Genomic DNA, 274,978 nt, shown 5'->3' with positions numbered 1-274,978 from the left:
GTCCACGGGATGAGGCCCACCCCAGGGAGCCACACCAGCCAGGGCACTGGTCACGGCTCTGGACCTCTCTTGCCTCAGGGGCCACACCTGCAGGTCGCGGAGAGGTGTACCTGTACCACGAGGAAGGAATCCTCGCATCGCAAGGAAGGAATGCATGGACGGCACTTAACATGGGGCATGCGTCACTGGCACTGGCTCAGGACTGTCCCCACCGCCACGGAGGTGGGGTGGGAGCCCCGGGAGTCCACGCGTGGGTCCGCACCTGCCTGGCCGTCACCGGCTCTCAGCACCTGACGCGGAACCTGGCACACGACCCCCTCAACTCCATCGTCCATGTGGCGCCTGTGCCCTGAGCCAGGAGCCAGAGCACAGTCTGTCCTGCTCCAAGGTCAGGGAGGCGAGGACTGCACTCGGAGTCCCGGGCGGGCAGAGTGACATTTCAGGCCCAGCGGTGGGCCCGAGGGAGGGCGACCGTGGCCGTGCCTGGGGGAAGCTGCCCTCCTGGAGGCCGGGTGAGCTCCCAGGGCCCACAGGCCCCGGGGCTCCGGGCCCATTGTCACCTGCCCATCACTCGCTCCCTGAGCTCGTCCTGTACCCCCGTGAAGGCCGCTTTGTAAGGGGTGCCCAGCTCAGCATTCCACGGTCACCTCCCGGGGTTACACGGTGGGGACCAGCGCTGGGACCAGAAGGGAAGAAGGACAAGCAGATATGAGGACATTGCGTGGAAGGTCCCTCGGAATGGGGGGACCACTGATGGCGGCGGCGGGGTGGGCGCAGGACAGTTCTTGGAGTGGGGCCCGGGGACAGGGTTGTCAAACTCAGCAAATGAAAATACAGGATTCCCACAATCCTGTATTGCTGTTCCAAATGGTTCCCCACTGTCCCAGGCTGGCGTTTGCCGGGGGGCCCGACCAGAGCCAGGCAGACCCGCCTGGCGAGACCACAGGAAGGCACCGGTGAGCGGCTCCCCGCCTGCAGCCCCGGCTCCCCGCCGAGGCCACGCAGGCCCAGGAGCTCCCCAGTGGGACCCGCGTGGACCTCTCACTCAGCACGTTTAACGCCAGGGCAGAGGGAGTTCAGCGTCCTGGGAGCAGCCGCGAGGGCCCAGGTGCACGCTCTGCGTGACACCGAGCTGGAGCATCCCCGCCCCCTCTGCCCTGCGACAGGCTGGCCCTGGTTCACTCGGCCACTCTCTCCAGGTGTCCAGGCTCCCTGACTCTCGGGCGTTTTTAAAGTCAGCGTTTCTGCAGCAGCCTCTCTCCATCACTGTCCCCAAGTCTGCGGTGGATCGATGACAACTTGAAGGGAAATTATGAAAATAATTCATTTACAGGAGCAGCAAAGACAGTAAAATACTTAGGAATATGCTCGACCAAGGGGGCGAAGGCCGTGCCCTGAACACCACGAGATGCTGCCGAAGGGCGCAGGAGACCCTGAGGAGCGGGCACGCGCTGTGTCCCCGCGCCGGAGGGCCCAGTGTCGCTGAGGCGTCAGGGCTGCCCAGGCGCCCTGCAGCGCGGTGCGGCCCTGGCGGAAGGCCATCCAGTTTCTGACAGACACGGAGATGCACCTCCTGAAATTCAGGGGGGTCTCAGGGACCCAGAATGGCCCCAACGACCTTGACGCAGAGCAAAGCTGGAGACGCAGGCTTCCTGGTTTGCAAGCTCGCTGCAAAGCTGCACGAGGAAGACAGCGTGGTGCCGGCCAAGGACAGGCCCGTGGACCGGGGGACAGGACAGCAAGCGGAGCCAGCCTCGAGCACCCCGAGGGCGCTCCCTGTGCACCTCGATGACCCCTCTACTGCGGGAGGGCAGACCTTCGACGGGACGTCCACACGCAGGGGAGAGAAGCTGGGCTCCTGCCTGGCACCGAATGCAAACGTGAGCTCAAAGCGGATCAAACATTAAGAGCCGAAATGGCAAAATCCTTCGTAGAAAACATGGAGGGAAGCATCACAACTTCAAGTTCGGCAATGAATTCTTGGCCATGACACCAAAACAAAGGCAGTAAAAGAAAAATCAGCCCTGGCTGGTGGGGCTCCGTCGACTGAGCGCCAGCCTGCGAACCACAGGGTCGCTGGTTCGATTCCCAGTCAGGGCGCAGGCCTGGGTTGCAGGCCAGTTCTCCAGTGGGGGGCGCGTGAGAGGCAACCACACACGGATGTTTCTCTACCTCTCTTCCTCCCTCCCTTCCCCTCTCTCTAAAAATAAATAAATAAAATCTGGGGGAAAAAAAGAGAAAAAAACAGATAAATTCGACTACAACAAAATTAAAAATGTTTCTGTACCAACAGAGTAAAACTGCAACCTGTAGAATGGGAGAAAATATTTGCAAATCCTGTACCTGATAATGGATTAACATTCAGAATATATGCATCACTTTTATAACTCAGTAACAAAAAAATAAATAAAGACTAGGCAAAGGACTTGAGTAGACATTTCTCCAAACAGGACATGCAAATGTCTTATAACCACATGAAAAGACGCAACACTAACCATTAGGGAAATGCAAGTCAAAACCACAAGGTATGACCTCACACCTATTAGGACGGCTCTCACGCCAGACACACACACACACACACACACACACACACCACCACCACCACCTCCACAGAAAGCAAGTGCTGCTGAGAAGGTGGGGATGTTGGAAGCCCAGTTCATCGTTGCTGGTGGGGACATAAAAATGGTGCAGCCGCTGGGGAAACGGTACGGCAGTTTCTCAATAAATTAAACATAGAATTCCCATTCGACCCAGCAATTTTACTTTTGGGTAAACAGAATCGAAAGCAGGGTCTCGAAGAGATCCTTGCCCCGCCACGTTCACAGCAGTGGAGGGGCGGAAGCAGCCCAGCGTCCAGCGACAGGTGGGCGGGTCAACCGAACGTGTGTGTGTGGGGTCCACGCACACAGCGGGGCAGCATTCAGCCCTAGGAGGGAAGGGGGCCCTGGCACCGGCTGCAGCGCGGACAGACCCGGAGGACGCTGCCCTGCGGGGGAGGCAGACAAGGACGTATATCTATGGCCCCACTCACACGTGGTCCCTGGAGGAGTCAAAGCCACAGAGAGAGGGAGTCCACGGTGGGGCCGGGGACGGGGCAGGGGTGGGAGCGGGTGTTTCGAGGGGACAGAGGGTCCTTGTGGGAGGATGGACTGTCCCGGAGAGGGTGGTGGCGGCGGCTGCACAACAGCGTGAATGTCCCTAACGCCACTGAGCCGCGCCCCAAGACGCAGGGGAGACGGTCGCTGTTATGCTGTTACATGTCATGTATGTTTTATCACTATAAAAAATAATTGAAAAAGTAACAGACGAATCTTACAAACATAACATCGCACAAAAAAGCTAGTTACAAAATAGGCTATGATGCCATTTTTATAAATTTTAAAAACAAATAAAATGGAAGTGTGGCGGTTAGAATGTAAATGAGATGGTGAAATGTAAAGAAAAGCGAGAAGATGCTTCCAGTGATTTAGGGTAAAGGTTATGTCTGGGGGTGCGTGGGAGGGAGGTGAAGGGCCCCCGGGCTGGAGACTCCAGGCCAGCCTCGACCTGACCGCCAGCCCGGGCGCGGCCCAGCCCGGGTGCGGCCCTGGCAGCAACCGCCGCCCCGTGTGTCAGCCCCGCTCTGGCACCCGTGAGCCCCCGGGAGGCTGGAAGGCACTGTAGCAAATTAAGCCTGTCGACATACAATTCACAGCACGTGTCTGCCACTGGCGGAGGCCACCTGGGCCCCGGGCTCAGGATGAAGACGTCAGTGTCCATACCTGCCACCTGGGGCAGAAGCAGCAGGCATGTGGCTGCTGGTCCCAGGCCAGAGGCCTTGGGGCCTGGCTCTTGGGGAAGGAGGTGCCACAGCCTTTGTTCCTGAAAGTCGGCATCTCAGGAGCCGCTTAGTGAACGTGCCACGATGCTGCGGCGGCCCCCTGGGGCGGTGGGCGGTGGTCATTGCTGGGATGTCGCTGAGGAAGGCCCCCCCTAGGGCAGAGCACTCACCATGGGGCCCCCCACGAGGGGGACGCCCGTGGACAGACTCAGGGACTGGGTGTCGGTGCTACGCCGCGCCTCTTCTGGGAAGAGGCAAGACAACCGCGCGCTCCTAGGGGGTGGGGGGGCCGTGGTGCCCGAGCGGCCGGGGCTGCTGTTCCAGGGCGCGGGCCCGGCCGGGGGGCCTGCCCAGGAAGGGACACCCAACGGGCCAGCTGAGCCCCAGGGCACCTCGGGGGAGCGGGGAGTGGGGAGCGCTCAGCCAGGACCACGTCGCTGCCTCCATCGTCCTGCGTCTCTGTGTCTCCGCGATCCCGCGAGCACGTCCGTCATTGGAGTCAGGGCAGGGCCCACCCTAGGCCAGCACGACCTCATCTTCCCTTCACTACCTCTGCAAAGCCCTTATTCCAAATAAGGTCACACCGGGAGGCTCGGAGTAGACAGGAATTCTGGGGGACAGTGTTCAGTCTGCGCCATCGGAAACGGTGAGCACGCCCCGCGGAGGCCGCAGGAAGGGTCAGCGCTCGCCTGCCAGAGCCTGCGTTCTGGAGCGGGGCGTCCAGCAAGGGCCTCCTCCCACAACCGGCACGCAGCCCCTTGCTCGGCCCTGCACCCGCTCTTGCTCCTGCAGCTGCAGGTGCGTGGGGAGTGACCGAGAGGGGCGTACCCGCCCACCTCCCACCTCCGCCAGGATCTCAGGGAAGCGCGAGGGTCCTGGAGGCACCAGTGGGTCTTGCAAGAGCAGGCCCCAAGAATGCCTTTCCCATTGACACACACCACCCAAGGCCCCGGACTGAGTTCACACTCTCCACAAGGAAGCGTCCTGAAACCTGGACGCCGAGGCCCCTGGTCCCACCTCGAAGAGATGAGCCACTGCCCGGATTCCACGGCAAGCGGCCCACCCCCAGCGCCTCTACTTCTTGGTCCCAGGCATCCTGGGGGGGGCACCTTGCCCAGGGGACTCGCACTGGCTGACGCGGCGACAGCACAGACCGCACCAGGCAGAAGTCAAGGGTCCGGGTACGTGCCATCCTTGTCTTCCTGCCCCACTGGACAGGCCAGGTTTGGGGTGGCAGGGTCTCAGGACTGAGACCACCACGGGTTGGGGGGGGCAAGACTGCCGCCCCCCCAACCCTGTCACAGTGCGCGTGCGCAGCTGGAAAATGAGGTGCTTTCTCAAGGGCAGCGGGCAGCTGGCAGCTGTCGCCGCCGAAGCCCGCAGCTCGGATGGGTTTATTCCTGGTACTCACTTTTTTTCCCCACTGAATTGCACATAATAACATCCCCTGGAATTTATTCCCTAATCATGCATCGCTCACACATATATAGAAACAGCGTGTGTATCTGTGCGGGTCCCGCGAACTCAGCGCTCCGAATCGTGTATCTGGGGGCAACTTCGGGCCTTCTTCATACACGGCCCCTCGTCTGTGAACAGCTCCGGCTCACGCTTCCCCTGCAAATCTGCCTCTCACCCCCTGTGCGCCCCTTCCTGGAAGGGCCAGTGGCACCCTCAATGGCAGAGGGGACGGTGGGCACCTTGGTCTGGACCTAGAAGGGAAGCTGCGACCCTTCTCCACAAGGCGACCGTCGCTCTGGGCGCCCGGCAGCCCCCCGCCAGGTGGGGAGCGCGCCCCTTCACTTCTGCGCGGTGTGAGTTTCCATCGTGAGCAAGACCAAGACGTCGAATTGTACCGGAGGCCTCGCCTGCAGCGACAGGGACGACGGTGGGACCCTCCCTCCACGCGCAGTGTGATAAAGCGCCTCGACGGGTCCCCAGCGGCGGGGCCTGCCTTGCGTTCCTGGGTTAAACCCGCCTGGTTGTAACGTGTCATCCTTCCCCGATGGCTGGCTTTGTTTCACCCTGTTTCTCTGGGCTTCTGGGCCCGATACTCACGGGGGAGTGGGCCTTGTAGGGTGTCTTTCCTGTGACTGTCCCTCTCAGGGGGCCACTGAGATGGGCGCAGACGGTAGGTTGAAGGCAAGGGCGTGACAGGAGACGTGGACACGAGCCCCGCAGTCAGGGCGCGGGGCGGGGTGCGGGCGGCTGCCGTGGGAGTGGGAGCTGGTGCCCCACGTGGCACCCGCGAGGAGTCTGACGGCAGGAGGGTGGGTCACCACCACGTCCCCGGTGAGAGCCTGAGGACGCGCCACCTGGCCCGGGGGGTTTCCGTGCTGCACGGGGAACTCAGGACGCAGCCACGTCCCCGTCACCGGCAGGGCAGACGGGGCACCTGGTGTGTGGCCAGGAACCTGCTCCTGGCAGGGGACGAGAGGCGACCCCCACAGACTCTGGACCCGTCTGAGGTGCCACCGGTCATCCCTCAGCCGCTCCAGCGGCACCACGCACCTGCTGCTTGGTGGCCCCGGCCCTGCCCACCGGTCCCCAGGACCCCAATTCAAGGGCACTTTGGTAGCCAGCTGAGGCTGTTAGGAGTGGGAGGGGACAGTGGCTGGGGAGCGGGCAGCGGGCACAGGACAAGCCTGTCGCCTGCTCCATCGCACCAACCCCCGCTGCAGGCCCAGGGCTGTGGGTCCGGGATTTCTCTGGCCTCCAGTGACGTGAAAATCCTCAAGGGCGAGGGACACTGTCGTTAAACTTACACCATCCGCCCCGAGTCTAGGATGAACTCCTCATCCCAGACCCACCCCTTGATCACGCCTGCAAAACCCGCTTCCTGCAAAAAGTGGCGTGTCCCCGTCCTCCCCCCAGAACCTCACCTCCAGCTGGGAGGGGGAAGGGCTCTCAGCTGCGGGGTCCAGGGTGCGGCCTCGGTGGTCAGAGGGCGGCCGAGGGAGTGGGGGGGAGCCTCCAACACCGCGTGGTGACTCCAGGAGCAAGGTGAGCAGTGAGGAGGGCAGGAGGACATGGCCGGCGGGACAGAGGGTGGCAGACGGGGCAGCTGGTCAGCTCCGAGCCATGGCTTTCACCAAGGCCCAGCCAAAGACACTGTCCCACCGGTGTCCCAGTTGAGGGGTGGCTGAACCTCAAGAGCGTGTGGCCTGACAGTGCCTGGGGTCCTCCTGGGCCCTGTATCCCCATGTCCTGCGTCTAGGCAACCAGGCCTTCCCGGTGGGGCAGAAGGCAGGGGAGCAGGTCACCCAGAAGCTGGAGGGCAGTGCCGAGGCCCCCACTCCAACTGGACTCCCAAAATAGGCCAGCCACCGCCGCCAGAGGCTGCCTAAACCCACCCCTGAGCACTGAACAGGCAACTGCAGCCTGAGAGCTGCAATTTGGTTCACAAAGGGCCCCAGGAGAGGTAGGGGTGGGAGGAGAGCTGTGCCGCTCCCCAAGGCTCCGTTCAGCTCCTGCCCAGCACAGCTGAGCACCCCGCCCCCACAGCCCACCTGGGGGCTCCGGCTCCAGAAAAGTGGCCACCACTCCCCCCTGCCCCACTGTCAACACCCTGGAAGGATGCCAAGCCCGGGACCCAGGTGGCCCTACAGCTCTGGGGACAGACAGCGCCACTCCCGCCTGGGCCTCAGGGTCCTCTGACATCCTCCCACCCCCTGCAAGCAGAGGCAGCACAGGCGAGTGCTGCCTGCCACGTGAGGTGGGGGCTCGTTTCTCCCCGTCCATGGGGAGCCAGAGAGGTGTCCCATCTGTCTCCTTGGGGCCTCAGGCAGGGCTCTGAGCTGAAGCCATGGCTTCCTGACCTTCCCCAGTGGGTGCTGGGGCGAGGTCAGCAGGCGGGGGGCACGGCACGCCCCCAGGGCGCAGGGCAGGGCTCTGCCAGGGTCTCTTGGGCAGGGACACCAGGGGCTTTGATGTCACGGCCCTATACCCGACCCCACGTGGGCAGGGCCCAGACAGCTCAGTTGACTGCCTGGGTCCCCTCCTGCTTCACGGAGCCTGAGCTCACGGCACAGAGCCCGGGGCCGGGCGGCTTTGCCTGCTGCAGCGCTGGCCGGCAGGGTCACCCACACCGCATGCTGGGCCCGAGTCAGGGGACCTGCGGCGCCCCACCCGCTGAGGGAAGGCACTGGCGTATACCCGACACACGTGAATGAGCCCACAGGAGCACACGTTAGGCGCACACGCACACGGTCTTTCACGGCGCACTCCTCGGATCAGGCTGCAGGAGTGACGGGCCCGGAAGGGCTGGGACAGGGTGGCCCGACCACGGAGCAGCCCGGCCCCTCGGGCTCCAGGGCCCAGAACGCTCGGGACACCGGCAGCCGGGCCTGCGGAGGCCGCGCCACACATGGGGCTGCTGCCCACCGGCCACGGCTCCGCCCAGGCGTCTTCAGGAAGCCCACTGGGTGCGGGGCTCCGCAGGCGGGGGTCTGGGGACGACAGCCACCGCCGGCACCCAGCGAGCCCCCGCGGCTGTCCCCAGGGCGGGGTTCCTGAGGCCGGTCTCGGCGGCACTGCCTCCCGCGCCAGCCGCTGCTCACCTCTGACTGACGCACTGGGGCAACGGGACCTTCGGCTCTGAAGGTGGAGGGCGCGCAGGCGGGGGCGGGCGGCCCAGGAGGGGGGTCCTCAGGGCATCCTCCTCAGGGGGAGAGGCCCCCTGGCCGGGAGCACTGACTGGCCGGCGGTCCCGGAGCCCCCCATCTCCACGTGGGGAAGAGCAGGGCGTGCCCGGACTGGCCTGTGTTGGGAGACTGGAGACGGTCTCACTGTGGCCAGGAGGCAGGGGGACATGGGAACAGAGTGGGTCTGGCCAGACACAGGCTGGGACCATCCTCTCAGGAACCCGTCCCCTCCCCCAACCCTGGGGGTCAGAAGCAGCTGGGACTGAAGCTGTGCCCACCGGGGAGGTGAGGCTTCAAAACTGAAGCCAGGCGGCCTCTGCCCCAGGCCCCCTGGCACACCCTGGGGTAAGAAGGCCCTCTTCTTGGTCACCCAGGCTGGCAAACCAGGGCCACCCTGATGGACCCTCCGGGGACCCCAGACCAGCCTCAAGGGCAGAGGAAGGGGTCCCACGCCCACCTCTCTGGGCAGCGGGCAGGGACACAGAATGCTTGGTCCATGGGCCCCAACCCTGAGCTGCAGGGCCCGGTTATTCTGGGTTCCACGAGGCCAAGGCGGCGGAGAAACAAAAGCCCAGGCAGAGCCTGTGCTCTGAGCGGAAGCGAAGCCACCTGCGCAGCGAATCGCGTTAATCACACCAGCGACGTGTGCCTCCTCCAGAGAGCGGTCCTTCCCTTTAATGTTCCGCTTCACTGAATTAGAGCACAGAGCAGCCCAAACCCAGAGCAAGGCGTCCCCGCCTGCACGTGTTGCTCCCGAGGCCCCGTGCTGGCTGCCTAGTAGGCCAGGAAGTCAGGGAAGATGCTGTCCGCCTCGTCCCGCAGGGCCAGGCTGGCGCAGCCCGCCTCCCAGCCCCACGTCTCCGGGGCGCTGTCTGGGAGCTCCTGGGAGCCGGGCTCAGGGTCCGCCGGGAAGCCCGGCTCCGTCCTGTCCAGCGGGCCGCTCCTGGCCGGGGCCCAAGCAGGGACACTGCTACCTCTGCCCTCCAGGGACCCTGGAAGCAGGCAGGACACATGAGCAGAGCAGGCAGGCCCCTGGGGGCCGGCATGGGGGTCACTGCGCAGAGGAGGCCCAGCCCTGCCCATCTGCCCCTGCCACCCACGCACACTCAGGAGCCCTTGGCTCATCCACAAGACGGGACGACAAGGGGCCGGGGCCAGGGTTGGGCTCACACCTGCTGGCCCTGCTCAGGGCCCGGGAGAACCTGCTGGGCCAGAACCAGGAGGCGTTTCCCCCACCACTAAACCCTACAGGCATTCAACTCAGCACACGCCCGGATGCCCCGGTCGGGACAGTCTAGACGGAGGCCCTGAGGGCGGCACGGACAGGGCACCTGGCCAGCCCGCACGGCACACTCACGCTCAGACACGCCCTCGCCGTGACAACGCCGGCAAGGAGAAAGGAGAGCTCGGAGACAGACACCGGGGCTTGGGTGTCACGCGGCAAGCTGGGCCCGGTCACATCTTCCCACAGCCCCACAATCCCAGCCCCGCGTCCCCAGGGCGGAGGCCCCCGATGACGGGGGAAGGCGGCCCGGCTGAGCGACCCCCACTCACCCGGCCACCAGTCAGGACTGGCGGTCAGCGGGATGGACGGCCCGTCCACGTCACACCCTGGCACAGACCTGGAAGGGCAAAGAGACCCACCCCGAGTGATCCCAGGCAAACCTTGGCCTGGGTCCTCGAGAAAGGGGTGTGGCCCTGAGGGGGGGCCTCAGGTTCCCCGCTCCCCCTCCCGCCCAGAGCGCACAAGGCCCCTGGCTCCGGCCCAGCCTCCCCTGGCTCCCTCCCCACGCCCCAGCTGTCACTCACCAAACACCGACTCCTTTACTATCAGTCAAAACAGGACAATTAGACAGACAAAAGTGTTTTCAAAAACACTCACTAGAAAGCTGAGTCTGGCTGACCTGGGCCTGGGCGGTGTGCACACAGAGGGAGGAAACGTGGGGCAGAAACTTGGGGGGCGGGGAGGGCTGGACGGTGCACAAAAATGACATGCCCCCTGGGGACCCACCTGGTGCCTGGTGGCACAGCCTGGTCAGTGCCCTCGGTCAGGGGCCCAGCCTGGCCCAGGCAGCTCTGAGCCCCTTCGCTCACTGGTGGGGAGGCCGGCTGCCGACTGCAGGGAGGCCAGGCTGGGGGCGGCCTCAGGGCCTTGGAGGGATTTGGGCCTGGAATCTGAGGCGCCAGACCGGAAGGCCCTATGAGAGAGTTGAGGTGTGGGTCAGCCTTTCCGCCCAGTGAGCCCTGCACGGGACACGAAACAGGACGCACACTGAGCTCAGGAGCAGAGGCAGAGGGGTGACCGGGAAAAGCGAATGCCCAGAGGCAAGGTGCCCGACACCTGGGGCCAGGGAGGCTTCCTGGAGGCGGTGTCCCCTTGGCCTCAGGTCAACGAGGGAGCTCAGGCCTGGGGGTCCTCATGCTGCTGCCTGCCACCCCCTCCAGGCACCTGCAACCCCTGATCTGGGGCGCCGCCCACAGACCTGCTCCCTGCTGAGGGACCTCGGCGCCCTCATGCCCTGCATGTGGGTCCTCAAGGTCCCTGGCGGCCCCAGCCTGCCGACAGCCCCACCTGAGCAAGACCCAGACCCTCCTCGGTGGGCTCCCTGGGACGTGGGAAGGCAGTCTGGCCTCCTGTGGCTCTTGGGGACAATGGCACAAGGCAAACACATGCCGGTGGCTTAAACGCCATCACCAGCAGCCCCAGTCCAGAGAGGGACAGACGGCTGGGCAGGGGTCCGGTGTGAGGGGCGTGGGCATCAGAGGAACCCTGTGGGCTTGGCGGGGGCGGCATCAGGGAACAAAGGCCCCCTTGTAGGGGAGAGGACAGCCCTGGGTCCGTCTGTGACTGCCCCCTCGGCCTCGGTGCCACCACGAACAGGCAGAGAGCGCCCCTGGAGCGTGGGGGCTGCTCTCGGGGAGCTGGACACAGCGGCGGCCATGGGGCGAGGAGGGCAGAGCAAACCCCTCTAAGTCCCCCCACTTCCTGGGGCACCTGGGGCCACACGCGTACCCAGCCACGCTTACCAGGGAAGGCCGCCGGCCTGTTCAGCACCTCGGCCCCCACCGTGGGGGCCTTGCCCCGGTCCATGCCTGCGGTCACACAGCTCAGCGGGGCCTGTTGCCTGGGTGGTACAAAGACAAAGGCAGGCTTGAGCAGTTTGCACCAGCAGCCCCCACGGAGCCCGCCCGCGGGGGGCACGGACATGGCCGCGGGTGCTCCCGTCCCAGGGTCCGGTGCGCCTGCGAGGGCCTGACTCGCCAGGGCCAGCTGCAAGGCGTCCTCCTGCCACGTGTGCCACACCGCCTCCGCGGGGGAGCCGAGCGCCTGAAACTGAAATGACACAACGCTCGGACCCGGTCATATCACCGGGGACCCCTCAGGAAAGGGGGCTGTGGTGCATCCCCGGCCGCCCGGCCCGGGGCCCCGGGGGTCCGCCCTGAGAGAGCCTGGTCCTCAGGATTGGGGGCCGGGCGAGTGAAGGCCACGCCCGCCCTGGGCCTCACGGCAGCAGCGGGACTTGGGGCCCCGGTGCCACCGCCACAGGAGGTGCGATGGCTCGGAACCCGCGCCGACGCAGAGGCGCCCGGCAGGACGCAGCCGCACACACTCACAGCCTGCTGCTCCCCACTGGCCGCCGCGGAGCCCGCGAACCGGAGGAACTGCACGGACATCTCCAGGACCGACGCCATGTCCTCCCGCCGGCCCTCGAACTGCGGCAGAAGGGCCCGCAGGCGCTCGCAGCTCACTGAGATCCGCCTCCTGCTTCCCGACAAGTGGCAAACGTCCGTGAGCCTGCCCGGCCTGGGCCAGGAGAAAGGACTGCAGCCGCCAGAGCCCCGTCAGAGCAGCCCCGGGGGCTGCCGCGGCAGAGAGACCACAGGCCCAGGCCACGGTTAGCTCTCCAAGGGGTCTGAGTGCCTCAGAGACCCGGGTCAGGGCACGGCCCCCTGCCACGGCCAGCCCAGGCCTGGACCACCGCTGCTTGGGAGCGTGGCGAGGACGTGGCGCCAGCAGAGTCCGGGCTCCAGGGGACCCAAATGCACCACCTCAAGATCCCCAGGGCTGCAGGTTCAGGGGGCTGCAGTGATGCCTCCCCCGCCCATCCCGTGGGGGCCTTCTTATCTACCTCGGGGTCGGGCCAATCGGCCCCTTACTGAACAGATGCCACAAGCCTGTCCAAGCTGCCTGAAGTTTGGTTGCACCCACACATCTGACCTCCTCTGCCCCCCACCGCCGCCCCACTCTTTCAGAAACCTGTCCGCCCATCCTCCCACCAGCACCCACCTGCGCTCCCTCTCGCTGAGCACATTCCGAGGGAGGCAGGAGGCGGGACCCTCCGCCACTGCTGGGGTCTTGACTGGGCCCGAGTCCCCCATAGGGTCCTTGCCCTGGAACTGGGCGCCAGTCGGGGATGAGCTGCTGCTGAGAAAAGGGAACGGCACCAGGCTCCATGAACCCGGGAGAACATCAAAGCCCAGACTGCGGTAGCAGGTGTCTGGAGGGCGGCTGGGGGCGGGGGCAGGTGCAGGGCAGGGCCCGGGGGGCCCAGGGACATGGTTTGAGCCCCTCCTCCCCCTTCCCACCTTCCCCACCCCGCCCTGGGGTCAGCGGGGGACTCTGCCCCAGGTAGCCATGCTGGGTGGGAGCGCCGGACTGGAACGTTTTGAATTGGGCGGAGCGTGTTGCAGTGGGGTGGGAAACCGCGAGCGCCCCTGGGCAGGCCTTCCACCTCACCGCTTCCGGGACCCCCAACCCCCAATTCCTCACCCGCATCCCCTGGAGATGGGGACTTTCGGAATCCCAGCATTGGGCTGGGGACCTTGCGACGCCATGAGCACTCAGCTGCGGAGGCGGCAACTAAGTCTGGGACCCCGCTGCGCGCGTCCCACGCCTGCGCATCCTGCCCGCCCCGCCCACTCACGTGTGCGCTGCCCGCCCCCACGTGCTTCCCACTCAGCCTGCACCTGGCCAGCTGCCCACGTGGGGCCGCCGCTCACAGCGCTCCACCCTTGGCCGGTGCAGCCCGCGGGAAGCAAAGTGCTTCCCATGGAGAAGTTGCAGGAGAGTGGCGCCTGAGTCCCGCCCGACCCCGAGCCCCCAGCGCTGCCCCGGGGCAGGGGGCCCAGCCTGGGCTGTCCTCCTGCCCCACTTCCCGGGTGGTCAGCCCAGTTCCCGCTCGGGCGTGGTCTCCCCTCCCCTCCCCGCCCATAGGTGCCCTCGGTGACAGGCCGGAGAGGGGTGCTGGCTACTTGGAGGCGTGAGCCCTGCCCTCACGGAATTCCTCGCCCGTCGAGGGATGGGGTGGGAGGGGGCAGGAAGGGGACGTCCTCAGGGTGAAATGGTTACTTTCAGGGCAGAGCTGGGCAGCATGCCAAGCTGGAGCCCACTGGGAGCCCAGGTCGGCCCCTGGCTGGCACATGGGCCTGGTGTCCAGGGACCCAGAGGTGGGCAGGTAGGAGGTCTTTGGGGAAAGGAATTAGTCTTACCTCGGGAGAATAAGTTGACGGTTCCCAGAACCTTGTGGGGCAGGTGGGAATGGGGATCAGGTTGAGAAGATGTGGAGGGGAGTGGGGAGGCTGGTCTAAGGACTGTTTCGTCAACGTCTATGGGACACAAAGGCTAGTTCGGGACGCGGTGCGGAGGCCTACCGCTCTCCGCCCCATCCCGGCCCGGCCCGACGCCGCCGCGATTCCCGGCGCGACCGGCAGGGGGCGCGCCCGGCCAGGCGCCTCAACCCCGACCCCGGAACTCGCTCTCCCCCACCACTTAATCCAGAGAAAAAAGTGTCTTTCGGGGCCAAGCGAGCGAAGAAGTCGTCTGTCGCTCCCGACTCGCTTCTCCCTCGGCTCCGGGTCCGAGCCGCCGCCGGCCCTCATGCCGCTCCCGGACAGCGCGCGCAGCCCGGGGGGTGTCCACAGGGGGGCGCGGGCGGGGGCGCGCGGCGGGGGCCACACCAACCGGACCTTCGTGTTCGATGACGGCCGATGCGCCCCCAGGTACAGTCGGCTGCGATCTTCCCCGCGCGGAGGGACCCGGGTCCGGGCTAGCGCCAACCCCCAGAGCCCTCCCATCCCCAGGACCCTTCATCCCCAAGATCGGCACTTCCAGGGCCAGGACCCACGAGCGCCCTCCCTGACCACCCTGGGGAACGGGCGCCCCTGCGGACCGTCCGGCGCGCTCACATCCCTGACCAGCAGGTGCCCCGGCGGCGTCCGTCTGTCTGCGTCCATAACGGGAAGGTGGCCGGAACGCGGCCATGTTTGCATGCGGGGCTGAGCGTCTCCCGGGTGCGGGCAGGTGCGGCCCAGCGCGACCGACCGGTTCTGCGCCCGCGGGCCTCCCCGCCCCTTCGGGCAGAACCTGGGAGGGGCACCTGGGGTGCTGCAGCGTGGGGATGGCAGAACTGTGCCCTGAGGGCACGGGGCAAGGGAACCCCACATAGAAGTGGGTTTTCGAGGGCCTTTCCCCCCAGGGAGAGCCGTGATTGGGGTGTGCGTGTGCTCTCGGGGAGGGCAGGGCAGGGCAGGGGCCCTGCTCCCCGGCCACTGATTTCATACGCGGCTTCCCTTTCCCGGGTCTCCATTTGCCCGTCGGTGTGAGGAGAGGGTCAACTGACAGGGGGTTCCAGGTGGCCTGGGAAACAGCCAGGTCACCCTTCTCTGTGCCAGGTCCTGGGGTGTCACAGGGATTCTGCTCACCCAGGCGACAGGCCCAGGTGGCACGGCACTCGGCTCGGTCCGGGCGGGGGCTGCCTCTCTCCCTGTCCCGCCAGCCCCAGAGGCTACATCTGCCCCTCACCCCATGCCAGGAGTCAGACCCCAGGTGACCCATAGCCTGCGCCTGCCCTGTGCCACTGTCCCCAGCGAGGCGGAGCCCTGTCCTCTGGGTCCTGCACCGTTGGGCGGTTCTGAAGCCAGAGAGGGTGCACAAGGGGACCTGAAAAGCAGGCAGCCTGGGCCCGAGGCCGGGTGCTGCCCCCAACCGTTCCTTCTGTCACACTCAGCCTCCCGTGTGTAAAGTGAGGGGTGGTGGGCAGGTGGTCTCTGAGGGTCGTTTCTGGTGGGGGGCCAGCCGCAGGCAGGGGAGTTTCCAGCCCCATGTCAAGGGTCAGGGCGGTCCCTCCACAGGACAGCACTGGCCTGGCCCCTGTCGGGGCCCTGGGGGTACGGCCGGGGGGAGGAGCATGTGCCCTGAGCGCTGGCCGTCCCTGGGGTGTCCGTGGGAAGCAGAGCTAATGACCCCTGTGAGGTGGGTGTGGCCTGGACCTCCACTGGCCGCTCCGAGGGGCAGCTGGGCCAACTCACTCAGGCACAGCGCGGGCCCGGGGGCGCTCCTGCGCTCTCTGCCGTCTTTGTAGCCTGCCTGCCCCTCTGCCCATCGCCCTCCTCTGCCAGGTGTCGCCTTTCCTGGTGACCCATCTCCAAGTTCACCTGCCTGGCTTGACTGCCTGGTCCAGGTGAGATGCAAGCTGTGTCCTCAGGGTCTGCGCCTGGTGGGCTCAACCGCCCCCCCCAAACACACACCTCCATCTCCCCCGGCACCACTGGGCACACCCCTCCCCCTGCATGGGAGCTGGCCTGTGTCCCTGATCGCCCCCTGCCAGGCTGCAGGTTCGTCGGGAGGGGATGGCAGGCAGGCTGGGCACGGATCCCCCACCCAGGGCGGGGCAGGCTGGGGGGGATCCCCCACCCCAGGACAGGTCAGGTGGCTCAGGGAACGTAGTTTCAGCTGGAGAAGGAAGACCCTTCTTGGTCAAGCGTGGGTCCAGGTGGGGGTTAGTTCTTCGGGGCAGCCCCAGCAGCAGGCTTCACGGCAGGGTCCACCTTGGGATCCAGCGGTCTGGCGCTGCTCCCTCCCTGGACCTTGGGCGGCCTGTGTCCTCGAAGGTGGTGGATGTGCCGCTGTTCCAGCCAAGGGGGTCCGCCACCTCACTCTGAGTGCCAGCTTGCCCGCCCCGGGGGGCTGTGAGGCCAGGCAGTGGGAATCCTGGGAGTCTTTGCCCCGGTGCCTGGCCCCTGTCTGGACCTCGTGCCTTCCCATTGTCACGTGGGGCTCCAGGCCAGGCCTCCGCCACCCCCACAGTCATTGGGCCCGGCCCTTGTTGCTGTGCTCCTTCCCCAGGTCCAGATGCCTCTGTCCTGGCGGTGACAGCTGTTGCGGGGAGTCCCCGGGAAGGTCTCGGCCGCCCCGGGGCCCGCCACGCTGCCTCCTGCCCAGTGCCTTCCCGTCAGAAAACCCGGCCAGGCCTTTTCCCAAACTCAGTTCCCAGCATCCCTGCCCCCCACCCCTGACCCCTGGAGCCAGCATGGGACCCTCCGGACCCTGACGGCAGAGAGCACACACATCCATCTGGCATCTGGTGTCCTGCCAGGGTACACGCCTGGGAGGTCCTGGCCGGCCCTCCAGGCCCATATTAGGGAGCAGTGCCTGCAGGAGACAGGAAGTGGCCGGGCCGCGTGGGAAAGGTTCACGGGCGCCATGCTTCCTGATCTGGGGACTGGTGGGGACGCAGGGGTCTGCCTCTGGTCGGGGTGCCTGCAGCAGCCACGCAGAAGGGCAGAGGTGAGTGAGAAGGGGCCGTCGCGGCGGGGACCCACCCGGAGCTCTGCCTCCGTCTGGGTGGGTCCGTGGGTGCCGGCTGTCTCCTCGTGTCCAGGTCTGCGCGGCCTCTGAGTGCACTGGCCTGTCCCCTGGCCACGCAGGAGTCTCAGCCTGTCAGTGCGTCAGTGTCCTGGTGACAAAGGCCCCCTCCTGGGAGCGTTTCCCCTGAGGTTTCTCCCCCAGCCTCCCCTCCCCACCCCCAGGATCAGGGAATGGCAGCCGGTGCCCAGGTGCTGCACCCTTGGGGACACAGCACCTCTCTGCTGTCCTCTACGCGAGCCAGGCCTCTGCGCTGGGCAGGTCCGCCAGGGCATGTGCGGACCCTCGTGGGTGGGGAGCGCTGATGGGCAGGGTGTGTGCACGCCCCTTTGTCCGTGGGTCTTGGTCCCTGAACTCACATGGCTGGATGTGCCCGTGCACGCATGCGCACACGTGCCTTCTCGGTGGGAGACCCGGAGTTGGGGGTCTGCCCCGGCCGGGCACTGGGGTGGGGAGCAGCGCACGTGGCCTCTGGGGGAGCCCCAAGGCAGGTGCGGCCTGGGAGCAGCACCCGCAGACCCAGGAGTTGTTAAAGGTGCCCTGGGGACCCTCCAGCTGTGAGTGGGCACCCAGGTTCACACCCCCCCTTCCTCCTACAGGGCTTGGCAGGGAGCCAGGCCTGGCCCGAGAGCTGAGGCTCGTGCTAGACACTGGGGGTCGGAGGCAGGAGCCAGCGGCCTGGAAAGGCCGTTCCCGGGAGGTCTCCTCTGTCACCGGGGCCTCCCCCTGGAGGGGGACTTTTAGGGATTCCTCTCAGCCAACCCGTCCACATGGGGCAGGGAGGCCCTGAGCGCAGGGCAACCCCAGGGCGGCAGCCTCCCCCGGCTTGCCCAGCACGGCCCCCACTGGCCAGCGACGCTGCCATGCACGACGCCAGTGGCACGGCCAGGGCTCCGTGCCCGGGACCTTGGTGGCACCGTGCTCCCAGCCCACCGCCTCTGCCTTGGAAGGGCAGCCATCGCCTCCTGGCCCGCGGAGGCTCCAGGAGCCCTGGGGAAGGAGCTGCAGCTGGGGCCCGCCTAGCACCGTGGCCCTGGGCAGGCCCTCAGGCCTCTCTGGCTGGCAGGTGCTGGCCCCTCCTGGGGTCCCTGCCCCCGCCCACGGGCCCCAGCTGTCAGGCATCCATCACAGGACAGAACTTCAGTACAGCATGAAGTCACCGCTCTCCCCTCGCACTTGGCAGGAAGCCGGGGGCGGAGAGCAGGTTAGGCTTAGCGGTTTCAGGCTTCAGGCGGCATCTAACTGCACAAGAGGAAGTAGGTGTGACCGCATGGATCCGGTTCTCAGGGCCAGGGGCCGAGGGCCGGCAGGACCCGGCAGCCTGAGTGGTTTCGGTTCTTCCCTGCCCTGCCTTGGACCCCGTGACCCTGCGTGATGTGGGGGCAGCGAGGCCTTCGGAGGGCAAATGAGCTCACGACCCAACCAGGTGGCTCCCCATTCCCCTGACTGCCCAGCGGGCACGCCGGCCGCAGCCTGGGGTCTGGGCCAGCTGCAGCAGCTCCAGGCGGGCGCGGGCTGGGGCCCTGGAGGGGCCAGCAGCCTGAGGGGAGCCCTCGCGGGGGCGCCCCTGGCACCGTGGCCTGGACCGCGGGGAGATGGCACCGAGCCCTCCTCCAAACCCTCGTCACCACAGGAGCCCATGGCCTTGGGACGACGTGCCTGTCTGAAGTGGAGCTGGTGGCCCTCGGGTCACAGAAAGCAGCAGCTTTTGCCCTTCAGCAGGGCCACCCCCTTCTGCTCGGGGACAGGACCCCCGCTCGTGGGACAGCTTTCCTTCTCCAGGGGCAGGCCCTGTGCCTGGCCGTGGCAGAGGGAATGCCGCGTCCCCATCTCAGCTCTGCCCTGTCAGGCTCTGGGGGGGCCCCCAAGATACGAGCCCTGGTTCCAGGGTCAGCGCTGCCCCCGCAGCTCGGCCGAGCCTGTCTGGTCACTAGGCACCTCTGGGCAGCACCACGTGTCTGGCCAGGTGGTGGCCACTGGGGCAGCTGCAGCCAGAGGACAGGGTGCCCCCGAGCCCCCCGGGGCTGAGGGCTGGGTCCCGTGACCTGGACGTGAACCTGCTACCTGACACCGAGTGCCCCGGGCGCCCTGCGTCCTTCTCCAGCCGACTCAAGCGGGCAGGCCCAGGGCAGGCCCTTGGGCACGAGGAGGGTCAGGGGCGGCAACAGGGCTCCCACACCCGAGGCCCCGTGACCACACCACCACCGGCCCTTCCTCCCTGTCCTCTGGGCTTGCCGGGAGCACAGAGGAAGCTGCTAGAAGCACCTGTGTCGATGACTCCAGTTTGAATCCGGCTCAGCGACGCGTCCGAGCTTCCCCCTGGGCCTGTTGCATCTCCCAGGTGGCGGCGAGCGCCCGGCCTCCCCCAGAGACGCCCTCCCCCAGCCGGGGTTGTTTTAACTTCTGGGGGACGGAAGCGCCTCACTCTGTCACGGTCAGGGTGACATTCGGCAGCTTTCCACTTGCCTGGGCACCAAGCCCAGTGCTCAACCGCCCCGCTCCGGTGGCACTGCCGTGTCCGCGGGGCCGGGGCAGGGACAGGTGAGCTGTGCGCACGCATGCGCACAGGTCCACACATGCCTGCTGCACACACACCCACACACGGGTACACCCCCCTCAGTTCCTCTGTCAGTTGCAGCTCTCCAGGCTCTTTGGAAAATTTGATCTGAGTGTGAGCCACCGAACGACGCATCTTAGGAGAGGGGCTGAGTCCCTAACTGGGGTGTCCCTTAGTCCCGCCCCGGGCTCTGGGCGGTCAGGCTGAACACCACACAGTCTAGGCGCCAGGCAGGAGCCTCGGGGGGAGGGGCACTTTCCCACGTCATGTGCCTGGCTGAGGAACAGGCCCTCTTCCCCAAGGCCCGCCCAGGGACAGGTGACACTCGGCAGGGAGGGGGCAGGCAGTCCCCTGGCTTTCTCACATCCAATAACACATGACACACCATCCGTCTCCTCGTGTGGTTCTGTGGATGCGACATGGCCTTTAGCCACCCCCCGCCCCGCCACTGCCCGCTGAACTGAGGTCACCAAGCAGAGGGGACGGTCTGCATTGTCTGCCAGGTGGGTGCCCAGAGAAATGTCCCCGCGCTGACCTTCCATCAGAGCGGAGCTGTGTTGGGTGTTGTACGCCCATAGGATCCATGGATGGGGTCGTCCTGCATTTGCAGACGTGCCCATGCAGGCCACGGGACCCAGTGGTACATGGCGCCACTGTCCTGAGTGAACACTGGGCACGGCTGGGGCGGGCGTCCCTGCCTCCTGAGCACAGGGACATGTCCCGAGTGGAGCCCCAGGCCGGGAGCCGCTGTTACACCAAAGCGGTCCCCGCTCCCAGCACTCGGCTCTGCTCCCTGGGGGCCAGCGAGGCCGAGGCCGTTGCGTAAATGGCGGTTTATTCCCTCCTTCCTTCTGCATCGCTCTGCCGCTCGCCTGCCTTTTGCGGCCGTCTGCCGTCCCCTCGCGATGGGCAGGCACAGCGGCCAGGCCCTGACTGGCTGCCGTGCGACACATGCGCGTGTTTATCGCTGCTCCTTCCTCTCGTCCGCATGTCTTTACTGGAATGGGAGTGTCCTGTTCCGACGTGGAAGTGCTTCCAGGTCTGTTCTCCACGCGTCCGACTTAGTGTGAACAAGGGGCCTTCTCGATGCTATCGCCTTTGCCTGCGTTCTCTGCCACTCTGTCCCCAGCTTGGGGCTTCGCTGGTGGCGCTCACGTTGGCTACTGGAAGGCACGCCTGCCCGGGTCAGGCCGGCCACTTCACCTCTCTGTGCCTCTGTTTTCCCGTCAGCAAAATGGCGGTGCTGTCCCCACTGCTGGGACACTGTGAGCCCCCGTGAGTCTGCGCATCAGCCCGCGGGCCCCGCGCCACGTCCTCAGTGCCCCTCTGCACACGCTCTCCTGGGCCCCAGCCCGGGTTCCCACTGCTGTGGCCCCCAGTTCACCCCCACGGCCCAGACCAGCCCCTCCTGTGCTTTCGTTCACACCTGTCTTCACCTTTGGTGCCTGTTTCTTCTTCAGTAGGAACTTTCAAAGCAGGTAGCCAGGCTCTGAGAAAACGGCCTTGGGTGTTGAGGGGCACCAGTTAACCGTCTGCCGCCCCTGCCAACCCAGAACGGCTCATGGCCTCCCCGGATGGTCCGGGGTTGGCGGAGCCCCGGGCTCTGCCCACGCAGCTGCTGTGGGTGGGGTCCTCCAGCGCTGCTGCGGGGCGGCGGCGGCTGCGCCTTTGAGCGAGGCTCGGATTCGGCTATGCTGTTAGATGCTTTCATTTCCTCTCATGGGTTTCTGTGGATCTTCCTGTTTTCTAGGTAAGCCGTCGTGCCGGCTACGTCCGATTAGAGTTCGCCTCTCCCCCTCTCGGCGCTCACCTCTCTTTCCTCCCTTGGGTGGGAATGCCTTCCCCACGTCCCCGAAGCTGCGATGTTTGCCTAGGTTTCGGCGGGTTCCCTGCGCTGTTTCTGTAACGAGCTTACACACATTTCCCTCCGCATCTTACTCGTTGGCGGACTTCTGCCCCGGCTGTGGCCGTCCTCCTCTAACCTTGGGGTAACGAAGTGCACAGTGCTTTTCTAGGTCAAAGCTGTCCCCTTTGGGGAGCACAGGGTTGTGTTGGAATGTACTGGACCCACCGGCTGTGGCTCATGTAGGATTTCTCCGTGGGAGTCACAGGGAGGTCGCCAATGTCCACGCGGTTCTGTCAGTGTCTGGGCAGCGGGGTTACCAGCCTTGAAGGATGAACAGAGTAGCTTCCCCTTCTCCATGGTCTGACCGAGGGGACAGAACGTGACTGTGAAACTGTCAGGGCCCGTGCCCCCTGACCGCAGGAGCTCCCTCGGTCCTGCTGACAGCTTGGCCGCCCAGGGGGTGGGGACAGGGGACAGCAGCAGAAATCCCTGCCCTCAGAGGGGCTCCCCTGGGCGCAGCCGGGAGGGCAGCGGGTGGCGTCTGCGCCCGGCCGTCCCAGGAGGCAGGCACACAGGGGCAGAGCCTCTGTCCTCCAGAGCCTGGCCACGCTGCAGGCTCCCCTGCTCCAAATTAAAAGCTGACAGAAAGAAGCATGCGCGTGCCAGGCACAGCACTGAGCGCCCTGCACTGACTAGCTCATGGCTTGTTCGCCATCACCCGTGAGGGTCGGGGCCTGGGGACCTTCAGAACAGAGGAGGACACGGGCTCAGAGAGGTGAAGTGACTTCCTGGGGCCACCCAGCGTCTGCTCCCTGGGCCTGGCGGGTTTGTGCCCACGGCCCCGAGGGTCCCGAGAGGAGGGGGGCGCCCCGGCCTGACCTGGGAGGGGGCTGCTCTTCCCGCCAAGCTCTGTCGGGCTCCGGGGGCAGCTGCCTGCAGCTCCGGCCCCACGCGGCATCCTGGGGGCAAGTGAGGGCCCAGGAGGCAGGTGCCTTCCCAGCATCCTTTGCTGCAGCCACCACACAGAGGGCGAGACCGCCTCTGGGGTGTCCCTGAGTCACAAGGGAGGAGGGAGTGGGAAGGGGGGTGGGGGTGGACTGGCGGCGACCCCTGTGCCCAGTGCCAGGGTTGTGTTCTCACACTACCCGGACCACCTCAGCTTCTGCAGGGACAGAGCGGCGGAGTGCCTGCCCATCGGGAGGGGACAGCAGACGGCCGCAAAAGGCAGGCGGGCGGCAGAGCGATGCAGAGGGAGGGAGGGAATAAGCTGCCATTTACGCAACGGGCCTCGGCCTCGCTGGCCCCCAGGGTGAAGGCACCAAGGGTGACAACAGCGTGCGGCCCAGCTCACCCGGAAGCTCTCAGTGACACAGGCCTCCGGGCTTAGGCCGGGGCCTCAACCAGACCCCAGTGACCGAGCCGCCCGCGGCCCCTGCATGCCCAGCCCCCGCCCTCAGCCAGCATGGCGACCAGTCAGGCCCCCGCGGGCTCCCGCTCTGCGGGGGGGGGGGGGGGCGGCCAGGAGGGCTGCGGGCGTCTGCGCCCGCCGGAGGCCATTTCGGTGTCAGAGTCACGGGCGCACCGCGGGGGTGAGGGTGGGGGCGCGGCGCTCTGGTTGCTGCCCAGGCTGCATTCCGGGGGGCCGGCCTCCGACCCCCAGACCCCTCCCTCTCCGGGCCCCCCCCCAGCACACGGGGCCCCACGCTCTGAGATCTGCCGCCAGCCCGTCCACGTCAGGGCCCAGAGACCGAGAGAAAACCCGAAGGGCCAAAGTGAGGTGGGGGCGGCTGCCGCACCCGGGGGCCAGGCCTGGGCTCCGCCGTGGAAAAGGGGCGAACCAGGAAAACAGGGCTGTGCGGCTCCCCGCGGCCCCGCGGTGTGTGACTGAGGAAAAACACAAGCCACGCTGAGGCCATTAGGAAAATGTTATTTTTCCAATGCTGCCAGCTCCTCGGGGTTGGGCCTGTGACCTGGGAGAGCAGCTCCGGGCGGGGACGGTCCTGGAGCTGCTCCAGGGGCTGTGGGATGGGGGCACCGTCCCCGGGGGTGGGGGCCTGGGACAGTCCTGGGTCCCAGCCTGAGCAGGGAGGCACCTGCCCACCCATGTGGACCTCCTGCTCCGGGTGAGTAGCCCTCCGGCCTCCGGGCCCAGCCTGCCCTCGCTGCCCCCGCCCAGGCCTGGAGTGTGGTCAGCAGGTCCCTGCGCCTACCAGGAGGCTGAGAGGGCTCCTTGGTCCCCTGCTGCCCCCCACCTTAGGGGAATAGGCCTGATGGGGAAGAGAACCCCGCTCGCCCGGCTGGTTCTGCCTCCCTGGAGGGACTGAGACGGTCCCCCGCGCTGAAGAGTCACAGCTGGCGTGCGTCCCTCCCTGGGGTCCTGCCTCCTCCTCACGGCACCCGCTGGGGCTGTCGGAGGGTCTGAGGGGCGGCCCCGGGGGCGGCCTGGCTGGGCTCACCCGGACAGTCAGCTGATGCCAAAGGACCGGGAGTCCCAGGCGCTGGTTGGGGTCAGGAGCCCTGGGGTCTGCCCGTGTCCCCACCTGGGCTGTGGGGCTGGGTGTCCCCGCAGCATCCCGTTAGCAGGTGCGTAGCCGCCGCTGTGCTGTGACGGGCGCGGTGTGATCCTCTGAACCGGGGGCGGGTCGGGGGCGGGTCCTGGTACAACTGTCCAGAGAGCTTTGGGGGCGGCTGCCCCAGGAGGCTGGAAACTGGGAGCTCGGTGGCCCTGCTGGTCCCTGTCCCCACTTGCTGTATGTGGGTAACTGTAGCCGAAACTCGCTTTGATGTAGGGACGGGAGCAGGAAAAGTGCAGGAGCCCCAGAAGACAAAGGCTGCAGGTCAGAAGGGCCCTCCCGGGACCTGGTCTGGCCCCAGCCCCCAGCCCCCAGCCCCCAGCCCCACCACAGCCAGGTCTCAACTCGGGGGACTGGGGACATTGGCCTGGAGGGCTCTACCCTCCTCCACTGACACCCACTCCCAGGCTCTGATGCGACCTAAGCCGCTTGGCCCCAGGGAGGCCACAGACAAGCGCCTCCAGCTTCCTGGTGGCTCCCAGCAGCCTGACGGTCAGAGAGGAGGTCTTCGGGGCTGAGGCGGGCGTTCCGGACCCGGAGGGAGGCGGAGCAGCAAAGCCTGTTGGGGGGGGAGCAGCACTAGGAGGGCTTGCATGGAGCAGTGGGGGCCCAGGGCTGGTGTGAGCGCCTGCCCCTGAGGGGGTGGTGACAAGCCTCCCCCAGGCCCTGGAAGCACCTCCGAGTGGTGGGCACGGTGGCCAAGGCGGTGCAGGGCTGCTCAGCTTGGCTGGGCGCGCGGGCGGGTGAGGTGGGGGGGCCTGCGGGGTCAGGAGGGCTGGGTCTGCGTGCAGGAAGGGGGGCCGGGTCCTCGGCCAGGCAGGGCGGCTGCTGGGGACGGCGGTGGGGGCGGGGCGGGGGTGCAGCGCAGCCAGGGCAGGGTCTAGCGGGCCGTGCGGGGAGCCGGGCGCAGCAGGCGGCGGGCGCGCCAGGAACTGAGGGAGCGCCGGCGTGTGCCTGCAGGCAGCCCGGCGCTGGGGACGGCCGCCGCGGGGACGGCGTGCCCCTGGACTCCGCCAGCCTCAAGATGAGCGACCTGGACTCGGAGGTGCTGCCTCTGCCGCCGCGGTACCGTTTCCGGGACCTGCTGCTAGGCGACCAGTCCTTCCAGAACGACGACAGGTAGGGCGGTCGGGCGGGGGCTGCGCGGTGGGCGCGGCGCTGTCTGTGGTGCTGAAGCGGCGGGCCCTTAACTTTCCGGCTTCCGGGACCAGAAAAGTTTCAGGTGCCAGCGGGGACCAGGGGGACGGGATGGGGTGCTCCGTGCTGGGGCGCCTCCCCGGGTCTGCTCCCAGCGCCCCTGACCCCGCTCGCAGCTCTGCTCTTCTGGGGGACAAACGAGGGCTGGGGGCATCCCAGTGGCTGAGACTCACAGTCAGGTGGAGGGTTGGGAGCCATGTATTATGGATGAGGCAATTGTGTCCTTCAAGCTGATGCTGTGGTCACTTAACTGACGGTGACAACATTCCCTCGTCTCAAATTCTCCTGGGCAGAAACGAGCAAAATGCACTTAAATCTTTCGGTAAAGGACCCCAGAACGAGCCCTTGGGAATAATTCCTGTGCGGAGGGGGCTGGCAGGAAGCTGGGAGAAATCTTGCTTTTCTCTGCCTTTTCCCCAAATAGCTGTCTCGGGTAAGCACCTTCCTGCTGTCAGCCTCGGGGGAGGCGCTTTGACGCCTGCCGGGGAGGCAGCGCCAAGGACTCCCAGGGCTGGAGCCTGCGGGTTTGGACGGGAACACTTCCCTGGCAGCGTATCGGGGGGGCGGGGGCCCCGCCTCTGCTCCCTGGGCGAACCCGTAGTTCCCCTGACAATGCCGTTGTCGAGCGAGAGCAGAGTGCTCGGGGTTGCAGACTGTCAGGGCGCAAGCTGGACTCTCAGAAGGATCCCGGTGACCGCGCGGCTGGGAAGACGCGTCAGTGGGGAAGGTCAGCCGTGAGGACCGCGCACGCGAGGTGTGCAGACGGAGCAGCCTAGCGGACCTCACATGACACGCAGCCACTTCTGCAAGTAGGGCAGGAGAGCGGGAGGCCAATGTTGTCGCCTCTCGGAATCAAGGAACTCGGGTCCCACGAGGGGCTCCTTTAAGCGAGACGGTGTTTTATCTTGCTGGGCTGAGCACTGCAGCCATAAATAGACCCACCCAGGAGCATGTGACCCAGGGGAGAATCTCGTTTGACTCCCCGTGCGTGCGGGGACTGGCAGACGTGGCTGCGGGCTCTCCTGCCCTCCTGGGGTGCAGGGCAGGGCTGGGGCTTCCCTGAGCCAGGCGGTGTGTTCAGCATCTTCCTACGTCAGCACCAGCCTCTCCGTGCCTGTTCCGCGAGGACTTAGTCCGTTCCTGAAAACAGCAGCCGGGAGATTCTTCCGGTGTCCAGCAGCCGCCTCTCCCCTCCCCCAACCCCTCCGAGCCCGGGGCCTCTGGGTGCCTTGACACAGACCAGCGACCAGGGTTGGTGTCACTGGAATGACACAGCCCTCCGTTTGCAGGAGCGGGTGGCAGAGGCCTTTGCCGTCAGCCATTGGGTGGCATGTCTGCCTGGGGGGAACCATCCCGCCCCTGGCACTGAACCCTCCACGACGCCCTAGACCCTGTGGTCTGTGGTTTTTTATTGTGGTAAAATACATAAAATGTGAAATGCACCACGAGGGACACTGAGTGCGTTCACAGCGTTGTGCACTCTCCAGTTCTAGAGTGTTCCATCACCCGGAAGGAAGCCCCGTACCCACTAGTGTTCCCCCCCCTCCCGCACCCCAGGCTCCCGCAGCTCTGGGGCCTGGCGGTGAGCGTGGGGTCTGGGCGGGGTTTCAGGGCTCCCCTGGGGGCCGTGGGGCCTCGCAGGGCCTGCCCTTCGCTCGCTGCACACGGAGCCCCATTGCCGCGTCCCTTCTCAACCCTTCTCTGCCTGGGGCGGCTCCTGGGGTGCCGGAGGCAGGGCTGGCCCTGCCCTGTCCCGCTGTGAACCCTGTGTTCACAGGCTGCTCCCCCACGTCTCACGGGGCGGGCGGTGCAGGGCACCAGCACGGGGCTCCCGGAGGGCCCTGGGGGCACCTGAGCCCCCGTCCACAGGATGCACATGCGGGGCTCCCGTGGGCTCTGAGCTGATACCGCTGCCCAGGGAAGGGCAGCTGTGGGAGGCTACCCCCTGGGCGCCTGTCCGCGTGCCCCCAGAGCCGCAGGTCTCCTCCCCGCCTCTCATCCTCCGTCCTCCGTGGCAGGGCCCCTCCCCCATCACGGATTTCCAAAGCAGAGGATGGGGGGCAGGTGACCCCTGGCCTGCCAGGACCCCGCTGTGCGTAGGCAGTGGTGGCCAGGACGCCTCCCTGGGATGACGGAGGGGAGCAGCCCCCGGGTCTGGGGTGGCCAGGGGGCCTGAAAGTTTCGCGGCCCACAGACCTGCCTGCGCCCCCAGCAGGTCCCAGCCCCATTCGGGAGGCACTCCGGGGGCTCACACGGCCCTGGGTGTGCCCGGGACAGTCCCGCGGGGGTTGGGGGCCTGGGATGGGGGCCTGGGCCGCAGCGGCCGGGCCTGTGTGGGCTGGGGAAGCCCGCGCAGAGGGGGCATCGGGCAGAGGTGGAGCTGGTCCCCTCCGCCTCCCACACGGGCAGGCCCTGCCCCACCCCCACCCCCCACAGGCTGTTCTTCGTTCGGTTCCGGTGTAGAACACTCCCCTCCTCCACTCTGCACCCCCCTCACAGCCCAGGGCCCGCTCTGCCGCGGGGGATGGGGTGCCACGCCGACCTTGGCTCCCCAGGCAGCGAGCGGGCGGGCAGGGCCGTGGGCTTGCTGTTCTCCAGGGGGATAAAGCCAGAGCTGTGAGTCACCACCGGCTCCAGCCACCACAGCCGCCGCAGCTTCACGCCTGTGGCCTTGGGGAGGGAGGGCTCGGCCCACGTGGCGAAGGAGGCGGGCGGCCTCCCTAGGAGCCAAGCGGGGTGGTGGGCAGGGCCTCCCAGAGCAGCTGAGGGCCTGGGGCAGCCTCCCTGCCGCCGCCCGCGGCCCAGGTCTGGGGGTACCCCGTCCGGACGTCCCGCTGCCCCTTCGCCCGGAGCCAGGGTGCAGCCCGGGGAGGCCCTGGCCCCTCCGGTCAGTGCCGCCCCTCCCATGTGCCTGGAAATCCGGGCACGGGGCACCGTGGTCCTGGGGACACACTGGGGGGCCCGAGGGCCTCCTCCACAGCCCAGGGGCTGCAGACCCCAGCCCGGCTGTGGAACCCTCTGCGGGGCTGGATAACAGCCCCCCGCCAAGGGCGACTATGATGCGGCAGCAACAGAAGGGGCAGGAAAGGGCTTTGGTCCTCGCCCACCCCTAGTCTGTGACGCGGGCGGACGGCGGCCTCAGCCCCACCCCTCGGGCCCAGGAAGGGGCCATGGGTGCAGGGGCGGGCTCTGTGCCGTGAGGTGCTGGACGTGGCAGCTGCCCCAGGGGCTTGTCCCCCACAAGGAACACAATGACCGGAAGGCTGGGGTGGGCGAGCGCCAGGTGGGGAGCAAGGGCCTGCCCACTGGCAGCTCCTGGCCAGCGTTTGGGACCCACCACCTTCGCGCTGCCTGCCGGCCAGCGTGCGGCCCAGCTCTCCCGAAGGTCCCGGGGCTGCAGCCGGGGGCCGTGCCAGGGTCTGCGTCCCCGCTCCCTCCCAGGCCAGGGGGGCGAGCAGGTGGCCGAGTGGGCCATCTGCCGCCTCCAGGGGCCCAGGCTGCGGGCACTGGGGGGCCGGGGCGGGGGGCCTGCTGCGGGGAGGCCAGGGGTCCCGCGGTGCCCGCGGGGCCCCCCGCCTCTGTCCCTGGACCCCTCGGGCAGCCCAGGGTGGACTGCCGTGTGTCCCTGGAGTTGAGCAACACCAGTGTTGTTTCACACAACACGCCGAGAGAGAGGCGGGAGGACAGACCCCTGCCTGGCGCAGCGGGAGCGGCTGTTGAAAACAGTGGCCTACTCCTGACCCCGGTGCCGCCGGCCTGGGCCCTGAGGGGAGGGGGCTCTGCCGGGGGCCGCCCCGCCCCCTCCTCTGCGCAGAAGCCTATCCGGCACCCTGGGTCCCAGCAGCTGGGGACAGAGCCAGGCTCCTCCCATGGGAAGAGGGCCCTGTGGGAGGGGCGGCCTCTCTAGGAACAGCCTGTGCTCGGAGCCGCTCACCTGCAGTTAGTTGTTGATGACGGAGCGAAGCCGAGCTGGGTTGGGGAGCCCTGCCAGCCCCGGGGCAGGCAGGCGGCGGGGGCTCAGCACCGACGCCCCCACCCCATCCCGAGGCACCAGGCCGCCCCCTCCTCCCGGCCCCGCCCGGGGCCCATGCTGACCCCTCAGGGCCTGCCCGGGTTTGCCCTCCCTGTCCTGGCACCACCCACGTCCTGCCCCCTCCTCCCGCCCCGGCCCCGGGCTGGTGAGGCGGGTGTCCCCCTGGGCCGTGGGCCTGTGCGGCCCCTCGCTGTCTCTGCGGCTGCCTCCCAGGGACTCGAGTGCATGGCTCCAAGTCGCAGTCCTGAGTTAATTGAGAAGCAAAACCCAGCCGCCCGGTGAGGGGGCGGCCAGCGCCCTCCAGTGTCACGAAAGTTAGAGGCAGCTTCGGGTTCACGTCTCCACCCCGTGCAGGCGCGACCTGCTGCCCTGAGGGTCCTTTCTGTAAGCGCGTGTCCTGAGCACACCCCCCTCCCGCCCCCCCCCGCCCCATGATGCCAGTGGGGGGCGGCGGGGTTCGGCCACGTCACAGCCCCGCAGGCAGCTTGTCCGCTGCCCAAGACCGGCCCCCAACGTCAGGGCGCCAGCAACACAGATGGGGGTGCTGGTGAGGACCCCGTTCCAGGTTTAAGCTGCTCTCTGGCAGTGTCCTCACAAGGCATGTGTGTTGGGGTGGGGAGGGGGACAGAAAGAGCCCTAGTTTTCTATAAAGACATTAATCCCACCCTGGCTGGTGTGGCTCAGTGGATTGAGCACCGACCTGCGAACCAAAGGGTCGTCAGTTCGATTCCCAGTCAGGCCACAGGCCTGGGCTGCAGGCCAGGCCCCCACTAGGGGGTGTGAGAGGCAACCACCCATGGATGTTTCTCTCCCTCTCTTTCTCCCTCCCTTCCCTTCTCTCTAAAAATAAATAAATCTTTTTTTTAAAAAGTCTTTAAAAAAAAGACATCAGTCCCATCATGGGGCCTACCCTCATGACCTCATTCGACCTAATCACCTCCTCACACTCACGCGGGCTCAGGGCTTCTATGGGTGGGTTTGGGGGGCACGGGCATTTAGTCCACGGAGGCTGGGGGATGCAGCTGACACCTCTGTCGGTTCCCAGCGGACCAGACGGCAGGGAACCTTTCTGGGGACCAAGCTGTGCTCCGGTTTAAGTCCGGGCGCCTGCTGGGAGCGTCCCCTCCTCTCCAGACGGGGCCTGTTGCCTGCCTGAGTGGGGGCAGATCCCCCAGGAAAGGGACCCGTTCAGGGCCACACCGCTAAGTGGGGGACCTTCAGCAGGAAGGGGTCTGTGGTGTTTTGGAGATGGGGCCTTCGTGACGTAATTAGGGTAACGATCCGGAGACGAGACCCTGGGTGGGCGTGAGCCCCGCTTCCAAGGCGGGTGTCCTTGGACGAAGAGGAGGGGACGCACACAGGGAAAGCCAGGGGGCGAGAGCAGAGACCGGAGTATGCGGCCGCGAGCCAGGGCTGCGTGGGGCCCCCAGGAGCTGGGAGAGGCGGGAAGGGCCCTCCCCTGGAGCCTCCAGAGGGAGCGTGGCCCCAGGACCCCTTGGCTTCTGATTTCTGGCCACGGAGCTGAGAGGAAATAAATTCCTGTTGTTGTAAGGCCCCCATTTGTGGCAATCCGTCACCGCAGCCCCGGGGCACCGGCTCCCCCCAGCGGAGGGTGCCGGTGGGGCGGGGAGGCCCCCCGAGGCCGGGGACGCAGCGGCGCAACGCCAGCCGCTGTCCGGTCACTCGGGGAGATTGCAGGGTGGGCTGCGGGGCCACCCCGAGCCTGTGGGTGGGCACCGCCCTTGCCAGGGGGCCCTGGGCCAGGCGGGGCCACCCGCGACTAACATGGCCTGTCCTTCTGCTGGGCTGTTTTCCCGCCAGGTCCTAAATTGACTGAAAAAGTGCTCGAGCCCTGACTGGCGTGGCTTAGTGGGTTGAGAGGTCACCGGTTCAATTCTTGGTCAGGACACAGGCCTGGATTGTGGGTCAGGTCCCCAGCCGGGGGCGTGTGAGAGGCGACCCATAGATGCTTCTCTCACACATCAATGTTTCTCTCCTTTATCTCTAAAAATAAATAAATAAAATCTTTTTTTTTTAAAAAGAAAGAAAATGTGCTCAAATGTGGAAATCCAGAAAAGAGGCTCCCTCCCGCCTCTCCCCGCCCCATGTTCCCCCCTTCCTGGCCACGGCCATGGGCAGCTCCCCAGGCCAGCCTCCCCCGGGCAGCGGGGAGAGAGGAAGAAGGGGCGGGGCCTGCTGCAGCCTTCACGAGGACCTTGACCCCACAGCTGCCCGGGAAGGAGGCCACCCAGCAGGCAAGGGACACCGCTCCAGTGGGGTCATTCCCTGTGAGCCCATGGAAGGGCAGTGAAGGTGCGGGAAGGCCTGCGGGTCAGGAGGGACCAGAGGAGCTGAGGGTGTCAGGACGGGGCGGGGGGCCGGGCCAGGTGCAGGCTGCGCGGGGGAGGCCGAGGGGACAGACGGCCTGAGCGGATGGACGGGGGCCCCCGGCTCCTCTCCGCAGCTCCATGCTGGGTGGGGGCAGCCCCCTAGCCTGGAGGGGCCCTGGCCTGGTCCCCGCATCTCGGCCCCTACCAGGCCCAGGAGCCCCTTCTGGCTGCACCACCCTCCTCCCGGGCCCATGGGGCACTTGAGTGATGGTTCACCCCTCTTTTTTTCTTAATTTTACTTCTCAATTGCAGTTGACAGTAGCATTTCGCATTAGTTTCAGGTGAGCGGCACGGGGGTCAGACCATCACCAATCGCACCCTCTACCGAGGGCCCCGCCTTCTCTCTTCACCCCCCGCAGCGTCCGTGGGCCGTTCAGCAAGTGCCCGCCTCAGGGGCTGCTGACGGGCAGAGGTCCCCTTCGGGGGGCAAGGCGCCTGCCCGCCCATCTGCTGGAGAGGCTCAGACGCCGATTCCTGCCTCTGCCGCCCACACCAGTTCTGCCATTGTTCCGGGGGCCTCTTCCCAGGGCCCAGACAGAGGGGCCACCTGGGAGCAGGGAGACGGACCCCAGGCCTGTGTTCCTTTTCAGAGGGACGGGTGGCCAAGGGCCGTGCCAGGGCCTGGTGGCGGCTGGAACACCCCCCACCGCCCCCCACCCCGTGCCAGCCCCCGCCCCCTCCCCGGACTCTCTGGGCGGGAGGAGGGGCTCCCAGGGGAGCTGTCGGGGTCTGCCCAGGCTGCGGACAGCCGGGCAGGGCCCAGGACGCGTCCCAGGCCTTCTGACCGCGGCCCTCCAAAGATGTCTTCGTCTTAACCTGTGGGGCCTGTGAATGTGGCCTCGCATGGTGGTCAAGTTAAGGATTTTTAAATTTCTTATTTATTTATTTTCAGACAGAGGCTTCCCCTCAGGGGAAGAGAGGGAGAGAAACATTGATCGGTTGCCTTTCACATGCGCCCTGACCAGGCACCAAACCCACTGACAGGGAATCCAACCGGTGACCTTTTCACTTTGCAAGACGATGCCCAACCCACTGGGCCACACGGCCTGGGCCAAGTTAAGGATCTTTTTCAAAAAAACATTTTTCATTTTTTTTAGAGAGGGAAAGGGTATTTTTTAGAGAGAAGGGAAGGGAGGGAGGGAGAAAGAGGAAGGAAAACATCAGTGTGTGTTTGGCCCTTGTGCGCCCCCTGCTGGGGGCCTGGCCTGCAACCCAGGTATGTGCCCTGACTAAGAATCGAACCAACGACCCTCTGGTTCACAGGCCAGCACTCAGTCCACTGAGCCGCACCAGCCAGCGCCCAAGTTAAGGATTCTGACATCAGAGATCATCCTGGTGCCCAAAAGGCCATCCCACATGTCCTTCTAAGAGGGAGGCATGACAGGTTGAAGGGGTCAATTTGTTAAGTATGTTTCACTGCAAGATGAAAAAAAAAAAAAACGGAGAGGGAGACAGCGCAGAGGAGACGCCGTGAGAATGGCGGCGGGGGCTGAGGGATGTGGCGCAGAAGGGACGCTGGAGCCCCGGCCGCCGGAGGAGGCAGGAGGGGCCCTCGCCGGAGCCGACGGGGCCTGGCGCGGCGCCGCGACACCTGGGTCTCTGCCCAGCGAGGCTGATTTCGGACATCTGGCCTCAACACCATGGGAGAATACACTTCTGTTGTCAAAGCTACTCCGTGTGGTCAGTTGTCACGGCAGCCATAGGACGCGCAAACGCCAGGAAATCTCACGACTGCCTCGGGGAGAGTGAACGTCGGGGGAGAAATACGGGACTGGTGGCCAGGCCAGCCGCCCCCCCCGACCTGCCCTGCACTTGGAGGGGGGCAAGAGGAGAGGAGGTGACCCCCTCAGAGCTTAGGGAGCCCCAGGGAGGGAGTGAGGGCCCTGGGTGTGGGGGGCAGGGCTGGGGGTCCCAGGGGAGCAGCACAGACCTGGCCTGGGGGAGACCTGCCCATGGCCCCCAATGGACCGTCTGGCTGGCTCAGGCCAGGCATCGCGCTGTCTGCTGAGTAGGAATCGCCAACTCCTCCGACCAGGACCAGTTCCTGCCCAGTGGGGCCCCAGGGCTACATAGAATGAGACATCACACAGGAAGACGCACTTGCACATGTGGGGGCTGGGCTGCGCCCCTCAGAAGCTCGTATGTTGGACCTCGAACCCTTGCACCTCGAATGTGACCTAATGTGAAAACAGGCTCTTCCCAGGTACGAAGCGAGCGGACACCATTCGGGCGGCCCTCCGCCAGCGTGCCGGGTGTCCTCGTCAGGAGGAGGGGGAAACCGGAGACAGGAGGCGTCCAGTCCAGCTCCATACCGAGGAGAGGCCGGCGCAGCCGGCGCCACCCATGCCCAGACCTCGGGCGCGTAGCCTCCGGCCTGTGAGACACCGCTGGTCTGCTGTTCAAGCCGCAAAACTCACACACGGCGAAAGGGACTTGGGATCCCAATCAGGGTGACCAATCAGTGGACTCTGAGTTCCCCCGGGGAGATGCCTGAGGGGCCCAGTCTCGTCACAGAGCCCTGGCAGAGGAGCCATCGCTCTGGCCGGCATGGGGAGGTGGCACGCCAGCGCTGGCCTTAAGGATGGAGGGGCCCCGTGCCTTTAGGGACTGAGCGGCCAGTGAGGAAGGGCTGACCTCAGCCCTCCTCCCTCGGGGCCACAGGCGAGAGCCCTCCTTGCAATGCCAACCTGGGCCTCGCAAAACCCTGAGCCGAAGACCAAGCCCAGCTGTGTCTGGCCTCTAACTGCAGCGCTGCGGGCAGCGCACGGGCGGCTGAAGCCTCAAGGCTAGAAGGCGTTTGTCATGCGGCAAAGATGGCGCACGCACGGGCTCCTTGTCCTGCAGAAGCGTCCGCCGCCTCCGCGGGCCAGTGTGCCTGGTCCTACAGGCTCCCTTGTCCCGCTGCCCCAATCACCCTTCAAACTGGTTCTGAGGACCCAGAGGACGGAGCCTGAATGATTAGGCAAGAGAACGTTTAAAGTGCCACCAGGCCCCAGGCCCTTTACATCCTGCCTGTCCCTCCATTCGAGATGGCCAGATGGCCCCCCGGGGTCACGATGGCAGACCAGCCTTCCACCGAGCAGTTACGCTCCCCACTTGCTGCCTCAAGGGGACCTGCCACCTGTGAACATCGGTTCCACCCATGGAGCATCCTCACTGAGCCCCACGCTCACGGCGGCTGGGAATGTCCGCCCGTCCTGCCCTTGTCCCCCGCTCCGCGCCTACCCCCCAGCATGACTATGTGAGTATCAGCCCTGTTCTCCAAGGGTGCGTCCCTCCAGTGCGCACCAAAGTGTCACCCCACCGACAGGCAGCACACACCCTGTCCGTTCCCTTTGACCCCCAGTTTTCACAGTGAGGAAGCCGCGGGTGGTGACAGAACGCAAGATGGTTCCTCTTTCCGGGTCTCCTGCGCTGACCCATGGGGCCGCGCGGGCTTACCGTGTCCCCCAAGACCCACACGTCTCGGACGCGACCTCTGGACTTGCAGATGTGCTGGTGAGTCTTCCTTGAGCATGTGGTCCCGGATCATCGGGGCAGGCCCCCCGGAGTCCCCGGGGGTCCTCAGAGAGGGAGGCGGATCGGAGCGAGGCCCCGCCAGCTGTGCGGGGGCCTCCGGAAGCCAGGAGGGCAGGGAGCAGTCTCCCCGGCGCCCCAGAAGGAGCCCCCGCCCGCACTCAGCGTCCAGGACTCTCCTTCAGAACGCGAGATGGTGTCTGTGTGTTTAAGCCACCAAGATCGTGGTCACTCACCTGCTGAGTTCTCTTCACCGTCCCTCTGCTCCTCCATTGTCGCTGATGGGGCCAGCGGGAGCCCTTCCTGCCGGATGCGGGATTCCCTTTCTTCCCAACTGTTTTTTTATAAAAAAGTACACGTAACAGCAACCATCTCCCCCACATCCCAGGGCGCGGCTCAGGGGCGTTGGGGACATTCACACTGGTGTGCAGCCGCCGCCGCCATCCTCCCCGGGACTGTCCATCCTCCCACACGGACGCTCCGTCCCCACGAGACACCTGCTCCCACCCCTGCCCCAGCCCCGGCCCCACCGTGGACTCCCTCTCTCTGTGGCTCTGCCTCCTCCAGGGACCTCGTGTGAGTGGGGCTATAGATACACATCCTCTGTGTCATCTCACTCGGCACAGCGTCCCCCAGGCCCCTCCCTGTGGCAGCCGCTGTCAGGGCCCCCTTCCTTTCCGAGGCGGAATCATACTCCACTGTATCCCCTGTTGTTGTCTGCCGGGCGCTTTGAGAATGTATCCCACACCCAGTTGCTCTCCCCGCCCCCATCTCAACTTCAGGGTGTCACCGTCTACCCACTTCCTCACCCCGGCCCCTCCCCGCCCCCGTCCAGCCCTCCCCTCTCCAGCGGGGGTGGCTGGTGGTTGGCAGTCCCACTCAGTGCAAAGGAGGGCGGCGGAATGCTCACCCACCCTCCCCACGGGCCGCTGGGCGCGGGGATGAGGCAGCACTTACAGGAGGCTTAAGTGCCCAAGGAAAAGGCCATGCGCTTTCTATCCGCCCCACCCCGAGCGCAGCCCTGGAGCTCCAGGTCACCGCGTGGAGTGCTGGGTCACCTCGGGGGCCTGGGCCGGGACCCCTGCAGGACAGTCCTCACGGAGCCCCAAGGCCAGAAACCACAGCCTCCGTCCCCACGGGAGGGCTGGCTCTCCTCCCCGCACAGGGAGCACCTGACTTTCTACGACAAAAGCGGAGATCATTTTCAAAACAAATCGACCCTGAGCCCTGAGCCGTGCAGCAGCCGCCTGAGCCGTCCCCGCCCCCCCACCCCGCCCAGGACGGGGCCGGCGCTGGCAGGGGCCGGCGCTCCTTCCGCGCGCCCCAGCCACCTTGTTTGTGAGATCGCTCCATACAAAACGTGGGCGTCCTGCCCGGTCACCGGGCTCCGGCCCTGGGCCCAGACGCTCTCGGTGCCTGAGGATGGACAGCACTCTCTAAACCCAGCATCGGAAGGGACACCACACTCGTGGCGGACAGGCCGGACCCTGCGCCTTCCCGCGGGCGGCCGGGCCCCGGGCTCCCTGTGCCTCACGGCGTCGTGCGTGGGCACCCCAAGACGGCTGCTGGTAGCTGCCCTTGCTCTCTTTGTGAAGTCTGGTCCCCCAGGAGCTTCTTGCACTTCCTGGGGTGCACGGCAAGCACCCCCCCACCGACCATTTTCCTGGGTGTTCCCCCGGGGCCGCGCAGGGTGCTGCGTCGCCTGTGGTCTTTCTGCAGGGAGGGCAGGGAGTGGCCGGCACCTGCTCGCCCCTTTCCCCAGGGGCAGGCAGGGGCCCGGCCAGTGTGAACACCTCACCCCTCCAGGGCAGCTACGGACATGAGCCCCGGTCAGGGAGGCGCACGGGTCAGTGCTTGCGGAGACCACCAGCGGCTGCCCAAGACCCCGTTCCTTACTCAGCCATGCCTGGGAGGGGCTTGGCGGGCAACGGGTGCCCTGGCGCCGCCGCCTCCCCGCAAACCTTCCGCGGTGCCAGTCCCCACTGGTGGGCGGGTTCGCGAGTTGGGTGAAGAAACGGCCACCTGGAGCCTTGGCTCTGGTGAGCGAGTCAGGAGGGCAGCCGCTGAGGAGCCCCTCCCCCCAGCTGGGCTACAGGGCACGCAAGCCCGGAGCCTGGTCCTCCCGGCACCAATAGCTGTTTCCAGGGTGAGTCCCCTCTGCTCGGGTCTCGTCCATGAAATGGAAGGAGCTGGGCAGCAGGGAGCCGAGGCTTAGTCAGTCTGGAGTCCCCGTGCCGCCCCTTCTTGTCCTGGCCTCCTGGGGAAGCCACTCCTCTCAGGCAGCAGCAGGTGCTCCGTGTCCCCACTGTGCAGAACAGACGGGAACCCGCACGGCGTGCAGGCTGGAGTTCGTGCTCCGGGAGCTGGCGGGGGCTCGTCCCGCAGGGCGCCCTGCGTTCACAGAGCAGGGTTCGCGGCTGGAGCCCATGCTGGCCCCGAGCCTGGGGTGCAGGACGGGCACTGAGAAGTGGCTGTCCCCACGGACACACTGGACGCTTTAAGGGTAGACGATGGGGGGAGGTGGGACCCTGAGTGTCTGTGGGAGGGAGGACCCACGGACAGCAATGTCCTGCCAGGCGGGGGATGGACCCACCCACCTTGGGCAGGCTTCAGGGTCGAGGCTGGACGGTGAGCAGGGCTTGGGGCAGGCCATCCGGGCACCACCCGGGTCCCCAGGACTCACGGGCGGCGTGAGTTGGGCATATGGCCCAACCCCAAGGGCCCTCTCCCCTCTCCAGCAGTCCTGCCTGCGGAGGTGAGTGGCCAAGAGCCATGAGCTGTCACCGCGCCACTCTCTCCCTCCCTCCCCCCAGCGCGGTGACAGTCGTGATTATTGTTACTCCTTCCGTTACAGGGCTGCCCCTGGCAGCCGCGGGGCGCTGAGACCCCCTCCCGCAGGGGCGTCCTTGGCGTGGGGCCTCTGGGGTGGGGCAGGGCAATGAGCCTGGGCCTTCTGGGTCGCCCCCTACGCCCGCCCCGTAGAGGGGGCGCCTCCCCCCAGCTCCCCAGCCCCCCCTCCCCGGGCCATTCCACTGCGGCAGCGGCGCGGGGAGGGCGCGGGGCGGTGCTGCGATGGTAGCTCCCGCCTCCTGCCGCCGCCGCCGTGCGCTCCCGCAGGATGGCGCGGGCCAAGCTGCCGCGCTCGCCGTCCGAAGGCAAGGCGGGCCCCGGGGGCGCCCCCCCGGCCGGCGCCTCAGCCCCCGAGGAGCCGCACGGGCTCAGCCCGCTGCTGCCGGCCCGTGGCGGGGGTTCCGTGGGCAGCGACGTGGGCCAGAGGTAGGGGCGCGGGCCAGAGACCCGAGCGCCGCCGCCGCCGCCGCCGCCGCCGGGAGGGGCTTTGCATCGCTGCCGCTCGCATCCTGCACGCGCTCCGCTGAGCTGCCCGTCGCCTGCAGCCGCGGGAAGGGGCGGGGGCGGCCGGTCCCAGTCTTCCCTGGACCCCCGCTTAAGCGCCACGACCACGCAGTGGGTCCCCAGCCTGCCTTGGGGACCCCGTGGGACGTGCTCCCTCCTGTTCTTAGGGGCTAGCTCAGTGGGCCTGCCGGTAAGACTGGAGGGGAGAAAGGAAGCGGGGACCAGCGCGCTGTTCCGGGTGCCTCAGTGACCCCCGTGGGAGCCCCATCCCACTGGGGACCACACTCACGTTGGTTCCCCAGAAGCCGCTTGGAGGAGGCCGGGCCAGTATCTGTGCCCCCGCTTCGAGGTGGCCCAGGGAGGCCAGCAGGCTGGCGGACGGCTGCCCAGCAGATTGGAGCTGGGCCAGGGCTCAGGCTCCCAGGAGCCGGTGGCAGCCAGGGTGCAGGAAGCCAGTTCCCTGGGGAGAGAGCCCGCCAGGCCAGGCCGGGCCAGGCCGACCCTGCTCCGGCCCCCCTGAGTGTGGGGGGCGGGCAGAACCAGCGCCCCCATTGCACAGATGAGGGCACCGAGGCTCTGTCTGCGGCACTCACGCCAGCCGGCCCCCCTCCCCCGCGTCGGGCCCAGAGCCCTCCCAGATCAGGGCCGCCCTGGTCACGGTCACCGACACCTGTACCTGGCAGAGGTGCCGGCGGGGCCAGGGCAAGGTGGGCACAGCTTCCTGGGCGCCGGCGCCTCGGGGGCAGGGGACACGGGGGGCGGGCAGGGGGCACGGGGGCGGCAGGGCCAACGTCTGGGGAGGGGCCAGGCCGTGTCAGGCCTGGGGCGGGCGGCTGGCAGAGACGGGCCTGGCAGATGGCAGGACCGCGGTGCCTGGGGAGTCTCTCCCCGGCCCCTCCCACCCGCCACAGGCCACCTGGGGGGCCTCCACGCCCTCACACCCTGTTTCCTGCTCCTCAAAGCCCCCTGGGGGAAAGCTGGCGCCCAGCATGTTTCCACTGGCCCAGGAGGCTGCTAAGGCTGGACAGTAAGTGCTTCTAATAGGCTCTGGGGACCAGATCCCTCTCCTCTCCATCTCCTTCCTGGACCCTGTGGGGGGGCTCCAGAGGCTCAAGGGCTCGGCTTCCTGCCATGTCCCGTTCCTGCAGGGACAGCAGGCGCTGCCCAGACTGCATCTCAGCCCACAGTGCAGCTGCAGGCCACCTCCTCCAGGAAGCCCTCCCCCACGCCCTGTCCCGTGCTGACCCTTAGCCCGGGCAGCCTCACTCGCTCAGTCCCCCAGCAGCCCCAGAGGTGCCGGGTCCTGGTCAGCGTCCCCTCGCAGAGCAGGGAGATGGGAGCTGCCTGGGGCCCGGCAGCCTCCCCTCCCCGGTGTCGAGGGCCGGCTGAGGTCAGGCGGCCACGAGCCACAGCAGGGTCCTGAGCGGAGGAGGACTCGCAGGGTTTGTGCTCCAGGAACGCGGGTCCGATGCCTCCAGCGCGCCCCCAGTAGGGAGACAGGCACCCTCTGTCACCAGAGCTGGCGGCTGCAGCTCCTGCAGCTGCCCCTGTCCTGCATGCCTGGCCACCTTCTGGAGTCAGCCAGGGTCACGGCTCACCGGACCCAGTGTCCCCAGAGCAGCCCAGAGTCTCCAGGAGGCAGCGAGCAAAGGGACTGAGCCACAGGGAGGTGCCTGGCCCCGCTGCCGTGCCGTCCCTGCCGCCCTGCACCCCGCCTCCTGGACGCTGAGGGCCAGTGCCGGTCCCTCCTCGCCTCCCAGCCTGGACGCACGGGCTTGGAGCCTGTGGGCCTCTCCTTTATTCTCCCTTCCCGCGGTCCACCTTCTAGTGTGAGGTGGGGGAGGGGCTGGTTAGAAAGCGTGACCTGGGGTGCAGGTAATGAAGACCATTGCTCAAGAGCTTTTGAGCAAAAGAGCCAGGGAGAGGGGCCGGCCAAGTACTGAAAACCTGGGTGGGTCAAGGCTGAGCTGGGCCCCTGCATGTCCCCAACAACCTGGAGCTGGTGGCCTTGAACCCTGCACAGCCTCACACCTGCCGGGGCCCAGCGCCAGGCGCCCTGACTGGGAGGGAAGGGCCAGAGCGGGGGACAGGGGAGGTGGGAGAGGAAGGTCGGTTCCGTGGCCACTCTCCCAGGCTTGGGCTTTGCCCGACTGAGGGGCTCCCTCGTGTACTGTTGAAGAGGACACTTGGGGGTGGCTTCGTTGGGGGGATCGGGGGCACAGAAAGACCTGGAATGCGCCAGGTCCAGGCATCAGGAGTCATGCAGGTGTGGGAGCGCTCGGCGTGGCGGGGTTTGGGGTGCTGAGGGGCAGGGCAGGGGACGAGCTCCAGAGGCAGGGCCCAGGCCCAGTAACAGGGACCCTCGTCCGCGTGTGCATGGGGCCGCGGGCTTCCCCAGGACCCCTGTGTTCAATGTCACGTGTTCGCCGTGACCGTGGGCCTGTCAGTAGTTCGACTGCGACAGACGGAGCCCCAGGCCCGCTCGCCCCGAGCTCCGCACCCTGCGTTCAGGAGCCTGCGCTGGGGCCACCTCCCCAGCCCCACCCCCTCCTTCCTGCAAATCCTCACCTGGATGTGCTCCACCTCCTGAGTCTCCTCCCCCGCCAGCGCCCCTCACCCCCCCGGGCGAGTTCCTGGTCCCACCGCCACAGGCGGGCGGGGGTTCTGCCAGGCGACTGCCACCCCCCAGAGCAGCTGTCGCGCCAGCTCAGAGCCAGGGCAGCGCCCGGGCCAGCGAGGGGGAATGAGCCGGACAGGCACACCGACGCTGCCAGAAGCTCCCCGGGACCCCGGCTCTGGCCCAGGCTCCTGCCCTGCACCGAGCCTCACACCCCACGCTGCCAAGACCTCACCCGCCCGGGCACCAGGATTTCGGGGCCCTGGGGTGGGCGCGCACCTGCGATCCCTCCCGGCAGGCCGGGCCCTCTGCTGTGGGCTCCGCAGGGAGGCAGTGGTCCTCTGTGAACCCTGGTTTCCTCCTCTGGGAAGTGGTTGCTGTGAGGGGGAAGAGAGGGCCCTAAGTCCTCCAGAGGAGCAGGCCCTGCCCAGCCCCGGCCCAGGCTCCCACCAGCCTCTCCCCTCCCACAGGCCACGCCCCGTTGGCCATTCCCCGTGGGGCAGGGGAGGGGGCAGCCAGCAGGCCTGAGGCGGGAGCCCCGGCTCTGTCTGTGCGGGGCAGCGCTGAGTCCTGATTGTCTCATCCGTCCAGGGGGCCCTTTCGGGGACTGCCCCTGGCTGCCGTCAGCTTCCTGGGTGTAGAGTGGCGCTAAGGGTGCCCTTTCCTGGTCGCTGGAGGGTCCCTCGGTGCCTGGGCAGGCTGGGGGAGGGGGGCAGGGACAGTGAGCGTGGCCAGACCTGCCGATGGATTGGTACCTGCCGTACCTGCTCCCTCGGCTGAAGGCGGGCCATCTCAGGTGCGTCCGTGACCCCGTCGGCCTGTCGGCCTGCGGGGAGGCGCATGCGCTGGGCCCCGGAGCCCCTGCTGCTTGTCTCAGGCTGTGTGTGCATGGCCGCGCCTCCACTGCCCGGGCCCTGCCCGGTCCAGGAGTCCGGGCCCTCCATCCGTCCGGCCGTCTTCCATGTTGACGTGTCCACTCGGTGTCTGCCCCCAGGCTTCCTGTGGAAGATTTCAGCCTGGACTCTTCCCTGTCTCAGTAAGTGTCCTGCAGGGGAGGGGCCGCAGCGGGGATAGACAACCTCCCACCAGCCCTCTGGGAGGCGGGCGGCTCGGGCAGCGCCAGCCTGGTGGGGACTCCGCTGCGCACCCTGCAGCCAGCCAGCGCCTCCCTGCAGACGTGGCTGGGTCTGAGGGCGCGGGGCTGAGGCTGGGGACTGAGGTGGGTGGTCCGTCGGGGAGCAGCCCAGGGGTAGGAAATGGGGTTGTCTAGAGGCACGTACCCCAGACCCCCCGACCGTGGAGGGTGCCAACATGGGGCAGGCAGGCAGGTGACTGCTGGGGCCCAGCCCCCGCCCTCCTGGCTGCCTGTGCAGGCCCAGGCCCTCGGGAGTGGGTGGGGTGCCCCTCCTGAGCCCCCGCCGGGTTTTCCTGGTTTCAGGGTCACGCTGAGCCCTGGGTGGGCACCAGGCCAGGGGACCAGAGCCCCTCGGAGCAGCCGGGCCCCGGCATCCGGCGGTCGGCGTGGCCACCAGGCGGGGCCTGATTATTAGCCACGTCAGCGGCAGCAGCGGCCACCACTCGCCTCCCAGCAGCCGGGGACTCGGAGGCTGGGCCACACCCCGGGCCGCGGTCTCCCTGGCCTGGTTGGTCCCTGCGCCGTGGAGCGCAGTGGGTGACGTGGAAGGCGCCTCCCCAGCAGCGGGCCTGAGCCTGTGGCAGGAGGTGGGGGGTGTGCAGCCGCCGAAGGGGCCAGGCTCCGGACCCCGCCGTCCCTGCCTGTCACGGGTAGGGCAGACGTTGCCCGGCCCGCGGACCGGCCGAGGCCCCCCGGCCGAGGGTGCCTCAACAAGGACCCGCTCAGACTGTGTGCGGCGCGTCCCAGGCCAGAGCCATCCTGTGTTCTGAGAGCTTGCTGGCCGCCCTGCCTGGCCCCGGAGCCCTCCCTCTTCAGTCTCCCAGGTGCTGGGAGGGTGACCGCGGTGGGGGCGAGTCTCTGTGGCGGGGTCTGCCCTGGCGCTGAGAGGCTGGTGAGCTCGCCTGTGGCTGTGGGCCAGGGCTAGAGGGGAGCCTCGCTACCCCCCTTTCACCCACCCTGTGAGATGGATCCAGGCCCCCCACGCTGCGGAGGTCCTGGGCGGGGACACAGGGAAAGCAGGAGGTCCCAAGCAGCGGTCTCTGGTGACACCCCCACGCGCCCCCCGCAGGCAAGGCTGCAGGCTTGGGCTGAGTGTGGTGGGACGAACGGCCTTCAGGGCCCCCCCACCGCAGGCCTCCCCCGGTCCTCGGGGCCTCCAGCCGCAGCTCTGCTGACCCACCTGTAGGACTCGGGGCTGCGCGACGGCGGGGGTCGGGGAGGACCGGGCCACGGGTCCGTCCTTGCCCAGCTGGGCTGGTCGCAGGCTCTGCCCGCTCTCAGAATAGCGGGCCTCGGTTGGTGGCTGGGCTGTGGCCGTGCTTCCTCTCGCTTGCTGGCTTCGCGGCCCGGTGAGCGGAGCTCCCAGGCCCCTGCCATGGAGCCCCCGGCGGCAGCGACACACCCAGGGAGGGAGGCAGTCGGACCCCGGCCCCATGTGAGTGCGCGCCGCCGCGCCACGCGTCGGCCATATTGGAACTTACTGCCCGCGCAGGCCCGCTGTGCCGCGGTGCCTGCCGGGAGTCCCGGTGCCAGGCATCCCTGGACAGCCTGCCCCAGCCGCCAGCCAGAGAGCGGCAGGGCCCGTTCTGGCGCGGGGGGGCGCACAAGGGGGCTTCCTCAGGTCCACCCTGGGCACAGGCAGGCGGCGAGCGGTGTGGGCCCCGGGCAGAGCTGACCCCCAGGCCCCTGAACGTTCCGGAAGCCCAGGCCCCACGGGTGAGCTGGCCAGGCTCAGGCCTTGGTGGGCTGGCTCCGTGCCTGTAGGGAGGGGCTGGCCGGAGCCCTGTGAGGGGCCCTGCCCGTGGCAGGGCTCAGGGAGGGGCTCCCAGGTCTGCCCGGCCCCCGGGCCCGTCCCCAGCAGCCTGAGAGCTGCTCACCTCAGAGGACAGAGAGGCCAGGGCTGAGGGCCGTCCAGGGATGGGGCCTGGGCTTGGCCTGTCCAGCGCTCATGACCCGACCCCAGGGGCCATGCCTTCTGAGGTCATGGCCAGGCCTTCCCGTGACACACCTGCTCTCAGTCCCCCTGGGGCCGGCCGTGGGCAGCAGGCAGCTGGCAGCAGGGGCCCTTCCAATGCACCCACCCCGGCCCCGCCCCAGCTCCTGCCAGGTTGATGCATGGGGAGGGAGAGAGTGTGTGAGAGCAGACGCCTGGGAAGGGCCTGCTTGGCTCCGCCCTTGCTCACCCTGTCTGCCCCCCCCCTCCCCCCGCCGCCGCCCCGAGGCCCGTCAGCAAGTAGCTCTGGGCCGCTAGCTGCGTGGTCTCGGGCCCAGCTCCCCAGCCCCAGAGAGCAGCTCCCTGCGAGCCTGGTCTCTGGCTCTACCACGGGGCCTCGAGTCACAGCTGGACCCCGAGGGGGGCGACGTGCAGAGGGCCACACCTCTGCTCCGGCCCGGGGTGGGCGACAGCTGCATGTGTTCTCCAGCTGCGCACGTGGGTTTATGACTTGGGGGCCCTCTTTGGGCCATGGGAGCGGTAGGTGCAGGCTGGCGTCGGGACACGCGGGACAGGGTGGGCCCTGATCGCTGGCCCCATCTGAGCGGACGGGTCCCCCAGCCAAGCGCTCGGGGGTGTCTCATCTAACCTTGCACCCAAAATCGAGCGTTGAGCTGGACCTCACGGTAGGTGGGGAGCCTGAGACACAGAGAGGGACCGTTTCGTTTCTCCATGGTCACGGCACCCTCTGCCCGATACCCCGCCCCACGGGGAAGGGTCGTGCTGGTCACTGCCTGTCCCAGGGGAGGAGGCTGAGGCTCAGGCCGAGCAGCCGGGCAGGCGAGGGACAGGCCGTGTCTGGCCGAGCGGCCAAGGCCAAGCCCGCCGAGCCCAGAGCCCGTCCTCAGCCAGGCCAGTCTGCGCGGCAAAACCTGGGACTCGGGGTCTGGCGGCTCCCGACGAGGATTCCCGTGGCAGCAGGCCTGCCTGGCACGGGCCAGAACTGGGCCACGTTACACCCGTGGCCTGAAACGTGCTCCGGGGTGAGCGGAGAGTCTCATTTACTTTTTGCGGCACCGCCAGAGGAAGCAGGCAGCCACAGCTCATGAAATTTTGAAAGGCAGGGAGCTCTGCGACGGCTGCTGGCCCGTGTCCTCTCCGTCACCCCCTCCCCTTCAGGGGCACCGCCTTCCGCAGGCGGGCGCCGCTGCTGAGGCCTGGGGGCCACCCAGAGGGGGGGCCACCGCCGCTGGGTGAGGGGCCGAGGGTTGGCCAGCACGTATCCTGCGTGGGGGCCCTCGGGGTCCTGCCCCCGCCCGTTCTGGCGGGGACTTTGGTGGCCGGGGGGATGCTGCCGCGGGGACCAGGCGGGTGTGAGGTTACAGTGGGGGCTGAGGACCCTGGGGGCGGGGCTGGGGGTCCTGGCAGAGGCAGGAGGAGCCGACCACCGATGCAGCTTCCAGGTCTTTGCTTCAGTTTCCCAGCTCTGGGCTCCGTTGGGAGTGGAGGAAAACGGGACCAGCCGGGGGTGGGGAGAGGGCGCGGGGGCCAACGGGGCCACGCCTGAGTGGACGGGCACGGGGAGTTGGGGGCGCCCTCTTCTGAGGCTTGGCTGGGCCGGGCAGGGGTGTGCGGGACAATGTGCGGGGCCGTGTGGCCCGTTAGGAGAGCCGGGGGCTCGGCCGTGCGTCTGCCCCGGCCGGCTCGTCACAGCCGTGACTTCAGAGAGGACGTTGGACTGACTCCCCCGAGAGTCCCCTGGGGCCCCTCTGACCCATCTCCTAGCGGTGCCTGCAGAGGAGGGTGGGGCCCAGGGGTTCAGAGGTGAGCTGAGAGGGGGAGCAGGGCTCCAGGGAGGCGGGGCAGTGGGTTTGGACCCTGCTGGCCCGTGGGAGACCGGCCCTGCTGTCCCAGCCCTAGGAGCCCAGAGTGTGGCCAGGTCACTGACCCGCACCAGTGCCTGAGCAGGGGGAAGGGCCCCCCCACTCCGACGACCTCCCGGGCCCTTGTTGGGCCGTGGACCAGCAGAGGACACGGTGTCCCCGGCTCGGCCTCCAGGGTCCCTCCGGGCAGCATGGCTGTGCCTTCAGGGTGCTTGGTCCCTCTGCTCAGGGTGGCAGACGGGCTGGCCGGCTGGTCACACCCCCAGTGTCCCTGAGGGAGGCAGGGCTGCCTCTACCTGACACCGGGTGAGCTGAGGCTCAGGACAGGGCCTCATACCCCACCCCCACCCCAGACTCCAGGGTGGCCCGTGCTTCTGCCCCGTGGGGCATCTGGCCCACAGTGACAGCCCCAGGCCAGCCTTGCGAGGTTCCTCGGGCTGTCCTGCCAATGCAGCCTATGACAGAGGGCACAAGAGGTCATGTGTGGGGGACAGGTGACCCGTGCCAATCTAGAGCAAGGCACCTGCCTAGCACCCCGAGTCGTTGGCCTCTTGGGGGGCATGTCCCGGAGGGCAACAGTGTGAGACCACCATGCCTGCCGGGGCCCCAGCTGGCACACTGCGCAGCAGGGCGTGGCTTATTGCCTGCAGGCCCCACGTCCTCAGGGGACCAGATGGCCCCCCACACCGGGTGTGCCCCCCACATCTAACAGGCTCCTGCTGGGGCCACGGGGGGCTGATCGCAGGTCGCTAGGAGGCTGGCAGGGTCTCAGGGGGCCTGGGGATTAGTCAGGGGCACAGGGTGGCCCGAGGGACTGGAGCCCGTCTCCCCGACTCCCCTGCGGGTGCAGCAAGCCTTCGGGCACCAGACAAAGCGACTGGCCCCTAGCTTCTCGGACATTCTGTAGAGATGATGGGGCATGTTTTGAGCCCTGCACCAAGGGCCACACAGGGCACAGTTAATCCTGGGGGCTGGCTGTGGCCGCCCAGGCGGGGGGTGGGAGTCCTGGCCTCCGGGGAGTCTGGAGGCACCCAGGTGTGCCCGGTGCCTTTGGGAGGCCCAGCAGGGGGCGCGTGGGGGCGTTGGACACTGGGGGCCTCCATCCAAGGCGGAGCTGACCGTGCCGCCGCCCGCCCGCCCGCCCGCCTCCTGTGCTCCCACAGCGGGCTGAGCCCCGGCCGCCCTGCTGGCCCAGAGCCCCCACGCCCCCCGTCCTGCTCCCCAGGGTCCAGGTGGAGTTCTACGTCAACGAGAACACCTTCAAGGAGCGGCTCAAGCTGTTCTTCATCAAAAACCAAAGATCCAGTGAGTGGGGCCTGCGGGGAGGGCGCGGCCCCGGGTGGGTCCAGCTGTGTGTGGGGCTGGGGGGCTGCCTGTGTCGGCGGGCAGTGGGCACGAGGCCATGCAGCACCCCTCAGCTCGGCTCCACGCCACCTGCCACCAGCAGGAGCGGGACTGGAACCTGTGGGGGCTCTGCTGGAGGCTGGCTCGGGCCAGGGCCATCGAGGCTGCCAGCTCAGCCTTCACCCCGTGGCCCCGGCCCTCCTGCCTTCACCCTAGGGGCCCCCTGGCCCCTCGGTGTGGCCCCACCCCTCCCCTGCCGGCTTTGTCCACTGCTTTCCCAGTGGGAGCTGGGCCACTCGGATGCCTCCTGGGGGGCAGGATGGGGCGTGGAGGTCACGCTCCCGAGACCCAGCCACGGTCATGTTCCCGCACTCCCAGGCCGCCTGCCCAAGGGAGGAGCGGCTGGGGAACCCCCTGCTTCTCTGGGGATGGCCCAGCCCAGGGCCTTCAGGGTGCGGGGCAGGGGAGCCACTGGCAGGAGGACCCCAGGCAGCCAGGAGTCACTCTGCCCCTCGCAGGCCTGAGGATCCGGCTCTTCAACTTCTCCCTGAAGCTGCTCACCTGCCTGCTCTACATCGTCCGAGTCCTGCTCGATGACCCGGCGCTGGGCATCGGATGGTGGGTGAACTACGGGGCCGGGTGCCAGCCCCCGCTCGGGCCCGGGGTGCCCTCTGCCCGCCATGACCCCTGTCCCAGTGCCGGCCCCCGGGGAACCACGCCCTGGAACGGCCCTCGTGTCCCCGCTGGCCAGCCAGCTCCGCACGGGGCAAAGGGCACACTTGTCCGTGGACTGTGGCTGCTCCCGGACCTGGAGGCACGGCTCCCGAGCTGGGGCAGCTCCCTGTGCCCCGCGGTGACAGCAGGGCTCGGGTGGCCCTGCCCTCCTGCCGGGTTCCACCCGGGCCTCTCCCTCCGTCTCTCCTCCGCGGCATGGAGCACGCGCCGCGCTGCCTTCTGGGGGCAGGCGGGCGGGGTCAGCTACCTGCGCCTGCAGTAGGAGGCTCCGTGGGCCCCTTCCCGCTGGCCGCCCTGTGTCCCAGCGGCTACGGCTGCTGTTGAGAAACGCGCGTTTCCACTCGGATCCTGGTGGGAGGCAGCCTCTTCCTTGGATGCTGCTGGATCCTGCCCCTGTGTCCCTTGCTCACCGCCTCTGTGGTTCCAGGGGACACTGAGCTGGGTCCGCGCAGGGCCAGGCTGTCGAGTGAAGACTTTGAAGGTCGACTCCCTGTCCCCAGGCATGAGGTTCTGGGATGACCCCCTGCGTTTTCCGTCTTTGCTCTCGCTGGGCGGCGGCTTTAGCTTCACCTTCAGCTCTCCCGTGGGGCTTCTCACGTCCACTGTCGTGTCCCCCGTTGCCGGGACCTCCTCCTGGGCGGGCGCAGTCCCTGCCTGTCCTGCGCTCATGCCGAGAGCTTCTCTCCCACGTCCGGCACCCTCGTTGCCCTCCACGAGGGGCGGGCGCTCATGCTGAGGCTGCGCGGTCAGGGCGCGTGGCCTGGTCATCGCTGTCACCTGGGGGACGCTTCTCTGGCCGGCTCCTCAGGGTGTGCTCTTCCCGCCCCCGCCCTGGAGGATGGGCTCCTGGGGCTGAGCCAGAAAAGAGGCCTCCCCCCCTCTGCTGGGAACGAGGGTCTTCATCCCGGTGGGGAGGGCCGGCCCCACCGAGGTGGTTTTGGAAGGGAAACTGGGGGCTTGAACCGACTCGCACCCCTCTCCTGGGCTCGTCCCACTTCCCCGGCTCCCGGAGGCTCCTCGGCACCGGGCCCCACATCTCCACGGGGATCGGGCTGTTGCCATCACACAGCGCCTGCCACACGGCGGTGGGAGGTGAATGCCTGGCGAGGGGCTGGTGGATGCGGTGGGTGGGTGGACCGAGGGTGGATGGACGGAGGGTGGACGGCTGGTGGGTGAGCGGTTGGTGGGTGGGTGGCAGAATGATGGTTAGGCGGTTGGTGGCCATCCACAGTGGCCGCAGTAAGGCTCAAGGGAAGCGAAAGAAAAGAGAAATTGAGAGAAAGGGTGGGAGCTCCCTGTGGCCGTGGGCTCTGAGAGCGAGGTCGCCTTGGTCAGCGCCGGTGTTGGCTAAGGTCTGGGGCAGAGGCAGCAGCCCGCCGTGCCCCCGCCCCCTGCCCTCGGCCACGCGGACATCGCGCCGTGTGCGGCCCCTCCGCCTCTGGCGGCCCGTCTGCCCCAGGCTGCCGGGCGAGCAGGTGGCACCCCGCTTCTCTCCAGGGCACCTGGCACCTCCCAGAGGGGGTCGTGCTCCTCGTTTTGCCTGCCCGCCCCGTTACAGACCCTTCCAACGCCCTCCCGGGTGGAGAGAGGGTGGCCCCCACCCCGCAAGCCCTCGGCAGCCCCGGGGCAGGCCCCTCGGGTGGTGCTGGGAGGGGCCGAGGCCAGGCCTGCTCTGTCTCCCCAGCTGGGGCTGCCCGAAGCAGAAGTACACCTTCAACGAGTCGTCCTCCGAGATCAACTGGTGAGTCGCGGTCACGGCCCGCTCTCTGGGGGACCCGGGGCTGGGGGTGAGGTGGGAGGGACAGAGGTCTGGGGCGTGTGCCCAGCCTCAGCCCTTGGGTTCCCCATGGACACGTTCACCTGCCTCTGGGCCGGTGGGCGGCGGGCAGCACAGGGCTGTCCCCGCAGGGTGCCCCGAGGCTCCAGGGGCAACGCGAGAGCCGGACTGCCACGCTGAGCCAGCCCAGCCCCTCTGAGAGGCTCGTGGACCGGGGGGTCAGGGGGAGGGCCGGAGAGTCGGGGGACCTACCTGCGGGCGGGGAGAGCGCTGCCCCGCTCGGTCAGTTGGAAGTGTGACCCCGAGTGACTGGGGACACCTGATCCAGAGGAGAGGACGCGTCTCTGGGGCTTGGCCACCTCCCAGGGCACACTTCACCCTGTCACTCTCTGACACCTCCCAAGCCTTTCGGGGCAGCCCTCGTCCCTCCATCCTGACGACCACCGGTGTCTCTGCGAGGACCCCCTCCCATGTCACTTGACCTCACGGTAGCCCTGCAGGGGAACTGAGGTCAGCGCCGCCCCTCAGTGACGGGTGTAGGAGCCCTGTCCCCAGGGCTGGAGAGAGGCCACGCGGCCGCCTGGGGCTCTGAGCCTGCAGCCGTGCCTCCCGCCGCAGCGGGCTCACCTGCCTCTCTCCCCAGGGCGCCGATCCTCTGGGTGGAGAGGAAGATGGCTCTGTGGGCGATCCAGGTGAGTGGGTGGGCACTGCCCCCCGCCCGGCCCCTCCCCGGTCCCCTCTAAGGCCCCTGCCCTCCCCCCTCTAAGGCCCCTGCCCTCCCCCAGGTCATCGTGGCCATAATCAGCTTCCTGGAGACCATGCTGCTCATTTACCTCAGCTACAAAGTGAGTGCCCGCCCGGCGAGGCCCTCTCTCAAGCCCCGCCCCCCGGCACCGCCCAACCTCCAGCTGGTCTCTCTCCCCCTCCCACCCCCGCTGGGCTCCTAGGGCAACATCTGGGAGCAGATCTTCCGAGTGTCCTTCGTGCTGGAGATGATCAACACACTGCCCTTCATCATCACGGTGGGTGAGCCGCCGCCGAGGGGTGGGCGGGTGGGCAGGCTGGCCGAGCGCAGGGCCGCCGCCCCTGACTGTCTCCCCCGCAGATCTTCTGGGCGCCGCTGCGGAACCTGTTCATCCCCGTGTTCCTGAACTGCTGGCTGGCCAAGCACGCACTGGAGAACATGATCGTGAGCCCTGTCGCTGGGGGGGGCCCCCGACCCTCACCCCCGGTTCTGCCACCTCCGGGAAACACAGCACCTGTCACTGTCAGAGACCCACCCTTTCCTGACCCGAAAGGATGAGGGGAAGGTGCCAGGTGGGCAGGTGTGCGCTCACCAGCCCCCCAGGCCCAGGGCCGCCAAAACCAGGGCCACCACAAACTGGGGCCCCGGCAGCCCCTCGGCGGAGCGTCTGAGCGGCCCACCACGCGCGTGGCAGCAGGCAGCGGGGACTGTGCCCCCGCCCTGCCACGCGGGCCCCTCGGCTCTCCCCCAGGCCCCATGGAGGGAGGCGCAGCGCTCCGTGGTGGCCCCTGGCCTGCGGGGGCACTTTCCACCCTGAGCCCCAGCCCCCACTCCCCGCCCCGGGCCCGAGGCGCTGGGGCAGGTCCCAGCCCAGGTCCCAGCCGTGCCCCGCCTGGCCCCACAGAACGACTTCCATCGCGCCATCCTGCGGACGCAGTCGGCCATGTTCAACCAGGTCCTGATCCTCTTCTGCACCCTGCTGTGCCTGCTCTTCACGGGGTGAGGCCGCCATCCGGGGGCCCGCTCCCCAGGCACAGTGGGGCCGCTGTGACCTAGAGGTCAGGAAGGCAGCTTGGGCCGGGGAGGCCCCGCTCTGGCTCCCTAGACGGTGCCTCGGGAGGGGGCTCGGTGGCTGGGGCCTGGCCCTAGCCGGGCGGGGACCCTTGGGCTGGAGGTTCAGCTGAGAGCAAGGCCTGGGAGCGGCCAGAGGACGAGGTGGGGAGCCTGCCCCTCCACCTGCCTGTGCCCCGGCTGGGACTCTGGTCCTGCCCGGTGGTGGCCTCTGCTCCTGTCCCCACAGCAGAGTCGAGGGGTGGGCACCACGGTCCCGGAAGGCCATGTGCTTCCTGCCTCCCCTTCCTCACTCCCTGCTCCCCCAACACACACAGACCTCAGCGGAGCCAGGCGGGGTGTCCACAGCGGGGTCCGGCCCACTCCCTCCCAGCGGCTAGCCCACCGTGCACCCCGGGGGCGGGGGTCCCCGAGCACCGCTGTGTGCTGCCCCCTGGCGTGAGCTGTGGCCCCAGGCCCTGCCACCAGCACCTCCTGGTGTGTGGCCAGGGACTCGGGGTTGAGCAGGGGAAGGACTGTGCCACGTGGGGCCGACCTCCTGAGTGAGGATGAGGCTGGAGAGCTGGGGTGGCCTGCGGGGCGCCCCGGGAGCTCCAGGATGGCCGAGGCCCGGCCGCAGCCCCCAACTGCCCGCACTTGCAGGACCTGCGGCATCCAGCACCTGGAGCGCGCGGGCGAGAACCTGTCCCTCCTGACGTCGTTCTACTTCTGCATCGTCACCTTCTCCACCGTGGGCTATGGGGACGTGACGCCCAAGATCTGGCCGTCCCAGCTGCTGGTGGTCGTCATGATCTGCGTGGCCCTCGTGGTGCTCCCGCTGCAGGTGGGCCGCCCCGCTCCAGCGAGAGGGCGGCGGGCTGGGACCCGCGGGGCCCGGAGCGGGAGGGCCGCCCCTTCCCGGGGACCCGTCGCTGCCGTGAGCAGGGCCCGTGCCGGCTGCCTCCCGTGACTGGGCAGAGCGCAGAGGGCAGAGTGCGAGGGGCCGCCCCGTGTCCCGCGGGCTGGGAGCCGGGAGCCTCGGCCAGTGCAGCAGCAGCTCTCAGGACCACGGGGGGCACTGCCGCCGCCGCCCCCAGATGCTTCCCAGGCACCTGTCACCAAGGCCCATCAGCTGGCAGAGCCGTGGGGGGCAGGGCAGGGACCTCGCCCAGCCCCAGCCTGAGCTTAGGCATGAAAACTGGGCCGTGGAGAGGGGCCAGCGGGTCCACTCCGTGACATGGAGGGCAGGGTCCTCTGCCGACGCGGAGCTTGTCTGGAGCACAGCTGCTTTCCCGGCAGCAAGGCCCGCGTGTGCCAGCCGCGCGGAAGCCGAGGAGCACCCTCGCGGCAGCCTCACCCCCTTCCCTCCCCGGAAGCCCTGTCCCCGCCCTCCCGTCCTCCCCACCGCCCTCCACCCCACGGCCACCCCGCACCGGGCCCCTCCGCCGCGCGCACTTCCCCACACCTGCCGTTTTCCTAGCGTGGCTCCCAGCCCCCGAAGCTCACATCCAGGAGGCGGGGGCCCCGCGGACAGCATCTCCAGAGCTGCAGCCTTGAGCAGCCCGCTTGCTTCTAACCATGGGTCCTGAAAGCGTCCCTTCCATCCCGGAGCCTAGATTCTTGATTTTGTGGCTGAGAATTTTCTAACACACATTCATGTTTCTCCAAAATGGGTCTCGGGTGCTGATGGGAGGCCCAACGGTCCCCTAAATTATACCTCGATGTCCCAGTGCAGCTTTGTCTTCCGCTAATGCCACATGGCTTCTGGGGCCCAGAGCCGGACGGACCGTGTCTCTCGCGGCCCCGTGTGCTGGTTGCGACACCCACCCTGCAGCTGCGTGGCCTGCCTCCTCGGTCCTGCCTGGGCCTCTGCCCGGCTGCCCTCCTCCCCCAGTGTCCGCTCGGCCGGCCGGCCGCCCGCCCACCCCACTCTCCCTCCTGCTGTTCCCGCAGGGACAGGGCCCCCTCTGATGTCACCATCACCCACAGCCGGGCCCCAGGTGCCTCGCCAGGGCCCTTGTGGCCCCGAGCCCCAGCCCCCTGGCCCTCACCTGTTCCTGCCCGCAGTTTGAGGAGCTGGTCTACCTGTGGATGGAGCGGCAGAAGTCGGGAGGCAACTACAGCCGCCACCGGGCCCAGACAGAGAAGCACGTGATCCTGTGTGTCAGCTCCCTCAAGATCGACCTGCTCATGGACTTCCTGAACGAGTTCTACGCCCACCCCCGGCTCCAGGTGCCGCCCTGCCCACAGCCCGCCCCTGCCCGGGCGGCGCCCCCTGCACAGGGTGCGTCTGGGGGCCCCAGACGCGGGCAAGGACGGGCTCACCGCCACCCCACCCCCACCGGCAGGACTATTACGTGGTCATCCTGTGCCCTACCGAGATGGACATCCAGGTCCGGAGGGTTCTGCAGATACCCCTGTGGTCCCAGCGGGTCATCTACCTCCAGGGCTCCGCGCTCAAGGACCAGGACCTCATGCGAGCCAAGTGAGCCCCGCCTCCACTGCCCCGCGGGTCGACCCTGCCGCCCCGCCCCGCCCTGGCCCCCGTGTATGTTGGGGGACAGTCTCCCTCAGGTTCTGGCAGAGGCTCAGAGCAGGAGGGGTGGGACCGCTACCGCGTGCCTGTGGGGGAGACATGGATGTGGGCGGGTTTTTTTAAAGACAAGCTGGCAGGGTGACTTGAGGTAAGAAGTTCCTAAATGGAACTTTCCAGAATGTGCCTGTGCACGTTCTGGGACACTCGGGAGGCCCCCACGGCAGTCGCATCCCAGGAGGCGGGCGCGTCCCGCATGGCGAACTGTGGGTGGTGCTGAGGTGCAGGGCGGGCCCGGGCACCCTCGCCGCCCACCTCTGGCGCTCCGAGCCCCACTGTCTCGCCGGCACCGCTGGGGACAGGGATTGCGCCCTCGGTCCGGAGCGGTGGTGGTGGCCGGGACACAGCCGGCCTGGTGATCCACGGTCCGGCTCTAGGCCCAAGGGGTGGAGAGAGGCAGTGGCTGCCAGGGCGGGGACCAGCCGGGGCCTGGCGGCTGCCAGGGCGATGCAGCGGGGGCGGCCGCGGCGCTGCTCACAGGGCCCCAGACCCGGGGCAGCCCATGCCGGGAAGGACAGGCCGGCGGTTGGGGGCCAGCGTCTCTGCCAACAAGTGTCCCCCTTCCCTTCCGCGCCTGAGCCCCGCCGGGTCAATGGGGACACGGGATGAGCCCCCCACCGCGATGGGTGCCCCAGCAGCAGGCCGTTAGCACGCAGAGGTGGCGGCTCGAGGGGACCCACCCCCCCGGCCTCTGCCCAGAGCCCCCGACAGCCAACGGCCGGCGCTCGGGTCTGTGCTTCGCAGGATGGACAACGGGGAGGCCTGCTTCATCCTCAGCAGCCGCAACGAGGTGGACCGCACGGCGGCGGTGAGTGCTGCCCGCGCCCGCCCGCCCGCCCGCGGCCCGGGCTGCTGTGCCCGGCACTGACCACGCGCCCCGCCCCCAGGACCACCAGACCATCCTGCGAGCCTGGGCCGTGAAGGACTTTGCCCCCAACTGCCCCCTCTACGTGCAGATTCTCAAGCCCGAAAACAAGTTTCACGTCAAGTTCGCAGGTATGTGCGTTTGGGGGCCACGGGTGCGCACGGCGAGGGTGCTCCTGCCAGGCTGGGGGCCGGAGCGCAGGCCAGGGCCACGGAGAGACCAGCCCGGGGGCCGCGGGCACACCACCCCCACCCGGGGTGGGTGGAGGGGGCCCCAGGCAGGTCCAGCTGTTGGAGGCGTGGGTCCTGCCCCTGGGGGCCGGGGGTCAGTGAGGGCAGAAGCCAAGGGCAGGGAGGGCAGGTGCACCTGCTGAGCCGGGCCCCCGGGGGGCAGGGGGGCAGAGGGGGCTGGGGGCGTCCGCCCTGGGGGCAGCGCTGGCCCTCCCGCCCGCAGACCACGTGGTGTGCGAGGAGGAGTGTAAGTTCGCCCTGCTGGCCCTGAACTGCGTCTGCCCGGCCACGTCCACCCTCATCACCCTGCTGGTGCACACGTCCCGCGGCCAGTGAGTGCCCGGCCACCGGCGTCTCGCGGGGGGCGGGGGTGGGGGCGGGGAGCACGGGGAGACCTGGGGCGCAGAGGGGCACATGCCGAGGGCAAAGGCCCCGTCCCGGGAGCTGGATGCTGGGGGGGGGGGATCTGTGTGTGGGCCCAGCTGAGACCCGCGGCCTCCTCAGGAAGCGGGTTTCGGGGACTCTGGGCAGCCAGGCGGGGGCGGCCAGGGGCTGCGGGGAACGGCAGGCAGGGCCCACCTGGAGCGAGGGGCTGCAAGGCCAGCAGAGCTTCAGCTTGGACTCGGCACTGGTTGGTGGGGCTTGGTTTCCGGGGGAAAAGATGCGTCTGGTCCCAAGGACCTGGGCGGCAGGGGCGGGGGCGGGGGACCTGGCAGAACCCTGGGACAGAGCCAGGGGCTGTCTTCTCTTTGGGGAGACCCGGCCGGGGTGTCCCCCACAGGGGCCCTTGGCTAACTGGGACCTGCGTGGCCCTGGGGCAGGGACCAGGCAGGGGGAGGAGGTCCTCCCAGGCCCCGACACCTCTGATTTTGGTGCACCCTCAAAATCAGACCCTGGTGTTTACAGCTTTTTAAAACTGGCCAAGTGACCCCCTCGGGCCATCCCTGAAGCTCAGCCAGACAGGGAGGGGCCGGGTCAGGGCGAGCGGGCCTTGCTGGCCTCCACCCACCCGTCAGCAGCTGACCTGGGCGGCGGGGCAGCCACATGGTGTTGTGCCCACCTGCCCAGGGAAGGCCAGGAGTCCCCGGAGCAGTGGCAACGCATGTACGGGCGCTGCTCGGGCAACGAGGTGTACCACGTGCGCATGGGCGACAGCAAGTTCTTCCGCGAGTACCAGGGCAAGAGCTTCACCTACGCCGCCTTCCACGCGCACAAGAAGTAGGCGCCCTCGGGGACGTGGGCCCGGCCACCCCGACCCGGTCCAGGTCAGGGCAGGGCCTGGGGTTGGACGTCAGAGTCCGCGTAGGCCCGGGTCTGCCCCACCACAAGACTTTCCCTTTCTGACCTTGGGCTATCGGGTCAAGTGTGCCGGGGGGAGTCCCACACCCGGGGCTCTGCCAAGGGTCTCGCCCCAAACGGCCCCCAAACCCTGGCTTCCTAAGAGCCGGCCCCACAGAGCAGAGGTGCCCCTGGCCCGGTCCCTCCCCAGCTTTGGTGTGGGTGGGGCCGGTCGAGCCACGCCCCTCCTCCAGGCACTGTGGGTGGGGCCCGTCGGGTCACGCCCCTCCCCAGGTACGGTGTGGGTGGGGCCCCGTCGAGCCACGCCCCTCCCCCAGGTACGGCGTTTGCCTCATCGGGCTGAAGCGGGAGGACAACAAGAGCATCCTGCTGAACCCGGGGCCGCGGCACACGCTGGCTGCCTCCGACACCTGCTTCTACATCAACATCACGAAGGAGGAGAACTCAGCCTTCACCTTCAAGCAGGAGGAGACGCGGCGGCGGGGCCTCGCGGGGCCGGGGCGGGGCCAGGGCTCCTCCCACCTGCCCGTGCACAGCATCATCGCTTCCGTGGGTGAGGCCCTCGTCCTGAGCCGGGCACCCGCCAGCGCTCCTCGGCTGACCCTGCTCAGGGCCGGGCGGAAGGGCCAGACGACCCTGCCTGGGGCCCAGCGTTCCTGGGGCTCAGGCCTCAGCATGCGCATCTCTCCGGAGGGGCCGCCCAGCTGCCACTTTGTCTGCATCGGTGCCTGCCGGGCGGAGGCCACCCTGCGGCCGCAGCGAACTGAGGGGGAGGCTGAGGCTCAGGTGCCGGACTCCCCTCGGGTGGTGCAGCTGGACGGGACCCCGGGTCTGAGGAGCAGGCTGTGTCCACCCAATGGGAAACCGCTTCCCCGCGGAGAGCCCGGGGGAGGGGTTGCCGGCCAAGCCACTGCTCTGTTCCAGGGACGGTGGCCATGGACCTCCAGAACACGGAGAGCCCGCCGGCCCAGGGCGGCGGGGGCGGCAAGCTGGCGCTGCCCACGGAGAACGGCTCGGGCAGCCGGCGGCCCAGCATCGCGCCGGTCCTGGAGCTGGCTGACAGCTCGGCCCTGCTGCCCTGTGACCTGCTGAGTGACCCGTCCGAGGACGAGATGACGCCCTCGGAGGACGAGGGGCTGTCTGTGGTGGAGTGAGTGTGGCCCGTGGGGGGCGGAGCGGGACGGGAGTCCCGCCCCCTCAGCGCAAGGCGCACAGGAAGAGGCGGGGCCGCCGGGCAGGGCCTCGGGGCTCCCAGGGGTGGCGGCCCAGGCCCTGAATCGGGGCTTCCACACAGCATCGAGGGGGACCTCGTTGGGCAGATGGAATCTTTGGGGGGCCTCTACGCCCAGACACTATGGCCCCCCGGGGTGGCTGTCCTCCGCGTGGTCTGCAGAGGTCACCGATAGGGGCACCTCAGGCACGTGCTTTCCAGCCACTGGACCACCCCGAGCTGTCATCCTGCCCTGGGTTGGGCCCAGGTCTTCTCGCTGTCCTTCCTGCTGTCTGTCCCATCTGTCCTCAGCCACTTGGGCTCAGCCAGGACAGGCGGTGTCCTGGCAGCAGGGCCGTGGCCCGCCGCCGGCCCGAGCGTCCGTCCCGAGTGTCCGTCCCTGACCACAGCCCCTCTCTGCTCCCGGCCTTTGCTGCTGGGGTGGAGTATGTGAGGACAGACCGGCTGGGGTGGGGACCGAGCTGGGGGCATCAGGGAGGGGGCCTGGCGCCGCCGTGTGGTCACTCAGGCTGGGTGGGGTGTGCGCCGTGGAGCGGGCAGTCCAGGATGGGGGGGGCGGCCGGCCGAGCTCAGGCCGCGTGTCCCACTGCAGGTACGTGAAGGGCTACCCCCCCAACTCGCCCTACATCGGCAGCTCCCCCACGCTGTGCCACCTCCTGCCCGTGAAGGCCCCCTTCTGCTGCCTGAGGCTGGACAAGGTAGGCCGCGGCCCGGCTGGGCCCCGGGTGACTGCGCCCTGACGCGACCGCAAGGACGCAGTGGCGAGGACGGCTGTCCCAGGCCCGCACGCTGACTCACAGCCTGGCTCTCGCACCGGCTGCTCCCGGTCCCCCCAGACGCCTTGTTCCACTTTAGAGGCCTGTTTTCCCCAGATGGCCCTCTCGTAACAGGTTGCTCACCGAAGTCGGGACACGGGTGTCTGCCCCACGGCCCTGTTCTCCAGATGGGCTGTTGTCCCGTAGTCCTCATTGTCCTCCCTGGTGACACTGTCCCCACCACACTCTGTGTAGCTGTCCTGTCCCCCTCAGTGCAGAGCCTCTTGTCCTCCCTCAGGTCTCTTGGTCTTGGCGTTTTTCAAAGCGCGGGCGGGTCTGTGAATGTGTCCGCCAAAGCAGACAGCGCGTGCACTCGGCAGGGACGCCCCAGGTGACGTGTGTCCTTCCAGAGGCCTCCTTGGCGAGGCCGGCGAGGCCACGTGGCCCTGGTGGCTCGGCCGGGCCCCTCCGCTGCGGAAAGCCCCTGGTCCTGCCCTGGCAGCCCGTGGGTCGCTGGGGGGATCGGCCCGAGGCGTGGGGCGCGGCGACGCGCTGCTCCTCCGGAACTGCCCCCGGGGGCCACGTCCGGTGCGGGCCCCTAACCCCGCCACCCTCCGCACCCACTTGTGACGGCCTGCTGTGCGGAACCCCCGCCCAGTGGGTGTTGGTGGTCTCCTGACCCACTGCTCGTGCCGCCCAGCACGGACGCCGGTGCTCTGACCTGCCTGGTTTGGCCAGGGGGCCCTTCAGGGGCCGCCCCGCTTGGGGCTGGCTCTCCGTGCCGCCCACCGCACGACACGCTCGCCCCGCCTTGTGCTTGCGCTGCTCCTGCCCTGGGACCGCCCCGACGTGACCGTGGGGTGGGGGGCTGACCGGCGCGGAGCAGCGTGTGCAGGGGAGGACAGGGGCCTGATGGCGCGTGAGGCTCCCCGGGGGTGGGACCGACCACAGTGTCCGGGCTCCATCTCCTGGGGCCTGGGCGCAGTGCCAGCGGGGGTTCTGGCACCTTCCATGCAGGGCTGCAAGCACAACAGCTACGAAGACGCCAAAGCCTACGGCTTCAAGAACAAGCTCATCATCGTCTCGGCCGAGACGGCGGGGAACGGGCTGTACAACTTCATCGTACCGCTGCGGGCTTACTACCGGTCCCGCCGGGAGCTGAACCCCATTGTGCTGCTGCTGGACAACAAGTGAGACGCCGGCCCGGCCGCCGAGTGCCCCGCTCCCCGCCCGCACGGCTCCCTCTGTCCCTTGGCAGCTGTCTGTCCATCCTCCTCCCTCCCAGCTTCTCACGCCCCTGGGGCATGGCAGCCAGGAGCCCAGGGTCCAGCCTCGGCCGTCTGGCCTGGGCCAGTCCCACCCCGCTGGGGCCTTGATTTCCCCTGAGGGAAACAGCCTGCTGGCCTCTAAAGGCCGCCCCCAGGTCTGCTGTGCCCCAGTCCCCGGGGACCCAGTCCCGCTCCCCCGGGGCAGAGCAGGTGTCAGAGCAGGACCTGCTGTGCCCGCAGGCCTGACCCCCACTTCCTGGAGGCCATCTGCTGCTTCCCCATGGTCTACTACATGGAGGGCTCTGTGGACAAGTAAGGCTGGCGGCCAGCCCCCACCCGCTTCGGGGCCGAGGGACCCTGCCCTCGCCCTCCTGTTCCCGGGGCTTGGGGGGCCGGGCCGGGCGCCCCGGGGTGGCTGCCAGGCACCCCCCCCGGCCACGTGGCTCTCCCGCCAGCCTGGACAGCCTGCTGCAGTGCGGCATCATCTACGCGGACAACCTGGTGGTGGTGGACAAGGAGAGCACCATGAGCGCCGAGGAGGACTACATGGCGGACGCCAAGACCATTGTCAACGTGCAGACCATGTTCCGGTGAGGCCGCCCGGCCAGCCGCCGGGCGCTGCTCTGACCCCACCCACCCCTGGGACCCCGGGCCCTGCTGAGCACCCACCCCCCATCTGTGGCCCTGCGACCCCCCTGAGCTCCCGCCCCCCCGCCCCATGACTGCCCCGCAGGCTCTTCCCCAGCCTCAGCATCACCACGGAGCTCACCCACCCTTCCAACATGCGCTTCATGCAGTTCCGCGCCAAGGACAGCTACTCTCTGGCTCTTTCCAAACTGGAGAAGGTGAGCACCCCTCCCCCACCCAGTCTGAGCTGTTGGGTTCGGGGCCTGGAGGGACTGGACCAAGGGGCCGTGGTGAACGGGGACCTGCCCTCCTCCAGCCGGGGGCTGCGGAGACCGGACACAGGGCTCTGACGGGTCTGGCGTGGAGCCCAGGGGCTCGGGGACCAGCCACTGGGGCACAGGTGCCAGCTCCGGAGGTGTCGCCCTGGCATGTTCGCTGCCCTCGCCCCCTCCCCAGGCCCTTGATCTGGCCAGTGGCAGCAGCGCCTGCCACAGCGAGGGGCGGGGCTGCGTGCTGGGGCGAGGGCAGCGTCGGGTGCCTGGGGACACTGGTGGGCACTGTGGGCGGCCCTGGTGGACACTGGGCGGCTCATCCACGGATTCGGTGCTCACGGAGCACCGGGGGGACCATGACAGAGCGTTGCACCACGCGTGGGGCCCTGCGTGACTGCCTGGGTCACGCCCCGGGGCCCACTTCTCACCTGAGCCCCGAATCCTGAGCTCGGGCCGCCACGCAGCCGGTGGGGACAGGTGGCTGGGGCTCAGTTCTGCCGGTGCATGTGCTCACGTGCACGAGTGCGTGGCACACGGCTCCCACGCACACGTGCACGCCGGCCACACATACGCCCCTGCGGCCATGGCGCCGCCTGGCTGAGCGCCCTCTCCCGCAGCGGGAGCGCGAGAACGGCTCCAACCTGGCCTTCATGTTCCGCCTGCCCTTTGCCGCCGGCCGCGTCTTCAGCATCAGCATGTTGGACACGTTGCTGTATCAGGTCAGTGGGTGAAGGCAGGGAGGGCGGGCCCCAGCCAGCGTCCTGTCCCCGGTCTGAGCAGTGTGCCCGCTCTGAGCGCCCCTCCCTGGGTCCCAGAGGGGCTGACCAGCACTGGGCGGCACTGGGCCCCCTCCCTGCCCGGGCTCAGCAGGGTTTCACCTCTAAGTGTCCCCAGCAGCAGCAGCGCCTGCCACAGCAAGGGGCGGGGCCGCGTGTTAGGGCGAGAGCAGCATCTCCCAGAAGACATGCCTAGGTCCCTTCTGACTCAATTGACCAAGTGAATAGGGGAATGAGGCCAGGCAAGGCCCCCCCGGTCTGTCCGCACGCTGCGCCATGCTGGGGGATGGCGGGCGGGGGCCTCTGTGTGGGTGCGTGGGAGGCTGTGGGCGCCTGGCGGGCCTGTCCGGGGGGCGCAGTGCCTGGGGCCTCACTGCGCCTCCCTTCCGCCAGTCCTTCGTGAAGGACTACATGATCTCCATCACCAGGCTGCTGCTGGGGCTGGACACCACGCCGGGCTCCGGCTACCTCTGTGCCGTAAGTGAGCGGCGGGCCGGGCAGGCGGGCCGCTCTCGGGAGGCTGCTAGTCCCCGCCCTGGCTCCGCACGGGGCACCGCCCGCCCGCCGCCAGCTCAGGGCGCCCCGCCTTCCAGATGAAGGTCACCGAGGACGACCTGTGGATCGGCACCTACGGCCGCCTCTTCCAGAAGCTGTGCTCCTCCAGCGCCGAGATCCCCATCGGCATCTACCGCACCCAGAGCCATGTGTTCTCTGCCTCTGAGGTTCGTGGGCGGGGCTCCGAGCAGCGGGGCGGCCCCCCTTCTTGGGGTGCTGCAGGCCACCCCCCTTTGTAGTCTTGGGGTCCGGCCCACGGGGGGCCTCTGGCGGGGCCCCCAGGCCTCCCGGAGCCGCAGTGGGCAGCCTGGCCCGCTGACCCTGCGGGTGCCCCGGGCGGTGCTGGGAGCAGGGCAGATGCGCCCCAGGCACTCAGGCCGCCCCGGCTTCCTTTGCAGCCCCACGACCTTCAAGCCCAGGTGAGCCGCCCCCGCACGCTGAACACCGTGGTGCCTAGGTGTCTGCAGGGTCCTGCCGGAGCCCAGGCCACACCCCCCTCAGGGCCCGGGAGGGGCCCAGGGCCCTGGGCAGCGCTGGCACCGGGAGCGAGTCCTGGGACGTCAGCCGCAGCGCAGCTCAGACGCCTCAGGCTTCAGCCTCCTGTGCCGATGGGGAAACTAGGTCCGGGGTGCGACACCCAGGCTCCCCCCGCCCCGGCCACAGGGGCCTCTGCGGGTCACGCTGGCCCCATCGTAGCGGGTGCCTGCCCTCCCCCGCCGCTCCGGCCCGACCTCCACGTCCCCAGCCCCCTGCTTCTTAAGGTGCTGTCTGAGCTGGGGGTCCCCACGTCACCGCCAGAGCCCCCCAGAGCCACGCACAGGCCCTGCTGCTTCCCAGTCCACCGTGTTCCCCGCCCCTGGCTGCTCCAGCCCCACGAAATGGGGGAAACGATGACCCTCCACGGCAAAATCAGGACATGCGGGGTTCAGATGGGACCCACAGACAGGCGGCCCAGAGAGGAGGGGGCCGCCCCGGCCCCCAGCAGGTCACAGGCAGGCCTGCAGCCGGGCCCCGGGCCGGCCCCTGCAGCTCAGGCAGGAGCTCGGCCTGGCGCCCCCGCCCAGATGGAGAAGGCAGGCAGTCGTGTGCCTGGGCCCAGAGCCCCCCACAGAAGGCTGGGACTGTCTCCCCCCTGCCCCGCCCACCGACAGCTCCCCAGCTGCACCCCGCCCCGGCCCCGTGCCCCCACCCCAGGCCCCTTGGCCCTCCCCCTCACCCCTCCTGCCTTGGCCAGTCCCAGGTTTCGGTGAGCGTGGAGGACTGCGAGGACACGCGGGAAGTGAAGGGAACCTGGGGCCCGCGGACGGGGACTGGCAGCGGTGGCAACAGAGGCGGCAGCACCCACGGCCGGCATTCGGTCAGCAGTGACCCAGCCGAGCACCCTCTGCTGCGGCGTAAGAGCCTGCAGTGGGCCCGGAAGCTGAGCCGCAAGAGCCCCAAGCACGCAGGGAGGGCGGCGGCCGAGTGGATCAGCCAGCAGCGGCTCAGCCTGCACCAGCGCTCCGAGCGGCAGGAGCTGTCCGAGCTGGTCAAGAACCGCATGAAGCACCTGGGGCTGCCCACCGTCGGCTACGGTAAGGACGGACCGCCGCCCCCACAGGCCACGCCTCCGCCCGCCTGTCGGCCTGCCTGCAGGGCCAGCGCCTGGCCCCCGCCGAGACTGGTCGGAGCCCTCTGGTGTGGGCACAGGCAGGACCTCCCACGCTGGTGCCGAACCCCCTAAGGAAGGGCTCACTCTCAACTTTAGGGCCTCAGCTTCCCCATCTGGAGCTGGCTGAGCCTGGGGTGCAGGAGGAGAAGGCTGTGGGGTGGGGAGGGCCAGGCTGGGCTCCCTAAAAGCAGCCACGAGCACAGGTTTTGGTTGGGGACAGAGGGGCCGCCTCAAGCCAGACCTGCTGGTCATTAGGAATGCAAGGGCCGCTGTGTGCTCGTGGAGAACGGGGAAGGGCGGGGAGACCCCAGGGCCCCCGGGCCACCTTCCCTAGCCCTCCCAGCAGCTGGCGCTCAGGGGTAGGGGGTCTCCGGCAGGGTGAGGGGCAACAGCACCAAGACTAAGGGGACCCGGGGGCCCTGCGGCACAGCCAGCCCGCTCCAGCTGCGTCGGGGACGGGCGGCGGCGGCGGCGGCGCCCGGCCCAGGCCGCCCCTTCTCTCTCCGTAGCTTGCTGCGGGGAGAAGTTGGTGAGCTTAACCGAGAGCAGGCCTGGCTGGCCGGGCTGGCCCTCACGGCTCACCCCTTCCTCCCTCTGGATGCCGCCTCTGTCCCCAGGGCCACGGGGCCCCAGCTCCCCGCCGCCGCTGCCGCGTCTACACCCTAGGCCGGGCTGAGGCTCTGGCCTGCGCTGGGCTCTGCTTGCAGCCTCTGCCATCGCTCGGCCTGGCTCTGTTCGCCTCCCCCATGTGCTTCTTGCCGTCTGCCCCCTGGCCCAGAGCCCATGAGCTCCTCCAAGTGGGACCAGCTGGCCCCCGGCTCATCCGCGAGCTGCCCAGGGGTCTCTGGCCGGGCCGTCTACTGGCTGTGCAGCCCTGGGCCGGTGGGGGACTCAGGTCAGGGTTTGGGGGGCAGGTGACCCATGGGGGCCACCCAGCCCTGTCTCCACCACACCCCAGCTACACCGTTTACCTTTGTCCCCTCTGGTGTCCCTGCCCAGGTGGGTGCTGTCACCCCCTTTCCAGGGGGAACGGACGGTGAGGCTCCGAGCGGGTGCCCGGGGTTCACGGCCCCACAGCAAGCGCAGGCAGGTGGGCGTTCCAGCCCCCAGCCCGCGTCCCCCTTGGCCTCGCGGCCCCGCCCGCCGCACCGCAGCCTGCAGAGGAGGAGCCAACGCTCGGTTCAGACCCGCTTCCCAGGCGGCCAGCGCCGGCCGCTGGGGTCCTGTGTCCCGCTGCAGCTGGCTGCCCCGCCCCGCTGAGCTGGCCGCGTGCTGCTTGCTGACCTCTCTCTCTCTCTCTCTGTTTCTGTCTGTCCCTCTTCCGGTGTGTCCTGTAGAGGATGTAGCAAATTTAACAGCCAGTGATGTCATGAATCGGGTAAACCTGGGATATTTGCAAGGTAATTCTGCTCCGGCCACGGGCCACCCGGTGCCCGCCCCGCCCTGGCCAGGCCGGCGGATAGGACACCAGAGAGGGTCCCTGCAGGCAGGGCCTCTGTGCTCCCAGATCCCGCGGCCGGGACCCTGTCCGCCCCTCCTTCGCAGGCGTGCTTGGCGCCGGCCCCGCGGCAGCCCCAGGCCGCCCCGCGCTCCCTCTCCTGCTCGCTGAGGTGAGCCCTGCCTCACGTCTATCTGACCGCGCAGGTGGCCACGCCGGCCTGCAGCCGTGCCCGAGACACCGAGGGCCCGAGCCCCCCACTCCAGGCCTCGCTCGGGAAGCGTCGGGATGGATGGTCCCACGCCAGGGTGCCCCTTGTGATGGGGGCGTGGTGAGGCCTGGGGACGGGTCGGGGACTCCCTGGCTGCCCCGGCCAGGTGGGGACGGCTGACGTCCTGCCCCGAGGCCCTAGCAGAGCCCCAGCCCTAGGCCTCGCTGCCGAGACCCTTCCTTCCCGGGGGGCGCTCCTTGTGGCCCCAGCAGAGCTTAGGCCCTGGGGCAGCCCCCCCACCCAGGGGTGGCTGGGAGCGGACAGGCCTCCTGGGCCTGGGGAGGCATCAGCCCGGGGAGCTGTGGGGCAGCCCCGGCCCAGGAATGGCGCCTCCGTGCCCGGGGGCCGCAGGGGCTGGTGGCGGCGTGCACCCCCCACCGCCCCACGCCGCGTGCTGCGCTTTCCCTTACGCGACCGCACTCCTGGGGGAGCCACAGGCCCGCCCCAGTCGGGGTCTGGCGGCTGCCGCGAGCCGGGGCTCTGTTGCCCCCTTTCTGCTCCCGCTGAGGCTCCCGGTGGGGGCGCCTTGCCCGCAGGGTCACCAGGGCGCAGCGGGTGGTGGTTACTGAGCGCCCCCCAGGTGTGGACGTTCAGGGGCGTCTGGGCCGAAATTGGGCCGCCACAGTGACCCCTGGTTCATAGAGGAAGAAATTGGGGAGGCGCGAGAGGAGAGTGGATCGGGCAGGCGTCCATCCAGGGCCGGCGTCCCCGTGGAGGCCTGGAATGTGGGGTGGGCGTGCGAGGACAAGGGCAGGGTGAGGGGCGCCCCACCTTTGGTCATTTGCCAGGAGGGGCCTCACCAGCCCTCTGACCGCACCCCAGGTGCAGCTGGCCCGTCCCGCTGACCTGCCACATGCACCCCAGCAGTGCAGCCACCACCCCCGCGTGCCGCCACCTGGCGGCCCTGCGCCCGACAGGCACAGCCGGGCCTGGCTCGGTCCAGCCTTCTAGAGTCAGGACGCCGTGGCCCGTCCACCCCAGGCAGGCCCAGGGTGGGAGGCCCAGCAGGGCTGGAGTGAGCGAGACCGGCTCCCCGCTCAGCAGGGGGCCCAGGCCCCACCCCACCCTCCCGTCACCACGCCGACTGGGCGAGCGGTCAGCGTGGCTGGGGTTGAAGGCTGCCGTCCACAGTACAGGGTTCCCAAGAGCCGCCTCCCCTCGCCTGTGCCACCGCCGCTGCTGCCACTGCAGGCACCCATCTGCGGCATGCTGCCCACCCCCCGGGAACGCGTGGGGGGCAGGAGGGGCCGGGAGGGCTTCCCGCACAGCCTCCGGCATGAGCTGTCCACCAGGCAGCCAGCAGCTCCTGCCAAAGGGCCCGGCCGCCCCAGGAGGCCGCCTGTCCCCGCCTGCCCGCCTCCCCGGAAGCCTGCTGCGCTCCACGGGCTGCGTGTGTCCGATCGCTGCGGGGCCGGTTTGGCTGGAGCGCTCCAGCTCAAATGAGCCGCTGCCCCTGGCCTGGCTGGCCCATGGCGGCTGCCCAGCTCCACAGAGAACTCTGTCCCCTTGTCAGCGGCCCCAGCCTGACACTCCTGCCAGGAGGAGCTGGGGCAGAGGCTGCCCAGGGCGGGACCTGTCTGGAGGACTGTCCCTGCGCCGGCCGTCCTGGGTCGGGAGGTGCCCTTCGACACCACCAGATGGGCAGGCGGAGGCCGCACACCTTCACCTGCCCGCCCGAGTGCCCGGGCCGCTGGCGGCACGATGGCCGGGGAGACACCTGTGAGGCGATCGCTGTTTCTCCAGAACACGTTCTCACCCCTGCGGGTCACGTCCCACGGCGACCCAGGGAGCCGCACACCGGGCTGTGCCCTCCACAGGCCCTGCCTGTGCCAAAGGAGTCCCTCTGAGCCGACGGTGACAGCAGCAGGTTTTGGGAAACAGATCATGAGTTCAGAGCGGCAGGTTGAGCCAGCAGAGTCGGGGCGGCCGGCCTGGCCAAGGACGCAGGGCCCTGGGGGTCGGGGTCAGGCGTGTGTGCAGGTGTATGGAGGTGTGCCGTGCGTGTGTGACCAACGTGGTGTGCACAGGTGTCCGCTGGTTTGTGCAGGTGGTAGGCGTGGGCGTCCCTGTGCAGGTGTGCTCAGCGTCCGCAGTTTACGCAGGTGGTATGTGCACGTGGGTGTGTGGCTGACGGCAGGTGTGCACAGGTGTCCCCAGGTTTGTGCAGGTGTGCGGGGTCCACCAGCTTACGCGGGTAGCAGGTGCGCTCAGTGCCTGAGTTCAGGGCCGCCACACGTGTGAGGCATTGGCTGCTCAGGCTAAGCAGGCGCGCTGGCGTGTTGCGGGGAGCCAGTGCCCACGCCTCAGGGCTGACCCCGCCTCTGCAGGCCGGGGCCCCGGTGCCAGGGACGGGGGTCCGTGAGGGAGTGGCCAGGTCAAGGGGCCCAGGAGGGCCGGCCAGAAAGGTGGGGAAGATTCCACTGCTGGGCCAGGGCTCCTGGCCTCCCCAGACCCAGGAGAGTGGAGGTGGGCCAGGGACGCATGGTGACCGCCGGCTGGGGCCTGTTCCTTTGCAGACGAGATGAACGACCATCAGAATACCCTGTCCTATGTTCTCATCAACCCCCCGCCTGACACCAGGCTGGAGCCCGGCGACATCGTGTAAGTACCCCATCCTGAGCGGTGTGGACACCTGCCCTGCACCCCGACGCTGGGCACCCAGCCGCACGTGCCGGCTTCCCCGCGTAGGGCAGCATTGACACCCAAGGTCCCCTGCCCTGCCTGCAGGTATCTCATCCGCTGTGACCCTCTGGCCCACATGGCCAGCAGCGCCCAGAGTCGCAAGAGCAGCTGCAGCAACAAGCTGGCCTCCAGCAACCCGGAGACGCGCGACGAGACGCAGCTCTGAGCCGCCCCATGCGGCCGCCCCGTCGGCGTGCAGCACGATGCATGAGCATGCAGGGACCTGTCCCCCACCCGGCCGCCGCCCGAGGCGGCGCCCAGCTGTGACCGAGAGAGGAGACCACGCGGGGCAACGGGGGACTGCAGGCCGGGAAGCCTTTTTTAACCTGTTTTTACGAATCTACACAAACATACTGCAACTTGGGACCAGGCCGCTTGGTGCGGAGGCGGAAGCCGGGGCAGGGGAGACACAGCTCCCTGGACAGCAGAGCCGCGCCGCGCCGCCCCCACCCAGCCCGCGTTTTCCCAGCCAGCCTGCGGGGCTCGCCCACTGTCCCGTATTCTCCGCTCCGTGGGTCCCAGCTGGTCTTGGGCACAGGACTGTCGGGGTCTGGGCCGCGGCCGGGCTGGGAGGGGCTTCCCGGCCGGTGGGTGCTTCAGCACCGGGCAGCAGGCGAGCTGGGTCGCCCCGCCCAGAAGAAAATAAAAAACACCGGAGGGTCCCGCAGCTTGGCCAGGAGCCCAAGGACACATGAGAAGGGAGGCGGGCCACCAGGAGACCCCCGAGGGGCCCCGGGTACATCGGGACCCCTGCAGCCGTGACTTGGGCCTTCTCCTGTACTTCCCACTGGACTCCCCCTTCCGCAGTGCTCCTGGGCGCTGGGCAGAGAACAGTGCTCTTGCGCGGCCTGTTCGATGCCCGTTTTACACCCGATCTGAAGCACAATCCAGCCGCCGGGCTGCTGGCAGTGTCCTTGGGATCAGAGGCTCCCTCACCGAGGGAGGGGCTCTGGGTGGTGGTTGCCCCGGGGGCCACTGCGGCTCCCTCGGGAAGGACAGGGTTTGCGCGGTCAGCGCGGCACCTCCTATTAAACGGATGCTTTCTGCAAGCTCAGGGCTGTTGTGAAGCGCCCCCACGGCGGTGGCCTCCTCATCCAGCCTGGGGCCCCGCTCCCAGCTGCTGGCTTTCAGGAGCTAGAAACACCTGCTGTGATACCCCTGCCCCCCCCCCCAGAAAGCCCTGTCCCCAGGGAAGGCCGCTGGCCTTGCCCCAGCTGGAGCAGGAAGCAAGGCCCCTGGCTGGGGGAGGGTGGGGGGTGAGCCCCCGGGGTGGGCATGGGGACCCCAGGTCCTGCCTGCAGCAGAGAGCAGCGGCTGCGGGGCGTTGGGCGGCGCGTGCCTCGCCGGCACCAGGCCCTGCAGCCTTGCTCACACAGCACCCCAAGGGGCCCAAGGGGGAGGCCGGCGCGGCTCCTGGGTGCAGGTGGCTGGGGACAGCCGGGTGGTAAAGGAACAATCATGGACGCAGGGCGGGATGGGACCCAGGGACCTGTCCCTCCTTCCTCGGGCAGCCTGGGACTCCCTGCCCTGACAGTGTCCACAAGCCCTCGAGCAGTGGTGCTGGAGACAGGTGTCAGAAAGCGGCTGGGGCTGGGCAGGGGAACCCCAGAGCTCTGCATGGAACGATGGGCTGCAGACGTGGGCACGGGTGGCCTCTGAGGGCCCGGACCAGCCCAGTGGGGTGTCGGTGGCTTCTGGGGTCCCCCGTGGCCCACCACCTGCACAGGGCGCCCGACACCCCTCCTGGCACCCCCGCCCCAGCTCCCTGAGGGACGAGCACACTGGCAGCGGGGAGGGGACCCCGCCTGGTCACCGGACGAGGCCCCATCCGGTGTTGCGGCCCCTCCAATTCCACACTGGGACGACGCTGTCCGGGGGAGTCCCCGGACTCGAGTCTGCAGCTGACAGGGCGGGGCGGTGGGCACGGTTCCTCCTGGCAGGGACAGACAGCCCCCTCGCACTACACGCCACGTAAGGAGACGAGAGGTCCCGCAAAGGGGAAGGAAGTGAACACCAGGCCCGGCCAGTGCCCGGCGTGGCCAAGAAAAGGTGACCCCAAGATTTCGTGGTAGAAGGCCTCAGCACAAAATCAGCGAGAGGCCTTTGTTTTCCTCATTCCCAATCTAACAGACATCTGCCCAAAGCAACAGGCCCCTCACCACGCCGGGCGGCTTCCGCTTGTGTGAAAGGGGTGATGGTGTCGGTGCCCCCAAGGGTCAGAAATAAGGTGCTCATGTCCCCACAAAGTGTTATCAACGTGCATGAGCCTGAACGTAAGTCACAGGCACCTGAAAATCTCAACAAGTACAACAGAGGTGCCAGGAGAGAACAGGATCTGGATCCCATAAAATACCGATTAAAACCAGGGAAGGGGGGCAAAGAGGAAGGGAGGGTGAGGCAGTGAACAGCAGGCAGGAGCAAGGTGCCCGCCAAGCCTCCCAGGCCTGTGCCGACGCCCAGCACTGAGGACACTGGTCGGAAGACAGCCACGAGCAGAGGGAGAACGGGGCCCCCGCCGCGGGGGGCCAACGCGCGGCTCTTCGGGCCCGTGCGTCCGCGGTAAGGCCGCACATTGGGCCCCCCAGAGCCCCCGAGGCAGGCAGCCCTGCTCTTGAACCCCAGCTTCACCCTGGTGCATATACCCACAGTCTCAAAGGGGCCTTTTCCTTTTGGGGCTCAAGTTTGAGGAGTCTCGAAAGCTGCCCATGCCGTGCTGGGTGGGCGTCTCAGGAGTCTCAGCGTTTTCTTATGAAATGGCCAGCGAGCGCTCCTGAGGGCTGGGCGAGTCCGCCAGGCCGAGGGCCGGGGCCGCAGGCTGAGAGGCGCCAGTCCAGGCCCTCGGTCCACCTGCCTGGGGCTCGGGGAGCACCTCCCGACGCCCTGGGCCCGGCCGCCTTCCTTCCCAGGGACGTCCGCGGGAGCTTGGGAGGCGCAGGGACCCCGCAGGGTGGGGCCTCCCGCCTGAGCCTGTCCACCGGGCTGGCCGGGCCGTGCAGCACGTTCCCGCAGGAGCCCGCAGCGCTGCTGGTGCCCCCCGCCTCACTCTGGCCACAGAGCGCCGCGTGGGAAGGACACCGCTGGGTCTGACCGGCAGCCGCAGGCCTGGCCCGGAGCCCAGGCCCCAAGGGTGGCCGCTGCTGTCCGTGAGGCTGCAGGGCGCCCACCTGGAGGCCAGCGGGCCCCGCCCGGTACACACGGCTGGCCCGGAGCGCCTCCCTGTGGGGGCACTGCCCTTCCCGCAGCCCTGCCTCTGTGGAGGGCCAGCCTCGCCCCACAGCGGCGCAGCCCGGCAGGCCCACAGGGCCCGCCCCCTTGTGGCTGGGGTGGTCCCTGTCCCTGGTCGGCGCCTGCAGGGCCCTCCGTCGGGGGTGCTGGTGCCGCCACGGGACAGGAGCAGGGGAGCCCCTGCGAGACCAGAGCAGCTCGCCCGTGGGCTCGGAGCGGGGCTCTGAGGGCCAGGGGACAGGCAGGGGCCACGTGGTTCTATGGGAGGTGTGACCCCCAGCAGCCGCCCCAGCGACCTGACCCTGGACAGCGAGCGGTGCTCAGACCACACCTTCGTCCCCGGGGGCTGGCTGTGGGCACATGGGGCCACCGCACAAGGACGCCTGGGAGTCGGGCTGCATCCCGAGTGAGGGGTCTTGGTCTCCGCATCGATCGCCTGGTGAGGAAACGCCCAGACTGCAGGGCCTGGTTTGTTAGCTTCCGGCTGTCAGGGCTCTTGGCAGGGAAACCTGGCTCCAATGGGCGACAGAAACGGTGAGAGAAGGGGAGGGGAGGACAAGGAGCCTGGGGTTCTCATCAGAGCAAGTTCCACCGAGTCACAGCCGCAGCTCGGCCTCCGCGGGGTCCGCGCCTGTGGCAGGCGGCCCAGAGCCCAGCGAGGGCTGGACCCCTAAGGGGAGGCCTGGCGCGAGAGGCGCAGCCCTGACCCTGGCTTCCCGGGTGACGCCGGCAGCCCGGCCGGGACAGCGATGCCGGCGCAGCCAGTGCTGCCACGCATGACTCCGACACACACGGCCAGGAAGGTGCCTGCAGGGGCCGCTCCCACGCGTTCACCCCGCCCAGGCGCCCGGCCCCTCGCGCATGTGGGTCGGTGTCCACTCTGAAACGCTACCCAAGTCAAGTTGAACGAGGATCTCTCTTCAGGTGACCGCTTTCTTCCCTGCCGCCCCGCCCGCTCACCCCCGCCCCCCCCCCCCCCCCCAAGTACCTGGTTTCGATGAGTCAGCCTGACCTCAGAGCACTTGGGAGTCGTGGCGCTTTCCAATTCTGCCGAGTGAAGCGTGTGCCCTGGGCGCCGAGACCTGAGCGGAGCCAGCCCTGCGGCGGCCTGGCAGTGGGCGCGAGTCCAGGGCGCGCCCGCATGTGCCCGCGTGCGCTCACCCTCACGTCTGCGCACTTGCGCACACATGCACGAGGTGCAGCTTGGGATGCGTGTACACAGTGGGACTCACGCTCTCGGGGCCTTTACCTGCAGCGCCTCCCCTCCTCTGGGGCCCTGGAACACAGCCGTCACTGCGGCGTCCGCCACTGGCCGGCACCCTGTACGGAGTCACCCACCCGGGCTGACGAGCGGCCTGTCCTGTTACAGGCTTGGGGAGGCGACGCAGGGGTCTGCCCATAGAGCCTAAGAAAGTTGCCACGGGACACAGATCTGTGGGTGCTCTGGAGACGTGTCCCAGACTTCTCACAGTGAGAGAGGCCTGGACACCCGGGACGTCGAATGGCAGCTGCTGCGTCCGAACTCGTCGGCAGAGCAGGACACTTGCCGCGTGCCAACGAGCAGCTCTCGGGGGGGTTCCGTGTTCACAGGTCCCATCAAGGGAACCCGGGAGCGGGCGGGAACGCACCGTCCCAGCACCGCGCCGCAAGCCGCCTGCATCTCCCCGGAAAGCTGCGCTGTGGGCCAGGCCTTCCCTCCCCCGGCTGGGGGCCCGCCCCCCTCAGGCTGCCTCGGCAGCGCCCGGGCTCCGCCTTCAGGACAGGCGGCAGGACTGTGTGACGAGAACGTGGCTTCACAGAGGAAGCCATGCTGTCACTTCCTAATTAAAGGGCTGTCCGTTGGCTAAAAACAGCATGAAACGCCTCTAAACCAAGTAGCTGGGGACACTGACCAAGAAATGAGCCATGACCACCTCACACACGCGCTTAATAAAAAGCAAATCAATTACTTTATTACAGTTTAGTGCTTTCTTAAAATAAATATCGTAGGATATCAAACAGACAGTGAGGAACAAAGCACATCCGTGCAGAGCACGTAACAGGGTTCACGGGACGTCTGACACGCGGCCCCTCAGGCCACAGCGCCCCCCCGCGGGCACAGGGCAGAGCCGCTGGCCGACGCCATACGTACACAACCGCGACCAGCCGTCCCCTCAGAGCTGAGGACACCGGGGAACCCATGTCCCTTCCAGGGTCCGTACCGCCTTCCCCCGCCCCCCCCCCACCTAAAACTATGAGACAGTCACACTCGTCTGACGTCCTACCAACCTTCCGTTTTGCTCTGCAGTGCGAGACAGATTCAAGTAACACTCCCAAGAAACTGTGCAAAACCCACAGGAGCGGCTCCAGGCTCTCCCAGCAGTCGGAGCAGCTGGCTGCCAGGCCATGCCGGGCAGGGCCGCGCGCCGCCCGGGGCACATCTGCTCTGGAGAAATGTGAGACCGTGAGGCCTGGGAGAGGGCCCAGGGCCTCCCGCCGACGCGGAGCTCCGAGAAAACCGCCAGTGACCGCGTGACGGTTCTCAGCCGCGGCCAGAGTGACCGGTGCGGACCAAGGCCTGTGCTCCTCCAGGGTGCGCCGCTCCGCCTGACGCAGGAACCAGGACGGACGAGTCATGACAACAGGAACGCTAAGAGAGCCGTCGGCTCAAGTGTATCACCTCTGAAGAGAGCATGCTGAGTGAAAAGTAGTCTACTTTACCCAAATCTGTCTTTATTAAAGTGAACAAACCAGTAGAGCACTACCCAAACGTGGTGAACGACGCCCAGTCTGCTCGGCTCACCCGTCTCCCGGGAGGCACACGCCCGCTCGCAGGCCCGCGCGGCACCCCCACGCCGCCCGAAGAGCCGCCTCTGTGCTGGGAACGCGACCGCAGCAGAGACAGACCTGCGGATTCCAGTGCTTTAGTGAACTGCTATCTTCAGTAAACTTTTTCTGAGCAGCAAGGATCAAGAATTATTTTCAGAAATCTTAGAATTGGATATAAACGTTGGCAGTAGACACAATCAATAAATATCATACAATTTCCCCAGTGAACAAGACCCCCCCGCTACGAGTCCCTTTCCTGAAGACATTCAAGCACCCTGACCGCAGAGCCCGCCTCGGTCCTCCTGCCTCACGAGGTCGCCGCCGCCAGCGTGAGGGGCCGAGCCACGTGCAAAGGGGGTGAGGCGAGAGGCCAGAAAGCAAAGTCAGTCGCTTCTAATTTATACTGAAGAACTTCAAGTAAAAGGAATCCTGCTCCACACACCCCTCGCCAGGGGGCTGGGGACGGGGGGACCCCGCGTGCGTCCCCCCAGCGTCCCGTGTGCAAGGAGTAAGCGGTGGTTTCCTCTGTTGTTCAGAAGTCTCTTCAAAAAATGTCCGTGACTCCGCACACTTCGTACCCAAATGAAGGAAAATAAACATCGACCGCGGGCAGCTCCTCAGCCCATGCGGGGCACCTGTCACTTGCGCGTCTGGGCCTTCTTTGGCACTGCGGGCCGCTTGGGCTGCCACAGGTGGTTATGGATCGTGAGAGCGTCCACGCTGACGGACATGGTCTTGGCTGGAATCAGGTTGAACTGTTTCCGATCTGAGCTGTACTTGTACAGTTTGTCGATCATCTTCTTGGTGATGCTCTTTGGCCCCGTGCCGGTGAGTTTGTAGATTTCTTCAGTGTCGGGGTAGTAGCAGTAAAGTGCCCGGAACTGGCAGCCGGCGTCGCGGAACAGGATGATGTAGTGGTTGGCGTCGCACTTCTCCAGCTCCTGCACCGGGGAGGAGGGAAGAGACGGCAGAGCCTCAGACTGGCTCCAGCTGCCACGCCAGCCCCAGCCGCCCGCCCTGCGGGAAGCTCGTGGAGGGACAGCCCCCATGGCCAGACGCCCGACACGCCGGGCAGCAGCTCGAGGTGGCTTCGAGGAAGAACCGAGTTGGGCAGAGAAACGGGGGTCCGCACCAGGACGGAGCTGGGGGCCTGGCGAGAAGCCTTCTGGTGCAGAGTGGGGACGGGAGGCCGGGGTGGGGGTAACCAGTGGACTTAGCGTGGTGGCTGAGGGCAGAGTGGCTGCAGGTAGAGGAGGTGGGTGTCAGGTGCCACTGAGGCTTTACTTCCACACGGTTTGCAAATTCAGGGAGAACTCTCATGGAAGAGGCTCGACATCGTTAGCCCCCAGGGACACAGCGAGACCCCTCGCCCCACCACAGGACGCTGCAACCAGACGGGGAGTGGCGCTGCGAGGGTGGGCAGACGGGAACCCTCACGCTGCTGAAAACGTCAGACACCCTGAGCACGGGACGCAGCGCTGCTTCTCAAGACTAAAATGGGCGCCCCCGGGACCGCGCACAGCATGTTCAGAGGAGCAGAGTCATCGCAGCCAAGAAGCAGGCGCAGCCCCGGAAGCCGCGGAGGGCACGGGCACACAGGCGCGCTCTGTGCTCGCAGGGGACGGGAGAGGGCCGTGCGGAGCAGCAGCCTTGGACACGTGCCGCGTGGGTGAGGCCCCGGTGGAGATTCCCTTCACATTACGCGTCCACAAGGGGCGGCAGGGGGGTCGTGGGAGACAGCGCCGGGGTAGGCGCTGCGGGAGGGCAACGGGTGCGGGGCTCCGGGGTGCTGGGACTCCCCGGGGTGCCCACCCCCCGTGCTGCGCGTGGACTAGCACCACTGAGCTGCATTCTAACGGGTGGACTTCGAGTGACGTGCTGGTAACCTGGCACGAAAGGACCTGTGCCAGGGTCTGCTGTATGGAGTTCTGACCTTTGAAATGTTTTTGTGTTAATAATCGCTGAAGTGCATTCTCCTCCTGCTTGACAGTACTTGGTAGAACTTTCTACGCGGCACTTCCAAAGTGAGGGCCGGGGTCCCCGAGGCCCGGGCCCTGGTGCACGGCTGGCCGGCCTGTCTTAGCGCTCAGCCTGACGTGGGGGCAGAGGGGACCTGGCGGCCCCACCAGGTGGGGTCAGGAGGGCCTGTGAGGCAGTAAAACGCCAGCCTCCTCGCTGGTTTTATTTTAGAAAATGGCTACTTTTCACACACACACATGTTGTTTTTGTCAGTATACTATAATGGACGTGTTACTTTAAACAAATGAATAATCAAATGTACATTTTTAAAGATTAAGTGGAAAAACAATGCCAAGCTATATATGTCATGGCAATTCTAACTACGTAGAAGTTGTGATCCAACACAAACACCATCAGGTGCACACGGACGGCCCCTCCGGCCGCCCTCCCCCCTGCCTGTCCTTGCCCTCCCCCCGCCCCACGGCCGGGCAGGAGGGGTCCGTCCGTGGCCCTTCGGCCCACAGCTGGGTGCGCTCTCACTCAACACAGAGCGGGAGTCCCCGCCGACAGCGGCCGTGCCACCCTGACGCCGCTCCCGCGCTCCAGCACGCCCAGCTCCCAGGAGCTCCTGCAGCCGCCACGAGCCCCCGGCCCCAGCCTGCGCGGCCCGCCCTCCGCTTCCAGGCCTCTGCTGCAAAAGCCCGTCTTTCTGGTAAGGCCCACCCTGCCCAGCTGGCCGCCCAGCTGGCCCTCCAGCCGCCCCTGGGCCCCAGCCTTCACCAGGTCCTGCGTCACTTTCCAACCTACGGCCCGAGGGCCAAAGGCAGCACCCGTTCTGTAAAGGCCACACCTGTCTGTTCGCACTCTGTCCGTGACCGGTTTTCACGCTGCAACATCAGAGCTGGCTGGACAGCTTTCCTGTGTGGCCTCTGTGGACGCAGCCAGGGACCCCGGCCCATCAGCCCCCAAGCCCAGGCGGCTGACTCGGTCCCAGCAGGACGCCCATGCCCAGTGCAGCGCAGCGGCACTGAAAGGGGAAGAGCCCCGGCTCCTGCGCAGCGGGGCGCCACCGCGCGCCCGAGCCCGTCAGGCCAAGGGCGCGCAGATCTAACCCCGACGCTCTGTTCCAAAAGACGCTCTGCCAGACTCCCCACTTGCTGAGGCTGTAGCACCTCTCCTCAGGGACGCCGGCCTGACCAAGGTCCCACAGGGGTGTAAACAGCATGGCCTCGGGCAAACAGTCAGCACAGAACAAGACCAACCAGCGCTGCCCCAGGCGTCCGCTTCTCCGGGGCCCAGGCTGAGCTGGAGCGGCTGCTGACACCCCTCCCCCTCCTTCAGCCCCTCCTGTCCCCACCCTGAGGCGTGTGGCCGTCCTCAGGAGCACACAGCCATTTCCAGGTCGCTCTGCCCCTCCTCCTCTACCTGCAGCCACTCTGCCCTCAGCCACCACGCTAAGTCCGCCGGTTCCCGCACTGTGAATGCAACGTTGCCCGTTCCCTCCACCCCGGCCTCCCGTGCCTACTCTGCACCAGAAGGCTTCTCGCCAGGCCCCCAGCTCCGTCCTGGGTGCGGCCCCCCGTTTCTCTGCCCAACTCGGCTCTTCCTCAAAGCCACCGCAAGCTGCGGCGTAACTCGGAGATGAGCCGGGGCTCCCACGTGCGTTCAAATGCACACAGCGACGGACCGGCCGCAGGTAAACAGCAAGAATGTCTGCCTTTAGAAGGAACCCCACCTTACAAACGCCCCTCCTCTCACACAAGCTCCTGCTACACACAGGTGCACGTGACACTTGCCTCTAATATGGAGTTCTTGTGAGGCTCGTTCACCTTCCCGGCCAGGCAGCAGTGGGACACGGCGTTATGGATGATGGGCTTGTTGGATTTGCTGCTGGGCTCCTTAAAGAGCTTGGGACCTACGGACACCGGGCCAGAACGTGCAGGATTAACATCCTAAGGCACACGTGCGCCAAAGAAAACCAACAGTTTCCTACGACCAAGCAACGGCCAGGCTGAGGTAGTGATGCCCGTGTGCTCTAAAAACAGAAGACCCCACCTCTAACCCATCTGAAAGAATTCTGAGTGACAAATCGTAAGTTAACTAAGGGAAAGGCTGGCTCGGCAGTAATTGACCCGCTTCCTAATTTCAGCGTCTCTGACCTAAGATGCACAAAAAGAAACCAGACAATAGTTTTTAAAGCCTAAGGTTCCAAAGCCCAGGACGCACAGCTCAGCCACAGGGCTGTGCAGACTGGCAGGAGCGTCGCCTGCCGCACGGCAGCTGAGAGCCAGGCCGCGTCTGCTACAGCGTCGCGGATGCGGATCCACGGCCACACAGGGAGCGCAGGGGCTGTCACCTGTGTACTCGGCCACCGAGGCGAGCGAGGACGCCGCGGACGCCGTCTCCCAGTCTCTGTCCGTGCTCCTGCTGGGGTTGCGGCTCAGCGTGGGCAAGGCCTCCAGCGACTCGACCCTGAGGGAGGGCACAGAGGGTGGACGGGCGGTCACAAGCACACACCCCTCACCACGGCCAGCCACAGGCCTGTGGAATCCACCCTGCACCTGGCCGGCCACCCCTCGGGCAAGAAGGACCATCAGCAGGGAGGGGACACCAGGAGGGATGAGCATGCCCCCCACCCCCAAACACAGCTATAAACTCTGGGCACGGTGCCGAGGCTCGGCCCAGGAGTGCCGGAAGTGGACAGGCTGGAAGGGAGCCCACCGCCGCTGAGAAGGCTGCCTCCGTGCAGCTGTTGGCAGGGGCGCGGGGCCATCTGTCCCACACAGGGACCAGCCCCCAGGAAGGAGGGGGGACACAGCTGGCCTCAGCGACTCTCGGTCTGAGTCCTGGCGGGCCTGAGCGGGGCCCTGCGGGGTGGGCAGCCAGCCGGGACTGCAGCAGTGTGCCCCAGGGGCGTGGCCGAGGCAAGCCGCCCCGCCCCGCCGGCAGCTGGAGCCCAGCCCAGGGAACCAACGGAACGAGAATTTATCCCGGATCGAGTCCCTGAGAGGTATCCTCCACAAAGCCCAGGCGACCAGAGGCCACCAGACCCATGAAGAGGCGAGACACTGTGGCTGTAACCACAGAACACACCATAAAGGACACCTCCTCCCACCACCTCCTCCCACATCACTTGCCAGTCAGAGGGGACTCGCTCACGAAGGGCCAGCGGGAAAGCCGTGCCTCCAATGCCCCCCGTCAACGTGTCAGGCAGCAACTGAGGAGGACACGCCTTCCCCTCTGGGCTGCTCCCGCTCAAACGCACTGCCTGGACCTGCACACGGGGACCCACACTGAGGGGCAGGCACCAAGTAGGTGGTCTGTACGTATCAAAATTGTCAGGGTCAAGACAGACAAAGGAGGCTGCAGAACCGCTGTGGCGCACATGGGTCTGACCGGGACCGTGACTGCAGAAACACGGCTCCCATGGCTCTTGGGGACACTGTCCAACAGCTGGGGACGCATGAATGTGGGCTGTGGAGCAGATGACAGTGATGGCTCGAACATCCCGCGCACAGGGTGCGCATGCCGAGTGTTTAAGGGCCGAGCATGTCTCCAACTCGAGAGTAAGAAGGCAGGCACACTGCGCTGGGCGGGCGGAGAACGACGCAGCCAGCACTGCGGGCTGTGTCCAGCCCGTGAGCCCATGGGCCCACGTCCCGGGGCCCCGTAGCACTGCCCGCACCGTGTCCTTACCGCTGCGCAGGCGTGCCCCCTGAATGAACGCTCTCAGGCTCGGTCGTCGCTGCGGAGGCCAAGGACAGGCTGGAGCCCGACTGGGCCCGGCTCAGGTTATCAGCTGCCAGAGACAAGAAACGCGCTCACGAAACATGGCTTTGTCCCTCGCCATGTTTGTGCAACAGAAAGAACCAGGGACCAGCTGCCACCTGAGTGACACCCCGAGCCATGCAGCCGATCGGCCTCCCCGGATCTGGGAAAGCCGCCTGCATGTCCGCAGGGCAGCACCCCTCTGGGTGAGGGGCCCACGCCGCCACCCGCACCACAGGCCTGCTTACGAGTCAAGGGGCACTTGGTCCCCGAGTCGTTGCGCGGCTCCTCCCGGTGCACGGACTTGGGCCGGGGCTTTCTCGGCTTTGCCTTGGAGTTGCCCAGCCCCTGCTCCTCTAGAATCTGTTGCTGCTTCCTCCGCAGGTACTCCTGCTTGATGAGCTCCCGCCGCGCCTTCTCCTCCTCCTTCCGTATCCGGTCCTCCTCGGCTTTCCGTCTGAGAAGACATTGGAACAGTCCTGGTTGTGGGGGTCCGCCCGGAGACAGCCAGGCACAGCCCCCCGCGGGACCCAGTCCCACTGCACAGCCGCCGCCACGCCTGACAGCATACATCCCATGTAGCCGGACGATGGGACAAATGCATACGGCTCCCGTGGCTGAGGCGGAGATTCCAGGAGGTGACCCCCAGGAGGTGCGTGAGCCCGAGTGGGAAGAAGATGACGTTGTGGCACAGATGCCATGAGGCTGCCCCCCACCCCGCGGAGCCAGGTTACCGGGCCTCGTCCCTCTTGAGCTCCACTTCCGCCTCCAGCTGCTGCTTCCGCACACGGGCCTCCTCGGCCTTGCGCTGCTGCTTCAGGAGGAAGGCTGCCCGCTTCTTGGCGAGCTCATCCTCCGCCTTCTGTTCATCCTGTAGAACAGACGCCGAAACGGTTCAGGGCCCGGCCTCAGCTCAGCCACACGCCGCCGTGCCCAGCGGCAGTCTGTGGCACAGGCTGAGAGCCCCTCAACGCACGCCCCAAAGGCTCGCTTACTCTTTCTAACGGAAGATCAGCCTGTCTTTATGAGGCTAAAATAGAGAAGGGAAAGACACCATCCATTTGAAAAGCATTCGTGAAGCTGTCAGTTCCCGAGGGGCCACACGGAATTTGGTCCGCCTTAAAAGCACACGCGTGCGTCCGCAGTCAGTCCCGCTCCCACGGCCCACCTTACAGCCCAAGCACCGAGCGGAGCGAGCGTCTGCTGCTCAGGCAGGTCGCACGACTCTGGGGTGGCTGCCCTCAGAGCGGCCAGGAGAGGAGGGCATGCTACTGAAACACAAAAGGGGCTCTCAAGACCCTTTTCTCTCCTCTTCCTAAGAACACGAGAAGCCGCGCACAGAGAGCACCACGAATGCTGTGCGTGTCTGCGGCCCTCAGACCCGCCCTGGGCACAGTGGGCCGAGGCCCACCGCCTGCTCCTGTGGGGCCTGTGAGCTAAGCCTACTTTCAGTTCAAAGTGACTGGAAAACTGTCCAAAGAAAATGACTTCTTGACAAAGGAAAGCTGCGTGAGGCCCGTGTCTCGGGCCACCGATCAGGCTCTGCAGACACACGCTCAGCCGGCAGGTGCTGGCTGCGCCACTGGGGGCGGAGCTGAGTCCTGGCGACAGACTGGGGACCGTAAGCTGCGCCTTTGCCCCCTGGCCCCGCACAGGCAGGTCTGCAGGCCCTGCTCTGAACGGAAGTTCTCTGTAACCAAACCCCGCCCCCCGACTGAGACCGAGTGACGACACCTGACCACACTGGACGCGGCGCTGCCAGCAACTTACCTTGAAGAAGAAGCCAACGCCCGGCTTCTGGTCGCCCTCACTGCTGAGACCCACCGCGCTCTCGTGGCTGTCCGTCTGCCCGTCCTCGTCGGGGGCCTTCAGGTCGGACAGGTCCACCTCAATGAGGCTGGCCTTGCTCCTCGGGGGCCCGTCCGTGGGGGTGCCCTCCTTTCCTGAGACAGCTGGGGCGCTGAGCCCCGCCTCCTTCACGCCAATGTCCAGTCCCTCTTTGAGGCTCATTTGTTCCGACAGAATGTTTGCGTCCTTGGACGAGGACAGGACAAACGCCCGCTGGTTGCTTTCATCATGGAGCCGGTAACTGTCGAAGAAGCCCTTCTCGTGAGGGTCACTCCCAGGGTCTGCAACGCCATCCCAGCCCGGTTCAGAGGGCGTCCGAGGCGGGAAAGGCCGTCCGTGCGGGAGGGCCTCCACGTTGGGTGTGGGGGTTTTGCTGCGGGAGCCCTGCTGCCTGTCTTTCGCAACCTTCAGCTCAGCTGGTCTCCCCAACCGGGAATTCCGACCCTGGCCCAGGCGGGGAGGCTTGCGGTGGCCCGTCACTGCAGTTGGAGAGAGCGGCTCCACAAAGTGGATGGACGCCTGGCCCTTCGGGTCCTGGGCGTTGTTTCTGGAACCCGGCGCTGGCGCTGCGGGGGACTTCATGAGCAGCTGCTCCTGCTGCTGGGAGATCTTCAGGATGGCCTGCTGCAGCGTGCTGATGGTCTCGTTGAGCTTCTCGATGGAGAGGTCGCACTCGCCCACGTCCGCCGCGTCCCCGGCATCCTCCAGCAGGGCGGCAGACAGCGCTCTGCCCTTCTCCAGCTCCGGCAGGACGGCGGGGTCCTTCAGCGTGAGCTGCGGAAGGAAAGCCAAGCCCTCTCTGTCCATGTCCTGACCCTCGCCGAGACTGTCCCTGCCCAGGTCCCTGACCAGAAACACGTCCGCCCTAGACACGGCGCTGTCGCAGTCCTCCCCGTTGTGCGGCGAGCACTCCCGGGACCCGTGCTCCGGCTTCAGCGGCTGCGGGGTGGCCTCGGCCTTGCCCTTCTTGACCACGTGCAGGAAGGCCGCCTTCCCCAGCTTCAGGCGCTGCCGGGCGGACAGCGCCTCCATCTTCTTCTTCTGGGCCTCGATGGCCCTCCGCTTCTCCTCCAGCTGCATGTGCAGCTGCACCAGCTCGGAGGCCAGCAGGCTGGCGTGGTCCCGACCCTGCCGGCCGGGGCTCTGCTCTCTCCGCTGCTTCCACGTGGTCAGCGGGGCGGGGCAGCACTCCGAGGCGTCGGGCGTGGTCTTCTGGGAGCTGCTCGTACTGGACTTGGTCTCACAGCTGTTGAGCCGCTGGAGCTTCCTTTCCGCGAAGCTGGTCATCTTCACGCTCCCGCTCGCCATGGAGACGCTGCTGACCTGGGAGACGGTGCTCAGGCAAGGGCTGGAGCGGCCGCTGGCGTCGTCCTTGTCCTCGTGTTCCTTCACCTTCATGTCCTCCTGCAGCTTGGCCGATTCCTCCTCGCCCACGTACTTCGCCAGCAGCGCAGCGCGGTCCTCGCCGATGTAGTCGGGCTCCACCTCCTCCAGGTCCGCGACGTCCGAGTCGGAGTCCTGCCTCAGCACAGTCCAAGGCTCTGGGTCGTGGGCGCGGGGGCTCCTCGCACAGCCGACCGAGAGCCTTCCATCCACGTCCTCGTCGGCTCTGGCCACGTGAAGAAAGAAGCCATCGGCAGACTGTCCCTGAGACATCAGGTCGAAACTACCGCTGGACAGAGACCCGCCACGGGTTTCCCCGGCCTGCGGCCCCGCCTCAGCGCGCAGTTCTGAAGAAGAGATGGGGGTAAAAGTCCTATTCAAGTCACGACTGGCATGACTGCTGGGCGTCCTCCTCCGCCCCGGCGGCGGGTGGCCCTCGCCAGGCCGCCTGGCCGTACAGCTTCTTGGCCGCCCTTCGCCACACTCGTCCTCCTTGGCGACCACCTGCTTCTCCTTGGCGGGCCGGAGCACGGCCGGCATCAATGGCTCCAAGAAGAAACTGTCCGGCTTACTTTCCAAGGTGCCCGCCAGTCTCTGGGGAGACCTGGCTCCTGACACGGGGCCCAGGTCACCGCCGTGGGGAGCCCCGTCCGTTCTAATGATGGCCACGAGCTCTTCGTCCTCGTCCTCAATGTCGACGTTATTCAGGAGGCTCCTCCCATTGGCCCTCAGGGCAGAGGGGTGTGGCTGGTTCTGCGGGGTCAGGGTGATGACGTTGGATGCCAAGCTGTCCTTGCTGATGGAGCGGGCCAAGCTGACGCTGTCACCAGAGCCAGGGTCCGCTTCGCAACTCGCAGCGTGATGGAGAGCAAAGGGCGCTGGCTGAGACACAGGCCTGCAAGGCGAAGGAGAAGCCCATTGGACACACCGCTGTCACCCCAGAGGCGACTCCAGCAGTGAGTGACGGCAACACCAGTTACGAAGAGAGCATGGACCTTAGCTGAGAGCCAGGCAATCCCTCTTCTGGGCAGGAGACCAGAGCTAGTTCCACCTAACGACTCTCAAACATTTCACTCCCGGGACCCCTTTATGCCCTGTGAAACTACTGAGGACCCGAAGAGCTTCTACTTATCACAGTTATCATTATGAATCCATGTTTATCATACTAGAAATTAAAGCGGAAGTGTTTTAGGTTGGTTAAAACTTGAAACACGAAACCCACTGCATGAAAGACTACACTGTCTAAAACCACAGCCAACACGGTGAGCATGAGCTCTCACTTCCGCAAACCTCAGCGCTGCCTGCGGGGTCCTCACACCTGGCCTGGCCCCCTCGGCTGCGACCCCACCTGTCACAGTGCCTCCCTCGAGAGTGGCAGGGGCTGCAAGGAGCGTTCCGGTGCCGGTCAGCCCCGTGGACACCCTGGGGCCCTGGGCCATGGCAGAAGTCTGCTGTTAGTCTACAGAACATTTCACACAGAAATGAATTTAAAATAAGACGGACAGTTCACCTGGTTTTTTTTTCTGGCCAGACGACTGCTGCTCCCCGTGGCTGCCCGTCCACTCGAGTCAAGGAGTTGGACCGATGTCGCTGATCTGCAGGGTGGAGGAAGCAGGCAGTGCAGTCTGCGGTAAGGCACCAACTCTATGCCACTTAAAACTCAGCACAAGAACCATTCCTCACGGGAACGCATCGTAACACCCCAAACTCCTCATGGAAAGCAGAAAATCGCAACAATGCAGCTCAATAGAGTCAGTGGTGCACCACGTGCACCTCCACAGAGATCGGTCCGATCCGTGAAGTAAAATAATCACAACTTTGAGTGAAGATCAACACATCTAAATTCTTGCTTAAGTACAGCAGAGCAATTTTCTGTGTACTTCACGCAGCCCAATGGATTTGATGGTATTTCCACGATAAAGACAGTAAATTCTAAGGGGCGTCCATACAAATGAGACTGACTGCCACGGCCTTCCCCAGCACCACTACGCACGGCAAGGGGTTTAATTCGGGAGCCGCGCTCTGAGTGAGCTGCTGTAAGGAGGGGCGCTGGGGGAGCTCTTACCGGGGGGGTCCTCTCCCTGCACCGTCTTCTGCTGTTTCTGCCTCAGTGGCAGCAAAGGGTGCGACGGGCTGAAGGCAGAAGCCCCTTTCCCCCTAAATTTAGGAGAAAGAACCAGAGAGAAAAAGCACGGGTTTAGCAGTCTTCTAGGTCAAAAGCAAACTGCGAGACCATCATGAGTTCACACTGTCTGTGAGAAATTCACCGATTCTTTGGGAAAAACTAACTACTAAAAAAAAAAAAAAAAAAAAAAAAAAACCAAAAGAACACTGACAACTTCAAACTTGGGATACATAACCCAAAACTGCAACCGGGGGACTTCCCGACTCTGGTCGCAGTCTGACAGAAAGGACCCGCGGGGCATCTCCCAGCAGCCAGGAAAGGGCAGCGGGACGGCAGCGGGACTCCGGAAGCAGAGACTCACAGGTGCTCAGGCTCCTCGGGGTGCAGGCGGTGCCTGTGGCAGCCCTCGGCCGGCAGCGGAGCGGACGGCTGCGGCTCGGCCGGGCTTGCTGCCGCGGGGCTGCCCAGGAAGCTGCGCTTGGTGGCGTTGGAGATAGGAACAGGGGGCCGGCTGCTTTTTTGGTGTGACACTGTTTTTGCTGTGGAAACAGAAGTTTTATAAAAATATATTATTTACAGTTACTTGCATTAGCAAGAAGCATCCAAAACACCCTACAACTTTTACAAGCACCAAAAATAACTCTGCTCTTTTACTTGAAACCAAACTTCTCCAAAAACACTGGTTTCAAGTTCAACAAATGTATTCTGTAGTAATAATGACTGCTACACATATTATATCAAAATTTAAAAATAATACACGTTAGAACACAGAGCAGTGAAACCAGCTGGAACATCTCTCACCACCAGCAAGCAGCCCCTAGCGTGTGACCCGCCACCCAGCGGCCACGTCGGCTCCAGAACTCACCAGGAGCCCCGTCTCCAAGGTTGCTCCCTAAGTGCTGGCCAAAGATGGTGGTGCCAGGGCCAGGCCAGGACCTGGGGGCTGAGCCCTCCCTGGCCAGATGGCAACAAGGCCTCAGCAGCATGGCGGCCAGAGCCCAGACAGCCATGGCACGGGGGGTGGTCCCCGGGGGTGGCCGGCAGAGGGGACGCAGAGGTCGAGTGGACGTGAACGTGGGTGGCTGGCCTGAGCCCACTGGAGGGCGAGGAGACAGCAACGGGAGGCTGTCGCACGGACCCTGACACATGGGACAGGGACTCCTGGGCCCTGAGAACCTGAATTCCCGGGCTCCCCAGAGCTCTGAGCATCTGCACAAGAGGGCGCCCCCGCCCTGCGCCTGGAGGCCTGCCGAGGCCTCTGGCAGCATGGCACACGGCCTTGCAGAACCTGTCCGCCCCCACCCTCCTCCAGCCACCAGGCTCACCAGCACGGGCTGGGGCTGACAGGGAGGGAGACGCCACACAGGGCAAGCAGCAGGGCCAGGAAGCAGCCAGGGCGGGCCCAGGTCGGGCAAGGCGGTTCAGGGGGGCTGCCCAAGACACACGTGCAGCAGCGACCCAGTGAGCAACACGCGCAGACTGACTGCATTAGCAAGTGCACTACAGAAGGCCGAGGCGGCGGGGAACCCCGTGTTCTGCGGCCCGGCAGGCAAGGAGCAGCCACCAATGAGACGCTGCAAGCACGGCAGCTTCGCTCACGCCTCTGCTCCCTTCCACCTGCCCTGCTGCCTGCCTCCCAGCCCAGCCCGCCCACAGTGCCAAAAAATACACCCATCCCTGGGGGTCCGGTCCTCCGGGCGCAGCACGCGGCACGGTGCTCTCCGTAGGTAACCACGCAGCGTCCCCGTGGTTCCCGGCTGCACGCCCAGCACCCGCCCGCGCAGCACTCCGCACGCAGCTCCTGCCCAAGGACTGGCTGCTGGGTGCTGGGTGCGTCAGGGAGTCCAGGCCCTGGGGGAGCAGCGTGGCCCGCGGCAGAGGCGTGTGGCGGGGTGGGGAACGACCTCCCGGGACCTGGGTGTCAGGATGGGGCTGAACTGGGAGGCAGGGCAGGCTGCTGGCTCCCAGCGAGGGGAGGCGCCGAGCTGGGACGGGCGGAGAGACACGCCCTCGGCACAGCCCGAACCTGGCTCCGCTCCGCTGTCCCTCTGTGGTCTTGGGGGGGTGGGGCGCACAAACGACTTTTGTTGGGACTACTGAGGAGATGAGCATCATCCCACAAGCAACCGGGCACACGAGACCCGCTTCATGGAGTGGAGTGCCTGGTCAAGGCCAGCTTCTCTGCTCACTTTCTACGGGGTTTTCTTCTGCTCGCGGCTGTGGGTGAGCTTTCTGCGTATTCTAGGACTCTTGGCAGTGGCCAACCCTCTTCTCCCCTTGAAAAGCTGATGTATTTATTTTTATGGTTTTTATCATCTTCCAATTCAAAAAAGAAAAAAGGTCTTATTTTAATGTGGCTGAATCATCAATTTTTTCCTTTGTAGCTAATGTTTTGATATTTGTAAGGAATCATAAGGACACAAACATGCTCTCCCATATCACCTCCTGGAAGCTTTATACGAGGGGGACCCGGAATTTACTTACAAAAAATTGTGTATTTATTCTCACATGTTTAAACCTCAGTCACCTTCCAACTACTCCCCATTTGACGCACTGCACCCACTGAGACGTTTTTCTCCACTGCTCAAGCCAGTTTTGACCTCCTCAATTCTGATGCCTTTTAGTGCTTCTGCTGTTTTTTCCAACTCTTCCACATGGGCAAAATGTTTCCCTTCAAAGACTTATTTATCCAGGGAAACATAAAGTTGCTCGGGGCAAGACCAGGTGAATGAGGAGAATGGGGCACAGGGGTCATGCTGGTTTTGGTCAAAAGCTGGTGGACACGCAGCGTGGTGTGAGCAGGTGCGCCGGGGTACCACCCATCATGAAATGGGCACACGTGTTGTCTTCAAAAAGATCCCACCGCAGCTGAATGCAGCCTCAGCCTCTCGCAGCGACGCCGGCCTGTGCGCCGACACAGACGGGTTCCTCGAACAGTCACGCAGCGGGGGAGCCTGTACTGCCATGGGCCCGCCCTCCAGAAGGGAATTCTGGGTTTTGGGGGTTGGGAGGGCATCTGACTCCAGTGAACATGGGCGCGTTCTGCCCGCGGGCATGGCACACGAGACGGGGCGGGGGGGGCGGCGGAGGGAGGGGCCGGCAGACGCAGCGCAGCCGTGTCTCCTACCAAGGAAGCACATCAGAACCGGCTGCCCCTCGGCCCGGGCTGTGGGGCGAGGACGGGCCCCAGGCTGCACAGTCTGAGGGCCACACGGGAGGGCACTAGAAGGCAGTGGAGACAGGGCGAAGGCCTGCGCTCCTGAGAAAGCCATGGCGACTGAAAAGCTACCGTTGCACAGCACGTCAGGAAGCGATCGGGGCACCTGCCGAGCGCTGGCCTCTCAGCGGAGATCAGCCCGACGGACCGGCCCGCACTCACCGTCCTTCAGCTCCTGGACATCCCGGGGCTGAACGAAATCTGGCCGGACAGTCTCAAACCACCAGAAGAGCTCGGCTATAAAAACCATCACATTCGGCTGCAAGAAAACAACACAAAACCAAGGTCATGATGAGCAGCTTAATCACACATGGTTTTCAAAGCGTGTGTTTAAGAATTCGTTCTCACCTTCAACACTAAGGGAGCGTACAGCATATCTTCTAAGGTGAGGTAAAAGCATTTGTTAAGGTACTCATTTGAGAATTCGCGCAGGAGCCGAATGTTATATAGGCTGTCAGCCATCGATGTTACCTCCTTCAAGCATATATCTAACAGATAAAAAGAAAAGCACGATTCATTATAAACATACCCTGACACAGAACTGTGCGCACCTAAAAAATCCCAAACTGAGAGCCATTTTCAGTGTGGGCAGCAGTGAGAGGCTACATTAGGAAATTTAAACACCACAGTAAATACTGCAAGTAACACCGACTACAGGAAGGAAATACTAACAAAAAGACCTGAGGAATCTCCAGGATCTGCCTTGAACTGTTCACATCTAAAAAACTAACAGAAATTACCCGGGATTTTAAAGCTGGGCTTCCAAAATGGGCAGCAACCCCCACCGTTCAGGTTCAAAAGGGATGTAATAAAGCTGGTTCATGCTTAGCCATCCAGGCAGGGCCGGGGGCGGGGGACAAAAATGAGATCACCAGGCTTGTCCACGAGATGGTACAGAAATACACCCAATCCCAAAATTCAGGAGACTGGGCGGAGCAGGAGGCCCCCCTCCACAGAGCAGGTAAGCCCCACTCCCCAGGCAACCGCCCTCCCCGACTGCGTGACCCCTCCCAGGTGGGGCCAGAGCTCCCATCCCATGCGCTGGGTCCATGAACGATGTGTCCATCAACGGCCCACTGCTGACTTGGCTGTCTGAAATTCACATTCAGGACAGCACTGTGCCTATCACTTTGCTGCCTGCTTTCCCTAAACTCAGTATTATGTTTCCAAACAGGTCTATATAGATGTGGCCAGACTCCATTCACTGCAACAGCTACACAGTACTGCGCAATTTTCACAAGTACGAAAAATGCCATAAAAACCAATCTCATGTGTGCACTCTCTGCACTCGCACGCCCAAGAAGGGGGGCCCTCCCCACACCAGGCCGACCCCCCCCCGCCTCCGGAGCCTGGCGCTCCCTGCCCCGCACCTCTGCTGGGCGGGTGCGCGGTGCGTGTCCCCAGCGCCTGCTGCGGACTCACTCCCTCTCTCCACGAGAAGCCTGTGCCTTCCGGGCTCCGTGCCGCCTGCCCTACTGACCAGGAGGAAGTCCCCCCAGGCTGTGGTTACAGAAGGACTGTGTGGTGACCCTCCGTCCAGTGCTTTTTCACGGGTGCAGTTTATCACGACTTTGTCCCGTCACGTCCCTTTTCACGGATATGGTTCGTCACCATTTTGCTGATAATGCCCCATATCACCACACTGAATTTCAATACGGTTATATACAGCAATCATTTTCTATTATTTGTGCTGCTTTGTAATTTAGGTAATCCATCCCAACACCAATGTTAGAAACATTCTGAACTGGCCAGTCCCCCTCCCTGTCAGCTGTGGGCCCCCCACAGAGAGCCACGAAACTGCTCCTGAGCCCAAATCACACTGGTTGAGCTGATGTAAAGTTAGACAAAGCGTGGGCTTTGTGTATCAAGTACCCCACGTTCTTATTCTTCAAAATCCACCTGCCTGAAATCTGGAGCCATCTGAGCAACAACAACGCTGTATTCTGGAGCGTGATGTATTATAGCCCACGAGGCCACCCTGACACAAACGTACAGGTCAGTAAGAGAGCCTGTGGAGAGAGGAGATGGCGCCCCCCTGTGGGAGGGTGCAAAGTAACAGATGGAAAAGGAAACTCGATATTGATGGACTCAAAGCATCTCCCCCAAACTGCCAGTTAACTACAAAGCAAAAATAGGGGGATCTCAGAGTGGAGAAACCCATCCCGCGCCGCCTGAGCCAAGCAACCACAGCCGGTGCTGCTGGCACAGGCCGCAGCAACGTCAGGCCCCCAACAGGAAGCGAGGGGAAGACCCGTTGTAGCTCTGCGGCACTCCCACTAAAACCGCGGGCCCTAAACCTCCTTGGGAAGAAGGGCTGCACAAAGCCAAACAAGGGAAGCTCAACACCCCAATGACCTGCCGTCTTCGAAAACATCAGGTCAAGACAGACAGAGAAGGGCTGGGGACCGGCTCCAGGGCAGAGGCGCCCGCAGCGCTGGCCGTGGCCATGGGGAGCGGACTGCGGCACCAGGGTGGCGGGTGGCCGGGGCGGGCCGGGCGAGCGCAGCGCTGCGGGTCTTCTTGGCACCTGCTGCGGCAGGGGTGCCCCTGTTCCCCAGGGTCCTCTCCAGGGTCAGAGGGTGAGAAAGCACAGGCAGGACCAATGGCACGGCCTGGGAAGCCTGCGGGGAGGCCTGCAGGGGCCCCTCCGCTCCTCTGGACACTTAACCTTGTATCGAAATAAAATGCAACAAAGATGAACTCTGTCCCTTTGGCCTTTACTCTATCCTCACTAGTTTTTACTATGTGCACTTTTGAAAAAAAGAAAGTTATCTACTGGACTAACAAGAAATTGATGAACCAACTGGGAAATTATAATCTTTATACTGACTCTTGGCATCTCTACAAGAGTTTACCATCTCCTCCAGGGGGGTCGCCCCTTCTGTTGAACTGGGCTGCAAGCATCTCCAAGAGCTCAGCAGCCATGACATTCCCAGTGAGCTGACCCCACGTGCAGGGCAGGCGGACACTGTAGGCCTGCGAAGACCCCCTGCCGCCCATCCCGCCCCGTCGGGCCCGGCTGAGCTGCTGCCTCCCGCAGGGCCCTGTCTGAGGCAGTCTGCTCCAGGAACCTCTGCGGAGTCAGAGCAAGTCACCCACAGGCCTACAGCGTCCATCACACGGGGGCAGTGACTTCAAACAGACCATCTTGCGCTAGGCCTACTGAGACCATCGTGTAGGAGGCGTTCCATAACCCAGTTCTTGTCTTCTAGGACCTTCCGAGGATTTCCGACCTGTACTGGCAGGGAGTGTGGCCCACCCTCTCCCCCCTTGCTCTGCCCTGAGCCCTGCTCCTGGGGTCAGGGGGCCATCTGCCTACAAAGCTCGGGCCCCTCTCCCAGACAGGCCCATGACACAGGGCGCTGCGGCAGCTTGAGGGCTGACCAAAGACGAGGCCACAGCCAGTCTGCGGGGACGCATCCTTCCCCGGAGCCCACCGTGTAGTCAGGGCCTGTCAGGTTTCCCACCCGTTCTTGGCTCTGTTCACCCAACACTTCGCACGTCCCGCCCACCGGGAGCCGGCTGCTGCTCGGGCTGACCGCCGCCGCTCCCCTGCGCAGGTGCTCCCTGTCCGGCACCCAGAGGGGTCCCGGGCCCCTCCCAGGGGTGCGGGCAGCCCGGGCTCTCCTCTGCCCGGAGGACGGCACAGGAACCCACTCTTCGTTCTGCTCCCCCCAACCTTCCTTGGACTCACGTCCATGTTCTTGGCTAATGCACTGAAATCAACCTAGTTCACGAATTCAAAAAATTCCTTCTTTTCCAGAACATGTACCGAGGCTGAGACTACCAGGGCCCCCTCCCTGCCACTCTGAGCTGCGCCCCACAGGTCTGGCATGGACGCCACTTGCTCATTTATTTACCATCAGCCACCAAGCTGTCCCAGGCATGACTTTTGATGGCTGGCATATATACCAGTGAGCAACAGACAGCGATCCCGCCCTGGTAGGGCCCAGACTAGCAAACTGCACTGTGGTTCCCACAGCGACCCAGGAGACACCGTGTTCGGTCTCTGAGACTGACTATGTCAGAGGGCTGGGGAAAGAGGCTGCATCTCCTGCTCCTGGTGTCTTGTCCCGCAGCGTGGTGGCACACTATCGAGCTCTGCAATCGGCTGAGGTTTCTTCCATGGCCTTAATCGTGTCCATGTTTTGTGAATACGTCCACACTGACCGCCCCCGCCCCCACCCCAAGGCCTTGGGCACTCGACAAGCCCCCAGTCCCTTCCGGGCTGGCAGAGGGGCTTTCCCAGTCCCTCCCAGGGTCCTGGCCACACCCCCCACCCACACACAGCCCCCAGAAGGCCAGACGAGCATGGCAGGCCCACCAGGCCGAGGGCGACCAGGTGTCAATTTGGGGGCTTCACTCAAAGACAAAGACCTTCTCTAGGCACCCAGGACTCCCCCTTTCTCTCAAGTTCAGCTGTATGTTTAAAACTATTTTGTCTATAAAACCATACAATCCAGCACTTTTGTACCTGAAGCCGAAGCAGGACTGACCACCATCAGCTCAACCCCCCGGTGCCAGAGTCTAACACAAGCATGGCACGTGTGCAACCATGTTCTGGACATTCTCTCGGTCTCGCGCTTGCTCCCACAGAGGGCGCTTCGCCGACTGGAGTGGGGGTGCCGTCCCCGCGGCCCTGTGCAGCCCTCCCCCCTGCCCCGTCGGGCTGTGGGTTCCCTGCAGGGACACCTGGCATCATTGACGAGCACAGAGGGTCGTTTCCCAAGGCCTGTGAACAGACCCACGCTTCATGCGTTTCCCACCCCACACCAAGTGCCAGCGGTTTCAGGTCCCAGTGGCAGGGCTGACAAAACCCTGCCACGCTGAGGCCGAAGTGAGGTCACAGCTACTGTGCTCCGGCCCCGCACCGTCGCCATCAGGCACGAATGCACTACCCCCGGCTGGCGCCAGGGGCGAGGCGGCGCGGTGGTCCTGGGCTGCCCCAGGCCAGGCCCGGGCTGCACACTCACCGCCCAGCTTCATGTGCTCCGGACAGTAGTAGTGTACCACGGCCAGGAGCGCGGCGCCGTCGCTGCCGTCGCGCATCAGGTCCTCCAGCAGCGGGAAGCAGGGCGGCTGCCTCGCAGACAGGTGCTCTCGGCGGTAGCGCACCTGCGGTTGACAAAAGGAAGATGGTCTCTACACATGAGGTGCCTCCACTACCGCCTGCGTCGCAGGAGCCTGCTAAACAGAGAGCTCACATAACGCCCGCCAGACAATGCTTGGAACAAGGCAACCGTAGGAAAGGGCTCAGCCTGCCTGGGCGACACACTCTACATCTTTGCCTGGAGCACACATGGCAAGACCGGGAAACTGTGCTCCCAGCCACACTAGGTGACAGGAGACCCTGCCAACGATGGCAGGGCCACCTCCTCCTGACGTGCCACGGCGTCCCCCAGGGAGGCAGCCGGCGTGTCCACACTGCCCAGCGCCGCATGGTGCACACAGATGAGAGGCAACTGTGAGCATCCTCGTGCTTGGAGGCCCAAGTTGCTGTTACTTTTCTCAGGATTACTAGCATCCGCCTCGTTAGGCCATTAAGAAAATACAAAACGGCATTAACATTAAGTCCGAGGACTTTCTGAGACCAGGTGAGACAAAATTTTGCATCCTGTGTCGACAGGGCAGCGACGGAGCGACAACAGACCGGGCACAGCATGCAGGGCGCCATGCAGGACAGGTGCGTCGTGGGGGCCCGGACCTCGCCCTCAGGGAAGCAGGTGCCGTCACCCGGGGACAGGAGGGTGTGCAGACCAGGCCGCCGAGGGGGCCGAGTGGGGCCGGGGGGCGGGCCCCGTCCCACACGTCCGGCTGTCCCCTACTCTCTGCATTAACGTTCACCAAACGGCTTTACGACATGGCATGTCCCGCCCCCACACTTTCCCCCGCAGGGGGAAACACACCGGACAAACGGGCAGGGGAAACCGGCAGCCCGGCCTGGCGGCAGGAGCGCGCAGCTGCGCGGAGGCCAACCAGAGAGGAGGTCTCTCAGCGATCTGGGGTTTCGAGTCGGTATCTCAGTAAGCGCCCAGTGAAGAATCGCCAGCGTTGGCACGGAATGGGAAACACCTGTGACGTTCTTTTGACACGACCAAGGCCTCATTTGTGTCACCAGGTCTGTTCCGCCATGGACTTAAACTTGTCTCTCGGGCCACAGCACAGGCTATGACGCGGGCGGGTCCCGGCTCCAGCATGCAGACGCAAGGGCGTGCGCCAGGCCAGCTCCCACACGGACAGACAGACAGCACACACGTGACCGACCACAGCATGCAACGAAGCAAATGGTTTCCCGACTGAAGATGGATGGAGCGAACTTAAAATCGGGGCAAACGCCTGCGCGGCCAGCTACCTTCAGCCAGGCCTGCCGACCGCCAGGGCTGCGGAAGGGCAAGGTGAGACCTCGGAGCCTGCCACTTGGACCAGACCTTCCCTCGCGTACCCCCGACAGCCTGTCTGCAGGACATGGTGGTCCGACAGTCATGGTGATCGGCTACTAAGAGGACACTGGGAGGGTCACGGCCCCTGGTCACACTGTCCGGTTCCTCTAACCCTCCTCTGAAACCTCCTTCCTACAGGACAGATGAAGTTCTGGCTGATTCCTCACTAATGCCTGTAACTGTCTGAACATTTAACTCTTTAGCTTTCAGGATTCAAAAAGTTAAGACGTGTAAACGCCCACGAGGGGCTTTCTTCTGGTTGTTACTACCCCCCAGAGAGAGCAGCAGCATCAGCAGCACCGCAGCCCGCAGCGCAGCGCCCGGCCCCCCAGCTGGTCTCCAGGGGGCGCCGCTGTGGCACGATCTGAGGCCACGTTGCCCCAGTGTGGAGCTACAGGACGAGGCAGCGGAAGGCATGTGCAGAGGGGCCGCCCGGGCCCCGGGCCCCGCCACACGCGCGCCCCCTTCCCTCCGGCTGGGGCCGCGGGGCCAGGCTCAGCTGCAGAGCCAGCCACCCTTGCGCTTCCCCGCTGTGGGGTGCAGGGGGGCCCCTGCATGGGGGGGGGTGACGGCCGGAGAACGGCCTTCCTCCCGGCGATCACCTTTATCACCAGGTGGTCCCTGGCACTGAGGCAGTCTATGGGCACTGACATGTGACATGCCAGCTTAGGGACAGTCCACCAGCGTGGACAAAACAAAGGGCCGCTCAGAGCTGATCTATCAGTCCTCCTCAGAAACGAGCACAGACCCTGTCTTTAGGTTCACGTCCAGCACAGAGAGTAACTCCGTGACCATGCGCGGAAATGCAGACCGCCACCTGTGACGTTACCCCAGACGCGCAACACAAACTGCGTGCTACGAAATGCGACTCAGAGCTCCAAGCGCCCCAATAGCTATGAAATGAAGCCGTTCAGCCCTGGCCAGGCTACGGCTCACACTGCACCAAGTACAACAACGACACCAGGAGGACATTCAAACAAAAGAAAAGGGTTCAGTGAGGGCGACTGGGAATGGAAGCAGGCGACTGCACAGGATGGCGTCTGATGGCAGCGGTGCGCACGGAGTCCACTTACGGGCACCAGCTTCCAGTACCACTTGGAGGGAGACTGCTCGGGAAGCAGGGAGGAAGAAGGCAGGAGAGGAGTGTCAGCAGGCCGGGCTCGCGTGTGGACGGATGACACACACGTGGGCGCGGCGTGGGCATGAGGAAACCGGTGCCCATGACCTGAAGCGGCACGGCACCTCTGCAGCACCAGCCTCTGCGGGGGAGGGGCTGCGCATCCAGAAGGACAGACGCAGCTGCACTCGCGGGGGCTCAGTGCACCTTCGGCCTCGTCTGAGAACAGGAGGAACAAAAGCGGGCGCGCGTGCTGTGCCCACACATCTACCCAGCCCGGAGGGGCACCGGCAGACCGCAGACACGGCGGGGCCACATCGTACCCGCGCTTAAGGGATGTGGATGCGGTCACATGTGCTTGGCAAAAAGGCCAATGCGAGGGGAAGAAAGGACAGAAATGACCGGAACGCACCAACACCATCTGCGTCATTTCCTCAGGTGCGCCACACAGCCCCGCCCGAACCCCACACAGGGCTTTGGGGCCAGCGCCGGGCTCCCGGCCCTCACAGGCAGCGTACGGGGTGTGCAAGGCGCCGCTGGCAGTCGGCACCCTCCTCACGTGCTGATTGGTAGAAGCGAACTTCCAGAACCCCCATGCCTCCCAGCATCCCCTGCACCCCCGGTTACATACAAGACCCCCCGCCAGGGAGCGAGGCTGCAGGCTGCGTGCCCACTGCCACCAAGGGGCCATGGGGCCAGCCTGCCGGGGAGACCCATTCCTGTCTTGTGAGGAAAGACAGGAGTCACAAACAGGGACAAGGGCATGCCCCTCCTGGGCCGCGCTCACCTAGGGCGGTGCCGAGAAGTCCAAGGCCTTACCTTCTGATGAGCTGGGCTCTCCAGCAACTGCTGTTTCAGCTTCACTTCCTTCTCCGTGATCTCCCTCATTTTAAGATTTACCTGAAGGAGAAGAAAAACACGCTGAGAAGGCGGCTGTTTCCCAGCATGGGTACCCGCATCGCCGCCCAGGCGCGGTGCCCCGGCCCCCGTTCTGACTCCCACTCTGAGAGGCAGGGGCCCAGACGGGAATGCACACGCGGAAGTCTCGGACTCCACGTGGCCTGTGACTGCTGCGCAGGAGACGCACCGGGTCCCTGAGCGCCATGCACGGCTGCCACCTCACATCCACAGCGCGCACATAGCACCGTCCTCTGTCACCACCAACAGAGGCCACTGATAAAGGAGCCTGCTGAGACTCCCCTCCGGAGAGTCTGACGCTGGCTCACACGCTCCCAGCCGGACGGAAGGAACACTAACTCAGCCTGGACCACAAGTTTACTGGACACCCCTTTCACAGTCAGTACAGCTCTGCAGAAATTAAAGCACACTCCCCCAGAGTTAGTAAGTCAAAGATAAAATCAAAACCGCGAGGAGACAGCGCTGCCGCGGAGCAGAGCGCTCCCTGGGGCTGGCGGGGGCGGTGCCCAAGCTGGGGGCTGAGGGAAGGGCACAGGGCCGAGTCTGCCCTCATCAGCGAGAACACAGAGGAGACAGCAGAAAACTGTTCTTAAGAGAAAAACACGAAAGAAAATCAGTACCGGTAAACATCAGAATAAATGAATTAGAAGAGATGGGCAGTCACAAGCAAGTACGTAAAATGCTGCCTGTACAATCTGGAGGGGGGCACACGGCTATTCTCTGCCACAACTTTTCCACCTGGTCACATCTTTTCATCATGAAATGGGAAAAAGACTTCCTGCTCCAACTGGTGGGGACACTGATGCACTTAACTTTCGACATGGGGTCGCGGGGGGCGACAACACTGGTGAGACCTCCGTGGCGCAGGGGCCAGCACGTGACACCCTGCAGGCAGGGGCGAGGAGAGGGCCAGGAAGGAGGCGAGAGGGCAGCAGGGCTCGCCGACCTAGTGTCAGGGTGCACACAAGCGCTCTCACAGCAATAAAAGGACACATAATCCGATTTTTAAATCGGCAAAAGACCTGAATAGATATTTCTCCAAAAACCTACAGATGGCCAGCAAGCGCGTGGAAAGAGACCCCTGTCCTCGGTCACCGGGGATGCACATCGGAGCCCCAGCGAGGCGCCCTCTCACACGCTGCAGGGCGGCGAGAGTCGGGGAGCCAGGGAGCCAGCACAGGCGAGGGCGTGGGAAACGGGGAGCCCCAGCAGTGCGGGTGGGACGGAGAAAGGCATGGTCGCTGTGAAAAACTCTGCCTGGTCCTCGAGGGTTAAACGGAGGCCCCAGGTGACTCAGCAACTCTACCCCGGGAAACACACCCGCACCAGGGGGTGGTCCCCGGACAGGCCAGTGGCTCCACAGCTGCTGGAGGGCGGGGGGCGGGCGCGGGGTGAGACCCCCCCACCCCCAGGCCCAGAGTCATACATGAAAAGCAAGTGACTGGCACAGGCACCCTCCCAGGTGAGAACAGGTCAGGGCGCATGTGAGCGCACGACTCCGTCCCTGGTGCCGGCACAGAGCAGGAATCGTGGAAACAGCACCTGCGACTAAGCTTCATGGAGAACTCAGACCCCGCTGGGCACCGAAGAACAGACGCAGGAGAGAAATCCCACTGCGCACACACCTGGCTGCAGGCACGCCCCGCAAAGAGCCGCAGCCTCACGAAACAGGAGTGGCTTCCAGTGGAGAAAACCCTCGGTAGAGTGAAGCCTTCGGGCGGGGAGGCACCCCAGGCACGGGAACCCACAAGGGGGCCAGGGACGCAGCAGTAAGAAAGGCAGGCCAGTCCCACGGCGGGCGGAGGGGGACCCCCGATGCCACGAATGCAGGCGCCATCTCCCCTGCCCCAGAGCCCACCCCTGGGAGGAGCCCTTGAAGGCAGGGAGTGTGGGACACTCCCCCAGTGCGTGAGAGCGCACACACCTTGCTCGATACCCAAGAATCTGCAGTGGGTGCCAGATCTGACCACAGTGGCCCAAGCGACCGTGCAGCACGGCGGGCACCAGGGGCGGGTTCCAGGAGCCGAGTCAGCACCTCCCCTGACCGCAAGCCAGAAGACAGCGTCCGTCGGAGGCGGGAAGTTCAGAAAGGGCCCTTCCTGAAGTACCAGAACCCTCCAAGAGGAAGCAGCGCCAACGAGCTGGACTGGGGAGGGCCATCTACGCCTCAGCCAAGACACAGGGAGGCACACTCCCTGGAGCACGGCCCTGGCCGGCAGCTCAGGCCGTTCGAGTGCCACCCACACAGCAGGGCTGGGGGCTCGAGCCCCCTCGGGGCTCACACAGGCAGCAACCAGGGAGCGCGCGCATCCGTAAGGGGGACAGCAAGGCGACATGCCCACCCCCTCAAATCAGTAAATTTTAAAAAAGTTAAATATGGTAAATGGGTAATACCCTTGATAGATGACCAAACTGGGGGAAAAAGGACATACCATTCCCCAAAGAAATATGGCCAAAGACAACAAGCAAGCAATTTACCAAAAATAGAGATAACTAGCCAGACGCATGCTCTTTTTAGCCCATCTCCTGACCGCCCGCCCCCGCCCCGCAACCATCACCTTGTTCTCTGTGTCTGTGGGTCTGTTTGTTTTATTTATTCATTTGTTATTTTGTTTTTAGATTCCGCATACCAGTGAAATTGTATGGTACTTATCACCCTCTGACTGACTTATTTCACCGAACATAATACCCAGGTCCATCCATGCTGTTACAAGTGGTAAAATTCCCTTCTTTTTTATGGCCAAGTATTATTCCACTGTGTAAATGTACCACAGCTTTTTTATCCCCTCGTCTACTAATGGACACTTAGGTTGTTTCCAGATCTTGCCTACTGTAAACAACACTGCAATGAACACAGGGGTGCATATATCTTTTCAAATTAGTGTTTGTTTTCTTCAGGTAAACACTCAGAAGTGGAATAGCTGAGTTATGTGGCAGCTCTCTTTTTAATTTTTGTGGAAGCTCCATAGTATATTTACTCTACTTTTTAAACTTCAATTTTACTGGTGAATGAAGAAATAAAAGACACTATTTTTCATGTTTCAAATTGGCAAGTATATTTAAATAATATCCCATATATAGGAGGACATGCAGAAAAGATATCTCCACAAACTAACAGTATGAAAAAAACAGTACAATATTTATGCTCAGAAACTTGGCAAAAACCAATCTAAAGCCTTTAGAAATGAACCTCGGCTGAAACCACCACCACCTGCCAGGGAGGTGTGGGAGGGAAATAAGGGCGCCCACCCAGGAGTGTGCTGGTGGGCGGGGGCGGGGCCCTGCCCACGCCGAGGGAGCGGCCTCACCACAGCCACCCAGGGCAGCCTGACCCTGGGAAGACGGACACTGTGCCTTTAAGGCTGTACTGCGCCCACAGGGACGGAAACCGTGAGACTTGATATCAAACACTACGTTAATAGATGGAATGCCTGTGGGGAATTTATTTTTTGTTCTGTTTGCTCATCCATGTTTTCTCTTCTATAAGAGAATAAAAGTTGTTAAAGGAAAAAAATAGCTTAAAACGTGAACTTCTGGCCACAGCAAGCCCATGCTAGGACGGCAGAGACGTAACATGGCCTGGGTCCCCTGTGGCAGCGTGTGCTGGTCCTGTGCCCCATCGTCCACCAGGCGCCCCAGGTGCTTCACACACGTGCGCGCGTGCACACACAGCCTCAGGCAAGCCCGGGACTGTACAGGGGGGCCTTCACCACGGAGGGAGGGCCTGATGGCACCGCCAACTTCCGAGTCCATAGCAGGACCCAGAGGTCCCTGAGCCCACTGCAAGTCAGTCTGTCCATCCACGTGAGCCCCCAAACCTGCATTCTGGTAGGAGACCACGTCAAGGGCAGGGCAAGCAACTGTCTGAGTGGTTGTCTTGTGTCCTTTACATAGGCCTGGTTGTCACAGGGAGGCAGCACGCACACTTGGCCTGGCAGGGCCACGCCCTCAACTAATTCCGAGGCCACCGATTTTTATCTCACCTCATATAAAGGCCTCACATCGTAAAGAATATGTGTGCAAACTGTATCATGAAATAATTTAAAATTTCCTGCAAAAAATTTTACAAGACACTTTTCAATATTCTGTTTCCTTTGCAAGAAGAAGACTGAATAGCCAAGACTTTGGTAAGGTAATCCTATAAATAAATTACATGCTATTAAAAATAACTATTCTTTACCTACATTGTATAAAAGATTACACTGTAAGCTTATGAATATAAAGGGAAAAAAGGTGTTTCAGAAGATGTTTCTCTCTTAATCAAAATGCTGTCTGAAGTGGAGGACTCCTTTAATGCAAATAGGCACTTAAGATACAAGGAAGGTGTTCCTTCGGACCAGGAACACACCTGCATTTTCGACCAGACACACGTGCTCTGCGCACACCCCTGCCCCCCCCCCCCGCCCCCGGCTCAGGAGGCGCGCCGCTCTGCTCTCTTCTGTTCTGACCACAGCAGGCGTTTCTGGATGCCACGCATCCAGCTCTGCTGGCCCCTGCCCGAGCCTGGGCCTCAGCAGGACACACGAGGACCAGCCACACAGGTGCACTCACCTTGTTGACCCAGAACACCATGGCATCCTCGAGGTCGTACGGCAGCTCTTTCGAGGCACTGAATGTCGAGAAGCGTTTGACGCTGGCCACCACCTTCTCGATGCTGATCATCTCCACGGTGTAGGCCATCATGAGGGCGTCCACCATCGCCATGTGGGCGCTCTGCAAGCGGGGCAGCAGTCAGGGTCGCCGCCTGCCTCCCCACCAGGTTAACGAGTCCTGCTCAGACTCAAAACTCTGCCCGAAGCAGTTCCTCTCTTCTCCGCTTACAGGGACAGGGAGGCCTTATCTGCACGCCGCCCTCCTTGGTTGGGGTCAGCGGGCCCGGTGCCCTGCAGCCTGGAGGCTCCGTCCTCCTGCCTCATCTCCCTGACAACCCCGGCGGGCAGGGGAGTCCTTACTTCAGGGCTGTGGGCAAAGGTACAGAGGGCAGAGAGCCATGTCCAATGCCACGCGACTACCAACAGGTCCCCATGTGCGACCCGGAGCGCCGCACAGCACGCCACACGCCGCATTTGCGCTGCATCCCCCAGAGCCTGGGCAACACCCTCCCAACCCACATCGCGGCAGCCCCAGAGCCCCGAAGGAGTGAAACACAGACCCGGAAGGGCCAGGGAACGGCCTGAACAACAGCCGTGCAGGGGGCACCAAAGGGGCTTAGACTGCGCGTGGTCTGGAACCGAAGCCACATCGGTGGTATAGCTTTAGAGGCAGATGGGGAGGAAATGCTTTGAAGAGAAAAAGGCAACTACTTATGTTGGCACAAAAATACTGACAAATCTACATGCAACAACTGAACAGAATGGGCCCGACAATCACAACCCCTTAGCGTGCGCACGAAGTTCCACCTCCAAATGTCTGAGCGTGTCAGCATCCAGCGCGCTCACCACGAGACAGTCGAGAGCAAGCTGTTCTTCCCCACGTCCCGTCCCAGATCTACACGTGCACTCGGCCACACATGACGCGGGAGGCCACCGCACAACCGCGCACGCAGACCTCGGTCCGCTGCTCGCTGCTATGTGCACCTCGTGCACCTCAAGTTTCGGGAAAACTGCCTCGTCCATGCAGCTCAGCTGCAGAGGGGCAGCTGGTGACGTGGCGGGCTGGTGCACCACACGAGGGCCCACAGCACCAGAGGCCACCACCTGCCCGCGACAGTGCCCATGACACACGGGGTGTGGGGAGGGGCGGTGCGTGGGGCTACTCACCATCTTTATGGGTGCCTGGCTGAGGTCAGGGTCCGTCACGGGGGTGTCATCACTCTCCATCACGTAGATCCCTTTCCGGGACAGGGCCTGGATGACAGACTGGTGTCCCTGCAAGGCGGCCGCCTGGTCCCCTTTCAGGATGAGGCTGCAGACGCGGCAGTACAGCTCGCTGGACAGCAGGAGCTTGATGACAGGCGGCTTGATGTGCTCCTGCTCGTACTGGTCGATGTAGAAGGGGTCCCTGAGGTCCTCAGGGACGTTATCTGAGCCAAGGGAAAGGTGACCATGTGAATGTGACACCCACATTCCAAACGCCCATGAGGACAGAGGAGCCATTAATAATGACGGGCAACTAACAGTGTATAAAGATGCCAGTGGGTCCCTAACCCCCCCCGCCCCCCACTGGCAAACTAGCGTATTCACAGCAGCCCAGGAACACGGACAGCACACGTCACTTAGTGACTTCACCGCTGTGACCTCAAGGAGCAGCAATCCTGACGCAGGACAGCAAGTGCAGGGCCCCGAGGAGCGAGTGGGGCCTCAGGGAAGCCAAGACGCAGGCTGGCCTGGCCACGCCTCGAGGCAGCCCCAGGGAAGGAGGCACGTGTACCCTCCTCTGACAGCAACTCGGAGACGACAGAGAGGCCGCACACCACGGTCTCTGCAGAGGGGAGCGCCAGGCCTGCTGCTGCTGTGGCGACGGCGGGACAGCAGCAACCGGTCCCATCCCTGGACCAGGGGGCACTAAACCCCACAAGAGCCGTGTAGTAACTTCAGCGTCACCGCAATGCTACCAATCAAGACTTTTGACCCTATGTCACAAATGAGGAAATGAGGCACAGAGCAAGTGAAGCATGTGTCTAGGGTCACGAGAGGCAGAAACCAACCGTGAAGCGCAGCGCGATCCACAGCATTCCCGCCGCCGCCTACGCACACACACCAGCCGCCCGTGTGCAGCGGGGGACGTCCACTTTTTGTGTGGTGGGTAACCTCCGTCACAGTGTCCCTCAGCTTGCTCTGCGAGATGCCAATCGCTGTCCCCCAAAGCGGGACACCACAGGCAGGTACATTGGGAAACACCGGCTTCCACGGAGCTAAGCTGCCTCCTCTCCACGAGGACCTTGAATGTGCTGGGTGCCCTGGGGCCTCCCCCGCAGGTGCCTTCTGGAACGTTCCCGTCCCTGGGAGAGTTCAGAAGGCCCAGCACAGCAGTGCCCCACTGCTGTGATTTCAGTTACCGCCCAGTCAAAACGCTCAATGAGAAACCCAGAAACGAACAGTCCCTGAGCTTCCAGCGGCGCGGCGCTCTGGGCGGCACGGCAACCGCGGCGCTGTCCCGCTGCCTCGCCAGGGAGGGGCTGCTCTGCCCGGCACCCCCACCCTGTGCGTGCTACCTGCCCCTTGGTCTCCTGACAGCCATCTCGGTTATCAGACCCACTGGCATGGTGTCTCAGCGCCTGTGTTCCAGTCCCCCGATTTCGCTGCATGATGGCCCCGAAGCACAAGAGCAGCAGTGCTGTGGTTCGGATGGGCCACAGACGCCACGGTGCCCCCTTTGCGTGAGAAAGCGAGTACAGGACAGTGAGACACTGTGAGGAGACTACATCCACAGAACTTTTAGCCCAGTGCAGTTATAGCTGGTCTACGTGCCTATTAATTATTGTTAACCTCTCACTGTGCCTAATTCAACCGGCATAGGTATGGACACAGAGGGGAAAACAGAGGATACACAGGACTCAGAACCATCTGTGGTTTCAGGCCTCCACTGGGGTCGTGGGACACGTGCCCGGCAGATGAGGGGCGACCGCGCCTCCAAGCACAGCAAGGGAGGAGCCCGTGACACCGACACGGACACACGCAGCCCACCGCAGACACGCCCAGGACGCCCGCAGCCCTCCCCCGACACCAAGGCCAGGGAAGGGGGGGCCCCGGTCTTCTCCGCGCCCTCGCTCTCTTCACAGGTGCCACTCTCCCGAGTCCTTTAATGAAGGGCAGCTTCCCCGTTTCCTAGCGCTTCACTTTTTCTTTCTTTTTCCTAACAGCAGCACAAACGTGCGGGCTGCCCCCTCGTGACGCGCGCCACAGCCCTCCTGGGCTGCAGGGCACACCCCTGGCTTAGGGGGCACATGAGGGCCACAGCGGGGCCCACCCAGAAACCGCCTGGACTTCTGAAACAGCGGGGTGTACCAATGACACCGAGGGCGTGGACAAAGCCCAAGGGGGAAGAGCCCTATTTCTTCAGTGCGTGAGTGGCGGGGCTGTGGGAGGGAAGGGAGCAGGCCCCGGGAGCAGGCAGCAGCCTCGGAGGACACCAAGAGGACACAGGGCCTGGGCGGGGGTCCGGGGGGACGAAGCCAGCGACGCCCGCGGTTCTGTTACGTTTGCAGCATTCCACGCCAGACGCTGGGGGAAGGCTGCGCCCAGGGTCAGCCAGGGCTCCCGGCCTCAGGACAGGTCTCCTCCCGCCCCCACCCCACAACGCCTGCCCACCTCCAGCCCCTCTGCTGGCTCTCCCTCATTTCTCCAAGCACTGGAAGGGGCACTTCCTGCCTCACTGCCCAGGTGACCTCAGCTGGTCTTATGGCTTAAAGGACCACCTTTGGGTGGCCATACTCAAATGCACATCCTGACCCCAGCTGCTTCCCTGAGCTCCTGTGCTCCTCTGCCTCCTGGAGGCCTGGTGGCCCTGGAGCCTAACCGGCCTCTCAGTGAACTCCAACGCCTCCCGAGCCTGCCTCTCCTACGCTTCAGATCAAGGTCAGCTGCTCAGACCAAAAGCTTCAGCATCATCCACTCTTCTCTTCCTGCCAACCCGCTGGCAACTCCAGCAGACTTCCCCTTTGAAGTGTATCCAGAAAATGACAGCTTCCTCCCACGCCACAGCCACCTGCCAGCCACTACCTCCCCCCAGTCCAAGACGCCTCCCCAGAGCGGGACTGATGGCCTCCCTCTAGGAGAGCAGAGACCCGCGAGACCAGGAGACAAGGCGCCCTGCACTGCAGGCCACAGCTCTGGAGGAGGGGACACAGGCACGAGTGGAGGGCTGGCCCCAGCGAGGACGGGAGTGCATGATGCAGGTGCGGAAGGACACAGGCCACGAGCGTGGACCGGGGAAGGCTGCGGAGAACAGCCGCCGTGGCTCTGAAGCAGGCTTCTCTTCGACAGTCGACTGCGTCGAAATGTTTCCCCCACGGTGGCCCATTTATCGGAACTTTCAAATATATCAATGTAAGTTGACTCGTATAAACAATTTAAAACTATTATGAGTATAACACATGAATGTGAACCGCACAAATGACTCTCATCAATTTCAGAATTGGGATATGAGGGTTAGCCCTGGCCGATGTGGCTCACTGGTCTGAGTGTTGTCTGCAAACTGAAAGGTTGCAGGCTTGGTTCCTCGTCAGGGGATACATACAAAAGGTAACCAATCAATGTTTTGTTTTCCTCTCACATCGCTGTTTCTCTCCCTCCCTTCCTCTCTCTAAAAAATCAATAAATGTGTCCTCCAGTAAGGACGGGGGGTGGGGGGCAAATGAAGCTCCCACTGAGGACAAGTGCTAGGACTTTCCCCGGTCGTCCTAAACACACGCCCCACACACAGGGCGCCCGGCCGCAGGTCCTGTGACTGAGGCCACGTCCTCCTCGGCCCCTGCGAGGACTTCCTGCGCACGGCTCTGAGGCCTGCCCAAGAGAAGGCCGCTCCGTAAATGCCCTGAACCTCTTCCCAGGGCTTAGTTCTCATCTCCCCCCGCCCCCCCCCCGCCGAGACCGATGAGGCGGTCCGTGAGGGCTTTTCACTGCTCAGCAAGTCTTCTTGAGCACATGCTGAGGGCCAAGCATGCACCAAACGTGGAGGCAGAGGAAGAGACGACTTCTCAGGCAACTGAAAAGCCATCTGTTTCCACACAGCGTGGCGGGGCCGACGAGCCGCTGGCCCAGCACTGCGGGTGGGGAAGGAAGCAGGCCGAGAACATGAGGACGCGGCCCTAGTGGGAGACTCCCCAGAGACAACATGGTTTAGTGTCGCCCGAAGCAACCAACTGGGCGTGGCACTCCCTGGCTGGTCCAGCATGTCCCCAGCTAGACATCGGCTACGTGCCCACACAGCAGGGCCTGAGGACGCAGGCCACCAAGGTAAGCTGAGCTGCTCCGAGGACCCCTAAGGAGGGACGGGCCCAGCCCAGGAGGAGTCAGGGGTGGGAGAAGCTGGAGGACCACGAGATACTACCTGCTGGTGTCCCAGGACACGAGGGTGGAGGACAGGACTGTAAAGCCAGGAGGAGCCCTGACTCCCTGGCTGTGACGGCAGGAAGAAAGTGGGACAGCGAAGAAGCAGGTAAGCGTGTGGCAGTGGCTACAAGCCGAGGGCGCTCCTATTAGACGCCGCCTGGAACGCAGGGGGCGCGGGAGGCTCTGGCGCGCCCTGCAGCAGGGCTGCCTGCGAGGGCAGGGGCTCCAGGACAGCCGGGCGCTGCCTGCGGCACGGCGGTCTGAGGGGCAGTAGCCTGTAGTGACACCAGCCTGTCGTCCTCCAAAACACCAGGAAGCCACGCAAGCAGGCTGGCTGGGGCCGGCTAGAGGTTTCAGTAGGAGTGCGGGGCCCTGCTGGGCAGAGAGGGTTGGGGCGCGAGGTCTCAGCAGGGCAGGGCAGGGGCGGGCTTGGAGCAGGACCGACACACACAGGCCAGGCCCGGACCGCCGCCTCCCACTTGGCCCCTGGGAAGCTCAGCCCAAAGCGTGAAGGCCGGACACCAAGAGGGCCGTCTCCTGGGCTGGGGCAGGAGCAGGAGAGGCGGGGTGGAGGTGGTGGAGCTGACGCAGGGCCTGGGGCTCGGCCACACCGCTGGCTGCTGGGCTCCTCAGCAGTGCTGCCCTGAGATGACAGACGTGACAAGGAAGCACTCTTCCCGCTGCTGCCACTGTGGACCCCGACCTGAGACTTCAACCAGCTCCAACTCAGTCTGAGGGACGAGACTGTGCAGTAGCAATGACACAGCAGGACGGGGCGTCTCAGTCACCTGGGACAGTCCATGCCACCCAGACCAACTGTCCCAATGTCCTGTGGGTGCCCCCTAGTGGAGAATCACCACTACGGAGGCTCCTAAGGTGGCTTCCTGCTGTGAAAATAAGTTTGCTGCACAAAATAATTACACCACAAGGGGCCTTCTAATCCTGGACCCCCAACCCTGTGCTGGGGATACGGGGGCAGAAGACAGAGAAGTCAGCCGGCAGAGCCCACTGCCCTGCCCTCTATACCAGGCTGGCATCAGTGACAAAACCAGGTCCCAGTAGTGCCAGGAGGTGGCACCCATGGGCACTCCTCTCCCCGTGCCGAGGCCGACCCAGGCACAGGAAGCGCACAGGCTGGGTTTCCAGCCAGAAGACCCAGGAGGGAGAGCCCTGGGAACACCTGGGGGGTGGGTGTCATGGAGAAGAGGGGCTGTGTGAGGGGACCTAGGTCTGCGTGCACTGTGCCGGACGACCCGCGTGGCCTGTGGGTGAGACCAACCGGGATCAGCACAGCAGCGACTCTGAGAACAGAGCCCGGGCCCAGGCCTCACAGCAGCGCCCTGCGGACAGACCAGAGGCCCGCGAGGCGCTGAGGACTGATGCGGCCCTGCGCCGCGGCCGCCGACGGGGCCGTCAGGCCGTGCGGTCTCAGCTGACCGAGGCTTCCACAAAAGCGTCAGAACATCCAAAACACAATGCAAACTCGCTCACCAGAGGAAGCCTGCAACTACCAGGGGAAAGGCAACCGGCAAGCCCCAACCCCGTGAGGACCCAAGCATCAGGATTAGCTCACAAAGACGATGGCGGCCTCTACAATCATGATCCGAGAACGAAAAGCAAGTTTTTAATCCTCACCTGAGGACATGTCCACTGATTTAGGACAGAGAGAAAGAGCTGTCTCCCGTATGCACCCAGGGACCAACCCCGCAATCTTTCGTTTACAGGACAACGCTCCAATTGACTGAGCCACATCCGCCAGGGCAGGAAAGGCAAAGATTTTTAAATGAACAAAAAAAACTCCTTGAGCCCTGGCTGGTGTGGCTCAGTGGACTGAGCGCCGGCCTGCGAATCAAAGGATCACTGGTTCGGTTCCCAGTCAGGGGACAGGCCTGGGTTGCAGGCCAGGTCTCCAGTAGGAGGTGCATGAGAGGCAACCACACTTTGACGCTTCTCTCCTCCTCTTTCTCCCTCACTTCTCCTCTCTCTAAAAATAAATAAAATCTTAAAAAAACCCACAAACTCCTTGACTTGAGATGGTGCACACACAATATTCAGATGATACAGAACTGTATACCTGAAACCTATGGTTTTGTTAACCAGTGTCACCCCAATATTCAATACAAGTTTTTAAAAAGATTAAAATGAAAATTTTAAAATAACCAAAAACCTAATCCAAAACCCTGAGATGTGCAGAGGCAAGAGAAGCCCAGGATGGAGGGAAACCTGCACCGGAGCAGAAGAGGGCCTGGTCCTGTGGGGGCGGCCGGCGGGGCGCCTTCGGCCCAGCGCGTCCCTCCGTGGGCCCTCGCCACCGAGGCAGGCTGGCAGCCGCACTGCCCGGCGCAGTCGGGGGTGGCTGTCACGGCGCCACAGAACCGACTTGGGTGGGCAGTGACCCGTCAGCCGTCAACAGCCCCCCATCACAAGGCCCCAGGGACAGCTCAGGGAACGGCTCCCACCAAGGACAGCGCCTGGGGATGGGCTTCCCCAGCGGCAGGACGGCTGGGCGGGAGGCGATGAGCAGGAGTGGCTGAGCACAGACCCTGAGGACAGCTGTCTCCGTCTGAGGACAGGCTGTCCCCGCTCACACCTCAAAGACCCCCAGGAAGGCACTAGCCCCAGCTTCTCTCCCCAGACCAGCACCCCCACACACTGATACCCCAGGGCTTCCAACGCAAGCACCCAGGGGCTTAGCCAGTGTAAACGGCACCGGGTGGGAAGGTTCCTGATCCAACACGCAAATAAACAGAGTAAGCCTTCTTCCAGGGACGGCTGGCCGCACAATTCACGTCAATCCTCCCAACACCACAGCTACAGGGCGGCACCAACGCAACACACCTGTGGACGCCGGGGTGGGGGGGACGACAAGATGGGAAGGGTCAGTCTCCAGGCCACGTTCGGGGAGAAGACCGCAAGCCAGCGAGCCCAGCATCCTGACATCCCTCTCAGCGGAGGTGCGGTCTAGCCTGACCCGGAGCCCCTGGCCATTGAACAGACAGAATGAGGGGAAGCTGCACTTCGGGCACCTCCCAAGTTGTAAGGACAATTCTGGACTCCAGGGCCCGACAAAGGGAGGACGGGATCGTGGGCACCTCTGGCTGGGAACCTCAGAGGCTACACTGTGACAGCAGCTATAAACCTAACGCAGAAAAGCCCTCAAAACCACTACAGTTGGGCTCAGAGCACCCCAGGCCGTGAACTGGATCAAGGGACCACCGACTGCTGGCATCTGGAAACAAATCTCACTTCTTCCTAGAGAAGTGACTCCTCAGGTCTCAGATGATATCTACAACCTTCCAAATGCTTTATACATTCAGCACAAATGAAGAATAAGCCGGTATGCAGAATGACGAGACATCCTTAACAAAAGCCAGCATGAGACAGAAGCGGGCTCACAGGGTGGGGCCAGTCCGGTCCAGCCCAGCCCCCTGCCCCTCAATGACCACAACCAAAACTCCGGACAAAAGACCAAAAGCGGCCACCTGGGGATCTTAAACGTAGCCTCGCACGGGCAGCCTGAGGAGGGGAGGCAGAACTCGGGAGAAGCCGCCACGCTACAGGGAGCCCAGCGGGCCCCCTCCTCTCCCGGCTCGGACCCCAGGGCTGCCCAGCTCGGCACGCAGCAGACGCCCGGCCCTGCAGGCGGGAGGGCGGGGCGCCTGGGCTTCACTGCCCTTGTCACTGCCGCCCGGCCGTGTCCCAAGACCGCAGTGATGGCGGGCGGCCCAAATGTCCAGAGCAACTCGCCCCCTGCCCAAGGGACCAGGCGCCGGGCTCCGGTGGTGCGGGAGTGTGAGGGGCCTGTCTTCCCCCTACCTCTGTCACCGCCGTGCTGACAGTGGCCCCGGGCGTTGCACGGTGACAGAAAGACAGCTGAGACCCAGAGCAGCCCTGTCTTCACGCCAGAGAGCAGGGAAGAGGGCAAGCCACAAAGTGCGGGGGGAGTTCAGGAAAGGGGACCCCCTCCATCCGTATGCGACCCAGCACAATGCTGGGCTCCCCCCAGAGCTCGTGCATGCAGGACAGGCCCAAAGAACCGAACTGACCTGAGAACCGCTGCCCACAGAGGGCGCAACAGACTGCAGCCTGAGCCTAATGGGGCTTACGGCGCCCGAGCCACAAAACAACCCACCCCAGCAATGTCACTGGAAAGATTTTAGGTGGACCCAGAAAACTGTGTCACAATGTCATTCAAAATGTCCAGGACACAATCCATAATTACTTAAGATACAAAGAACCAGGAAAATGCGACCAACTCTCAGGAGAAAGACAATGGACAGAGGCCAACCCTGAGAGGACCCAGACGCCAGACCCATCAAGACCTCACAGCGTCCACCGTGGCCAGGCTCCACGCGGCAACGGTGAGCGCTCTTGGAATGAAGGAAAAGACAGAAGTTCTTGGCAGAGAAGTGAAACTCTTTAAAAAGCAACCAAACTTTCAGAACTAAAAAAACACAGGGCCAACAGAAAGTTAAATCCTGGACTCAGGAGATGAAGGTGACGAAGGCAGGCGTGACCTGCAGCCGGACCGCGGGAATGGGCCGCCGGCAGAGCTGAGCCCGCCGTGCGAGCCCTGAGACGGCACGTGGCTTGGAGTCAGCGTCACTGCGGAGACTGATGCGGACAGAGCATCGAGGGAACAAGGCCGAGTCTCCCCGCAACTGGTGACAGACACCCACTTACAGGCTTAGGAGGCCCCGCAAACCCAAACAGAACCAACGTAAAGGAAGCTGTGCCAACACGCAGGGGTCAAACTGCGAAGGCCAGGGACGAACAACAGGCCCACAGGGCCACGGGCTGGGGTACCAGCCACAGATGCTCAACGGCTCTGCTTAAAACAATGAGAGGAAAGAAGACATGTTCAAAAATTTTGGCACAAAACTAGAAATTATTTTTTAAAAGGGAAGAAAAAAGGACTGGCCGATTAAATGAACCAAGTAGGAATTCTAGAACAGAAAAATACGGTAACAAAATTGAACTGTACACAATGCATTGCAGAAGAGCAGATCAGACACACGGGGGAGAAAATAGGTAGAAAAGGTAAACGACTGTAAGTGTCAGAGAAGTGCGGCTGGAGGCCCAGAAAGAAAAAAGGAGGAAATACGGGGGCAGAAGCAGTGTTTCAACAGGTAACAGACAAGAACTCTCCACACCGATAAAATGCATGAAACGAGCAGGATCAAACAAGGACACTTACGCACCAGAACGTCACAGCAGCACCCCAGGACAGGGGGGACTTGCCCAGCCGCAGAGGGGCCTCTGGCCAGGGCACGACGGCACAGCCCGTCTGCCCCCCGCCCTTTCCACCAGGCACACCTGCGGGCCTCGCATGGAGAAGACCAGCTCAGGAGAGCCCGCGGGGCGAAGAGGAAGCAAGCCGGTCTGCGACCCCAAGGCTGGAGCAGCGGCACAACACCAGGGTGTCTCATGGCCCCCACCTAACGAAGGTGACCCAGACCTGCACCTCCTGACCTCAGACCAGCAACATGAGACAGGCAGGCCCGCTGCTGCCCAGACGGGCAGGTGGCCCTACTGCATTGGGCCCGCCGGGTAGGACCAGCAGGGGATGGAAAGGAAGCCCTCAGTAACAAGCAGCCTGGGACGCCTCCGTCCATGCAGCGCCAGCCGAAGTGCTGTCCTTCCCCTTCAGGCCCAAGACACCGGCCCGGGCACCGTGCGCCAACGCAGTGGGACACCAGCAAGCCCCTCTGCCTCCTGAAGCAATGCCAGCAGGTCAGTGGGAACCCCCAGAGCACCAGGCAGACCCAGGACGTGCCACAAAGGCTCTGAGTATCGGACCGTCACCAGACCCACAGTCCACGAAAGTGAGCCCGGACCACGTCCTGAACCTGCACGGAGAGGCTGCCTGTGACAGCAAGAAGCTCACACAGCACCCAGAGTCTCCCGGCCTTACAGGCAAGACATCAGGGACACTGACGGAAATCACCCGTGTGTGCCCAGTACCCGGAAAAGCTCAGCTTTAGTGAGAAAAAAGATGAGTCAAATGCTGGAACTACCTGATACAGATTTTAAAGCAATTACAAATTATCTTGAAACAAAGAAAAAATGGAAAGCTTCAGCAGAGCAAAGAAGTTATAAAAAGAACTGAATGCAGAACCAAAAAACAGAAATAAATTTTAAAACTCAGTGGATGGGCTCAATCGTAAAGTGGAGCTAACAGGGACAGAATCAGGAGCCTGAGCAAAAATAACGGAATTTACCCAACGCGAACAAAAAGACAACACACTGGAAAAAGAAAAGGAACGCGGCTTCAGGGGGAGAGTAACGGGAGAGGCCTCCCGAGTCGCTGGAGACCCAGGAGAGACGGCGCGATGGGGCTGAAAGCCTGCGAGGGAATGAGGGCTGGACGCTTCGCAGACTCGGCAAGACCCCACCGAGACTAAGAAACTGAGTGAGCCCCACACAGAATAAACACAAGCGGATCCACAGGAAGGCACATCACGACCAGACCTCGGAAAACTGAAGGCGAGGAAAGGACTCTGAAGCGGCCTGGCGCGTGACAGCTGACACACGGGGCCACCTCGACTGACCAGGGGCTCCCCCCCTCGGAGCCTCGGAGGCCGGAGGCGAGGGGCCTCTTCCCCAGGTGCCGCAGGGGAAGGGCTGCCAACCCCGACCCCGCACCTGGTGAGGCTCCCCTTCAGGGGCAGGGAGACCAGGACGGCAGGGAGAACAACGGAAAGAGACGCGCGGGACGGTAAACACAACGGACTGCCCTGCTCCTCTTGCGTGTTCCACAGTGCGTCTGAGGACAGGCCGCTACACCACCTTCCGACACTCAAGACAAAGGTATTTCAGAGTAAGAAGAGAGAAGGGTCGAAATGGAGAAAAGTTTCCACACCTCGCTAGAGGCGGTAAAATAATACCAGCCAAGAGTTGCAAGTCAGATATGCATATTTTAACACTCAGAGCAACCACTATGAAAACTGTAGGAGACACACCCAAAACAACATAAATAAGTCAACGTGGAATCCTTAAAAATAAGTAATCTGTAGTAGGGCAAACAACAACAAAAAAACAGAAAAAAATGCAACAAAGAAAACAAGTAACAAAATGTCCGGCTTAAACCCTAAAACAGCAACAGTTACATGAAACGCAAACCCGCCAGGCCACCAAGGCAGAGACGGCAGGTGGGTAGAAACGCCACACAGCCGCGCTGTTCACAAGCAACTCACGTCCAAGTGCACTGCTTCGGTGGCTGAAAGTGAAGGGGGAGAAAGGGCTACACCAAGCAAACGCTGCTTTCTTTTTTCAAAGCAGGGGTTGCTATACTAATATCTGACAAAATAGAACAAAAATCACTAGAGACCAAGAGGAACATTACATAGTGGTAAATGCCCCAACCCACCAGGCGCGTCCTGGCCCTGAAGGTGCATGCACCAAATGACAGAGCCTCGGGGCAGGAGGCAGAACTGGGCAGAGCTGAAGAGGGACACAGACAAGCCCACAAATACAGTCAGGGACTTCGACAGCCCTACCAGCAGGGACAGCACTGCAGCGACAGAAATGCGAACATCTCAACCAACCAGCTGAGTGTAACGGGCAGGCGCGGAAGGCTCCGCCCACCAACGGAACACACAGTCCTTCAAGTTCCCAGGGAACCGTCACCAAAATAGACCAGTCCCGGGCTACTAACAGGAGAGAAACCACACAGATTAGTTACCTTACCATAATGGGATCATACTAAAAGTATCAAAAAGACAAAAGAGGGAAATGTCAATACTATGAAATTACAAGTCTAAGTAATTCATGAGCCGAGGAGGAAGTAGCAAAGAAAATAAAGGGAAACAAACAGAAGTGAATGAAAATGAAAATACAACATATCAACATGTGGGAGATGCAGCCACGGCAGCACTCCATGGGAAACTTACACACTAAATGCTTAGGCTAGAAAAAGGGAAGGTTTCAAATCAATAATCTTAGTTCCTACCTCACGAAACTAGGAGGAAAAAGAGCAAAATAAACCCAAAGCAGGCAGGAGGGAGGTGTGGCATTAAAGGGAAACAGAGGAGTTCCTCATGGAAATAAAATATTCAGTACCCACGTTCTATCAACACAACGTCAGCACCCTGGTTATGATTCTGTATCACGGCCTTGCGAGAAGTTACTACTGGGGAACCCGGCAAAGGGTGCCCAGGACTCTCCACCCGATTTGTTAAAACTGCACGTTAACATACAGTCATTGCAAAATAAAAGTTCAATATTTATTTATTTTTATTGATTTTAGAGAGACAGGTAGGGAAAGAGAGAGGGGGGAGAGAGAGAAACATCAATTGTTCTACGTATTGATACATCATTGGTTGGTGCTTGTATGTGCCTTGACCAGGGATCAAACCCACAACCTTGGCGTATTGGGACAACGCTCCAACCAAATGAGCTACCTGGCCAGGGCAGAAGTTTAATATATTTTTAAAAATGGGGCCTCAGTCCGGTGGCTCAGTTGGTTGTAACACTGTCCCATATACCAACAGGCTGCAGGTTCAATTTCCAGTCAGGGCACATACCTAGGCTGCGGGTTCCATCCCTAGTCAGGGATCATATGGGAGGCAACCAATCAATGTTTTCCTCTCACATCAATGTTTCTCTCTCTCTGTCTCTCTAAAATCAATAAACATATCCTTGGGTGAGGATTAAAATTCACAATAACAACAACAAATAAAAATCAGCCAATGACCTGAAAAAACATGATATAGAAAAAAAGATTCAAATGGTCAATAAGCATAGCTAAAAAGTGCTCATCATGATTAGTCACCAGGGAAATACATACCAAAAGCACAAGCCACCCAGTCTGAGTGACTAAAATTAAAGACTGACACTGCCACATGCTGGCAAGGACGCAGAGCAACTGGGACTTTCACACTTTGCTGGTGGAAATGAAAAATGACACAGCCACCTTGGCAAACCACCGGGCGACTGCGCACCCTTCTCTCACCCAGCCAGCCCCCACCGGGGTATTTATCTGAGACACACGCCAGACTTTATCCGTACCAGACAAAAACTGGAAGCACTCAAGTACCCACCATCAAGCGAGTAAGCAACGTGTGGGCGCCCGGCAATGAAGACTTCCACTGCTCCTGAGCAAAAGATCGACGCACGAGTGAGTCTCAGAACGCCCCGTGCAGGAGAAGCCAGGCGGAGGTCACCGGCCATCAGACTGCAGGTGGACCCAAGTCTAGGAGGGCCGGCCAGTGACAGGCGCACAGCAGGGACGCTCTGGGCTGAGGTTGGCCGAAGGGCTCGAGAACCCCTTGGTGGAGATGGCAGGACTCCACTGCGGCTGTGGCCCTGCTCACAGGGGCACACACGCCTGTTTAACTCACCACACTGCGCTCTAGTGCACTGCGCGCGCTTCACTGCATGCAACGCAGACCTCAGCCGAAGGTCCAAAACAAAGCTCTTCGCCGGATCTCCGGCTATGAGCGATACCTTCCCCGGGGACTTCTCTGAAAAGCCCAGGTTCGCTCGGGCTCTTCCCTCCTCAGAATCCCCCAGTGGCTCCCCATTCATACAAAACAAAACCCCCAATTTAGCAAGCAGCCAGTCAAGGCATTCCAAGATCTGGCCCATGGCATCTTCTCCAACCTCCAGTCTCTGCCCAACTCTGCCACTTTCTGTTCCACCGCAACGAGACAGACCCCCGGCCCAACCTTAGCGTGAAGGTCCCGAACCTGCACCGCCGCACCCTGTCCTGGCTTCTGGGTGTTCCCGTCCCTCGCTGGGCTCTCACCCACCTCAGCCACGTGGGGCTTTCCAGACCCCCTGAAGGCGGCTTCTCTCCCTCCCTCACCCCGTTACCCATTCTGCCATGGCTCCTGCATCCCAGGTCTGGGTGCACAGCCATGCCCGGCACTAGGAGCCCTCAGAAGCGCGCTGAGGACCCCGCGGTTCCCAGCACCATGAGTGTGAAGCGACGAGGACAATGACAGAGGAACGCTAAAGTGAATAGTTTGCAGGAACAAGAAAACCAGGGTGCAGCGAGAGTGCAGGAAAGTGAGACACAGAACACAAACTCCAAGCGGAGGCTTCCGTGTGTGTAACGAAGCTGTGGGAAAGCGCTAGGGAATGAAGATCAGACACATTCCCGCAGGGGCAAAGCTGACTCTTCCGCTCGCCCTGACTGTCCCGCCCCCATCAATCAGCCCAGTCTCAGGGACTCAGCTGTCCTAGCATCTGCTGGCTCAACCCACCCTTCTCATTCCCACTGCAGACCAGCTAGGCAAGGCCCTGGCCCTTCAAGCCAAACGTTAGCTCTCCAGTGGATTCAGTGTAGTACCGCACCCCCAGTTCATATGCTAAATCCTGACCCCCAAGGTGAAGGGTGAGAAGGGGGGGGGGCCTTTGGGAGGTGATTAGGTCCTGAGAGTGGAGCCCCGTGAATGGGCTTAGTGTCCTTCTGATGAGGCTCCAGAGAGCCCCTGGCCCCTTCCCCCGCCCATCTGGACACAGCGAGGAGACGGCCCCTGTGAACCAGGAACCCGCCCACACCAGACACCAGGTCTGCGCACCAGGACCTGGGACTCGCAGCCTCCAGACGGAGGAGTCAGCGTCTGCTATTCCGAAGCCGCCCAGGGTCACAGCAGCCTGTACGGACACAGATGAGCCCCCAGACATTCCACCTGACCACAGCCTCTACCACGCCGAGCTGCTGGAAGAATCTCGCCCGGCTCTCTCTCTACACCACCCGCTACACGAAAGCCTTCCCAGGCTCACGTGGTGAGGGAAAGCCCCCGCCAGCTTGGAACACTGTAAACAATCTGGCCCGGGCTATTTTCCACACTAATCACCGACTATTCCGGTCCACACATCCTCCGCCCCGGGAAGGCCGATCGTCCCAGCGCCGCTAACGCTTGTGCTCGGCACCCGGCCTGACGCCCTGCCCTCTGCTCTTCGGGGGGGCACGCAAACCTGACCCGTCCCTCTAAGCCTACCCCTCACGAAGCTGCCCACGCACCCTCCCGCAGCAACCGCGGCCCCTGGAGGCCGGCAGCGCGGCCCCACTCGTCCGCCCGGCCCCCGAGGGACGTGAGGCCGCCCATCTCCAGTCCTCCCTCATCGCACTGTCCTTTGTGTATCTCGGGAGCTCGCAGGAATTTTAAGCAACTAAGGAGATGGCATCACGTAACCTCCCTTGTGTTTCCTACAGAGGACAACACAATTATGCCTGTGACAGCTATGTGATTATTACTGGTTGAATGGACGTGATATTGGCACCAGCGTGGCTACCTTCAGATTTGGTGGAAAATGACAGGAATCTGAGTTTTTCAATAGGTCACCTAGGAAGTAAAAAAGAACACTGGTACATAGGCCACGTGACAAGACCACAACAAAATCAACAGCAAGAGAAGCCTCTGAGCTATTAGGATAAAAGGTAATATAAAAACTATTAAGACCTTTTCAGAAAAACATGTGCACAAATTTCACATCCTAAAGCACAAGAGAGGCACTCAAATAGAAAGGATTGGGACAGTCTGAACTTTGAGAAATTTACGTCCTTTGCTTAGTGTTTAACCCGTGGCATCAGGAAAGGAGAGAGAACGTGTGCGCCCCGGTCCACCGCTACACATACACACCCACCCCGTCTGGCCGCCGGGTCAGAAAGAGTAACGTGCCCTATATCCCCAGTCCCAGGGCACCCCCCGCTCCTCTGCACATCAGACCGGTAGGCGAGCGCCGGCCACCCTGCAGATAAGGCCCAAGCAGGGCAGCCGCGACCCCTGCCTCAGGGCCCCCGCCCGTCCTCGGCGGCCCCGCAGAAGGAAAGTCATTCCGGGAGACCGGCCAGCGCCCCAACCCCCACAGGATCGAGTGCCACCGAGCCCCTGCGCCCAGGTTGCTCAGTAAGCACCCAAGTCCCTTGCTGAGAACAAAAGACTATTAAACAACACAATCCAAACTCAAGCCAAAAATCTAAGCTAACAGTGACGTATAAAATGGGACAACATGCTCTGAACGAGGCCCCTCCTGAGACCCCAGGTGGCCGTGCTCCCGTGAGCCCAGGGGCAGACACTCAGCCGGCCCCTTCCAGTTCTGGGGCCTGCACAGGGGTTCCGGGCCTGCGACTTATTTAAACCACATGCCACCGCAAAGCAAAGCAGTGACCTGGAGCTTGCAAGGAAGGGATTTTGCTCCTAATGTCAATTAAGCAAACAGACTCCTAGCTGCCTTGTGGTCTCTGTGAAGGAGCTGCACGCAGCTCTGCAGCTCGATCAGAGATCCCGACAACGGCGCAGAGGCCGGCCGTTGGCCCCGCGGGCTTCCCAGGCCGCCAGGGGGCGAGCACAGGAATGTGCTCGCAGCCACCTGGCTCGCAGTGGGCTCGGGGAGCCCCGAGGCCTCTCTGCCCGGGAGCTGCAGGTGAAGTGAGAGGCTGACCCTGGTGGCCCCTGAGGTCCTGCCCTGTTCGGGGCAGCCCGGCTCCATGGTGAGCGGTGGTGAGTCTCAGCTAGTCTCCAGGGCTCCTCGGGGCGAGCTTGCCACCGCTGCACACAAAGCAAATGCCTGCACATAGCTGAGCACCTTCCAGTGTTTTCCCTGGGTTGTTTTTTCAACACTGTCCTTGCGAGGTAACAAAAGCTATTACTCAAAACCCAAAACCGAGACCTAGATATTTTTAAGTTTACTAAGGCTGTGGACAGAAATCGAAAACCAGGAGCACAGTAGCCTGGTCCAGCGCTCTAGTCTATGAAACACACAGTACTTCAAGTCACTCCTTTCAACTTTTTTACCAACTTATTACAACTTCCACCCAACAGACATCACAAAATACTTCAGCTAAGCAGGTTCTACTCCTTCCCCCACACACTCTTAAATGTGTAAGTTCTGACATGTCCAATATACTGCACCTAAAAAGATAGAACACTGCCCATGAAACGAGAGTTACCCCCAGAAAAGGGGCCGATGCTAAGCACAGCAGCACAAGACAGCGCCGAGTCCCTGGCTGTGGCCCCAGGGCGAGGAGGGTGGGAGCAAACCCCGCAGAACCGCCAGCAACACGGGGCCTGGCCAACGGTGAGCTTTGGCCCGGGGACGTGAGGGTCCCCGAAAGGCAGGCGGAAGAAGGCGGCCCCAGAGCACCTGGCCCTGAGCAGCCACATGCCTCCCATTCCTGCACAACCGGAAAGACTGTTTGGTCGGTCTCACTGAGCTACTTGACAGTCGCCTAACAAGTAAAACACTGAAGTCATTTTCACCACCACACCCCCAAAACTGACCTGCGACTGCAGCATGCAGACTGAAAGGACTGTGTCTGCCTCGCTGGAAACTAAGCTGGAGAGGCACACGGAGACATCCAGGAAGAGAGCAAAGAATGGCCCCGGATCAGAAAAAAAGAGTTTGGGGGAAAAACCTCCTATCCTGCCGAAGTCCCTCCCCACCCTGTCTCCTGCAGGACCAGGCCCCACTCTGGGAAGTGGCAGATCTCCCACGCACGTCAACGTCACAGGTGGGGTCACTTCTGCTGAGGCGAGGCAAGTCGCCTTGGTCATCTGAATGGGGGTCTCCTAAATTTGTAAATTTAAAGAGAGATTCTCAACTAGAAAAAAATGTATATCTGCTCCCCTTCTAGAAGCAAAGTACAGAACGGAAAAACAGTGAACGGAGGCCAGGCCTGCGCAAATCAGGGGCGACGGACCCCGCAGCCGAGGGACCGGCACAGCGGCACCCTGCAACCCCGTCTTCCATCCTCAGCCTCCTTCAGCTCCTGCTCACGCGGTTCTATAAATACCTGCCTTTAATAACGTCAATGCTGAAAAGCCTATTTTAATATCAGCTTCTGAATTACTTATCAGCTGAGTCAACAGGTTTTGCAGAGCCATCAGCACTGAACTAAAACTAGGCAAGCCCAACATTAACATTCGGAAAAGTGCACGCGTACGTCCAGGTCACTGGCAGACCCCATGCTGGACGCCAAAGCCCAGTGACAGGGCAGAAACACAGGCACCGGGCTAAGGAAGCTGGGGCAGATTGGAGAGGGCCTCGTACCATTTGCACAAAGTTCACACCCCAAAGCACAAGAGAGTCATTCAAATTTAAAGGACTGGACAGTCTGAGCTTAAAGAGAAATCTACATTCTCTGGTTAGTGTTTAACCCATGGCATCAGGACAGGAGAGAGAAGGTGTGCACCTTGGTCCACCGTTACAAATACAAGTCAGAATGGGCAACGCATCTTCTATTCCCGGTCCCAGCGTGACCACAGAGCATCATCCCCGGAACCCAGCGCTCCCACAAGCAAAGTCTTCACCCACGGGAGGGGACCTGGCACAGGCGTCCAGCAGCCAGGCCCAGGAACACCCTGGGCGTGGAGCGCAGAATGGGCCCCGGCTGGAAGGGTGGTCCCCATGCAGTGCTGCACAGGGGCGGGAAGGCGGGGAGGTGAGTGAGCGTGGGGCTGGAAGGACGGACCAGCCCACGGGGCAGTGCGGAGACCTCTGAATGCTCGCTACGGAGGCGCATAACACGTCTCCCCACGCGACACTGGATGAATGATAAAGGCAGAGCGAGGCCAACACCAGACACAAGTGGCTGGGAGGAGAGGCTGCACATGCCCCTGCGGAGGTCAAGGTCACGGCTGGACGTCCGGGCCGCTGGGGTTACTCACAGCTGCTAGACGGCACACTTGTCGGCCCTTATTCTATAAAGTTTTATACTCTGCAAAGGTTAATGGAGTCCACTTTTTCCCTCAAGCCACGCAGGTGGCGGTTCACGGGGCTATAAACACCTGCAAACCGAAAGCGGTAGCCTCGGGGGGCCCTCGCATTTGTCACCAGGCCTCCAGTTGCAAGCCGACGCCGCGCGTCCCCAAGCCCGGGGCTGGCGGTCGCACAGGCCACCCAACCCGGCCAGGGTACGCAGGGAACCGCCTGCTCGGCAACTGTCCACCACTGGTCACCCCCGCGCTGCTGAAAGGGGCGCCGCGTCCCCTCCCTCGGCGGCAAGCAGGGCGTCTTCCCCCGGAGAAGGCCGTTTTAGAAAATGCTTCAAATTAAAAGGAAAAGCTGACGAGGGAGGAGCTCGATTCGTGTCCGCACAAAGCGCCTGAAAGGAAGGACCAAGGAAAGCCTGGGGCCCCGCAATCACGGGCATCGCCTGGCCTGCAAACCCTGAGCCGGGCGCAGCGGCGCCAACCACGGGGGAACTGGGGCCCGAGGAACGGCGCCCCCAGCCGGGTCCGAGCTCGCCCGGGCCGGACGGACCCAGGGCAGGTTCTGATGAAGTCCAACCCGGCCGCGGCCCCTTCTCGCTCGGGAGCCGCACGGCCCAGGTGGCGGCAGCGCCGGAAACCGCGGGGCGGCCGGCGTTTTCCGTCTGGACTCGCGCCCCGACCCGCACGACCCGGGAGCGGCAGGGAGGCCCGACGCCGCGACCCGCCGACCCCGCCACCGCGCAGCGACCCACCGAGCGCACCGCGCGCGACCAGCCCCGCACAAAGGCGGCCCCCGCCCGCCGCCCGCGCCGCGCCGCGCCCACCTCGGCCGTACGCCTTGGCGCAGAGCCACTGCAGGTTGGCGGCGATCTTGGCGCGCGCCGGGTCGTAGCGGTCCAGCGGCACGACGTCCGCGGCGCCGTCGGGCGCGGCCTCCATCCTCCGCCGGCCGTCCCCGGCCGCGCGGCCGCCGCGTTCGCCCTCCGCACGCTCCTGGCGCTGCGGCGGCGCCGGCAACAAAGGCGCCGCGCGGGCCGCGTGGGGCCGGGCCGGACTCACGGGCGCGACCGCCCCGCGTGGGGCCCGCAGGCCGGCCCGCCCGCCTCTCCTCAGAGCCGCCGCCGCCTCCGCCGCCGCGGGTGCTGCTGCTGCTGCATGCTGCGGGGCAGAGCCGGGGTCACCCGGGAACCGGCGAGGCGGCGGGCGAGGGGCGCGGGCCGGGCCGTGGGCCGGGTGAGGGGCGCGTGCGCGAAGTCGGGGGCGGCGGCGGCGGCGGCGCCTGCGGCGGCGGAGACCGCTGAAGAGACGGCCAACCGGCGGGAGCGCGCGCACCGCCCAGGTCCCGCGCAGGCGCAGTGGCCGCGGACAACCGCCCCGCCCCAGCCCGCGCTCGCCCCGCCCCCTTCCGCAGGCGCAGTGGGCACCGCCCGAAGCCCCGCCTCCGGCCCGCGCTCGCCCCGCCCGCTTCCGCAGGCGCAGTGGGCGCTACCCGAGACTCCGCCCCTTTCCGCGGGTGTCGGGCGCGGGGTCGCGCGGCGTCGGCGGCGCGGGCGGACAGGCCCGGGGGGTCTCGCAGCAGCCTTTTGTCTGGGCCGCACCTCCTCCTCCCCGGCACTGAGACCAGAGGCCCCAGCCCCTGACCGACGGAGCCGAGCCTGTCGCGGAGGCCCTTGTGCTCCTGGGGGACCACGCGGGCTCAGCACCAGCACAGGACGGCGGCAACCCTCCACCCCAGAGCTTCCCCGGGGTTTCCCCCTCCCGGACTGCGGTGCTGACAGCCTGGAGACTGCCCCTCCCACAGCGGGGCTAAGAGCCCGGGGACCCCGCCCCCGAGCAGCTTCCAGAATCCCTCTCTGCCCCCCCCCCACCCAGCCGCGCTGGCAGCCGGGGGAACACCCCTCCGAGCATCGCGTTCCCCTCCCCTACTGCGCTTAGAGCCTGGGGGATCCCCAGAGCCGACTTGGAGCTCGCTGTACCTGGGAGCGCTCCAAGTGGTCACTAACCAGGACCTCCAGGGCAAGACCAGGGAGGGTGAGCCAAGACAGAGTGCTCACCCTTTGGGCCTCACACGTACCCCCTGGAAGGGGCTGGCTTCTCCCTGCCAAAGTGGGCATCCGAGGGCCTGTGTTCAGCTAGTATTTGTAACACCGTTAAACCCAAGGATGTACGTGGTGCTTACCTGAGGACCTCACAGCGGAACAGAAAGGGCTCCTGGCTTCTGTGCCATCTACGAGGGTCCAGAAATCCTAGGCCTAGAGAAAAGCAGGAAGAAATTGTTTCCCCTGAATAACGTGTCCTGGGAGTGAAGGCCAGGCTGGCACCCAATCTCCAGGGGTTTTTAAGGTGCTACCAACCTCCCTTCACTGAGCTACCCTGGCCCAGAAAGAAGACCCAGGTTACAAGGTGATGTACACTCCGTGGGTCTCGCTCACAGCAGAGAGCAAAATGCAAACCCCCGGCCTCCTGCCCAGGTCCAAGCTGAGGCCCAGCGGGGAGATGACCAATGCTGGCTGCGCAGCGCAGGAGGCAGCAAGCCACCCTGTGGGAGAGGGACACAGGAGTGCTGGGACCTGCAGGGAGTGAGGGCCAGCAGGGCGTATCTGCAGGGCAGCCTTGTGGGCACTGGGTATGGCAGACACAGAACCCTGAGACAGGAGCGTCTGGTATGCAAGAAATGGGGAAGCCACTGAATTAGGAACCCAGGGTGGAGAGGCACTGGTAGGAAGTGGGGGTGGAGGGGGGCCCAGGCACAGGAGGAACTTTGACCTTTTCTGTGAGTAACAGGGGAAGCTGTAGCGGGACCGGGAGATAGGGGAGGAATCCATGGGAACTCTGCACTCAGTTTTTAAAACTACTCTAAAAAACATAACCTATTAAAAGAACAAAGCAAACCTGGGGCCCAGCTATGCCGCCACAGCTTCAAGACCAGCCTCTAGCCTGGCCAGCCTTCCGCAGCTATGTTGCTCGGGGAAGAGCCCTTGGGCTGGAGGAGCCCCAGGCTTGGCCCTGCTGAGCAAGCTTTACCCCCTGTCTGTATGGCTTCCCCAGGGACTCAGTCCTGTCCCCAGTTCTGCTGGCCCAGCCAGCCCATGTGGTTCCCTGGCCATGCTTCCATGTGCTCCTCCCTCCCTGACCAGTGACTGAGGTCCCTGTGGGTCCTGGTCCCGGGCTACACTGTCGGACCTTATGTCTAATGCTCGTGAGTAACCCGTGAGCGGGCGCGGTGGGATGGGGCATCCACCAGTTTCCCGGCACTGCAGAGTGAGCCCCAGACGCAGCAGGAGAACGGGGTGCAGATCTGGCCTGGGGAGGCCTGGCCAGCAAGGGCTCCATCCTCGAAGCTGCCGTGGACCTGTGAATCCCACAGCTAACCCAATTCTGGGAGAAACCTGCGGGCGTTTCCAGTGAAAAATACTGCTGAATCCATGCAGGGGGTTGACCATTCCCAACTCATACCTGGCCAACCACCAACCCTGACATTTGGCCCAAAACATTCCCAGGTGGGCCAGAAAGTGGAGGAGCTCAGCCTTTCAACCTCCCCTTCGTGACCACTGCCCCGGGGAGGAAAATTAATTAATTAAAATTTAATTTCCCTGTTGGGAGAGAAGTTAAACCTGAAGGGAGACTTTTTGGGTAGGTTGGGCTGCAAGGACTTCCAACCACTGTACTTCTTTGCATTTCTTTGGTCTCCCCTCTCCCAGGGAGAAGGGATGTTCACCGCCTGGGAAGCCGCCTAGGGACAATGTCAATCAATCCCTTGGAGAATGCAGGGTTTGAGGACACCTGGGGACTGCAAAGGCTTGGGCAGCCAAGGGCTTCTGTGCACCCCTGGAGTCCTCGCGGGCGGGCCTGCACGAGGGCTGCCCCATGCCCAGCGGGTGCCCAGCACCTCCTCACCCTTCCCGGGAGCGGGGGCCCCTTTCAGAGCCATCCCGGCTGGCACCCTGGTGGAGAGGGTGCCTTTTAAGCCTGCAAACTTCATTTTGTTCCATTTTAAAGGGGCAAATTACACACCTCTTCAGGATTTATAAATGAGTGGTTTTTCCTGTTTCTGGGTGCGTCATGGGAAGGGCCACTGGAGTCACCAGAGGCGGGCGGGCCACCCCTCCTACTCCTTTAATGGAAGGCGGGCGGGGAGGCTTCGAGGTCACTTACGTGTCAGAGTGAGGCACCTGGCAGGAGGAGTTGTGAACACGCCTCTCTGTTCCTGACGGCCTCACACCGGCCGGGGCTGCCTGGGCCTTGGAGACCACGGGAGGCAGGCAGGCAGAGGGCGGCGAGTCCCCAGGGATGCCGGTACTTGTTAAACCACAAACGTCCCCTCCATCAGGTGTCGGAGGTCCCTCCTGAGGCTGAAGGGCATGGCCCTAGGCCTCACCTGGCTTCTGACCTGTCCCGGTCCCGGCCTTCCTTCGCTCGTGGTGCGTTGCCCCCCGGTACGCGCGTGCCTGCGCCGGGCCTTGGGCCTGTGCCTGTGTCCCCCGGCTGCCTCCTTCCTGGGAATCCCCGGGGAACCAGGGCCCACCCGAAACTTCTTCAAAAGCCCCATCTCCAAGTGCAGTCACAGTCTGAGGTCTGGACTTTTGGACTGGAGCATCTTTTTGGAGGGATGCAATTCAACCCTGACGGTTGCCTACACTGTGTGAGCGCTCTCAGCACAGACGACACGGGGCACACACGGTCGCTGTCCAGGGCTCCGATCCCCAACCCACCCGTTCACAGCCGTTGTCCTGGGTGCCAGCTTCTGTGTCCGAACCTTAACTTTAAATCAGGCTTCGGGGAGCCAAGAGCATCACCAGATATGATGGCCTGGAGCCAGACCTCAGGACTGTCCCGCTTGTTGTCCCACCCACCCAGGACTCAGTGCCCACTGGAGGGAGCACCATACACGCCCCCCCCAAAGAGAGGGACCGTGCCTCCTCTCCGCCCGTCCCCAGTGCCCCAGCCTCCTGGATTAGCCCATCCCCCATTACTCAGGCCACCTCGGTCCCTGCTGCTCTCTGCTGTCCCCTTGTCCCCTCAGGCTCCTGGAGTGAGCCCAGGGCTTCCCTGTGGTCGTCCGTGAGCCTCTCTCTGAGAGGAGCACGGGCTCCTCCTGCCAGGCCTCCCGCCTGCCGTCCTCACGCTGTAGGCTTCCTGTCCTGTGCCGTCGCGTGGCCGGCAACGTCGCGTGGGCACTGGAGCGAGTGGACACTACTTTCTGCCAGAGCCCCACGCCAGCCCGGGGTGCCAGCCCTCGTGGTGGGACAGGGAGGGGTGGGTGGGGCGGCGTGTATGTCAGGTCCGTACCCCAAACCCAGTGCTGGGGTCTCCCAGCCCTGTTCTCAAGGCCAGCACTTTCTGGAACACTCAGCTCTAGCCAGATGAGCCCCAAGTATCTCACAGCCAGCTGCCCCGGAACACAAGGGACTTAGGGGCAGAGCTGCTCACTGTGTCCCCTTTTTTGGGACCTCCTGAGTTTTGGAGGCAGAATGCTCTTGAAAAGGATAAATTCTGCAGATGTGCCCAGGGGGCTGGGGACTGCAGCTTCGTTGACTGGGGCAGACGCTCCTAGTTCTTTGGAGCACATTGGACCTACAACAGCCCCTCAGTCCCCACAGGGACGGTGTGCAGGGAGGGCCGCTTGGGGGGGACATTCTGGCGGATGCCAGGCCCCAAACCCCGCATCACCTGCCGCCACTTCAAGAGGATGGCAGATGGCAACGTGGAGGTGACAGGGAGCAGTTCCAGGTCCCAGTGCCAGCTGGCGGCTCCCGAGCTCCTGCTCCAGGCACAGGAAGGGAAGCTGTGCAGCCGCAGCCTGGCGGCGGGGGCTCCCAGGGCCTCTGTGCGTCACGTCTGAAGGGGGCGCTGACCGCGAAGGCCAGAAACTTGCTTCCAGGTGCGTAAAGGTACAGAATTTCTTCAGGCAAAGCCAACAGCCCCGGCTGCTCAGAGGGTGTCGGGTCGTCGGAGACGCGCTGACCCACGCAGCCACGTGCCTGTCCCACGGCGGGGCCGGGCCAGCCCCGAGTCCGCGCCGGGCTTGCTTCTCCACAGAGGCGGAGCAGCTCGGAGCCCCTCGGCCCCGTGCCGGGGCTCTGCTCTCAGTGCAGGCGCAGCGCGGAGCCCCAGGCCCGCCAGGGGCTTTGCCTGGGCAGCGCCGCCTGGCAGGATGGTGCCCCGAGAGGACACACAAAGACACAGGCGGTGACCGCACGCAGAGCCCCTTACCCCACTGCGTCAGGGGCTGCTCTGTCTTCATGGGGCTGAGAAGACGTGAGTCACGGCCTTTAAAAGTTATTCTAGTATTTCCGTCCAGAAGTTCTGAATCTGAATCTCAAGAGCAGCAGGGAAACCTTGATCTGTGAAAAGCAGTGTTTTCTTCCCACACCCCCACCCTCCCTCAGCCGAGGTGCATGAGCATGGGGAGCCCTGAGGCCCCCCACCTGCGCACGGCAGCGGCCCAGCAATCCCGGGCACCGGCCAGGCAGGCGGGGCTGCTTCCAAAGTGAAGCTGAAAAAACACGTCTGGCAGCCCTACCTGGCGTGGCTCAGTGGGCTGAGCACTGGCCTGTGAACCGAAAGGGTGCCAGATCGATTCCCAGTCAGGGCACAGGCCTGGGTTGGGGGCCAGGTCCCCAGTAGGGGGCGCGCGAGAGACGACCACACATCGATGCTTTTCCCCTCACACATCGGTTTCTCTCCCTCTCTTCCTCCCTTCCTCTCTCTCTGAAAATAAAATCTTTAAAAAAAAAGACAAAAACATGACAAACAACCCCTTTAAGCAATAATAACCAGAGGTAGAAATAAAAGGGGGTATAATCAGTTAACTTGCTTTCTCGTTCTAAATTATGGGTGGTTTTTTTAAGCAACCAGAGGCGGGGCAGAGGCAGGGCGGGGCGCAGCATTCTGGCGGTGCTCTGCCACCAGAGACACAGGACGGTGCACGCGCTCCAGTGACTGCTGGTACCTTCCCACCACTGAGGACGCAAGGTTTTGCCCACCCAACGTGGGAGAGGCGGCGGCTAGCACGCCAGGCGAGGGAGGAGCACGCGCACTTGACCGAGGGTGCAAATAAACCACTTTGTCGGCCCTGGAATAATCACACTGCCAGAGGAGTTAGGAAAGGGGGATTTATTTATGGGAGAAAAGTCATCTGTGAACCCTCCACTCGGCCAAGTGCGCTTGACGTTAACACTGTGGACAGGAACTCGCCATCTTCCAACAGCAGGTGACTTTACGAGCAGCGCCTATGGTTCCGTTCAAGCAGCGTTTGAAGAGCCAGAGGGACCACTGGGTAGGGGGCAACCCTCCCCACAGAACCACCTGTTTGTAAACACTGTCACACGCTGGGCCGCGCCGGGCACACGCCGCACGGAAGTGTCTAAGCAGGAAGATGGAAGCAGGACGACCGGGGCCCAGCTCGGGGGCGGGTGCGGGCAGGACCCTTTGCAGCCCTGACCGGTCCCCTCCTCCGCCCAGCGCGTCCTCTCGTTGTCCCCACAACTGGATGGGAAGGAGGAGGGCCCAGAGAGCCGGACCCCCCCCCCCCGGCAGGCCAGCGGGGCAGCGGAGAGCGCAGGCGCGGCCTACGTGCGGTTCATGGTCTGGAAGATTCTGGAGATCTGCAGCATGACGGGCCCCGTCTCTGGGTCGTTCATCCACTGGGTGCTGTTCAGTGGGTTCTCAAGCATGTCTTCAAAAGCTGCGGGGAGAGCAGAGCCAGGCTTAACAAACACTGCACCCTCCACATGCACGCACGCACACAAAGCACAGGCGTGCACGCGCTCACAGCACACTCACGTCCATGTGTGCACACACAACACACACACACAGCACACCCACACGTGCACGGACACGCACCTGTGCAGAAACAACACGCACACACAGGCACACAGACATGTGCACTCACACGTGCTCTTGTGCCTGCACATATGCACACACCACACACGTGTGTGCACTCAGGCACACACCACACACGGGTGTACACTCATTGGCGCATGTGCACACCCATGTGCGCTGGAGGAACTCTCCACAGCCTCTTGGTAAAGAAGCAGGACCAGGCAGCCCAGTCACACCAAGATCCCTGCTAACCACAACACACAACGTCTGATCTGCTCATCACATCAGGAGCTCTGAAGTCAGAGAACAGTGACTTTGGCTCTTCGGGGAGCGGCGTGCCTGTGTGTGTCCCCTGGCACACGGACTCTGGAAAGCAATTTGGCACCAGCTATCAGGAATCATAAAAATAGTCAGGGCCGGTGACTCAGTAATTCCACTTCCAATCCTGCCCTAACAAAGTAATCCGATGCATAAAAACCCTACACATAAGCGTACTATTGCAAATGCGACACTTTCCAATTGAAAAACTCAAAACGTTAAATCTTAAGAACATGATTTTAAAATGAAAATTGTGATTTTTTGAGTTTTACAAAATTGTTTTCCCAGAAACCACAGGTGCATTCCCGCAAAAGCCCCACCAGCCTCCCCGAGCCTGTCGTTCAGCCCGCCCTCTGCCACCCAGAGCAGGCGGCCCTGGTCGCAGGCTCCGCAAAGAGCATGTCCACAAGGAGGCCCTGGCCACTGGGGGTCACCTGGGGCCTGAGAACCTTCACAGCCTGAGCACAATCGGCGGGGTCCTCCTGATCCCAAGCCTCTGAAAACCCGCTGAAAGTATCAGAAAGCAAGCCCAGAAAGACGGCTGGCACCCAGGAGAGCGAAACACGGAACAGGGCCACGCCGGGGACACCACAGGCCGAGAAGGGCCGCTCCAGAAACAGGGCGGGAACAAGCCCTGCCTCCCTGTAGCGAAGCAAAACAATCCCAGGAGGGAAAGCGCTGAAGAGAAGGATGAAAAAGGGGTCCAGCGCAAAAATCCGCACGGGCGGATATTTATCTGAGGAAGAACTTTCTTCTGCGCGTCTTACTTCATGGGTTTCAAAAAACTACCACACAAAAGGAAAGGGTAAATAAAAAGTTTGCAACAACCCACAAGGGATAGGTAGATATTCTTCATGCAAGAAGCGCTATTAACAAAGCTCTAACATTAGTACCACCACGGAAACACAGACGAGACACGCAGAGGCACGTGTGACAGAGAAGTGCAAGTGGCCAGCACAATTGTATCCAACTTGCTGCGACAAGGACAGCAGGACATGCTGTGTGTGCCAGGGGGACAGCGCGCTGCGGGGCGTCATCAGAGCTTAAAGTGCTCCACGCTGTGACCTGGTCACCTGACTTCCAGCCACTTACCCTGGGAAACACGCGCTCTCCCAGAGCAGGGACAAAAAGGCGTGTTGCGGCAGCAGGTCCAAGAGGAACAGAGTAAAAAATCACTTAAATGACAGAAATAGGGAAGCAGCATGTGGTAAACCATCGGTAGCGTATCTATTGAATAAAATACCTCCACCCAATAAAAACTCTCGTTTTCAAGGCGGTAACAAAAGGAGGAAGGCTCCCAACGGGACATGAGAACAGGAGGCGCACCGACATCAGCAGACCCGCCAGTGGGGGCGGAGGGGACATCTCCTTGCCTCTTTATTCTTTCCGGCATTTTCCAAATTTCCTATAAGGGTATTTCACTTCAACTAAAGTGATAATGGTGCCCTGGCTAGTGTGGTTCAGTGGCCTGAGTGTTGGCCTGCAAACCAGAGGGTCGCCGGTTCGATTCCTAGTCAGGGCACAGGCCTGGGTTGCGGGACAGGTCCCTTGTTGGGGGCGCGTGAGAGACAACCAATCAATGTGCCTCTCACACACTGACGTTTCTTTCCTTCTCTTTCTCCCTCCCTTCCCCCCTCTAAGAATAAATAAATAAAACCTTTCAAATAGGTAAAATGATAATGGTTATTTTAAAAAATGCCAGATGCGTCCGAATGCGAGCTGGAGGGCGCTGTGTGGCCACAGGGGCGCCACGTGGGGCCACCGCACAGGCAGGCCGTCCTCCCCGGGCGGTTCCGGGGCGCGGGCGGGGCGGCCGGACCTGCAGGCCGCGCTCCAGGAGGCGGCAGCCCGCACCCTGAAAGCCAACTGTGCTGCCACCGGTGGCCCTGGACCCCACCAGGCACACCCACAGGGGAGCCACCACAGACGGGGAAGGCAGGAGCATGGCCACGCATTCGGGAGCCAGGCCTCGGCATCCAGCTGGAGGGAAAGGGGAGCTTCCCTAACCTCACCACACAGACCTTCAGCAGCTAAAAGGCAGCCCACAGCTCATCGCAGTCTCAGGGCGAGGCGTTCCCAGGCCCCAGGCGGCGGGTCTCCAAACCCGGGGAGCCTGGGGGTGCTGTGGGCAGAAGGGGCCACAGGGCCGGCACAGAGCGCGGAAATGAACGGGGCACGTCCCCGAAGGGCAGGCTGCGCGCACACAGGGGGAAGCCGACCTTGCTGCACACACGCCTCTCCGAACCCGGGCCCGCAGGGTTCCGTGTGAACACTCACGTCACAAACGAGACACAAGCACAGCCAAGTGCGTCACACACAGGACTCCTGCTCACTGAAGGCGTGACGACGTCAGAGGCTGCACACGCACCCATGATGCAAAGAGCTGGGGGAGATCTGTGTCCAGCACACGGGGCGCACGCTGGGCGGAGAAGCAGAGCAACCTGCTAGAGAAAGCGGCCGAGACGGGCCGAGGGCCGGGAGGCTGGCCTCCCACAGGGCTTGGCCTTGCAGTCAGGGAGGTGGCGCAGCACCCACACCCCGGGGCCTGGCACGCAGCGGGCGCCCGCGCCTCTGCCCCGGGGCGCTGCGCTGGGGGGCGGCAGGGTCTCTGAGCACCGCACCCTCTCCCAGAACACATGCCCAAGCGCACCCACGCGGCCCCTGCAGCGTGGCCCAGGCACCTGCCTGAGAGACCCTCGTGTGTGCACCGGGACACGCGAGAATGACCAAAGCAGCACGTGTGCAAGGGAACAGGACGGAGCGGCCGCAGCGTGCTCACGCGGCAAGGACCTGCCGGCGCTCCAGGAGAGCAGTCACAGGAGCCCGCCCAGACATGGCCCTACCCACGCAGAGGCAGGAGTACACGTGTTGCCTGGGGGAGCGTACGGAGGCACAACACTCCCCCGGCAGCAAAGGAATGAGAAACATTCGGGATCTGGGTGCTCAGGAGGGAGGCGGGCCAGTCAGGGCGCCCGGCTGCACTACAGGGCCCTTGCCTTTCTAAATACTGTTTCAAAAAAAAAAAAACGAAAGAGTAAAAAAAGCTGAATGGTAGGTGCATGCTTATTAGTTTTACTATTGTTTTTTACAGTTACAAAAGTTGTATGCCTGTTACGTACTTTTGAATGTATCTTATATCTCATAGGCAAAAGAACGACAAGGAAGTCCCTCCGGGTCGGTAAGGGCACACCCTCTCCGTCGCCTGCCTCACCTGCCGCCTCTGGCTGTTCAGAGCGCGTGGGGCCGTGGACACACAGGAGCGCACGCAGCATGAGCGCAGCCTGATTGCCGACCCCCCCCGCAACAACAGGCAGGGGCCACACGGAGGCGCCAGTGCGCCCAGGGACAGCCCCCAGGCGTGAGACTGTGGTGTCTACAGCTCAGAACACCTGCGTGTCCCGCGCGGGCCCGCCAGGCAGCCTAACGGAGGCGCACGTACCTAGCAGTGTCTTTGGGTTGGTGAGGCCCAGCTGCACGACGGGGTTGTCCAGGATGGCTTGAAAGAGAGGGCTGTCGGGGTCGATGCCCGTGTCCAGCTCCTCGGGGGAGGGCTTGCGGTCCCCCAGCAGCCACTCACACTGCAAGGCAAGAGCGACAGGCGGCCATCAGTTCCTCTGGACCCTCGTGGGCATCAAACACGGTGTGGCTCTCACTGGGAGGGAGCTTAACACAAAGCAGAGCCGCCCAGACTCAGGGTCAGACAGGCCGCCAAGGAGGAAGGCGCCACCCGGTTTTCTTGGTGCTGCAGCCGCACAGCGTGGCTACAGCCTCCCACCGCGGAGCGGGGAGCCAGCAGGGCCCGCCCTGAGTGCAGGGGTCACTCAGGGAAGCACGGACCCGGGCTGTGCCCCAGCGGAGCAGCCCTGGGCGTGAGAGCTCCCGCGACAGCTCATCGGTGAGTCGGGACACAGCTGAAGCACAGCCACACTGTCTTAATCGTGTGACCGCTGGCTCTGGTGTCAGGAAGGGACGTCACCCACCCCCCACTGAGCACACTCCCCAGGCAGTGCCATCAGCAGCCAGTGTGTGTTCACAGGATAAGACTCGATCTCAGAATTCGTCTAACAAAGTAAATGAGTTAGACACTCAGAGGCCATGTTTTCAGAAAGAGCCCAGAGTTTTCTCTGTGTTTAAAAAAGTTCTTACAATTTGAACCATCTACCCATTGTTCCACTTCAAAAGCAAAACAGTGGCCCGACTGAGAGGCGCTTGCACACAGCACAGCCATCCCGCCGGTGAGGAGAGAGACACATCGCTCCCCAGCCTGGCTGGTACTCACGGCGGCGTTCTGCTGGTTGTTGTTCACTCTCAGGGCATCTATCACCTCCTTCTCGTCGAACCCCATTTCCATGAGGGAAATGACAGCCTAAAGGAGAAGCCACAGGCCCCTTAATGCCACGCACTGGGACACGGCAGCCGCCGAGTAGCTGGGGCCTCCGGGAGTCGGCCTGGTTCAGGAGCGCGGCTTGGCAGAGGGGGCTTTAAATCAGCGCCGCAGGGCAGGCTATTGCATGGCAGCCTCCTCAAAGGGCTCCTGAACCCCAGGGCGAGGAAATCCGGGGAGGGGAGGGGCTCCTGCCCTGGGCAAGCCCTCAGACCCACAGCTGAGTCCATGGGGCATCTGGACAGAACCGCCCTCACAACCCACACCCACTGAGCCCAAGGCCGCGCTGCCTGGCAGGGACGTTGTGAGAGGACGGTCACGCAAGCAAACCCAGCCTAGGTACAGGCAAAACGTCACTGCTGTGCGTGAAAAAACGGGATTTTCTTCACAATTTATCTTTTAAAAAAAGGAAACTATGATTAATTTTAAGTATGTCATCAAACAAAATTTAAACTTTCATATGCTAAACGCGTGTTACTTTTAGAGGGAACAATAGCCAAACAACTTCTCTTGGAGAGGAGAGGTACATATTTTCACTTTATTCTTGACTATTACCCTACAATCCTTAAGAGGCTCAACTTGGCCCTGGCCAGTGTGGCTCAGTCGGTTGGAACGACATCCAGTAAACCAAAAAGTCACAGGTTTGGTCCCAGGCGAGGGCCCCCATCGATATCTCTCTCCCTCCCTCCGCTCTCTCTAAAATCAGTGAGTATGTCCTCGGGGGAGGAGAAAAAAAAAAGAGGCTCAATTTTATTTAAAAAATAAAAGTCATGTTTTATCAAGTTTTGAAGGCTTTCTCTTAATTCTCTGAAGCTCAAACCACACGCTTCTGAAACCCCGAATGTCCTCTTCCTTTTCGACTTTCCACCATCATCCTCAGCCTAACACTGAGCTGCAGCGCCCACGCCCGCCCTGCGCGGGATGCGGCCTTCACCGCCAGCCGGCCTGGCCTGGGTGCCAGAGGTTCCAAAGAGAACCAGGAAAGAGCCTACGCAGCTCGCCTGCTCGGTGAGCTCGGGAGCCAGCACCCCCGCTTCCAGCCCCTTCGCTGGCTTTCCCCGCCCCTCCAGGCCCTGGGCTCGGCACTGAATGGCGGGAGAAGAGTCACACAAAACCGCCTGGAACCGACTACTGTCAGTAGAAAGCGTCCCCTCTGCACTGCTGCCTCGGCCCAGGAAGAGATGCCCCAAACTCCCAAGCAGTGACGCCCGTGGACACCGCCCCCTTCTCTCGGGGGCACCGGGACAGGGTTCGGGCACCGAGGGCCGCCAGAGCTCAGGCTGCACCAGCTGCACACTTGCTGCCCCGTCCGCAGCTGGGGCGGGGAGGGGCTCATGGCAAAGCCCTGCCTGCCTGCCCAGCAGTCCGGGAACTCAGGTGACGTGCACCCTGACCAGGCCGCCCAACCGGCACAGGTCAGAGGGCAGGAGAAGGGAGGGTGCACCAGCCTCAGCCCCAGGGCTCCTTCCTAACAGCTGTGCTAAAGGGAAACCCCTTCAGGTGCTCCCACCGCAGGCCCGCGGAGGGACGGCAGGGGGCAGGCGTGGACTCCGTGGGGAGCAGGCCAGGTGAGCAAGTGAGGCTGCCGGGAGGGCACCTGCGTGACAGGTCACGGCAGAGCAAAGCCCAAGCTGGCCAGCAGCAGGCCCAACAAGGACCACGCACGACCTCACGGGACCACCAGAGGGAGACAGGGACACCCCCAGAGAGTGGCTGCTCATCCCAAACAGGTTCCTGCACCAGACACAGCCCCAGGGATCTGGAGGTGCCCTTCCTTCCAGAGCAGACACACTGGACTACAGACAACACACACACTCCTACATGCACAGCTACACTCACAGGGAAGAAATCCCCACATGAAAAATGCAAAGAAGGAACAGCAAACTAGCTGGGTAAGAAGGCGCACGGAGGGGCGGGGGCACATTCTCAGGGCCTGGGGGTTGGGGACTGATGTCCGCACACACAGAGCAAGGACCTTGGGTCCTTGCAAGGTGGGAAGCTGGAACCGCAAACCAGGACCCCGAGAGGAGCCCGGGTCTGTGGAGAGAAGAGGCGCTGGACCCGGCACGTGCCTCTGCAGGGGCAGGGCGCCCAGAGCGGGGCTCCGACCACACCGTGGCCCAACAGCCCTGTGCCGATGACCTCCCCGGGGGAGGCCCCGGTTGCAGGTCCCACTCAACCCGCAGGAGCCAGCGGTGAGTCACCCAAGGAGGGTGCCAAACAAGGAGGCCACGTGGGATTCCCACAGAAACACAACCCACGGGTGAGCCGAGGTGGAGCCCGGCACCCGGCAGGGCCGGAACGCAAGGACCAAAGCTGATGCACCTACAGTACAAGAGGAACGGGCTTCGTGTGAGGACAGTGTCCAGAGCGCACAGGAGCCCCACAGAGGGGCAGAGTGGGGAGCGAGGACTGCAAAGCGTCAGAAACACGGCAACAAGAGCCGGCCGTGTGCAGGCAGGGGTGTCGGAGACTTCAGGTCCCTCTCCTCGCAGGCCCCATGGCTACCTCCCCACCCCCCACAAGGCAATCCCACACTGTGCGGGGCCCTGGCTTCTGGGTGGCGCCCCACAAACCCCCACAGCTCACAGGGGCTTGTGACACAACCAGAAGCGGCTGTGAGCTTTGCAGCAGGTGACAGACGTGTCGACTAACTGTTCAGAGGAATGTGCAGCTACCTGGACTTATGTGAAGAAGGCTTAACCCTGAGCCCTGGGAACCAGAGTCTGCCCCCACGCCGGCCTCCCCCAGCTCTCTGTTCCCCATGGCCGGCCGGCCGGCTCAGGCCACGGTCAGCGGCGTGGCTTGGGTAGCACAGCCTCAAGCGGAGGAACAGCAGGCCTACGTGGCAGGACCCAGGCCCACAGACACATACCCGACTGTCGGCCCGAAAGGCCCTTTTCCTTCGGATCTTCTTGAAGATTTCCGTGAGCTCATCTCTGGCCTCCTCGTCGCCTTCGCTGGTGCCGGCAGCAGCCTCGGCCGAAGCTTCGGCCCCCGCCTCGCCCGGAGAGGGCTGACCTGGGAGAGGTGTGTCGATGGCGGGGTCATCTGCGTGCTCAATCAGCCACTCCATGGCTTGGGGCACCGACATACTGGAAGATAGCGAGAGACCCTCCAGCACTGCCGGGCCTTACCCAGGGCCCTCCGTTCCCGTTACACCCTCAGGAGAAACCACTGCAATTTTAATGACTTCTCTAGCATGAGCTGCTGATCTCGCAACAAGAACCCTCACACAGGTACGTGTGACCCTCTGGCGCTTGCCCCAAACTGCCCCAAGGCTGTGGCCAGAACACTGAGACCCACTTCGTCAGCAAAGGGAACTCGACAGCTGGGGACACACGTGAGTTCAGAAGCAAAGCAGAACAGAGCGTGGCCTGCGGCCCGGTCTTCAGCTGGCAGGTTATCTCAGGTCTGAGTGCGGACACAGGGACAGGCGACTAAAGCTGTGCGCCTGCAGAGGGCCGCTGGAGACAGCACCGCACCACCTCTGCCGGGAACGGCTCCCACCGAGTCCCATTGTGCATGGCCCCAGGGAGGGCGGGAGCGAGCGCGGGAGAGCGCCGACTCCAGCGTCCAGGCCCTGAGCCGCCCAGCCCGGGTGCTGCCGGGACTTGCGCTGGAGGCCTCTTTAACGTAGCTCACATACTGGGAACGGCTCAGTTGGGGGGTGTGGGGCGGAGGGGTGTCACCTGCGGGGGGGACCCACGAGACCGAGCCCCTGCGCGGGCGCTGAGGGCAGGGCGGCCCCGACGTACTGGTTCAGCCGGAGCGCCTTCGCGGCCCTGCTCTCGGGGAAGCCCATCTCCGTGAGCTGCCGCAAGGCCGTCTCGTCCACTCGCTCATCCTCGTCCTCGTCCAGCATCGCTGTGGGAGGCACGTGGCCAGTGAGCAGCCCTGGAGGCCCCCGTGAGGGGCGCCTCCTCGGGCCCCCTGGAGCTCCAGGGCCTCGTCCGAGCACCAGGTGCCTGTGGCGCTTCCACGGAACCTCAGGGAATGGGAGGCACGGGCGTTCACTCGTAGGACAGGTGCGGGGGGCGGGGGGGGGGTGAGCGGCCGTGGCCCATCCCGGGCGCAGAAGCCCTCGGGGCTATGAGGGACATACCCCCGGCTCGCACGTACCGTTGGCCTTGGTGAACAGTTCCACGGCACCGGGGCTCAGTGCCAGCAGTTTCTGGGCCACCTCAATGAGGGACAGCAGGATCTTCCGGAGCTCCGTCTGGAACTGCAGGGGAAGGGAAAGGGCCTCGGCTGACCCCGTGCCCCACAGGCGCGCAGGCACACTGGGGCCCGCGGCCCCCGCTCACCCGCCGCCAGGGAGCCGGCCTGTGCTGCTCTTCACTCAGGAACGTCAGGCCAGCCGCGGAGGAAGAGGGTGGGAGGGACGAGGGCACACCCGGGAGGGCCCTGAGTGGAGCGGGGAAGGGGCTGTGGGCCCAGGGCTGTGCGCGTGGCCTCGCAGCTTGTGACACAGAGAACGCTGGTGATGTCACGCAGCCCCACTGAGGAAGCTAAGAGCTGAGGACGACAGGCTGTCCATGGGCTCCAGGCACGGCCTCTCGCTCTCCCTGGCTGCAGGGGGACCGACCGAGCAGCGCCCGCTGCAGCCAGTCCGGTTTCTCGACCAGAGAAAAGGGGCTGCTGGGGCGGGAATCGGAGGCCCCCGACGAGCCCTGTGCCCTCGACAGGACTGGGGATCAGCTGTCCCCTCGGACCCACTACCAGCCTCAGCCATCGTATGAGAGACACCACATGGGGACAAACACACACAGGCTGGGGAGAGACATGTGCCAGGGTTCGGTGCCCCGGCCAACACAAGACTCTCTGGGAGACTCCGAAAGGGGCTGCTGCTCCGCTGGCGCGGGGCTCCTGGCAGCACTCGGACGAGATGGCGATCAGCAAAGTGGGGGTGGCTACCTGTCCTGCCCAGCACGGGCACCGGGTGCGGGCAAGTCCCCGGGAGCCCTGGGAACGCTCCGGTCCTCATGTACAGCTTTCCAAACAAAGTAACTAAGAGCCCCATTGGATGTCTGTGCAGGGCAGGATGTCTGACGTTTCCCCAAAGCATCTCTCCTTCCAGTCCTGCCTTCCAACGTCTTTTAAAACTTTTTACTTCAAAAAAAATGTAGGTCTCAAGAAAAGTTGCAGAAAGCACACAGAACCCCAGTCTCCCCGTCACCCAGCTTCCCCAGCACTCTTAAGGACTTCGGGGATGCTGGGCAGGGCAATGGCCGCCCCTGCTCAGGGACAGCGCCCCGCCCCGCCCCTGCAGCCGTGACCGGGGCGCCGTGGCCTCCGGCCGCACTCACATCTCTCATGCTGGTCTGGACCACAGCCCGGTCCATGTTGCAGGAGGGCAGGCTGGCGGTGGCTCGGACTATGGCATCTCTGTCTGGGGCTTTCTGTTCCTGTTTTTTCTACACAGAAACGGAGCCAGAGTGAGAAGTGAACACAAGAGCAACAAATGGCAACATCCTGTAAGTGGAACAAGCAGAGCTGCGAGCCGGGCACAGTCCTCTCTCTCAGGGAGCAGGGTGTTGGGGGTGGGGCCGGAGGGCTCTATGCACGCCCCCGGGAACAGACGCCAGGCCCTCCGATGCAACCCCGCCTCCGTAAGTGCACTGTGGCAATGCAGGACTAGGACCAGCGTGGACACCGTCCCTCGTGGCCACAGTGACTGTGCCGCAGGAGCTGTGGCCGGGCTGGGCGAGGCCGACCCCCGTGGAACACAGACACACGGCCATGCTGGGCAGGACAGAAACTCACCCTCATCTCTGGCTCCTCCTGACGACCCCCACCCCCGACTTGTCAGCAAAGAAATAAAGATAGCAGAAACTGACGAGACCAAGAGGGCGGGAGGGGAAACAAACCCAAGTAATAGCACCAATTTTGAGGCTGAGAACCTGTGCAGGGAGCAGCCCCCGGGGAATGCCAGGCAGGGGGGCGTGGGGGCGGGGATGGTGCCCCTGCTCCAGCAGCCTGCTCAGCCAGCAATACCCTGGAGGAAGCCGCGGGAGCAGCACAGGCCAGGGAGCGCAGCACAGGCCAGGGAGCACCGCCGCTCCTCTGCTGCGCTGCCCTGACCCTGGAGGAGACCCGCCCCTGAGCGTCTGGCTTCCACTGGGGCGGAAGGGCACAAGGCTGAGTCCCTGTCCCACGGTGAAGCCACCAGGGGCCCCACCCACCAGGCAGAGGGGAGCCTGTGAGCCCTGCAGGGCTCCTTGCGGGGAGGGACAGCCGAGGAGCAGGGGTGTGAGAAAGGTCTAGGCGGGGGACACGCCAACTAACATGGGTAAAGGGAAGAAGCAGGAACGCAGGGGACACCGGGAAGGGAAGAGCACTCTGCAACCAGGAGACACCGTCCTGCAGGAGAGCAGGAGCAGCTGGGCACTGCAAGGCGACCTGAGACAAGAGCCCATCAGGAACTGCAGAAACCCCACAGCCCAGCGGGAAGGGCGCGGGCAGGCAAAGTCAGAGCTTCTCAGGAGCAGCCCCGACACCCACTGACAGTCATTCCAGAAAGAGAAAACAGTCCAGAAACTTCTGGAACTCAACCACGAGCACCTCCAGCTCCAGCAGCCAGGCAGCCCTGACATTTCAGAACTCCGGCAACTCCCGAGGGGGGTGGCTAGGACCAGGGTCAGAGCCACCCGCCCACCTGCCGCCCGGAACCTGGAAGGCCTGGGCCAAGGCCTGTCACACGGGGTGTGCAGCCGGCGCCCCCCGGGGCCCCGAGGGGCCGGAAGGCAGGGCCTCCGCACTGCCAACCTGCCTGAATGCTGGTGCACCGAGTGGGCCCCCAGGTCGGCCCGCAGCCCTGCCTGCAGGATCCCGGGCTGTGAGCAGATGCCTCACTCGGGGTGGGTCACGTCGCATGGCTCAGCCCACTTAAGGAGAGGTCTCCCTTGGTGGCCCTGACCTAATCAGGCTGGCCCTTCTGTCTACAGGGATTCAACACCGGAGAAATTCTGTTGCTGGCTCTGAAGCTACAGGGGGTACACGGCAAGGCGCACGGCAGCCCCCAGGAGCTGAGAGCAGCCCTGCCTGGCAGCCAGCAGGAAATCGGCACTCACGCCCGGGTTGGCGCGGCTCTTCGGACGGAGCACCGGCCTGCGAACCAAAAGGCCGCCGGTTCAATTCTAGTCAGGGCACATCCTGGGTTGCAGGCCAGGTCCCCAGTAGGGGGGTGTGCGAGAGGCAACCCCACGTGGATGTTTCTCTCCCTCCCTTCCCTCTCTCTAATAATAAATAAATAAAATCTTAAAAGAAATAGAAAGAAAGAAATCAGCACCTCAGCCCCTCAACTGCAGGAACGGAGTTTTGCAAACCGCCTGGAAAAGCCCGAGCAGACCCTCCCCCAGGGCCCCCAGGGAGAACACAGACCTCCACTCCTGAGACCCCACATGACGGCCAGTGAGCTACCCAAACTGCTGCCCTCACGGCCTGGGAGCCGTGTGGTCTAGCCGGCCAGCCTGTGGCCATGTTCGCTGCCAACGGGACACGTGCGCAGACGTGGAGGAGCCAGAGGCTCTGACCCAGGAGCAGTTCAGAGGTGGGGAGCCCGGGATGCCCAGGCCTGGAGGCCACTGGAACAGATGGGCCTGAAGCCGGCAGCGGGGCCGGGGGGGCGGGGGGGTCCTCCTGGGAAGTAAGACCAGGCAGGGCTTAGTAGCTGGGATGCTATTTTCAGAGGGATTTACCAACACTGGTGAAGAGCTTGAGAAAAATCAGTGTAAGCCTATAGAAAGCAAACAAAACAATGAGGCAGTAACAAAAAAAGAAGTTGTATAAAAAGGACACTCTTAGCATGCTTTACTCAGAGCGGAAGACGAGACTCAGTAACGTGACAGAACCGCGAACTCTCCTTCAGCCAGCACCGCGGCCCGGCGCTTGAGCGGGCGGTCCCCAGGCCACCCAGGGGCCAACAGTACGTCACACCGATCGTCCAACAAACAAGTGTTGTTCCGAAGTCGGGGAGAGTTGCTTAGGGAGCAGTAAAGAGAGGTCTGCGATTGCTTGCCTTCAGGGTGCCTGATGCAGGTAGGCTAGGCGGCTACCCATTTTTATCGAAAGATTTATGCTATTACTTGACTTTTTAAATACACTTGCTACTTTCACTTATAACAAATAATTCACAGAAACAAGCACTAGCATCCGACGGCGTTCGCTCCACAGAAGTGCGCCGGGAAGAGGGGCTGCGGGCGGCAGAGCGCAGCAGAGGTCGCGAACGGCTGCCCGAGGGGCCAGGCCCAGGGGCAGGCCGGGCAGGCCGGGCAGGCCCAGGTCTGCCTCCCTGAGATGGGCTGAGCAGCCTGCGCGCGGGCCGGCTGTGGCGGCAGATAAGAAGGGCAGCCCTCACCGCCTGTCCCAGGAGAGACCTGAAGCAGCGCCTGGCACCCTCGGCCCCGTGCCCAGTGGGGCTGGGCCTGCCTCCTCTGGGGGAACGCTCCCCCAAGCACTTCAGGGTGTGAGTAAGAAACTTCACATCTGAAGATAAAAGGAAAAGTTGCACAATTAACGCCACCGCCCTTTTAAAAGGGCGTGCTTGGCCTGGGCGCAGGCCTGAGGATGGAGCGCCCGCTGCGCACACAGCCTCCTATACCCAGCTTTCGGGGCGGCCGTGGCACAGCGCTGACCCCAGTTCTAGGGGGAAGGCGCAGGTGAACGCGGACCCCAGGGACCCCCAACTTGGTCCGAGATGCAGAGCAGACAGGCAGCTGGGCTCCCCAGCGGTTCGCTCCGTGTAAGCTGATACCCCCGCTCTGGCCCTCCTGGGTGAGGGGTGAGGCATGAGGGGTTAGGGGTGAGTGTGCCCCTTGTCGTCCCTGCATGCGTGCTCTGTGGGGTGGCCGTCAGGGACATCCTGAGCTTTCTGTCCACACAGGCCTGGGGGTGCACACAGGCAGTGTGCCCGGTGCACGACACGCGGGCCCTCCCGTGAGGATGCCCCATGCTCCTCTCTGCCCGGTGCTGAGAGCAGAGCCAGGTTTCCCAGGGCCAGTCACATGACCAGCACCGGGACAGGCGCCCGTCACGCTGCTTGTCTGAGACAGAAAACCCCTTGTGCCCGCACCCCGGCCCACGACCAGCCGGCACACAGGACGGTTGTCTCCGAAGGCCTTAACAGGGGCAGGCTTTCACTGATGAAGACCTCCACCTCCGAGCTTTGAAACTCACCTTTTCTTCTGCCGAGACATCAGCCATCTTAGGAAGTGGAGACGGAGCACGCTTTTTTATCAACAATAAGACATCTAGAGAAAAAAGAAGTCCATCAAACTGGTTATTGTTTTATGTCCACAAAAGGGCTGGGTAAGCCAAGGACAGAAAAGCGGGGGCTCCCTGTGGCCTCTTCTAAGCTGGGCATCTATCCAAGCCTGCCTCCCCTTGGTCTTCATGCCTGCACGCCCCTGGCTCACACACAGGCTCCGGGCTTGGCTGGAACCGGGGAGGGGTCCCCCGAGGTGGCCGGCGGCCCAGAAGGCACACATAGCCCCGCCCTGACAGCCGTGCAGGAACTGGGGGGAATCCTGTGAACTGCTCCTGTTCCAACAGGAGCATGGCCGTCTGCAGGGTGGGAGGGATGGCGAGCCACAGCCCAAGGCGGGGCAGCTCCGCCTGGTCCTGACAATTCCAGCGTTTTCAAAACAGATTACTGGGGCATCTAGAATCAAAAGCACCCTCTGGATGAGACAGAGAAAACCAAGGTTTCCTCCCCAAACGCCTGTGGACTGACAACTGCGAGCGACAGGCAGGACATGTGCAGGAGGAGCAGCTTCCCAGGAAGCCTGAGGCAGCTGCCACCACCGTCCCTGCAGCCCTGAACGGAAACTGGAGCAGCTCCGGAGACCTGCGCTCTGCTCTGACAGAAAATCACAAACAAAGGCCATGCTCACTTCTGAGACGGATGCTGCCTGCTCCATTTCAGCGCCCGCCAGTTCTCGCAGCCATCCCGCCTCGCACACTGGCTTAGTGAAGGGAGAAGAGGGCCTGGTTTCTGGCTCAAGTCCAACATGGACACGGACTCACGCCGCGGGCGCCTGCCCCCGGGCCCGCCCCACTCCCACCGCCGCCCAGGAGGCTCTCACCGTGGTCCTGGATGTTCTCTTCCAAGACGGTCTTGGTGTCGCTCAGCACCCTCTCTGACGCAGCATGTATTAATTTGTGATGAGTTACACTTTTGGGGTCTTCCAAGCTCCCATGAGCACACTGTGGGGGGAAAATCAAGTATTTCAAGATAGAAAATAAAAAATCGTAGTATTAGTAACAGAGAACCTGGCATCCCATGCCACACCAGGAATATAGTGGTTTTTCTCACTACCTAAGAAATACAGCACAAAGGAAATCAAAGAGTTCCGACTGATGACAGAAACCAAGTGAAGTGCCACAACCCCAGTCCCCTAGGCCAGCGATCTGCCCACCAGCCCACTGAGGACTCCTGAGACAGAGCTGCAGCTAAACAGACACACCCTGCAGGTAATTAGTGGCAACCAAATCACTTCCCTCTCGCTTGGGAAGATCTAAAGAGTACCTTTAAAATGACAATAGCAGATCCCTTCTGTCCTGAAAATCTGAAGATCTAAGTATGATTTGTGTACTTGTTTTCCTTTCTTGCCCAGAAAGAGAGCGAGAGACAGACAGCAAAGAGAGCGGATGGTCCACCAAGAGCAAGGAACGGGGGCCTGGCCACTAAAACGCCCGCAAAACCCCGAGGAGGCACCTGGAGGCAGCACGGGCCTGGCTCACCCAGCTGCAGCCAGAGACCCCACAGCTACAGGTGCTGCTGGAGGGCCTCTCCTGGGAGATCAGAGGGGAGGGACACACGGTGCATCCCACTGACCAGGGCCCGGAACCCGGGACACGGTGGGGAACGCACACGCTGAATCCTCTCCCACACGTGGGAGGCACCGCAGGCAGCGTGAGGCCAGCGGTGTGCCCCCAAGGCACATGTACCCCTTGTCCTCCCCGCACCCTGGAGCCCCAGCCCCCAGGTCCCTGCTGTCCGTGGCCACAGGCACCATCACCGCCCCTGGGGCACGGACGCCAGAGGTCTCCTCGCCCAGGAGTTCGGCGTGCCAGGAGGAGCGCACGAGCGCGGACAGCCCAGACGCAGGGCTCGGAAGTGCGCTGTGCTGGGCAGTGTGGTCGTGCACGCGCTGCTCGCTCACGCTGCCTGTGCCACCAGAGCCACGCCCACCTGGTCACCGGCGGCCCTTCCCGTGGGCCGAACCCGGGCTGCGCAGAGCAAGGCACACCTGAGCACTTCAGGTGAGACCCACAGCGTGACTGCAGCCCAGCTGGCCCGTCACTCCCCAGTCAGAGGGTGGAGCAGGAGCACCCAGAAGCAGCAGCCAGGCTCTGCCCCCGGGCGCCCTGCGCACCTGCCAGCCGCGGAGGGCCAGAGCACTGTGTGGGCTGGGGGGCGGCTGCGGCCGCACTCAGGGTGCACCTCAGCCCCGGGGTCCCGGGGACCTCCCGTGCTAAGCCAGACAGACCCCATGGGAAGCGTCCTTCCTTGGCTACAGCAGAGGCTCCGAGACCGCAGAACACACAACTGCCTCCCAGAAAAGAAGGAACCCTCAGCACACACCTCACCTCTCAGCCCTGGCGTTTTAAGAGCAACTAGAACGTGCGGTTTTCTGAGGATGAAACAGGGAAAGGGGTCGCTGAGGCTTCAAGGGCCGTCACACACGCCCGCAAAACTATCAAGACGGGCTGGGGACAAGGGTGGTCGGCACACAGTAAGGCACACGTCCACCATCAGGACAGTACAGAGAATGACCCGCCTCTTCCCTAGAATTCGATGGTGGCTCTATTCCCAGAAATACCGGGTGTTCTAACTCCAAAATGTGCAGGCCAGTCGGTTGGACAAGTTCACAACACAGTCTATGAAGCAGATTTTCCAAAACAATCCTCGTGCTGGTTCCTGAAAAAATCCATACTCCGCAGCATGTCACCAGTGTGCCAGAGGCAAACGTACGTGCATGAGTCACCCGCATGGCGCGCTGGGGTTTCACTCGGTCTCTTTGTTCTCGGCAGGAGCATGAGCAAACCAGGGTACAGCTGCCAAGTGCCCCACAGAGCCCATGGCTGGGGCAGGGAGGCTCGGACACCTACGGAACCTGCTTCCTGTCCAGAATAGAGTCAGGGTTTCTCTGACACTTGGTGTAACCTGTCACTTGAAGATACACCTTCATGTGACCTGAGAAATGTCCCCAGCCATACTAGCAGGTGCCACGCCAGGGACTGCAACGCCAGGGAGGGTTACAAGACACAGAAAGACCCCCGCACATCACAAGTGTCATTCTCTTAACGCCCTTAAGCTCCTATTAACCTCACACGAGATGGGTCCCTCCGTCCCTTCCTGCACTCCCAGGCGAGGGAGGCTAGAGGCCACGACCGCGATCCCCACTTGGGTAAAACCAAAGAGGGAGCAGCAACAATGGTGTTGCCTCCTTTCAGAGAAATGGTAACAAACCCTCCCTGATACAGAAACACAGCCGAGGAGCAGGGGGAGGAGGCAAAGGGGACGCCAACTTAGCACGCACCGGGGAACCCTGGGAGGGGGAACATGAGCTCAGGCACACAGCCTCACTGGCGCAGCAGCATGACATTCAGGGACTGGTTTCCAGGGTGACGTTCCAGCGCACAACTTGCCGTCCCCTTTACCATCTAAGGCCTCTGACAGACGGGCACAGGCTGGAACCCTTCCTGGCTCTCAGGCCCCTGACTTACGTACACTCTTTGTGTGTGACTCCCTGGGGTCAGACCTGCCACACCTGAGACTACAGGGCAGAATAAACATCTGAATTTAAAGTAGGGGAAATGCCTGAAAAATCCCACACGATACATCTCAATGCCGGCTGGAATACTCAAGACCAGAAACAAAACAATTAGCACAGCGCTGAGCTGCCAAATTAACCCCGAGTGCAAGCCTCTGTGGGGCCGGCAAACACTTCTCATTTCCTGTCCCTCTTCGTAAAACAACACTGTAACAGTTATGTAAATCCCCACCTCTAATGAGCTGAACCGATTTCCCCCCAGACCGCGCCCCCCCCCCCCTCGCCTGGTGCGGGGCAGGCCGTGTCCCTGCAGTTCTGGACTGCCGATCCATTCCACTTGCTCCCCTCGTCCACCTGCTTGCTCGGGGCTGCCAAGAGCCTGGCCCCGGACGCATGGGTGCAAGCCCACCCTCAGGAGCTTCCTTCCTGGGTGGGGGGCCCCCACGAGCAGTTATCCAGAGGGGGAAGCCACACTGACCGGATCAGAAGAAAACCAAGAAAGTGGCCAAAATGTCCCTGCGCCTCACAGGTGAGCACAGAGCCCCCTTGTCCCAGGTGGTGATCGAACACCGAGGGCCAGACAGTGCTGCCACCCCCATCCAGCGCCCAGCGCCCCCAGGGCCTTGGCTCTTGCCCCCCCAACCCCTGCAGCTACAAACTCGTCCACAGAACCACGCTCACCAAAGTGACTGAGAACTACCTCGTGGGCAGCTACCGTCACTGAAGTTTGTCCTTGGAGAGGACCCTTAGCATTATTTTAACAAAACACCTTGTCAAAAATACAGATATGTGACCTACCATGTAGGACCCACCCCTTAAACTGCTAAGGCCTCTTTTAACCTAAACTCTGACAAGAAAACAAGGCATCAAGCTAAGTATAGGGTTTCCCTAGGCAGCCAGAGCCCCAGGCAGATGTCACCCCACCTTACCAGGTCAAGAAGTTTAAAGCAAAGCCTTCAAGGACTAGCTCCAAAAAATGAGCAATTTAAGGCACTTAATCCACGAGGAGTATTTCTCGCGAATCCACTTTAAGAAGCGGCTCTCCTCGAGGAGATCCCGCTCCTCGGACCCGGGCCCGTATTCGTGTAAAGGCCACAGGAAAGCAGGACACTTTTAAGTGATTCCATGAGGCACAAGCGGCCGTGCCAGGGCCCGGCCCGCAGGCCACCCGGCAGGAAACGGCTCCAAGAGGCCGGCTCTGCAGGGAAGGGCAAGTGACCTCCCCGCTGTGGGTCCCTTCTTTCCGCGGCGCTAATTCACAGCTCTTGGGGGAGCTGCTGAAAGATCCGGAACCTCATCCCACCAGCACGGCAGCACGAATGCTGGCAAACCGGGAGGCCCAGCTCTCCGCGGCGACTTCGCCTCTTCCCGCCTCCGGTTCCCGATCTGCCCCGACCTCCTGGGCTGCAGAAGTTCAGCGGGAGGGCGAAATGTAAAGCGCTTGGCCCGGAGCCCGGGTCTGGGGGTCGGGAAGGGGGGGTGGCTGAGAAAAAGGGCGGGAGACGCTCCCGCAGTCCGCGCGGAGGTGGGGGGCCGGAGGCCCCGAGGGGCGGCGGGCCTTACGTGCTTGAGGCAGCGCTCCTTGAGCTGCTCCACAGACGTGTCCTCGGACGCCTCCTCCAGCCACTCGGCGCCGTCGGACGCGCAGATGTGCAGCCGCAACACCTTGCCCGCGAAGATCTTCTCCTCCTGCACGAACATCCCGCCGCCGCCACCGCCGCCACCGCCGCCCGGGCCTGCGCCCGCCGCCCGCGCCCTGAAGGTCACCGGGCAGGCCGGGCGGGGCGGGGGCGGGGCCAGGCCGACCGCGCGCTCGCTCGCGGGCCGCCGCCCCGCCCCGGCTCCGTCGGCCGGCCGCCTGTCACTCGCAGCCGCCCGAGCTGTCGCCGCGCTCCGCCGCCGAGCCGCCGGGGGCGCGCTGTCGCCTCTGCGCCGGATGTGCGTCGTGGGGCGCGCCCGGGCATGCCGGGAGGTGTGGTTCTCCGAAGGGGGCGCGCCGGAAGTACGTCAGGGCGTGCGCCCGGAGCTTCCAGGGAGATGTAGTTCTCTTTTCACTCCTTTCTTCCCGCACCTGCCTGCCTGTGCTTTGCAGCTCAGGTCCACTAGCCACATGGTGCCGTTGCGTTTGCCAGCCCGTTTTGAGCTGGGCTCCAAGTGTAAAATGCACACCGGATCTCCGAGAGTTAGCAGGAAAAGACAATGTAAAATACTTAAATGTTTTAATGTTGACTACATGTTGACACAATAGTTTGGGTATATCGGGTAAAGTAAAATATATTGAAATTGATTTCACCTGTTTCTTTATACTTTTTGAAGAGGTGGCTTCTAGAAAATTTTAAATTGTGTATGTGGCTGCTATTGTGTTTATTTTGGGGGCACTGACCTTGAGCAGAGTTTCTCCCCAAGTGCAGTCCCCAGACCCGCAGCAGCACCTGGGGGACTTGTTAGCAGTGCGCGGTCTCCCTCGGGTCTTGGGCCTCCACGCGGTTGCAGAGCTTCTGACTACACTCAGGCCGGCCTGCGTGCACCTGAGGAAAGGGAGCTGCCCGGCGACTCAGCACAGGCACTTCCTGCAGGGTGACAAATATCAGTGCTTATTTGGGTCAGGGCCACACCCAGTCCATGTGACCGACCTGCACTCACTCATTTTATTCATTCAAAACAGCCTGTACTGAGCCCTGGCCGATGTGGCTCAGTGGGTTGGATCGTCGTCCTGTAGCAAAGGCTTACCGGTTCGAGTCCAGGCCAGGACACATACCTAGGTTGTGGGTTCAATCCCCGGTCCAGTACTTACGATATCCGATCCAGGCATGTGTGAGAGGAAACCAATTGATGCTTCTCTCTCACATCGATGTTTGTCTTTCCTTTCCTCTCTCTAAAAACAATGAAAAAATGTCCTTGGGCGAGGGAGGAAGAAAACAACTTTACTGAGCGGAGAGAGACGCGACACAGGTCCTGTTCCCAGAGGGGGTCAGCCAATCTAGATGGAGAGCCCGTCCTAGCGTCTGGCGCTTTTGGGCGTTTGCTCTTCACACCAGTTTGTGCACATGTCCTCATATGATCATTCTGACACGTGCAAATTCAGTTTGTCCAGTCTAGTGTTTACTAACTGTCACCAGGATACTGTCCCAGGAGTGGGGCTCTGAGCAGGAGACAGAAGTGCTGATTGTTACACAGTCTCGTGGACAGAGAAGACCTGGGGCACCATGTGGGGTGAGCTAAATAAGAAAAAAATCAAGAATGACATGAGTACTCCCAGCTTGGGTGACAGGGCACACAGCCGCACAGCGGTGTCACCACCTCAAAGAGGATGAGGAGAAGGCAAGGTGGGAGGCGTGTTGAGCTCAACCCTGCACATGCTTATCTGCACATGCAGGGGAACACCCAAGTGGACATTGCTGGGAGGCACTTGGATGCACAGGGCTGAATCCAGGAGAGCCAGCAGGGCCCACCCCAGTCCTGGCTCCCACCCAGCACCTACAGTCTCTGGGAAGAGCCTGAACTGCCCTGGGTGATGGCAGCCAAGGGGACGACCCCTCTTCCTATGATCCTCCCACCCCACCAACTCAGCTCTTGGCTGGGAAGACTGGGAAGGGTCTCCCAGCAAAAGCGACTCCAAGTCTGATCCAGTTCTCATTGCCCTGAGTGTGTTCCACCGCTTTGAGGTCCCAAAACCTCCAACAGCAGCCACCAGTGGTTCCTCAAGGCGGCCACGAGAGGGCAGGGGCGAGCCATGGTCCTGCTCGGACAGCTGGTGACAGGAAAGGGGCCAGCTCCATGCATCCACAGCCCCTGCAGTGTGTGCTGAACTCTGAGGATACAGCAGCTCTGTTGACACCCTGAGGGAAGGGGGAAGGTCATGGAACAGGGCAGTGAAGGGTGCCTAGGAGCCCACCAAGCATCAAGAGGGAGGAAGAGGTGGGTACTGAGGCACTCCAACAACAGGAAGTGGCCCCACCAACGTGGTGGGTGCACTGGGGAACCCAGTTTGGGAAGCATGGCTCTGGCCCTGCCCCCTGCCGTGGGAGACCCCAGGCCCAGAAAGAGGAGAGGCAGCATCTGGTCACACCTTGTGCCCAGCAAAAAACAGCACCAGGCCCACCAGCCTGTTCTCACCGGCCCCCTCATTTGGCCACCTTCCAGCTGTCACCAAATGGAGGACTGTCCTGGGGCGGCCAGACCAAAGTTGCGCAGAGAAGGGGACATCAAGCAACAGGGATTTACTTTCGCCTGGTTCTGGACGCCACACACCTGAGACCCAGGTGTCAGCAAGGCTGAGTCCCTGGGGGGCTGTGACAGAGGATCTGTCCCAGGTCTCTCCTGGCTTCTGGTGTCACCAGACAGCCTCAGTGTCCCTTGGTTTGGAGACACCTTGCTCTGATCACTGCCTTGTCGTCCTTGGCCTTCTCCCTGTGTCTCAATGTCTCAATCTCTCTCTCTCTTTTTTTTTTTAAGATTTTATTTATTTTTAGGGAGTGGGGAGGCAGGGAGAAAGAGAAGGAGAGAAACATTCATGTGTGGTTGCTTCTAGCGCACCCCCTACTGGGGAGCTGGCCCTCAACCCAGGCAGGTGTCCTACGCTGGGAATCCAACCAGCGACCCTTGGATTCACAGACCGGCGATCAATCCACTAAACCACACCAGCCAGGACCCAATCTCCTTCTTAGTGCCTCTCCTCTTAAAGGACACCAGTCATTGGATTGAGGGCCACCCTAATCCAGGACGACCTCATCTTGGAGTCCTTAACTCATTACATCCACAAAGACCTGATTTCCACCTGAAGTCCTTCTGAGGTTCCAGGTGCCCACGAGCTTTGGGGGGATCCTGCTCAGCCCCCAGCTGAGAGGTTTGGGGCATTTCCTAGTGTGGGGTTGGTCCTGCACCTCTGCCAGGCGAGCCTCCCTCCAGCTCCCAACGCACTTTCTGGGTTCCCAAGCAGGAGCTGGTGCAGGTCCTGTGTGCATGGGCTGGGGGAGGGGAACCAAGGCTGCAGGGACCCAGGACATGCGAGTGGCCCGAGGGTTAATCTGTTCTGACATTAAACACACTGTTCAGGCCCAGCAAACAGGAAAGTATTAATAGCCCATTTCCTCAAGTGGCAGGTCCCCTTCCCTAAAATCCCTCTGCTGGCCTAACCAAATGATGATCTCCCTGCCGCTGCCACTTCCCGCCAAACCACAGCTCATGAATATTCCGGTGTCACAATTTACTTTTTCAAAGAACAGTGTATTATTTCATTTCTAAGTTTGCTGTCATGAATAGGGATTTTCCAGGCCCCAAAAGAACAGACTGGCAGCAACTGGTCTGGTCAGCCGGCCAGTTCCTGGGAGCAGTGCCGCCCTGCGGGGGCCAGGTGGGGTTGCCGGGCCCCGCGGCCCGGCCCTCGGGCTGCACTCCAGGCTGCAGGCGGCCGCCCCCCGCCCCGGCCTCCTGCGCCTCTCCCAGGGAGTCCGGTCCCTGCTCCCTCTCCACAGCCAGGATGGGACTGGGGCGTCCAGGGCCCCACAGTGCCCTCTGCTGGTAGCCACAGCGAGGCCCTCGGGCCCACCCGGGCCTGACCACCCTGTCTCTCCTGAGGTTGGGTGCTTCTGAGCATTCAGGTGGTCCTTCCCGACCCCCTCACCGGGACGCACATGCCAGTGCCAGTGAGCGCATGCCCATCGGTGACCATGCAGGGCACACAGAGGGCCTCGGTGACCCGGGTGAACACTGTCCATTCGGGGCCAGAGGAGTTTCACTGGGACTGGATGTCCCTCACCTCCCCTGGACCTCGACGCAGAGGGTCCGAGTGGCTGGGGCCTCCTGAAGCTCACCTTCTGGAAGCGTACGTGCGCTTGGCTGAAGCGGCATTTGTGGAGCTTGAAGCGATGGGTCAGAGGATTGCGTCAGCCCTGTCAGGAGGGTCCTCGCGGGGTAGAGCTGGCTCCGCTGTGAGCCCTGCCCCCCCCCAATGCCCATAGCACACCCAGGGCTTCCCTGTGGTGAAACAGCGAGCGCCCCCAGGAGCCAGGACCACACCACCCCAGCTGAGGTGTGGGCCAAGGGGCCTCCGGCAGAACACGGCTCGGGAACCAGGCCTCCCCTCCTGCCTGGGCTCCCCTCTGCGCCCCGCCTTGGGCCGAACGGGCAGCTGGCGTCCAGGAAGACCCAGTGGCTGCAGGCACAGTCAAGAGGCCCAGAGTATCATAGACTTGTACCTGTATCATTTTATTAACCAGTGTCCCCCCAGTAAATTCAATGAAAAGTTTTTAAAATAAAAGAGGCCCAGAGATGGGCAGGAGCGTTCCCAAGATCATGGGGTGGGGGGTGGGATGGGGGTCAGTGCAGGGAAACAGGACCCAGATCCCTGAGCACCTTTAACAGCATCCCTTACCCGCCTGGGGTGGGAGGGCCCTCGGCCCGAAGCCTCAGGAAGGAGCAGCCGCCCGCTGCAGGGAGAGCCCGAAGGAGCCAGGTGGGCAGCATCCTGGCACGTCTCAGCGAGAGAGCCTCCACCTGCTCCGCCTGGCCCGGCTCTGCGCCCTCCACTGCAGGCTCCCCCACGCACCGAGGTGCGGCCCTGGCCCTCTCCAAGGTGCTGAAACGCCCCGCCCCGCCGCCCCCGCCCCCGCACCTGTCGGCCCCGGGGCAGCGCCGTCCCTCGGACCAGAGGCTGAGGGCCTGTGGCTTCCCATCTCACCATCGCGCCTCTTTGCCGCGCTCATTACCATTCTTGTCTTATTTTTATTTTTATGTTTACATTATGGTACAATACCCACAGCACAGAATCTACCAATATTAACAGGTCTCAGGGCGCGGCTCAGTGGCATTAGGGACATTCACACTGTTGTGCCACCGCCGCCACCATTCTCCCCAGGGCTGTCCATCCTCCCACACGGACACTCTGTCCCCATGAAAACACTCACTCCCACGCCTCCCCCAGCCCCGGCCCCGGTCCCCACCATTGACTTCCCGTCTCTGTGGATCTGCTTCTCCAGGGACCGCGTGTGAGTGGGGCCACACAGGACTGTCCTTCTGTGACTGCCTTATTTCACTCAACACGCTGTTTTCAAGCCTCACTCACATTGCAGCAGCGCCAGGATTTCCGTCCTTTTGAAGGCTGAATAATACTCCCCGGCAAGGAGGGACCCCATTTCGGCCAGCTGTTTCCCTGTCGGTGGGCGCTGGGCTGTTTCCACTTTGACTTTATGACTAACGTTGCTGTGAACGAGCCTGTGTCAGTGTCTCTTGAGGACCTACTTCCAGTTCTTTGGGGAACATACTCCGAAGTGGGACTGCTGGGCCGTGGGGTCATTCTACATTCAATTTTTCGGGGACCACCCCGCCGCCTTCCCCGGCGGCCGCCCCGTTTCCCCCGCCCGCCACCCTCGCCCGAGGGCCCTGGCGGCTCCACAGCCTCGCCGGCCCCTGCTGTTTTCTGTTTGTCCGACAGCATCGCGTCCTTGTCTTCTGTTGCGCCTCGTGGTTTTGTGTTTTGCATTATCCTGAGTGTGTCCAGAGGAGGCTGAGATCCCGCAGGTGTGGGTCGGGTCCTCCCCTCCACGCTCACTGGCCACGCGACCCTGGTCTGTCAGGATGAGGCGACAGGCCCGTCAGGAGAAGCCCGTTGCGGCCATGAGAGGCGAGCAGCTCGTGCGCTGTCATTGTGGCTGATGGAGTGGGGGCGGCGTGTTTGGGGGGCTGGCACGTGGACACTGCTCCCAGGGCGACTGACGGCCCAGAGGCCCTGTCGCCCACCGTCCCCTGGTGACAGCACGTGGGTTCCGGCCCTGCTGCTGGGAGCCCCGAAAGCGCATGCCGACACGGCTACACAGGAGGGAGGCGGCGGCCGCTGCCCGGGAGCGCCTCTGTCCCCGCGCCCCGTCACTCACCCCGCGCGAGGCTGCCATCCGCGGCGATGACCTAATGCTTCCAGTTCTGAGATAATGGCCCTGCGGGCGCACGGAAGAGCTGATGTTTGGGCGCCCGACGCAGGAAGCATTCGACACCGTTTCTGGGAACACGAGACATTTAAGCGACTTCCTTGCTGAATATTTCATGATTTACATTAATGGCTTTCTGGTGTTTTTCATAACAAAACTCTCCACATTATGACGGGTTAAAATGCGGTTATTCCGGCCACCCCCTCCCACCCCCCGAACGCCCGCCTTTCCGGAGCGCCACCCACCCCTCCTGCCGTGGCCCAGCTCCTCTCTTCTCCCCGAGGCCTCAGGACCCACGCACCCGAGATGGAGCTCCCCTCCTCCGGGACAGGCGTCTCTCACTGTTCATCCAGACGGCCCTGTGCGACCAGGGACTCAGACACAGAGGGCAAGGCTGCTACCATGGCTCTGCGACACAGGGAGGGTGGGGGACAGGGGCCTGGGGGCAGGGGCTGGAGGGACCACACAGGCCCCGGTCCCGATGCCCAGCCGGGACTTGACCAAGGTCACATCTTATCCCAGAGTTGCCTGGCAACCCCCACCCCCGCCCCGCAGGAATATATTTTTTCATTAACTAAAGTCCGTACATTACTCAGATTTCCCTAGTTTTTACCTAATGTCCTTCTCTGCCCCAGGATCCAGGACTCCAGAGGACGTTCGGTCGTCACATCTCTTTAGGCTCCTCTGTGACAGTGTCTCAGACTGTCTTTGTTTCCAATGACCTTGATGGCTGAGAGGACGACTGGTCGGAGATTTCGTAGATGGTCCCTCTGCTGGGACCCATCTGGTGTGTCCCTCATGGTCAGACAGGTGGGTTTGGGGGACAAAGGCTGCCGAGGTGAGGGGTCCTTCTCACCCGTCCTATCAGGGTGTGTGCCGTCCCGCTGCGTCACTGCTGGCGTTGACCTTGGCCGCAGGCCGAGGCCTGGTTGTCAGGTTTCTCCCCGGTCGAGGTCGAGGAGGCTGGAAGGGAGTCACGTGCTTCCCCGGCTCTTCAGGGCTGAAAACCACCAAGAATTTTTTGGCTGCACTTGCGTCGACCACCTCAGACCCTGTCAGTTCCCGGACGGTGGCCTACCCTTCAGGGACACATGACCCCCTCCCCAGCACCAGCAGAGGGGGCTGTCCCAGACCCTCAAGGCACCTTGGCTGATGTTGGTCCACACACAGCTGGCGTCAGCGAGCACAGGGGCTGCCTGCGGTCCCTCCCCAGGGCCTCAGGCCCCAGCCCTGCCCCTCGGGGCTCCCGGGACCTGGCACCGCGCTGGGGGCCAGCCGTGTGGCCCCTCCAGGTCTTCCCCTTCTCCTTGCGCTGAGAGTGCAGGCTGGCTCACAGGGGCGCATCAGCCCTGGGGCTGGGCGTTCCACCCCCGTTTCGTGGGCGAGGACAGACAGTCCCTCTCGGTCTCAGGGCCATCAGGTCGTGGGGCAGCCTGTGTGCCCATGCCCCTCAGCCCTCCCGCCCCCCCGAGCGCCCAGTCTCAGGGGCAACCCAAGCAGGCGGGAGAGGGCTCAGGGAGCACGGAGAATACAGGCACCATCTGGCTGCCCCGGCCCCTGTTACTCACGTGGTCGCCCCTCCCACCCTGGGGGACAAGGCTGACGAAAGATGGTGACAGGGAGGCATAGAGATGGGAGGTGACTGGGCGGCTCCTCGAAATTAACTCACTCACCCCCCCACCTCTGTCCCAACAGGAACAGAACTTTCCGGGAGGAGCAAGATCCCGAGGGGCCCCACCTCGTTCAGCTGATTCTGCCAGGGAGGGGCCTCCCCCGAGGGCCACGGGACTCAGGTTGGGATGGCAGCCGGAGGCCCACTCCCACCCTCCCTCTCCTCCCCTCGCCCCGCCTGGCGTCGCTGGACATGGCCCTCGGCCTGGCACAGGCTCCGCATTCAGATCGGGTCTCCGCTGAGGAGGCGGTGGGAACACGGTGTTCCCTGGGGGCCCGGCCAGACACTGCCCGCCCCTTCTCCTCCGGGAGCGCTTTCGGCCGCGGCGGCAGCTGAGTCCTCGGGCACTGCCCCCTCAACACACACTGTCCCCAGGCCGGGCCCCCAGGACCCCCGGCTGGTCTGTAAGCGAAGGACGTGTTGAAGGTGGATCCCGCCTGCCCTGGGCCCTGCGGTGCCGGGACCTCCACAGGGCGCGAGCCTGGCCCCCACTGACCTGCCCGGGCCAGACTGCTCTGCGGTGCCTGGTCACCTCTCCGTCCTCCAGGTCCAGCCGGGCCCCGGTCTCAGGCCTGACCCGGTTGGATGCTGGCTCTGCCCCTTCTCCCCTCGCAGGGGACACCCGTCACTTTGAATGTCCAGCGTTGAGCACCGGTGCGTGGCCGTCCCCAGGCTGTCCTGCAGCGGTGCCCGTGGTCGCTCTCCCAGCACAGGGAGCTGGCTGAGTGGCACCCCACCGGTGGTTGTGCTGGCTCCAGAGCCCGGCACCTGGGCCTCTTCTGCTTGCCTCTCCTGCACTGCCCTCCCCCGCGCCCCCTGCCCGGGCCTCACCTGCCTCACACTGGACGCAGGGCCTTCTCCAGAGCTCCTCCTCCAGGGAGCCTCCCCAGGCTACTCCTCCAGCACCTTCCGGCCGAGGCGCACCTGGGTGAGCTTCCAGGGACTGGGGGTCAAGGCTCACCCGGAGCCAGGCCAGGACGTGGGCATGGAGGACAAGGGTGGGCTTGTCTGAGGCCCCCAGCCCCCGGCTGGCAGAGTCGGTAGCTGTCCTAACCCTCCCCTGGGCCCCGAGCGTGGAGTCCATGAGTCCCACCTGTGTAGGGAGATTCAGGGGTGGACGGACACTGGAGAGCCCATGCTTGAGCCTGACAAGAGGTCCCTGGGGGACCACCATGTCATTCGCAGGGCGGGCTGGGAGGCGAGGGGGTGATGGTGGCCTGGGTGGAAGGGGGGCCTGGGCGTTGGAGGAATGTCTGACGCCATTCTCTGCTGCTGCGCTGGACAGGAAACGCTCCGCGACTCAGCACAACTACCTGCGCCCGCCTCTGCCATGGACTGGCTGCCTCACGGTGTCCCCAGAGCCATTTGAACCCCTGGGACCAGCCCCCTGCCCCTCGCAGGCAGCCAGGCAGCTGGGGAGGCTGCCATCTGTGCCCACCCAAGAGCGGATGCCCCAGGACCACCAGGAGGGGTCCCGTCACTGTGCTAGCCCCACTGGAAGCAAATGAGTTGGGGGGAGGGGAAATGGACAAGTGGGACTTGTCCGCCGCTGGGACCGCCACCTCCTTCGGCTCCCCAGGGAAGTGACCCTCTTGGCTCTGGAGGGGTCCACAGTGCTGGCTGGAAAGAGACCTTCCATCAGGAAACTGTCCCCACTGGTGATCCCAGCCTGTCCCCCCCTCAACCATGTGTCCCCATCATGGCAAGAGGCCAGCCAGGCTGGCCCAGACCACCCATGGACGCGGGGTGCTGGCCGAGCTGGGCCCCTGTCCTTCCCCACCCCCCAACAGGGCCTCTCCTCGGCCGTTCCACAAGACTGGGGTCCCTGTAGCAGCTGCCCCTCGGCACTGTCTGCCACTTCACACCCCAGTGGCCTCTGTTGTCGCGCGGGCCCCAAACACTCACTGGGCGCTGCAGGAGACCCCTCCGCTGCCCGCCCCCCGCTTCCTCCACTCAGCTCCTCGGCAGACGCTGGCCAGGAGCCACGGGCTACAGCCGGCGCTTGTGAGGGATTCCAGATAGTAATTCCTAATTAAATCGGACACAAACTGGGGCTGCGGAGCCATTTCCCTACCCGACCGGAGTTTGTCGAGCGAATATCCCGCCAAGTACACGCACAGCGCCCAGCAAACAGGCCGCGTGGCGGAGGAGGGCGGAGGGATCCCGACCGTGCAGCCCGGCTTATCCGCGCGAGCGCCTCGGAGTACCCGGGATTCATAAAAATATTTAATATAGAATCAAGATGGTTTGTCTGTAATGCAAAGAGAACCACATTGCCTATATTTTTATTACTGAAAAATTGGGAGCGGGAAGAAACAATGATATAAGCAACTGTATAAATGACAAAAGCCCCCATTCCGGCTCCGCGCGCCGCTCCGTGGTCTCCCGCGACCCCATAAACATAATCTATTCACCCGCCTCTAGCGCTGATTCCAGAGTCGGCGCCGCACGTGGAGTTTAATATCGCCGGCTCTCAACAGCACAGGGAAGTGATTAAATAAGAAATAAATTTGGCTGTCATTGCATTTAAAATCAAATCAAGGGCCATTTGTTACCCCAAATGAACCGGCTCCCCTTCCCTGCCCGTAAGTAGGCTGCTGTTTGCCGAACCATTTAGAAATGTATATACAGTCAGCTCGGCACATAATGGCTTGTACCATAATATCATCTTTATGGGGCTGCCGCGCGGAGCTGCCGGGGGAAGCCATAAACACGCGTGGCTTTTTAATTTAAAGTTATAGGTGTGAGACTGCACGGCCCTGTCTCAGATCCATCGCAGTCTCGTTGGCGGAGGCCACAGCGAGATAAATACGGGGGTGGCTGTGCACACCGCCCGCCCCCGCCGGTGCCGCGCCCTCCCCACCGGCCCTGCAGGGGGGCGGGGCCGCACCGGTGCTGAAGGAGCCCGGGACCCGGGAGCCCTCCCTGATGGTCAGAGGAGGCCTGGACGCTAAGAAAGCAGGGCCCCGGAGGAGGAGGCTGCGGGCTGACTCTCAGCCTGGAGACACAGGGCTGAGGCAGGGCCCGCCTAGTCCCGTGTGGTTTCCTCACCTCGAGTCAGCATCTCTGGGCTCTGGTGCCCACCCCAAGCCTAGCTTTGGCTCAGAAGCAGAGCGGGGGTGGAGCTAGACGGAGGGACAGAGGAGCCTGGAGCTCAGGCTTGCCCCTGCCGGTGACGATCCGTCCATGGCCCCTCCCGAGAAGGCAGGCACCGACGTTCCCAACCAAAAAGGTTGAACGGGGTTTAGCATTTCAAGGGGTCAAGCTTCAGGAAAGGCCTCATCCAACCCCGGGCCTCCAGCCCAGGACAGTGCGCGAGAGGAGCACCCGAGAGGAGCATCCGAGGGGAGCACCCGAGGGTCGGTGACTGCTCCCGGCTGCAGGGGGCGTCCCTGCGTCCCAGGCCCAGAGAATTTGTCCAAAGCCAACAGGTATAGGCTTGTCCCCTCCCCCTCCCCCCAGGAGCTGCAGGCTGTCCTCTTCGTCCTTGCGCCCCTTGGGCCTCCGTCGGACTCCCCGCCTCCAAGCCTCCACCCGCTCAGGCGGCAGGATCTGACATCCCGCCACCACCAGCCAGTGTGTCTGCCTTGTGCATTTATGCGGTTGCTCAGGCGCTGCTTTTAAAGCCGGTCAAGAGATACTCACTCACGCCTGGTCTCCGCGTCCACCCCAGGCCCCAGTTCCCAGGGGGGACTCTGGGGACAGCAAGAGGCGGCAGGGGCTGGGGAAGTGTCCCCTGTGTGGTGCCACCTCCAGCCCCCAGGGCCCTCCGAGCTGTGGTTGGACCAGCGTCCCCTGCCTGAGCAGATGCCAGAAGCAGGGCAGGGCAGGGCAGGAGGAGGCTCCAGAGACGCCTGACCCAAGTGGGGGGATGGGCTGGGCGTGGGTGGGCGGGAGCGTTGGGCTCAGGGCCAGAGTGGGTTGACCAGGAGCCCAGCCCCGTGTCCGGATGTCGGAGTCCTCCCCTGCAAAGGGGCGCTGCTGGGAGGGAGAAAATTCGGGGGCCGCAGGGAGCGCGTGGCAGCCATTCGCTGAGCAGGGTCCCGGGGGGAGCCGGGCAAAGGTGCCCCCAGGGCAGCTGTCAGCCTCCGCCATCCGGCACATTCTGTCCCGGCTTCTGGGGTGGCAGGACTCCCAGAGCCCCGGTCACCAACCAGGCCATGACCCAGGCCAGCCCCGCCTCTGACCTTCGACCTGGCTCCCGGCAGCCCTACTGCTGCCCTGCCCCAGACTGACCTCCCGTTCCACGGGGCCCTCCCCTGCGTCTACGGAGCTGCTGAACACGCGGTTGCGAGAGGGCCCGTGCAGCCCCCCGCCTCGTCCCTCCCCGGGGTGGACACCGCCACAAGCCGGAACCCAGGCACCTCTGGACACTGCCCGTCTGGACACCGCGGCGGCGGGGAGGGGGGTGTGCTGGCCCGAGTCCAGTGCCACGTTTCCTCAGTCGTCAAGGGTAATGCTCACCTCGTTCGCGGCTCGTGCTATCGTGTGCAATATAAACTTGGACTTTAATTGCCTCACCTTCGGAAGTGTCTTTAACTGCTCCTGAAAGGAAGTATGGCTAATAACCATAATTTTAAAGTCGATTCTTATTAGAAGATTATGTTTAACCAAATTCCTTTTGTTAGCTCATTATTTCCCATTTTCTCCTCCCTCGCAAAAACCTCTTTTATGCACATTCTGGCCCTGATTTTTTTAATGTTCAAAGGAAAATGGCTTGTGTTCTGCTCGGGGCCCTATCTGTAGGCAGGAGTCGGGCCCCGGGGGCACGGCCCACTGCCCTGAACAGCTCCCGCCCAGCATGGTGCAGGGTGGCCTTGGGCTCTGGCGGGCTCCGCCCGGCTGTCCTCTGTCCCTCCCACTGCTAGGTTCTGTCCCCCTAGGAGACAGGGAAGGAGCAGGTCATCACCCCTTTCTGTGGGTGGAGAAGCTGAGGCCCGCTGGGGCCTCTCTCTGAGGAACCAAGACTAAATCGGGCCCAAAGCCCCTGTCCCCGCCGCTAGGGCCCTTCTCCAGCCCTGGAGAGTGGCCCTGGGGCCTAATGTGCCATGTTCACGTGTGTGCATGAGCATGTGCATGTGTGTGGGGAGCACACACCCGAGAACCATCCATGTTCCCTCACTGGGCCCTGAGCCGGAGGCCAGCCAGGGGCCAGGCCGCCCACCACCCTGCCTGGCAGCCCCCGAATACAGGCAGGAGGTTCCACGGCCTCCTCCCAGCCCCCAGGGTGTCTGAGAAGAAAACCAGGGGGGAGGGCCTCGCAGCCTTAGAGGGGCGCCTCCCCCACCCCGGCTCGGGCTCAGGTGGAAGGCACGAAGCAGCTCTCAGGCCCCACCTGAAGCGGGTTGGTTTTTTATTGCCAGAGAACAAATCACTCTCTGACAATAATCGGGATGAAGAGACACTTAATTATGAGGCCACGAGACGGCACGATTGTTCATTTTAAATTGTGCAGCACAGCCTTGAGGGCCAAGCCCTGGAGCATTTCGGAGGCTGGGGCCCCAGGCCCCAGGACTGGGGGCCCCTGGTGGGGCTGGGGGGCTAAACGCCTCCCTCCTGCCAGCGAGGGCCCGGGGAGACCGGGGAGACTGGCCCGGTGTGGTCTGGGCTGCAAGGGAGTGGGGGGAGCTCTGGCCCCCGCCCTCCGCTGCCCTGCCCCACACCCCAGGGTCCGGGTCGTGACCGAGCCAGGGTCTCGCACCCACAGGGGCCCATCCAGTGGTGCTGACACCCTTCCTGAAGGGACCTGTGACTCTGAATAGCTCCCAGGCGCTTGGACCCCGAGGGCCTCCCAGGGCTGAGTGGAGTGTCTTGGGCATTGGCACAATGCTGACCTCAAGAGGCGACCTGTCCCCAAGGCTCTGTGACACTGCTCCCTCCTAGGGCTCCTCAACGCTCCCAAATGCGCCAGCTCCCCAGAGTTCTGTGAAGGCGCATTCTGCAAAGGTGTCGGCGAGCCGCTGCGGGGTCCCCGGGGGCCTTAGGAGCTGCAGGGGCCGCCAAGGGGAGAAGGCCAGGAGCGGCGGGGGCTGCGAGACTCGGAGCGTGTGGGGACAGCCCTCCCAGCCGGCTCAGAGGGAGGCCTGGGGGAGCCCCGTGCCAGGCCCGGCAGCTTGTGCGAGGCCTGCGAGCCAAGCTGGTGGCGGCACTTGGCAGGCAGCGGCGGAGCGGGAAGGGATGTTTGCAGACTGCCGGTGACAGCTTCCCAGGAGAGCGGTATGAGCAGCCAGCCCAGCCCACGGCCACAGCAGAGAGGGCGGGGCCGGTGCAGGGGGCGCCCTCCCTGTCCCCCCAGTAAGTCAGATCTTCAGGGGTGCCTGTCTTGTGTGGTCCTCCCAACAAACCAGAGATTGTGCGTGCTGACCCCTGCCCCCCTTCTCTTTCGGGGGCTCCTGTGCATGCATCTAGCTGGAGGCAGGGCCCCCCAGCACTCCGAGGCCCCCGGGCCCCGCAGGCTTTCCCGGGCTCCCAGCAGCCCTGGCCATCTGCCTCCACCCTGCATGTGTACTGGGGCGGGGCGGGGGAGGAGGGACAGGGGACCGGAGCCCATGCAGGGTCCCCCATTCCCACCCGGCTCTCCTGGGTGCCTGCTGTCTCCCCCGTGATTCTGTGGATCCTCGCCATCCCCTGAGAAAAGGTGGCTTCTGCGGCCACACTGCGCGGGCACCACCTCCACCTTTCCAGACGAGGAAAGCGAGGCCGGCCCGTGGCCGTGGTGGGCAGGGTGCCCTCTGGCCCAGCGCTGTGCCCAGCCCAGGGTTGGACCGGGCAGACGGGCTGAGCTCAAGGCCAGTGACGGCAGGGATCCCAGCACAGGTTCAGGCAAAACCTCCCGTGAGCCATCAAGAAGGGATGCTGTCGCCACCTGGGGACGTGACCACTGCCCTCCCCCTCTGACGGCCGCCCCAGGGAGTGACCCTGTGCCTGGCCTGGGGCCCTGTGTGGTAGGCAACCCCCCTCAGGCTCTCTGCCTCCTTCACCCTAGGTCCTTTCCGGGAGGTGACAAACGGGGAGAAGCAAGGTCCCCTGCAGTGCGGCGACTTTCCTGGAGGAAGCAGGTGCCGCCCCTTGTCCCTGGAAGCCTGGCTCCAGGTATCAGGCAGCCAGTCCCCAGCCACCTGCTGAGCCCCGCCTTGCTGAACACCTGCCGGAGGCCAGCCGGCCGGGGCTCAGGCCCCACCGGGCCAAGCTGCCCCCACAGCCCTCTGGGCTCGCGTGAAGCAGGTGATAGCGTCCGCTTCTAGGGTCAAACAGATCAGCTGTTAATAGCACAGCTGCCAGTTACAGGAACTGAACAAGGGCCTTGACCTGTTATGGGGAGGGAACTGGTTTGTTCCTGTCTAGAGACCCAGGGCCCTCCCCTTTTATCTTGGGGGTAACAAAGCGACCAGATTCATTGTGGCCACTAGAGATCACAGCTGGGCTTAGCAGCTTCCAGCCCCTGGTTTGAGAGGAAGTGCAGGTGCGGTGCCCCGGGGGCGGGGGGCGGTGGGGGGTGCTGAGGAGAGCAGGCCGGCCTGTCTGTGGGCAGCAGGCCTGGGGGGGGGGGGCCTGGGACAGAGGGGCCGAGGCCCAGGAGTGCTCCCCTGTCCCCCCTGCACCCTGCCTCCTGCCTGCCAACCGCTCCTGCTAAGGGGCCAGGGGCTGCATCCAGGGGTGTCTCGTCCCCCGCACCCAGCAGGCGCCCCTCCCAGGCCTGGCCTCCTCCCTACCACTGTCTCCCACGCCCCGCAATCCCCCATCAGCCGCCTATACCTGGCCCCACCCAACTCCAGTGATCTCAGCCAAGTCCCTTCCCCTCTCTGCCTCAGTCTCCTTTCCTGCAAAATGGACAAAGAGTGGCTCCTGGAGAACGTGGTGACATCGACCAGGCTGGCCCCAGGCCTCTGTGGGCTCCGCCGGGAGCAAGGGCCCACGACAGAGCTTTGGGCTCTGCTGGTCCCACGGGCCAGGCCGCCATGGGGGCGGAGCTGGGAGGGCTGGGCCCCACCCCCAGGGCCCATGCACAAAATCCCCGCGATTAACGCAGAAAGGGATGGGACCTCCACACGTGACGAGTAACCGATGGGTCCCTGATTTCCATACAGTAACTGTCTTATTAAATCTAAATTTAATGTGCTTTCGGAATCCTTAATTTAAAGTGTTACTGCGCCCACCATCTGCTCCGCTCTCTAAATACCAGTGCAGGGAGCACACAACTCAGAGCCGTGCCGGAACCGAGGCCCTGGGGTGACAGGCACGAGACCAGGGCGAGCTGCGGGGCCCACGGGAGCAAGGGGCCCAGCAGGCGGGCATTCCAGGCCCAGGGCTCCCGTCTTTCCAGGCCTGAGCCCCATGCCGGCCGGCGCCCAGCGGAGCTGGCTCCGGGTGCCCTGTCTTTGTCCAGCCTGTGCCTCTGGGCGCCCTCCCAGAGGCATCCGTCGGGACCCACCCTGGGCACCGCTTGGCTTCTCCTCTAAGTGCCAGGCCCATCCAGGGAGCCTCCCTGCCCAGGGCCTGGCCCAGGCCGTGCTGAAGGGACCCCCTGGGACAGGGCAGTGCAGAGCCAGGCCAGCCTCCGTGTTAGAGGCAGGGCTGAGGGTCAGACTCACTTCATGCCTGCCCCCAGAAGACGGGGACCAGAGCGGGGGCTGCTGCCACCCCGCTCCTGACATCAGTGTGCCCGGCGCCTGCGGGGATTGTCCCTCCTCCCTCCACAGCTTCAGGGTGCAGAACAGGAGGCTGAGGCTCCAAGTGGCCAGGCCCAGGAGCACAGGCTGGGCGGAAGCCAAGGCCCCCACCCCACAGGGCTTGCCTGCACCCCACCGCCTTGGCTTTGGGGTAATGGGCTGCGGCTGCAGGACCCAGCTTTCCCTGGGCTCTCGGTGCCGAGCACCTGCTGAGCTTTGCCTGAGCAGAACCCGCCTGGCACATTCCCTGACGGGGTGCCGCGCACTGTGCACCCGTGTATCTTTGTAAGCACGGCCCCTTCCGGCCCCCAAGCCCCAAGGGGCGGCATCAGCACCACCCCATTCTATGAAGGAGGCCGTAGAGGGAATAAGGGCAGGGTCTCCCCCACACCTCTAGCCCTTGGGCGCTCTGCGGGTGGCCTGGCTCCCTCCCTCCTTGAGCCCCCTGCCTGCCCAGGGCCCCTTCCCAGCAGGCATTTCCTCAGAAAGTTTCCCGGGTTTCGCTTCGAGGAGCTGGCTTCGGCGGGATCCACCCGGTCCTGGCGGTAATTGACTGCTCTCTAATCAAATTGATTTCCATTCCAGTGAGTCCTGCGGCCGCCTCAGTTCCAGGAACGTATTTTGAGCACAGATGGGTAATCAGAGGGCCAGAAGCCGAGGGCACTGCAGCCTCTCCGCCCATCCCATGGAGCTGGCGGGCCGAGTGCTCATCCCGTCACTCCCTGTCCCGTGGGGCGGGCCTCCAGCAGGGCTAGTCTGTGCCTTCAGGCCCGGCCCCAGGGATGTAATCGGCCCCCCGGCAGGGCCGCCTGGCGGCCGATCTGCTCTGCCCCCGGAAGGGCTCTGGCTCGGAGGCACCCCTGTGGGCCTGGTGCAGGGCAGTCCACCTCCCAGGGCGGGGGCGGGGCAATGCGGGCTGATGCTGGGGGAGTGCACAGGGCCTGTGCGGGGAGACTGAGTTCCAGCACCTGGGCCTCCTTCCTCGGCACCACCCCCCCGCCAGACCCTGCGGCCCGGCCCTGAGCCCGAGGGACCCTGCTCGGCACCACCCCGCCACAGCGCTTCTGGCGGGGGGGCCGACATCACTGGCCTCCTCTGCCCGCCACCTCGCCCTCCCCATCCCGCCCAGGCCGATGGCCCTCAGGGTGGAGAGCCGGGTCGCTTCACCCCCGCTAGGTAGGAAAGGAGGGGGCAGCCATTCCCTGGCCCGGAGCCGGAGCCGAGCCCGTCCTGCCCAGAGGCCGTCCCTCCCACCCAGCTCGCCGCCCTGGTGCCCTGGCCTGCTGGGGAGGGCGCCCTCGGTGCTTCCGCAGTGGCAGGACGGGGGTGTCAAGGGCTGGCTGCTGTGGGGGGAGCGGGACCGCAGGCAGTGGCTTCCGAGCACCTCCTGGAATGGACGGGCGTCCTGGGGGCTGAGTGGCCGGGGTCTCTGGCCCCCTCCTGCCGCTGCCCCTCTGGAGAAAGCTCCCAGGGTCCCTGTAGTTTTGTACCGGATGCAGTGTGGCCCTCAAAGCGTCACGGCTCGTCCGTCACCCCTGCAGACCCCCAGCCTCTGCTCAGGGTTCGGCTCTCACAGTTCAAGACTTCGGTCCCAGAGACGGGGCAGGCCCAGTGCAGGGCGCAGCTGAGAGGGGTGCCTGCCCACCAGCCCTGGGGTGCCAGGCTTGCCCCCTGCCGAGTCTCGGCCTGGCTTCCGAAGTCTCGTACAAGGCCGCGGACCCCGCTGGCTTGTGCAGACGCCCCCACCCCCGCCGTGCGAGCGCAGTCTCTCTGGCGCCTTTGCAGTTCCGGGCTGTGTCAAGCCAGCCGGCCCAGGGTCAGCCCCCGTGGGTGCCCCAGCAGGGCCCCTCATCCCCGCCCCCCCCAGGAGGCCCAGGTGAGCCAGGCCGCGAGCCAGCTGTGCTCGCTGTGGCTCTCGCCTCCCTCCCAGAGCCCCGGAGTCACGTGCAGGACGCCTCAGGGGCATCCTCCGAGGGCCGTCTACACGCTGGTCTGGCCACAGGTGGACGGACAGCAGGTGGCACGTGGCGGCACCCGGAGGAGCTGGGCAGCCCCTGTGCAGCCCCGCGGGGCCCGTCCGACCTGCTGCCTGGGGCGCTCCTGCTCCCGCTCCCCCCCACCGCCCCCGGCCAGGGGCGCTACTTGGGGTCTGTGAGGTCAGTGCCACGGAGGGATCCGGCTCAGATGCTGGCCCTGCCACCTTGCAGCCAGGACCTGCGGCCTCCCTAAACCCCCGAGCCTCGGCCCCCGTCTGGAAAGCGGCGCTACGGCCCCCCATGCGCCCAGGCCTGAATGGGGGGCCTTGGAGCTGGGCACCTCCAGCCGGTGGGGCAGATGGACAGGCCCCGCCCTCTCCCACCTCCCTTCCTGACCCAGGGCCCCAGCCTGCAGGCCACAAGTGCCTGTGTTCCCCTGAGGAGACCCTCCTGTCCGTCCCCTGGGGCCACCGGACAGATTGGAGCCACACAGAGCTGAGGCTGCCCTGCCGGCCGGGGCCTCCCACCTCCCCGCCCCCTGCACAGCCAGGCCCTCAGCCCAGCCAGGGCCCTCTCCCAGCGGGACTGCGGCTCGGGACCCACCTCCACCCCCAGCGGCCCCCCGCGCTTCGTGTGGAAGGACAAAGGGCTCTGGGCAGACTCTGGGCCGGGCCTCCGGGTCCTGCTGACTGGGCACCCTCCTCCCAGGGCAGGACAAAGGGGTGGGGGTGGGGCGGCGGGGCTCTGAGGAGACGTTCTGATGCCTCGGCCACTTTCTGTGGGAGGCTGCAAGGGCAGGCAGCCGTGGAAGGACGGACCGAGGGCACAGAGCACAGGCTGGCAGATGTCCCCTCCACTGCTGGACCCCCTCCCCCAAGAGAGGGGGCCGGGCAGCCGCGCCGGAGGAACCCAGCAGGCCGTCTGGGTTCCAGCCAAGGCCATCCTCACTACCCCCCCCACCCCGACATGGCACAGGCCTCTGGGTCCTCGGCCCAGAGGCGGGGTGTCTCCACCGACCCAGGTGGCTGACCTGGGAACCCCGCTTGCCCGGCGCCTGCGGCCTGAGGGGAGGGCCTCTCGGGGGCTGAGTGAACTCTGGGGAGCTGGGGCGGGGGGGGGGCGGGGTCCCAGGTCACCCCCGCCTGAGAAACAAGCGAGCACGCAAGTCCTGGCTGGGGCAGAGCCAATGCTGCGAATGGAGCCTGAGGAAGGGCGGAGACAGTTACCAGGCCTGACCCAAGAACCCTGGCCCCCGGGAGTGACACTTTCAGGGACAATTGGGAGATGGGCCCATGGCCTGGCCAGGGAGGCTCCCAGTGGGCCAGGCAACCTGCTCCACCCGCTTGCAATCCCCTATCCGTCCACCCGGGGGCAGGCCTGGTACTGCAGGGGGTTGGGGCAGAGGAAGGCGGCTTCTGCACACCTGGTGGGTGGCAGGCAGGTGAGATGGCTTTCCTAGTTTGCAGAAAATAAAAAAAAAAAAGGAGAGGGTCTCACCCAGGCCCAAGGCCGCCAGGACGTGCTGCCCCGCCACCCTCTTCCCTAGTGAGACATTGCCGGACGGAGGGTGAACGGGCCGGGTGTGGACAGCGGGAGCTTGTGGGTGGCTTCGTCCCCTACTGGGGCTCCTGGGTCCTGGGGCCATCCCAGGACAATTGGCCCTCTACCCCTAACAGCCCACCCCCACTCCCTGGCCTCCCCCTCCCTCTGCCCTACTGTCCAAGCAAAGCGCAGGTTCACTTGGGTTTGAACTGACTTTATTATTCTGTAAATGTGAACTTTACAAAGCGCTTTACAATGAACGATCAGGTCCTTTTGTCTGTCCATAACGGATTTCCACCTCACGAAGCGGCTCTGAGCATGCCAGGAGCCCTGTTCCATGGCCGCTGGCGACGTTTCTGTAGGTTGAGTTATTAACACAGCGTCAGCTGTGGCTAAGAAGCGACAGTCTCGACTCTACTGCGTAGCAGCCCAGCGACTGAGGCGCAGCAAGAACAAAGGTTTCCTCCTCCTTTATTTAAAAGAAAAAAAAAAAAAAGCTAGCATCTTCTGTGGCTGAAATCAAACGCAGTGGCATGTGAAACCAACCTTTATACAGCACAGGAACGGTTTATGTATTTTATTTATTTGTTTTTAACAGTCATGAGTTACAGTACTACCTACCCCTTCACCAGACTTCACAACAACCGTCTCCTTTGAAAAGTCTTTTTTCCCAAACACCCGTCCAGAGGATGAACGGTCTGTTTGCACCCAGTGCCGTCCAAGTGTTCAAGTCAAAAATATTTATACATTTTTATATTTAGTTCTTTTTTTTTTGTCTGCTAAAAATAGTATTGCAAGTTTTGGCTTCTGTTGACATAAAAATTACAGTCATGTGCAAAACGCTAACAACGAAGCGATCGATCAGAAAATTCAAGCAGGTTGTCCAATCTGAATGCTTTAGATTCTGCATAATCTTCCTTTTCATTTTTTGTCAAAGAAACGCAACAAACAAACAAACAAACAAACAAAAAACCAACACCTATGCCATGTTAGAAACACCTTGCGCCAAGCCCTGCCGGCCTCGGTCTGCGGCGGGGGCGCACGGAGCCGGCGGGCCAGCCCCGGGATGACAGTCGCGGCGGCAGCCGGGTTCCAGAACGGCAGCTATGGCCCACAGCAGCGGGGGCCCGCGGTCCCGCAGAGGGCTCCTGCCAGCAGAGGCAGGCAGGCTTCCCCGGCGTTCTCGGCTGGTCAGTGGGTAACTGGCCTTTTGCGACTGCAGCAAGATATTTCCACAAAAAGGACCCACCCACAGGGAGATCTGAGCGGTAACCGGTGGTCGGGGAGGGGGTGCTGGCCGCACGGGCCGCGCCAGGGGACAGGTCAGGGCCGGGCACGTCACAGTCCCCGCACAGTCGCCCGCCTCTGCCTTCGTCGGCCTCTGAACACAAACAGCACGGACGGCCCCCGCCCAGACCGGCCCACTGGGATGCCGCGAAGGGCTGCAGGCTCCCGCCCGAGGCCTCTCCCCGCTGCCTCTCGTCCACCGCCGTGTCCACCGCCGTGTCCACCGCCAGGGCAAGGTAAGACAATCGAATCCAATGCAAAGTTAAGTGACCACAGAGAACTCTGGGCGAGGCCAGACACAGTGCAGAAAACAAGACAGAATTCAAGTACCCAGGCACGCCGGCCAGGCGGGCGGGCCCGCCTGAGCTCACAGTATCTGTCACTTCTCGGGTCCCTTCCGTGGGACCTTTTGCACTCCCTCCCAGCCGCCTCCTGCAGGAGGGTGGGGCGGCGGCCGGAGCCCAGGCCAGCGCCACATCAGCTCCACGCCATCGGTCCCTTCTCTCCTCCTCGACAAGGCGCCGCTATGTCTTAGCTCTATATAGACTCTATGTAGTATATGCATATTGCTAATAGTCAAGCTTAGGGATAAAGGTGCACACATCTCATAAATACTGAGTGGCTCATCTCTCCATCTACAGGGTCTGGGGTCAGGGTCACGCTGACAGGACAGGGATTAGTCGTCTTGTAAACAGAGGAGGGGGAGGGTCCGGTGTTCGTAATTGGTTTTCCTTGGAAAAAATGATCAAAAGATGCTAAGGCACTCTGGAAGGCCCCCGAGCCAGGCCGCCGCCGCCCGCCCCGCGGAACGTCGGGGCCTCGGAGGGACGCCCCGGCACATACAATCATCAGCCACGCCCGTCCGCACACGCTCCGGACCCACGTCCACCGCGGGACACATTAGTGCAAAACGCTCGGCCCGGCCCGCCGGGGCCCGGGAGAGCTCAGAACCCATTCACATTTAATGACTAAAGTTCCCCTAGAGCTTTGCCTTCCTTACCCAGAACAACAGAACAGACGGCGATTATAAACAACTAAGGGGCAGAGGTCACGGGACATTGTGCTGGCCTGCACCGCGGTCAGGCCTTCTCTGTGCGGCCGCCGCCTCCTCCGCCGGGCCAGCGGCGCCCCTCCCTGTCCTGGCCCCGCGTGGGGGGCCGTGCCCACTTTGGAGTGGAGGAGAGAGAGGGAGACAGAGCGAGCCCTTCAGTCCACAGCCAGGACGGGTGGGCCTGTCTCCTGAGGGTCCCCACGGATGGTCAAATTAAAGTGCAAATCTGGGTGGGGGGAGCAGATAAAGGAAACTCCAGATGGGGGGGTAGGTGGGGGTCACCCTCACCCACCGTCATCTCCCCTGCCCTGAGGCCACCAGAGGATGCCAGAGGGCATGGCCTCCTCCCAATTTTAGGACGACTCAGTTCTGGTCCCTCGTGGGCTGTTGGACCGGGGGCCCTGGCTGGGCGGAAGAGGCAGGGCCCCGCCTCTGGGCCAGGCTGCCAGCTCGCAGCCCCAGCCCGGGCCCCAGCCTCTTTAGACACAGGACCACGGGGCCCGGACCACCCTGCACTCGGGTGGGGACAAATGGGAGCGCGGCTGGGATTAGCTCCCACGTGCCCACCCAGGGTCCCCGCCCCCCTTTCCGGAAGCTGTCGGATCTTTCTGGAGGCCAGGCACACATCTACCCCGGCTGGAGGGGGCCGGGAGGCCGTGCGCAGCCCCTTCCCGCGGGGAGGGCAGCGGCGGCAGGAGTGAGTGGGAGCGCGCTTACCCCTCCCCGCCCCAGGCAGCCCTGCCTGCCCAGCCCGGGGAGCACACACAGGCGGAGGAACAGAGCACTAGGACAGAGGCACCGAGCAGGAGATCCCTTCCAGCCTGGGAACGGAGGGGGTGCCCCTGGCCACATCAGGGCTGCCTGGGACCGGGGAGGCAGGCCGCCCTCGGCCAGGGACGCGGCGCCCCTGGGTGAGCGGCTGCAGGAGCACTTCAGACAACCCACGCTCCACCCTCCAGCCCAGAACCAGCTGCCAAACGTTGAAAGGAACATTCCAGCCTCAAACAAGCCAGCAATTTCTATGGGCCCTTCCTCACTGCTCCCCCCGACCGTGCCTTCCAGAACCTCTGTGCCTCGGCACACCTGCAGCCTCAGAGGGGCGCACCTTGAGGGTCAGAGACAGGAGAGCCCGAGCCCCAGCCCAGCCCAGCCCCCTCCACGCTGGCCCCCGAGGGGCCTCCACCTCATCACTCATTCTGACTATGCTTCTAGGGACACCCTGCCCCCAACAGAGGGTGAGTAAAACCTGGCCTGGGGTGGGGAACATGGTACACAGGTGCCCTGCCCTCAGCCCATAGCGGGTCGGAGGCAGGGACACCCAGTCCTCCCTAATTTTTTGCTCTTTTGGGTCTGAAAGTTTCCAAACCATGTATGAAATACATCTGAATTCAGATGAAAACAAATGAACAAACAAACATAATCCCAACAAGGCGGAGGGCAGGGCCCCCGGGTAGCGGCCCCGCCCCCTGGGACGGGGGTGGGGTGGGGGCGGGCGGGGGAGAAGGGGCGCCAGGCGAGAGCCAGAGGGGCCCGGGGGCACCCCGGCGCGGCGAGGCCGGAGGACAGGCACTGCTGGGGGCCCGTTCTCTCGCAGGGACAGCAAGACCCCTCGCTGCTCGCCGCACTGCCCGCCGCGCACGGTCCCGCATACGCTCGTTTGCACACTCACACCGCCCCCCCCCCCCCCGGACCCGGCAGGCCTGACCCCGGATCTCAAGAGGAAGGAAAAAAACAAAAGAATTTGGCCCCTGGGGGCCCAGCCCTGGCCGTGGCCCCGGAGCGGCGGGGGGTTCCTCATGGGTAAGGACAAGGGTCCCCAAGCCACAGGCCCCTGGCTTCGTCATGGCAGAGGGGCAGGAAGGGGGGAGGCGCGGGCAGGGCCGGGGCTCGGCGGCCTCCCGTCCCCTCCCTGAGAAGGGGGAGCTACACTTGGAGACTGACCTCGAGCATGAGAAGGGCCCTGAGGCCTTTCCCGCAACTCGGCAGCCAGTGGTCTAATTGTTTACAGTGTCACGAATGCATGTTTCCTTCATAAATTTTAAATACAAGCAGAATAAAAATCACATTTTTTTCAGGCAACAGCAGTTCAGTAGGTAAGTGGCTTGATCACATTTGTCTGTATTAGTAACGCATGCAAGCAGCTAGTACCGGTCCCTGGTGCGCTCGGCCGGCCCTCTACAAGGTCCCCGCGTAGGGGCCCTCGGGTCTCCGGGCTGCAGGCGTCTGGGGCCGGCTGGAGCTGCCGCTCCCCTGCTCGAAGGGCTGCGGGGGGCTCTGGCCGGCGGGGGGCAGCGGCTCGGGCGCCGCCACCTCCTGGATGACGGAGCCGGCCCCTTCCGCCTCCTCGCCAGCTTCGAAGGCGGGGTTGGCGGGGGTGCCCAGGTCGACATTCACGGCGTCAGTTCTCAGGGCCACGATGGCGGCCGCGTCCGCCCGCCGCTCGGCGTACAGGCGCTGGTCGAACACCTGCGCCGTGGCGGGCGGGAACTCAGGGTCGAGGGGCACACTGGCGGCTGAGGAGCCCATGACCGTGCGGTACATCTCCACGCCCTCGGGCAGCATGGACTTGATCTTGGGCAGCCAGCGCTTCCGGACGCGGCGGGCGTTGGTGCACATGTCTGCGGCGATCACATTCATCTCGCTCTCCTTGAAGCTGGGTGCGAAGTTCTGGCAGTACACTGGAAGGACAGGCGAGGAGGGCGTGAGGGGGACTGTGCCCACAGGCCTCGCTGGCTGCTGACCCTCCGCCTCCCAGGCAGTCCCCGAGCCGCGACGCCCTGGACAGGCCCCTGGGTCAGACTGGCCACTCCTGGGCTGTTGGGGACGGTGGATGGGCCCTGCTCCCCACTGGCCCCCTAGAGCTCTCCGGGCCCCGGCCTAAGGGCCAGTAGTCGCCCTTCTTGCTGCTCAGCCCCGCAGGCCACGCCCAGCCCTGGGACAGCCTCTGGCTGAACGTTCAGGGAGGAGAGAAAACAGAGCCCTGGGGCTGAGGCTGCGGCTCCAGCGTCTGACCACCAGCTGGCTTCGTGGCCGTGGGAGGCCCACTCCCTGCACCCCACTGCCCAGGATCCAGGGCCTGGTCAGAAATCCGTTCGATGGCCGGAGGGGGCGTCAGGGCAGAGCCGGTGCGTCCGCCCACAGGCTGGACGAGGCGGGAGGCGGGAGGCAGCCCCGAGCTGGGGGGATATGGGCAGCTGTGTCATGCCCATTGTCGTCGATCATAATAAGCCCCTGTCCTCCTTCCTGCCCCAGGAGCACAAGACCCGGCTCTCCAAGAACAAGGACCCCGGAGGCAGGCGTGCCGGGCAGGCCCTGCACCGTGAGTCCAGCCGCGGGCAGCGTCACCCCTGCCCGCATCTTAGCTTCCGGGAAGCCTGGCCGGCACGCCACACTTTACCGACTGCAAAGGCCCCCGTTTTCTCTAGAAGAAGGTATGCTTTTTAAGCATACGGTGTGTCCACGGCTACGGGAGGACAGGAACTTGGCCAGGGGGGCCCATGCCGGGCACCAGCCGTGGCCGCTACTCCTGAGACCGGGGGTGCGGGACGGGGTGGCGTCTGCCACCGCAGTGGCCGGGCTCCACCCCCGCGCACCCAGGAGTGGGAGGCCGAAGCCGCCGAGCAGATGGCAAAGGCTCAAAATAACTTTCAAATGTAAATAAAGGGTTTTGTTCAAAAAGGAAAATTAGATCTATTTCACGTATTAAAATAGTTTCGCAGCTGAATTCATCACGCTTGGAAACCTACCAAGAACGTTCCCACCTCGAGACCTGGCTTCTGGGAGCTGCTCTTTCCCCTCCCCTGACCCACAGCCCAGCCTGGCGCCGGGGAACAGGCCACCCCCCTCCAGCGCCCCGGCCGAGTCCCCGGGGCTCCTCCAGACCCACCCGGGAGACCCGGGCCCCTTACGTTTCACAGCGTTGAGGACTCGGCTGTCCAGTGGCTTGCGGCTCGGGTCACTGGTGGACGACCGGATGCCTGTGCCGCAGCTGTTGGCCAGCGTGTTCCTGCCGGAGGGGTGGCGGGGAGGCGGGGTGAGGCCTCGGCCGCCAGTGACCATGGGAATGGGCTCCCCCGCCCGCGGGCTGGACGGAGGAGCCAGAAGCCCGCATGTGGGGGGACACCTGGCCTCCGCTGTGGACTGGGGCTCATCCCCAGGGCTCCCCCATCCCCAGGGCTCCCCCATCCCCAGGGCTGGGTGCAGTGGGACTGCAGGCCCGACGCCCTCTGGTGGATGGGGGAGAGGACAGCCCCAAAGAGGGAGGGGCTGCCTGACCCACCCTGGTTGCGGGAGGGGGGCTCTTCAGTTGGTTGAGAGGTTCCCAAGCCCCCTGGAAATGCCCGAGAGCCCCACCCTCCCCGGACCCCCATGGCGTGTGATATCTGGAAGGCAGGGGCCTTGAGGGGCTGACGGCTGGGGCTTAAGAAGGCGCCTGAAGCTCCGGGGCAGCCGAGGGGCCTACCTGTCGAAGAAGGTAGCGAGGAGCCTGCGCAGCAGCACCTTGTGCTTCACCCCCGCGCACAGGTGGCAGTTCATCAGCTGGCCACGCGTGATGTAGACGCCGGAGCCTGTGGCCAGCAGACACACAGTGAGGCAGGGCCCCGCCAGCCGGCCCCCAGGCTGGCCCCCACCCGGCCTGGGCCCCGCAGCAGGCGCGGAGCATGACTGCAGGCTCGTCTTGGGGCGCTGAGGCCTCGTCACTGGGGGAGGCAGCGTGGGGGCCTGCTCAAGGGCTGTCCCCAAACTACCCTTCCGGCCTCGAGGGAAGTCCCTGGCTCGGCCGAGGTCTGGGCGGTCCTGCCCCACGGCTCCTTCCCAGATGCAGTGGTGGGGAGTGGGTCACGGAGGTCGGGGTGGGGCTCCCCCCGTCCCTGCATGGACCTCCTCTGGGTGAGGGCCCCGCCAGCCCCCCAGGCTGGGAACAAAGGACTGAGACAATGGCAGGTGGGGCCCACCGGGGGCTCAGAGGACTGTGGCCCGAGTATCACAGGACGCGTGCCTGACCTCCCTGTTGGGAAAAGGGGACGAGGCAGGGCCCCCTCCCCCTCCGCAGGCAGGAGAGGGCGAAGGACCATACAAGGCCTGCTCTGCCCATGGGACCCCAGGCTGCGGGACACAGGGACCCCCCCAGCTTAACCACGCTTCCCTACGAGCCGGGTCTCCAGGGGAGCCGCCAGCAGCCCGTGGGAGAGGCCGCCGGCCAGTCCCGCGTGGAGACCCCCTGCAGGTCAATGCTGTGTGACGGCCCCCAGCCACGACCCACCGGGCGTCCCCGAAGGCCTCACATCCTGTCTGCAGAGCCTCAAACTCAACAGCAGAGCCGGTCACCTGCGGGCCCCTTGTGGCGGACGGGGACCGTGGGGCCGGACAACCTGACGTCCGGCGGGGGCTGGGTCAGGGTAGGCAGCCAGTCCTCGCCCCCGACCCCTCCCACCCACCGACATACAGGCGTCGCTGGGGACCTGGCAGCTGCAGAAGATGCCCTGCTCCCGGCCAGCCCGAGTGTGGGACCCCTGGCGAAGGGGACGGCAGGAGAGGGCTCCGTGTCTACCCGCGAGGGGACAGCACCATCGACGCGCATGGTCCCCTTGAACAGCCTCCCAATCTAGTCACGGCTCCCACGGAGGAGATCGGTATTTCTGTCAAAGGCACCGGCCCTCATGGGCTTCTGACTCAGTCGTGCTATTTCTTTTACAGCCGAGCCCGTCCCCGTGAGCTGCCGCTCCGAACCCCAGGGCGCCCCCGCCCCCCAGCCCCGGGATGCGGCCATGGAGCCATGGAGCACGTGGGGCCGGGGGCACGGCTAGGACTTGGTTTCCTCTGAGACCTAAATCCTAAATGGAAAGGCAACCGAGGCTGCCGCCCCCCACCAATCAGGAGCGAGACCCGCCCAGGGGATTCAATTAAAATGCTAAATTAATTCAATTGAATAACGCCTCTTAATGACACATTCTTCTAAAAGGAAATTAGAGGAAATAGATGTTCTATCTTTTTCTTGACTGATTGGTGATGAGCACATTGTTCACAGATTGGCAGAAAAAATAACCAGAAGGCGTCTCTGCACACCAGGGCCGGCGGCGCGGGCCTCACCTGCCACCAGCTCCAGCTTCTCGCCGGGATCCCCCTCCGAGTAGAGCTTGGGGTGGCAGCGGTACCCGATCTGGCTGATGAGGCTGGCGGGCAGGGCGACGAGGTCGCGGCGGATGAGGACGCAGGAGCGGCTCTCCAGCGGCACCGGCTCTGGCTTCTCTTGCACTGTGGGCATAGTACCGGCCAGTCAGCGTCCCCGAGGGCGGCCGTGGGTAGGAACAGGGTACAGGAGCTCCCTCCCTGCCCCCCAGGCCTGGCGGAGGCCCGCCTCCTGCAGGACCAGCATAAACAAGCGAGAGGGAGGCAGGCAGGTGAGGCATCCCCACGGAGGCCCCGGAGGCTCCTAGGAGGCATCCCCCGGGCAGAGGCCCACCGGTCAGGCGACAGCGAGGGCTCAGGGAGGGCCTCCTTGTGGGGGCACAGCCCTGTGTGAGCTGGCGCTTCCCCGAGGCCACCCGTGTTTGCCAGCAGGAGAGCCAGATGCAGTGTCTGTGAATGCTCCCAACAAACCACTGCGGGACAGGAGGGTGGGGGCAGTCAAGGAGCCCTGAGCAGGCCAGCCCCGGGGGGAGCGGGCCCAGCCACCCTCAGGTCTGCAGTTGCCTCGAACCCCCACCCTGTGGCTTGGCCCTTTGCAGGGAGGCACCTGCCAGCCTGCTTGCGTCGAGGGCCGGGCCGCTGCGCCTTCAGCCTGGCTGCGGCCCCATTCCTGGGGGGAGGAGGGAGTTTTCCCCGGTCGGCAGACCCCCACCTGCACGGACCGGGGAGTCGGAAGGGGCCCTTGTGTGGTGGGTGGCATTTCCCACCAGACATGCAGGGGGGCCTCAGTGGGGGGCAGGTGGGCATCAGCACAGAGCACTGGAGAATCTCCCCACCCCAAATCACCAGGGAGGACTTTCTGTGGGAGGCGGGGCACAGGAAAAAACCTGGTGACATTTTAAGACAAGATTCCCACCCGCCCGCCCCTCCCTGCAGCGCCCAGTGATCCCTGGCGGATGGGCGGGGCGGGCGGGCGGCAGCCTGGCGCCAGCGCTCAGAGTGCTCTCGCTCCTTGTCCTGCGCTTTCTCCAAACAGCACACGTTGTCTGTGCCCCGCACGGCACCCCCCGGCCCCAGCCCCGCTCCCCCAGAGCCCAAGACCGTCAGATCCAGAACAGGAGGAGCGCCTGCTCTTCCTGCTGGGCACGCGCCAGCTAAAAATACCCAAACCCGAGGGGGCGCCTCTGGAAAGGTGCCCCGAATTCCTCCCTGCGCCCTGGCCCCTGCCCGGGCTCCAGCTTCAGGGGACAGAAGGAGCCCGAGTTACATCTCAGTTCTGGAAACCTGGAATGCTTGTGCCTGGGGCACTGTGACAGGGCCGCTGGCATGTCTCTCGTGGCCTCTGGGAGGTCACTCAGGCCTGACAGCAAGGCTGGAGGGAAGCCGCAGGAGGGCAGGAGCATCGCCACCAGCAGAGACTCTGCAGGTGACATCTAGGTCTTCCGGTGGCCTCCTGCCTTCCCAGGCCCCGCTGCCAAGGCAGGGCCGCGACCTTCCCCATCAACGGCCCCGCTGAACCAGCAGCCACCTGGTTTCCGGGCCATGGGCTCCAGGCGTGTGGCCCGTGAAATGTGGAGAAAGCGCGGGAGAGGCCAGGAGCCCTTGTGCTGGGAAGTGAGTCATCGCCCGTGACGTGGGAAGGCAAGCCACAGTCAAGGGCTCTCACCGAACAAGGGCTAATCCGGCAGATGGGCCGCAGGCTCCCGGGCGAGCAGGCAGGCAGGTCCCACCCGCCCGAGAAAACACATGTGTCGTCATGGGATACGTGGGTGTCCTAAAGGAGGGCCCAGATGGGTCCCCAGGTGCCTCAGGTCCTGCCGCGGTGACACTGTGGCCCTGTATGAACGCGGCCGGCAAAGCAGGGCCTGAGGACGGCGCTCTGAGCGCGATGAGCCAGGCACAGAAGGACCGTCCTGTGTGGTCCCCCTCACACGCGGTCCCTGCAGGAGGCAGAGCTCCAGAGACAGGGAGACTGCGGTGGGGCCGGGCTGGGCAGCGGGGAGCGGTGTTTCATGGGGACAGAGGTTCCGTGTGGGAAGAAGGACAGTCCCGGGGAGGATGGTGGCGACGGCACAACAGCGTGAATGTCCCCAACGCCGCTGAGCTGCGCCCCGAGACACGGCGGAGACGGCCGCTGTTGCGGGTGTGGAAACACTGTGTTTAAAAATTTAAGGATGCATGAACGCGTGACGCGGGCCAGGGGGGCCACGTTCCCTCCGCCCCTGAACTTTCTCAGCCTCCCGTAGGCCCCTGACTCAGAACCCGAAGAGTCACGGACCTTCTCAGCAGCACACGCTGGGGCCTGGCCCCAGGGTGCTGTCCTCTCAGAGGCCCCCGGAGGCACAGCGTGGCCCTGGGGAACCGCCCGCGTGGCACCTCCCAGACAGCACAGGCAGCCGCGACTCTCGCGGCCCCCCAGCGTGAGCGGAGCCTGGGCAGGGACAGAGAAGGTGACGGCCCCCCCGCCCCCGCATCTATGCTGTTTGTTAAAACGGCAGAGTAAGGCTATGACCCTCTAGTTTGGAGGGATACACAAAAATACACCTTAAAACCAAGTGGCAAGGAAAGTGCTGACTCACGCTGTCTGGTTTTAAGCCTGATTGGATGTACAGGCAACAGGAGGCAACGTTCGTGGCCCAGAAATAGACCCACACGAATACGCTCGGCTGGTCTGTGACAAAGGAGCACATGTCACTCAGTGGAGGGATGACACAGTCTGTTCTGCGCACGGTGCTGAGTAGCTGGTCATACACAGGCAAAATGCACACAGAAACTCCCTCCGTCTCCCTAAGCCTCGCACCGCCTACGAAAACGAGCAGAAAGGGACCGCTGACCTCAATGCGAGTAAGACACAAAACTATAAAACTTTTAGAAGAAAAGAGAATCTTTGTGATCCCGGGTTCAGCTACCAGCTTAAACGTGACCCCCAAGGCACAACCCATAAAACAATTGATAAACTAGACTTTACCAAAATGAACCTCTACTGTCTGGGAAAGATGGAAAAAAACAAGCCTACCTGTGGACGGCAGGGAAGGCGTGCCGATCGCGGGCCTGCTAAAGCACTTGTATCAAAACGACACAGCGCGCTCTCGACGCTCAGAAGAGAAGGAGCCCAGCTTCAACACCTGGCCAAAGACCGGACAGACGCTCCACGGAGAAAACCCAGATGGCAAACGGCCACACGGAAAGCCCTCCGCCTCGGCAGCCACAGAGAGATGCCACTTCGACTCCTGAGAATGGCTAAGCCTGAAACCTGAGCACTGCAAGTGCAGACAAGGACACGGAGCGACGGAGCTGTCAGCCCAGCCGGGGACAGCGGAGGCGCAGAGGCACGCCGGGAAATGGCTGCGTGGTTTCTCAGAAAGTTAGACCTACACTTAGCACGCGGCCAGGCAGTTCCACTTCCAGGTATCTACGCCAGAAAACGAGAAACGAAAACTGTCCCCACAGCACCCTGTACAAGAATGCCTGCATCAGCTCTGACCACAGGCGCCTCCCACGGGGAAGAGCCCCAGTGTCCTGCAGCAGGTGGCGAACAGAGGGCCACCCAGGCAAGGGGTCCCAGCTCAGTATAAGAAGAAAACCACTACCAGCGAACAACTCTGATGAGCTCAGACCTACCCTGCCGCGTGTGAAGAACCCACCTCCAATGGCTGAAAGCGGGGTGACTCCTTTGTACGGTGTTCTCTGAGGACATCACTACGAGCACCAAGAACAGGCCTCCGTCCTCCCATGGTGGGAGTGGGTGACCGTGGGACAGCACAGAGGAGGCCTGGGGCTGACGGAGCTGCTCTGTCTCGTGAATGCTCAGGCCACACGACCCTGTGCTCAGAGCGGCCGCCCAGCCCTTCCCCGGCCCCTCCGCTCAGCTGCAGGCGGCCTCTCACACAGACAGGGATGACCTCGCCGTCCGTGGCTGCCAGCTCGGCGCCCACCAGACGGCAGCTCGGAAAGTCTGTGCTGACAGAAGTGTCCGTCCGCATCCTAGGACACAGCAGGGCAGCTCCTGCCACGCACTCAGGCCCCCCCCAGAAGGGACAGACAGGGTCACGGCGGTGTCGGACAACAAGCGCCACCAAGGGTAAAAGTGACGCACCACCAGCATAAGACGCACCCCGTTCCATGGATACTGAAACACAGGACAAAATACATTTAGAGGCAGTGAAATACAGTCTGTCGGGCAGGAAATAACACAGTCTGGCAGGGAAAGCCCAGCAGAAAAGAGGATGATGGAGGGAACAGAACTCGAGGGCTTGTGTGCAAACACCAGCGACCCTGGGCCCCCGTGAGCTGAGACAGAAAGGGACACAGCAGGTGTCTGGAGTCCCTGCGCTTGGGAAGGTACAGGCACAGATGCTGGGAACACCACAGGGCGGAGAGCGATCAGGTCCCAGACAGCACCCAGAGGGCCCGTGGCTGGGGCCGGCCTGCACTGTGGGCTGCGGGGACCTGCTGACCGGCCCCTCGGAGACAGCTCAGAACACCTGCAACGCCCCCTGGGCGTCGCCCCATCCAGCTCGGCCTGTCCCCCTCCGAGCTGCCGCCGCCACCGCCACGCCCACGGCCCTGGCCACAGCCACCCCCAGACCCAGGGAGCTCTGCTGCTGTTCCGCCTGCTCCCTAGTCTGGCCCTGGGGGACCCCGCTAGTGCCCTAACCAGTCCCCCAGCCCTGCCCCGGTGACCCCGGCATCTGCTCCCCATGCCACCCGGCTACCCCTTTCCGCTCTCTGTCCTTCCATGAGTCCCTCAGGCTCACCCAGTGCTGTTCTCGAGAGGCACGCAGCCCCCGTCCCCCCAGCCAGGAGACACTGGCCTCTAGGAACACACAGTGGGGCTCTGTGGGCCCTGGGAAGTGTTTGTGTAAAACCTAGTGCACGCCCATCCTGCACGCAGGTGAAACCCCAGGATGCAGAACCCAGCGCCGCCTACCGTGGGGGCGACCTCCCCGCCCCCCACCGCCGAAGCTGCCTGGACGGTGCGCCCCCTGGCAGCGGGCGGGGCCGCAGCCCAGGAACCAGCCTTGGGTGCATCTTCCTGACTTTGCTTTGATGCTGTTAGTCGACCATGAAGCAGCACGTGCAGGAGCTTCAGAAAAAGTTGCGGAGCCCTGGCTGGTGCGGCTCAGTGAACTGAGCGCTGGCCTGCGAACTGAAACAAACGAAACGTCGCTGGTTCGATTCCCAGTCAGGGCACCTGCCTGGGTTGTAGGCCAGGTCCCCAGCTGGGGATGTGCGAGAGGCAACCGGTAGATGTTTCTCTCGCACATCAATGTTTCCCCTCCCTCTTTCTCCCTCCCTTCCCCTCTCTCTAAAAATAGATAGACAAAAATCTTTAATTTAAAAAAAAAGAAAAGAAAAAGCTGCGGAGGAATTAAATGCAATTACGTCTAGAACCAGACAGACAGACGCTGCCAAGGAAGAGGCGCCCCGCAGCGCCCCAGCGGAGACCCGGAAGGGACTGTGCCCAGTGGGGGCTGCCCAGCCCGCAGACGAGGAGCCTGCTCGGAGCTCCCAAAGCTTTGCACAGGAGTCTGGCACGCGACACAAAGCTACCGGGGATACAAGAGAACAGAACCGCATGATAAACGTCAACGGACAGAAGACGGTACCGGGGCCCTCGGTGACCCGCACCGTGCGTGACTGCCCGTTTCTGTGAGTGAGGGCGCCTCCCAGTGGCTGGACTCAACAGAAGTCCTGGAAGTACGATTAAACAGAGGATGGGAAGATTCATGCGCAGGAAGTAACTCAGGAGAGGAAAAAAGGAGAAAATCGTAAACCAGAATAGAAGTCCCTGGAGTACATGGGACGGAAGCTCCAGGTGGAGAGGGGAGTGCGTGGTGACCCCGGACCCCGGAACTGGCCAGACACGAAGCAGGAGGCGAGGGTCGAGAGAAGAGGGCAGGCGGGAGGGGTGCTGAGCGCGGGCGAGAGGGACGTGCGGAGAAGTCAACCCCAGCGTCGAAAACAGCACCGGAAGGACTGGTAGAGCCCACGTGCACGGGGACAGCGGACAGGGACAGTGGACAGGGACCGCAGCTGGGGCCAGAGAAGCATGGCTGGGACGGGGGCTCCGCCGTCCGCGCAGCGTGAGTCGGGGCGCCTGCCGCACCTCCAGCCCCTCGAGGTCAGTCCGCAAACGGGTAACAGGAAAAGAAACGGGCAGGACAAAACAGGAGTGACAAGATGAGAGGGACGGAAGCCGTTCAGGGGGTGGAAGGTAAAACCCAACACACCAGCGATGAGGTGGACCGGACCACACCCTCCCCCTCAACGTGGAAGCTTGTGAAGACTGGATAAAAAACAACCCTAAGAAACGGCCTTAAACGCAGGGCGGAGAGAGCTGGGAGGAAGGCTGAGGCGACGTGCCAGGTCGTACCGCAGGCGTCTCAGGGCGACCCGGGGGCCGATCCCCCAGGAAGACAGGACCGCCTGCGGCGAACACCCCCGGCGGGCACCTCAGGCCCAGCGGCAGACCGAGGAGGACCGCAGCACGCCGCCCCGGGCCGCGAGCCGGGAGCGTCTGCGGCGGAGCCACGCCGCGTCGGGCGTCCCGACAAACCTCAGAGTGAGGGCGTGGCGTGTGCCTGCTCTGGGACCACAGGGGATTCTACTTGGAAATTATGGCAAAAAGATGGCCAGAAAATCCAAAACGTGTTTGGGAAGGAAGCAACGCACCAGCGCGCAACCCAAGGGTCGCAACGGAACGGCCCACGCGCGAGAAAATTCTGTGAGCCGCATGAAAGCGACAGCTTGACTTACGGGCACACAGGGACAGAATCGGTCGTGCCGCCTGGGGGCTGGGCAGCCCCACGCGCGAATGCTGCCAAAGGCCGAGAAATCAAGGATCTACAGGGCCTCGCAACCTAGGAAAAGCCCTGGCTGGTGCTGCTCAGGGGATGGAGCGCTGGCCTGTGAACCAAAAGGCCGCTGGTTCAGTTCCCGGGCAGGACACACGGCTGGGTTCTGGGCCAGGTCCCCAGTTAAAGGCGTGTGAGAGGCAGCCGATCGATGTATCTCTCCCACTCTTTCTCCCTCCTTTCCCCCTCTAATAATAAATAAATAAAATCTTTAAAAAACAAAAAACCTAGGAAAAGAAGAGCACATTAAACTAAAAAAAAAAAAAAAGAGGTAAAGTGAAATTAAACACATACAGAAAAAAACAGCCCTGGCTGGGCGGCTCAGTTGGTGGGAGCTGCATCTGGCACAGGGGAAGGTCCCGGGCTCGATCCCCAGCCAACCGAGGGGTGTTTCTCACATCGATGTTTCCCTCCCCGCCCCTCTCTAAAAAAACCTCAAGAAACAAACAAACAAAACCTCATCTATAAACATATCCTCAGGTGAGGATTGGAAAAAAAGAGAGGAAAACAATCCATGAGTTGGTTCTTTGAAAAAAAAAAAAGACAATGGAAAACCTCTAGCAAATCTCAACGAAGAAAAAAAGGGGGGAAAAGGGGCAAATTCACAACATTCAGAACACAACAGAGCCTGACCAGGGCTGGCACTTCCGCCGTAAAGGCTGTGCAGTCAGCCTGGAGGGCTGTTCTGGCACATCAGCCTCTGTTGCGCGTCCTCATCTGTTTTTGCTTTTTTTTTTCTTTAATAGCTCTTTACAAACAGTGTGCTGAGCTCTCGGGCCACACACAGACAGGCCAGGGGACCGGCCTGCCGACATCACGGGGTCCCGCTCCCTCCAAGGGACAGCACCAGCTCTCTTGCGGATACTGGGAAGAAACTCAGGCCAATAAATCGGACAACGGGATGGCGCCAACGCGCTTCGGCAGAGCCACCACGTCCTAAAACCCACCCGGGAGGGAAGAGAAACCGGTGCTGGCCGAGGTGTGCCCCGCCCCCGCGCTGACTGTAAGCATTTAAGCAGCAGCAGCACCATCTTACACAAACTTACAGACCCTGTATTTTTAAAATTTTTTAATATATATTTTTAAGAAAGATTTTATCTGTTTATTTTTAGAGAGAGGGGACAGGAGGGAGAGAGAGAGAAACATCAACGCGTGGCTTCCTCTCCCGCACCCCAGGCCCGTGCCCTCACTGGGAATCGAACCGGCGGCTCTGATTTGCAGGCCCATACTCGATCCACCGAGCCACATCAGCCAGGGCTATTTTTTTATTTTTAAAAATGTTTATTGATTTTACAGAGAGAGGGAGGGAGACAGAGAAAGAGAGAAACACTGATGTGAGAGAGACATCGACAGGTTGCCTCCCACACACGCCTCGACCTGGGAGCGAGCCTGCAACCGTTTGGTGTACGGGACGACGTTCCAATCCACGGAGCCACTCGGCCAGGGCCTCCCCTAGACCCTTTTGAGAAAAAGCGAAATAACTGTCCCTTCACTTGATGAGGCCAGATGGCCTTGACAGCAACCGCAAGACATGTCCTTACAGGGAAACCAGAGGGCACATACCCCTGTTGACGCCGGTGGCAAAAATCCTAGGGACAATGTTAGCGAATGGCTCATCCCGTGCGGCCAGGCCCTCCCTGCACAGGTCTAATACCCTCGGCTCCCACTGCCGTCCCGGGCCCTGGTCTGGGCTCCCGCATCCTCTCATGTGGGTTTGGAGTGTCCACGCCGGCGCCCACACCGCGTGTGCCGTCCTGGGGGCATTTCTAGGTCTGCTGCTCCGAGGCTGGAGCTCGGAGTGACCGGGGTCGGCGTCTGCAAAGGCTCTGGAGCTCTGGGCTCACGTCTGGTGGCCACTGCTGGACACCGGGTCTTCCGCCTGCCTTTTCTGCCTGCTCCCAGGGGGCTACACACTTCAGGACTGACAACGAAAAAGGGCAAGAAAACACAAACAGAAGAGAGGAAGTTGAATCCAGAGGTCTCTCAAAAGGAGACAACACAAATCGAGGCTGAACCTATGCCAGGGATGCCAGGGTTATTTTGTTTTTTGTTGATTCGAAAAACAATCAGTGTCATTCAGAACATTAAGAGTAGAAGAGGGCGTGGGCTGGGTGCATCGGCAGGCACATTGCCCCCTTGTACCTAAAAGGTCACGGGTTCGATCCCTGGTCAGTGCGTGTGCGGGAGGTAATCAATCAGTGCTTCTCTCTCACATTGATGTTCCTCCCCCCCCTTCTCTTTCTCTAAAAATCAGTACCTACATATCCTCGGGTGAGGATTTAAAAAAAAGAGTAGAAGAGGGAAACTATGACCATTTCAATATTTAGAGAAAAGGCTTTTGCTAAAATTCAATACTTACATACCTATGGAAAAAACTCCTAACCTGGCAAAAGAAAGGGAACTCCCGACTGGGCTCACGTGCCTCACAAAAGCAGCCTCCAGCAAACACCCCACTTACAGACGGCACGGAGAACGCATCTCCCGAGTGTGGGAGGAAACCATCTCGTCCAAACTCGGGGGAAGGGGGTTCTGGTCAGCACAGCCAGGCAGCAAAGGGAGTGAGAACGTTCACAATAGAAAGGAACAAGAATGATCGCCATCACAAGACGCCATGATTGTATACAGAGAAAATCCTGGAGACTACGCAGGGAAACCATCAGAATAAAGTGAGTGAGTTTATCTACTGGCCAGGATTTTTATATAATCCATTTTGGTTTTTAATCATCTAATGAAAAAAGAAATTTAAATACCGTATAGATCAAAACAAGAGAGGAATTTCTAGAAATAAATTTAACGAAACATGGGCAGAGAGCTACAAAACATTCCCGAGAAAAGCTGAAAAACAAAACATTCCCGAGAAAAGCTGAAAAAGACATACACAAGTGGAGGACCACGCCCACTCCTACAGAGCTCTCGGTCCGCCCGGACTCATCCACACTGTCACGCCGTCGGAACTGTGTGGAATGCAACAGATCAATTCTGAAAGGCCGGCGACCGTGCAAGCAGTGGCCGAGGCCAGGCTGCTGTGAGGGACAAACCCTGAGGGACGTCCACTGCGCAGCCCTTAGGACACTGTGCCCCGGCATGTCAGCGGAGGTTGCCAAGCAGAGCCACACACGTTACAGACACCCCGGTCACCCCGAGGGACGTGCAGAGCAGCGTGGAAAGGTGACTTTCTAAGAGAAAGTGCCAGGGCAACCGGAAAGTTAACGGGGAAAAGCGAACTTTGAGCTCCACCTCACGCGTCAGAACATCAAGTCCAGGTGACGACAGAGGTCAACACCTAAAATAAGAGAACGGGAGCCGGTGTCTTGACCGTCAGAGGACAGAAGTGGGCGACAGGAGACAAGGAGGCACCTGGGGGTGTCGCCTTAGACTGTTGGTCTCAGAATGAATTCATGATTAGCATTATTTTTAAAGATTTTATTTATTTATTTTTAGAGAGACAGGAAGGGAGGGAGAGAAACACTGATGTGCGAGAGAGACACCGACCAGCTGTCTCTCTCACGTGCGCCGATCGGGGACCGACCCGCAACCCAGGCCTGTGCCCTGACTGGGAATGGGACCGGCGACCGTTCCCTTTGCAGGAGGATGTTCAACGCACTGGGCCGCACCAGCCAGGGCATGGCCTCCTAATTATTAAACATACGAACCCTCTGCTCTGACTGCTAAGGAATGACACCCACAGCGCTAAGCACACCTCGCACCGCAGCCTGGGCTTCTACGCACTACGCCCCACGAGACGGCAAAGCAGCTGACCCCAGGGCTGGGGAACAGAAGGTATGATGAGCCTGGACTATTTTGCTGACTATGAAACACACTTTAGAATATAAACCCCTAGCCCTGGCTGGCGTGGCTCAGTGGACTGAGCGCCGGCCTGGGAACCAAAGGGTCGCCGGTTCGATTCCCAGTCAGGGCACACGCCTGGGTGCAGGCCAGGTCCCCAGTCGGGGGCGCGCAAGAGGCAACCACAGTGAGGTTTCTCTCCCTCGTTCCCTTCCTTCCTCTCTGTCTATAAGTAAATAAATAATCACTCAATCAATCAATCTATTTGGGAGTGGGGGAAGAATATAAACCTCTATACTGACACTAATAATAGAGCTAAACGAAGGCATGAAATACAGAAGGGATATGGGGAGGCACTGCCCCACAAAAGACTGCCAACTAACAGCCTTGCCAGGTGTGGCTCAGGTGGCTGGAAATCGCCCTATAAATCAAAAGACTGTGGGTTCAATTCCAGGTCAGGGCACATGCCTGGGTTGTGGGTTCAGTCCCTGGTCGGGGCGCGTACATGAAGCAACCAATTAATGTATCTCTCATGTTGACGTTTCTCCCCTCTCCCCCTTCCTCTTTCTCTTGAATCAAAAATAAAAAGAATTGGCCCTGGCAAGACAGCTCAGTTGTGAGCGCGTCATCCTGATACGCCAAGATCATGGGTTTGATCCCCGGTCATAGCACATACAAGAAGCAATAGGGAATGCAAAAATGAGTGGAACAACAAACTGACATGTCTCTCTCTCTCTCCAACAATTAAAATTTTTTAAAAAACCCTTCCATTTAAAAATTAAATTAAAATTAAAAAATAAAACATAAAATGAAGTCAATAAAAACACAGCCTCAGGTGAGGATGAGAAAAAAGACTGCTCACTAATCAACACAGAAGGGGTCGTCGATCAATAAATACTAGCTGATGGGGGAGGCTGGTGACGCAGCTGCTTTTCGCAGAGGGAAAACAGTAACTTTACCTGGCGGAGGTCACCTGCACCAAAGGATCAAAGGCAGCATCACCAACATCGAGCCAAACTGGTATCGTGTGCCTCTTGATACGGCACACACTGTGCAGCCCACAGCGTCACTTCTGTGGAATCCCAGCTGAAATGCATAACCTGCGTCCGATCACAAGACAACACCGGACAGACCGGACAGAGGGACGTTCTACAAAATAACTGAGCCGTGCTCTGCAGAAAGGATGGCGCCACGCAGGATGGAAGCTGAGAGACTGTTCCCGAATAAAGGGATCAGAGAGAATGATCCGAAGTGCAATGTGGGAATCTAAATTCAATACTGGGTCCAAAACACACATTGCTAGGGCGGACGACACCAAGACACCTGGAGGATTTGAGCAGGGACCTGTGTGCCACGTAACAGCAGATGCCGAGCTGAATCGGACGTCCTGAGCGCCGAACACTGCGCTGTGTCTGCGTAAGGGAATGTCCTTGTCTGTGAGAAATGCGCAGCCTGTCGGGGTACAGGGCACACCACCTGCTCTCAAACGGTTGGGGGAAAATGCATCGACATAGAGAAAAAAAATTATAAAATAAATGGGGCGAGCTCTTGCCGGTGAGTGAAAGGCACACAGGATTCTCTGCACTTAACTTGAAACTTTTCCGTAAATCTAAAATGACGGCACATCCAAGTGTTCTTAAAAAAATAAAAATAAAAGAATACACAGAGGAAGTGTCACCTCCATAAATTCAATGAAAAAAATGGATAGAGGAACACCACCCATGGTCTTGAGTCAAAGGAAGACTTCCTTAAACAAAACATAAAAACCGCTACTGATAAAGAGGAAAAAAAAAAATCAATAAAGTTGACTACATCAAAATTACATTAAGAAAATGAAGGCTTCAGAGTGGGGGAGACGCTTACGACACACATCCGACAAGAGGCCGATCTGGAGCACAGAGAACTCCTGAAAAAGTTGTAAGAAAAGCCCTGGGCGGGGTGGCTCGGGGTACTGAGCGCCAGCTTGTGAACTGGAAGGTTGCAGGTCAGGTCCCCAGTCTAGGGCATGCGCCTGGGTTGCAGGTCAGGTCCCCAGGAGGGGGCATGCAAGAGGCAACAGATCAATATGTCTCGCACATTGATGTTTAAGTAAAATCTAAAAAAGCAGTTAGTATGAAAAGACAGACATGTGCCCAGGAGAAGTAGAACAGGAGACTAAAACAGCCACTTCGTTCACAAGGAGCTGTCCCAGCGCCAGGACCATGAAGAGGCACTCAACGTCACTGCTCGTTAAGGGCGTTCAAGGCGACGCCACTGTGAGCGCTCGGGCAGCGTGAGCTGCAGGTGCACGACAACGCGACAGGCACGGTGCCCCGTGTCCAGTAAAGGGCGAGCAGACATGTGAAGGCCCACGAGGCGCCGAAGAGGAGAAAAGCCCGTCAGCAGCAGACCGAGAAGTGACCAAGAGGCCGGCACTGGCGGGCAAAGGCTTCCTGCAGCTCCAAGACATGACCAGAGGTTTTTTTAAAATCTGAAAATGGGGCCTCAATGGGGAGAAGTGGAAAGGATACATAAGAACGAAACGGACTCGCAGGGAGGAAAAATCGGTGATCAAGAAGAGAAACAGAAACTATTCAACCTAAGGCCTGGACGGGAGACAGGCTGCACATTACTGAGTGAACACAGCCCTGGCTGGTGTGGCTCAGTGGCCTGAGCACTGGCCTTTGAACCAAAAGGTCGCCGGTTCAATTCCCAGCGTAGGGCACATGCCTGGGTTGCGGGCCAGGTCCCTAGCAGGGGGTGTGTGAACTCCAACAGCATATTGATGTTTCTTTCCCTCCCTTTCTCCCTCCCTTCTCTTCCCCTTTCTCTAAAAATAAATAAATAAAATATTTTTTAAAAAAAGCAAACACAGCCTCAGTGGCCTCGGGGACAAAAACAGGTTTAACTGGAGCCCAGGGTGCGGGCACCAAGCTATTGGAAGACACAGCAGTGTGAATGTTGTGTCCAAAAGGCCCAGCGAAACCTCAGCAGAATAAGCACAAGTGAAACTACAGAGTCACATCCCAACCGGAGTTAGAACAGCCTGAAAAGACAGACAGACAAACAGAGGAACAGAGAAGAATGACTTATAATTTCCTGTGAGAAAAAAAATACAACCCAGAAGACAAGCCAATGATAGGCACTGAGCAGTAAAAACTGTCAAGCAGGAATTCCGTATCTAGCAAAAATGCCCTTCAAGAGCAGAGCAGACAATTGTATGACGGAAACGGTTAATTTTACTGAACATAAATTATACTTCAATCAGGCAGGTTATCTTGAAAGGTGATACAACCACCTCTTCTACCGTTTTTCGGAATTCTGTACTGGTCTATCACTACGACGGTTAGAAACGCTCCAGGAAATTCTCTGAGCTGAAGGGACGTGATACCAGATGGAGACTCCAATCTCTGCAAAGTATGCCGAACAAGTATATGATTTTAAAAGTATTCTTTTTTTATATTTTTAATGTCTTCAAAAGAAAATTGGACATCCACATTAAAAAAACAGAACCTTGACCCATACACCTTACAACTTATACAAATACTAACTCAAAATGAGCCGTAGACTAAACCTAAGCCATAAAACATCTAGAAGAGAACACAGGAGAAACCCTGTCATCTTGTTAGGTAAATACCTAAATATAACACCAAAACATGAGCTACAAGAGAAAACGACCGATCACTTAACTTCATCAAAATTTTAAAATGTCTATAAAAGACACTATTAAGAGGATAAAAAGACAGCTCCAGTCTGCGAGAAAATGTTTACAAACTGCATATCCAACGGAGGACTTTGATCTGGGATATACACAGAATACCTGATCCTCGACAAGAGTCAATACTCAAATGACCCAATTACAAAAGGGCAAAGACTTGAAGAGGCCACTGGCCAGAGCAGGTACACGACAGCAGCAAACACATGGAAGAGGTTCATCATCTGGCACCGGCAAGAAGACAAAACCACCACGAACACCACTGCCGTGAAAACGGCTTAAAAATAAAAAGACAAAACCAAGTGTCGGCAGGAACGCGGGTCAACTGGAACGCCTGTGCATGGCTGATTCTTACAGTGAAATAGACACTCACCCCATGACCCGCCATCCCCCTCCCGGGTTAGGTTATCCAGGGGGATGAAAACTGAAGGGCACGCTAAGACCCGCGCACAGATGCTTGCAGCAGATTAATTCGTGAGTACGAAAAGCTAGAAACAACCTAAGTATCCTTTAACTAGCAAGTAAGCAGTGGCACAGCCCTACAACAGAATACTACCCGGCGATAAAAGGAATAAACTACGAATTCTCACAACAACATGAGTGGACCTCAAATGCTTCCCTATTCAAAAGGCCGCACACCCTGTGGCTTCATTTACGTACCAGAAACCAGATCAGCGAGGGGCAGGAGTTGGTAGGAGGGGAAGAAGGGGCTGAGAAGGGGCGGATGAGGGGGCCTTCAGGCTGACGACACCGTTCTGCATCTCGACTGTGGGGGTGAGCACGTGACTGTGGGCAAGTGTTTGGACTTGGAGAACCGGAGAGCCAGAAGAGTCGGTTGTGTTGCATTTAAAATTTAAAAGCAACTCAAAATGGTAAAAACATAACTGGCTATTTCAAATAGAAATGACAACATATTGTAAGGTTTATAGTACATATAACAATTGCGCCAAGGACCAGCATGGGGAATGGAGACACGTGTTTGGCGTGCCTTGCGCCACACAGCGTGACGGGACAGAGAAAGTACCTTGGGGCGCGCCGAGGAGGCAAGGCTGAACTCGGCGTGGGCAGAGCGTGGCGCGGTGCGGCCACGGCCTCTACCGCGGGGCCGGAGAACCCTAGAAAGACGTCAATCCAAGGAGCGCTGGGAAAGAGAAAACAAAGGCAAGTGCCAAGCCAACAGTGAGATCGCAGATCTGACCCTCACTCGATAAAAAATTGTGTCAGGAGTAAATGGACTAAGGAGCACAAATTAAAAAAACAGACCGTCAGGCTGGATAATAAAGCGGAACTCTCTGCCACAGGCTTCCATGCAAAATGCGCTGAAGCCACAGGCAGCTTAAGGGAAGAGGCGGAAACGGCCGAGGCCACGAAACACTGGGTACGTGGAAGCTAGGACAGCTGCATTACTACCGAAGTAGATCGAAAATGGATCAATTCCAAGAGAGACACAAATCACATGGCTGGAGCAAAATGGGAGAGCGCTCCACATCGCTCCGCTATCTGCAGTAGTGCAGCTTGTCATTAAAAACGTCCCGCGACTAACAGAACCGTGGGCCCCGGCGCCCTCCCTGGCGATCAATTCCATTGAACACACAAGAACAAGTGAACGTCCAACTGACACCAAGTCCTCAGAAGTGAAGGCCAGCCCGGTCCTGATACCAAAACCAGACAGAGGGAGTCTAAGAAACGACAGTCGACCTTCCTGGACACAGATGCAAAACTCTGTAAGGAAACGTTAACAATAAACTGAATCCAGCCACTCAAAGCAACGACAACACAGTGACCAGGCGGGGTGTGTCGCAGGAATGCAAGGGCGGTTCGGCCGCTGCACATGCACCGACACCATTCATCACCTCTGTAAAATTAAGGGGAAAGCCCACATCATCGTTGGCATAGACAACAAAAGACACTTAATACAACGCAAACCTCTTTCATGATTAATGGAGGAAAGGAAACGAGTGTCCCGTGTGGTAGCCAGGAGTTAAACGTGTACCTCTCAGGGGACCACACCACCTGCATACGGGGGCTCACAGCAGCCCCGCACTGGGGGGCACGTGGGGGACAGTGACAAGAGCCCCCACCTGAAGCCGCCTGCCCATCCGCCACTGGTGGCATGTCCACAGGACTGAGCAACCCAGAGCAGCAAGGACCATGCTCCGAGCTGCACGGATGGACCGCAAGACACAGCCACGGAAAAAAGTAAAAAACAAGGCTGTTCTGCATGATCCCACCTACAGAGATTCCAGAAAAGACGAAATTACAGCGGCAGAAAGCAGGGGGTCGGGGGGGGGAAGACCCGGGAAACTTTTTCGGAGAGTAAAGCGTCCTGTGTCTTGATGGACTGGTGGTGACAACTACCAAACACGTCACTGGCACGCCTAGAATTGGCACACCTGACTCCGCGCACAAACACGTCCAGAAACCACAGGGAGAGGAAAGGCAGGACCGCTGCGTGCGGCACTGCGTCCCAGACGCACCCTGCTGACGAGAGAAGCCAGACGCGGCACACGGCACGTTCCACAACAGCTGGGCGGCGCAGAGTGGCGTGAGGAGAGCAGCCCCAGCTAGCGCCAGGGTGGGAAGGGGGCTGGGTGGGGGTGTGAGCCCCGGGGGCGGGCTGGGGAACGGTCCCCCTCTGCCCGAGCCAGCGGCGCCTCGCCCCAGGCCCCCTGGGGTCTGTGTACACCCACCTCGTTCAGGAGCACAGCTGTGCCCCCAGAGCTGGGTTTACATACCGTCAGGGCGTTCAGGCCTTTGAGGATGCAACGTGACACTGCCCAGAAGCTCTGCTGGCACGTGCGTGACGTCAGCAGAAGCTGAGGACTGGGGGCCCAGGGGCGTGGGGGGGACCCCTGCTGGCCCTCAGGGCAGCCTGGGGCAGCCTCCTGGGTGCTGGGTGGGGCGGACGCACCAGGACTGGCACCTTCTTCACCCACAGGTGCTGCTGGGGTGTTATTTTAAAAGGGAAGTTACGTCCCCATCCCTGGCCCTACCCTGCCCCTCCCTTGAGTAGCCAAGTCAGGGACAAAGACTCCCCTGCTCCCTCCCAGGCCCCACCAGTACGACAGGCTGGCCCAGGCCAGGAGGCAGGGTGGCGCGGTGGGGTGATTCGCGAACAAAACCTCCTGATCCCTTCTCTATGGGACCCCCAGTGACCGCCCTTGAGCTCTGAGCTGTGGGTGGTGTGGCCTCGGACAGGTAACCCCTTGGCCGAGCAGGCAGGCGGACCTGCGCGGGGGAACCCAGCTGCAGACCGGGCCCTGCCCTGGAGGCCTGGCTGAACCCACCACACGGCACAGCAGCGGCGCTGACCTTGGAGGTGGCCTGGGGGTCGGGCCAGGGACAACTGTGCTCTCGCTGTGTGTCCCGTGCCAGGACACAGGGAATGCTGGGCCGAGGCCGAACGTTCCCAGGGGTTCAGCACCACCCAAATTCCCAGGCCTGTCCCAGGGAGCTGGACCTGGCGCGCAGAGATGGATGCCTGAGTCCCCCGAGGGGGAGCAAGACCACACGGGGACACCCGCTCACGGGCCGCCAGGGGCATGCTGGCGAACCACGCAGCGCCCCCGGTGGTCCCCGCGGGAAAGGGTTAATGTGGCAGCCAGTGCTCGTGTCTAAAGAGGGAGGTGTGCGCTGTCTCAAGACTTTCGGGGGGGGGGGGGTGCCATCTGCCTTCCCATCAAACATCTGCCCCAGCGCAGCCAGGAGGGACCCCGCCTGCAGTCCAGGCAGGAGGGGACGCTGGCCCAGGGGAAAGATAAGGCCAGACTCTGGAAGGGGACCCTCCCGGCACGAACAGCAGAGGGACCCAGGCTGCAGCCACACCAGTCCCACGGCGCCTGTCAGCTCACCGAGGGACCAAGGGGCAGCTCAGGTGACGGTGGCCACCCAGCCACGGTCGAATACTTGTGCAGGGTCCCCCAGTGTGCGGACAGGAGCCACACCGGCCTCGGCCACCGCAGCTCACAGTCTGTGGGTGCAAACATGTCCAGGGAGCACGCAGACCACAGGGGCAGACCCCTTACCCACCCCGGGTGCCTGCCCTCTGGGCCCACCCACCCCAAAAGCAACACTGCCCCCCAGGGCTCCCCCCCGCCCGCCGCCTTGACCTGCACACACCCACCAGCTCTCAAGCCCCCAGGAGCTGCAGAGCCGGCTGCCCTGAGCCCTGCAGGGGGCCAGGCCCCGAGCCACGCCCCGCAGAGGAGGGGGCGCTGTGGGATGGAGCGGGGAGTCCCCGTCGACAGTCAGGGCCTTCCTGGTGGCACCCTCCCAACGTCAACAACTTAGAAACGACCCACTGTCCTTCAACAGGGGCCTGGACACCTTGCTGTGGTGTCTGCACCGCTTGGCGAGGACACGGGGCATGGCGGGTGGACGGGCGGGGCGGAGGAGACGCTCAGGCGGGAAACGGCCCGGGGCCGCCGGAGGTCAGAGGCCCCGCTCTGTCTGGAACACTGAATCCCCTGACTTCCAGAACAGCAGGCTGGGCGCAGAGACACTGCTAGCTGTTCCCCACGAGGCGGCAGGTGCCGACGGGGTCACGGGGCCCACGCCTCCTGCAGCGGGTGCCGGTCGAAAACCCCTGAAGGTCGCTCAGGCCAGCGTGTCTCTTGTCAGGGAGGGAAACTGAGGCTAGAACGGAGACGGGACTCCTGAGTATCCCTAGAGCGTTCTAGATTCCACCAGCCCAAAGAGAATCCTGCCCAGTCCTTGTCGGGGGCCCCAGGCTCAGGGCGGCAGGCGGCCTGGCTGCCAGAGCGGGGCGTGAGGGCGTCTTGGACCCGGCCAGGCCACGGTGCAGCAGGAGCCGGGGATGCGGGGCTGGCACCCGAGGGGCAGCCAGCCTTTGGGGACAGGCCCCTCGCGGCCCGCTCGCCCCCACGGCCCCTCCCCCTATTCCCAGCATGCCTGGCGCCCAGTGATGCCAGCAACGTCACTGCCAATAACCTAGATTTTAACCAAGAAATTACACACCCCCTCTCTGCCCCACTTATGGGCTCACCGAGGAGGAAGCCCAGGCCACAGCGTCCTGGGCCAGCTGGAGGCAGGACCAGCCCCGCCCCCTGGTCTCCCCGCCCCCCCACCCTCCCTCCAACATCCCAGGGAGGCGGGGACTCCCTCCTGTCCCCCAAGACCTGGGTGAGCCCCTGCAGGCACGTGGCCTTGGGCCAAGCTCTCACCCCCGGCCTCACACCCTCGCCTGAGTGAGGGGTGGGGGGCGGGGAGGGGTGCTGGCAAGAGGGCACCCCCAGGCCATGGGGCAGCTCGGCCTCCCAGCCCCTACCCTGGCCTTCCTGTGGCCACCGTCCCACTGGCGCCTCAGGAACCCCAAAGACACAGGTGGGCCACCACCGTCCAGGTCAAGAGAGGGCTCCAAGCCCATCCCGCTGGAGGGGCAGGTGCACCAGCTCCCAGCCCTCCCCACACCCGGCGCCTCTCACGCTCCCCAACACGCCACGGCCCAGGACCATGCTGGCGGGAGGGGTGCTGGGCAGGGAGGACCCGGGGAGGCGTGCACCTCCGTGGGCCGCCTGTGAGCCATCCCCCGCCCTGGGCCCTCGCCAGATTGTGCCCTAACCTCCCCATAGAGCCCCGCCCCCCGGGCAGCAGGAGGACAGGGAGTTCCTCAGGGACTTGGCGGGCGGTGGCGGGGGTGGGGAGGGGGCCCTGCCCTGGGCCTGTGTGGCTTGCCTTCCCCGGGAAGGGGAGCCATGGCGGCTGCCTGATCCCTCACAGACCCTGAGCCGCACACTCCCCCGGCACAGCCAGGGCACTGCTGCAGGTTTCCTGGCACCAAACACACCAGAGCCTCCCTCTCCTGCCACTGGAAGGAAGGGCCCAGTCTGGTCGAGGTGGGAGGCGAGCGGCGGACAGCGTGCTGGGCCCCGTGAGGTTCGTGCACGTACGGCAACATGCACGTGAGTCAAGTAACAACTTCGGGGGTAAAACCATCCCCCAGAGCCCCTGCCAGGGACCCAGGCTGGCCAGACCAGAGGCTGAGACCCAGCCTTCCAGTCCCTGGAAGCTTCTGGGGACCCAGCTGTCCCCAGGGCCTGGCTCCCTTGGCCTCTGCCCCCCAGGACTTATGCAGGAGCCCCCGTCGGGAGGGCGAGGAACAGGTGAGGGCAGAAGAGGGGCGGCGGCAGCGGCTGCCCCATCGGGGAACGCACACACAGCAGGGGACGGGGGAGCAGAGCGTCCCCAGCTGCCCCTCAGGGCCCCAGCTCTGGGACGTCACTTCCCGCTGGCACACGTGTCCGGATCCAGTCCCCTGGACACGGGCCCTGCATGCAAACCAGGGCAGGCAGCAGGCCCAGGCACGCAGCCAGTTTTCGGGGAACACAGAAGGCAGGGGGACACCTGATCTGTGGCCCCAACGACGGGACCCTCTCCCCAGCAGACCCTGAGCCGTCCCCAGGGGCTGTGACGCACTCTGTGACACCAGGCGTCTCTGAGGAGGGCACCTCGGGTTTGCAGGTCCCAAGCGAGGGCGCCCCGCCCGCCTCGGTGCTCGGCCCAGGGAGGTGGCGGCACACACGACGGGCACAGGGGAACCTCTGGCCTTCCTGGGTGGGCGGAAGGAGCCGAGGCCCAAGGGGCGGCCAGGGCGCTCGTGGCACCAGGCCGCTCACAGACAGGGGCACCGAGGCCTTGAGCAGGCGAGCGACTGGTTCGAGCCTCTGGCAGACCCTCGTCCCCTGGGGCCCTCAGTCCCTTCATCCGTCCAACGGGAGACAGAGCCCACCCCTCCCTGCTCCACTCGCTTCCAGTGGGTTCCACTCAGCTAAACGCTTTCCCCGGCCTCCCGTGTCGCCCAGGATCAAGGGTGAAGTCTTCAGCAGAGGCCCCGCAGGACTGACCCGCGACCGGTCCCACCTTGGGCCTCAGTGCCCGCCGGCTCCTGTGGTCCAGGCTGGGGGGAGCCCCCCCCCGCCCCCGCACACCTCCAGCAGCGTGGTCTCCCCAAGGTGTCTCAGACCCCGCCGGCCTGAAGCCCCGGCGCGGCTGTGAGTGCCACCGGGAAGGGGCCAGGAGCGCCTCGGCGCCCACACAGGGCCCGGCCGCCACACATTACCTGCGTAGCTGCCCGTGGCCTTGACATACATCTGGCCGTACTGCTCCTCTGCCATCGTGTCATAGGCCTCGTCCTCGTCGTCCTCCTCGTTGTGGTAGGAGGTGGGGCTGTCGGTAGTGGGCAGGCTGCTGGCCCCCGGGCTGGTCCGCTCGCCCTGGGAGTAGGGCACCTGCTGGATGCTGGGGATGAGGGTGGCCAGGCTGGGCACCCCGTAGTAGGAGACCCGGGGCAGCTTGAGAGGGGCCGCGCCGGCCGCCACCGCGGCGCCCGCCGCCACCGCAGCGCCGTCCCGGGACCCGGACTCCAGCGGGCGCTTGGGCGCCAGGCCCGGGCCGGTGGCGGGCAGCGGCTCCGTGGCTTCGTGCTTCACGCGGGTCAGCAGCGGGATGGGCACAGAGGGGGACATGACGTAGGGGGGCCCGGGCGCAGCCGGCTGCAGCTGAGTGCAGGGGCTCTGGGGCTCGGAGCTGGCGTCCTCCATCACGGCCGTCTGCGAGTCGCAGTGGGGCGAGCTCACCTTGAACAGGAGGTCAGTGCCGCGCTCCACGATGTGCTGGATCTGCAGGAAGCCGGCCGTGTACATGACCACGAGCTGCTCGCTGGCCGCCATGGTCAGCCTGCCCGTGTAGCAGAAGGATAGGATCTGCTGGAAGCAGGCGGGCGGCACGGTGCCGGGCAGCTCGAAGGCGCTCTTGCTGTTGCCGCTGAACAGGTCGCGGAAGTAGAGGCTGCTGGCAGCCAGCACGGCCCGGTGGGCCTTGAAGGCCTGGCCCTTGACCACGATGGACACATCGCAGTAGAGGCCCAGCAGGCGCTGCTCGTTGAGGCAGCCGAGCACGGTGTTCCCGAAGTTGGGGATCTCAATGTGCAGCATCTGAGACATGGCGGGCAGGCTCGCGGGCGCCTCGGACTCTCAGCGCGGGAGCGGCCCAAGCGGGCGCATCTGGGGGGAGAGAGCGCAGAGGGTGCGGCGGTCAGCTTCCGGGACGCCCGGCACCCAGCCAGAAGGGCCAGACCCCCGCACCCCCCTGAAACAGGCTCTACCCCAGCGCGCCCCCCGCCAGCTTCCCCCAGACCCTCCAGCCAGAGCTGTCCCCAGGTCTCAGGGCGACCTCGCTCACAGGGGACCCTGGCCGAGCCAACGCTCGGAGCTGCACAGGACACGCAAAGCCCAGGGCTGCCTGTGCACCCAGCACAGGCCCCCAGGGCACCCTCCCAGGGGAGAGATCGCCCCCCCCCCCCAAGCCGGCCAGAGACACCCATCTGAGCAGAAGACAGAAGAGAGGCCTGCACCACAGTGGGGACAGGAGGAAGGGACCAGGGCCACCAACCCGCGGCGGCTGGGAGGGGCGGGGGCAGGCACCGGCTGGCTCACGCAACTCTTTTCCCCAGAAAAAGTTGGCAGCGAAGAAGCCCCTCACCACCTTTCCCCAGGGAGGGGCCAAAACCCAAACGAGGGGCACAGCCCCGCCCCGGGACGCTGCAGGGGGTCTTTTCGAGGCTCTGGGTTTCTAGTTTGTTTTTCCTCAGAGCAGCAGCGCAGGGTCAGGCGTGGGGGGTGGGTGCCCGGGGAGTGAGTGAGCTGGGGAACTCTGGGGCTCAGGCTCCACCACCTCGGCCCGTCCCCGTCCTGCAGGGGGGACCTCCAGGGCCACAGGGGCCCCCCCAGCTGCTGTGGTTAGGGGCCGGGCTGCAGGACCGGCTGGGAAGCTGTCGCAGCCCCCCCACCCCCCAGCTTCCATCCCGGGCCAATCCCCACTGGCTCCTTCCAAGCTCAGGTGACTACAGGGGTCATGGGGAGACTGGGGGCAGGGACCCGCCAGGGCTGGGGATGCTGCCGGCACCCCAGGGCTGGGGACAGGGCTCCGGCACTGTTGATCCCCTGCCTGATTCCGAGGAGGGGGCCCGGCCGGCCGGGCCGGAGAGGGTGCCGGCTCAACTCTGCGCAGCCAGAGCCGCACAAAGGGCCGCTCTGTCCCGCAGGAGGAAAGTGCCGGGCCGCAGAGGCGCGCGGCGGCGGCGGAGGGGGGCAGAGCGAGGGCGGAGCACCGGGACGGAGCTGGAGTTAGGCAGGTGGGCACCGCTGGGGGAGGGCCCGCAGTGCCCCTGCTGCGGAGAAGTTGCCAGCCGGGGCGGGGTGGCACCGGCCGGCGGGGGAGACCTACCTTTGGCCGTGGCCGCCGGTGGCCCCGCACTGCCCGCTCAGCCTGGCAGGGGCAGGCTTGCCCGCTTGCCGGCCGCCCGCTGCCGCCAGCTGCTCCGGGAATGCAGCAAACGGAGCGGGAGCCCTTGGGGCGGGGAGGGGGAGAGGAGCCCGGAGAGGAGGAGGAGGAGGAGAAGCGGGAGGGGAGGGGGAGGGGGCAGAGAGTCTCGGCGCTGGGCTGGGCGGCCGCGGCTCAGCTGCACCCAGCCCGTTCCTCCCGGGCAGCGCACAGCATCTAAATGAAGAGGCCGGATGCAGACGGACATCCAGGCAGCTCCCGGGAATGAATAGCTGCCTTTGATTTGGGAGCCGAAGTAAATGCCAGCTCCCAGCCCCGGCTTTAAAAACAGTGGAGCGCTGGTGCCAGAGGAATGCGCGGCTCCGGGTGTTGGTACAAGACAGACTTTTGATGACTCACTGCAATGCAAACAAAGATGGCAGAAATACTGTACTGTACGTGGAGAAATGCTTCGTGGTGCCGCGGCGACCGAGACAGCCTGGAAATTTATAGTGCAGTTTTGCATATGAATTGCCCAGTAAACTGCCGCCCTGCCATCCAGCACAGCCCGGGTGTCAAAGCATTTAAACTATTCCACACAGTCTGCAGGGCCGGCAGAGCCGCCGGGCGGCCAGGGGGCCGGGGGTTGGGGGGGGGGTGCAGACAGGGCGGAGGCTGGGCAAGGGAGGGGGCCGGGGGGCGGTGGGGGGGGGAGAAGGGGAAGATGAGAGAATGGGGCAGGCACTGGAGAGCCAGAGAGCCGGGGCAGAGGAAGGGTCCAGAACGGACAGGGATGCCAAGGCTGGCGCCCCGCAGGGCCCCAGGGCCCCCCTCCCTGCGTCTCCTTGGGGTCCCAGAGCAGCAGGCCCAGCAACTCCACAGTGCGCTCGCCCAAGGTGGACACCCTGTCCCCTCATCCCCCGCCGGGTCGGAGTTTAAAGAAGAGCAACTTTGTGCGTCCACGACGGGTCCCCAAAGGAGCTGCCCAGCCCCTAAAGGGTCTGCCCCAGCAGAGATGGCAGCAAAGACCCCACCCCCACCCGGGGAACAAAGTGGCCTGGGCTGCCCTGGAGGCCCATGGGGTCCAGCCCCCACCCCCAGCCGTTCCTGGGAAGAGAGAGGGGCACCTCCTTCTAGGCTCAAGCTGCCACCACTGGACGGCGGGGGCCCTGAGACAACCACAGGCCTGCCCAGCCTCAGTTTCTCCACCTGCTACCAACTGTGACCTCAGGAAGAGCACACGCTGCCTGCAGGAAGGGACAAGGTCGAGACTGGACGTGGCCGAGGTCTGGTGCCCGTCGTGGCCCGAGTGTTAGCCGTGCGGCGCCGGAGGCGCGGGGACAGGACAGGGGGGCAGGAAACAGCACCCCTCCGCCCCTGGCGCCTCCCCATCCACACAGGCTGCAGGCTCAGATACAGAGCAGCTGAGTAGGGGGAGGGATCCAGGTGAGGGGAACTGCCAGGGGCAGCGGCCAGTAGGGGCTCCTGGGGGAGGGGGGACAGCTTTGTGTCTCCTACACGGGCTCCTGACAACTGGCAGGTCACACAAAACAAAGGCTGTGACCGGGACCTTGGCAGTTAATGGTCCCCACTCAGCTGCTGAGCGTCAGGGGCTGCACCAGGGAGGGAAGCGAGGCTCAAGCCCCTGGCAGGCCGCGGCCACCTCCTCCGCACCAGCCGGGCTCCAGGCCCCAGGGGGCTCCTGCCCGCAGGCCGTCCCGTGAGCGGAGCCCAAGCCGCGGCCCTCCCCACCTGTGCCGGGCGCCGGAAGCAGCGCGAGTCCGGCGCGGCCTGAGCAAGGGCCCCGTGCACTGCACACTCAGGTCACACCCTGCGCACACCGCTCCCAGCGTCTGGTCCTCCCGTCGGCCGCTGTCACTCACACAAGGCCTGTGTTGACAAGGCAGCCTGGTGGCCCCTTCCCTGGGACCTCAGAGTAGGGGTCGGGGGTCCCACATGCCCACCAAGCCACAGAGAGGGCCACTCTGGGAAACAGAGGGACAGCAAGGGACGACAGACCTGTGACAGGGAGCGGGGAGTGGGGACAACCCTAGCCTGGGGGCAGGACTCACGGGGGTGGGGGGTGGGGGCAGGGGACAGCTGCCCGCTCCCACAGGAGCCCTCCACGGTGCCAGGCCCCTGCTTCACGGGCACCCCCCAGGGGGCTCACCAGGTGCGCGCGTGAGCTCAGCAAGCGGGGCTGCCTGCCCAGGCCTGGCGAGCGGGTAGCCTAACGCTTGGTGCGGCTGGGGAGAGTGACCGGAAGGGGGGGGTGCTGCCCCAGAACAGTCCCTTCCAGACCCACAGCACTCACCACCGGGAGCCTCCCGGAAAGTGGAGTGGGGTCACCTGAGCCAGAGAGGGAGTCTTGTGTCCTGATGGGGGAGGGGCAGCCAGCGGGGCAGGGGGGTGCAGAGGTCAGCAAAGGTGCGCCCTGCACCAGCTCCCTGAGGGGTCGGGGCTCGGCAGGCCAAACAGTGGGGTCCTAAACGCAGCGCGAAGCCCTGGCTCCTGCTCCTCCCAGCAGCAGGCCTGGTCCCACTGGGCACACCCCCCTATGCCAGGCCCGGTCCCAGCCCCGTCACATCCACATCGTGTGGCCTGAAGCAAATGACATGGTACCCAGGATGCTCATCTGTCAGCTGGGGGTCAGGTGAAGCCTTGGGCGGACACCGTGGGGTCCAGGGAGGCGCCATTAGTACAGCCCTCGGCTGGGGCGGGCACGCACTCCGCCCAGGGAGCCGTTACCTGCTGTGACCTGGACGGGAGGGCGAGGATCCAGGCAGGTGTCTCTGTCCCCCCCCAACACACACACACCGGCCTCGGCCGAGGGGCCCGCGCCCCGGGGCTGGGGACAGACCACTCGCCCAGAGAAGGGACCATTATTCCCCTGGAAGGTGACGAGGCCGCCTCGGTCCCTGGGGATCGAGGACGACTGGCGCTGAAGCTGCCGTGTCCTCAGGCCACCTGTCCAGGCGAGGCTGGCGCCCCGCGGCCCGGCCCGTGGGAGTCCGACGCGAGCTGGTTTCAGGTCGCTTTCTTAGAAGCCTGGGCTGGGGCGGGAACAAAGCTGAACTTTAGGAGAAAAGAATGAAATAAAGGCTTGGTTTACGCGGCCCAGGCCCATGAAAGCGGGACATGCCAAGGGCTGACCCTTGTGCGGAAGCCAGAGAGGAGAGGGGGCCGGGACCTGCTCGGGCGAGGGCAGCGGGGACAGCTGCCTGCCAGGCAGGAGGCACCTCCGTGCCTTTCCCTACCTGGTGGGGCCCAGCCTTGCCCTGCCCTGGCCACCTTGTCCCTCTTCGCCTCTGCTTCCCCATCCCCCGTTTCCCAAGCCATGCCCCCTATTCCGCTTCCCTCTAGAGGAGCTTTGACGTGCCCGTAAGAGCCAGTCAGGGGCCTCGAACTTGCTTCACAGGGGCCATCCTCACAGCCGCAGCACCCCGTGACCGCCCCCTCGGAAGGCCTTTCAGAAGGGAGCCCCCTGCGGATGCCACAAAGCCGGAGTCCAGCGCCCACAGCTGTGCTCCAAGACCCCCCCGACCCTGGAATGAGAAAACGTGGGTGGCCGGGTGGTCCCTTCTTGGTGGGCCCTCCCTCTGGACAGCAGGGGCCCAGGCGCTGGGGTGGTCGGCCAGAGCTGCCCCAGCCCCCCGCGGGCCACGGAGCCCCTACCAGACAGGGAGAGGGCGCCGGCCCCAGGAGCGGCACACGTGCACATGAGCCGCGTGGGGCCGCGGGATCAGCAGGGGCTGTAGTCCCAGCAGCCCAGCCAGACGGCCCGCTGCTCCCCCCACCCCGATCCTCAGCCGCTTCCAGGGGCCAGGGCGCAGCGGGGCGCAGGAACGCAGTGTTTAATTTCTGCGGGATCACTACCAGCGCGGGCAAGGGAGGCGAGATAAATTAAATTAAATAAAATGATTTTGCAGGATTTAATTTTACCAATCTAATAAGAGGTCTGGACCTGGGCGAACGCACAGCCATTAAACACACCCAAGGCAGGGAAGGTGGGAGCCAGGCGCACCAGGAAAAGAGTCTGCTGTCCCCCGCCCCCGCCCCCTACCTCCCCTGGCCCCCTGGGAACCCTGCCCCCGGGGCAGCCCCTGACTGGCGGCCCAGCCCTGCCACCTCAGCAGGAGCCAGTCTGACTACAAGGGCACTTCCCAAAAGCCAAGGAGCTCCTGAGTTGGGGGCAAGGCCCCCGCAGGCACGCCTGCAGGACAGCGTGTGCAGGGAGGCGGCAGGTACTCTATGAGTCAGCATCCACACACGTGAGAGTACATGGGCATCGGGCGCACGGCCGGGCTGCTGCGTGGAGGCTGGGGGGCGGGGGACACACCTCACTTTGCACAGTGGCCTGCAGAGCAGTCGCCTTGCCTTTCAAGCGCAGCACAGGCTCCCGGTAACAGTGGGCAGGAGGGACACCCGCGAGCACCCCCCCGCCCCGCCCGCCCGCCAAGGCAGAGCGGAGGGGCGGGTGGAGGTGGGCCCTTCGGGCGTGCCAGGCCCCTGGGGGCGGGCGAGGCACCAACTGGTTTGGGCCTCGGGTCTGCATTAAACTTTTAATGCACCACAGAGCAGAGCAGAGCAGGGCCCCCGCCGGGCTCGCTGCTAATGGAGGGCGGGCCACCTGCTCTGTGCGCCCGTGCAGGCAGAAGCAGGGCTCCAGGGCAGGGTCTCGGCGGCAGGAGCCCCTCCCTACAGTCCCCAACGACCATCAACCACACCTGCTCTGTGCTCGCCTCCCAAACTCCACCCCCTGCCAGCGGTGGGTCCCTGTGAGGAAACCGAGGCAGGGCGGACCAACTTCCTGCTGAGGCCTCAGACGGGACCTGCACCCGTCACCATCCTCCCTGGCTTCCTGCCTTCGACACCCGGCGTCCCAGACAAGGTGCAGTCGTCGTGAGAGCAGGACAGAACACACAGGACCCAAGGGTAACTGCGGCCCAGACGGGCCCCTGTGGCCAGGACTCGCCCCTGCCTCGGACCCCGACAGTCCTGGAGCCCCCCGGGCGAGGGCGGGGGCCCACCGGGCAGAAACGCAGGGCCCCACCGCTGAGACCCTGCCCTGGCGCACCGAGCCCCAGCCTGGGAGGCAGAGGCAAGAGGCCTCTGGCGTCTGGCCAGGCACCTGGGTAGCCTCCGCCCAGACCACGGCCTGGACGGGCTTCAAGCTAAAAGCCGGTTTTAACTGCACTAACGAATGTTTGCCTGGAAGCTTTTTTCCCAAGCAGAGAAGGCAGCTCGCCAGAGTCTGCGAATCCAGAAATGTGCTTATCGGTGCTTCCCCTGCTGCCCCAGGGCTGGTCCTCAGAGAAACACCCGCTGAGCACAGGGGTCCCGCCGACCGCCGGCACCCCCGACCCCAGCCGGCCACCAACAGCCAGGCCCCGTCAGACCCAGCAGCCGCGGACCCACGGGGCTGGGCACGAGCTGGTGGGCACCCCATCAGACAGGACAGTGCGCGTCCCCCAGCATGTGGGCTCTGCCATGGGCTCTGACGGGGGTCCAGTCTGGGGGCCCTTGGGGCCAGGCTGAGCCCATGTCCGGGGGACGGGGAGGGAACACACAGCCTGTGGCTCCTTGTGATGGGACACCGCCCACCGAACGCCATCACCTGCCAGGGGCGCGCCAGACCCCCGCCCTCCACTCTCACATATTTTGGTTCGTACGTGGTGGGGTGGCTGGCTGTCCCAGGAAGGAGCAGGGGCTGAGGGCCCACCCAGGGCCAACCCCCTCCCTGTGGCCTCCACCACGCTCCCCGCCTTGAGCCCTTAGACCCACCAAGTCCGCGCGCTAGCCACCGAAGTGTTCCAGAAGGTTTCCCAAGGCTGAAGCAGTGTTTAGAACAGAGCCGACAATCCCTCACCCGTATTTGTAATTTAAATAACGTAAGCGTGAGGAGTGTCTCCCTGGGGCATAGTCTAATAACTTAAAAAGCCAGCTCGGCTTGGCGTGCAGACAGCCCCCCTCCTCCTCCCTTATCATCGAGGCAGGGTCCCCCTCGACCCCTGGCTCTTGGCGGGGGGGCGCTGGCAGTCTCAGCCGGGGCTGCCCGGACCGAGCCGCCGGCCACTGGCCGCTGGGAGCTGGACCCCCCCGCCCAGGGCCCCTCTCCCTTCCGATGGGCCTGCGGGTCCGGGAGCAGCTGGGGGAGCCGGGTCCCGGCAGTGCATCCCAGGGCCAGGCGGAGGGGCCGGGCTGTGGGGCGCCGACCGCTGGGTCACCCAGCTCATTACTGACAGCCACTCCGCACACACGCCCTCGTTAATATTCATCGCTCTCCTCATCTGCATACCCTGCCATAAATAGTCGAGGTAAGACACAAAGCTCCCCTGCATTTCTAATTATGCTTAAAAATCCAATGTAAATCAGGCCGACACACAAACACTCCATCAGCCACAGGGTGGGGGGGCGCACGAGGATGCCCCCCCAGGGCCGCAGCACACCAGCCCCGCTCCGGGCGCAGCACGGTGGCTGCGGCGGATGGAGGCCCACCTGGCCCGGAACCGGGGCAGCAGGGTCCCAGGCCATGCCGTGAGGCCCTCAGTAAGAGACAAGTGCAGGGCCGGGGGGGCAGCCTCAGCACCTTAGGGACACAGCCGCCCCCTCCCCCTGGCCCGGCCAGCCTGCCTCACTGCCTCCCGTGGGGGGGCTCCCTCCCCACCTGGGACACCCAGCCACCCGCCCCACACAGGGGCCGGCTCCTGGGCTGCGTGCGTGCGTGTGTGCGGGTCAATCCAGGGCAGGCACCGCCTCCGCCCTCCTGTCCATGGGGACCCCAGGGCAGCACTGACACAGATCTCAGGGTCCCTGTGGGCCTGGCCGCAGCAGGGACAGGAGGGGCACTGAGGCAAAGCGCCTCCAGTGGGCCCGGGGGCGGGGGCAACAGGGTGCAACCAACAGCCAGTGCCCCGCCCTCCACTCACCAGCCTCACAGCTGCACCGCCCCCATCCCCCCATCCCCGCAACCAGGCCCCAACGCCCCCAGCACTGACCCCGGGGCCCCCGAGCAGCCAGGACCAGCCCGACTCCCAGGCCAGGAGCTGGAGCGCAGCCGGCACACCGCTACTCCCTGGGGCGCGGGCGCGGGGGCCCCCTTGGGGACCCACAGGAGGCACGGGCCGAGGGACACGGGGGTTACCGCTCTGCCTTTAGAGAGACGCAGAGATGCCTGCCGGCTGCCCGCATCTGCCTGGCATCGCGCCCAGACCTATTTTTAAGCCCATTTACTAGAAATCCCACAAATTAAAGGGAATACGGATAATGCAGCAGGAATCCTGGGGGCCGCATAAAAGCTACACGTAAACGTCCTCGCGCTGCAGTGTGAGAATCCTCACCACGACGCGTCTCCCCACAGCCTGGGCAGTGGAGGCGCCTGCATTGCGGGGGGGGGGGGGGACGTCCTACTGTCACTGGGGATCAGAGGCCATAAAAGATAATTGCTGATATGAAAAATAAAGACCAGAGATACACACCCTGCTTTATGGCCTGGGGTGCCAACAACACGTGGCAGGCGGTATGTTCTTTCCAGGAGGCGGGTCCAGGAGCAGGTGCCCTCTCGGCTCCCAGAGGCTGTGCCTCTGCCCCTCCGCGCCCACAGGTGGGGGCTGCAGACACAGACACCAGAAACCAAGGCACGAGGGGGTACCGGCCAGCAGGTTTGAGCTAAGAGGCTCACCGCTCAACGCAGAAAGGCCCAGGCCTACGGTGCTCACCACGCCTTCCAGGCGCAGGCAGGACAGAGGATGGACGGATGGACTGACAGCCAGCGTGCTCCCGTATGAAAGGCCCCAGAGACCAGCCGGTGGGCTCCAATCCCTGAAGACCCTCAGGAGCCCCGTCCCTGTCACAGCCCTCGGGGCTCCGGGAGCCCAGCCCTCCCCTGCTCGCTCCCTCTGGCAGGGTGACCGCTACCCAGGGAGCGGGCTGGTCCCTTCCCTCACCCTGAGGTCAGCAGGGCAGCAAGGAGACAGCAGGGAGCGGGGGTGGGGGGAGGACGAGACAGGCTGCTGGTGTCCCAGAGGGTCAGGGACGAGCCCAGGCCACGCCAACCCTGACACTGCCCGACCAGGAAAGGGCCGGACCAAGGTGCTCTGCCAGGCTCCAAAGGAGCAGGCGGCCGGGCGGGGAGTGGGCTCATGGATGCGGATGGAGGGTGGACAGGGAGTCACCGCACACTTGGGACTGAAGCAAACGTCTCCTCGGCACCGCCGGGCCGGCCACTGCCCGGAGGACCACCCGACTCCCGTTCCCCCGGCCCTGTCCAGCGCCCTGCCAATGCGCTCACCTTGTCCAGGAATGAGGCCAAGCCCTCTCCTCGTAGAAAGGACGTCCCCAAAGACCGCAGGGTGATGCCCCCCCGCCCCCGCTTGCGTTCAGTCTGCGCGCACACACGATGGCTTTATACTCGCACAGGGTCTGGCTATGATGGTCCAAACAGCGCCCGACAGGTGCCCGAACAAACTTGCCTGCGGACACAGCTCCCCGCCACCCACCACGTCCCGTCCCTAAAGCCCGAGAGGCACGGCCCTTGCCTTCACGGACTGTCCTTTTCTGCATTTACGGTTTATTTCCACCCCCCCCCCAAGACTGACATTGTTTCTGGTTGTTGTCCAAGTCCGTCAGTCCACCTGTGTCCTGTGTAACCTGTGGCTGGACCACGTCCCTTTTCTGTGGCGCGAACCAGGACCAACAGGCTGGGTCTGGAGCCCCGAGACTTGTGAGTGGGGTGGGGGAGGGGCATCTCGACCCCCGGCTGAGTCATCTGCCTGTTCATCAAGGACACAGCTCAGGTCCCTGCGAAGGGAGCACCTCCCGGGGACACGGGCGGTGAGCGGTGCTCCGTGCTCGTTTCTGACCTGCGCCCGCCCTCACACTGAGGGCGGGGCGTTTTCCGGCCCCCAAGGGCTCCATGACTCCCAGAATCCTTCAAGGAGCTACGTCCTCAGGGGCTAAGAGATAATAAGCGATTTTATAAACGGAGTATTTTCAGAATTCCCAGGACACAAAGAAAGGGAACTTCTAATAACTTAAATGAGCATTTCAGGGGGAACCCCATTCAGAGGGACTGCTGGCTCAAAAGGCATTTCCATAAGGTGCCCCAAATTCCTGCGGTCAAGGGGGTCGGGATACAGCTGACAACTCTGGCCTCCGGGGTTAAGACACAACCGACGTCTTGCTCTGATTTATAAACCCAGCACGTTTTATTTCTAGGATTGGCATGGTTTTCTCAGGAAGAGAGGCCATCCAAACTCCCCCTCTTCATCCTGTACACCGATCGGGGAAGCCAGCTCCACTCTTACACTGTGCGCACGATCAGGGAAAAATATAAAACTACCATCAACTATACTGAGTAATTCTGACAAACTGACATCAACACTAATTGTTAGTCCCGGCTGGGTGGTTCAGGGGGTTGGCGCGTCGCCCTGTACACCAAAGGGTTGTGAGTTCAATCCCCAGTTGGGGAGTGTGTAGGAGGCAACCAATCAACGTTTCCCTTTCACACTGATGTTTCTCTCCCCCCCAACCCCAAAACCAATAAACATGTCCTCAGGTGAGGATTTAAAAAAATTAATTTTGTGAGACTTCCACTTTAAAAGCATGCTGTGTTAAATCCTGCCAGATAACTCTAACTGACATCCGTCACCTAAAAATGCGTAACACAGAAACAACACAAGAACACTCAACAAAGGAGGCACAGGAAGAGCTCCCTCCACCTGGTCCGGGGCACCTGGCTGGGACGCACAGCTGGCCGCCTGCTCGGCGCCCCGCCCGGGCACTGCCCGCTAAGGCCAAGGACGAGGAACCTGCCCCGAGGTGTTGGCGAGGTAACGGGGCAAGAAAATGAAATAGAAGACATAGCTGGAAAGGAGAAAAAGTAAAACTATCTCTATTCAGAGATGATAATCAACAAAAAAATCCATCAGGGAATAATAAACAAGTTGAAAACGGTTGTAAGATATGTCAACATACAAAAATTAAATGTATTTCTATACGCTTACAACGAGCAATCTGAAAATGAAATTTAGTAAACAATTCCATTTATAATGACATCAAAAAAACCTTAAAAGTATTTAGGAATACATTAAACAATAGTAGTATAAAACTCACATTTTGAAAACACAAAGCTTTGTTGAAAGAAACTAAAGATCGAAATAAATGGAAAGACACACAGGTCAAGAGGGGAATACCCCCCAAATCTATCTGCGGGTTCAGTGCGATCCTAACCAGAACCCCAGCCGACATCGTTGTGGAAACGGACAAGCCAGCCCTACAATTCCTGCAGAAACACAAGGGACCCAGGCCAGCCCACGCGCTCAACGAAGAGCGGAGCGGGGGCTCACCCCTCCCGATCTCGCCAGCTGCCGCAACCAGGACAGTGCGGGCCTGAGGCGAGGACAGACCTGGGTCAGGGGCACAGAGGTGGGAAGCAAGAAGTCAACCAGGTGCCTGCGGTCAATGCATTTTCCAACCAGGCGCTGAGCCCATCCAGCGGGACCAGAGCGCTCGTTTCAAAATGCGCCGCTGTGCTGGCGAACGCCTCGTGCAAAAGGCTGGAAAGCTGGCCCCGGACCTCACACCAGATGCTAACCTTAACTAAGTCCGTGAAAGACTTCAATGTAAGCGCTGAAACTACATGACCCAGGGAAGAAAACGTAGGGCAGATCTTCGTGGCCTTGGGTTCGGAAGGATTCTCAGTTATAACAACAAAAGACCAAGCAACAAAAGGAGGAGGTCGACGAGTGCCATTCAGGGCGAGGCCCTCGGGCCCCCTCCGGAAGGGGGCAGGCGAGGCGTGGGAAGGAGCGCAGACACGTGTCCAGAACCCGTGTCAGCAACACAGACCAACAACCTGGCTTTAAAAGGGGCGAAGCGCCTGAAGAGACACTTTCCCAGAGGAGAGGCACAAACGTCCCACAGGGACATGCAAATCAAACCACAACGCAAGGGCACTTCGCACCCACCCAGAATAAAAGCGACAGAAGGGAGGTGTTGGTGAAGGTGAGGTGCGGGCAGAAAGGGGAGCAGCCGCTTTTAGAAAACAGTCTGGCGGTTCCTCCAAAGGTTAAACACAGACCTTCCATGTGACCCAGCAGCTCCACTCCCAGGTGCGCACCCAGGACAAGGGCAGACACATGTCCACGCAAAAGCTCACGCGTGCAATGTTCAGGGCAGCACTATTCGCAGTCGCCAAAAAAAAAAAAAAGAGAGAAAAAAAAAGTGGGAACAACCCAATGTCCACCAGCGGAGGATGGATAAACAAAAAGGGGTCTCTCCATACGACATCACTCAGACTTAAAAAAGAGGTGCTGAATCGCGCTATGACATGGACGAGCCTCAAAAAAACATCACGCAAAGTAAAAAGCCGGGCGTTCAAGGCCACATGTTCCGCGATTCCATTTGTAAGAAATGTCCCGAACAGCCCGTTTGTAGATGCCAAAGAGACCAGGGACTCCCTGGAGCAGGGATGGGGGGGTGCGGGGGGGGAGGGGGAGAAGTGGGGCGAAACTGAGGGGGTGTTGGGCGCACGACTCCGAAGGCGCTAAAACTGCTGAGGCGCATGGGGTGGGCGTGGACTGAATAGCGAATGAGTTACGTCTCAGAAAAGCAGTTACTTAAAAAAAAGTACGGCTACGTCAAAATGAAATTTTGAAAACTGTCCTAGTGGCCCACAGGAAGGCAGATAAAAACCAGAAACAAATAAACAACAAAAAAAGAACAAACGGAATAGAAAATAAAGTGGCAAACTTATGTCCTCACATATCAGTAATTCCATTAAATGTAAATGGCCTAAATACACTCTCAAGATTATGATCTTTTATAGCAGCTTTATTGAGATACAATTCATATACCATAAAATGCACCCTTCCTTTTTATGCTCAAATAATCATCCAGCGTAGGGATCGACCACTTTATCCATTCACTCTGTACTATTCACAACTGCATGTGAATCTAGAATTATTTTAAAATATGATGTTAAAAAAAAAAAAAACAACCCATAAAGCATTCAATTCCGGTCAAGACGGCAGCATAGGTAGACGTGGCTTGCCTCTCTGCACAACTACAGCAAAATTACAACTAAAATATAGAAAAACTGGTGTTTTTTGGTTTCTAAAATGTGTGGGATTTAATGGCAGAATTCCACTGTTATTCTAAACCTGCATAACTTTTGAATAAATAGTTCCTCTCCTTTTCATAAAAAATGAAAATAAAAATATAAAGTACAGAACCCACCACTGCTCTGAACCGACAGAAATCGAGTTGAATGAACTCTGACAACTGTGGAATTTGAGAAACCACACCCATCCGGGCTGGCGGGAGGGGCGCAGACGCGGAACAGGCTGGTCCCACACCCACGTGTGGTGGATAAAAGTTTGGGAGGGACATCTTGGGAGTGAACAGTCCCAGCCCGACACCAGGCCCCCCAACCCAGGGTTCCAGGGCCAGGAAGAGAAGTCCCCACAACTTCTGGCTGCAAAACCCAGCAGGGACTGAGTCTGGAACGCCGAGCAGTTCCCCCGAAAGAGCCCACACACGGACTCTCCTCCGCAGACTCACTCCGCCTGGGCTGTGGCGACGGTGGCGGCTGCGGAGCATCCGTGGCGTGTGGGGGAGGCTGAGGTGTCCGGCATCACGGCCAGCAGAGGCTGTTGTCCCCTTTCAGGGCCCTCGCCCCGAAGAGTCGGCAGCCTGGGGCCCTATCTGAGGCTCCATCAACCTGGCCAACACCGTCTGACCCACCTGGGAGATCCCCAGACACTTGCCCCACCCAGCTTATGGGCCCTCCCAAACTGCTTTTCCATATGAATGGTTTTGGCTCCTACTTCCCAACTTCCTAAATCCTCTCAAACAAGCAGCAGCCCCAGGCCCGGCACCAGCAGCAGCTAGGCCAGGTTCAAAACTTGGCTCCCCCTGCGAATCTCCAAGCCCAGCCCAAGGAGCAGCCCTCTCCGGTTGCTTTACAGCTCAGGTGGGGTGGCCCCGGGCAAACACAGGTGGGGGCCGACCTTGGCCTGCACCACCCAGGAAACCCCAGCGCCAGTGTACTCAGTGGACAGCTAAGGATCATGTCAGAGCACCGCCACCCTACCCTGCACAGCTGATCCTCCACAGAGGGCGGTGGGCGGTGGGCAGTGGTCACAGTCGGTCTTGCAGCTGACCGGCCTGGGTAAATCCCTCCCACTGACCTGCCAACATCAGCGAAGGCTCAACTACAGGAGGAGGGTGCACTCAGTCTACACAAAGGGTGTACCTCGAGTACCCAGCTAGGGTGACAGGGGAGGCTGTGCCACTGGACCCTACGGGACACCAACTACATTAGGCCACACGACCAAGACAGGGAGTCATAGCAGCTCTACCTCATGCAGAAACAAACACAGGGAGGCTGCCAAAACGAGGAGACAAGGAAACATGGCCCAAGTGGAAGGACACAACGCAACTCCAGAAAGAAAGCTAAGCTACACAAAATGAAGATAAGCTATGTATCACCTGCAGAATTCACAGCACTGGTTACAAGGATCCTCAAGGAACTTAGTGAGGACCTCAACAGCATCAAAGACCCAGTCAGAAACGAACAACACACGAATTGAAATAAAGAGCAATTTACAGGGAGACAACAGTAGAGCGGATGAAGCCAAGAATCGAACCAATGATTTGGAACACAGGGAAGCAAAAAACCGCCCATCGGAACAAGCAGAGGAAAAGAGAACCCAAAGAAACGAGGACAGCGTAAGCGGCCTGTGGGACAACGTCACAAGGTCCAACAGTCGTGTCCCAAGGGTGCCCGGGGGAGAGGAGAAAGAGCAAGACACTGGAAATCTATTTGAGAAAATAATGAAAGAAAACGTCCCAAATTTGGTGAAGGAAGTAGACATGCACGTCCAGGAAGCACAGAGAGTCCCAAACAAGATGGATGCAGAGGCCCACCCCAAGACGCGTCCTAATTAAAATGCCAAAGGTTAAAGATGGAGAGATGGGAGAGGGTGTGGGGGAGAATGGGCGAGAGGTGAGGGATGAAGAAGCACAACGAGGTAGTTACAGAACAGCCACGGGGATGTAAAGCGCAGCAGAGGAAAGGGAGCGGCCGAAGACCTCGCATGCACGACCCGGGGACAGGAACCAGGGTGGGGGGCTGCCTGAGGGAGGGGGGTGCTGGGGGGCGGGGGTGGCCAGGCAACTGTAACAGCACCATCAAAAAAAATATACCATTTTTAAAAAGTAAAAAAGTAATTAAAAGAACATAAAGCAACCGTGTGGCTCCACAGTGAGTCACCTTAAAATACCCGAAGTCCTTGTCCGCCGTAACACCCTACACTAACGCTAAACTACGTTAATCTGTTGGTAACGTTCAGGAAGGCAGGCCAGTGGTAAGTGTAAGCACCACAACACTGATCAGTGAGCAGAGCTTTAGAATGCACCCCAGCCGTGCTCATCGCAGGCCATGGGACCCCCCGCCCCCCACCCCACAGCCTGGACAAGGTGTCGGAGGCCCAAGCCTGTGCACGGCCCCCGTGACGGGGACCCTGTCGGGTGTGCCCTCCGTCTGCCCGATGGGCTCAGACGCCTGTGTGAGCCAAGCAGGCCTCCTGCAGCCTGTTGTCAGTTACAGAGCTTAACGAGGCACGGTTAACCAAGTGGGGACACTGCCAGGCCCCGCAGTGGCTGAGAAGAGTGACTGCGGATCGATGCAGTGACCCTCGGGCCACATGGGCGTGGACTGCGCCGGGCCACCTGCCCGTGGATAGTTTCTAACGAAACGTACGAGTACAGTGCTCTTTTCCTTACGATTTTTTTCTGTAAATATTTTATGTATTTATTTTTAGAGGGGGATGGGAGTGAGATGGAGGGGGAGAGACACACAGATGTGTGAGGGACACAGAGATTGGTTGCCTCTCACACGCCCCCAACCTGGGGACCTGGCCCGCGACCCAGGCCTGGGCTCTGACTGGGGATCGAACGAACTGGCGACCTTTCGGTTCGCAGGCTGGTGCTCAGTCCACTGAGCCACACCGGCCAGGGCATGATTTTCTTAATATAACTCTCTTCTCTAGCTTACTTTAGTAAAGATACAGTACACAATACATATCACGTACAAAATAGGGGTTAATCAGCAACGTATGTAATTGGTAAGGTTTCCGGCCAACAGTAGATTGTAAATAGTTAGGTTTTGGGGGAACCAGAAGTTATACAGGAATTTTTGACTGCACGGGGGTCAGTGCCCCAAATCCCGTGCTGTTCAAGGGTCAACTGGGTATAGAAATGGGTTTCTAGTAGAAGAGGCATTTTGTTTCAATGTAAGAAGTGGCTGTTCAGGGTGTGAAAGGGGACAGAAAACCCTCAAGTGACTGTTTTTAACAAATTTTTATTTCTTGATTTTAGAGCGGGGGGAAGAGAAACATGGATTTGTTGTTCCACTTATCTATACATTCATTGGTTGATGCTTGTACGTGCCTGGACTGGGGACTGAACCCGCAACCTTGATGCATTGGGGACGCCACTCCATCCCACTGAGCCACCCGGCCAGGGCCTAACATGCGCTCAGTTTTTAAGGGGTTTATTCATACAGTAAGTTTTTTTTAAAGATTTTATTTATTTATTTTGAGACAGAGGAGAAGGGAGGGAGAAAGAGAGGGAGAGAAACATCAATGTGTGGTTGCCTCTCGCACGCCCCCTACTGGGGACCTGGCCTTCAACCCAGGCCTGTGCCCTGACTGGGAATCAAACCAGCGACCCTTTGGTTCGCAGGCTGGTGCTCAATCTACTGAGCCATGCCAGCCAGGGCCATATGGTAAATTTTTAAAGGTAGTTCTCCTGTAACCAAGAGCCTAAGAGCCTAGTGTCTGTCCCGTGGCAGCGAGCCCCGCAGACCAGCTCCTGGGACCCTGAAGGTTCCCTGGGCTTTCACTGCTGACCCCAAGTCTCCCAGAGTGACTGTCCCTGCTTTGCCCTGACGGTAACCTCAGGGACTCTCTTTTTCTTAAAGCTCCTCACGCCCAAAGCAGCTAAGCTTCCCTACGAGGGCATTAGTGATTTCTAAGATTACTTAAAATACCCTATTGTCCCTCGGAGTAATGGACAGCCAGGCTAAAACCATTCACTGCCGTGCTTATCAAACGCCCACATCTCTTCTGATCCTGACTCCGAGGAAAGCCAAGGAGGCTGGACTTTCCCCTGCCTGCTGTCTGGGCTGCCCGGAGGGCCTGCTGTCCACCGCGGACGCGCCTTTCCAGCCTCTGACTTCCGGCCGGGTTGGTTCCCTCCGTCCTGAGTTTCCCGACTCCGTGATGAGACATGCCCAGGAGGGGGTGTTGAGCCTGGAGCCAGTGTGGCTCATGGGGACCAGAACTCTCACACGGTCCTGTGTGACACCCACACAGTCCTCCCGGCTGACAGGCAGGCCGTGTCAGCTTCCGTGTGAGATAACCAAGTCCATCTGGCCATCGGCCGGGGGCTGCTGCTCCCTGAGGGTAGAAAGGGGCCCGTCCACACAGAGGGACCTATGTCCCAGCCCTGAAGCAACTGTCACCCCACAGGGAAGGGGCCAGGTCTCCAGATGCCTTGAGGCCCACTGGGGACCTGGCCCAGGCTTGTGCCCTGACTGGGGATCCAACTGGCAACCCTTTGGTTCGGGGACCGGCGCTCAGTCCACTGAGCCCCACCAGCCAGGGTGGAAACCCACTTCTTAAAACTATCTGGAGAGCACTTATGCCTATAACAGAGGGATCCTGCTAAGAACCATGATCAGCCCTGGCTGGTGGGGCTCAGTGGATTAAGCGCTGGCCTGTGAACCAAAGGGTTGCCGGTTTGATCCCCCGTGGGGGGCGCACAAGAGGTAAGCACACATTGATGTATCTCTCCCCCCCTCTCTCTCTCTTCTCCTTTTCCCTCTGTATAAAAATAAAATAAAATCTTAAAAAAAAAAAAAAAAAAAAAGGATGATCAAAAACTTGCCAAGCCCTGGCCAGTGTGGCCCAGGTGGTTGGAGCATCGCCCCGTAACTGAAGGGTTGCGGGTTCGATCCCAGGTCTGGGTGCGTACTGGAGGCACGCAATCGATGCTTCTTTCTTGCGTTGATGTTTCTCTCTCTCCCTTCCTCTCTCTGACAGCAATGAAAAAATGTCCTCGGGTGAGGATAAAAAAAACAAAACCTGCCAATACACCAAAGGCTGCCCGTGTCCTTCCTGCACCTGGTCACGGCAGGCCGCCGGGGTCATCTCAGCCCTCTGATCTACTATCTGACACTGATTCCATCTCAGACAGGGGACATGGGAACTCTCGGATCTGTGCCCCAAAACGACACACACAACGCCGTGCAGCCGCCGGGACAGACCCCGGAGGCAAGGCTCCCCGCCCTGTGGGAAGTTGGGCAACTTTGTGGCTAACGAACAGTCTGCGCCCAGCGTTCTTCCGGCAAGGGCTCCACACACTCAGCTCACTCCTCAGACACTCTGAGCGCACTTCCCCGCCCCCTCACGGACCTCACTGGGCCTTCCAAAGGAAGGAAATCCTGGCACCTGGCACAACAGCCTGGAGGACGTCTGCTGAGTGAAATGACACAGAAGGACAAATCCTGCAGGATCCTACTCATACAAGGTCCCTGCAGGAGGCAGATCTACGGAGACAGGGGGTCCACGGGGTGGGGGGAGCAGGACTGGGACAGGGGTGGGAGTGTTTCACGGAGACAGAGGGTCCGTTTGGGAGGAGGGCAGCCCTGGAGAGGGCGGCAGCGGGGGCCGCACAACAGCGTGAAGGTCCCTAACGCGGCTGAGCCGCGCCCGCTGAGCCGCGCCCCGGGACGTGAGGGAGACGGTCGCTGTTACGTTGCGTATTTTACCACAACTTAAACCTTAAGTCACCCTTTAGCAGACCTGCCTGTGAAAGGCACGAGAGTCCAGCTTCAAGAGCAAGAGAGCAACGTGACCTGTGGCAGAAAACTCTCAAACAAGACAGACATGGCACCAAAACCGTACAGGAAACTGTCGCTACTGTGTCCTCCGTTCAGACGGAGAATCCAGAAGTCCCCTATTCACAGGGCGCTGGGCTGGAGGGTGGGCGCTCTCACAATCCCTGGAAAGCAAAGGGTGTGTGGTGGGCAGAGCTGGGGAATTCCAGAGAATTCTGCAAGTCAGTCAAGAAACTGAAAACTCAGGAGGGATCCTCCAAGGGCACCAACCCAAGGAAAGACGGGCAGAACACGGTCACCAGGGAAATGCAAATGACACCCAGGAGGCTCTGCGGCGGGCGGACGGAATGCAGTCCCTCCTGCCGCACAGCCGGCACCCACACCCAAGCCCTCCTGGTGCGGGGTGTGCGGAAAAGCGGCGAAGGGGCGCAGCCCAAGGGCCTGGCACAGCAGCTCTGACACTGAGAAACGGGGTGCGTCCCCACGGAACCCCCTCCCCGGGACCTCCCATGACAACGCCTGCCCCGGGGACACGCCTGCACACCTGCCCACCACAGGACCCAACAAAGGAGGCCCTCCAGCCCGTGTGCACGAACAAAAACAAAATTCAAAGAACAAAAAGCTCATCCAGGAACCCGAGGTTACACAGAAGCGGAGGGGGGTCTGCAGGTCACACTTTGACCCTGATCTGACCTTCACCCTGGTCTCCTAGGTGTGTCAGTTGCATCAAAATGGATGAAGCCCTGCACTGGGCCGTGCCCTTCCCTGCAGGCTGCCTGGCTGAGCGGGCTTGAGGTGCCACTTAGGCGGGAACAGGCGGGAGAAAGCAGCTTGAGGACCGACAGCGAATTTAAACACCGGGTTGTACTTCACCACATGGGGGTGGGGGTGGGGATGGGGGGTGCTTTTTAAAGGAGCAAATCGAGTAAATCATATTCCTCTATTAATAGCTTTTTATTGTGAAATGGTCAGGATTGCATCAATCCATCCACGAGTTTTCAAAAACAGCGCTGAGCCGCGGGGGAGGGCCACGCCCACCGACAGAGGCTGCGAAGCCGGCCCAGGCACACCCCATTCCCAGCACAGCAGCCGGGGTGCCCCGGGCCTCGCTCCCCTCGGCCTAGAGCCCCCAAACCTCATCCCTTCAGCCTCAGAATTGCTTCCACGAGACGGGCGGACACATACTGGGGCGGTCCCCAAAGACCCGCAGGCCTCATTCGTTTCGAAGGCCTGCAGTCCCAAGTTCTCCAGAGCTGTCCGTTCCTTTCTCCAATGTCTGACAAGCCCAGGAGAAACGCAGCATTGAACCCAGAGACGCTGAGGCCCTGGGAGGAGAAGCCGGCGCGGCGGTCCGGGGCTTGGAACCTGGATGGGGACGGCAGATGCGAGGTCCCCTTGTCCACGGGCAGGACCCAGGAGAAAGTGCTCCTGGGCCCCACGCTGACCGGGCACACGGGCCAGAGGGCAGGCGGGGTGAGGACCCCCGCTCAGGGGTGTCAGCCACACGGGGGCTCAGCAAAGCCCAGAGGGAGGGCAGGCGGGTAGGGGACTCACTCCTGGTCCCCTCCAGGGTCCAGGGAGCAGCAGGGAAGCGGGGGGCGGCTGGGGGCCAGCACCCCTGTGGATCACCTGTCCCTGCAGCCCAGAGAGCTGGGTGCCACCATCACTGCCACCGCAGCCTGCAGTCCCTACTGCACCTCTCTGATTCCCTAACGGTTCCCATGGGAGCCCTGACGGTAAATATGTTAATTTGACTTCAATCATGGGTTTTTAAAACAAAGTGCAGTCTCTGAGTTTAGGGCACCGCACCTGGAAGACTCCCAAGTGGCTGAGCGCCGGCCCTGGGCAAGGGGCGCAGGACATAACAGGGCCAGTGAGGGCGGGCGGGCCCGCTGCCGGCCCCCCGGCCCTCGGGAGGCTAGGCTCCGCCAGATCTGCCCAGCTGTCACCTCTGGCTTCTGGGCAGGTGACGCTGTGCACCCCAGGTCACCCCTCAGCTCCACCTGGGTCCGCCCTCTTCGCCTCGGTCCGACCGGAGGGACGGAGGTGGCGGGGAGAGGCGGGGGTCCAGGCCCACTCGCAGGACACCCGCAGCTGTGGACGCCCCGCTCCGTCGCCCCGTGGGCTCTTTACAGGGGACCCACATGGCCAGCAGCCCCCACGTGTCAGCCCCTGCTCCCGCCAACCCGCCCAGACCCGACAGCACGGAATTCCGCTGAGAAAGGGTACGGTGGGGTGCTCTTGCTCATCTTATGGCGGGGACCAGGGGAGGAGGGTCCTCTCCAGACACAGGGTGTGGGAGGGACACCAGCCAGACCCCTGAGCCACATGGCACCCTCTGGGGTGACAGGGCAAAGCCGGCAGGCAGCCCGCAGGCCGCGCGCAGACCAGGGCCAGGCTGCCTTGTTCGACTCAGAGTGAGTGACCACTCTGCTGGGCGGCTCGTGGCGGGCGAGGCGGGGTGGGCAGAGGACACTCCTGGCCCCAGGCCACACTGGGAGGTCCCACAGGGCGCTCTCTCTCACAGGCAGCTGAGCCCTGGCCCCGGAAAGGCCTTGCGTCCACACCAGCCTGGCTGGGCGGGAGCCAGTGTGGGCGGGGGGCAGGTCTGGCAAGGGCCGAGCAGGTGACCAGCACCCCCGGCCCCCGCCTGTGCCCTCCAGGAAGTATGGGGACAGCTAACCCTTTGCTGCTCAGACAAATGGAGGGGACAGGGGCGTTGAGCTAGGATGCCACCGCCCTGGTCAAGGATCTCAAACAGCCTCAGGGAGAGGAAACAGTAAGCTCACCGAGCGCCCAGACGCTGGAGCTGACTGGGCCACGGCAAGTTCCCAGGCAGGAGAGCAAACAAACCTCAGGGCTGAGCCGGCGCCACGGGGCCTGCCCGGCCCCCAGCTGCTGGGAACCCAGAGAGAAAGGGCAGTCGGCAGGGAGGGGACACAGGCCCGCCGCCACCCAGGGGCTCTGAGCAGAGGGGGAGGGGTGGCACAGGGGTCAGAGTGTGAACTTGACCTAGTTAACCAACGACCTGCACATCTCACTGGCCCGGCCAGGCCGAGAGGCCGGCCCGGCGTCTCGCTGGCACCTCCTCCACCAGCCCCCAGTGCCGGGGCGCCGCTCTCGCTGCCGGGCATCCGGAAGGCGGCCCTGGGCGCGCATCCCGGGGCTCCCGCCTTCACCGCGGGCTCTAACGAACTCTCGTGAGGTTTCTTGGAAATCAGTGGCTGTAATGTAATCACAGCTGTCGGGGCTCAGAACAAGCCTGCTCGGTGTCTCCGTTCAGTTATAATTATTACGAAAGCATGGTGAGGACACAGCGGGAGGAACCAAAACCCTGAGGAATGCCCGGGGCCCTGGGAGGGGCGGCCACCTGCTGCGCCCTCCCCCTGCCCCCCCACCCCGCCAGGGCTGGGAGGCACTGCCCTTCCTGCAGGTCACAGGGCTCTGTCTACCTGGAAGCACCTGGGCCAGGTAAGCAGGCAGTGCCAGGTGAGGACAGCATGCTGGAACCCCAATAAAGCCATCTGCTCTGTAACCCAACCCAGCCTCTCTGGGCATCTCCCTTCCACGAAGGGAGAGTGCCAGACACTCTCCAGAGCCCCCGGTTCCTGGCTCCTGACAAAGCCAGACGGTGACCACCCAGCACTCTCTGCAGCGAGCGGGGTAGGGGTGGGGACTTCTTTTCAAAGGACTGCAGGGGTCAGTGACGGGGGCGGCCAGCGGTGCCCTCCCAACTCTGCCTTGTGGCCTTGAGCCAGGGGCGGGACGTCCCGGACATGGCTGCCCACAAGGCCCCCTGACTCCCGAGGGAACCCTGGCCCAATGTGAACTCCGCCTCGGGGCGCCTTACCCATAAAGCACCAGGCACAGCCCTCAGAGCCGCCAAGCAAAACAAAAGATGCAGCCAAGGAGAGGCCCCCACTTGCCACCAGAGAGCACCTTCCCTGCTGGCACCCAACCCCTCAGGGACCTCCCAGGCGCCCCCAGCCAGGCCAGCAGGTGGAGCTGCCCACTGCTCCCACCCCCCCGCAGGGCCCTGGCCCCGTCCCGTGCACCCCGAACACCCACTGTGAAGGGTGGGCTGGTTGGCTGGCAGCCTGAGCCGTCCCCTGCCCTGGGCAACCCCAGCCCTGGGTGTCTGCTTCCTTCCTCCTCCAAGACGACCTTTTCCTCAGGTGCTGATCTTACTCTGCTAAGCTCACCCTCCCATAGGACCAGATTTCCGAGCGAGAAAAGGGACAGCGTGCTTATGGCCACCAAGACTTCTGTTCCCTACGACCCGTGTGCTCACACGAACCTGCGGTGATCAGAATGACCCCCCACCCCGACAGAGAACCCCGTGTGGACAGCAGCCTGCTGGCGCCGACCCCAAAGCTCCCTGCCCTCCCCAGCCCCCGGGAGAGAAGCCCAGATACCCCGCAGCCCAGGAGACAGCACCGCTGTCCCTTCCACGCCTGGGGGTGTGAGACGGCGGAGGGAAGCGGACAGGGCAGCTGAACAATTTGGCCTTTCCTCCTGGACTGGGTTGACCAGGGTCGCCTCCCCAAACCCCATCCACCTGGCACCTTAGAACATGACCTTATGTGAAACTGGAGTCTCTGCCGATGAAAGCAGTCACGTTAAGATAAGGTCATACTCGGTTGATGGTGACCTCTAAATCCAACAACTGGTGTGGGAGCAGGTGCCCCATTCGGGGTGCAACGCAGCCACGAGCCCAGGGATGCCCATGACGGGGCTGGGAGGGCTGGGGGGACCAAACCCCGGAGCCCAGGGAGGGAGGGAGGGCGGCGCCAGACACCCTGACTTGGGACCTCGGACCTCAGGACCAGGGGCGCATGCCCTTCGGCTTTGAGACCATCCGTCGGTGCGTTCCCCGCCGCCGCCAGCAGCCCTGGGAGACACACAACCCCCGCCCCACCGGCACCCACCCGCACTCGGACCCCCGCCACCATGGGAACCGGGAACCAGGCCTGCTGGCTTCGGACAGACCTGCTCAGACTCAGACGACCAACACCCACCAAGAACCAGGAAGGTCCAGCATAACCCCAGGTCGGGGGAAGAGCCGTGATGAGCAGCCGTGCAGGCCACCTCCGTCCTGGCCCCGCTTGTCCTCAAACCAGCAGGAGGGGACACCAGGCTGGGGGACGCCGCCTCGCCGCCTCCTTCACCCTCGGCACACAAGCCCAGAGCCCGAAGAGAAAGGGGGGGGGTGCCAGCCCCGCACCCGGCTCGGAGCTTCCGGGCTCAGGACACTCAGGGACGCGGCTGCCGACCAGCCGGGACCAGACCCGCCTTTCCCGGAGCCGCTGGTTCTGAGTGACACCAACGTCACGCGTTCAGGTCCCTTGTCACTCACTGCGCAATGCTCCCAGGCCTGGGACCAAACCCTCCCACACTCGCCAGGCCCTGGGTGGCCCACCCGCCCTCTTCCACCCCATCCCCCCGTCCTACCCAGGTGCCCACCCACCTCTCGCCAAGACCACAGGCCGCCGGCAGGGGATTGTTTAGGACGCGGGCATCAGACAGAAATTCCTGTGGCGTGACTGCACGCAAAATCACAATGGGACGTTCCCAGACCCGGCTCGGGGGCCTTCTGCAAAGCTGTCCTGGACTCCAGGGCCCAGGTCACGAGCGCCAAGGGAAGCCCACGGGATGTTCCAGAGACACAAGACTTGGACCCGACTGGCTGTCCCCTGGGGTCCATCCCAACCCGCGCCAGCCGCCTGAAGGCTGCAGAAGCGGGTCTGTGAGCACGGCCGGGATCCCCCACGGGCCCTCGGGCTTGGGAGGCAGGAGCCGGCCCCGCCGCTGTCGGGAGGAGCCTCACCCATGCCCGACACCCAGAGGCCCCCCCGGAGAGCCGGGGCCAACCCCGAGGGTGCCGACGGGGGGCTTTCCACTTTCCTGGGTTGTCAGGAACCTGAGGATGGGGCCCCCAGCCAGCAGCCCGTCCCCCTCGGCCAGGCCCGGCCCCCGCCGACTGGCCCGGTCTCAGGCCCGCTGGGGCTGCCTGCTCCTACCGGCCCCAGGTGAATGGCACCCCCCACGCCAAGGTCCGGGTTTGTCTGAACGCCAAGAATGGCACAGGTCCTTGCACCCCACCCACGGCCTGGACGCTGTGGCCCGTTCAGGGGACCCACTTCCGCCCACTGGACAGAGCTCTCGTTCCTTTTCTTTTTGCCCAATTTGTTATTTCCTCAACTTTCCTGACACCACTTTTTGCAGGGAGAGCCACCTGCGGGCCGCGTGGCCCGCGTCTGCGGTACAGCCTGGGGTCAGCGTGCCGCCAGGCCCAACCCCAAGGACGCCACGGGGACCACGTGCCTCTCCTCTCCAGAGCCCCTCACATGACGCGGACGGGCCGACCTAACTGGGTTACGACAATTAACGCAAATTCTGTCCCCAAACTTATGTAACCACAGACCTGCCTCAGGAAGATCCTCCTCCACCGCTGGCCCCGTTTCCTGCCCCGCACCCAGCTCTGCTCCAGAGAGCGGAGCTCCTCCTGGGCTTCCCGGCCTGCACGGCCCTGCGCACCCGCCCGCGCCTGGCTGCCCCACCTCGAGGGCAGGCACGGGGCGGAGCAGCTGGCATGTCTCGGCGAGGCCTACCCTCCCTTCTGAGACAGCCCTCCCGGTCCAGGCACTAAAGGGTTTCCGTGTACCCCCCAATACTGGAGAGCACAGGTTCTCCCCAAATTCACATCGGCCCAGAACCTCAGGATGCGACCTTATTTGGAAATACCATCTTTTGTACATAATTAATTAAGAATCTCAAAACGAGATCCCCCTGGATTTAGGGGGGGCCCTACATCGAGTGACAGCTGTCCTCATACGAAGAGGGAAATTTGAACATACAGAGGGAAGACGGCGTGTGACCATGGACGGAGAAGCGGGAGTGACGTGTCCTCCAGCTGAGGACCGCCAGCCCCCCCCCCGGAGCCGGGGTGGCAGGCGTGCCCCGAGAGCCCCCCAGGAACCGGCCCTGCCCACACCTTGATTTCGGCCCTGTGGCCTCCAGAACCGAGAGGGCAAACGTCTGCCGCCTGTGGCCCCAGGTTTATGGTCCTATCCAGCCCCGGACACTGATCCTGCCACTCAGTGAGCTCAGTGGCTCCGTCACCTCCCACAGGGAGGCACACAGAGCTGCCCTCCAAGGGCTGGCAGCCCCCGCGGCAGCCCCCAGAGCAGCAGTCGCAAAGGGGGGCCACACAGCGGGGGGCGCACTGGGCCGGACAGGGAGAGGTGGGCTGGGTCACAGGAAAAGCAGACGGGGCCCCTCCCGGCCCTCCTGCCGAGGTGCCTGCACAGAACCCATGAGGTGCCCTTGTTGGAGGGGCCGTCTGGTGACAACAGGTGGGCCGCACCCCTCTTCTGCTCCTGCCTCAGAGCTCACAGTCGGCACCCCCAATTCACACACGGGCCAGCTGCGGCCCACGAGGGCTGTGGTGTTGCCCTGGGTCCTCCAGCGGCCCAGGGAGAGATGAGGTTCAAACCACAAGATGACACTCACTCCACGCCCTGGCTCCGCGGGCCATGGCGCCTCAGCGGAGGAGGGCGGGACCGGTCCCGAAAGGGTCCTCCGAACTGTCAAGGCCACACCCAGGCCCACGGGCTGCCCCCGCCCCCAAGCCACGGCCGCCTCCTGTCTGCGCTGCCCACGGAAGCAGGGCCCCTCCCCTCCGCCCGGGGTGGGGGCAGCCCCTGGAACCAGCCCTCCCCGCCCCCCGGCCTCGCCCCTCACAGTGCCTTTAACGGGAAGTGCAGGTATGCGACAGGGAGGCTGCCGGCAGCCGGCACTAGGGTGCCAGGGGACCCGCGTGGCTTCTAGGGCTGCCACGTGGACACTGCTTCCGAGCGCCGCGGATGGTCCTGCTCTGCCCCACACTCGCTCTGTCCGACGTCTTTGGGGCTGTGGGGAAACTGGAAGGGATCTCAAGGCTGCCAGACCACAGCCTCCCAGTCAGAACCAGCTGGGGGCTGCAGGGGGCGCCGTTCTGGCTAATAACGGTAACGGCCACAAAGGAGCCGCCCTCAGGCCCCAGCTCCCCGCCTCTCCCCGAGGGCGCGAACCTGGACGGCAGACGGGAGTAGCCGTCCACCCCAGTCCCCACTCCCGCCCCCCGCCCCGCGGGGCCCCAGCCCCAAGAAGCTACAAAGCCAGGGGTGAAGTCATGCGAGGCCAGCCTGTGACCTCGGTCTCCTCCTCAGGGCCTGGGAGCTCCCGAGTCCCCAGAGTTACTGCCAGAGCAGCCAGTGAAGGCCCACACGCACCTGCCGGGTCCCCGCACCGACAAGCACCGTGACCCCGTGGCAGGCCCAGAGGACACACGGAGGATGCACACGTAGAACACCCCGCCCTCCCCCTGCGCTCGGGCCTCACGGTCCCCGTGTCCCCCCAGAGCCCTGCGGGCGAGGGATGAGGCCGGTGCGGAGGGAGGGCGCGGACTCTGAGCACAGTGCTGAGACGCAGCCCCAGGACGGCCAGCTGGTTGGCCGGGGACACAGCAACGCAGCCGCGGGACCGCCCTGCGCCCCACTCGCGCACCCTGGGAAAGGGTTTCCAGCAGGCAATTTGCATAATACTCTTTGCAAGTTAATATCAGCCTCTGATAATGATCTCAGCATAGCGTGGAGCTGAGGCGGCTGTTACAACACTAAGTAATCATATTTTAAATTATGTTTCCCTTTATAGAAAGGTGTTGCAGAAACACACAGACGTGAAATCTGTTGCAGCCCCACTGCCAACCACCTGACCAGGTTCCCGGCGTGACGGCTGTGACTGCGGCTCTGGGGCCTGACACCCTGGGCCGCCCCAGGCTCCCGCCGGCTCCAGCCTCGCCAGGGCCAGGGGGCCCTTCCCGGCAGGGGCACTGCTCAGGCGGGGACCTGTCCGGCTCCAGCCACCATCAAGGACGAGTCTGTGCAGAGAAGTCCACGGGGTCCCGACTGCCCTGGGAAGGGGCAAGGAGGGCTCCCCCTTCTGCCATACCAGCCTCATGCTGGAAACCCCTGTGCCCACGAAGCCAGATGTTCACGAGACACACGGGCGGCAGAGTCCTGAGAACACAAGGCTTCAGGCTGGGGCTCTGCCTGAATGGCCGGGACAAACGGAGGGCCTGGCCAGGGGCGCCCCTCGCCGTGCGCCCTGCGCCTGCTCATTTCCAATGTGGCACCTCCCAGAGTCAGGGAGACGACCCTGGCAGGTGACCGGGGGCCACAGCAGGGGCAGGGCCCACGCGGACAGGGCAGTGGGCACCGGTAGGAAAGAGGAGGCGGGCGCTGGAGGGGGCGGGGCCACGATGCGGAGCCCTGCCCCCCAGAGGAGGGGGGCACAGAGGAGTGGACGCGCTCCCCTCGCATTCTCTGCATTTAAGGAGCCAGACCACTACTCGACCTCTATTTTCTTAAAAGCTTTTTTTTTCTTTTTTATTAAAAAAAATCCAATTATAGCACAAATCTCTCAGCAGGGGTCAGTGTGGAATAAGAATAGCCACAGTTAATGGACGTGACAGAGGCGAGATGAACGCCTTAAGGGTTTCAAAAGTTGTGTGATGCAGATTTCATTAACATTTTAATTGTAATGTATCTTTTTAATCTTCTCTCACCCTAATGGCTTTATACCCCCCCCAAAAAAGGGAAGAAAAAACTGCTGACAACAACAAAAAGTATCAACATACAGAATTTAACAAAGGCCTTGGCAGCTGAACGGAAACCAACTGAAAGGAGCAAAACCGTGTTACCGTTGTGATTTTCTAACAGCCCCGAAATCTGACGCAGCCGAGGCAGTCGCGCCCCGCCCCCACCCCGCAGACAGGGACAGACAGGGACAGGCACGGACACAGCGAGGGCCAGGGCCTGAGAACACCCAGGACCACTTCGTTCTGCTCTTGTGGGGATGTGGAGGGCGCTCCCGCCAAAGACCCCAACAGCCCCCGCCTCCTCCCCACTGGCGGACTCCGGAAAATACTAGCCATCGGGGCAGAAGCCCCCCCCACACCGCGGGGACGGGGAGGGGAGACCCAGAGGTGCCCCGCAATGAGGGGCATCCACTAGGCCTGTAGACAGACAGGCAGGCTCCTCAGGGAGGGTTCCAGAGGGCTCTGGGCAGTGTTACCGCCTCCAGTTTCCAAAGGTACTGTCTCCGGACTTACGCTCAGCCCTGACTACCAAGGGCCTAGATTTTTATTTTCAATCAACAAACACACCAGGAGCACCAAGCCTGTGCCTGCTGCCGCCTGACCCTTCGGCCCAGATCCAGCTGCCCGCAGGAGCACCCCCTCAGGGACCCAGCGGCTGGGCCCGGACACGGCCAGGCTCATTGCTCACCCCAGTGACTATATATGGACACTTTCAGGCCCCTTCGGTCCCCGCCCCCAGCCCTGCCTGCTTTCCAGGCACTGGGCAGGCGCTGGGCAGGCGCTGGGCGGGGCTCAGGAGCTCCCCAGCCCATCCATGGCCATGTGCCCTCCTGGATGCCAGGGCCCAGGGCCGCGGGGGAGGGGCAAGATTCCTTCGGAGACCTGGAGCCAGCCTCCACTCCCCATGGGGCCAGAGAAGCCGTCCCAGAGAAAAGTATGCTCCCACCCTCCCTGGAGACGGAGAAGCAGCTGCCCCTTAAAGGGGCCTGCACCCCTCACTGGCCCCTGCCCCCTTCCTGGGAGAGGGCATCTTCAAGGGGGCCCCTAGGCCAAGCCCATCCTGCAAAGAGGCTCCGGGCTAGGCCTGCTCACCGTCACCCTCTACTATGTAGCATCAAGGCGCCCAGGGCAGGGCTCAGAGAGGCCGAGTGACCCACCCAAGCTCACACAGCCTTGGGCCAGGTGGGCCCTGGGAGAGACTGTAGAGCTCCCCAGCCTGGGCTGCCTCCTTGCTGGCCACAGGCCCAGCCAGCAGCAGCTGGGGATGGGGCAGCGCCCAGCTTCCCTCTCGTTCCCTCTGCTCAGCACGCTCCCTGTCCTGGGGCACAATGGGTGCCCGCTGCTCTTGTCCTTGTGGGTGCCACCCCTACTCTGAGGATGCCGACCACAGGCCACCGGGGAGCCATGCTCTGAAGTTCGCATCCAGACACTCCCAGGCCCCTGTGTGCCCACCCCACCCTGCCCTGCGAGACCTGCGCCCACAGGGATACCTGCTGGGTTCCTGAGCCTGAACCTTAAAGACAAAGGCTAGGCGCTGGAGGAGGAAACCCAGCTCCCAGCAAGCCAGCAGCTGCAGGTGACAATGAGGGAACCTGGGGCCAGGGGCCAGCCCCCCTCCTCCTTCCCCCCCCCAGCACATTTGCTAATGATCTCATCCAGGGCCGGCTGGGGAGAGCAAGAACCTCTAAGAGAAACAGAGCGGCCAAGGTGGGCCGCTCCCTGCCCCGAGATGGCCAGTGGCTGAGGGCGTGACCTCTAGGCGCACCCTCCAGGGCTCCACAGCTCCAGAAGCACAGAAGGGGAAGGACCAGGTGGGGAGGGGCTGGGAGAGACAGAGAGCTCGTGGGGTGGGGGTGGAGCAGCCGAGGCGACACATTTCCCCGCTCCCACCCCTGAGTTCTAGCCTCCCCTGAAGGTACTGAGGCCAGACCCCCCCGCCCAGGGAGGACCAAGGGGGTGTCCTGCAGAGCGTGCCCAACCGGAGGAGGGTCCGGCTCCCCACCAGGCACCCAGGCTAGGGCGTGAGAGGCCCAAGCAAACCAGCCCTGATCAGCCCCCGTCAGACCCCAGACCCACAGACTGTACAAGCCCCTGCTCCCAGGAGTAAGGAGCTCTGGGTCTGGCGGGGGCCTGGCGGCCCCTGTTCCTGCCTGGGAAACGCCCCCCCCCACATAATGGCACCAAGGGGTTCTGCTCCCCCTCCAAGACCAGGCCTGGAAGCCAGCCCCTGGGGACAATGGCCACAGAGCCGAGCCAGGCCTGGGCAGCCAACTCTGCCACCTATGCCCGTTGCCAAGGCAAAGCCTCTGGGCCCCAGGAGAAACATGCTGGGGGGCCAGGTGGGCGGGGGGGGGGCTCTCCCCACACTGCCTCCTCCAGGGCAGCCGCTCCCACCCCTACAGCCCAAGGGTGCTCGGCCTTGGGGAGGGACACAGGACCGGCTGTCGGGGGTGGGGCGGAGGTCTGAGCCACGGTAGGCCCGGGCCGCAGGGCCTGCATCCTGTGCGGCTGGACCCCGGCTCCGCAGGCCCGGGAGCATGGCCCGGGGAAAGGAGGGCGGCATGGGGCCCTGGGCACATCCTTGGAGGGTCAACGTCACAGTGCTTACCTCCGTCCCAGGAGGGGCCTGGGGCCCGTCCCAGTCCACAACACAACCCTGGCAAGCAGGCCTCTGGAGGCAAAGGTCCAGGGGGAGCCAGGCTGAGGGGGCCATTGTCCCCGTCCCTCTTCTACGAACGACGCGCGCTCACGTTTTGGTTGAACATGTAAAGGTGTGAAGGATGCTGTATAAAGTCACCCCGGGGCCCACCGCCCCGAGGGGACCCTCTGAGCACGTGTCTACGACCAAGAACCTGGGGTTGCCCCGCACAGACGAGGGGCAGCCTGGCGTCTCAACGTCAGTTACCACCCCACGCTGCCCCCTCGTCACACATCCCGCGGGAGACTCCGAGCGGCTCCCGAGGGTGGACGCGGCGGCGCGGTATCCGACACCACGTCCAATGCCAGGCCCTCCCTGGGTGTGACCGCTGACAACAGATCTCCGGCCACCGAGCGGTGACAGTGATATCTTGCTCTACTTCTGTGATCCTTCCAGCCGACTCACCGACTCACCGAGACAGCGCGAGACAGCGCAGGACCAACCCCTCGGGTCTCGTCTTCTGTTTCCTTGGCTCAAGCGCTGGCTGAGGTGCCACCCAACAGTGGAATGACCCCCCCAGGAAACACCAACAGGAGGCGGCGAGGGACCACAGAGCCGGCTGGCGGGCTGCGGGGAGAAGAAAGGCCGTAGGCTGGAAGGTGGGCGGGGCGTGGGCTACCTGACCCTTCTCCTCTCCCCTGCTGCCAAGCCTCGTTTCCTCATCTGTAAAATGGAGCCAGCGCAGGAAGCTACCTCTCCCGGCGTCCTCGGGCACGTCTTACGGACCGACGACCGACGGACGGACGCACGCACAGGAGCACGCCCTGCAGCCCCCCACTGTGATGATCTCGACGAATGGGAGGCCCGAGACCCGGGCGAGACCACCGCAGACCCGGCAGGCATGCGCACAGGAAGCGGGAGAGGCGCGCTAGGGGGTGGGGCACAGGGGTGTGCTCCCAGGGTGCTCAGGGGGTGAAACCGGGAGGGCAGGAAGTTTGGTGCCCGGAGCCTCCCCTGCCAGCCCCAGCCCGCCCCCTTCCCTTCACACACAGGATGGACTTCGCTACAATGTGTCCGAAGACCAGGGCTGGGTCCCAGTGAGTCCCAAGAAATACCACTTAGAAAGGAGGAGCCAAACGCCCATGTGGGCAAAAACATTTCAGATCCGGAGGCCGAGAGATGGGGAGGGTAAGGGGGTGGGGGTGGAGGCCATGGTGGCTGTAGGAATGGCCCGAACCCAGCTCCAAGGAACCAACCGGCAACAAATCCACAGGTTTAAAGGGCACCAAGAGACCTGGCCAGCACCAGCCCCCAGACAAAACTTCGGAGGAGCCCAAGACAGAACCTGGAGGTGACCTCTGACCTCACGACCCCCCCCCCACACACACCACAACAGGCTTAGGACCCCTGCCCTGGCCAAGAGGTGTGAGCGGCAAGCTCAGAACTCACCTCAGAGCTTCCTGGAAGCCGGGGGGGCGGGGGGGGGGGGGGGCGGCGCGGAGGGGGACCGGGGGTACGGGGGCTGGGCCCCAAGTCTGCGGATGACAGGTGGGAACCCCTCCGGTGCAGCCCGCAGCCAGCCTCTCTCCAGGTTGGGGCAAACCTTCATATCCTCCCTCCCCAGATGGAGGTCCACAAGAAGAGGAAACCGGGGCAGCGATGCCCACGAAGGGGGCCCACGGGACACGGAAGGAAAGGCGCAAGGCCGGACTGATGCGCAGCCCCACGGCCGGCCTCGGACCCCCGCCCCGGAGAGAGGGGTGTGCCCTCCCACCCTGGCCCGGGCCCGACGCCTCTGGGCCTCCTGACCCCCCAAGGAATAGGCTCGATCCGCCTAGTCGCAGGGAGGGAGGGGGGAAGGGGGAACGAGTGTCCCGAAAAATCCGGCGGGAGGGGAGACGCCCAGGGCTGGGGTCTGCCCGGAGCGCCCTGCCTGGGGCCCCCGGTCGGTGGGACGGGGACGCGGCCCTGCTCGGCTCGGGGCGCCTCCCCAGGCCCCGGACCCCGCGGCCACCTCGGCCGGGCAGGCGCGCTGCGCGAACTTGGGCTGCGGGCCGGCAGCGGGCACTGCGGCAGCGCGCGCGGCCGGCGCCGCGGAGTTTGGGGAAGTGCGGCGGCGACCCTGGCGGCGGCACCAAGTTGGGCGTACCTGCGGGCGCCCGGCCCGGTCCGGCCTGCGGCAGCGGCGGCCGGCGGCAGGAAGTGCTCCGGCGTCCGCGCGCTCCGCTCACATGGACTTTCTCCGGCCTCGCCCAGCACCGGCCGCACCGTGGGGCGGGGCGCGCGGGGGAGGCGCGGCGGGCCGGTTAAAGGGACAGCGCGCCGGCCGCGCGCGCGCGCGCGCACTCGCCACCAGGTGGGCTCCTGGGAGGGGTGTCCCAGGGAGGGGGTGGCAACACTGGAGAGAAGGCGGGGAGGCTGGGCCGGGGAATCCCGGACGCGGGGGTCTGGGACTCAGCGAGAGGCGGCAGCTCTCCGCCACCCCCGCCCCCTGCGCGCAGCCTTCCCGAGCTCCGGGCGTCCGACCCTGCGCCGGGCACTCGGCCGGGGCCGGATGCGGAAGGGCAGAGGGCCGGGCGGCCGGGCAGATTAGGACAGCGGCGCCTACTCACACTCTCCGACCCTCCAACCCCCTCCACGGACCCGGGGAGCCCCGGAGCCACCCCCCTATCCCCGGCCCTGGAGCGCCCCTCCCCGCGGAGACCGCGTTTGCACCGAGCAGCCTGCAGGATGCGCCGCCAAGTGGGGCGGCCGGCCGGAAGGGGTGCGCGGCCTCCGCCGAGGCTGACACTAGGGTGGCCGGGAAAGCGAGGATGCGGGAGCGCCCTCGGGCGAACCGCGGGGCGCCGACGTCTCGTGCGCAGGGCAGAGAGCTGCGAGCTGCCGGGACGCGGCGGGCTCAGCCTTCAGGCCCCGTGTGATCCGGCCGCACGGGCTCAGTAGTGAACAGGCGTGCCGTTTTAAAACAAGTGCGCAGAAATAAAACCGCCCGTACACCTGAATGGACCCACAAACGCCACCCCCTTCACCCCTCCTTCCCGCTCAGTCGCCTCTACCCTACCGTGGGGCCTGGGGTCAGGACTGGCGGCAGCGGTCCTCCCAGGGCAGAGGCAGCCTGGCTCCCTCACCTCCACAGTTGCAAGAAAATGAGGTTGGCGCCCGGAGGGTGGTCCTCGGCATGGAGTCGCTAGGAAGAGGGAGTTAAGTGGAGAGCAAGAGGCCCGCCCACCCTCCCAGGCCATGTCCTGGGCCCCGTGGGGGTCAGAGGCCAAAGCCCTGCAGGGCAGTTAGCCAAGGTCATTCCTAGGACAATTGTCAAAGGCTTGGTCCAAGTATTCTTGTCCCCTGCCTCATACCAGGTCCTTGACCTTGGTCATACACGGACCTCCAACGCCAACTTGAACCTTCAAAGACTATGGCCATGCTCCCCAAACCCCACCTACACCTAAACACGGCCCCAGCCTCCTGGGCCACTTGCAAGCCCTCAGGGCAGTCTTCTGCTGGAGACACAGCCCAGGAGGTGCAAGGTGAGAGAGGCAGGTAAACGGCCCACCCAGAAGTGTGGCCTGCTCTGCCCAGGGGCCAGCAGAGGCTCTGGGTCCAGGTGGGAGAGGGCCGCACCTGGGCCTGGGCAGCTCAGCACCCTAGGGCTCCAGAGGCTCTTCCACCTGATTGGTCATCTCAGTGGTGCAAACCCCCCAGGCCCCTGGGAAATCGGTGGCTACAAACAGCAGGTGTGAGCAGGGACAGGCGGCGCTACCTGCTTCCAGCGCAGTGCTTAGGGGACAGGAAGCCATCCGCTCCCTGAGGTCCTCCCGTGGCCTGGCCCGGGCCACTGTGGCGGGAACCCACCCAAGGTCTGGAGGTGTGGCCGCTGGCCAGCAGCACGTGAGGACAGGGCGGGGTGGCTGGGGGGCCTGCGCACCTGCGGAGCTGGCCATGTATTTGTACACGGGGGCAGCTGTCATCACTCATTTTCTAAACATTAACAAACGTCTTCCTTAACGAAGGGCGTTTGCAAAATATTAAAGTATTTAGCAGACAACAGATAACCAGAAACCTGTCCCCCTGGGACAGTGGGGCTGGGTGCAGTTTCTGGGGGAGGGGGCGCGCTCAGGCCCTGCCCCGGCACGTTTTAAATGCTGATGCGCAGCTCCGGCTTCGGCTGCGTGTCCGTGTGCCTCACCTGACGTGATTTTTACAGGCCTCTCTTCTGATTCCTGTTTTACTGACCAGAAAGATGCAGCGGAGGCAGGAAATGCAGCCAGCTTGGGCGCGCTCGCTCAGGGCTCCTGGGCGGGTGGGCAGCCTGGCGAGGAGAAGACTTGAACCCGGGAAGGGTGGGGCCGAAAACCTCCTTCCCTTCATTTGATGTGTGATCATTTAGGCGTTGTGACCCGTCTGCCTGCTGCTGGCTGATAGGCAGGTCGTTGGCCACAGCCCCCTTTATTCAGAGGGCATCTGGGGGCGGGGGAACAGGGAAGTCACAAGAGATAAATCTGCTTATTGATGAGCCTCTAGGATGGGGTGTCAAGGCGGGGGCGCTGCGTGCCCTGGGAGCCATGGTTCGGCCTGTTCACCTGTCTGTCCTCCCCTGCATGGCAGATGCCTTTGGCGCCTTGTGGGGGACTGCTCCCCCAGGCCTGCGGGTGGCCCTGTGCTCAGTGGGGACCTGTCCTGTCGGGAAAGCCTTCCAGAGGCGGGAGCCGGAGGAAGACCGTCCTCTGGGGCTCCTGGTCCACACCAGTCCACCGAGACCCTCCCAGCCACACACCCCAGCTCCGCTGGCTCCACTTCTGTTCTCCTGGGCGCTGTGGGGCTCAGAGGTCCCATCCTCTGGCTGTGTCCCCAGGGCTCTGCGTGTGGCGCAGGGACGCACGGATCCTCACCCTGGACGCAGCCGGTCGGGTCTGCGTGCAGCCGGCATCCGTTCTGGGAAGAGGCTCACGTCCCCGTCCGAGGCTCATCGCGGGCCTGCCAGGGCTCACTCGGCCAGCTGCTGCCTCAGCCTGTCCCCCTGGGTGGTTCATGGCCGTCTCACATGCAACGCGGCCACACACAGCCCCTCACGGCGGCCCCAACCTGTCCTCCCACCCCCTCCGCAGCAGATGGCCACTGGTCCTGGAACCCCCGTTCCTCCAGCCGCCGGCCCGCCACCTTGGGCTTCTTCTCATCCCCTTTCTCACACTCCAGATCCAATCTGTCCTCAGCCTGACAGCTCCGCCTTAGCGCTGTGTCAAGAGTGACAGCGTCTCAGCGCTCCGAGCCCAGCCCCCTCCTTGGGTTACTGCGGCAGGGGTCCTGGCTGCCGGCTGGAGAAGGAGGTTCTATCAGGCCCACTGGGGGCCCAGGGAGGATTGAGGGGCTTGGACTGGATCTGGAGGCGGGGTGCTGAGGGCCCAGGGCCACCTGTGCGATGGGGGAGCCTGCCAGGTCGCTCCTGCGCGGGAAGCTCACCTGGCTCCCAGGGGGGGCGGCTGCTCCGGACACTGGGGGGGGGGCCTGTTAGCTGCCCACAGAGCTGCCCCTCCTGCGGCCCCATGGGGAGGGTGCCCTGGGCCTTTGACTCATGGTTGACAAACAGGCAGCTGGGTGCCTGTTCACCCCCAGAGCCATGGGAGAGCACGTTCTGTTCTCCTTAGTTACTGCACTGGGCGGGACCACATCCGGTTCTACCCGCGCCCCCCACCCCAGCCCCTCAATGCAAGTCTGTAACGGAGGCACAAGGAGGCTCAGAACAGAGATCCCTAAATTCCCCAGAGAGGTCAACGCCAGGTGGCCGGCAGCTATGCCCAGACAGGGACTCGGCGTTTCCCGCACTGGGCCCACCTCTACGGCAGGGGAGCTGGCGGCGCAGCGCTGAGTCTGGGCCGAGGACAGCCGTCGACTGCCCTGCTCACAGACCGGCCCCGCCCAGCGGCCGGCCACAGGGAGGGCAGAGCCCCCATCCAGTGGGCACTCGGTGCTGAAGGCTGCCCTGCAGAGGAGGATTTGCTCACCTGTCCCGGGCTGCTCCCCCAAACCCCTTTCCTGTGCCTACGCAGGGCAGGCTGGGGTCGGGCCCCGCCTCCCAGGCCCTGCATGCTGGGGGGGTACCTGTCTGTACAGGTGTTTCACATTCCCCCGCCTCCTGGCCTCCGCCCGGCCTGCAGGTCAGGTGAACTGGTCTGCGTGAGCGCGGCCCCAGGGGTCTGCTGCATGCTGGGCCAGCTGGGGGCGGCAGCAGGGGCCGGACAGCTGGGAGCTCTTGTCAGGCACTTGGACCCCGTGCCCAGAAGGAAACTGGGTGAGTATTTTGGTTCACGTGTGAGAATCAGGGCAGCGCGTTTGCCTCTCCGTGTCGGTCGCAGCCTCCAATCTTCTTTCTGTCCTAAATGTCCCTCTGACACTGTGCAGCTGTGCGAGCAGCTGCCGCCGCTCGCAAGGCGGAGGGTCTGGTGGCTGCAGCGGCCCCTCCTCCAGGCCATGCCAGGGTGGGTGCGCAGCTGGGGGGCCGTCGGTGCCTCTGCGGGACCCGGGTGCGGGCTGGGCACGCGGTCCCCGGAGACGCGGCCGGACGGGCTCCGGAGCACGCCAGCGGCAGCAGCCGGAGACGCCCGGGTGGAAGCGGTGGAGGGGCTTCTGGGGCCCGGGCCCTGAACAGCGGGGCCGCCATTCCGGGGCGGCTCCCTTCCTTGGACCCTGGTGGAGGGAGATGTCCCGATGGTGAGACCCAGGTTAAGGGCCGTTCAGGAGGTGAGTGTGGAGGGCCGACTGTGAGGCAGGCCCTGGGGACACTACTGAGATGCTACGGAGTGTGTGTGTGTCCGCCCCCCAATTCATATGCTAACTTCTGACCCCCAAGGTGAAGGGTGAGGAGGTGGGGCCTGTGGGAGGTGATTAGGTCGTGAGGGTGGAGCCTCCCTGAAGGGCTTAGTGCCCTTCTGATGAGGCTGCGGAGCCCAGGGTCCCTGCCCCGCCTGCTGAGGACGCAGTGAGAAGCCGCCCTCACCAGGCACCGGGCCTGTGCACCAGGGCCTGGGGCTCGCAGCCTCCAGATGGAGAAAGTCACTGCCTGTGGTTCCTAAGCCCCAGGCTGTGGTTCTGTCACAGTGGACCCGGTGGGTGGAGACAGGGCAACCGCGCTCACTCATCTGCTCACTCACTGATTCTACAACTGTGCGCACGTGCCCAGCGCTCTGTGACAAGAGCTGGCTCCCTTCCACAGGCTGGCCCCGCGGGGCGTGTCCCTGAGGCCAAAGCCAAGGAATGGGTTTGGGCTGCTCGGGGCCTGCAGCTTCAGGCCCGGGCCAGCCGTCCCCAGGTGGGGGGGTGGCCAGGGCTGACCTCCCCAGAGCCCTGTCCACTCCGGGCTGCACTGCGTCCAGCTGGCCCTCACTTCCTCTCCCTTATCTCACAGGAAGGGCTGGGCGTGGAGAGAAGCAGACACCCACACGGCCGGGCAGCTGGAACAAGGCCCTCTTCACGTGAATCAGCTCAGACGCTGACCACCTGACCCAGGCGGATGAGGCAAAGGGGGCAGTGCCCTTGCCTCCCAGCTTTGACCGCAGGCTGTTTGGGGGGGGCGGGACAGGGGGCAACCTGGCCCTTTCCCTCTGCCCAAGGGCACCCAGAGGGAGCACTGGGCACTGCGGGCGAGGAGCCAGGACCCACCACCCCGCTCTGTCCAACTCCGGGTGCTCAGGGCCGGGACTGGAACCTGAGGACAGTGGAAAACATACATGCACGCCCAGGCATGTGCACACTGCACACGTGCCCCGCACACACGTGTGAGCACCCCAGCTGCACGCATGGCGGGAGGAGCGTGGAGGATCACGTGTAACTGCGACCACTCAGACTGCGCCTCTGGGGCACTGGGGCAGCACACGGGCGGGCAGGAGCTTGGGCTGAGTCAGCTCCATGTGACGTCACAGAGGAAGAGGTTCCTTCTACACTTGGAGGCGGCCGGGAAAATGGGTTATCGCAGGACAATGTGAAAACATACAAATAATTCATTTCACCATCATGTCTGTCACGGGGCTGTCATGAATAAGGAAATGCGCACCTCGTACCCCGCTTCACGTCGCTGGAGGGCTGACTCCGCCCTGGGCAGCGGCAGGGCGTAGCGGCCCCCTGGGGTCTTTCTTTTTTTTCTTTTTCCATTGATCTTGGAGAGAGAGAAACAGCAGGTTTATTTGTTGCTCCACTTTCCCACGCGTGCGCTGGCTGGTTCTCAGATGTGCCCTGGCTGGGGATCGTACCCACAACTTTGGCACATCGGGAGGATGCTTTAATGGACGGAGCTATTGGCCAGGGCCCCCCTTTGATCGGAAAAGCACAGAGCTCGGGAGGCCCATGGGCAGCAGCCCGGGCCTGGAGGAGCCCCCAACCCGGGGTCTTCTGGGACACGCGGGAGCAGGTGCCACCGGGGTCCAGGGCCAGAGAGGGGTCCAGTGCAGGAAGCGAAGGCCGCCACGCGGCAAGGGGCGAGGGCAACTGCGGGTGCGGCTAGAAGGAGCTGAAGTCCACACGCTCTGTCAGCTGCAGCCTCTGAAGCATCGGGTGGTCGGAGTGGCAAGAACGTCCCTACCAGTGGGGGCATGGGAGCAAGGGATGGACAGCGACTGAAGCCCAGGTTGTATGTGGGGGCTCCCCAGGAGGATGGGCCATGCCACCCCGCACGCCTGGCTGTGCCTGGTGTCCGTCTCCTCATCCCCTGACCCCAGTGAGGGCGGGGGCCACCGTGCCCTGCCTGCGTGAGTAGGTGGTCCCCTTTGTGGGAAAGCCCTGGAGGGAGGGGCCTGCAGCCCACCCCCACCTTTGTGCTGCCAGGTGGTGTTACCTGCTCCACCAGGTCCAGAGCCCAGCCCCCCACGGCACCGGGGACACCCCTCCTCCAAAGGCTACCTGGCTGCTCCCGACCCTGTGACATCATTGCCAGGCTGGACTGATTGATTCCTGTGTAAACGTTCACATGGCAGCTGGGCCAGGACTAGTCGTTAATATTCCAAGAAAGCAGAACAGGGTGCTGTCCACACGGAAGGCATGCGGCCAGCGAGCAGCTGGTGGGAACATGGCTCTGGACACAGCAGACCACCCGCGCTGTCAGGGCCCCTGCCTGACAGCCTCCAGGAGAGCACGGACAAACTGTCAGGCAGGGTGCCCATGGCCCGGAGCCCCACCCTCCTGGGCCCCGGCCCGCTCTGCCCCGCACCGTTCTCCAGGCATCTGCCCCACCGCCAAGGCCTGGGTGTGCAGGGTCCGGGGAAGGGCCCCAGCCCCCGCCTGCCGTGTCCGCTGGGCTGCCTGTCACGGTGAGCTTCCCCCAGCAGGGAGCGGCAGACCCGGGGTTCTGGCTCACGCTCCGCCCCGCTCTGGCCTGCAGGCTCGCATCAGCTGGCTAGTCCCTGCCCCTTTCGGCCTGTCCCTGCTGGGTAGCAAGTGACCAGGGTCGGGTGGGCCAGGGGTAGAAGAGCTCTGCCCAGGTCCTGGACTTCTAGGAGACGAGGCAGGGGGCCCTGGCAGGGGTGGGGCACGTGGCCATCTCTTGGCGTAGGACACACTTTCTTCCCAGGGACCCATGTGGCCTCCCGGGGGGGCCACTTCCACGGCAGGCCCTACAGTCCGCCCCCAGCATTGGCCTGCCCCCCCCCCCCGCAGGCTCGGTGCGGGCCACACACCGAGAGCCACAGCGGCCTGCCAGAGGCCCCGGTGACACAGCTGCCAGTGTGCCCGGGCAGGCTGCCCGGCGGGAGCAGGGGGAGGGGCGCGGCCGGGAGCCGCTGAATCAGCGGCACCGTATGTCCCTGCATGTCCCTGTCCCCTCCCAGGCAGGGATGCTGTGCGGCGGGCTCCCCTTGGGGAGCTGTCCAGAGGCATGCCAGGGGTCCAGACAGCAGCCCCTGCCCCAGCCTGGTGCACGGCCAGCCCCTAGGCCCGCAGGGGGAGCGCTATCCTGGAGGGCTGGGGGCAAGCACGGGCGGGGGGGGGGGTGCCCTTTCAGACGCCACCGCCACGGAGACACAGAGGGAGGCCTCTGCGGATGGAAGGCGGCGCGCTCCCCGCCCGGAAAGTGCCGAGTCAGCACAGCGCCCTGCCACCCGCTCCCCCTTGGCCGATCCCGCTGGAAGCCACAGGGACCTCTCAAGGTCAGGGAACATCAATACCCGTAGGCGGGCCAGGGGGCGGCCCTGTCCTCTGCAGGAACACCGGGGTCACACTCCAGTCTGGGCCATCCTCCCAGGTGGGCGGGGGCGGTGTCCCCTCCCCCAGGCTATTTTGCCAGCTGCCACCCCCGGGGGGCAGGGCAGTGGGGGGATGCAGGGACGGCCACCCCTGCCCAGAGCCCGGACAATGCTCAGACTTCCCCAAACAAGCCTGTGGCTCCCCTTCTCCCCACCGCCCCCATCTGCTCTGCTCCATGGCCTGGCCTGGGTCTTTCTGCCAAATGCACCCCGCACCTGCCCGCAGGAAGCCCCCCACTCGGCGCCTCTGACCTCTGTTCAGGGAGAACCTCTCCTTCCCTTCTCTGCCCTTGGCCCTGACCACTGACCTCTCATCTCTTTTTTCTTTCTTTTTTTTCTTTTAAATACTTTATCTATCTTTCAGAGAAAGAGGAAGGGAGGGAGAAAGAGAGGGAGAGAAACTTGGATGGGCAAGAGAAACATCAATTGGCAGCCTCTTGCATGCCCCCAAGTGGGGACCCAGCCTGCAACCCAGGCAAGTGCCCCAACCGGGATCTGAACCGGCGACCCTTTGGTTTGCTGGCTGGTGCCCACCCCACTGAGCCGCACCAGCCAGGGCGTGACCTCCCATCTTGAAGATCGCTGCCCTCTCGGCGCTCTCCTTCTGCCCAGCGATCACCCATCCCCGAATGTGACCGGCTTCTGGCCAGGCCTCTGGGCCTCAGGTGGCCCTCTGAGTCCCACGGCCAGGCCGCCCACCCTCCTGTGGGGGCTGCTCCCGGCCCGCGGCCGGCGTCCGCCCCTGAGGTCCCTGTGCGGAGCTTGGTCCACACCTGCCCACCTGGCACCCGGCACCCGCCAGGCCCCAACCCCAAACCACCACCAGCCACGCCGCCATCACCCAGGGGCTGTCACCACCAGGTGGCGCTGCCAACTCCAGAGCAGGGGACGGGCACTCCCTCCTTCCTCCTCCAACTGCGCTCCCCCGGTTTTGAGTCCTTCTTCACCCACCTGGACATCCTGCTGTGTGCGGGGGCAGGGGGGTTGGGGGGACCCTCCCCACCCACCCACGTCACTGGGGTCCGACCCGCCAGCTCTCCTGATCCCTTCTCTCCCTCAGTGGCAGCCTGGGCCACCTGGGGGCGTCGGGAGGGACAGCTGCTCAGGGCTGGAGGCCTGGCGCGAGGGCTAACCCTGTCTCCTAGACCAGCCCCTTGCACTTGCCCCGTGTCTCAGCCTCCTTAGGCTGGTTTGGGTTTTGTCCTGGCTCGGCTCCCAGCCCTGAGAAGCCTCCAGAAGCCTCTGGTTATGCCAGTCAGTTCCATAATGAGAAGGAAACCTACGCTACGGCATTTCATCCGATGCGCACGTCCCGGGAGCCGCCCTGTGGCTCCCCTGCCAGGCAGGGGCCCAGGTCCGCCCCGGCGGCTGCCGCGGGGTGGCCCTCCGCCCCCCCCCCCACAGCGGCACCCCCGGGGCCCCCGCCCCGCCCGGGGCAGGCCCTCGCTGGTAGCGAGAGCGCTGCCTGGGGGACCGGAGCCTGTCTCCCCTGCCTGGCCCCTCCGTGTGTCATCTTTGAAAAAGGTGCCTGTCACACAGGGGACCTCAGGTTAACTCAGCCAACAGGACAGAGTGGCTTGCGGCACACAAAATGCCGTTATCCAGCTGCTGGGTCCCAGCCAGTGAGGTGACCTCTGGCCACGTGTGGCCACGTCCGTTCAGACCCCAGCCGCTCGGCCCCCGCAGCCCAGTGCCCGAGCTCAGGAGCCCTGTGGGGCGGGAGGCTCCCACGCCGGCCAGCGCTGGCCTAGCTAACCGTCCAGGCAGCCACCGCAAGCCCCTGGAAACGAGGCAAAGCTGGTGGGGAGGCCGCGGTGCGACCCGAAGACCAACCTGGGGCAGGGCTGGCAGGGCCCTGCTGCCGCCAGGGAAGCATGCGTGGCGCGTGCTCTCCCGCGGGTGAGCTCCCGCGCCCACATTGGGGCTCCCCGGGCCACGGGCCACCCAGGTCACGGGGGCGGGGGGCAGGCCCGGGAAGGGGCATCCCTCCAAGCTCAGCTTGCCGCCTCTGCTGCTCCGGGGGCCAAGGCCTCTGGGAGGACGTCACCAACTCCGCCATCCGACGCTGGGCCCAAGACCAGCCAAGGTTTCTTTTTAGACGTTCAGCTCCCCAGGAGTCCAGAGGGCGTGGCCGGGCTGCTGGGAACAGCCCCATCTCCCTCCTGAGGACGCTCTCTGGCCATTGGGCCGCTGGGAAGGCCATCACCCCGTCGTCACACGGGCCCCTGCCCAGCACCGGGGAAGCCTTGGTGTGTCCTTCCTGGTGTCCTGCCTCTTCTCCTGCACACGTGCGTTGCCCCTAAAGGCGACCGCCCGCGCGAGGTCCAGGCCCAGCTTTCCCACCCCCGAGGCCGGGTGGGCGCCCCCGCCTTATCTGGGGGCTCCGCACGCCCGTCTGCCAGTCGCGTTCGGCCCCCACGGCTCCCCACACCCGCGGGGCAGGCTTCCACCGTGGGGCCCCTCAGCAGCCCACCACCCTCGCCTGTCCCGGCATCGCAGGGGACTGTTTTAAAATGTGCCCAAGTGTACTTGTTTTTGGTTGTTAATATTTAAAAGAACAACAACAAAAGGAATAAAAGGTTGAGCTCTAAGAAATCACTCCATCAACGCGTTAAAAAAATAAGTTTAATGCAGGTGGCTCATTTCGTAAAGAATTCACAGGCACTCGAGCCCCTGAGCAGCTGCACGTCGAGCGTGTCAACTCCCAGTCCTGCCCCGCAGACGTTCGAGGCGGCGCCCGCCGGACCCCTCCCGCCACCCCGATGGCGTGGACACGCGCCTGCCTAGGTCAGCGGGTTTCGTAGGATCGGAGTGACGTGAGTTAACGAACACAGAACAAAGCTTTTAGGAAACAGCATGATTTAGTGCAAAATATTCTCTGCAGCGCTGAGTGGTGGGGTCCCCGCGAGTCAGCTCCTCGCCTGCCGTCCAGTGACCCGGACGGACAGCTCGTCCCTTCCCCAAGGAGCCCTCCCACAATCATCGGACAGAGCTGACTACAAACTGAGGGCACGGTGACAGCCAAGGGTTTTTGCTTTCTCTCCCTGATTTGGGTTTTCTTCCAGTGGCACATAACAGTTCTGAGAGGGCCCCCGGGGGCCGCTGGCCTGCCTGGCCAGGCAGGGTCAAAGGGGCCACCGCCCACGCCCAGGGGTGCAGGGCAACCTGGGGTGAAGCGGCCTCGGCCGTATGTCCTAGTCCAGTCTGTCTGCTGTCCCAGCACAATTATTCTGAGTGCCCTCTCCCTTCCCAAGGAGGCCTCCGGTGCCACCGAACCACACGGCCACCCTGTCCCCCTGAGGCAGAAGGCCAGAGTGAGGGGTCTGGACAAGACGCTGGGCCTTGGCCCCGCGTCCCCTGCAACCCAGAGTGCCCTTGGGCCGCTGGCCCTTCGCGCTCTCCTGGCCCCATTCATTTTTGCTTTTCACACTAAGAGCTGCACAGGCAGGAGCAAAAGGGCAGGTGCGCCCTGACTTAGAGACCCAGCCCTGCACCACAGCCTCGGCTCTAAGAGGTGCTTTTCAACACAGGCTCCGGTGCACACTCAGAGCGCCTCCCACAACCTTCGACCGCTGTTCCAGACACCCAAGTCTCAATTCCAGACGTTCCCTCCAAGGAAGAGAGGCCAAAAGCACCCCCCAAAGCCAGAAAGGCATGGTGTTGTCCTCCCAGAAACCCCCATTCAGGCTTCCCAGGAGGCCGTGACTCCCCGCCCCACCGCGCCTGCACAGACCGCAGTGGCCCTGCTGACTGGCCTGGGACTCAAGGCCCCCGCCCGTCTCAGGGCGCCAGACAGAGGAGGGCCTCCAGGCTGTGCCGGGACCAGGGCGGCCCAGGGCAGCGTGGACAGCTTGGTGGCAGTGTGATGAATGGGGCCTGACGCTTCCCTAGGGCAGGGGCGGGGGGTGCACGTCCAGGGCGATGCCCTTCAGATGCGCTCCTGGGTCGCACACCCCGCCGGTGTCCTGGAGAACAGACGAGGACACGGCATGGCCTGGAAAAGGGCAGGTTGGAACCACAGGCGGTGGCCAAGGGGACACTGCACCCGGGCGCACACAGGAAGCTCAGAGGAGAAACCCAGGGTGCGGGAGGGCACAGCAGCCCCTCACAGAAGTCTTGGCCTGTTCCTCTCCCCGCACGGACCTGTCTGCGGGACGGAGTGACGGACAAGGGCCCTGACCTACCCCAACAAGAGACCCCGGGCGCAGGCCTCGACCCCACCAGTCCCAGTTAGGAAGCCGGGAGCAGGCCGCAAGGCGCTCACATGTCCACGAAGACCATGAAGCACCAGCCCAGGCCCCCGACCAGCAGCATGGTCACGTGGATGCCGTAGACCAGTAGCTCGTTGAGCAGGCGGAAGTCCACACGCCGGCGGCCCAGCAGCAGCAGCAGCACCGACAGCTTGAGCTGGAAGCGCAGCAGGACGCGCACGCCCACGTACTGCAGGCAGAAGAGGGCGGCCAGCGCGCCCCACAGTGCGGCCGTGAAGAGGCTGCAGCTGAAGTAGAGCAGGAAGCGGATGAAGCCGTACAGCCAGCGCGCCCGCACGTACACGTCGAAGTTGTTGTACTTGGTGCGCGCCAGGCGGGAGGTGCGTGCAGGCCCGCAGGCCGCGTGCAGGCAGGTGGTGTGCGGACCGTGGAAGGAGCGCACCCGCCGCGGGATGGGCATGACCGGCATTGGGGCCTGGGCGGCGGCGCTAGCTCGCGGCGGAGGCGGCGTCCGGGCAGCAGTCAGCGTCATGGGCACCTAGGCCCGGGAGCCCGCAGCTGAGCCCCGGGGGAGGCGTGGGCCTGCAGGAGAGCGACAAGCAAAGAAGCCGAGTCAGCCCAAGCGGCTGCATCCCGAGCACATTCCCACCCCGGACATGTCAGCCTGGGCGGCAGTGAAACCAAGCCCAGGACGCCGGTTCTGCCACAGACTCCGAAGGGACCCACAATCACATGGAAACCAAAAGCACTAATCCACCAGTGGCTGGGAAGGAGGGCCAGGACGGCGGCTGGGGGCCCGCGGAGGCAGTCAGTGCTGAAACGGAGGAAGGGCCACGAGGCGCCCTGGCTAACTCTTCCTTCCACCAGCTTCGCGCTGGTCTGGGTGCTCCGGCCCTGCCCGGCCCTGCCTGGCTGTCTGAGGCCCCTTTCTCCACAGTGAATAGAAGTCCCTCAATGGCATCCCAAAACGGGCCCAGGATGGGGGCGAGGTGCCCACAGGGCACACGTGGAGCAGTTCACTTCAGCAACCAGAGACCCAAGAGCTGGGAACTAGGCAGCTCTGCAAAACGGGGATGCCCACGGCACTGCTTTCAGGGGCAGGGTGGGAGGCAGGCGCCACAAGCCAAGGAGCCACTGTGCCTGGCAGGCTGGAGTGTCCCAGCAGGGCACAGGGCCTACAGGCGGGGCCGCAGGGGGCCAAGCAGCAGCAACGGACCCTCTAGTTTTACAACGTAACTGCCGCGGAAAGCTCGTCTAAATCTGTGGATGGAAACCAAGAGCTGTAAGAACAGAATGTGTCAAGTGGAAGCAGCAAAGTTGGCTACAGGTTACAGGAGACACTGCCGGGCATTTGCCTCCCATCAGAAGTGAGGACACCTCCAAGCTCCCTCTTCGGCCGCTGGTGAGAGCAAATGGCCGCCCAATTGCTGGTCCGGCCGCAGGCGGGGGAGTGGAAGGCCGAACGTCCACCCTTTCACTGCCCCGCAGGCCCGGCCCTTTCTGCAGGTTTGGCCAAAACCTGGCCTAACACGCAGCTGCTCCATCCAGGCTTCACCTCCGTCTCAGCCCGCCGCCTCCAGGCATGACATTCAGGCAGTCGGTGCCCTCGACTGGAGGGTCGTTCGACAGCCGGTCCTCACTCCCTGCACGCTGCGGGGACGCGGCCAACCTGCGATCGCCGGAGACTCATCCCGCCGCCCGCCGCCCGCCCCAGGCCCCAGATCGCCAGGACGTTCGGCCGCGCAGGCGGCACCGAGTCCCGGATCAAGGCGTCTCGGGCACGAGGCGGCTGTGCCCGCTTGCCTCAGGGGGAACTGGCGACCGCCACGGGATCCCGTCGCAGGACTGACCCGCCGGGATCCCGGGGAACCCCCCCGCCCCTGGCCCTGGAGACGCCCGAGGCAACCCCCGCCGGCCCGCTCACCGGGTGCCTTTTCCACGCCGGCGTCCCGGTCTGCGGGTACCCCTGTCCCTCGGGGCTCCAGGAGCAGGGCGGCCGCATGGTGCCGACGGCGCGGTGGCTGCGGGGCCCGGTGCCTCACGCGTCTCCACCTGCCCCGAAGGGCCAGGGGCTCCGGCGCCCGGCGGCCGGTGGCGTTTGGCCCAGCGTGGGAGCCGTAGCGCCGTCCCTCCGCGGCCACCGTAGGGCTGTCCTCACGCCCCTCCGCCCACTCCGACACCGACAGCACCTCCCTTCCCCCCAGTTCGGGGTCGACTCTGAACACCCGGAACTCGACGCTTCTCCTGGGCGGGCGCGCGCCCTATGACGTTATCGTCGGCGTCCCCGCCCCGCGTACGCCCCTGGCGGCTTGACCAGTTCTGCGCGGGCGCAGATAGTGGGTCTGCGCGTGCGGCCTCCAGGCAACTCTCCCGCGCACGCGCCGCTGCTATCTTAGCGGTTGGCTGTGCGCCGGCGCGCGCGCGCCCGGGTGGGCAGGGCAGGGCAGGGAGTGTCGCTGCGTCGCCGGCACTTAGGGAGGGCGATTCGGCGATCGCTTCTCTACTCGTCTGCTAGTCTGAGTGCTGCTGCAGGGCGCGTTGGGATGGGGCAGCCGGCTGAAGCCCGGCGTGGCCTGGAGGGGCGGCTGGCGGAAAGCGTCCGCGGGCGCGTGTGTCCAGCTATAGGAAGTCGGGGCGGGCTGGTTGACACATGTTCTCGGGTTGCCCTTTCTCAGAAAAATGAGGATTTTATGCGGACGGCTTTTAAGTATTTTAATCCCACGGAGATGTCAGGATAGAGAGACGCTTCCCCTTGTATGTAGCTTGCAAGGTCCATTCGGATGAGTTCTATCAAGTTCGAGATAGTGCAAGTTCCACACAAGTGCAAGCGGCTGTCTGTCCCCACCCGCAAAGGCTAAGGCCCTGAGGGTCACTTGGTTGAGCCCTGACCCCAGCCCACTCACACCCAGCCCCTGCTCTGTGGGAAGGACCGTGTGGTCCTGGCCCTTCAACTCCCGCCCTGCTGGTGAGGAGGGTCTGGCGGGGTCAGATGGAGAGGGGAGGGACGAAGGCCTGAAGCCCGGACAGTTTTGAAGTGTCCAGAGCGTCTGTGAAGCAGCAACGGGACAGGATGAAAGAGAAGGGGAATCTTTTAAGAAGTGTTTCTTAAAAGGCATCATCTCTGCAGGCTGGGTCTCTGTGCCCACCTCGGCAGTGGTGGCTTTTCTGGCCCGCCCCTTGAGACACCACAGGCAGTCCCCTGGGAAGGAGGCCCCGTTGTTCCAGCCCAGCGATTTTCAACCGCTGTGCCGCAAGCATTTTTAAAACATGCAACACCTGACAATTTAGTCAGGGGCACTGACTTCTTTTCCCTTACATTGTCCCCTGCCCCCCGCCCCCCCCCCTCCCAAAAAAGACGACAGCCAACCCAGCAATAGCAGTCCGGTGTGAATGAATCGAAATTTCACCTATTTTTGGTCAGATCTGCGAAAGTACATTTTTTGGCGTGCTGCAGCATTTCAGAAATTGCTTTATGTGTGCCATGAAATGAAAACAGTTGAAAATCGCTGTCCCTGCCCATGACTTGCCCCGGCGTACTTGTTTGTACTGCCCTCTGTGCCTCCTCCACCTGCTGAGCTCCTACTCAACTGTCAAAACCTGGGTCAAATGCCCCCTTCCCTGGGGGGTGGCCTCCAGCCGGCCGCCACCCCTTCCCTGGCCCTGCCGCCCCTGCCGCGGAGGGCTCTGATTTTGCCCTGCCCTCCCTCCGCCCCAAAGCCGCCAGCACTCCTTGGTGGGCGCGTCCCTCCCACCAGCTCCGTTGTCTTGCCCCGAGCAGATGTATTTCTACTTTGCCGTCCAGTCCACCTGTGCACGTGTTTAAACAGCTCTGGAAACTTCACAACACTTCTGACCACACACTCTGCCCCTGTGCGGCCGGACCACCGTCCGGCAGGCGATATGAGGACCTGAGGACAGGGTTGTGTCCTCAGGCCAGCTCCGTGGCAGCCCCCGGACACAGGCTGTGCCTGGTCACAGGCTTGCCCTGGTGCGGAGGTTCCCATCTGCTCTCCATCCTCCTGGGGGTCCCCTCCCCGAAGTCAGTCCCAGGTCAGCGGGGCCTCCCCCTGAGCTGCAGAGCTGCTGGCAGCGGCCCAGCGCCACCTGCTGGGACAGCGCGCGCAGTGCGGCAGAGCCTGCAGCCGGGTCCCCCAGGAGGACCTGAGCCGGGCTGTGAGTACAGGGGTGAACCACTCCCCGGTTGCTGTGGCTGCTTTAGAGCTGCCATGGCTGAGCTGAGGTGCCCCAAGACACGCAGTGGCCTGCAGATCCGGAACCCTCTACTCTCTGGCCTTTCGGGGAGGTTTGCTGACAGGCCTTAAAGGGGCATTTATCCTTGTGGAGCCCGGCACCCCCACCACGCTTCTCTCCACTTGCTGACACAGAGATGCTACCTCGTGGATGGCCCTGCAGTGACCTCGCTGTCTGGAAACGTTTCTCCCCTTGGCTTCGGGCTGCCTTAGTGACCAGATCCTGAGGCCCCAGGGACCTCCGTAATCTCCCAGGTGGTCACAGGCAGCCGTGCAGCGTCCGCCTTGGCCTCCTGGATGCTCCTTCACAGCACGCAGCCTCCGTGCTGAGAGGGGGCGTGGGGGGCACGATGGAGAGGGCATGTGGGGGTGCCACCTGAAGGGCATGGGGAGGGGGTACCCTCGGCAGTCAGTGGGGGGTTGTCACATGGCAGGAAGTTAGGGAGCACACATGGGGGTCGTGTTGAGGGCACAAGCAAGAGGCCATGTAGGGGCACTGGTGGGCACATGGGGACCAAGTGGAGGGCATGTGGGGGCATTTGGGGGTTGCGTTGGGGACACGTTGAGCGTACAGGAGGGTGGGCGGGGGGCCGTGGTGGGGAGCCCCGGGTCTGGGCCCAGCTGAAAGCAGCCTTCGGGCGCCTGGCGCCGGAGCCTGACCCGGAGAGCAGGAGCCTCCAGAGGTGTTTGACTCCAGCCCTTTGGGTCACTCGTGGACTTGAGTCTTCCCAGCTGAGCCCCGGGACCCCATGGCACAGCCCTGAGGCGCTGTCTGTCCCACCGGATCCATGCCCCGGGGACTGAGCACAACAAAATGGGGGTTATGTTCTGATTCTAAATTTGAGATGGCCATGACATGCCCAAGTGGTTTGAGCACAACAATATGTAATTTCAAATTCTTGTAACCACCCACCTGCCTGGTTTGGCTCTGGTCCCACCCCTTTCTAGTGAGGGGTGCCGCCCTCCGTTCCCTTGCTGTGACTCTGAGGTTGGGGACAGGGAGGGGGGCCTCCCATCCCAGCTGCTTCCCCCCCACCGCCTCCACCCAGCTGTTGGCTCCTCCCTGTCTTACTGACTCCAAGGCTGGCTGCAGCTGGTCACTCTCTGCCAGCAAGGTCATGCTGGGGGGAGGGTGCCCCGCTGCTGGCGCCCACCCCACCCTTCTGGAGCGGAAGCTCCTGAGGACAGACATGTCTCGTCCCCTGGGCCCGGCCCACAGCAGGGCTCGGTGCTACTGGACAGGTGGGCTGACGGAAGTGCCCGGCTTGTGCTGGGCCCTCGAAGGTGGAGGCTGGCCTTTGGGGAGCGGCAGGCCCCAGCCCGGCATTGCCGGTGACACCGCGGCCTGACCCCAGTTAGGTCCAGCCCGTGCCCCGCACGGGCAGCGGGGCACAGGGCAGGACGCCAGGCGCTGGGGAAGCGGACCCGCGTCTGAGGGCCTTGTGAGCAATGCTGGGGACTCCCAGAGCGGCTGGCTTATAGCTTGGCGCTCACAGATCTGCCCTCCTCTCGGAAGTGTGTCCCCGCCCCGCACCCAAGCTACAGGAGGCGGCTCTGGGCACGGGAGCCGCTTCACCCTCTGCAGCGGGCAGCCTTCTCTGGGAGCTGGACAATGCCTGGACCCCAACCTTGCTCGGTGACGAGGAGGAGGCCGTGCGGCCCAGCTTCTTGGTGGCCCTGACCTCCTCCCGGGCAGCAGGCCCTGCCATTTAATGGACGTGCCCTGTCCTAGAACCCAGACCCGAGCCACGAGGGGACCACGAAAGGCGTGTGTTTGGGGTTAGCGCTCACCCGGGTTTGGCCCCTCCGCAGCCCACGTCTGTCTCCCCCAGTGCGAGTTTCGCCGAAGACACAGCCCGCCCAGTGGTGACTGAGCCGAGCTGTGGCGGCAGGAGGGAAGATCTGTGGCTGAGCTGTCACCGCACGGCGTGAGCCACCTGTCTGGCTCCCAGGAACCTGGCCACCCGTATGCATTTTTGAAGACAAACATGCGCATTGATCTGTCACTTCTTGCTATATAAACGCGAACCGGTACTTCTTTCAAAACTTTTAATGCATTGTGTACCCTGCAGATTTAAAGGGTAAACGCTACAGCTCAAAATGTTACTTTTAACGTATGTATTTGTCACTTCGACAACAGCAGCAAAGGAAAGAAATCTGGAAGACACTGCACTCAGAAATATATTATAAATAGATGCAACTTAAAAGAGGTTTATTTTGGTCGTTAATGGTTGACGGGCCCCCCAGCGCAGGATTTAAAGTTAAATTATGCAAAATCAGAAACCAACCTTATAATACTTAATCAAACATGCATAAAACTGTCAGGCCCAAATAAATTCTCTCAATTAACTTGCTTCAGATCATGATTGCATCCGCTAATTTAATCAGCCCAGGATGATCTGGCGGCGGGGATGACGGATGGCCATGAGGGCGCGCGCCCTGGGGCACCCCCACCCCCGCCTCCGCCAAGCGCCATTGGGCGGGGCCTCCGCGGCAGAGGCCAGGGGCCACGCCTTCCCAGTGGGCGCTCCGGTGCTCCCCTCTCGCGGAGGCAGTGTCGGTCAGCCGGGCCGCAGCTCCGGCCCCCGTGGCCACGCTGGCCTGGGAACACCGTGGCCTGCAAGGGCGTCACCTGGGTGAGCCAGGCCCAGAAAGCGCCGTTCTAGGACAAATGCCACTCCGGTTTGCTGCGCTCCGGAGGCCCTGGTACCCGCATCGGCCGGGAGCTCAGGCTCCCTCCGCAGGTTCCAGAACCATGAGAACAAAACCGTGCCTGGAATCTTCTGCCTGCTCCGACATCTCCCCTCAGAGCCTGCCCGTTCCTACCTTGGATTCTTGATTAACCGGGTGTTTTGATTTGAGCTGCATTTTGTCCGTTTTTAGGGGAGAGGTGACAGGCAGACAGGTTGGGAGGAACCCACGCCCGGCGCCTGGGCCTGTGGGAGAGCAGGTCCCTGCTGGGGGTGAGGGGGGGCCCCCCGGGCCCTGTGCTTCCTCTCTGGCTCAGGCCACCCACTAGCCGAAGCCAGCCTGTCCAAAGGGACTGCCCAGACCAAGCAGGTCACCTGGGCCCCGAGACCCGCACAGGGGTTTGTGCTCTAGGACCCCTCTTCCCGCCTCCCCACACTCTGGCAGCCGTCAGCACACGTTCTGCCTCCCTTGCGTCACCTGCGCCCTGGGAAGACAGGCCGGCTCAGCCCTGGGACCCTGAATGGCACGGCAGTGACCAGGTAAAGTGCTTTTTTTATTTGTCAAAACAGGCACCGTGCTGCACGCCAGGCTGGCATTGACTCCTGATGCACATTTCCCCACCCGCGAACATTCTCTGTGCACCTGCCATTGAAGGGCCACATGCATCCGATGTCCATTGTTCCATCACCACGCCCTCCCTCTCTGACTGGACACGTGGGTTGGTGCCAGTTTTTGTTCTTTTTTTTTTTTAAAGATTTTATTTATTTAATTTTAGGGACAGGGGAAAAGAGGGAGGAGGAGAAGGAGAGAAACATTGATTGGTTACCTCTCATACATGCCCCAACCAGGGACCAAACCTGCAACCCACGCATGAGCCATAACTGGAAATTGAACCAGGGACCCCGCGCTTTGCAGAGTGAAGCCCAGCTCACTGAGCCACACCGGTCAGGGCATTTTTTTGATCTTATAAATCACACCCTGTGCACGCACAGGTCTCGTTCCCCTGGATGGATGGTCACGTGGGCTCACTTTTTCAGCCTCCTGAGCCTGGTCTTGGCAAGCCTCCTGCCGCTTTGTGCAGCAGTTGACTGAGGGGCGAGGTGGCAGGCTGGGGGCTCCTTGCCTGAGCTTCTGCCACCGCGACCCTCACCCACTTTCCCTGGGACAGACACCGTCTCCCGAGGACCATCCAACAGAATCGTGCCTCCTGTCATTTCCAAAATGAGCCACAAAGAGCACCCAGACCTCGGAGAAGGAGAGCCCCCATCATTGCTGGCGAGGGGCGGGCTCCACAGACACCCACCGAGGCGTGCAGTGGCGCCACGCTCATTCTGCGGGTTCAGGGTGTCTCTGCAAGGAAAGGCCTGAGACCACCTGGGGCAGACACTGGGCGCAGAGGGTGATGGTCCATGACAGCTTAAGCAGGTGTCTTACTGGAACTTCATGTCCTGGGGGAGGATGACCCCAGGCAGAAAATGCGCCCAAACCCACCCAGACAAAGAACAGCCTGGAGTGTTAGCCCAGAGGCACCAGGTTAATCACAACAAAATAAAAGACAGGACCCTGAAAGGCATCGGGCTCAGGAAACGAGCCAGACGGAAAAGGATCAGTCAGTGCTGTGGGATCCCACCCATAGGAGGCCCCTGGCGGACTGAGATCCCCAGAGACAGAGGCTGGGGTGACGTGTGCCAGGGCTGGGGGAGGGGCGGGGGGTGAGGGTTTAGTAAGGACGGTCCCCGTTTGGGAAGATGAGAAAGTCCTGGAGAGGAGGATGGCGGCAGCGGCTGCACAACAGTGTGACTGTCCCCTAATGCCACGGAGCCGCGCGCTTAGAAACGGCATGAGGTGACCTCTAAAAATGGCTTGCTATTCACCTGACCCAGAAGTCCCCCAAAATCATGCAAATCAACAGGTTCAAATCTTCGTACTCACTTTAACACTCATGAAATGGCCCAGGCCATCAAGGGTGTGCATATCCCAAAAGCCACCAAGTAGCTGAAGGATGTGGAGTCAGTAGGCGTGCCCAGGGTTGGTGGCCCAAAAAGAACGCTGAGTTTTTGCTGCACATGCTTAAAAGTGCAGAGAGTAGTGCTGAAAATACTGAACTTACGGGTGCAGGTGTAGACGCTCTGGCCATTGAGCATGTCCAGGTGAACCCAGTTCTCAGGAGGTGCTGGGATGGCGTCCGGGCCAATGGAAGGGCTCCTCCCCGCGTTCTTGGCTCCTGGGAGCGCCCAGGGTCTGCAGGTTCCGCCTCAGGGCCTGGAGGGAGCCTGCCCTGGAGGCTGCCCAGAGCCGGCTCAGGCTGCATCCGCAGGCAGGTTCTCTTATAAAGACAGGCCTCAGGCTCAGTCGGGGCCGCCCACTCCATAAGCCAAAGGCCACATGGACCTCAGGACCCCATCTGTTTATATGTGACAGAGGACAAAAAATATTGCCTAACACCGTCCCACTCCCGCTGATGGTGGGAGGCGTCAGCACCGAGGTGCGCATCTTACGGAACAAGTGCCTGTCTCTGCACCTGCGCACTGTGGCGGAAGCGCTCCCTGAAGCCAACCGAGCACCTTTGCGGTGGGCGACCGCACGGAGGCACAGGAGGATCCCGCTGAGGGCCGAGGTGGCCGCCGAGACCCACGCCCCGCCCGGGGACACGCGAGGGTCTCTCGCGCGGCGCCCCGGCTCCCCGCCCCCGCCCAGCCTGGCTGTGCGTATGGCAGCCGACAGGGGACGCCCCGGGCCGGGATGCGCGGTGCAGCTGGGGGCCCCCAGGCCTGGGGCCTCTCCATGAGACCGCGTGGAGCGGGGCGGCTCAGCACCGGGGCATCTGAGCTCCCCTGTCTCTCCCGGGCCCCCGTGTGCCTCAGTTTCCTGCTGGAGCCAGCTAAGCAGAAATAAGCCCTGGCTCAGGGAGGTCAGCAAGACTGGGGGGTGGACCAATGTGGGCCGCGGTGCAGCTGCTTGGAAGCCCAGGCTTTTTCGGAGCACCTCGGGCGTCCCATTATTAGGGGTGCGCAGAGCGCGGAGCCCAGGAGGGACCTGAACTCCCCTGTACGCGGGGACCCCCGGAGCAGAAAACTGGGAGTCACAGAGGCACTGCGGGAGGCGTGGGCAACACCATTGGGAGGGCCGAGCGTCCTCACCGGCCCACTCCTGGGAACCTGCAGCAGCTCACCGGGCAGGCCCTGTCCCTGGAGGCCCGTGTCTGCGTGCCCCGTGGGCTCGGACACCCTCGTGTGTGTGCGCGGGCGTGGGGAAGGTGTCATGGGGGCCTCGAGCAGCTCCGTCTGCGGGCGCTAGGGGGCGCCCGCGCCCTGTCCGCAGGCTCCCTGGACGCTTAGTGAGCGGGCCCGGGAAGTCGGGGTGGACGAGGTGGGGTGAGGCGTGGGTGGCAGTACCTCCTCCTCCGCAGCTAGGACGCCACCCAACCCCGCGCTGGCGGCCTGCAGGGGGCGCCCACGTCTTTCCTCCTGAAACAAGGGTGTCATCAGGTGGGTGTGGAGGGGCAGGCAGGTGTTCCTGTAGGAACTGGAGGGGGAGGAGGTGTGTGACCCACACCCCGGGCTGCAGCATGAGGTCCACCCTTCAACCAACAGCAGAGAGAAAGAGGTAGAGATTTAGAGGCAGAGAGACACAGGGAGGGACAGAGACAGGTAGAGGGAGAGAGGTAGGACACCCCAATGCACAGGTAAGAGGGTGGGGGGTGCGGAGTTGAGTGAGAAACCTGCCTGTGGCTGGGGGCGAGGGTGGGTAAGGCTGGCAACAGATACCTTCTGAGGGCACAGGGCAGGGGCAGGGGTCCGGCAGGACCTTGACGGAGGCTCCGCGCGCTAGGGTGGGGGTGCCTCAGGGCGCCGGGCACGTGCCGGGAGGTGAGCGCGAGGAGCCCAGGGGCCGATGGGCGCTGGCGGGGCCCCCGGCCCGGCCGTGCTGCTGAGCGCCGCGGCCCTGGGCCCCGCCGTCAGCCCTGCAGCGGTGCCCCCGCTCCGTCCTCGTGACTCCGGGCCGCTGCTGGCCCCAGGGCCTCCTGGTGGGCGGTCAGGGCAGGCCCGGGCAGGTGTCTGCGCCCCGTTGAATGGTTCACGCTGTCCTCTCCCCAGGGGTTCTGGGGTCTGTTCCCACCCCAGGCAGCCCCCATTCTGCCCACCTTGTCCGGGCTGGGGTTGAGACACACATGGCCAAAGACGCTCCCGCCGCCCAGCAGCAGTGCCCGGGAACGGCGGTCCCGCGGGGCGGGGGCGGCCCCGCGGGGCTCAGAGAGGCCTCGCAGGAGGGGACCTCTGATGAGAGCGTTTGCACGGCCACGGCAGGAGGTTCCGTTTTCAGCACGTGCGCGCTCTCCTTTAGAGCAGAGCTAGCCCACGGGGCACTGCGAGGGGCAGGGGTTGCCCCTGCGGCCCCAGCCCCACGCGGGCGCGTCCTCCCCGTTACCACCGTCCCCACCTGCGGGGCCCCTTTATCACCATCGACGGACCGGTGTCGACATGTCCACAGCGGACGCTAGGGCCAGCCTCGGTGCTGTACGTTCCGTGGGTTTGGACAAAGGTCTGCCGTCCCGTGTCCACTAGCACAGCATCACACGGAGCAGTTGCACGGCACTGAGGTCCCCGGGCGCCACCAGGTCCTCCCGCCCTCCCCCAGCCCCCGGTCGCACTCTTTCGTTAGGATTCGTTCTCAGGAATCTGGCCAGACAGGGCCGGGCTCGCTCTCTTTGGAGGAGGAGATGCAGGCCCAGGGGCCGCAGGACCCCTCCTCAGCACGGGCCGCCAGGCGGTGCCCTGACCGCCAGCCTCAGCGCGCCGCCCCCACGGCAGGCGGCGCCGGACTCCGGACAGGGGACACACACCCGGGAAGCGTGTCTCAGGCACGTCCCGCGGGGGGCCCCTCGGCGGGCTGCTCGGCCCCTGGGCAGTCAAGGCCCCAGTGAGCTGTTCCAGTGCGAAGCTGAAGGGCCAGGGCAGCAAAAATATCAGGCCCCGGCGGCGGGGGGCGCCTGGCCGGCGCTCCGCCAGCCGCTTGCGGGAGCCGACAGGGCGTGTCGGTCACTGCCGAGCGTGCACGGCAAGGTGTGGAGGCTCCCCTGGCACCCCTGCCTGGCTGGTCGCTTGCCGCTGCACCCCGAAATCCTTGGTGGCCAGCAGACATCCGGGGGACGGAGGAACGATTGCATGAATGAAGAAATTTCTCCTTCCACGAACAGTCGTCTGCTCTGGAAGGCGGGACCAGTGTCCCGTTGCCCCCCACCGCCGCTTCGCCCCCACTCTGGCCGTCTGAGGTGGAGAGAGATAGGGTGGTTTCCCTGTGTCACCCCCTCCCGCCCCAGGGCCATTTACCTGCACACACTGTCCTCGGGGGCACCGAGCTCTGCAAGGGGTCCTTTCCCCCAGCCAGAGCACCCACCCGCCTCATGCTAGGTCCGGGCGACAGCCGGGGTCTGTCGGCCCTGGGGGCGCGCCACGGTGGCCCTGGCCCGGACATGGGGCGGGCAGCCCTGCGTTGGCACTGCAGCAGGGTCCCGCGGCGGTTGACAACAACGCCGCAGGGTTATTTATGAATTCATCTATTTGCCGGGACAAGCCTTTCTGCATTTGGTTGTCATGGTTTCCTTAAAGCTGGTATCTTATTAATGCTGCAGTTATGAAATAAATATAGATCAGACAATCGCAGCGAAGGTTTTTTTTTTATTATGCAGTTTGGCTCTCGGCGCCCAGGTAGGATGCTTCCAGCACATGGCGTCACATGGACACACATTCATTATTCTGGGGGCCCAGGCGGGGTGTAAGGGCCACTCATAAGCCCGAGAACGGGAGGGGGCCCGCGAGACTGAGCTGCAATTTTCGGGAGGCTCGCGGGACCCAGGGGGCCTCAGCAGTTCCTGAAGGGACAGCTGGACGGTGGTGCCGGCAGGGCGGGGGCGGGTCCCTCTCGGGCGCTCCAGCTGGAGTGGTAAATGCAGTGAGTGGGAGTCACCCCCCCTGCTGGGGGCCTTGCGAGGGGCCTGCTGGGCCCAGGCCGGCCCTGGGTCCCGCCGTGTCCACCGCTGCTTTGCAGGAGTTCCCACGTGTGATGTCCCGCGGACTTGCGCACAGGTCTGTCCGCTGCCCATGCCAGGTCCCGCTGGCACCTCCCCGGGCTCCAATGCAAAGCCTCCCTCAGGCACCCCCACACCCTTGGCCCTCTAAAAGCCACCCCATGCCTGTCCCCTGACACACGGCAGGCCAGGCAGCCACCCCATGCTGCCTGGCCACCAGGTCACCCCTTCACACACTGTCCCCTGCCCTGCGCACCCAGGGCCGGGCAGCAGACATGTGAGGCCCCGTCCAGCACAGACGGCATCTGTGGAAACAAGCCGCTTGGACCGGGCCGGGCCTCTGCAGCCGCCGACCACTGGGACCCGGAGTTCAGGACAGGGGAGCTTGAGCGGCCCGGGCAGGCAGGGTGGGGTGAGCAGGCCGAGGGGGCCCATCCATCCCCGGCCAGGGCTCTGCAGGGCGCTCCGGCCAGGGGTCCGGCGAGCTGCAAAGCCTGCACTGAGTGCCCAGGGGCTGCCACTGTGGCCCAGGTGCCAATGGCAGCCCTGGAGACGCCCCCGGCTGCCCCACCGGCCCGCTGCGTGGCGGGCCCTGGGCTCTCAGCCCTCTGTCAGGCGGCCGGGCTGTCTGCAGGGCCCGTCCAGCTGGGGTGGAAGTCGTCCGCCCTGCACGGGGCCTGGGGCTTCGGGGCGGGGGCACCGTGCGGTGCCTGGCTGCCCAGTGACAACCTCCCCACCTGCCGCCAGCCCTCGGGTGTGGGACCCATCGATCCCCTCCCGCCAGAGCTAACGTGGTCTCCTCGGACACCCCCCCCCCCCCAGGGCCTGATCAGGGCATTGACAGAGGCGCGCTCACCCTTTAATTAAGCCTAGTTTAATTAAAACCTACGGTTCTTCATTAGACTCTGTAATTGATTTAATTTTCTGTGGAATTCAAGTGCCAAACACCACTGCCGCGTGATCTCCCAAATTCTGAGGGATGGAGACGGACGCTCAGAAATCACAGCCTTCTGCCAGTGGGGAGGTTGGCGCCGTGGCCCTTCCCCCATGGCCGCCCCTCCCCCACCCCTGCCGACTGCCCCAACCTCCCTCCTCTCCCGCCCTCCTTCCCCGCGCCCCCATATACTGAGGTTGTGTCCGTTGAAGGCCCTTCGTGAGCTGGGGGCTCCCCTCAACCCAGCGGGTTCCCTAGGGACACGGGGCCCAGCCTGGCAGGCAGGGTCCCCACTGTGCTGCAGTGGGGCTCCTAGAAACCCTACATGCTGCTGCGGCAGCTCAGGCCTCTGTAGATGCCCGCAGCCAAGGCGGCAACGCGTGTTCTGACATGATGGGCCTCTGGATGGGGGGCCAGGGAGGGACACAGGGAACCCATTTTCTTCCTGCCCAGCTGCCCTGAGCTGGGGGCGGCGTCCTGGACAGTCTATAAGCTTTGAATGTCCCCTGCTGGGCCCTCCCACCCCACGGTGCCTGGCGGAGGCCGTCCTGGGGCGAGGTGCTTGCCCAAGGGAACCCTTCGCTCACGGCTGGAGCATGGCCCCCGCAGCAGGAGCCCCAGCCTGCGGTCACCCATGAGACTGACCGCCCAGCACAGCGGTGGGGCGGGGCCCCCGGGATGAAGGGCGCCCTGTCCTCCAGGCCCGCCCAGGCTGCAGCCTGCCGGGCGTCCAGGGCCCCTTTGGAGGCGGTGGAAGGTGCTCACACAGCCTTGGTGAGGGCTGTGCCCTCTGAGAACCTCCTAGCAGCCCTGACCGGAGCCCCGAGGGGGTGGACGGCGGGGTGACCGGCGCCTGCCTGCCTGCCTCCCCCGCCCTGTCCCTGGAGGGGCCGAGCTTAGAAACCAGAGGTTCCGGGGTGGCTCCTGGGGACAAGAAGCTTCTAGAAAGTTCATGTGCAGATGACCGAGCCAGCTTTCCTCCCTGCTGGAACCTGCCCCACCCCTGCACAGCCCCTTCCTCTCTCTGGCCCCACCTGGAGTTCGAGAACCCCCACCCCCACCCCCGGCTCCGGCCTCCCCAGCAGCAGGGGAAGATTTCTGGAGCTTTCTGGGGCAGCGACCCCGTAGTCACGGTGTCCTCCGAAGCCGACTCCGGCCCTCGCCCGTCGCAGTCCAGTGCTCACGCAGCCCCGCTCAGTGCCCGCCTCGCGGGGCTCCCAGCACAGCCGCAGGGGCCCCTTGTCGGCAGGACGGGAGGTGACCGAGTGGATCAAAGCCCTGGCGCCCAGAGGAAGGCTGGGGCGACCCGCACGGAGAGGGGCCTCCGGCCACATCCACAGCAGGCCTGGGCTTGCGGGGCGGCGCCGTCTGCAAAGCCGGCCGCGCTCTAGGGCGCTGAGCGTCGCCCTGGCTCTGTCGCCCCGAGGTCGCCACTTCTGGGGTCGGGGGTGAAGAGGCTCCACCCGGGCGGAGGGCCGCTGGGCGCCGGGAGGCCCCAGGGCACCGGGTCTGAGGCTCGCCCCACCCGCGGCCCCAAGGCCCCCCTTGAGGTCAGGAGGGCCCTCCCAGACACCCGCCACCGCCCAGTGCCCAGCCCTCCCCCGGGCCGGGTCCCGGCCACAATCTATTCTGTCTGCTTTACATCATAATCCAGACTGGCTGCGCTGTGTTCTGCAGGCATTGATTTTGCTCTATTTTACTGGTTTTAGCCTAATGACTAGAAACCCCAAACAAATAAAATTTCCTTTAAAAACTCAGGGAGATCAATGACTGAGGGCCAGAATCACTATTCTAGAAGCTGAAGGGACCGTCCCCTGGGCTGCCCGGCATCATCGGTCACGGCCGGAGGCTCCCCAGGGAGCGAGAGAGTGTCCCTCGTAAAGCGAGACCCCCCCGCCCCCCCCCCCGCCCCTGCTGACTCTGCCGCGGCCGTTTAAAGGCTGGTCTCCAGGCTGTAAAACCGGGAAACCTCAAACATGATTCATGTCCCCACGCGGCCCGGGCGGCCTCTGCCCTCAGTGACCTCGGAGGCTGACCAGGGCACCGCGGGTGGAGGTGTCCAGGGAGGAGGGGCCCCAGCTGGGTGTGGCCACTGGACAGGGCGGGGGGACGGGGCTGTCGCGCCCAGGATGAAGGGCCCAGGGACGCGGCCCTCGGGTGAGCAGGGCCAATGGGCAGGCAGCCGGCACCTCTGCTGGAACCCGGCACCCAGCTGCCCGGGCACCGCATGTGGACGTTGACACAGGAACCCTCCTGGGGACACTCAGGCACTAATGCCCTCCGCCCCAGTTGCCACACTGGTCCCACCTGCTCTCCGAGGGGCTGGGGGCCCTGCCCTTGCTCCCCGACCTGGCCTGGAGGACTCCCGTGTCCCCAGGGTCTCCCGGGGTCCTGGGGTGTCAGGACCAGCGGTCCGTGTTAGGAAGGGGAAGCTGAGGCAGGGCCCCGGACGGGGGTCCCGCTCTGCGCCTCCCATGGGGCCCAGGCAAGGCTCCGTCCCTCGGGGCTCTGGGCTGTGGGGACTTGACGGGCGGACAGACGCCTAAGGCGCTCGCCTCTGCAGTGCTGTGTCCTCAAAACTGATGGCAGGGGACCAGCCACAGGATGAACGCAGGTCGGGGGCTGGAGAGGGGAAGGGGGGCAGAGAGTGGTCTCACCTTTCCTCTGCCTCCCTCATCTGCCCCCAACCCTCTGGGAGGGGGAGGGGCAGGCAGGACCCCCCTCTGTACCAAAGTCACCAAGCTTGACCTGTCCCTTCCAACTCTGAGGCCCAGGAAATGGCCCCTTCTTGTCCCTCCCCAGGGCTCAGTCCAGGGGTCAGGTCCAGGCCGGGCGGGCCTTGTCCCGGGTTGGCTCTCACCCCCACCACTTATGAACATCACTCGGGAAGGTTTGGGTCCAGCCAAGACCAGTTACAGAGAAATCGGAGCCTCTGAGCCAGGAGAGGACAGAGCAGGAATGTCCAGCCGTGTCCGGCGGAGTAGGGGTAGGACCCCTCCCAGGACAGCTCTGTGCGTGGCAGGCGAGGGCCCCTCTGCTGTGTGCCCACCAGCCCCAGACCACCCTCTGGGTTTCCCTGGGGCTGGTGAGCGCAGACCACACATCAGTGTCTATTTGGGGACAAGGACCATTTCTGAGTAGAGGTTCTTTCCCAGGCCTTTGGGGGACGGGCCTCCCCAAGAACAAACTGCCCAGGGATGAGGTTCCGCCAGGGACAGAGGGAGACTAGAGATGCCAGCCTCAGTCCCTCCGTGGTGCACTGGGCCCGTGCCTCTGCGCTGACCGCTGGGACAGTTTGTCCCCGGGGAGGCCCGTTCCCCCGGTGCACCCCTGCAGGACTGGGGGCAGTCGGTCTGGTGCAGAAGGGGGCCGGTGTCTCCTGGCGGGCTCGGCGACTGGGCCTGCTTGCTCTCCCCGGCCCCCGCTGCAGACCGCAGAGCGGCCCGGAGAGAGGCTGCGGGGGCCGACGTGTGCAGCACACGCGCCCACTGCTGCCGCTGTGCTCAGAGCCGTGGGCGCGCCCGCTCAGGGCTCTGTGTGGTGGGCCCACAGCCCAGCCACTTATGAATGGAGCGGGGCAGGCGGGTGGCCCCGGCTCTCAGACCTCAGTCCTGGGGTGCCGGTGAGGATTCCAGGGCAACGCCCCCAAAGCCCCGGCCAGGCGGCACTGGCCCTGGGGAAGGGGCGGCGCGTCAGGGACGAGAGCGAGGAAGCCACGAGCGGTGTGCGGTGCGGGTGGCTTCCGAGAGAGGGTGTGGGGGCGTGCGGCCCCGCCAGACAGACGAGAACACTGTGGCCGAGGAGCCGTGTGGCTGGGCTCTGTCGCTAGCTGGGGAGTGGGGGCAGCTCCCGGGGTGGGGGCGGCGGGGACAGCTTCCTTAGGGCGCGGCTGCTCTGGGCGCAGGCTGGCCCCCCTGCTCCAGGGTCAAGGTCAGCAGGGACGTCGACGCATAGACGCCCTCGGAAGTCCACTAACCGGCCCAATTTAGGGACACGTCCAAGGTGTCTGTAACAAGGAAATCGTGGACTAGGGTGTGGGTGCGGAGGTGGGGTGCACCCTGGGAAGAGCGCCCTTTACAGGAGCTGGGGGGCCTTGGTGGGCCAAGGAGTGTGAGGGGCCCCGGGAGCCAGGCTGAGGGGCAGCAGGGAAGGCCGGGGTGCCGCTCCAAGCAGAACACCAGCGCCTTGAGGCCAAGCCCCCCGAGGGCCCTGCGTGGCTGGCTCGTCTGCTCCGCGGCCACCTAGTCAGGGCGCCCCGGGCTGGGGGTGCAGGCCCTGTCCCTCGTCCATCCCAGAGCAGGGGTGCTGCCTGGCGCTGGAGGACTCTTCCGTTTCCTCTCCTAAGACATCATCCTACACCCGGTGCTGAGCCCCAGAAGGTTCCAGAGCCAGGGGTGCCCCTCCCCTGCAGCCCAGCCCCGTCACCGGGTGGGAAGCCCGGCAGAGCTGGTGAGAACCCCCGGAGGGGCCAGGTGGGCGGGACGGGCGTGGAGAGGCCGGGGCTGCTCGGCCCCCAGGCGCCCAGGCAGCCCGGGCAGGCGGGGACGGCGGCGGGTGGGAGCGAGGGCGTGGGCCTCTGGCCCCCCGCGGTGCAGCTGGGGGCCCCGGGGCAGGCGCCTCGCCTCCCAGCCTCAGCCGCCTCAGCTGCGCAGTGGGGACGAGGCCCAGCTGTGAGCACCGAGGGGCGGGGGGTGGGAGGAAGGGCTCGGGTGCCAGCTCGCTCTGCCCTGAGAGCACCCTCTTGGAGGTGAAGGGACTCCCCGTGTGCCCCTGAAGGACGGCGTCCCCGCGTAGGGCTCTGACGGGTGAGAGGCGTCCTCCCGAGGCCGCCAGGGGTCTGGCTGCCTCCGCTGCCGCTCGCCACCGCCCGAGGCGCCACGCTGCCCTGCAAGCTCCCCGCAGTCGCCAGGCCTGTTCTCGGGGTGTCTGCCACGCAGCGCGCTCGCTAGATCTGCCAGCTGCTGCTCCGGCATGAGGCACGGCCCCACGCACCTGCCGGTCCCCTTTCCCACCTCCGTGCACAACAAGGAACGGGGGAAGAGGTCCCTGAGGTCCCTGAGGTCCCAGAGCCAGGGAGGCAGTGGCAGGTCCCTCACAAGGGAATGCGTGTGTGTGGCGTGTGAATGGCATGTACATGGGGGTGCCGTGCAGGTGCGCACGTGTGTAGGAGCGCGCGTGGACCCGGGAGTCCACGAGAGTGTGCGCGCCTGTCAGAGCTGCTGGGAACCGGACTGCGCCCGCTGACCCCCAGCTCCGCCCCTTCTGCAGAGTCGGCTTCACCTGATGCTGCCGCTGCGGGGTGGGAGCCTGCCACCTGCCAGCTGTTCTCCGGGCTGACTGTTCACACCGCCATCAATTATTTAAGGGATGGATCCCCCTTTTCTTAAAAAAGCTATAGAGGAGAGGCTCAGGTTACCTGCTCCTCCGGCGCCCACGCCCACTCAACCGGAGCGCGGCTGGAGGGCTGAGCCCTGCCGACCTCAGGGGCCCAAGGTCAATGTCCCAGGAGCCTGGGAGGGTCCCTGGGCCCTCGGTGAGCCCCTCCCTGCCCCCAGGCTCTTGTGTTTTCTCATCCCCACACAGCCTGGACTTCCAGGACCCCTGGGCCCCGGACACAGGCCTCGGCTGCAGCAGGGCCCCACTGGAGAGGCTGTGTGGCCACGGGGGGTGGCCGTAGGTCCCGGGTGCTGAGACTGGGGCCTGAGATGTTGTCCCAGCGGCAGCCTCTCCAGCCTCCCAGAGTGAGAGGGCCGGGGGGGTGGTCCTAGGGGCCAGCCCAGGCCTCCAGGACTCCAGCCTCCAGCTGGTCTCCAGGCTGCTGGCCCCACAGGGCCCCGGCTGGTGGGGGCCTTGGGGCAGCCTTCACTCGGGCCCTTCTCACGCCCCTCCGACCTTGGGCAGCAGGTGCCACCCTGGGTCCTTCACGCAGACGAGGAAGCTGGGGCCCCAGGGCTGAGGGTGCGGTGACGGAATCGAGGCCACATGGCGGGTGGCCGGCTGGGATCCAGGCCCACTGCCACCCCCCACCAAGCCGCCTGACCACATGGCCGTGACTTAGGCCAACAGGACCCCACATGTGCGGAGGAGACCGCCCATGAAGCTCCCTGCCCGGCTGGTCACCGCAGCCCAGACGGGGCAAAAGGACACGTGTCCTCCTCACCGCGTGTCCAATGTCGCGACACCTGATCGGGCCAGCAGGGCTCATCAATACCCATGGGGGAGCCTCTCCAAGGCGCCTGAATTATGTAGGAGGCCCAGCCCCGCGGGCGGCAGATGGCGGCGCCCACAGTAACCAGAGCCCAGGGTGGGCAGGCGGTCAAGGGGGAGGACACGCAGGGGCCCCTCCTGTCCCAAGGTCCCCCTGGGCGGGCCGAGGCCGGCAGCGCTGGGGCCCGGGGACCGCCCGCCTCCGTCGCTCCCGCACTCGCAGTCACTGGCGCTGTGCGGGTGCTGGCGGCCGCCTCGTCCTCACGGAGCTCGGACGGGGACACGGGCACCCAGAAGCTGCGGAGCGCAGGGTGTGCGGGCGGAGCCTGGGGCGTCCCGGGAGAAGTGGCAGCCGTGCAGGGCGGCCAGGGCGGGGCTGCTGCAGGGTGCTCGGGGCCCGATGAGGCTGGGAGAGGGGACTGCGCTCCCAGCTGCCCCCGGGGCCGGACCTGTCTGCCCCCAGGTGCCCCCGCCCCCGCCCCCAGCCACCAGGAGAGCCTGGCGACCCCTGCTCTTCGTTGGAACACCAAAGTCACGAACGTCCCTGTGGCTGTCACCGGGATGGGGGGCCTGTCCCAGGGGAACGACAGCGAAGCCGTCGGGGAGAGCACGCTCAGTCCCCGAGACACAGGAGGGAAGGGGGCCTGCTGAGGGGGTGACATTGTGCCTTTTGTCCTTCCAGGGCAGCGGCAAGCCTCTCATCCCCAGGGCCCTGGGCCAGAGCCCACGGCGGGGGAGCCGGGCACCATGCGCGGAGACTCCTGCCTCCAGCGTCACCCCCGCCCTGGTCCCAGTCCAACTCGGGGGCCTCCCCCCACCCCAGGAAGGAAATGCTCCAGGAGGGGCCGACCCATGAAAGCCAGGGGGCCGCGATGCCGGGCCCGGCCCCCAGCACCACTGCTCCTCTGGGTGGGTGAAGGGGGGCGAGCACGTGTCTCTCCAAACAATGATTTATTTCAGAATTAAGTGTATTACACGCAGAACTTGCCAGTTCCGTCCCGCCAGCGAGCACGGGAAATCTGGCTAATTAAATATATTATGCAGTGTAGCCTTGATTGTTGGGAATGAATCTGTTTAATTACAGTGAGACTCACGCATCATAATTAACGTCATAGCTCTAAATCCCACGCTGGCGTGGGGGCACAGGGCTCCTGTAACACCCAGGATGCAGGGCCAGAGAGCACAGGCCTCCGGGACGCTACAACCCACTCTTGGTCGACGCGGGCTCCCTTCTGGGGATGGACGCTCAACGCGACCCCAGGGCGGCAAGCAGGGCTGGGGTCCAGTTCTGTCCGAAAACAGCGCCATGACGGAACCCAGCCCTCGGGGCTGCGGGGGCCCCCGGGGACATGCCCACGCGGAGGCCGGGGGCTGCCCAGGGCGGAGCCGGGGGGCCGGCTCTGCCCACCAGTGTCCCTGGCCCCACAGAGCCAACACTGGGGGTAGGGGAGGCAGACAGCCAAATCAACTCCCAGCCAGGAAAGGCACAGGCCCCTGCCGACCCTATCCGGTCGGCCACCAGGCAGGGGGCGATGGACCGGGAGCTGACTGCTGAGCGGCAAACAGGAGCTGGCCCTGGAGGTGCTGCGGGAGCGAGAGGCAGGTGCGAAGCCGGGGGGCGTGTGTGGCGGGAGAGCCTGCCCACCAGGCTCCGCCGGCCGCCCTGCCCCTTCTCAGGGGGCACCCTCTCGCCCGCCTCCCCGCTCTGCCCCTCATGGCCTGGGTGGCTCTGGGCATGCCCTGTGCTGGCCCGGGGCAGCCTGAGGGAGGACGGGGCACCCGGCGGCTCTGGAAAGGTTGCCCTCGTCTTCGGAGGCCCTTGGGGCCATCCCAGGGGCACCCCGCCATTCTCACGTCACCGCACCTGCCCACTGAAGCAGCTGCCTCCTGGATGGGGCCACACAGGGAGAGGCGGGGCCGTGACCCGGTGGGACACGTGGCCCCTGGTCCCGGCTTGTCTGCACCACGAGGCCTGAGGCCTGGGGGGCTTTGCTGGCGATCCCCGCCCCCGCCAACGCCCCCACTCCTCAGCCTGGTGGGTCCTAAAGGTCCCTCTGCCTCCCAAGGGCCCTTCTTGGGGTGGGAGGCGTCTTTTGCATGTCTTCGGGGCCCAGGGGCGGGGTCCAGGCAGCACAGCAGCTGCCGATGGAGTGAGCGAGTGGGCACGTGGGTGGGAGCTGCGGCGGGGGCCCTGGGGCCTGAATCCTTCTCACGCTCTCCGGCCAGACCCACGGCCCTCGCGCTAGTGACCCGCCGTTCCCGCCGGGGACCGTGGTGGGCCCCGGCCCATCTGGGGGTTCTGTGGCAGGTGTCCCCCACCCGTGCGCCCTCTGGAAGTTCTCAAGGTCAGGGCCACCCGCTGAGTGGCCGGCCACCCCCGCCCGCCATCGGTCGGCAGCGGGGTCAGCGGCCAGGCGCCGCCGCGGCGCGCCATGTCCGGAGAATCCCCAAGTCGCTGAAGGGCAAATTGAGAGGGGCAGCTCGGCAGCCAGGGCTCCATTTTAATTTCATCTCCCTGATGAAACAGCAGAATCAATCGGGCTGACCGGTTAGCTAGGTGTCCCCATTTGCATACTTAAACGATGTCGCCGGTGGGAGGGGTGGTGGGGGACGGAGGCTGGAGGACGCACTTCAGGCTGATTGGAACCAGGCTCTCTTTGGCTAAGGGGAATTTAATTTCAGAGTCTCACTCAGAATAGATTACGGCTGCGCCCCCCCCCCACCCCCCCACCCGGGCTGAGGAGCCTCGGAAAGTGTCCTTAAAGGGACGAGGAGTCTTCGCCCCGTGTCGCTTCCCCTCAGCGTCTCTGTCCAGCGGCTGGTTTGAGCCGGAGTTCGCATTGATTTTTAAATGCTAGAGGTTTCCCAGCCTTCTGGAGGAAGGGGACTTTAGTCCCTGGGAAGGTGACAGGTGGGACGTCCAGTGCCTTCCCCATTTCCCCAAGACCCCCGTGCAAAGGTCTCCAACCCTATGTCAGCCCAAGCCCCACGGCACGGGGCCTCGCACCCAAGCCAGGGGGGCTGGTCCCTGAAGGGTCCGGAAGGAGGGGACCTGCCCCCGGAAGTAGCTAAGCCACGGGAGAGCCCAAGGCTCCGCGCTCAGACACTTTGGGTGAGAGGAGGCAGGGCTCGTGGGCACCCCTGCCCATGGGGCTGAGCAGGGGCCTGTCCCCAGATGCCCCAGCACAGGGGCCACCAGCACAGGGGCCACCAGCACACACAGACCTGAGGGGAGGCTGGCGGGCGCCGACCCCAGGGGATACCCCCCGGGCACACGCTCTCATCGCCCAGGGCCACTCCGGGCCCTGCCAACACAGACCTGCCACCCTCCCGCCTGAGGGTGGCGCCACCCGGCCCTCCGGGCAGGGCAGGAGCCAGCGCGGGGCCTCCCTCCCGCAGGGTCAGGGCTCCCGCCTGGGGCTGGGGTTGGTGATGGGGGCCAGGGCCCCGTCTGCGGGGGGACCAAGGCTCAGGTGTGACCGGACGCAGGGCCCACCGCCGCTGCTGCCCCCTCTGAAGGGCCCCTCGGCCGCTGGCAGAGGGACTGCGTGAGACACTGCTGGGAAGGGGGCCTCCTGGCCGCACCAGCCATGTCGCCTGCTGGCTTTGAAACCGAGCAGTCACGTAACCTCTCACCCCGCAGCTGGCGCACCTGGGAAGTGAGCGGAACAGCGGTGCCCACACGTGCACGAGCACCGAGAGCCGAGGAAGGACAGTGGGCAGTTGCAGCTCAGGCTGTGACGCGCCGCCACGCCCCACACGCACTGGGACAGGAGCCTGTGGGGCACAGTGGCGTCTGCTCCGGGGCCAGTTCAAGAAGCCGGGCCGCAGAGTTCCCAGGGAATAGCCGGGGACAGGAAGGGGGCCTGGGGCCGTCCCTCCCTCCTGCCCCTCCCCCTGGGCCTGGGGTGGGGGCTGTGGGGCTGGTGGTGCCTTTGGACCCCTCCAGGGTCACTTAGAAACCCAGAGGGAGGCCCTGGCTGGTGTGACTCAGTGGGTTGAGTGCCGGCCTGAGAACCAAAGGGTCGCTGGTTCTATTCCCAGTCCGGGCACAGGTTGCAGGCCAGGTCCCCAGTGGGGGATGCTCAAGAGACACCCGCACACTGATGTTTCTCTCCCTCTCTTTCTCCCTCCCTTCCCCTCTCTCTAAAAATAAATAAATAAAATCTAAAAAAAAACCCCAACAACCCAGAGGGAGGAGGGACCCTGTGGGTCCAGGTTGCTCACAGAGAAGGGGGAGGGTGGCAGGCCTGAGCCACATTTCGGGCCCCGAGGGTCTGCTCTGGTCCCCTCTGCTGGGCCCTTGAGCCAGCCAGTGCCAAGGGGGCCTCGGCCCCTGGGGGCGCTGCCAGCTGTCTGTCAGGGGTGGACAGTGCCTCCGGGGGCCTCGGCTCACATGCCCAGCAAGGCAGTCATACGCGACATCACAGTCACTCTTGGCGCTGTGCGTCCCATGGGTTTGGACACATGTCTGATGTCCTGTGTCCACTATCACAGCTTTGTGCACAGCGGTGCCCGGAGCCCCACCTGTTCACCCCTGCCTCCCGCCCCCAACCCCTGGCGCCCCCCCCAATGCCTTGCTGTCCAGAGCATCACATCGCTGGAATCCTACCATCTGTGGCCTCCCCCCCGGTTATATTGAGGTACAATCGACTCATCGCGTCGTCTTGGTCCAAGACGTACGTGATGAAGGGCTACAGGGACGAGCTGTGAACGGTCACCGCACGAAGCCTAGTGACGTCCCTCGCCTCTCATAGTTGCCACTTTTCTTCCCCCGGGAAGAACCTTGAAGACCTGCTCTCTTAGTAACTTCCACACGCACCGCGCCCTACAGTCGCCGTGCACGCACGCCGCCTCCGGTACGTGTCTGTCTTAGGGCGGAAGGTTGCGCCCCTCGGCCCCCTTCGCCCATTTTGTCCCCCCACCTCCCGCCCTGACAACCGCCCATCTGCTCTCTGGTTCTGCGAGTTCTGTTTTTTCAGATTCCACACATAAGTGAGATCGCGTGGTGTTTCTTTCTCTGCCTGACTTATTTCACTGAAAATAAAGCCCTCACAATAAAGCCATCCGTGCGTGTTGTTGCAAATGGCAGACTGCCTTCTCTCCGATGGCTCAGTGGTCCCCCGCCGCACACAGGGACCCCGTCTCCGGGGCCCGCTCCTCCGCCGAGGGACGCTCGGGTCGTCTCCGTGTCTTGATGACCGTGAATGACGCTGCGCTGAGCAGGGGTGCAGACATCTCTTCGAGACTCTGATTTCATTTCCTCCAAATAAACACCCAAGAGTGGGCTTGCTGGGTCAGAGGTAACGCTCTTCTTGATTTTCTGAGGACCCTCCATACTTGTTTCCGCAGCGGCTGCGCCGACTGACGTCCCCACCGTCGGGGCACGAGGGCTCCCTGCTCGCCCCGCCCCCGCCAGCCCGTGCTACTCTTGTCCTTTCGAAGGCTGCCCTTCCCACGGTGTGCGGGGCGGGTGGGGGGGGGTCCCTGCTCTGCTTTTCACTGGCACGTACGCAGCTTCTTCCAACGGACTTTTTTCAGTTACTGACAGCACGTAAGGTTCCTCCAGGTCTTTTCACGGCTGGGTAGCCCATGTCTTTTTAGTGCTGAATCATATCCCGCCGTGTGGATGGACCACGGCTTCTTTATCCAGCGTCTGCTGGTGTCCCGGTGCTTCCAGGTGTTGGCGATTAGGAATTAGCTGCTGTGCACGTCCGGGTGCAGGTGTTTGTGCAGATGTGTCTTCAACACCTTTGGGTAAACACCAAGGAGCCCAATGTCTGGACCGTACGGAAGAGCACGTTCGGTTCTGTAAGAAACCGCCGAACTGTCTCAGGGCCCCCTTCCGGGTGGTGGAGAACAGTTCTAGAATCGCCTGCGGTCGCCTTGCAGTGCCTGTGAATCCACTGATCGCTGCATTGTGCGCTCACAATGGGCGAATTCTATGGTATGTGAATTATATCTCAATAAAGTTGTTTTCTTTCCAAAATCCAGCAGCCTTGGCTGACGGCGCGTCAGGCGGCGGGGGATGGAGCCCTGGCCTCATCCTCGGGGAGGCGGCACCCCCGGGAACGGGCCAGATGGTGCCGCGGCCCCCGCGCCTCCTTCCCCCAGGGCCCGGGTGCGAGGGTCCGGCCGTAATCAGGGCTGGTGACAGGCTGAGAGGCCAGATTAAAAGCGCTGAAGGGACCTCCTCCGGCCGAGGTCAATAAATCTTGCCGGCCGCCGCGGCCTCCCTCCTGTTCTGTTCAGCAATCTGTCCGGCTGCCTTTCACGGGCCCAGTTGCTCCCCATTACCTCGGGGGAAGAGCCACAAATCACTGTGACAGACCAATCAACAGGCCGGGAAATTTTTATACACGCTGCTTCTTGAAGGATGACCCTCCCTCAGCAGCATATCAGAATAAATCTCTTCAAAACTTTCCCCGAGCCGCCTCCCCCGCGCCCCGCGGCGGGCGGCCTCGCAGCCGGTCCCACCGGCTCCCCGCCTGCCCCGCCGGGCCTGCGTCCACCTGGGCCTCTGATGGAGGCCGGCCACGTGGATCAGGGGCTGACAGGGGACGGGGACCCCTCCAACCAGGAAGTTCGGCCGGCACCCCGTCCCCCAGGCCCTGCGGGCGGACCCCGCCAGCCCTCGGCCTGCGGCCTAATGACGTTGTCATCCGGCCCTCCAGCAGGAAGAAAGAAAGCTTTATAAAATAATTCATACGAAACTTAAAACACTCAGACACCGAGAAATTGCAAATGGGGAAATATGATGGATTGTGGGTTGAAAGAAGGCGACTTCTACAGGCAAAATTGATCCCTTGGAAAATGCTTTTGTCTGCTGTGAAAAATGGGCACTATCTTGCCGGGGCTCTAGGGCTATAATCCCGAAAATAATTTGCTTTTGGTTTCCTCTCCGTCCCCGCTGTGCCGCCCCCACACCCAGGGCTCGGAGCCCGGGGGCCGGCCGGGCCGGGGAAGGCCCCCCATCCTGCGCCCAGGGGCGCCTCCCCGAGGCCCGGTTTGCAGGGCTCGCCCACTCTGCGTCTGGCGGCCCACCCAACAGGGCCAGCGCCCAGCCCCCCATCCGCCATGGCCCCTCCAGCCCTCCTCTTTGTACGTCCCTACCAGCTTGTCCTGTGCTGGGGGCTTTTGAAAACCAAGCAAAAACCTGTAAAAACCCCACTTTTATCTCCAGGGAGAGCTCGCAGGCACCGGGCGCGTCTGCCCTCCCGGCTGCACTGCCTGTCCACTGACCTCGCACGCCAGAGCCGGAGGGGCCGCCCAGCCCTTCCCTGCAGATGGGGAAACTGAGGCCTGAGGGGAGGGCCTTCAGAAAGGCAGACATGGAGCTACACCGGGGGGAGCTGGGCCTGGTGTGGACCCAGGCCCCAGGCCCGCGGGGTCAGTCTGTAGCCGCTGCAGCCGGCTGCACGCCACACGGCCTAGTTTTCAGACAGTCGGTGTGTCCCCAGCGACCTCTCGGAGGTACATCACCTTGCTGCTGCCCCTTGTGACTCTGTCCCTCCTCCCACCTTAATACTCCTCACCTGGTGGGTGGAACCAGGGAGCCTCTCTCTGAGACTAATTCTCAGCTTCGCAGGAGTCATCCATCACGGCCGCTCCCAGGGGGCGCGGAGGGCGGGCCGTCACCGGGGAGCCGGGGCTGGGGCACCGGGGGCTCCAGCTGGCGCCTGGATGGCCCCACATCCCCCAGGTCTTTCCAAGAGACCCCCCGGGTCTTACGTGCTGCTCCCTGGGTGTCCAGACTGGGGAAGAGGCGGCCACCCTGCAAAGCCGCAGCAGGTTTGGGTCACCACGTCCTTCGCCAGAGTCCCCGAGGTCTCGTGTGGCCTGGATGCGAGGGGGGGAGAAGGGCGGTCAAGGCCCGGGGCCCCCAGGAATGCCAGTCAGGCCCGCCTGGTAGAGACAGAAGGCCCATCCCATGCCCCCGGCCCCAGAGCGGGCCTCCAACCCGCGCCCCCGGGGTCTTCCCGGTGTGGTCCGTCTCCAGGGCTCCCACGCGGGACGATCTCCTGGTGAGCGGGCTGCGTCCAGTGGGCTGAGGCTCCTGCTGGCGCCCCCCCCGGGCCCTTCGTTACAAGGGGACCGTCTCCAGGAGCCAGGCACCGAGCTGTGGGTCTGCCCGACAGGCTTGTGTGGGGGACTCCCAGACACAGGTCACAGAGGCCCTGGGCCGGGGGGCAGTTCCTCAGAGCCAGCAGGGGCCAGCGAGTCCCCGGACGGGCTGTGTTGGTCAGGGCAGGTCAGGAGACACCGTGGGGCACACGGCCCACGACCTCAGCCTCAGCCAGGGGGAGCGTGGGGTGGGGAGCAGCACACAGTGTGGCCCCAGGCTGGCCGGGAGCCAGGAGGAGGGCCTGCGTCAGCGGGGAGCTGGGTCAGAGCAGCCACTCAGATGCCCGTAGAGGTGCCCGCTGCCCCCTGTGTAGGGCAGGGCCCGGGGCCCAGGGCCTGGCCGTCACCTGGATGGAGGGGCTGGCGGGCGGGGCGGGAGGCCGGCAGCCCGCGCTGATTGTATTAGACAGACCATTATCGATCCAGCGCGGGTTTATCCCTGGTGCCTCATTTCAATAAACAGCAGTTTGAAAGAATTAGCAAGGGACTCCACTGCCTCCCCTCCCCCTTGTCCCCTCGTCTTCCTTTGGTTTGTCAGGGATGGAAGATTTATGAGGGTTCCAGGAAGATTCTCATTTGTTCTGGGGACGCAGGGTTGGCGCACGGAGGGCAGGCAGAGCCCTGTTTACACGCCCTTACACAGGGCCGTGGCCGGGGACAGCGGCCCACGGGGGGGTTGTCGCCACGCCGGGGCAGGGTTCAGCCTGGGAGAAGCCTTGGCAGGCAGCCTGGGGCGGAAGGCAGTGACCCCAGCGGCCGCCGCGAGGCGCGCCGGCCCTGGGCCTGCGCCGGGCACACCCCAGGGTCCTAATTCCTCACCGAAAAAGACGGAGGCGCTCAAGCTGGTCTGGCTCTGCGGACTGAGCGCCGCCGGCCTGTGCTGTGAACCACAGGGTCGCCGGTTCGGTTCCCAGTCAGGGCACAGGCCTGGGTTGTGGGCCAGGCCCTCAGTAGGGGGCGTGCAAAAGGCAACCACACGTGGATGTTTCTCTTTCTCTCTTTCTTCCCCTCTCCCTAAAAATAAATAAGTAAAATATTTTAAAAAGAAAAGGCAGGGGAGACAGCAGGTGTTGCATTATGTGTGTATGTGTGGATGCTTCCAGCATGTGTGTGCATCTATGTGAGGGAGAGACAGCGAATGGTTGCCCCTCATACACGCCCTGACTGGGGATGGAACCTGCAGCTCAGGCCTG

At 63.5% G+C, this 274,978-nt stretch overlaps 6 protein-coding genes across 13 annotated transcripts; 1 reads left to right on the top strand and 5 right to left on the bottom strand.

Moving 5' to 3' along the window:
- Positions 1–9,234: 9,234 nt before the first annotated feature.
- SOHLH1 (spermatogenesis and oogenesis specific basic helix-loop-helix 1) lies at positions 9,235–13,296 on the bottom strand. Its single transcript, XM_054584719.1, has 7 exons — positions 13,232–13,296; positions 12,749–12,886; positions 12,076–12,223; positions 11,488–11,788; positions 10,472–10,658; positions 10,015–10,082; positions 9,235–9,452 (listed from the first exon to the last, which is right to left on the bottom strand). The coding sequence occupies exons 1-7, from the start codon at positions 13,294–13,296 to the stop codon at positions 9,235–9,237; spliced, it is 1,125 nt and encodes a 374-aa protein (XP_054440694.1).
- Positions 13,297–25,098: 11,802 nt separating this feature from the next.
- Positions 25,099–69,356, top strand: KCNT1 (potassium sodium-activated channel subfamily T member 1). Of its 3 annotated transcripts, none has more exons than XM_054584816.1 (32): positions 25,105–25,199; positions 42,182–42,223; positions 47,364–47,443; positions 48,001–48,100; positions 49,902–49,958; positions 50,638–50,686; positions 50,780–50,839; positions 50,942–51,016; positions 51,100–51,183; positions 51,644–51,738; positions 52,453–52,633; positions 53,857–54,021; positions 54,138–54,274; positions 55,127–55,190; positions 55,270–55,378; positions 55,701–55,809; positions 56,546–56,695; positions 57,094–57,329; positions 57,701–57,926; positions 58,600–58,705; positions 59,780–59,952; positions 60,271–60,342; positions 60,486–60,620; positions 60,764–60,875; positions 61,547–61,648; positions 62,099–62,182; positions 62,299–62,427; positions 62,659–62,679; positions 63,495–63,834; positions 65,249–65,311; positions 68,137–68,221; positions 68,348–69,356. In XM_054584816.1, the coding sequence occupies exons 1-32, from the start codon at positions 25,105–25,107 to the stop codon at positions 68,466–68,468; spliced, it is 3,657 nt and encodes a 1,218-aa protein (XP_054440791.1). In that variant the 3' UTR covers positions 68,469–69,356. The 3 variants fall into 3 exon arrangements, with proteins under 3 accessions (XP_054440790.1, XP_054440791.1, XP_054440789.1); XM_054584814.1 differs by lacking the exon at positions 25,105–25,199 and adding an exon at positions 38,335–38,492; XM_054584815.1 differs by lacking the exon at positions 42,182–42,223 and having other exon boundaries at positions 25,099–25,199.
- Positions 69,357–73,772: 4,416 nt separating this feature from the next.
- Positions 73,773–122,825, bottom strand: CAMSAP1 (calmodulin regulated spectrin associated protein 1). 2 transcript variants are annotated; one of them, XM_054584165.1, is made up of 18 exons: positions 122,590–122,741; positions 102,870–103,132; positions 101,662–101,823; positions 97,012–97,092; positions 96,149–96,181; positions 93,609–93,750; positions 88,984–89,123; positions 88,798–88,894; positions 85,780–85,957; positions 85,359–85,450; positions 84,804–84,888; positions 81,833–84,188; positions 80,797–80,933; positions 80,311–80,519; positions 79,991–80,093; positions 78,651–78,766; positions 78,091–78,209; positions 73,773–75,276 (listed from the first exon to the last, which is right to left on the bottom strand). In XM_054584165.1, exons 1-18 carry the CDS (start codon positions 122,702–122,704, stop codon positions 74,974–74,976), a joined length of 4,731 nt encoding a protein of 1,576 aa, XP_054440140.1. In that variant the 5' UTR covers positions 122,705–122,741; the 3' UTR covers positions 73,773–74,973. The 2 variants fall into 2 exon arrangements, with proteins under 2 accessions (XP_054440140.1, XP_054440141.1); XM_054584166.1 differs by lacking the exon at positions 96,149–96,181 and having other exon boundaries at positions 122,590–122,825.
- Positions 122,826–128,873: 6,048 nt separating this feature from the next.
- Positions 128,874–170,935, bottom strand: UBAC1 (UBA domain containing 1). 2 transcript variants are annotated; one of them, XM_054584164.1, is made up of 11 exons: positions 170,924–170,935; positions 148,634–148,780; positions 144,377–144,497; positions 143,469–143,542; positions 139,601–139,708; positions 138,414–138,516; positions 138,050–138,158; positions 137,167–137,386; positions 134,187–134,273; positions 133,347–133,485; positions 128,874–129,452 (listed from the first exon to the last, which is right to left on the bottom strand). In XM_054584164.1, the coding sequence occupies exons 2-11, from the start codon at positions 148,769–148,771 to the stop codon at positions 129,337–129,339; spliced, it is 1,215 nt and encodes a 404-aa protein (XP_054440139.1). In that variant the 5' UTR covers positions 148,772–148,780; positions 170,924–170,935; the 3' UTR covers positions 128,874–129,336. The 2 variants fall into 2 exon arrangements, with proteins under 2 accessions (XP_054440139.1, XP_054440138.1); XM_054584163.1 differs by lacking the exon at positions 170,924–170,935 and adding an exon at positions 148,894–148,898 and having other exon boundaries at positions 148,634–148,783.
- A 1,974-nt stretch (positions 170,936–172,909) lies between these two features.
- On the bottom strand, positions 172,910–233,376 carry NACC2 (NACC family member 2). Of its 4 annotated transcripts, XM_054584813.1 has the most exons (7): positions 231,591–231,720; positions 199,251–199,676; positions 198,734–198,905; positions 177,280–177,444; positions 175,652–175,757; positions 175,098–175,195; positions 172,910–173,867 (listed from the first exon to the last, which is right to left on the bottom strand). In XM_054584813.1, exons 2-7 carry the CDS (start codon positions 199,614–199,616, stop codon positions 173,365–173,367), a joined length of 1,410 nt encoding a protein of 469 aa, XP_054440788.1. In that variant the 5' UTR covers positions 199,617–199,676; positions 231,591–231,720; the 3' UTR covers positions 172,910–173,364. The 4 variants fall into 4 exon arrangements, with proteins under 4 accessions (XP_054440788.1, XP_054440786.1, XP_054440785.1 ...); XM_054584811.1 differs by lacking the exon at positions 231,591–231,720 and adding an exon at positions 233,267–233,376 and having other exon boundaries at positions 198,734–199,676; XM_054584810.1 differs by having other exon boundaries at positions 198,734–199,676.
- A 10,598-nt stretch (positions 233,377–243,974) lies between these two features.
- On the bottom strand, positions 243,975–247,732 carry TMEM250 (transmembrane protein 250). Its single transcript, XM_054584161.1, has 2 exons — positions 247,476–247,732; positions 243,975–246,133 (listed from the first exon to the last, which is right to left on the bottom strand). The coding sequence occupies exon 2, from the start codon at positions 246,081–246,083 to the stop codon at positions 245,601–245,603; it is 483 nt and encodes a 160-aa protein (XP_054440136.1). The 5' UTR covers positions 246,084–246,133; positions 247,476–247,732; the 3' UTR covers positions 243,975–245,600.
- Between the last annotated feature and the right edge of the window lie 27,246 nt (positions 247,733–274,978).

This window comes from Pteronotus mesoamericanus, unplaced genomic scaffold (genome assembly GCF_021234165.1).
Source record: "Pteronotus mesoamericanus isolate MK-2021 breed Mesoamerican mustached bat unplaced genomic scaffold, CSHL_Meso_final contig_78, whole genome shotgun sequence".
NCBI classification, from domain to species: Eukaryota; Metazoa; Chordata; class Mammalia; order Chiroptera; family Mormoopidae; genus Pteronotus; species Pteronotus mesoamericanus.
The sequence above is the reverse complement of the archived record's forward strand: the minus strand, read 5'-3'. Positions and strand labels throughout refer to the sequence as shown.

Coding starts and splice junctions, on each gene's coding strand:
- SOHLH1 (XM_054584719.1), bottom strand. CDS start 13,296: ATGGCGTCGCAAGGTCCCCAGCCCAATGCTGGGATTCCGAAAGTCCCC. Junction 12,887..13,231: donor CCCATCTCCAGGGGATGCGG/GTGAGGAATTGG, acceptor CCCTTTTCTCAG/CAGCAGCTCATCCCCGACTG. Junction 10,083..10,471: donor GCTGTGCCACCAGGCACCAG/GTGGGTCCCCAG, acceptor TTGCCCTTCCAG/GTCTGTGCCAGGGTGTGACG.
- KCNT1 (XM_054584814.1), top strand. CDS start 38,335: ATGGCGCGGGCCAAGCTGCCGCGCTCGCCGTCCGAAGGCAAGGCGGGC. Junction 54,275..55,126: donor CAGGACCTCATGCGAGCCAA/GTGAGCCCCGCC, acceptor TGTGCTTCGCAG/GATGGACAACGGGGAGGCCT. Junction 55,191..55,269: donor AGGTGGACCGCACGGCGGCG/GTGAGTGCTGCC, acceptor CCCCGCCCCCAG/GACCACCAGACCATCCTGCG.
- CAMSAP1 (XM_054584165.1), bottom strand. CDS start 122,704: ATGGAGGCCGCGCCCGACGGCGCCGCGGACGTCGTGCCGCTGGACCGC. Junction 101,824..102,869: donor GCCAGGCACCCATAAAGATG/GTGAGTAGCCCC, acceptor CCCCGCTTGCAG/AGCGCCCACATGGCGATGGT. Junction 85,958..88,797: donor TGTCCAGGAGCTGAAGGACG/GTGAGTGCGGGC, acceptor CTGTTTCCACAG/CAAAAACAGTGTCACACCAA.
- UBAC1 (XM_054584164.1), bottom strand. CDS start 148,771: ATGTTCGTGCAGGAGGAGAAGATCTTCGCGGGCAAGGTGTTGCGGCTG. Junction 144,498..148,633: donor AGGAGCGCTGCCTCAAGCAC/GTAAGGCCCGCC, acceptor TTCCCCCCACAG/TGTGCTCATGGGAGCTTGGA. Junction 129,453..133,346: donor CAACCCAAAGACACTGCTAG/GTACGTGCGCCT, acceptor CTCTCCCCGCAG/CTTTTGAAGACATGCTTGAG.
- NACC2 (XM_054584811.1), bottom strand. CDS start 199,616: ATGTCTCAGATGCTGCACATTGAGATCCCCAACTTCGGGAACACCGTG. Junction 177,445..198,733: donor GGCCACGGGCAGCTACGCAG/GTAATGTGTGGC, acceptor CTATGCCCACAG/TGCAAGAGAAGCCAGAGCCG. Junction 173,868..175,097: donor AGTCCTCAACGCTGTGAAAC/GTAAGGGGCCCG, acceptor CTGTCCTTCCAG/TGTACTGCCAGAACTTCGCA.
- TMEM250 (XM_054584161.1), bottom strand. CDS start 246,083: ATGACGCTGACTGCTGCCCGGACGCCGCCTCCGCCGCGAGCTAGCGCC.